Genomic DNA, 236,870 nt, shown 5'->3' with positions numbered 1-236,870 from the left:
GAACAGCACTCTGCATTCCATGAAGGTGAATATCAGCCCTTTGGGATGCAGCACCATCTAGTGAGGCAATCTAGCTCAGAACTTCATAGGGACTTGAAACGAATGCCACCAGCGTACTTAACAGTGGCACAGGCCACTTTTCCCAAGAAGCCAGTGTTTTATTAGTCATCTGGTATCCATCACAGGGAGTTCTTTGGTTAGCATGGCAAAGCACAGGCAAAAACTTTAAATGTTGCAGTAGCTGTCCTCCAATCCAAGTTCTCATATTTCATCATTTGCTCTGTAGAATTTGTCTCTGAACACAGTGATTTCTAAATTCCTGCATCAAAATCCTTTTGCCTCATCTTTTCATTGCAGACTTCATTTTCTACCTCCTCCACAGGTATCTGAGGAACCCACTCCCTCTTGTGCTTTGTCTAAATCTGCTCCCACCTAAATGCATAGCCATTGTCACTGGATCTTCCCATAATCTCACAATACCTGTTGGACAATGGATCCACACAACTGCCAGCAGGTAACAATACAAAATCAATGCGTAAAATGAGTCAGACACGTTAGTCATAAATTAATCATATTTTCGCTTCTTCCCAATTTTCCAAGGATGAATAGTATCTAGATGATTCCCATGTAATTTCTTTGACCTTGCTAATGCAGTATTTTCTGATTCCAGTAATTGAGCTGCTGATGCTGCGTGTCTCCAGCTGTTGGAAGGACAGTTATTTTGTTGTCGTCTATGAATTACTTGGATGCACTTTTCAAGCGTTTCTTTGCTTTACCCATCTCTTATTGATCCTTTTCCATTCACTGTCAAGAAACTGCCTCCAAAGGCCCTGGTTACCAGGTCACTCTGCTCACTTGCCGTATTTCATTCACTTTCATGTTTTCAGTTCAGCTGTCCCTTATGCTCATCGTGATGGTGAACGTGGCAACTAAGTCAGTTTCCTTCACATCCCTCCCAAACTTCTTTACCACAGTGCCTGTAAAGAACTTCAAAACACATAGTTTGCTATGGGCATCTCCTATAACATAAATACGGGCTGGTAGTTTCCTAGTTTGCCACATTGGTTTTTATTGTTGTTGTTTTTAATAGACAAACAACCATTTAGAGGATAAGCACGCTTTCTTCTTTCACGCTAGCAGTAGGCACAGCGACACAATCAGTAAGCGCAAAGTGCGCTCCCTGGTGAAGCGGGCTGTGGAAAAGCCCTCCCCTGCGGTACCTCCCGCCCTGGCCAGGGCGGCCCCCGGGCCCGCTGCCCGCCGCCGTTGCCCGGAGACAGCGACGCGGCCGTGCCGGGCCGGGCCAAGCCGAGCATGGCGGAGCCCGCCGGGCCGACCCCCGCCGCCGGGCCGCAGGCCCCGCACGCCGCTTTCTTCGGGCCCGTGGCGCGGGGCAACCCGGTGGTGGACAGCTTCGAGGCCGAGCTGCGGCGCGTCCTGAGCTCCCTGCGGCGGCTGCGAGGCGCCACGGAGGCCAAGCCGCAGCACGACCTGCACCGCCACGGGTAGGGCTGCGCCGCCGCCCCTGACTGCCGCGTCGCCGCCCTCTCCGGGAGCCGCTCGCCGTTCCCTCTGCCCTGGCCTCAGCTCCCTTTCTCGGCCGCACCTCTCCTCCTTTCCTCTGTTCCTTCAGCAGCCCCGCGGGCTCCCCGCCCCGCCGCTCCCGGGCCGCGCTTGGCGGCCCGCTGGCAGCGCCGCGGCGCCCCGGCTCGGAGCCCTCCTCACGCCGCTGCCGCGGGCTGCCGGCCCGGGGAGCCCCGCGCCCGCTGCACTGGGAGACAGCCAGGAGTTTCGTCGCCAAACAACTTCCCTAGCAGCGTGCCAAAGCACCGGCAATCAGTTTCCTTTTTATTTATTTAATTTTTTAAAATTTTTTCATTGTAACAAAAACCCCTCAGAAATCTGAACACCGCTTTTTTTGCAGTACTTCCTACAAGTCAATGCTTTAAGGGAAAAGCACGAGGGACTGTGGAAGTTGGCAGCACCGCAGTTGGTTCTGTCAGAGCTGCCTGAGCTTCCCGGTGGGAAAATCCCTTGAGAGCACTGCAGGGACTGGCAGCCCACCAGCGTGTGCGAGGGTGAGCGCTTGTGGGCACGCACATGCCTTCAAAAGTAGGGCTACACGAGGATAACGCCACACAGCTCTTCCTGTGCATATGTCTCTGTCTGCGTTGGTATACTTTTATACACATAAATGCGGGCAGAGCATATGGCAAGTATAATAGTGCATATTTGTTTGCTCGCATACATGCATCTCTGTGGGTATCCGTAAGTTGAGATTCTGTAATGCAGTTAAGACAGAGCAATTGGAATCGGTGTATTCATAGTGTATGCAAATGTCTTCTATGGACTGTGCGTTTCTCAAGCAGCTCTCCCTGATGCATTTAGACAGATTGTGACATAAGATCTCAACTACTTCTTTTAAAGTAAATAGTTGATTTTCTATTATTTTTATCTGAATATCACTCTGTTCTAAATTCACAGGTCTTTAACATAAACCCCACAAGTTTTCCAGGGTATCAAAATTCCTTCAAAAACAGCATAGGAGTTAGGTTACAGGGTGGTTACCTTATCACTTAGGAGCAGCTTCTACCTTGCGTATTCCACTCAGTAGTTTCCTAGAAATAGTCCACGAATTACCCTACTCTGAAGTAGGTGTATACATTCTCAGAAGGTACTCAGATTCTGCAGCCTGGCCTTTGTCTGAGCTGGAGATCTTTCCTATTCTGAGCTATCTGACTTCCCAATTTGTTTATGGGGCATATTCATCATCGGGGCTAGGCCTTGATGTATCATGCAAGTATCACTCTCCAGGTTTTTGCCTCTAGTGTTTTGAATCTCAGTATGCTGGCTTTTTATATTGTTTCAGCAGCTGGTTTCAATGGTTTGCTATTTTGAAGCCTTGTTGTAGTTTCAGACCTTCTTTTCTCAGCTTTAGGTGATAGGTATTATTATACTGAAAGCTGTTCTCTCCAGGCCCACTTAGAAGAAGTAACACTGCTTGGCTGCTTCAGACACTACCAAAATTACCAGTGATTCTTTTATGGGTTTTTTGTACCTACTGATTGGGAGGTGGCTCATATTGACTCTAATCTGTTTGCAATATAATGCTAAGTTACCAGTTTTTGTGAACAATTTCTCCAAGCCATTTTTGCTTTACGTCTCAAACCTAAGTAATTTCTGTCTTATTCAAACTGGTATTTTGTGTTTGCGACCCATGGCTGTGTGCACCTTTGTTGGCATGAGAGCATTTTCACATCTGAGGAAATCTGCAGCGTTCATCATGGAGGTGAGAACTGACTCCATCAAGGCCTTGATCCTAGGAGTTGCTGGTGGGAATGATTGCTACCAAAATTCCAGGGCATTAGGAATATTGAGTAACGTGAAGTAGCTCTGCCTCCTCAGGCATTCTTCATTTGTATGGGACAGAGGTGGAAAACTGAAATTCTGATTATTAGCATATGTTCAGGCAGTTAGCGAAGTTGAGACTATTTATTTGTGATTGTGAAATTTCAGGGTTTTTTCTGCTTCACTGTTTGATAATTCAGAAGTTGAGCATGTGCTGCTTGCAGAACCAGCTGCAGTCTGGCTGGTCCTAAGAAATTCTGAAGGTAATGGCTATTACAGGTGCTTTCCTAAACGCTCTAAAGTCTTCTTGCTGTGTCATTTTTCAAGCTATCTGTTGTGGTATGGATTGAGATCAAAGTGTTCTTGTTCTTCGAGCAATAATAAAACTATCTTCCACGTGGCAAGTATGTTCAGTTTGGAAAAATACAATTATCAGCTTCATTCCTCCAACTCTTTCAGCCTTTGGGGTTTACTGGTCAACAGAAAGGTCATAATTTAGGCACTTACATGTTCTAATGTAGGAAACAAAAATTACTGAGGACTTGCCCTTCAGTATCACAAATCTTTTCAGTTGGAAATAGCAATCAAAAGCAATTTTTCATCAACTAAACAAGAAATTGTTTTGCCCCATTTCTCTTGGCAGCAGGGCCATCAAAGCTTTACCTTGAACTATTGATTTTATCTTATGTTGTTCGGCTTAGCCACCCTTATTGAATAAGATGGCTTTTGATCTATATCAAAGGATTCTTTATACTTGTAGTAAAGATTTTAGCCACGTGGGCCTTATCCTGTGCACGCTATTATGGGTTGACCTTAGGGAAATTTTTTCTGTTATGGATGGAAATAAGGAAATTTCACCTCTGAGCTCCAACAGTCCACTATGTTTTTTTAAAGATTTTACTTGCTTAACTTGTTACTCTGGTGTCCTACAGGCTGTTTAAAGGAAAGGCTGAGGAGCTATTTGGAAAGTGTCTCACTCTCCTCTTTTGTCTGTGTCAAATAAACATTCCTGTGTCATGAACTCACTTGTAGTTAGTCATGGCATTCTAGCAGAATCAGTTTACCTTAATCTTCCCACTGAAGCTGAAAGTCTGGTCAGGTTTGTCAGTACTTTGCTAAACTAGTTTTTTACAGATTTGTTACTTGTTTATTATATCTGAGAATCTCATGTGTTAACATGAACATTCAAAACAAAAAATGAAGATGATCATTGCTGGGGATTTTGAGATGATCAGTCTTAAAGAAATGTACTAGTCTTACCATTCCAGAGCTTCATCCAGGGTAATTCTTGCTCTTTTCCCTCTTCTTCCCCCCTTTCCCCCTAATGTCCATCAAATCTCTCAATCTCTGAAAGTCTTTTCCTAAATTCTTCCTTTAATAGTTCAAGAGAACTTTGCTCAGCTGCCTGACAGATTCTTTTGCTTTGGAGCCCTTTTGCAGATACTAACAGGTGTGGAATATTTTTCTTAGTGTAAGAACTCAGTACACATCCAGGCTGTTAATTGTTAAGGATGAAGCAGGAGGGACTCATTTTCATCCATTCGGAAGGTGCCCTTCATTTTACTGGGCTATGGTTTCCTTAAAAAATTTCTCCTTAAAAATGACTTAGAACATTTTATTCTGATTGTTGCTTTTGGCCTAGTTTGTGCTGTTACTGCAATTTTCCTTTAGGATACACCTCCTGGATGTCCCACTTATTTCCTTGTTGCGTACTTTCAAGAACTGAGAATTGTGCTGAGATGATACTTTTAGAAACAACAACAAAAAAGTATTATGATTGTTGTAAAGATAATTTTGACAGATTTCTCATAAAGCCATCTGTTTCACCTTGTAATGTGAAGGTGTCTCACAGTTTTCTGTGTGGAAAAAGGTTATTTATTGTGCCTTTCTTTCTTAATTGGGAGTGTTTTTATAAGCTGAAATGAAGAGTTATATGAGAGACTATGAGAATGCATTTAAGTGCTTCAATGTCAGAGAACGGTTTAACAGAGTGTCTTGTGTTCTAACCTACCATCCCAGCCTTAAGAGAATTTGAAAAGTTCCAGCCACCTCACACCAGTAAGCATATGGTGTATGCATGACAATTCAGCTAGAAGGATAATTTTCAGATATTAATTTCTTTAACTGTTAATTTCTATTTCTTCAGTTGTTTTTTTTCCTCATAAATTGCTACCTGTAAATAATTTGGCTATAGCAGTATCACAAGGCACTCTGCTGATGTTTCTGTAGAAGTGATTTGTTAAGAGAATAAATGTAACAGGTGCCTGGCACTCTGACCGCTGTCAATACTGGTAATGATTTGCTAACGGGATTCTTCTATGAAAAAGTCGCAGTGCTTATTGGCAGTCTGTCTGATCAGTTATTGTTTTCCTGCTAGAATGTAGCTTTCTTAAAGAAGTGTAGCATGGGGAAGCTGTACACATGAGGGCACGAGGCCATCCAACCACGGTTGGTAGGGGCTGTAGTACTGGCACGATGTTGTCAGTGTCTCTGTAGCAGAGGGAAACTGCTTGGAGCCAGTTACCATTTGTGGGAGGCTGGCTGGTTCAGCAAAGTAGGCAATTTGTTACACAAAGGCATCCTTGAGGATAACTGTGGCTACAGTAATAGACAGAGGCAGCAGAAGAGCATCACAACTATTGCCGTGAAATCCTCTCTGTTTTAGCAAGTGTGTTATTTGGTTTTCTCTGAATCCTACCCTTTACAATTTAAAATTCCTGAACATTTCTTCTTTCATGATTCATGGTGTAGCTCTGTATACCGTAATCTCTATATGCTCTGTAGCTTTATGGTTTATTCCATGGCTAGCAGTTCCCAAGGCTGCAGCTACCTGACTATACATTGTTATTTTTGGATTTTTTTCCTACTCATAACATTTGTAGTTTCCAGTCCAATAATTGCTGTGAACTATAATTCATTGAGTCTAAGATATTGAATTGTTTCTTCAAACAGAACTTCTCAAATGCTAACTGAAAGGTGGGATAGATTTTTCTGCTTGAGACTGTGCTTGAACAGCACAAGGGGATTATTACTAGGACATTTTAATAAGAATTTATGTGGGAGAAAATTAATCCTATTTCAAATGTATGATAAAATCTATGATAAAAACTTTAAGAAATGAAACCTAGAAATGTCCTTGTCTGCCTGTTAAATCTGGTTTTAATGATGACTTGATTTGAAATATGTACAAGTTCAAATAGATTTGGAAGAAAGGAGTTTTCACAATTCAAAATCTTCCTGATTTGTTTACTTGTTATGACAGGTCTACTGCCAGTTTAATCTGAAATCTTTTCTCTTATATATTTTTTGTTTTTTTAGAGCAAATACTTTGTTTGACATTTGGATCAAATATAAACCACGACTACCGGAGTGGTATTACAATGAAAAACTTGTGAAAGTTGGTGATACCCTTGCTCAGATCAAAGTAAGTAATTTGAAATCAGAAAAGGTACAATCATAGCCTTTGTTTCCTTGTTTCTATGCTACTTTAATTTTTTATCATATTTTACCAAAAGCTGTTTAAAAAGTAGCAAAAACTTTTACAAAATAAGTCCAGTGACAGTTGGTTGTTTGTATGTCTTGTTTTTTTATTGTAAAATTGCCCCGATTTTGTAATATATTTTCTATATCTGTATTTTCTATGCACCAAAATGTTTTCAAACATCCCCAAATATTTCTTCAATATTTGTTTAATGTTTCAGCATGGTAGAGTACAATATCTGACTGTTCCTTTAATGCTGTTAAAGTACAAATTGACAATGATAGAGCAGTGCCACTGACTCGACTCAGTGCTCAGTTAACCAAATGTGAATAAAAGGAATTGTCAGGAGAGGAACAGAGAACAAGAACCAGAGTGCAATTACACATTGTACAACTATATGTATCAGTGATGCTTCTGCATCTTGAATTACATGTGCATTTCTGGTCGCCTCAAAAAGAGTAGATCAGAACTAAAAGGGATTTGGGAGCTAGATTGTTGAAGACAGAGTATTTGAGGGACGTTTCACCATACGATAACACTATTTTTATGTTTTTACTTAGTCGTATGTTACTGACTACTGTTGGAGAGGGGGTGCCAGGCTAGTGACTGTTGATCTGACTCAATAAGGCAAATGTATTTTTTATATACTGTTTGTTCTTTGTGTTTCCTGTGAGAAAAATCCAAGGGTGAACCATTTACAAGCTCAGTGATATTTGTGTCAGAAGGTCATGTCATAAGATCTGGGGCTTTCAAGTGTAGTTACTAAACACCATTCAGAAGCAGCTCAGAGATGTATAGTTAGAAAGCCAGTTCTGTAACTTCTACTTAATTTTTTTAACATAATAAGAATAAAAGAAAATAAATAAAGAGAGCATAACTGGAATTGTATGAAGGTGGTTTGAGGGGCCGTCTTTTTGAGACACATATCCAGTGAAATTGTTCTTTCACTCATATGTCCTTTGCTTCTGGAATGCAGCAAGGAGAGGTGCTCTTTGTGCTGTTCATGGAGAGTGTATGTGGCTGCCTGGTGAGCTTTTCCACAGGCCACGGCAAAGGCAGGAGTATCATGCAGATGTTATGAAGTGTTCTATATCCTTCTTTGCATGTGCCCTGAAGAATGCCACAAAAGTGGCCTGCTCCTGACTAAAGAACAGCCAGCTGAAGCTGAGTTTGAGCAGCACTCAGCACTCACTGGGAGGCTGAGGAAGGCGTACAGAAGAGTCAATAACTGTGGAGCCATTACAATTGAAGGTGCAGGGTCATGGTGTAGGTTTAGACATACAGAAATTCTTTAGGAATTCTTGAATAGCAGCAGTTGTTAATAGCATTGCCTGGACAATTCTGTTCATGTTTTCTTCATGTTTGTGTATTCTTAAAGTTTTCATAGCTTCTGGGCTCTAGGAATTGTCTGAAACTTTACATGAAGCTTTTACTGCTTGGGAACTGCTGCTCTCACAGAGTACTCAGCAAGGTTATTTCAAAAGTATCAAATGCTGCTCTCTGTACTCTGCATTGGCTTCCCAAAGCAGCACTTCAATATAGTTTTGTCCTTATATTCAAGGTGTTTAGCAACCTGACCCTAGGTTGCCTGAAAATAATCCATGTTTCTGCACAAAGACTTCTGCTTGCAGCTTCAATCTGCTAGTGTAATGTGTTTTTCTACAGTAAAATTATTGGTGTTGTTGAAGAAGTTGTTTTGCTGGCCAGCTTAATACTTTCAATTTTTTTTCAGAATTCACACTTTTAAGTGATCTCTCTAACTTAATTTTAGAATGAAAATCTAGTTTTCATTCTATTTTTTCCCTGAAATGAAATAAATAGAAACAACAGGGGATGGATGTTGCAGATTTCAAATGCATTACAGGAAGGATGAATGTGGTGTAAAACCAAGGTCTGTGATTGGTGGGGTAAAGCCTATTCCATAAGTATCCCTCTTGACTCCTAGTTGAAAATTAGTGTTGAATATTTTTAAATTTAACCTGCACATTATATAATACTTAGTGACATGTAGTCCTTAAAAAATAATTTTTGTATATGAATAGTCAGTGGGTAGGCACCCTCTTAGTTTTCTGTCCTCCTGCTATAGATTCCTTCCTATAATACATCTGCTATGTGTTTTTTAGGACACACCTAACTTCATTAAGTCATATATCTGGAAATTACTTAGTCCATTAGTCATCATATAATGAGCACTGACTCGTTTTTTCCCAGCCTCCCATTCTGCCTGTATCTGCCTGTTATCTTTGGTCATACACACATATTTTAAAGTCTTGAGGAGAGAATTTACCTTTTTGCTATGTGTCAATAACTATCTTAATGGTATTCTGATCCATGGCTTTGGATTCTGAGTGTTATCACAGCCTGAATGTACACATGAGATTGCACAAGTGACTGACTGCTCATAGCTGTCCATGGAAACTCGAAGTTTCTTCATATGGCTGCTGCTTTCACATAGCAAATAGGACAGTAGAGCCATGTGAGTTAGACTCCTGAGAATATAAAAAATTTCAGGTGTCACTGTGGTGGAAGGAATTTATATTGAATAAAAGAAGGGAGTGCAAGGAAATAAGATTTTTGTGTGATTAAATATTAAAGGATCATTTTTATTAGCAGAAATTAGTTACTTTTTCCTCAAGAATTTATTTTGTGTGTGTACTAGAATTAGTGAAATTGGTAGAGAAACATAAATGTCATCGTTACTGAAGGAATTGGTGATGATGATTCAGTAAATGTCACTTCCAGATCTGAGTCAGAGCTGAACCATAGAGTCAGCATGATTTTAGCATGGTTCAACATGCTGCTGGGGAGCCCTATTTGGAATGAGACACAAAGCTCAACATTCCCTTTGCTAACAGTTCTTAAAGACCCAGTTGCAATTTCTGGTCTATTAAAGCTGATTTCTTGGCCATATGTAAATTCCAGTTTTTACTTGTTTCAGTTTTTTTAATGCATCATACTCTTTCCATCTGTTTCATTAAAAAAAAAAAAGAGCTTTGACAACACGGAAACAAGGGAGAAGTGATTATATCTATATGTTGCTTATGAAGTTCTATATTATGAAGTACTTTTATCTGAAGTGTAGTATCATTGTCATTACTGTTGTAAAACTGCAGAGTACTCTAGTAACTCTTTAAGTTTATTACATTAGCCTGGGACCCTGCTTTATAATTCTTCTCTAATATGTTGTATTTTATGATTAGAGTAAACAAAACTCACTAAAACTTGCAAAGCAGAAGCCATTTTTTTAAGTATTTCAACCTTTCATATGTTGAGTATTCACACTACATTGCTGGATATTTGTATGAAACTGTAGTGCTTTACATCCTGTTGTTCTTTCACATTGATAGTTTTTTGGTAAAGATTATAAAAAAACAAGTTTTAAAGAAATTGAAGTGCAATATACAAACTATAAAAAAAACATTTCTTTTTTTCAGGAATATAAGTTGGCTCTTCTACAGTGCTATGAAAGATACCTTCAGCAGTTTGTTTTTGTAAACCTTGATGATGTCATGAATGATGTGCACTGCTTTAAATCCACCTTTTTTCCAAATGGTGTCAGAGACAAACAGGCAATGCTTACGGTAGGTCATGGGTTTTTAAAATTTTTCTGGTCAAAGACATACATAGACTCAAAATAAGTATCCCATTTTATCCTCCACAAATGTACTTTGTATTAATTACATATTAATATTAACTAATCTTTAATAGCTTGTTGATATAAATTACATTGAGATTTAATGATCATATGTAAGATATGAACATCTGGAGTTGGTGCATATTTTTAAGAGGATATAAGTGCCTAATGCTTTTGTGGCAAAAGCCAACCACCATCAACTTAATGTTAAAACAGCAGTTTCCTCTGAATGTGGTGTTCTGTAACTACTTACAGCAATTTTTGCTTTGAAATAGTTGCTATTATCCACTGTCAGAATCAGGATATGGGGAAAAATTGATAAATGTCCTGCAATTTTGGAAATTTCTGTATTGTATCATCTAAGAACCAGGCAGAATACAAGAGAATTAAAACACTCTCCTGTATTTTGTACCATAAGTGTGCAAAATACTACTTGTAATAAAAGGTCATGACAGTTAGAAAAGCAGTGTTATGTTTTTTATAGCTTATTTACTCATTATGAACAAAAAGAGCAGAATGTGGAATAATTTTCTAAGTGCTTTGAGCTCTAGGAAGCTGAGTGACCTTAAGAATGTGTTGGAATCCTTTTGTGTTAATTGCTTATCAAGGTAGGGACTTGCAGTGTACCTTTTGTTATTCGTGGAAGAAAGCGTTTCAGTTGATATAGGGGGAATGCTAAAAACGTTATATTTTACTTTAAGCAGTTCTTTGCTGAGAAGAAAAGACTACTACTTTTGTACACGGTGGGTATTTTGAATTAACTAATGCAAGTTACTCTGTGATCAAGAAAAATGAACAGAAATGGTAGGCAGCTCCTGTGTATTGAGCTAATCAAATTCATATCCTTGAGTCAGAGTGTAAATAGGTGTTGAGAGAATAAAGCGGACAGTTTACTTAAAAGCTAGAAGCAGATATCATGATAGAAGAGATACTTGGTTTGTGTTAGTTTTTTGTTTTTAAAATGTGGTTCAGCTTCCTAGAAAGAATATGATCAAAGACTGTGTTAATACATTTTTAAAAATGTTTTGTAAATAAATTTGAAGTTCCAGAGATGCTCTCCTGTTTTCTGTATGTTTGCCTACACCAACCTTACTGGCAAATGCTATTATAAGTCCATACTAAAATGCCTGTTCTGTAACTCAGCCTTTAGAGACTGAGATATCCCTGCATTTTCAGATATGGAATCTAGTTTGACAATGATCCCTACAATTGGAAATGGAAAATAATAATGTTTAAAATGATTATGTCTAAAGGCTTTAGATGTAATTTTTTTGCCTTTTTTTTACAGTTAGCTTTTTTTTTTTTAATGTAACACTAAAAAATGACGTTTCAGGGTTAGAAATTTCCAGCTTCACAGAATTAACTGCAACAAACAAATATAATTTCAAATGTTATCAGGTTAGGAGGCTTTTGAGAGATTGATGGGTACTGACTGGTCATGTCCCACTTAGCCTGTTTTTTCCACATTGTTCAGCTGATGCTATAGTCCAAGCACAACTGAGGTCACATTATGTTAGGTATTAGAAGGAAGAGAAGGAACAATCCATCTGCAGAAGAGAAAAGCAGCAGATGAGAGGGAGAAATAAGATATTAGTGATATAGATGGAGAAGTGCAGGAAAGTTAAAACTTGCCTTAGTTTATGCAAGACATCTACAGAGAAGCCAAGTGTCAAAGCCATATTCTCTGAATAGCTGTTTAATGCCTCATTCTCCCTACACCCCTTCCAGCACTCCTAGAGCACTAGCTGCATTTTCATCCTGTGACACTGAGGAAACTGACTCTGAAGCTTTAGCACTTTTATCCATATTCTGATGCTCAGTTCAATGTCATACTGATTTCTTTTTGCTGTTATGCCTAGTCTTTTCTTACTCACCATTTTGTTGTGCTTTGCTGATGTGAACCGACATATGCTTATATTTTAATTAACGTTATATGTATTTCTGTGTGTTTTAGTTCCATGCTTTGCAAGCGAGAAATGTTTGCATTTATCAGATGGTTTGCAACAGAGACAGAAATCTTCAGAACCCAGAGTCCCTGCAGACTTGTCTCAATGTCTTGACCTCATTACGACTCACTATGCAAGTGGCTCTACCTCAGGAGAATTTGTGCTGGCTTATCTACAATGGTACCTCAGGCTTTCCATTTACATTTCTTTGCTAAGCAAAGCTGTGAAGGGAAACTTTTATACTCTTTATACTCTTTAGGGTCAACCTAAGGGTCATGAATAAATCTCTAGTTAGGCTTCAATCACAGTAGTTTGTGGGTTTTTTTGTAATTTTTTGTTTTTCTAATAGAAGGGATTTTAAATTTAAGATTTCCACAGTGTACATTTTCAGATGGACTGTTGTAAAAGCATCAACTTTTTCATCACAACTGTCCTTAGGCATACTGATAAAAATCAAAAGTAAGGACATTTTTGGAGTAAATACTGATTAACAGAAAAAAAGCTCAAGATTTTTCTGTCAAAAAAATGTTTGTTTTGATGAGTTGTTTTTGTCTTGGTTTTTTGGTTGGTGGCTTTTTTTTTGGTTGGTTTTGGTTTGGAGGTTTTTCTGCTTGTTTGTTGTTGGGTTTTGGGTTTTTTTTTGAAAAGAGGACTGCACATCTAAGAGCAGAAAATTATTGTCTGCCATTACGTCTTTGTATTTTTGAAAGTACTTTGAAGGGAAGAGTTGATAATAAAACTGTTCTAAAAAATACCATATGGCACTTAAGAATTTTGATCTATATGTAAGATTTCAGGATGCTGCTTGTAAATGTTTCTATTAGGGAAAAATTGAGAAAAGAATGGAACTTCTGCAAACTAGATACACAGAGAATGACTTATCAAGCTTTTAATTTCAGGAACAACAACAGTATATTTTTGCTTTGAAAGGCAATGTGATTTAGTCAGATTCAGTATGAATTTCACAGACTCACAGAATATTCTGAATTGGTCTGCACAAGGATCATCAAGTCTACCTCTTGAGTGAATGGCCCATACAGGGATTAAACCCACAATCTTGACATTGTTAGCACCATGCTCTGATCAATTGAGCTACTATGATCACTTGTTGCAATATAAATTAAGGAGATAATATGTTCTTTATTTTGAAAAATGTACTTTCTCTGAGCTATGATTGATCAAAGTTCTTGTCCTCTTGTTTTGCTGGCACTGCTGTTGCCCTCAGTCCCTACTTTTGGTGTGTTTTTTGATTGTATGTTTCTATGGGAGAAGAATTAAAATATACTCACCTGCCATTCTTACATCCCAGTGCCTGTGTGTGGGACAGGTCTCTGTACCAATCCTAGCCAGTAATCTACTCTAATTAGAAGGAGGCGGTAACTCAGATTTTCCCAAGTTCCTGAGCATTTTTCTGCAATTTCAGACAATAGATTTTGTGCCTCATTACACATTTGACTGATAAGAAGAAATCTTCCTAATACTTACTCCATTTGAGTTTATTGGGATAATAACACCCTTCTAGCTATGACAGTTGACAATATGATGCCTCCTGCTACAACAGGTGCCCCATCCTGAACATTCATACAGACAGAAGAACAGGATTTTTTTTTTTTTTTGTCTCCCAGAACTGCAGTGTCTTTTATACTTCTAAGACTGATTTTTGAAGATTTTATGACAATGCTTGAGTCAAGTACATTTTTGACAGGTTTTTATTTCCAAGTCATTTTGATGCTCTTGGAAAATCTACTCGTTTTCAATTTTCTTCATGTCACTTACCATAATTAATATCATGTAATAGTGGTGGTGTCTGCCAGGACAGTGCTATGATGGACTAAAACAATCATGTAAGATAAGGTCTGTGAGGAGAGGTAGTATTTTGTTTTAAAGAGCCTGGCATTTGGGGATGAAAGTAAGATTTGTCTCTCTAGCAGTTACTGAGTAAAAATTTGATTGGGTAAGTTTTTAAGATTTCATTCTCATGAAATCTCATGGTTATACTACTTCAGTGTGTAGGTGGTTTTGAAGCTAATATTGCAGAAGAATTTAATGGTTTCATCTTCTCCAAATTAGAAGTTGTTAAAGAAAAGTCATTAGTTTTTCATTTTTTTAATGAAAAGTAAATTAATTGTTCTTCTCTGGAAGTAACAACCCAGATAATAAGAAAAAGATTGAGTTGCTTAGCATAATAAATTTCACGTAGGATTATAGAACTTACCTGTTGGTTTATTTTAATTTATTTTTGCAGGTACTATCCATATTTACACCATATGCAGACATTTGATGGTGATGGGTCAGTCTGCTAAGGTATGGCAAAATATATAGAAAGAGTTCTAAAATTTGCAGAAGTTTAGAAGATGCATCTGTGTTTTGCATAACACCATACCCTGACTTTCCAGTTTCACTGGCATTGCCAATAGTAGTTATTTGTCACAAGGAAATAAAATGTCTATGTTTCAAAGTGATTTCTAAGCCCTCAAGCCTTCCTGAGTCTGCTCCTTCCTCAGCTGTGGAAGGAGCCCAGTGTAATGTTTTGCTGGACATTGAGATGCCATGTTATGCTGTTTCAGAGGATTCCAGGTGCTTTGTTTTGGAGAGCTATACATGTTCAAGAATTGGTCTTTTGTTTCTTGAAATGTGGAAATGTGCTGACACCTGGTGGCTAGGGTTTTAGTTGTGAATACTTGCTAAAATAACGTCGCCTTTCTCTCACACCTTTTTTTATTTTCTGGTTGTAGTTTTTGTTTGTCCTAGCTTTACTCTTTTCTCCTAAAACGTGAACAGAATTTGAATCAACCTTAATACAATGTATTTTCTTATGTGTTTTTTTATTAATCTTTCAATGAGCAGAAAATATTTTTTATCTTTGAATATTAAAAACAGAAGTGATTTAGTACCTCTTTTCACATACTCAGGTTTCCACTATACAGGAAATAGAGGAATTGATCGTGGGTATTTTGGATTCTTGAAATTCAGACTACAAGAAAATTTGTATATTGGCTTAATTTAGGACAAAGGTTGTGCATATTTTATGTACCTCGGGGAACAGCTGACCCAAAGAAAATACTAAGATGAAGATACAGATATTATTCATTCAATTGAGAAGGACTAATTATTAAAATTAGACTTCTGCAATGACAATGTTGCCCTGCAAGTTAGGAGCCAAGAGTTCTGTGGGTATAAATTAATCCAAGCACAGATTTTCACTGCGAAAGACAGTGCATCCCAGATAAGCTTGCTGATCCTATTGAAAACTGATCACTAGAGGTGCCATAGGATATGGATATGGGAGGGGTAACTCTCAAGATAAGAGCAGATGAGAGACAAGGGCAGGATCTTTGCCTATTGGCAAGACTGTAGTGAGCTGGAGTGGTTAAGGTAGCTTGGAGACTAAAATAGTGCTTGACCACAGTTTAAGATGGAAAAAACCCCAATAATATGCAAGTGGAATGCTTTTCAGTCAATAAAACATGCTAAAAATTAATACAATTTCTGTGATTTCTTCCCCCCATTTCAATTTGTCCTGCCAAGTGAGGATAAGTCTTTATATCTGTTGTTTAGTAGTAGGAAGCATATTTTTGTAGGTTAAAATGCATTCATTTTGAAATTAGATTTCTTCTATACAGGTCCTGGAATACATACTGTGGGCCAGTATATGTATGGAATCATCCATTCCACTCTTATCTGTGCATTATTTGACGTGGAGAGCCACCCTATATACGGCAGTTTCTCAGTGTTATTTTGATTGTCAAGCAGGCATTCATGGAGAGGTATCCTGATTTACCTTATATAGCATTTCAGATGCAGTCAAATGGGAAATGTTTATTTAAGTATTCCTACTTACAATCAGATCATATGTATTTAGAGCTCTGTCCATATTCCAAAATTTTACTGCAAATTGGAGGTATGTTTCTACATGTAAATGCAGAATCAATTCAAATGCAATGGCACTTTGTAATATATTCACAGTTACAGACTTCTAGCATTAAACACTGGCCAGGTCCCATGCATATATACAAAAGATATTTTGGAAAGGTTTTGTTTTCTTTTTCAATTGTGTAGGACCTAACTTTCATTGCAGCTCTTTGCAGCTGTATAAATTCAGGAATGGTTTTATTCTAAAATTAGGTTATCAACATACAGGATATGAACACAGTGTATATATATATATATTTAATTCTTTGGACAGATATTTGCTCGCCGTGGTTTGATTAAAATTGATGAACTGAAGCAGTTAGAAGATATCAATTCTTCTTTGGAACAGACAGAGACAGAAAAGATTTTTAGAGAGGCCACTCTAAAGGTATTATCCTGCAAATCATTATAAAAAGGTAGAATAGTTATGATCTCTATGAACAGAACATATAACATAGATATTGTCTTACATTTTTCTTTGTGCCAGATGTCAGTAATGATTTTCAAGAGAGCAGTATATGAATCCAGAAGGAAGTCGAACAGGTTTCAACATGGGTCAAAAGTTAACCCAAGAAAAGCAGTAAATGTAAGTCTGACATTTCATATAATCCTTCTCTTCCTTTACTATTGTCATGTGATGAAACTGTGATATAATTCTTCTAAGTACACATGTTACTATACAGAAGCAGAAAGTTTTATATTTTCAATTCCATAATTAACAGAATTTATTAATAAAACTCAGAACAAGCTCAAAAGTAAGGAAGATGTGCTAATTACCACTTTAGAAAATGATCAGGAGAAATCTTCATGGCTTTAAACTACATGGCCTTAATGCTTTCCCTCATAATTTCTATTGTATTATTTTTGAAGTAAAATACTATGCAGCAATGTGTCTGGTTGCTATGAAATGATTCGTCTTCCTAAGTGCTATACCTGCTTAGCATGAGGCTTTGTTATGCCTTCGAAACATGACTTTAATAACAGCAATATATTTTACAGTACGTTATTTTCTGTTTTGAACATGTGCTTACTTTATGATGGAGAAATGTTTTGAAAAAAGACTTGCTTTATTGAAAGTCAGTTTAGACGTCATAAGAATTAAATTACCTTTTCTTACTTAGCTGTCGTGGCCTCGCACCGCTACTGAGCGGCTGTTGGTGGAAATGTTTGATGGTGCTGCTGCTCAGTTCCTTGCCATCCTGGAGACACTGTCAGATCGCAGGAGGAAGCTATTGCCCCCTCATCCTCCTGCTCCTGATGAAATTGAAATGCATGATGTCACTTCTGAGCTTTTTTCTGCAGGCCTAGAAATCCTCTCAGGTAACAGCTTTTAAAGAAGTAGGAACAGTGTTGGTGAGGAGCCTGGACTTCCATTTTATTTTGTTTTTTTTCCTATGGAAAAAAAAAAAAAGAATGTGCCTGAAGGGCACACTAATTAAATAAATTGTATTTAATTTATAAAAATGGCACCTGCAAAAGTTGGTAGTCTTTTTTATCTTCATATAATAGAAGATAGAAATCTGACTTGATCTCCATGGTCTATTATAATCAGTAAAAATCTGCAGCGGTTTATGCATCTATTTTCTAAGTAAACTGGAGTTCACTTTCTTTGCAGCAGCATTTACAGTCTTTACTGTGCCATATATTTATGGATGAAACAGTGTTGTTAACACACCAGTGTTTTCACTACTGCTGAGCAGTTCTTTGCACAACCTCAAGGCTGTTTCTCCAACCCTTCTCTTCCCAAAGGCCTCCAGGCTGGGAGTGGGCAGGAGGCTGGGAGAGGACATAGCTGGCACAGCTGAACTGAACTCACCAAATAATCCACACCAAAACCAGTTCAGCAGCAACACGTGGCCAAGGGAGAGGATGGGGATTCCCAAGCAATTGCTACACATCCTGAAGCCTTGCTTACCAGAGGGTGACTGGGTGTCTGTCTACCTATGGGAAATAGTGAATAAATTCCTTTTTCTAGTTTGTTTGTAGTCTCAGCTTTGTTTTCTTATTTAATTGGGATTATCCGAACCATGAGCTTTCCATCGTATTTTTTCTCCCTGTCCTGTTGTAAAGCATGAGTGAGAGAGCAGCTGGATGGGGGTCGGGAAGCCAGGCAAGGTCAAAATACTATGGTGTTTGATGTATTCTGTTTTTTTAAAAAGATCCATTCAAAGTTAGATGTAAAAATTTGGGAAAAACACTATGCTGGTAGTTCCTTCCACGCTTTTTTTTTTTTTTTTTTTTCCTTGAGTCTGGGCTGAATATAGTCCTGGGTATAGAGGTATTTTGTCAGTGAGAGGATATATAGAGACTAAGTACACTTCAGAATGATATTTTTCTTGGTATGACTACTGGCTAATTAGAATATAAATTGATTATATATAGATTGATGATATAATTGATTATATAATAGAGAATAAATTGATTTTATAAGTTGTCTGTGTTGAAGGTGGAGAAAGCAATGGCACCAATCATTTTGGTATAATTAATCCATCATCTACACTTCTGCAGTTGATGCTAACAGGTAAGCTAGCTTTGAATTTCAAAGGATTTTTTTACCCAGTGATGAAAAAGCTCAGTGGGCAGAATTGATTTTCATGTTAGTAACAGTTCTATACATAAAAAAGGTCTGCAAAACAGTGTCCTCTTTGAATGGGTCTGTAAAGGGCCAGGAGCTGTACTTTGGAAGGGACCCAAGCTTGTGGGTCCCTTCTAACTCATGACAGTGACTGTGGCGTATTGTTAGGATTGTAGAACACTGTGAATATATTAGCTGAAACACTTGCTGAGAGTTCCAAGGACCAAGATGTCTATTTTCTGCCTTACTGTGGTCTGGATAAACTTGAAAAATGACCAAATAGGCTCTCTGTGTGCATATGAGCATTTTCTGGCACAGTAATGAGAAATTTAAAAGAAACTGTATGTGTTTCTGTGCAATTTTGAAACCAAATTTCAGATAGCAAAGTGTCTTTACAGGATGATAAGCTCTTCCTGCAACACCAAGGACTAGATCCTTGGTATTCTCTACACAGGCAAGTTAATATCAGTAATTGTAGGGTCTCTTTTGAATGTAACAGGACACTATGACATAGTTAAGTGGGCATGGTAGTATTTCTTAAAAGTTTGGATTCGATGATCTTGGAGGTCTTTTTAAACCTTTATGATTCTATGTTTGTGGATCCATCATTAAAGCGGTCTGTAAGCATAGACATTACTGTGAAAAGATAAAGATATTGTTTCTTGTAACGTTATTAAAACATCCTTCAAGATTATGCTGACTGTTCAAAAACGTGTGGAGATTTGTCTTTGTATTTATCAAAACTCAAATTATGAAAATAAACTTTCAATAAACTTCTGAATACATATATAAAACAAAGAAAATATTTTTGTCATCACTGCAGGAGAAAAAGGGGTGTCTGGAGATGCTGCTGTGAAATTTGTAAAATTAGCTTTCAGCTATGAAGAGTGGGATATATTTTATTCTGCTGTTGAATTTGTTGATAATTTTCTTCAGGTAAATTGGATGTGATTGAGATGTTCTTTATTGTTTTTTCCTATGAGGGTAAGGAGTATTCAAAATACATATTTTAAAGACCAGTTTTTATGGTTTTTTCCTCTCAATTAGACTCAAGATGACCCAACATGGAAGAAAGCTGAAACAGAGCTCAAACTTCTTACGCTGATGCAACCTTTAGTATTCCCGGGAAAATTTGAACGTAGTTCTTCTATTAGTAATGATAATAGCAAAAAAGCCAGCGCACTTCAAGGCTCTGAAAAGACACAGACAATTAGAAGTGAGTTTTGTTCAGTTATAGTTGCGTTTCAGTTTCAAATACTTTTGCAGCAAGAGGTTTTGTTGATTATTTAAAAACTATGTAATATAGTTCATGCAGTAGTCTATGACAAAAAGTAGTAATTGAGAAATTGCCACCTATTTTTTTCCAGTTTTCATTTGTCAAAATATGACTTCATATGATTTCCCTTAAGTGGGAAATGCATGGTGTATGTTAAACATGCATCAAGTTATAAGCAAAGACGCAAAATGATTGAATGTTTTCAGATGTTTTCAGGGAAAAAGTGAAACAGATCTTTGAGGATTTTTTTTTGACTGTTCTTATACTCCATTTATGCAAAATTTCTTTACAAAGAAGCAAGAGAAACTTGTTAGAGCAACTGCAGTTTAATTCTATGACACTCAATAACCTGAATATATCTTGAAAACTTTCTGTTTCCTAAAAATACAAATGCTCACTTTTCGCAAAAGTGAATAAACTTGGAATTACCTGTCCCACTCTGAATTTACTGTTCCATGTTGTCTACTGGCTTATATTAGTAATTCTGTTGACTCAGATATTTTCAAACTTAGGTTTTAAATTAGATATAATATATTGCCTTTTCTTTCCCCCCCTTTTTTGATAAATGTTGAATGTAGAGGAATCGTTAAAGCCTCAACACCCTTTTTATGATCTTATGGTTTTGGCAACAACAGTGTCTTCCTGTGTCTCCACATCTGAGCAGGTAATAACAGAATTTTAGACATTTCTTCCCAATGTATCACTTAATCTGTGATGAATGCATATAACTGAAGATCAAAGAAATCTGTTGCATGAGTAGCAAACTGCAAGAATATAAAAAGTGAAAAAATGTATTTATGACTTATTAGTTTGTGACTTTAAAATGGTTGATTTTTTTATGCTCCATAATCAGCTACTTTAAAAATGTTTATTAGATATTGAATCTATTTAGAAGACCATAGGGCTGATTGCATATTTCATCTAATCCAGCAGAGATCAAATTTCTTTACATATGTTAGATTTAGGTGGGCAAATATGCTCAGCTGTGGAAAACACTTCTGCAATATTTATCGAAATGGAGGCAGTTGCCCTAAGTAATAATGCCTTTTCAACAGCACTATGTCTGCAATTTAAGATCATTTCCCACTGCAAAAAACTGAAACAAGCCGCAGCAACAAGAAAATCAATGAGAGTGGGACTCTGTGCTGAAGTCTCTGCTGTGGAATAATCCCATTATATGTCTGATGATTTATTCCCGGAGTAACCACTTTTACTTGTTCAAACTGAGATTTCCCTTAATGTGCTACTGAGAGGGGAAGATAGTTTGTGATCCAAAAGACTAGTGAAAAATTTTCCTTCAGAAAAACCTGCTCTTATAACACTAACTGCAAAATTTATTTTTGATATAATTTGAATTATGCCACAATTTGCATGTAACTGGAGCATACGCATTTTTAGCTTTGGTGTAGTATATTTAGTCAAAGCATCTTGACTGTGAGGAACCCCACAGGTACCTTTAGATAGCATGATTTGTCAGTTTTTAATGTGACCTCTCTCACAATAAAATGGAGACAGTTACCTAGATACTGGTTTCCTGCAAATCTTCTTGTTCTTCTGTCCAGAGAAAAAAGACAGATTTGCTCCTGATTTACAGAGCATTCACTGATGGTGAATTTACATGATATATAGCTGAGGCAATCTAGCAGCTTGCTGTCACCAAACCAGTGGCAAAAATAATTTTGATTTACGTATTTTCCATTTCCTCCCCCCACCCCCGGCCCAGTTTCATTATCAATAGCCCATAAACCTTATGCTCAAACATATAAGAGAGTATAGATAGTGTGGATATATCAGGTTTCACTGCACCTGAGATAGTCATTCTAGTCTGCTATAACTGGTGATAAAGATGAGTACTGATCCTTGCTCACTGTTCAGAATGTGTTTAACACATAAATGGACTCTATTGCCTTTTGAAATGTGTTAATTAGGAAGTTAACTGACGAGAATTTTGAATTTGCTAATTATTCTCTCTGCAAGATGCAGATAGGGTTTAGCATTTCTTCCACTTGTTAGATATTTCACTCCCAATTTTTTTCTAGTAGTTTGTTTTCGCTGCTTCACCATCCCAGATGCACCAACCAACAGCCCAAGGAAGTACTCTGTCAAGCAAAATGAAACTACAAATTTAGATTTTCTTCTGCAAGTGTTTAAATACTTTAATAAAAATAAAATTTCTCCAGAATCTATTTATTTCAGCATTATAGTTAATTTTCTCTCTCATGCAATTTTCACCTCACTGATTTCCTTGTCTGTGTTATTTTAAAGAGCTTGTCAATTAAAAAAAAAGGAAATAAACATCCCATATTTCTAAACCCACTTGTATTGTTGAGAGAAGGAAAGCATGAGTGGTCTTCCAGAAATTATTTTTAAAAAGTATTTCTAAAGCTTTCAAAATGTTGTCATCCCTTATAAGAAAGTGACATATTTTATTTACTTGTGTTGGAAAATGTTGAGACTGTTTATGTACTGGGCTATTTGTGTACTTATATGCCTACCCATTTCCACAGTTATATTGTTTTTTCTTTCCAGAATGTCCATCCTGACAAAGAGATACTTGTTGATGTAGTAATGTGTTTGTGGCAGAAGTGCAAAATGGAACTTCAGCAAATCCAAATGAGCGGAAGTGGCTGCTTAGAATATATCCACAAACACCAAGCTTACCAAGTACTCCCTCAGTATAATGTATTTCTCTTAATGTGAATGTAGTCTGTTAAAGGCAGTAAAATACTGGTATCCAGTCTAAGTACCTTTTCTTATGGTAAAATGCAGATAAAGCTTCAGAAATACAAATTATATATTCACTTTGAACACACTGCGTTCACAATTGCCAGTAGCAAAATATTCTCTTAGTCTTTTTGCAGTAAAGTAACCCACTATCTGCCAGTGGGCCATGGTGCTAAGAGGCTAAATTAGTGAAAACGTTTGGGCAAGATATAAGAAGAATTTGAGATGTGGCAGAAAATATCAATTATTTCAAGAAAGATTCCTAGGTCAGTTGAACAAAGTGGCAAAAACCTTACAACTTAAGACAAGGGAAATGGGAGTCAATAGCAGAGTAGTATTCAGCCCACTGGATAGAGTCACAGCCTTACCTTGAATTTTCCTGTGGCTGAGAGGCTCTTGGTGAAATGGGCTTTGGGCTGCCAGTTGGTGCTAACCATCCAGTTTCTGGAGGAGTTAATTTTGTGACCCTATATAGTAAAGTTGTTCAGAGGTTCCCCAGAAGGCAGGGTATGATTATTTTCGTCTGTATGTACAACAGTAGAATTTGGGTCTCTTTTATTCTGAGTTTAAGTGAGAAGATATGGAGATAAATGAGAACCATGTAATCAAATCTACTGGAAGGCTTACTGCACTAGAGCAAGGTATAAAAGTTATAGCTGTAGAATATTCATAAAACTTTCCAAAAGGTATGGCAGGAATAATAATGTTCTAAAATTTAAACAAATCTGCTGATTGAAGAAACAGGGGCTATGGAGCACTGTAAATTTAGAATCTTAGTCTGGTGACATTTAAAAAAAGAAGCAGCCAGATCCAGGAAAGGAGTTGTGTTCATGCTGGTGAATATTTCTAAACTATTTAGAGTGCAAAACCCTGTCTACCTCTGTAATACATAAATGTCTTCCAAAAATTTTGATTTATCTCTGTCTTGATTGTTTTTCCCCCCTGTTCCCTCATTTTTAGTGGGTTCATATACTCTGGATAATGAATGAAATAATTGAGAAGAGCAACATAGCAGACACTAATGTAATGTTTGCAGAGATAATGTTATGTCTAGCTGCAATACTGGAAAATGTAGCTGATTCTACAAGACAGTCTAAGGAAAAAGAAGGTAAAGCTTTCACGAAAAATTTTCTTTCAAGAGTGACTTTTAAGATTGGAACTCTTCTGAGCTGAAAACTGACTAACATACATATTCAACAATATTCTAAAGAGATTGTTGAGAGTAGGACGGTGTTTTTCGCACAAAATGTCACCCATTATTGGAGCTAATGAAACCTGTTTCTTCCAAGGATTCATGATTTCTCTTTTTTCATTTCCAGTTCTACTGAAGTAACCCCATTTTCAATTACATCTCTTATTGCTCACTCTCATTGCAGGTCTACTACATGTCTTTTAGCCCCTTCAAGTGTAGCCTCACATCACTGCTGTGTTCTCTGAGTATGGGCTAGGCAAAAGGCAGTACGTGCTGTGGCTCATTTGGAGCCTTCAAATGCTGGTTGATTAGCTGCAGGCCAAACAAAAGGGGGAAATACTGAGGTCACACTGAAGCTTTTGCATTTATTGGGTCATCAGTTTGGTTTTCTTCTTTACATATTCTTGATTTTTTATAGTAATTCAATTGTTTTTGAAGTTGAACTTGGCTGACATTATTGGGATATGCTATCACAATCACACTAAACAAATTTCCTTCCAAAATCTGACTAATGCTATAAAATATGAATATTTAGACATACTTTAAAAGCTCTCTGTTGTATATTTTGGAATATGAATCATAATCCTCATAAATGTCTTACAGTAACTAGAGAGTAAATGTTAAGGGTCTTATTAGACCATATCTAGAAACAGGAAGAAATTGTATTAGTTTTGCACTTTTGGAAGTAAAATCTTGGGAAATTACTGTTTGTTATTAAGGTATAGTAGGTATTGTTTTTGGTAGTGTTATGAAAGTCATAATGTTCTCAGGGAGACTAAATGAGTCCTCATTGTAGCACCCCATCTTTTTCATTCAGTTTAAATATGTCTTTTTGGAGGAAAAAAAAAGCTGAATAGATAGGAGCCATTAGTCAAAACAGGTTGACAGTCAAGCACATGCTGTTGCTGAAAAGAACCTATTTACTGAATGAATACTGAGTGAATACAAATTTTCATTTTTAAGAGGCAGAGACAATGAACATGAAAAAACAAGCATGCAAAAGTAGCACAAGGAGTGACTAGAAGGTTGTTTATCTGAAAGGGCAAAAAAATTTATTTCAGCAAAGAAATGAAATTAGAGAACTAGAGAACTAAAAAATTGTTTTCTCATGTTTTGAACAGGGAAACAAGTTTGGATGTATTCTTCATAAATGAAAGTAATTTAAACAATCAAAGCAAACTTTAAAAGGGTCATAATACTGCTTCAAGAAGTATTAAAAGGGAATAATATCTATCATAATAATATGACCTATTCTTAAAAATCCTTCTATAAGTGAAACTACCTGTGAATTAGATAACAATAGGTTTGAATTTATTTCAAAATGGAGAATTAATATGAATGCTACAAAAATATTAGGAAATTCAAAATGAGTCCAAATTTCATTAGCTTGGAAATGACGTGGCTATGAAATATATGGTACCTTTAAAATACAACTTTATTGGCTAATAATATCCTGTATTAGTACAACTGTACATACATCGCTGAGTGTCTAGGCCCTGGAAAGCTCTTCAAGAAACAATATCATTACCTCTCATAGTCAAACTCTGAAGAAGAGAATTATTGCCAGACTCTGAAATTAGTAGTAGGGTTGATCAAATGGTGCTAAAATTTTCTGGATTTATTTGATTTTCACTTCTGCTTTTCTTCCTATAAAAAAGGAGGAAGTGCTTCTCTTTCTCAAGACGAAATCTTTGACATGCCTGAAATACTGATGGTAACGTCCAATTCATCTTCATTGATACAGTGATTTTGAATAGAATAAGAATACTTCTGCTTGAAGCTTTTCATATGATTTTGTATTTGTATTTGTATTATGTGTGTCTGTAGTACCAGCCTTAAATGGTGTAATGGCACAATTTATTAAGATGGTAGAAATTTTAGTCCTTGCTTAATTTAGGAAAATATTTTGGGTTGTGTTTTTGCTTCCTTCTTTTGTAAGGATCATGTGGAGTAGATGAAACATCCTAAGTGTCCTTGCTTTGTTCAGCACTTTGCAGAATTGTCCAATCAAATGACTTACTAAAGCACATTAAGGATGAATGATATGTCTTATCCTGAGGATTCAGGAGTGTTGTCAGTCATATATCTTAATGCTTACACATATGGACAAGGTTTAGTTCAGTGACAGACTACTTAAAGGTGATGTGTCCTGAGAAAACTGTTTTCTTAGTAGTGTTTAATGGAATATTGAAAAACTGCAAATACTATATTTTCAATTTAATTCTTTAAGTTTGGTTTCATACTGCTATAAGCTACCTCTGAGTAATTTTTTTTTTTTTGCTGAAGGATAATCAGTTCTACTTGAAATTTAAACATTGATATTAGTGTATTAAATTATTATATTATATATATGTTATATATTAGTATATTAGTATATTAGTATATTAGTATATTAGTATATTAGTATATTAGTATATTAGTATATTAGTATATTAGTATATTAGTATGGGGAGCAATACCTATGTAAAGATTATCTGGCAGTTTTAAACTTCAACAGCTAAGAAGAAAAGCATATTACTTTTGACAGTCTATATTATAGATTTTTATGTTATCTAAGGAAATGTGTTTATATGAGTTTTCATTTCAGAAAACACCTACAGAGCAATTACAAACTGCTTATGAAATTCTTGAAAAAGCAATTAATGACATGAACACATCTCGGTTAATGACCCTTTTACCAGATGGAAAATCGATATTTGACAACTGCTGTACAAAGGTATAGTTTACAAAAAGCTACTCTGCAACAAAATCTATGCATAATATATTGTATTTTGATGATACAAACCACATATTTTCTTCATACTTAGAAATCTTAGCACTATCAAATGTACCTCGTCTTCCTGGCCCATGTAAGAAGCGAATAGAAAAAATATATCTCTACTTATTAGTGTCGTGGTTTAACCCAGCTGGCATCTGAGTCCCACACAGCTGCTCTCCCAATCCCTCACAGTGTCCTGAGGGAAAGGTAAAAGCCAGAAAGCTCTTGGGTTAAGATAAGGACAGTTTAATGGGGAAAGCAACAGCTGTGCACACGGCAAAGCAAAACAATGAATTAATTCACCACTTCCCATGGGCAGGCAGGTGTTTGGCCAGTTCCAGGAGTCCCCATCACATGTAGCATGGGTGACTTGGGAAGATAAATGCTATTACCTGAACATCCACTTCTCCCTCCTTCCCTGAGGTTTGTGTACTGACTCAGATGTGGTATGGGCTGGCACATCCCTTTGGTCAGTGGGATCACCTGCCCTGGTTGTGCCTCCTCAGCCTCCTCTCTGGTGGGGTAGTGTGAGAAGCAGTGCTGTGACAGCCTTGATGCTGTGTGAGCACTGCTCATCAGTAATGAAGACATCCCTGACATTATCAACACTATTTCCAGCACAAATCCAAACCACAGCTCCATACCAGCTACTATGAAAAAAACTAAGTCAAACCCAGGACAAGTTGAAAGAGCACTTTTCTCTTTCAATAATAAACTTTGAACTCCCCTAGGCTGTCTTTAACGTTTTCTTTTTAAATAATTATAACATATAGATTTCTTGTGTAAAATAAGAGCAGAAAACCTGTTCATATTTATTGCTTGTAACTGTTTATTATTAAAATCAATTTTTGTTCTTGATGCAAGTTCAGATTTTCTAAGTATTTTCATTCTATGTCAATATGATATTTGGTTTGTGGATTGGAACACAGCAAAATTTTTTTTGCAGTTTTGTCTTTATTATTGATCCAGTTTTCTATTGATTCTCAGATTTTGTCCAGTTCTCTTTGTCCATTATCTGTGCTCTCTCTGGTCACTCTCCCTTCCTATTCTTTCTTGATTGACTGCATATTACACAAATATGACAAATTTCAATGTTTGTCAGTTTACTGAAATAATATCAATAGCAAGAAAAATGCAGTAAGCTAAGTAGTGAAAGCTTGTGTTTGCTTAATTGCCACTTCCTATTTATTAGGTGGAATCAAATGATCAGAATTCTGTTTCGGGAACAGGAACAGATAATGGTTTTGTAACAGATTTACACTTGGAGCTCATTCAAGCCCAACATCGAGTAGCTGTGAAACTTCTTAAAATTACACAAGGTAGGTTTCAATAAAATTAAATAATCTTAAATAAATATTATAAATATTAAATAAATATTATACATAAATAATATTAAATAAATAACTTGATTATTGTCTTTTTGCTAATATATTCTGTACTACTAAGAAATAAAGGAGTATCTGCTTTCTGGAGAGGAGCTGATGTTGGGCAGTTTGTATGCCACATATAGACTGAAATAATGTACTGAATTTGCAGAATTTAGATTTACATGATGCTAGTCTTCAACCTCTACCAATGGAAGTTAAACTTTGCTGCAGCTAATAGATTTCATTGCTAGACAGTTGGTTGTTGTATTTTAGTTATAATATTAACTTTTACAATGCCACTAAAGAAAAATTGGGGGATGTTCTGCAAATTTATTCTTTTTTTCGGTAATGGTAATGTTCTCTCTAGAGAATGTCTTGAATATTTTATTTAGTGCTCTTGGTAATTTGAACTTCTACTCCTGTGAAGTTGTCTCTGTATCTTTCCAGTCAGCAGATACTCCACTCCTGCCAAATGGCTTCTGAAAAAACTCAGCATGTTCTCTCGTTCTTAGTGTTGTTTTGGTCTTTTTAAATTAAAACCTAGTATTAGTTTGACACTGCAGAGCTACACTGTGCCCTTCTCCCTATTATCAAACAACCCTCTCTTTTCCTGTGGTGTTAATATACCTACTAAAGATGTTAGGCAGGAGGATGGAATATTTTTAGTGGCATGATCTGTACAAGAATTTCTACTTGAACCAAAAAAAAGAAGGTGAGATGGAGCAGAACTTTGCTGTAAAACTACATATTAACCTCTCACTCTTTTTTTTTTTTTTTTTTTTTTTTTTTTTTTTTTTTTTTTTTTTTGCAATAGCACTATCAAAATAACTCAGTATTACCTTCCTACACAGGTGTTAAAGTTGTTAACAGAAGTCTTAAGTCTAATAAGTCTCATGAGAAGGATATGGAAGATTTCCAACATTTATCAGGTAAGACTTATTACTTAAGATTTTAGAAGTATAATAAATTATTGCCACTGTTTTATAAATGTCTCAAAATATCTGTTTTATAGAGGAACTTATAATGAAAAAAATTAAAACGAATAAGCTATCCAGAGCAATCTTTTTGATGCAGAAGGCTGCACAGAAGTTTCCTGAAGAGTTAACTCCTACTTCCCAAAGGCAGCTACTGGAGGTAATAAGAAAAACCTTATGATAGAAATTCTTTACCATTAGCACAGTTTTTCATGTTGTGTGTAATTAAGTCACATAATACTGCTTCTTATAAAAACAGGAAAAATGGAAGGAACTTGAGGATGATTGTGTGTTTTTAACTTCAATTGTCAGTTTTTTTCCTGAGAAGTTTCAAAGAATAAAGCGATCTTAAAAAAAGGAAAGAGCACATCCCCCAGTTTTGTGCATGCATGCAACTTTCAGGAAACGTGAGAGAAGATAAGATCTTTCCTTCTACACTTTATCTCCTCGACTCTGCAGTTAAGAACCTATACTTGCCAAAATGTCATTCAGGTTTCATTACTGTAACCGTCAACATTGTTCTACTTCCAAGTCCTCCAAGTCTTCCTAGAATACTTTAGCTGGTCATGATGACATGGACCTTATTTCATTTTTTTCTTAAAAAACAGTTCAGATATTGGATTTTGGAATCTATTGGAGCTAAAAGCAGAGTCTTCTTGGGTTCATTTCAGTCTCTTGAAATCAGTGAGAGTATTTCCATTGACTTTTGTGTCACCATCTGTCCATGAAAATTGACTGCTCTTCAACAGGGCTTGAAATTTCTTTATAGCCTATACAACAGATAACAGAATCTACAATTTTCACTATATAATATATAAAAGAGTATTTTAAATAAGATGTTTAAGTGCCACAAATTTGTAAGCATGATAAGCAATACATATATTTATTACATCAGAAGAATGCAAAAACTGGGTCAGAAAATACATACATTAAAAATATCTCTCGTATATTTGTAAAATATATTTTTTTATGAATATCATATCAGATGTTGTGATATGGTATAAAAGTTCTAACTGTAGTCACCAGTGAAGACTTACAAGCAATTCCCAAGAAATATCTGGTTATCCTAAACATTTACCAAGCTCTTACACTGGCCTCCACTACATTTTGCTTCTCTGCACTTTTCAGCAAGAAAGATGTGGATAAAAAAATATATCTTCAGGTAGTTGCCAGAAAATTCAGAATTCATTTTGCCCGGGCAAACTTATCATGATCTCTTTTGATATTTGTTTTATGATGAAATATTTAATTATATGCTCAATTAATTTTCCTCCTTGAGGTGGATGGTGCTCACTTAATAAACAGCAAATCCATACTTCTATTTTCATGATTTTGCTTTTTTTAGGGTATAGTTTTATATAGAATTACTTGCATCTCCTGATCTTTTCTCCTGTAATCAGAACAATAAGCTACAAATTTGTTTTTATTATGTAGCAAAATAGGAAGCAGTTTATTTTATTTTGAGAAGCATACAAATAACCATTTCTCATGCAGTAAATAACTGAGTAGATATGGAAGCTTCTGAGTCATATGTGTTTACTCGATTACATCAAAGTGCTTAACAAGCTGCTGTGCATTTCTATTATTTCTTTCACAGTTTTTTAATTCTTTCTTCTTGTCCTATATGTCTAGTTGGACATCTGAGTTTTTACTGAATGGGATGCACTGGTAGTCTTCACTGGCCAGTTGTAAAATTAAATTCATGTGATTAAGTTCATACCATGGTGCAAGTCTGTGAAAGAGGCAGAGATGAAATGTGTTTTGTCACAGGTCAAGCATCTGGGGTTTTTATGGCCGCATTTGGTTTCCTCAACTGCAAGATTAGTCTTGCTCATCTTGCAACACTGCTGTATTTATTATCTTACAAATTCTACAATTACTGAAGTACTGGTCATACATTCACACCATTCTCAGTCACAACACCATCTTTATTCAACCTGAGAGCATTTCCACCCTTGCACTAATCAGAAATATATCCTTAGACAAGAATGACTCCAGGATACTTTTAATTAAAAATTGTATCATAGGACTGCTTACCATGGAGAGGTATAGTTTTTAAGGAAGCAATGAAGCTTCAAACTACTGATTGCAAAAGTTGAGTGGTTGAGTGATGGAAAGTGTCATTCTGTATCTTGTTCTTTATCTTATATACTTCCTGTAATGTGTCCCACTAGGGTGGATGCAACCCTAATCTAAAGAGTGAGGGAATGGGGTGGAGTGGTATGACTGTGAAAATTATTAGCTATGCAAAAGTCACAATTAAATCTTAGCTCCCTCTTTCACCCATTCCACCATAAACCTGTAATCTTTTCATAAATTTTGGACATAACATTCCAGGCTTACTCAGTCTGTAATCTGACCCACTGGTGTAGTCTTCTAAATGTACGAGGACATAAACAAGGAACTGTTAAAGTGCAGGATTATAGGATTGTCACTGAATTACCAATAACTTGGAAGGTTTTTCATTTTATCTTTCAGACTTAGGTCAGCCTAAATCCTTCGTCCAGTGTAGGGTACTGAAAGTCTTCAAATAAAATTTCTAGTTGTAGGAATATGTCATTTCTTGTCTCTACACAAAATGTAATCCTTGTTCATCTCTGTGAGTTGGCCTTTTTGGCTTTGATATGCATGAGTGGTTGCCACAAGTAAAGATACAGAACTACTAAGTTCTTAATATTAGATTTCCACATTAAATTTCTCTTGAACTGGCAGTGAAATCAAGGTGAAGAAACTTACCAATTTGCTATTCAGTCAAGTAAGAAAAAAGTGTAGCCTTGATCTCCAACCAAATGGCCACATAATCACTGTATGCAGGGTGTCCCCACATCTTCGACAGCTGACTGTCAGTCAGCTTTCAGCTGTCTACAGATAACCAAGGGAAAAATGGCTTAGCCCTAATTTTTCTGGACCCACATTCTGCTCCTTTTTCTTTATTTGTAGACTTTGTTTTTTTTCCCTCTATTTCTGAAGTACAAAAAAAATCAGTCTAACTGCTTCTACAGCTCCAGAAATTCCACAGATGATGCTTCCAGCTCTCTCCTAAATAGGAGTTGATATCTTTTTTGTTTCTTGTTGGAGTTAACCATTGGCTGGCACAAATTGCTTTACAACATTACATGTGAACACTCTCTGTTTTCCTATAGGCTCTTCCAAAATTGGATATACTTCTTTCATAGGTAACCCTGCAGTCTCTAATTCTGAACTTAACCTGTGTATATAAGCTTACACAAAGTACCATTCATCTTCACTTAGGATGTAGGATAATATTAAAAGCTACTGCAAGTTTTCTACGTAGCAGTGAAATTTTCTATGACAATTTGAAAATAATGTATAATTCAAATTGTTATATTTTAATAGTTTTCTCTTTTGTTTTTATTTCAATCACAGGAAGCACTAACTTTAATTGAGCAAGTCGAAGCTGAACAAAGCGCATTGTATCGCAGTCTCCAAGAAGCTATGAGCAGCAAGAAAAAAAGCAGGACTCCTCCTCCTCCTCTGTTACTTTCTAGATCACATTGCTCCATGACATTTAAACCATCCCCGTTTGATTCAGATATTCAGGTAATGTTTTTCATGATGACTGCATAAGAAATAACTAAACCATAAACAAGAGAAAAAGTTGTTTCAGCAGTGCTATACCAAAACATTTTTCTTTGTTCCTGTGAGGATTGTGTTATTCTGACTTAATTAAGTATCCCTTTTTTCTTCCTCTGTGAGTCGGTTTTCTTCTGTGACTCACTGTTTTGATCTTCACATTTGCATGAGACTTTCTTAATCTCATGCATCATGTCCCTAGGTGCTTCTGTTGTCTAATACTTATTCCACTTATCAAAAGCTACTTTTTTTTTGCATAGGGATTGACATACTCCTAGTTACTGTCTGAAGAGAGGCAAGACTGTTGCATCATGTGATGCAAAAAGTAGCACACCAAAGTCTCTGTTAATGAAGTGTTGAAGTGACATAGTTCACATGGAAATAATCCACTTTCTGTTGAACATCTGGAGTTACCGGACTATGTGGATTATAGGGGGTTATTCGGAGAGGTCTCTTGTTCAACCTTCTGCTCAAAGTAGGGTTGGCTGTAAGACTAAACCAGTTTGCTTAGAACTTTATGTGATCACTTCTGAAAACTTCCAATAATGGAGGCAGCTTCTCTGGAAGGTGTGTTCCAACAGGGCAACATGCTCATAGAAAACTCTTTTTCTCATGTACAGCTGGAGACTCCCTACCTTCAGTTGAGGTCTGTTGTTTTTACTTCTACCATGCACTGCTGCGAAAAGTAAACGGCATCTACTCCTCTCCCTTCCTCTGCTAATCAAGTATTTTATCACAGAGGCCAGTCATGATGGTCAGCCCTGATCTGCCCTTGGTAAATCCCTTCTGACTGTTCTAAATCACCTTATTCTCCTTGCCTTGTCCAGAAAGGATTCAAACAGGCTGAAGGATGACAAATAAACTAGCTGCAGTTTTCTTGAGAGAGAAATTTTCATAGTGATTTTCCAAGCTTCTTCAAAATAGTTGTGTATATACACCCAGTAGAAACTCAAGTCTTACTAGTAGTGGTAAGAATGTTTCTGTGAACAGTTGTTTCAGAACCTGCAGTTTTATTAGTAAATTTCAAATAGATAATCAGGGAAAAATTTATCACTTTTGTCCTTACTGAATCTAAAATGAATTTTGTTAAAAAATTGTTAAAACTTGGTAGTTAATTTGTTTTAGTATATGTTCAAACTTCATTTTGTTTGATACAGGAGAGTGAATGCAGCATCTTGGGCCACTAGATGGCAAAGTGTGATTATTGTTCTTATAATTTGAAGAAGTCTAGAAAAATTTCCTTTCTAAAGTTAACACATAGCTGTTGAGCAGATAGGAAAGATTTGTGTTTTTGTTAACGTAGAAGTTATTAACTGGATAATTAGGATTTATTTAGTTTCTTAGGATAAATGTGTGCCTAGGATTAAATTAGACATATATAGTTCATCTACTAGGAGTCAAAATACCTGTGAAATTTTCAGATCTTAAGGCTCATTTGCTGAAAATAATCTCAATTTCAATAAGACCTTGTGAAAAACAGTCAACAGGGAAACACCAACAAATGTCGTCATTTAGACTTCTGTAAAGCCTTTGATACAGTCCCACATGACACGCTGATCTCCAGTGGAGACATGGACTTGATGGATGAAAAGCCATTCAGCAGAGAAGGACTTGGCTGGGTGGATGCAGCCGGAGAGTTGTGGCCCGTGGCTCTATGTGCAGGTGGTGAATGGTGATGAGCGGGGTCCCTCATGGATCTCTCCTGGGACTGATGCTCTTCAGTACCTTCATCAATGACAGTGAGATCGAGTGCAGCCTCAGCAGGTTTGATGACAGGAAGCTGAGCTCTGCAGTTGACACAACAGAAGGGATGTCATACCTGCATTTCTTTTGCCTGATTTTAAGGATCTGTCCTCAAGTAGTTTGCTAAAATGGAACCGAATGTCAGCTTTAGAAGAATACGATTGCAGGGATCAAATAATGGATCTAGGTGACTTTAAATCTATGGCCTCTAGAGTTTGTGCTTTGGGGTAGCTTTGAGGAATAGGGTAACTCAGGGTAGGGTTAGGATAATGGAGAGTCACCTGGTTTTATTGCCACTAGTAGTATATCTAGTTTTCCAGCTAAATTAATTGATGTTTTTAGTGCAATTAGATAATACTTTTTTGTAACTAACCTGAGTTTTTTTGCAGAGACGATTTTCACAAAATTTGTACATTCTACATTAGGCAAAAATTGGAAATAATACTGTGCATCAAGTAATTTTCTTCTCATTTTTTTCAAAGGTTTCATGGTACTGTATTTTGGGCTGTGTAGCAGGAGGAAGTAACATGAAAGTAAGGTTAAATAGCAATAAACTTCAAAATTCAGGAGAACAGGTAAGACAGAGGTAAAACTTGTTTAGGTAATTATCTCTTCCTCTAAAATACCTCAGCTCTCTAAATCTTTCTGTCTGGCACATTTTTAAAAAAAATCATGTAACTGGCTAAACCTTTGACAAACTCTTCTATCTTTACACCAATCAACTTCCAGGAATCTTTTTTGAATAAGAAATTAAATTACTCAAAAGCTTCAAGTTAAACAAATCTATACCTTGTTACAACTACTTTTTTTTGAGTGATAACTAAGAAATGCAAAAGTAAAAGAAAGTATATGAAGTATTTCTGGAGTGTGCTCCAGACATTACTCTTTCCAGGAATTCAAAAAAAAGAAATTATAAACAGATGAAAATTCATTCTTCTTCTTAATTGTGTAACTTCTATCAACTATTTCTTCTAAACAAGACATTGCTTTACTTAATTCTGGCAGCATGATAATACAACAACCTTCACATTCAGACACAGTTTATTTCTAGGTTCGTGCTCTTTTCCTTTCATTTTGTGAACATATGGTATGGTGACTCATCCCACACGTCTTTAATTACTTATGACTGATCATGTTGACTGCCTTGGTACTCCTACGTTATTTGTTCATTACAATTTGAACTTATTTTTTTTTATTTGTTGGTTTGGTTTTGCATTTTTAGGTGGGTTTTTCCTTTGGATCTGGTGTTTCTGCACAGACTGAGAAAATTCTGGTTTTCTTTCACTCATGCCTGCTGTTGCATTGTCCTCCTGTGTGACAACAATGAACCATCCAACTACTGTGCATTTTGTTGTTTAGGAAAGGAGCAAGAAAGCTTCAGTGTGTCTTCTTCAGCAGATTTTTCTGTAGTCTAACACCTCATTGATCACCTCAGTGATCATTTTTATATCAGGAAATCTTTATGAAAAGCTCTTTTCAGGGAAGGTCTCTTGTGCTTTGTGACAGAAGAATGATCTCAACCTCTTTTGCCTGTTGTTTCAGGCTTTCTTGGTTTTGTAAGCAAGCTCTCTACTAACTGATAGACTTGTGTTTGGTGATGGAGAGGGAATCTTCCCCTTTGCACCTGTCCCCTGGCTCCTCTCCCTAAAGGAAAGTGTATGAAAAGAGAAGGTATGTGTAGATGCTGGCAGTAGAGGCTTTTAAGTTATTCCTGATACTCAGATCATCAAATCCACAATACCAAGCTTCCTGTGATGTTTAGCAAATTAGTTCAATATTCCACCCTCTGTCAGGTGAATTAAGTGTTTGATAGGTGACTTTCACCCCACTGCCAGCTGTTTTTTCTAAGAATTTGCTGCAGTCCATCCAAGCCACTGACCATCTTGGCTCTGGCAGGCACTGGAGACACACAGACCTCAGGTTAAACATACACCTCTGCAATGGGACTTCTGTTTGCTTTAGGATGTGCTTTTGCAAAATGCTGATCTGCAGACAAAGTCTCTATCTGCTGACTCCAAGAAAAAAGTTCAGAGTTCTTGAGCATCAAATAATCTATTGACTAATCATAAAGGGATGTTGCAGGCTGCTGTACACATATTTCTGGTCTCCTGGTTCAGGATTCAGCCCCAGCATTTGAAGGGATTTCAGTTGTTCAGAGGTCTCCTTATGAAGGACAGACTGTTTGAATAAGAGCATTATGTTGGTGCTCCCTTATAATGATCTCAATTCTCATGTTATCTTTCCATCACTGGCCCTTGTTTCTTGTTTCAAGACCCTTGAAGTCTTCAAATCTTCCTTGTGTCATCTTGGTTACAGAGAGGACAATGTAAAATCTTCTTAGGAGTGAGCCATGATGTTAAAGTGCAGGTATACATTTACCTGAAGGAAACAGGAAGATCTTGAAAGTATGTTGTTTGGTTCACAGACTCCAAAGTGCTGTTAATGGTACTGAAAGGACCAGGGATATCCCTGCCTATATCTGATACAAGAAAGTGGCATGTATAAAGGAGAGCAGTATGGTCTTTGGAAGCACAGCTCAGGGACAGAATGTTTCAGCTCAATGACTGCAAGCATGGACAATCACTGTGTGAATGTTCAAATGGACACAAGTACCTTAGAAAAACATCAGGTCCTGGTACTTAACTGTTCTCTTAGGTTATGTGCTCAGTGTACGCATCAGCAGAGAAAATGGATGCTTTTTTTACCTATCATTTCATTGTTTTCTCATAGTTTTCAAGAATTGAATTCAAGAATCTAGTACATGACATGCTATTAATCTGGATTGTACTTTGATTGTATCCAAGACCATTGAATAGTTTGTTTAATAATAAAAGTTTAGAATATGAGATTTGTTTTTGGTATGTACAATGAGTGTAACTAGGAAAATATTTTTATTCATAGATACCGGCTGATGGGAAAACTCTCTTAGAAGTACAAGGCTTAGATGCCAATGAGAAATACATATTTGCTGTTGCAGCCTATTCTTCAGATGGAAAACTTATTGGGGATGCCATTGGGCAAATGACTAAGCCAATCCTGGCCTATCCACCCCTTTCTGCTACTACTGTTCGAGCATATCTAACTCAGGTAGGGTTAGAATATTATAATGGACATCTACTTTCATTTGGTTGTAACTACTTGTTTTCAGTGGTTGTTCTAAAAATGCATCTGCTAACAGATTGAGACCTTCTTGCCAAAAACTTGATAGCACAAATCACAATTTTAACATAAAAGTAGGATATCTCAATAAATTGGTTCTTAATTCAAAATTATCAGAAATGTCAGGTTAAATGGAGAGGAGTCAGTTTTCTTACCCATCTGTTTTACAGAGATTTAACTTATCTTCTTTCTTCTTTTTTTTTTATAATTTGTTTTTTCATTTTTGTGGTTGAGACTAAGTACTAGAAATCACCTTGTTAGTCATTATGGAATAAAAAATGTTATTGAACTTAGCAGGTATCAGAAACAACCATTCTTACACTGAAATCAGTTTTGTAGTATCTTGTGAAAGACCACAGTGGTTGTCAGATCATTATAATTTTCTGTGTTCTTACTAAAGGGTACTTACTAAAGGATATTTAAAACAGATTGTGACACAGAGAAAAGTGAAATTGTCTAGCCGTATAGATAGATCATGGGGAACAGTTAGAAGCTTTCCTAAAATATTCCTGTGTAAGATGAATCCACATGAATGTATGCTTACTTATTTGGTTTTTTTTACATCCCTTTATTCAGAGCATGAGGGCATTCTGCAGTATTAGGAAAACAAAAATGAACCTAGATGAATTTATATGCCTTCAAAAACTGTAACACAATGGCTGTAAAGTTTTCCACACAGGGCTGTTAGAGCATTGATCAGCAGTCAAGGAACTCCTTTGCTTTCTCTGATGCTAAATCTGAACCACACTAATATTAGTAGAATCTGATTGTTACTACCTGTATTTTATCTAACTATGCCAGAATATTCTTAGAGAAATTGTAAATTTACATGTTGTGGGGAGTTTTGAAACCTTATTTATCCTGCAATTTTATCTGGTTTGGTTATTTCATGAACATGTCAACTCACTCTCTGTTTGTTTTGTAGGTAGCCTATCAGACGGGCAACTTTAGATTAGCCAGAGCAGCATTTTCACCAATGTGGGATTACTTTGTTTCAGATTCTTCTCCATTTTCTCCCAATGCAGCAGTTATTTCTGCAAGTAATAATTTGACTATATCTGAAAAAAGGTAATTGTTGAAACAAAATTAAAATAATAATTAATTATCTGGAATTATTTTCTTATTATGGATGTATACATTTTATTTAGAAGAGTTCCAAGTTGGTTTGTTCAGGCTTCTGATATGAAAAACGTTCTACAAAAAAGGCTTCTAATTAGCAGAGGATTTTTGTTATTTATGGAACTGCTGGCATTTGCAAACCTAATTCTTTATAATGACTGTTTTCTTAAGATAATTGTGAAACATTTCTAAAGTGGGTAATAGTTTTGTGTGATGCATTTTCGTATGCAAAATATATCATATGCACTGGGTTCTTGACTTTCCAATTAAGGGAGTGAAAGAACTCAGAAATTATGAACATTTTGTCAAGAAAGTCAACCAAAATAGGTAAATGCTTGCTAATTTTGTTTTGGGGTGGCTATATAATGTGCCAATAATCCTTGCATATGCTAAAGGGCTTTAGAGATATGTAAAATTAATTCTTTCATGAAAAAAAATTCCAATGTTCAACCACAATTATATAAGCTTTTCATAGCCCAGCTAGAAATTTTGTGGTTACATTTACTGAAATTCAGTAGATCCATGTTCAGAAAAAATCAAAACTGAATTTATTCCAAGATAAAATAAATTTTTATGAAAGAATGGACATGAAATATTATAAGAAAAATAGTTTTATATGTGAGTCAGCTCTTTATGAGTTGATAATGAATTAACATCCAATATAACAGGGCACAAAAAATCAACTTCACTGTCTGCCCTTCAAGTGCCACACGTGTCTGATACCAGGCATATAAACGCACCAAGGGTTTTGATGTTACATGCCTTAGCCGTAGCAGCACTTGGAATTTACACTCAGCCTCTGGACTGCAGTGATGCTGGCAGATAATCGCTTTACATACTATTTCATGACTATATGGGTTTTCTAATCTGTCCCTGGCCTTGGCAACAAAGCGGGCATAGTCATTGTGCTTTTTTCTGCATTTGTTTTGTCATTACTATATTTTTCCTAAGCCTTTTTTTAAACACATCCAGCCCTAGAGATAACGTTGTAATGAGTCTATTTTCAGATAAATCGGATAAAGACAGAAAATTTTAAGCAACTGTGCAAAGCAGTTTCAGGGAGTTTGCTTTTCTGATGGTTAAGGCCAAGCTTTTTTTTTTTTTTTTTTTTTTTTAATTAACATGGAAGATTCTCCCAGCTGCGGTATTAGGCAGTTTCAGTTTTACAGAGCAGTAGGTGAGAAATTGGACTCGCTAAAGGGACAGCAGAGGGAGCCTGAAGCAAAGGAAACCTGTGTTTCCAGCCAGAAGCCCTGGTAGTGGTATCTTGCTAAAGTCAAGTGTGTGAATGTGTCCATCTGATCTTCCTTCTCGAGTTTCAGTCTCTTTCAGGAAATACAATCGAGGAGAAGAAGGAATTTATTTATTGTACTTCAAAAGATAGGAATTTTCTTGTAACAAAAATATTAAAAAAATACAGCAAGTACAAATGCCCCTCTGTCCCCAGAGAAGGGAAAAAAAAAAACCAACAAAAAATATCTTGACAGAAAAGTAGGCAAAACAAAAGAGATTCTTTTGAGACTTGTAATACAAGACATAAATGTTGAAAAGGAGCCTGTTAGTAATACTTAGTAATGAACTTCACAATTGCGTGTATCATCAGAATACAGAAGAACAATGTGTAAAAGAGACAGTGAAAGTAAATAAGCTGTAGCATCTGAAGTTTTCAAAGACAGTTCAAAATTAGTTTCACTAGATTAGTTAGGTGATGCAAATAAGGAAAAGTTGTCTTAGATTAGAATAAGTGGATAGAAATTTCAAAAGAAGTAGTATTTTTATTAGGTTTTTAATTTTGAATTTTTTTTTTCAGTTTTATAGGTAACTCTTATTTCCAGAAGAAGTTAAAGTAATCCTTTTTGTGCATAATTTTAAAACTAAAGAGTTGATTTTATTCTAATGCAGTGTCAGGCATGCAAGATCTGAATCATAACTAACATGTTTTACCATTCTTTTACTTTCATATTTTGTAGATTACGTTTTGAAGCTGTATCTCAGGTTTCTCCTATTACCTTGCACCTCTTTTTGAGGAATATATTTGCTGTTTCTGACATTAATGTCGTGGAAGGAGCACTCTTCTGTGATTCCATCTGTTCCAATGAGATATTTTATAAGGAGCAAGTATGTGTGGTTTAAAATAATGTACTGGATTTGATTTTACTTTTTCATCAGCTTTATTTCATCATTGCAAGATAGATGTGGCAATCAGCTAATCCTATTTGCAGGATACTCCATTTTCTGTGGGTTACATGGCTTTTCTTTCTGAAGTATTTCAGAAGCTGTTGGTTATTTACATCCTGCTGGAATGATGGTTTCTCAATCAGTTATTGCCTAATCCAAAGCCCACTGATTCCTACTGAGGAAAGATTTTTGAGTTCAGTGGTGGTAAACTATAATATAAGAAAGAAGTATAATAATTGTTATTTTTGTCCTATTAAGATCTACCTTGATTTTTTAATTTTAAACATTTGTGCTATTTAATACATGTGTTTTAATTAATGTTTCTAACAGCGTTTAATGGTTTTAATATACTGATATTTTATTTCAGAGTTCTTTAATAGCATAATAGCATGTTAATGACAAAAAACATCCTTTCTTTTTTATTTGGATAGTCAAGCTTTGCCTCCTGTTTTATTGCATTCCTATTCTATTCCTTTCTTTGCACATTTTGTAAAAAATGTGAGCAGCTGATTATTCAATGACTTTACAAGATCAAGTCTCACTTGCAAGGACTGTAACAGATAATTTGAAGGGAAAGGAAGGAATTAGCCTTCTCTTACCTACTCTGAGAGGCTAGCATATGAAATTTCTACTCCACACAGTTTGAGGTTATTAATCAGCCTCAATTTGTAAAATATATGGGCAAAATCAGAGGGCACAATTAGACCAAGCACAATTATTTCCTCTAGTATCAGGAATAGTGTGTTTTTAAATGTACTTCTGACAGGCGTCAATGTAAATTCATTGTTAAACTTTAATCTTACTTGCTGCTTATCCTGATTTTTAAACTGCAGTAACATCTGTCTTCCTCCACTTTTAAGTGATTTAAACAACAGAATGCATATTTAAATCAAAACGTGTTTTTCTTTTACAGGTTGCTAGATTAGCTGAATGTGAAAGAATGACTGTGGCAATTGAACTTAGCAACTGGTTGAATGACGCAAGTTACACCCTGCAGTCTGTTGTACAATGTTATGGCCTCCTTGCCCCCCTTATTTATCACAAGATTTTTTTAGTGCCAGTGGTTCAGGTGAGCACTTTAAGACAAAGCAGCTGTCAGGTCCTGCAGTTATAGTGGTTCAAAATAAACTTGTAATATGCAGTACAGTTGGAGAGCTAAATATCTAGGCTTTGCCTTCTTAATGGTTGATGAAAGAAAAGCCTTTTCGAGTTTTATATGTCCCCAATGAATATAAATTCAGTGTAAGCTGCACACATTCTACTCTCAGATATGGTGAAGTAACTGCAGAGTATTGATGGTTTCTTCAGGGTGATTGTTGATGTTTAAACTGTAGCAGAATCTACAATGTAATTTCTACTTGAATGTTACTTGCAGATGGCAATTTTGAGAAATGGAAAGCAGCATGTGCCTGTGATTTTTTTGTTTGTTTATTTGTTTACTTGTTTGGGGTTTTTTTGTGGTGTTTTTTTTTTTTTTTGTGGTTTTGTTTTTTTTAATTCCAGAATGTTTGCTTCATAAACAGTTTAGTTTTCTTCTTAAATAAAAGAAAGCTATTCAGTGTTTTGATAATGCAGTCTTTAGTTTTCAGGCATGTGCTCCTTTCCAGAAGCAAGCACCTTCTCTTCAAAAACTGAGTACCTGAATCGTCCCCTGCCATTTATGAAGCAGCAGATGTGGTTTTTAGATTTAGCAAGCGTACAGTAGACACATGCAAATCTTTTTCCTGTAGTTAAGTAGCCTTTTTATGTAGCAGCAATAGGAGTATATTTGCTCTGTGAGAAGGGATGAGGTGACTGCACTGCAGGTGAGGCACAGACCAGCAGCATCTGAGTGTGGCAGACACAGCAGGATGTTGGTAAGAGGATCCACTGACAGTCCAGAGAACGTGGGGTTATTGAGCTGGCCCAGGGTCCATCCAGAAGAAAAAGTCAGGAGATACAGGAATTGAAGCCAGAGGCTGGAGACAAGGCTACAACACAGGTCCAAGGTCCATCCAGGAGAAAGAACTGAAGCCCACCACAGCTCAAGCAGGGACTGAAGGGGGTGCCTGAGCTTGATTGGTGCTCTTGGGCTTCTGGGCAGAGGGTGTGAGGGGAGGTCTCAAGTGAGGATGCTCAGGGAAGGACTACTGGGGTATTTAGGGCCCTGAGAAGTTTTCAGGAGTGCTTAGGAAAAAAAAATCATCTATTTGAATACAAGGAAAGCTGCTTGCTTAAGATGTTGTTGGCTGTGGTGTCTGGCTAAAGGTACAGCTAGCCACTAGAAATGGCTCCTGTTTCAGATTTCTTAATTAAAGTGAAAAAATCATAGCCACATATTAGCCACATATTCTTTTCATTTCTGATGAAATGGACAAAACTGGGGAAAGAAGTATTTTATATCTACAGCATACTAGAAATATTTTTTTTTCATTTGGAATTTTTGCCATCTCAATATATTTTTAAACAGTCCTCCAGTAGAATTATGTAATCTCACTGAATTAAACATTCTTGGATTCCATGTTAGTTAAATCAGCAAAAATATCCATCATGTATCTATATATTAATATCTGGAATTTTATGTGAACATGTCATTTATTCCAAAGGGCTGTGGTTGAACTCTTGACACTGTTCAATGAAATGAGAATTTTATTATTGGAATTTGTGCAGGTGATGGTTTTTTATCCTATTCATTAGATATCAAAGCATTTTCAAAGTTCACTATGAAATACAGTGGGCTGTACAGAGGTATAAGCTTGTAAGCTCCAGACTCCAATTTTTTTTTAACCCATATATTTACAGATCCTCATTAAATGCTTGGCTGTTCTCCAAGAAATTCCATGTGCTACTTTGCAAAGGAGACAGGAAGGATCTTATGTGAGTTTTCAGCATATGATAGCTTGTACTTCATATCATATAGCAAAGGTATGCTGTGTATTTTTGTGCTTGTAGATTAATTTGAGATATAGCTCTTGTCATTTGAGAAAAAAAAGAGATTTAGTAAGCTGGCCTTCAGAATAATATCTTAGAGAATCAGCAATCTTAAATAGTAAAGGCATACAAATATTTATTAGTGTCTTTGAATCAGTGCATTTTTATAACAATGACATTTTGACTTTTTACTATTTATTCAGAAAATAGTCTGTAACTATTAGTCTATGTCATTGTCTACATTTTATAGATTTTTACTTTTAAGGTTGTACTGTTTTCAGTAAGATGTACATGTAATATTTAAATTTAAAAGTTTATTTATTGCAAATAAGCCATATATGTCAATTTAATCAGATTAACATATCTATTTTAGTTGCCAATTAGATACAAGAGACTTTATACTGTTTAGTCTTGCATGCTGGCAGAAATAAAAACACCTTGACTCTCAACCATAGTATATATCTGTAGATGACATTTATGATTCAGATACTCAATCTATTTAGTGAGATAAGGAGAAACACGGTACTGGATTTTTTCCCTCATGTATAGAGACATGCTGCAGTTAATTACTTGCTGTCATAAATATGTGATACTGAAGAAGTCAGCTTTCATCTAGCTTTGGGTACACCTCATTTAAGAGCTCACACCGAAGCTGAGCTGTGGCAAATGATTTGAGGGATCCCTGTGCTGGTGAATCCTCAGCTTGGTCTTTATAGGAGCTGAATCTCCATGCTCACCTCACAAGACCAGATCAGTATCAAATAACCCTAAAAATGCTCTGCAAGGCAAGCATAGCTGTGAGGCCATGAGACAAGGGCAGTGTCATGGTTGGCAGAGCAGCACCTGGTATTGAGGTTCAGGCAGGCATCCAGATTATCAGGTAAATTTGTGGTAAGGAGGCAGGTCAGATTTGAAGCTGCCAAGTCAGTCCACAGGTCAGGATAAGGCCTGGTGAGGTGGCTAGGGTCAGACAGAGCCCAGCAGGCTGGTCCATCATGATGGGAACAGTCTGAGGTAAAGCTCAGAAGTTGGTCTGCACTCCAAATGCCCAGTCTAGTGGATCCATTGCCACACCCAGGCATGATTTAGACCAAGCTGGAGACCAACTTTCCTGCCATATAGGAGCCAGCAGGGACTGTAGGCTGACTAGAGCTGAGAGGGAGCTCCTGGCCCCACAGGCATAGGCCCCAGTTGAATGCTGTCAGGCCAATAAAGCCTATTAGAAGCCTTGAAACCTTGATTAAGTGTTTGTTGTTGGATTCCTCACTAAATGACTACCATTTATATTGCTGATTTTTTTTCCTTAGCAATAGCATTTCAACAGGATAGCACACAGAATATCAAAGAGAATGAGTGAGTTGCAAATGCTTCTCATTAAGGCATGGTATATGTTTTTCTTTTGACTTACAGTCAGGTCATGTACTGTGTTTATCCTAAGGTAATCTGTACACTTTGGATCATAAAGGCAAAGATCCTAGTGTGAAGTTAGCTTGCACATAGTAGAAGACTTGGGCCTTTGGAGCTCTATCTAAAGAAGATAAAGCCATCTAAAAACATTCACTACACTGTTAATTTATAAATTCATAATTAAAAAATAAATTTCAACAGTCCTTTCACTAATACAGTTGGGATTTTAAAATGTGCACTTGATACCGGAGAGGTAGATGAGGATCATTTAGTACCCCTTCATGTTCTTTGATAGCAGTACTGCCTGAGAACAGGGAGAGTGTCAATCATAGCAATAGATACTTCTGGGTAAATCTTTTTATTCTCTGAGGGATAGGCTAAGCAGAAGTAGAATGCATAGATAACATATCTGCAATTCCAATTATTTTACATTACATTTTACAGTCTACAGTCCTGGGTTTTTTATTAAAAGAAACTTGCATACTGAGTAATTGATTTCTATTTATAATATTCATGCATTTCGACAATTATAAGTAGACAGTAATGAAATATTACATATTATGTAAACAAAAAGTGCATAACAGATGATTCTTTTATAGGTACTACATTCATGGAAAGAGTATGAACTTGCAGAAATTATCATTAACTATGGGAAAAAATTGTTGATTTCACCAGCAGTTTCACCCAGCCTGTCAGGCGATGTGAAAACTGAAGAAACACACACTGGCAAAGGAGGAAAGGTAGTTTTTCTGGTTTTTACTTCTTCTGTTCTCTAAATTGTGTGTTCTGTTAATTTGAAGACTAGATTTATTGTTTGGTATTGGTTTGTTTTTGTTTTTGGTGTTTTTTGTTTGTTTGTTTGTTTGTTCCAGAATCATAGAGTGGTTTGGGTTGGAAGGGGCCTTAAAGATCATCTGGCTCTACCCCCCACAGCCTTGGGCAGGGACACCTTTCACTAGACCAGATTGCTCAGTGCCCCATCCAGCCCAGTCTTGAACACCTCCAGAGATGGATAGTCCCCATGCTTGACAAAATATGCTATGCTAAAAAAATCATGAACATAATTTTTATTTCATCAGGAAAGAAAAATAATATAATATTGATAAAATTATAAGATATAGATTTAGAAGACTTGGGATCAAAGCTAAATTCCACTATTGACAAGCTAGTTTTAGTTGAGTTAAAGCTAAGCTTTCGTAACAAAGTATTCAATATTTCAGAACTTTTCTTCAAGGGCATGCCATTTAGCTGCAGTGGCAAAAGCAGCAGAAAATTTGAGTGCTCTTGAATCAAGTCTTCTCAAACTGACAGAGCCAGGTGGGTGTACTGTTGAAACACTTCTTACCTTTGTCTATGGAGTTTGCTATGGTTTGTTTGTAAAAATATATTTACAGAAGACGTACTTTTATTTCTTATATCTTCCATACGAATTGGCCAAAGCAATAATAACCTTGGTAATGATCACCTGGTACTGATGTGTGTATCCATATTTTTTGTAATTTCCACTGGAACGCTTATTTCTTCTTTCAAAGGAATATTCATTTGTGAACAAATCTGCAAATATTTATGTTCTCCCAATATGTTTAAATCGTATTCCTTGTTATTTAGGCTTGCTTTATCTTCTTAAATTATAAAATGCAATGGCAAAGACCACTGTCCATTTATAGCTTGTCTCAATACCCTGCCAATTCTAGTAGTAATGACCACTGCAGGAAATTTTAGTGGAGAAAACTCTCCGTGAAGAAAGTTAACAGAAATTGTTCTTTCTGGGAGGGAATTGCATGCATGCTAGTATTTAACTACCTTTTAATTCAGGAATGAATATACGAATTCTAAAATATCTTAGAGACTGGATTAAGCACAAGAACCTTTTGGCCAATAATCCTGCCAAAGTTAGATGAATTAACTAGTAAGAATTATAAAGAAAATTTGGTTCAGAGACACTACTGATTTTTTCCCATTATATTTACATGGCATCTTGTACTCCTTGGAGGCTGGCTAGAATTGTAGAATAGTGTAGGTTGGAACTGGAAGGTTCTGGAAGGTATTTATTCCAGCTCCTTCTCAAAATAGGTAGAGTTAGATCAGGTTGCTCTGGGGCTTGTCCAGTCGAGTTTTGAATCTTTCTGAAGAAAGAGATTTTGCAACTTTATGGGCAATCTGTTCCAATAATTAACCACTCTTATTATGGTTAGAGAGGTTTTCTTTATATGTGTTTGGAGTTTTCTGATTTGTGGCTTGTTTCAATTGCCTGTTGTGCTATCTGTGCTAGTGAGGACAGTCTGTCTCCACATCCTGTATTCCTCCTATTAGGTAGATATAGATTCCTCTTAGCCTTTTCTTCCCAAGACTGAATAAACCCAGTTCCCATAGCCTCTTCTTGCTTTGTCACGCACTATAGCTCCTTATCATCTTGGCTGTCCTTCACTTGACTTTGCTATGTTGGTGTCTGTCACCATGAGATCTTCCTAGTTTGCTGAGCATTCATATTAAAATAGAAGGTTTGCACCTTCTCATGCTCTTTTCATGTAAACACCAGTTGTGTTCTATAAACATTGATATTGTTTTCACCTTCCTTTCTGGAACAGACAAGGTTGTGTAACAGTCCCTTTGACCAATGTGGTTGAGAGGTGGGAATACCACCCTCCAATCTATGGTCACCTTTCAGAACATATATAATAGGAAGTAATAAACAAAGGGCAGAGATTCTTCTCTGCTGATGCTGCTCTCCCAAATTCTGACTCCGTGTGTCACTTGAGTGAGGTTAACAGTGACAGATGTCTTGTCCTACAGTGCCCAAATTCAGGCACAGTGACCTAGATGGGGTCTCACAAGTGCTGAATAGAGGGGAATAGTCATGTCCCTTGACCTACTGGCCATGCTGTTTCTAGTATAGCACAGGATGCAACTGGCCTTTGCTGCAAGACCACATCCCTCATGTTCTAGTTATCATCCATCATCTCTGTATATGCATTTGTTCAGAAGAGAAAGCATTCTTGCGAAAAACAGGATAAGAGGTGATGCAAAAATTTCATTAATCTATGCAATAATCCTTCATTTTTACTCACATTGATGCCTACATTCCTGCAGAACAAGTCACATAAGGAGGGAATTCTGTAAGTGAATTGAAAATCATGTTGATTACTTAATAGAAAGTTAAACTAATGGATTGATCAGTTAGAAAAAAATCACATTTTCAGTAGCTGGCAAATAATTGATCACTAAAGTCTGCTCTGTTGTTGAAATAGCCTATTTGTCAATAGTTTCAGGATACAAATTGAGAAGAAGTGTTTTGGTGTGGCCATGCAAAGCTTACAGCTGTCCTTACAAATTTGTATGAATGGTTTAGGGCAATGTGCACACCTGTAGGGTATACTGTTAAAAATGTTTTGGAAAAAGCCTTGTCACAGGAAATGCTTATAATTGGATCAACAGCATTCCATTGATGATAATCTGCAAGAAAAAATGGAAAAGAGCTGAATCTGCTTCTTTCAAAAGAGGCAAAACCCAAAATATTTCACACACAGTGCAATTTAAATTCTGAGATTTCAAATCTTTTCCCATTAAAAAAAATTGTGACATATTTTTCTTTGTGAAAATGCTTATTTGGAACAACTTATTTTTGAACTTGTCCAAGGGGAGAGAATACTAAGAAAGGGCATCCTAAAAAGAAAATTTTAATAAGTCTGATTTTTCTGCTGGATCTCCTACTTAATTGGACATTTACATTCAACAGACCTAACTGCTCTCACTGGAGTTTGTAGCTATTGATCTACGATTATAACTGGTTCTAAAGTGCATTTTTAATCTTGCTTTTTCCAGGGATTTGCTGCATTGACGTTTTTCAACCACAAAACTTGTCTAAGTACAGAATTTGTAGATTTATTAAGGAAAAATTTGTTTCTTTATTAAGGAAAAATAACAAGTAGTATATGTAGCATTGTTTTGGTGCTCATCAGCTGGTTGTGTGGTTGTGTTTAACTGCCAGAAGCTTGAATCCAAGTTATTGTCCTATATGTTCTGTATACAATTTATATCTGTGTATTCTATATAAAATATTTTATTTATAGAATACAAATGAATTTCTATACATATATTTATGTAAATATTTAGTTTAAGCAAAAATAATCCTTTACCTACTTACGTTATCCATATACAGAGCATGAATGCAAGCATTAGTCAATAGCAGTATCATGTGATCAGTTCTTGCTGTGTAGCCTTAAATGCTTTTTTTGACATGTCCTTTCTGTACATTTTTCTCCGCATACGAGTTTCATGGCTCCTGCTAGCCCTCTGATGAGCTCCAGACATCCTCCGTATTAGTCTCGTAGCTGTAAGTTCATCAGTCACATCTGTGAGCTCTTTAAGTTGTGCAGCCACTTACATTAGAAGTAAAGAACATGCAATTGAATTTCTCTCTGGATGACAGTGGGAGATTTAAAAGCAAACTCTGTGCTAGAGAAGGATTTTTTAAACTGTCAGTTGTAGGTGAAGTTTTTATTGCATATTCTCACTGCTTTTCATAATAGTTTTCATTTGGTTATTGATGCAGGTCCTGGAAAACAGCTTACAGGAAAGGAATATCCTTTGTTCCTCTACCCTGTAATTTCATGTTGGCCATCAGAGCGTGCTTATCGAGAAGGTAGGGATAGTTGGTGTTTATATTAATTGTAAAGGCTCCTTTCTTCAGAAAGTTGCTAGTAAAGCAATCTCATTCTTGCTTGGAATAATCTCTTGGGAATGTTATCTTCATTTGGTTCTCAAATATAAAAGATCAAGTGAATTTTTAGCTTATAAAAATTTCTTAATATAAACACAAGAGTGTTTATAAAATGAGAAGTGAATGCAACCAAATATTTGGGGTGTTGATGCTAAGTATATAAAATATTAATATTTTAAATTGAATAATGTTTGTTTTCTAATAACCTTAGAAACAAGTAAATTAAAAAAAAATGTGCCAAGTTTTCAAAGATTCTGTTTGTATGGAATGTTCTTTTAAAATTGAGATACTCTATTTCCACATTATTTTACTGGAAGAGGAATTCACAGAAATCTCTATCTCTATAATGTTTGTAATTCTAGGAGTGTTTTAAATAGAGTGAGCTTGTGATTCTGGATGTCCAGTCGCAAGAAGCATTTAGCAGCTGCCATGGTATATCCCTGGTTTTGATGTCACTATGAATATACAACATGACATAAATAAGGGCTTTGAGACATACATAACTGTAATTATAGCTGAATTCGGAATCCTGTTATAGCATAAACACCTGTGTTATTGTTACTTTATTGCAGTGCTTAAATTCAGAGACCAAACACGCTTCCTTGAGTTCTTTGTTCAACTTTTGCACAAAGTCCTGAATGAAGAGAACTTTCAATGTGTTCTGGAGTGGGCAGACAGTGTGGAAGTTTACTTGAAAAGGTAGAGCTCTGTTATAGTAGTAGTGAAAAACTACTGCTTAGGGTCATGAGAGTCACAGTCACAAAAGAAATGGTAAGTTTTACATGTCAGAAGACCCATCAGGAGTAATTTCCATGACTCCTAGTCTGCAGAGGTTCCATGGACACAGAGGATGACACAGCTACTGTATTGTAACCTTACTATACATGGAGGTGTAATATGTGATGATTTCCCAAATTATTATGGGGTGGTGGCATAGCTTGGGAAGGTATGATGGGTTAAATCAAAAGCCAACTGATCAGGGCCTAGTATAGTGTCAAAAAAATTCTATGGGGAAAAGATAAGTGGAGCCAATTTCAAATTACCTGAAAAGATCCTGTTTTAAAAAAGCACATCAGTATTTTTAAACTATGAAAGGAAAATAATCAGTGAAAATGAGATATATATTTTAGGGAACAGGAATTGTGGTTACAAGAGACCAAAACAATAGGATGTGAAGAAATTCTTTGCATAATTCTGTAGTATAATTTGGATAATGAAGAACACTGTTTTGTTTTAAGGGGCATTAGGAAGGTGATATAGTTGCTACTCACAAATTCAGATTTCTATAATAAACCTAGAAAAGTAACACTTCCTATTTCCTGAAGAGGATGAAGGAAAGACAATCTTTGTAATTTAAAACTGCAAATGAAATAGGAATTGCATGAAGTGCTCTATATGTTTCCAAAGATAACCTTTTCTGTGAAAGGAGTTTAACATATTGATTATGATGATGATGATTTTAGAAATATTTTTTATCAGGAGGAATGAGAACTTCCTCGGTGCTGATGGAATTTCAACACAAGCAAGATCTCTCACTCTGGATGAAAGCACATGTGCTGGAGGAGTTCAGAAAGTGAGTTTTATTTTTAAGGAGTAGCAATACCACAGGAACAAAATAAATTTTAAAAAATTGTCTCATAAAAACCTAATCTAGAGACATCCACAGCTGCTAAAATTTCAGATACAAATTCTAGTCTTCAGCTTACCTTTGCACTCCTAAAACCAGGAAGGGAAGTTGGCGTGGGATTCATCTGAAAGACCAACAATTGTGAGAATTTGAGATGAGTCAGAATGAGGCGTCCCAAAATCAGAAGAAACTTGCCTTTCCTTACTCCCTTTAAAATAACATGATGGTAATAGGAAATGTCTTGGGTACCATCACATTCAGAAAAGAAGACCAGCTCAGGCCTTGTTGTACAATACATACCTACACTTTTTTGTGAGTAATTGTTCATGGTTAACTCCTTGTGCAGATATTCTAATTGCACAATAAAGGCTTTTTGTTCAGAATTAATTTAAAATAAATTTTTAATTTTACTGGAAGATACAAATAATCTTAATGGATTTGTATTATTTTGGAGGAAGAGTTTTCTCCCTCATAATCCTCTAGTAATGTTGTAATATTGTTAGCATCTGAGATAAATCAGGAAAAGGGGTTTTCTGTCTCAGTTTTTGCATTGCAAAGTTTTACAGTTTATAATATTAGGAAAAGAACTATCATTATTTCTGTGATTAAAACACTGATGTATGAGAGAAAATGTTTAGGGACTTGGCTGGCTTCTTTGTGTCAGGCCTTTGACATGTACTTTCCAGAAAAAATTGTGAAGTTTTCTGGAATTTTTAAGTATTTCTTTTGCAGCCTTATTTTGACAATCATTTCCAGGATTTATTTTTTGTAATGTTCTGTTCCTATATAAGCCAAACTGCTCTGTACCTCAAGTTGATAATGTAGGTATAAACAATTATTTGAAGTATATTTAAGATTTTGATTCAAGATTTTTTTTAAAGGAAAAGGATACCTCACCTTCAAAGAAGCCAAAGGCATCACCTTCGAAGAAACCAACAAAAAAAGCCATGCCTAGGAAAGGACCGCTTAGAGAGTTTTTAATGAAAAACCCAGATGCAATGAATTCTCCAGAAACACAAAAGTAAATGAACATAGTTGTCAGGCTCATATAGAGAAAAATATTTTGACTGAAATATAGTTTACAATTAAGTGTGTCTTTTAATTTTTGTTTTATATCAAAGAGACTAGTTTCTGCACAATCCTCTAATTTTTCTGATTTAGTTTAGTATACAATTGGTTTCCACTCAAGCAAACAAAATCTGTTGCATTTCTTTTTAAGAAAATAGCTGTTAAATATTTCCAGTCTTTATATTAATAATCAAAGATTGTGTTTGAGTTGTGTTAGCTTGGGCATGTTGATTCATGAAGGTGGGAAAGCTCTGTGAATCTGTGTATTACAATGCTTTTCAAACTGTGTTGGGGAGTTACCTGTTAAAAAGCTAATAAAATATTTATTATTTCCTGTTGTTCATGTAGTTTCAGAATGATTCTTGTGGTCCTTGTGCTAGTCTTTTTGGACTATCTGTGCTGTATCTTCCAGAGGACTGTTTTTTGATTAAAGGAAAAAAAAAAGATATTAATTCACCCCACCTTTTGGCAGATATTTGTTTATGTTTGGTAATTTGCCAATAACATTACTTTCTGACCTAAAAGAATGTGTAGTATTCATAACTTGGTCCTTTGGTCACTTATGCTTTCAGCAATTAACAAATAGGAAACTATAAATATTTGCATGTAAACAATCATGTAACTGATTCTGGAAGTGTTTTAAATAACCTAAAAAATTTTCCAAAAGAGGGGATGTTAAATCTTGAGTTTTTTTCAGCTACTCTTTTGTGTCTCATATAATAGTAATGCTGTATAATAAAATCAAAATTCTATGTAGTACACTATTCTGCCCACATTTTAAAGATGGAAAACAGGCAGAAAAATAATTTAGATTAATAAAGGATCAGTTTACAGTTAATTAAAGAAAGAAAGAAAAAAATGAGACTTGGTTTGAATATAGCACTCTGTGTTTGTGAAGTAATACAGATTTTTTCATCTGTCAGGGAAACTTCAAAAAGCTTTGACTAGAAATTAAAGACAGGCATTCAAATTTGAAATGTTCTCTTCATATTGGAGGTACTTAACTACCAAAGCAAAGCAGTAAAAAAAAATTACCCAGATTTATAGTATAATAGAAGATTCTCCTGAACTGACTTTGAAGCACATTGTATTTGCTATAATAGTCTGTTTGTATAATTCAGATACAAATAACTTCAAGCTGAGCTAAACTTTTTAAAGTGTGAAGACAAATATCTTATAGAAGTTGGTAAAATATAAAATAGGATTTATTGTGTGTTAAGCGCACTTAAAAAGAGAAAGCACTGTTGCTTTTCTTGACCAAAGCAAAAGTCCTTTAGTTAGAAATATGTCATATGCTTGTGTGCTTATGCATATAAATCTGGAAATATGCATCGGTGTACTTCTGTGTATCTTTACCAGGACTTTCTTCTCTAGAGCTTCAAGAAAACAGAATTTAATTTTTTGCTACTTCATATGTTTTGGTTTAGGAAAGGCAAGGATAAGTTGAAGAAATTAGCTTATCAAACCTTAGTGATGCTGCTGAGTAAATATGTAACCCGAAGTCGTTTTTGTCAAATGTGTCTTGAAGAGATGCCCTGGAAGTCTCAGATGAATATCTATCTAGCAGTTGCACACTACCACTTATTTAAAAAGAACCTGGAGGAGCAATATAATATTGGAATTAGTGGTTCACAGCATCTGGACAGGTACATCTTACAGCACTATCAGTGATTGCTGTTAATGTAGATTATTGTGTTATTGCTGTTAATGCAGACGGATCTGAATTACAATACATTCATATGAATAGTTCGGCTTTCAAATAGAAATTACTTCTTACTATGTAAAAAGTTTTGCTTTCTATCCTGTGGACATCAGGCACAATTTTGATAGCTAACTTCATCAATTGGATGAAAGCTTTGAAATATACTATACTATTTTTTGGTTCCTTATAACATTTGGCTATCATTCATTATTTCTTATTCCTAAAGCTGCTGGAAAATAATCACTTCTGAGAAACTGAATTTTGTGTATGTATATCAAAATTATTTTTGATATTGTGTGTGAGGGTTTTTTTGTGTTTCCTTCTCTTTCTCCCATTCTGCAGTTACAGTATTTTGGATCCTGAGATATTCTCATTAAACAATTCTGGCACTGTACTGATGAGAGAAGCTGTGGAGGATAAGATAGAAAAACCAACTCCTCCTCTCCTCGAAAAGTCAGAAATGACTGAAACCCAAACCTGTAAGAATTTTTACTGGTGCACAACTGAAAATCAGTTTCAGCTTAACATTTTGTTTCTCCTGATTTCTGTCTGTCTTGACCCCATCAGTAGTTGTCCACATCACCTTTGGAAAAATAGTCAGTCATGCCAAGTTAATAGAAGTATAACAGAAGTCGTACTAAGTGATGTGGCATATCTAATAATTCTGAGCATTGCTTAATCTATTAATAAATATGTTATGTTTTATCAATTAGTTATTCTTTATCCTGTATTTTATTAACAAGTTTGTAACTTTAAAAGAAATTAATGATACTAGCTTTAGGTTTGCACATACCACACTACCTACACATATTAAATTGATAATATGCTGAATTATTCTGAATGCATTGATAATTTCTTTTAGTTTCTGAAGTTTGTAATTGGTTGGTAGTTCCTTTACACTTCCTAGCAGGTCAAAATTTACCCGGGTCATTCTGTAAGTAGTTTTTAAAGTTATACACTGAAGTTTATTACTCTGTTTCAAATTTTAAGTAGAATTTAATTTTCCTTAAAATTAAAGGAAATTAATTTCTTTAATTAACTTAATTATCTTTAATTAAGTTAATTTAAGTTAATTAACTTTCTTCCCAGTGTTTCCCTGTGTCAGAAGCTACCTCGGGACCAATTTATTTTCTACCACTTTTATTTAATTTCTCTGTCTTTCATATCTGACATTATTATTCTAGCTATTTTTAGTCCTATGACGTTTCAACAGGAATCAAAAGGCTCCTGTTTGTGTATAATTGTGAAATGCAGGACTTTGATTTTCTCAGATATTAGTGGTAGTGTACAAGTAAACACAAAGTCTGCATAGGCACCAAAAGTTCAACAAGTAATCACAGGGCTGGTCTTTTCAGTAGCTCTTCAGGGACACATTCTTGCCACAGCAGTAAAGATCAAAATCCTTCTCTTTCCATGTAGGACTTCCTTGGTAAAATCAACTGTCCTCTTTGCCTTCTCCAAGGAGGTGTGACAAAAACTAGCGTTTGAATTCACTGGTTCTCTTTGCAGCAGCCTACTTTTACATAAGCACTTTTGCCTTGATGCTTACCAGTCACTGAGAACCACTGAAATTGGCTGAAACCTAATAAAAGTCCTGCTTACTATCTCTTAGCCTTTGCAACAGTTCTGATTAAAAGAATTGCACAAAATGTGTAATTTGCCATAGAGTTCAAATACTACATAGCTTGGAATTAGCTTCTGCCTGAAACCTGTTGTTCAGAAATTTCCATATCCCACTACCATGAACCTTTGCCTTTCTCCTTGGGGGATATCTGATAGTGAATAAAATAATGAAGGAATTGTACACATACTGCAGAATTGGTAAGAAATCCTCCTTTCTTCCTAACATCTCCTTTAAGAGTTTTCTGCTTAAGAAAGATTCTTGCAAGCTTGCAAAGAGATTTCTTGCTGTAGTGATTTCTTTCTAGAACTTAACTTAGGATTGTGTTTTATCTTTGAGGCTGGAAACTATTTGGTACCCATTATTATTTTGCTCAAACTTGTTTTCATTCCTGCTTCTCCCAATTCCTAAGTAAAAGCATGTCATAACCTTATAATCATGATAAACTTAACATTGGCCGTAACCTTAACATTTCCTAACATTTAAGTATTTAGTGCCACAGGAAAATCCTAGCTGACATTTTTTTTCTTTTTTTTTGGAAATTCAATTCAGTTTTAATGAGTGAACATTTGGTTTTCAGTTACAAATAAAACTCCTAAGAACAGAAATAAACAGAGTCGAACATCTCAAAGTCGAATAACAAAGACCCATGAAGAACAGGACCAGTTGCCATCAAATACCCTTTTACTGAAGCATTTTACAAGCATCTTCTTGCATTTGAAAAGAGCAGTGGTAAGATATGTGGTTGTTGTCTTACTAAACTACGTATTACTAAGCATTGTGTTATGGTACTTACTACTTTTTATGTGAAAAGACCTCACACTTCAGAAAACTCAAAAAAATGTCACTGGTTTACAGTAATATTTTCTCATCTTCTGAAAAATATCCAAGTACAAGGTACAAAATGTCAGACATATGACCTATCATAATATATATTTCTATCAAAAATACAATAATTTATGTTACTGTTCTATTTTTCATTCTGCCTTCTTTTGTTTGTTAAATTTTTCTGAAAATACTTGCAGACTCACCTTTCTCTTTATAGGTGTTAGTGAATGTCACACTAGAAACAGGAGAACTGGTGATTGAAGGGATATGCAGACTAACTTCTCTTCCCATAAAACTTAATAAACCCAAGTGAAAACACACATATAGTGGTGTGAATTAATTTTTTTTTCTTATTCTCACACCAAAACCTACAATTGAATTCAGTTATAAATTAGCACTTCTGTGAAATGTAAAAAATTAAGGTTCTATAATGCTTAGACAGTAATTCTGAAAGATTGCTTATGCCCAAGTTTTACAATAAAAAAATGAAGCTTTTAATTTCTGCATTTCCAAGGTAGAATTATATTTTGAATGGTATACACAGGTTCTTGCTCACCGTGGTGGCTACTGGACTTTGCTTCAAAATGCTTGTCGAGAACTTTGGAACTACACTCAAGAATTCCAGTTGATTGCTAACCAGTCACATTCACATATGGATGCATTTCCCATCACCTGGGATTTTCTTTGGAACACCATCTGGTTGCCACATTATTTTGCATCAGACATGATCATTGATATGATAATTGACCTACAAGCAAGCAGTTCTCTTAAGGTAAAAATTATTTTAATTAAGACAAGTCTATATTAGCACATTTTCACTAGAGAGAGAGTTTTCTCTTTCTTGCATTATATTTTGGTATCTCCAAGTTATTCTCTGTAATAATATTCTCTGGTTTTTAGGTGATTACAGTACTTTCTAATCTCTGTTGTTGATTTGTCCTAAAACACATTTGAAAACAATAGGTATAATAATGTTTCTTCTCTGTAGATTGTGGATCCTGAAGGAGACTTTTGCATTCCCAGTTGTTTAGGAGGTATTGTGGATGAGAATGGTGGTTCTAATCTTCATCCCCAGCCTCCCCTGGATGATGTGAATGTGGTTGACCTGAGATGGATATGTAAGCTGATTCTTAAAACAATAGAATTGTTATATCAAATGAAGAAGTGGGAAGCACTGGTACACATAGCTGTACAATTTAACATACTTACACAGTAAGTTATACCAACTCTAATAAAAACTAAAAAGTTAACATTATATAGTTTAATATACCATTATATTCCTTAATTACTACACTTTGGGTTTTTTTGCAGTGAGAGGTTCACAGAACAAGTGAGTCCACTGCTGGTGTATGCTCAGAGGCAGCTGCTGGAAAGGATACAGCAGTTCAGTGGGCCAGACAGCCATGAATCTCGTTTCACAAAATACCTGTCTGATGATGCACAGAAGGTGAAACACAGACTTCTTTTTGGGGCACTGACTCTTAATGTGAACTAAATGTGGAAAAGCACTTTCACTGATTAGATGAATATGCTTTCTTATAGTGTTCCCAAATAGTAAATTATAACAAATTAATGAACATAATTGATTGAAGTGCATGAAAACACTTGTATGGCATGATTCCAAGAGCAGCAATTAGAATTTTCCTTTTTTTTTTTTTTTTTTTTAACATAAGATTTATTTCTAAGAAGTTTTGAAGTCAGTCTCACTGTGGATTTTTTAGGATGTTTCTATTACTAACGTAAAAAGAGGACTTGAAGGGGAGGAGGGGGAAGTGGGATTTGGAGTACCAAACAGGTTTGTTGTGAACATGAACATAAACACGAACATGGACATGAATATGAACACGGGATTCAGGAGCCACTGCCTTGGCTAGAGACAGCACACCAGTGACCAGGGCTGGCAGGACTCTGAGGGCACTCGTGGCTCTCCAGGGCAGCTGAGGTGCTCTGTATTCTCTGTTTGCTGCTGACTCTCTCTGGCCCAGCCATTCAGAGCATGGTCCTTTGTCTATAAAAGGGCACCATAGCAAACCACTTCATAATGGTGATAACTGAGCTGTGGAAAAGTAATAACAATTTTGAAAGACAGCTTACAGATTAAAGACTACTTAGGTAATAACAATAAGGATTTCAGGTAAGAAATTTAGAGTTTATGGCTGCATTTTATAAATCAATGCCATTCAGAGAGTCTAGAACTAGTTCTGTTGGTCCTTCTGCTTCTGAAGTGGTGTAACTACTTTAGCAAAATAAAAAATTTGTTGTGGATTAGTGCCTTATAGAAGTCTGGATGTTTGCTTCTCTGCCAGAATTAGGCTGCTGTTGTTACTTCCTTAGAGCTATTTTGTATCTCTCTATGTAGCATTTCAGGCAACGTCCTTTAGGCATGCTTACCATAAGTGCAAGCATGCCCTCCTCTGGAGGAAAAAAGGTGCAATATTTGCAGAACATCAAGGAGTTGTTAATGATTATGGCAAATACCAAATAAGAGACAAGTTTAGTGCAGTAACTTCGAAACACTTATATTCAATATTTAGGCTTGAATGTTTCACCTCTTACTGACAAGAGTACTAGTTATGGGCCATTGGTGTCATTCTTAATTTGTCCTCTTTTTATTTTGTCATATAACTGAGTATATAGATATTTAGCTGGAAGAATGAAACATTGATTTTTCTTAATATTAATCAGTTATCATGAAACAAATCCTGCTTTTTTAGATGAGTTGCAGAAACTACATAGGGTGCAAGTTACAGCTGCCCATTGCTCGTTCTGCCAGTGAAGGGGCTTTTCCTGGATGCTTTTTCAATCCTGAGATGAGTAATGATTCTACAGGTCAGAGCACAATTCAGTATTGTGTGTTCTCTTTTCTCCCAAAGTCTTTTTTTTGTTTCATACTGAATTCTTTTTAAAATTCTGTTTCCTGTGCTTATCATAGTCCTTCCACTTCTCCTACAATGTGTCTTTTATTCTAAACTGAGCTTTGTCTTCAAATTATTGTTCATGATATTTTGGATGGATTGTAATGTTGTCAATGTCTTTCAGAATATATTCAGACTATGTCTGAAAGCAGAGAAAAGCAGTGCCAGATGACCTACAGCCTGTGAGGCAGGGTGGTGATCTTGGTCCAGTTTTCTGCTGTTATTTTTGGATATCCAGCAATATACCCAGAAGTTAGTGTAAATCAGCACTGTTAATGACAGAATTGATATTCTTGGTGGTTAAAAATTCACATTAATTTGTAAAGCAACAGGAAAAAAAGGGGAAAGTTTTAATATGCTTTAGTTTTGAAGTTGTGAAAATGTTCAAATATGTTTTACAGGATGATTTACTAAAAATATTTATTTATGTATTACCAATTTTTTCTCCATAATTATTAATTCCTTTTAGATCACAATCAAGCAAAAGCCCTAGTTTGTGTGCCTCTTGATGTGAATGACACACTGAAATGTTTTAGAGAAACTCTAGAAAAATCTAAATATCAAAGCAGAGCACTGAGACACAGCAGAAAACTACTTTCATTATTTCTTGCACACACACAAGGTGAGTGATTCATTGAAATGTTTCTCCCTTAATAAAGTGTATATGCAGTTAAAATAGCAAAAAGAGTGAAACGAACAGATTTTTCTAAATTCAAGTTTTAGTTACTGACACCTAGAAAAAATATAGAATATGAAGTTAAATTTGAAGTTCTGTTAGCACAAGCTCTAAGCCTTATTTCCTATGGTTTGTCTGATAGTTGGATGATAAATTTTTTTCATGCAGGTGTGTCACCTGTCTGTCTGCAGCCATACCTCTGTCAGAGGATTGATTGGCAGATCTTCCCAAGTTTATTTTCACTAACAGAACTCATATCCGTTGGTTACACTGACCAATGAATTATGTCCCATGAGTTTAATTAGGAGACACACAGAATTATAGCACAGGAAACCAGATGGATATAGGGTACACAGGAATTGTTTATTTGTTTGACTAATGTGGCATGGAAATATTTGGGGTACTAGAAATAGTATAATACTTTTCCAAACTGATCATATAAATCACTTTTCTAATCTAGAAAAGGCTGGAAGAGCAATCAGCAGTCGTATCTCTTCAAGCAGAAAGCTGAAATTTAATGTGGCAGATGAAGTGATATTTCTACCAGCACCATGTGACCTTTCTCAAGAAAAATATAATTTCTCCAGTATGGTTGAGAGTAGACCAATCCCAAAGTCACAGCTTTCAGTAATTATCTCTTCCTATGAGCAAACAATAGGTATTTTTTTCATAAATTTCTGTTTGAAGCTCAGAAGTAACAACATTCTGCCTATCTGTGTTTATATATGTTTATTCCAATGTTATTTTCTGCTGTCAGACAGCTGTAACTGTCTGAAGGCTGGTTTCCAGGAATATACAACCTTCTTCCTCTTGATTAAGGAAACCTGCATTAGATCCTAAACAAGCCACTAGCTGGTTCATAATTTCTACAGTTATCTCATTTTATGAAAAAGCATTACTTCAGTGGTGTTGTTCTGATTATTCCCCAATTCAGAATTTGATGTAATGTTCAACAGTTTTATTTTAATTCCATGACAATTTTTTTTCCTAGCAAACAGACTTTTCAGATTCTGTGCATTTGAACATGTGACCTAGTTACTTGGATTCCATCTTACATTCTGGTATTGCTTTACTCATGCAGTCACAGCTCCTCACTACTACCTGTTTTTGCTGTATGGCTTAACAATTCAAGTGTAGTAGGTCAACAGTTGCTCTAAGTGGTTTTATTTGCAGCATAGGTTCCAAAAATGAGTCTGTGAGAATGCTACTGTGTTGTATGCAGGCAGAGTTGTTTAGCAGGGCCAATGACTTGTTTTCCAGTTTTTCTTGTGAACAGGAAGAAATTTGAGAGGTCTGAAAAAACAAAAATACAGAGGATTAGGGAGACAGGTCCATATATCTTACATTTGCTTTCAAAGTTAGTTGAAATAAATGGTACATTTGAAGGTAAAATATACAAGACCAATAAATGTAAAAAAATATGCATGCATTGAATTGCATGTGAATTCATGTCTACTCATGGCAAATTTGTTCAAGGTTCAGTAACCAGTTAATTGATATGATTTTTTTTAAATTGAATAAAAATAAATTGCAGGAATCCTTGAAATGACTAACCAGAGAGACCTCAAGGTACAGGCTCTACATGAACTTGGAAATCTTCACTTTTACACTGGAAATAAAAGGTACACAATTACTGAATTAAAACAGAGCAGTTTGATTTTTTTAATTGTCAGTCCTATACCCCTCAACTGTCTTGTAAGCTCTTGTGCTGTCCACTAGTCCATATAACTTCTTTCATCTAACGTACTATTAGCTATATTTTGAAAGGGCTTTTTCCTAGACATTGTTTATTTTTCTTAGCTACCTAATTGCCATTAAGCAAATTAGAGATGCAATTTTGTGTTTTTAAGAAATAATGTTTATGGCTTGATGATTTAATTTGAGTCCCAATAAGTCTCTTGACCAGGAATGATATCTTTTTTTGTGTGTGTGTGTTGTAAAAACTGTATTTCAGTTTTTGACCCAATTAGAATTAGTTAAATCTCAGGTGATAAAGCAAAAATGAAGCAGGTTTTATCTTCCACTTTGAAAAATGTCAGCAATATGATGGTATTTTTTTATGTTACAGAGCTGCTTTTAAATATTGGTGTCAAGCCCTTGATGAAACACTCAACATTGCTGATGCTCTTAACACCTGGCAAGAGTTAAGTTTTCCAAAAGATGCTACAGACTGCTTTGCAGTTGGAAGATCAACTGATATGAGTCAGAAATTTCTTTCTCAGGCTGGAGCTTGGGGATGTTTACATGCAGCAGTCCTAGTGGCTAAGATAGCTCAGTACGTATCTTACCCATATAGCTATTTCTCTGCTCATCCAAGATATGAGGCAACTCCAAATTAACTAAAAACCAATAATGAGTTGTTATGAAAAGGACTCATCAAAAGCAGAGGAATTTGTTTCTTTGAGGGAGAAATTTGTTTCTTTGGAGAATATTGGGTTTTTTCCCTTTTCTTGAGTGCTCATCTTTGATCATAAATGCAGCTTTATGTCATATGGAGAGATCATTAAAAGAAAACAAAATGATAAAAAGTCATAAGTGCAAGGATTTTACAATTATATTGATTTTCAATCCAAATATCACATTTCCCAAGTTATTGCATGTATTAAATATTAATGTATCTTGAGGTCAGATTTACTACCTAAAGTACTATTTTTCTATTTTTTGAGGTGAATTAGAACTAAATGAAATTTGAATTACTGTATAAAAATCTACCATCAATTAATATTTCCATCCAGTACTCTTTGACTGCTGGATGGAAACACTGTGAATGTTATTCTGAGCTGTTCCTTAATGTATTGTACAAAATATAAGTCTAGAAGTACCCAAGGCAGCACACTAACCATGTGCTAATCATGAAGGGGCAGAGCTTCATCCAAGTAAATTGCTTTACCTGTGAAGCAGGTCATATTTAAATAGCACTGTAAAATATCTGTAAACCAAGGTAGCTTTGAGGTGCTAGCATGGGTATTTCAGGATGAAGGGGCATTGCCACACTTAGAATTAGCACCCAAAAAGAAAAGGAGTGAGTTTAACTTGACTATAAATGACAGCTCTTCTAATTCTGAGCTGTGGTTCAGTCTCAGGTCCAGTTAGGTGAGACTAAACCCCTAGCTGCTTTTACAGGTATCTGTGATACCTTTTGCTGCACTGGATACTGTCGGGGTCCAGGACATCCCTCTGGCCGCCCTGGAAGGTTTGGAGGCCGGACAGGGGGGTCTGGGATCTGTACAAGGGGGTCAGCCAGCTTCACACAGAGCCCAGGAGGACACTGCTTCTGATTCCTGGCCATAGGAGTGAATGCCCACATTATACAAAAAATCACAAGCCAAGAGAGTTTGGAATAAGTAGTAGTTAGTTTATCACAGAGTGTGAATGTATAATCTAGGATTTTTGGTATATGGGCTTGAAGAGGCAAGATGGAGGAATTGGGGAGTGGTCCTGTCCTACTTGTTCTTGTTCTTGTCCACCATTTTCTGCTGAGTTGTATCACCAGGATTGGTTTAGAGTAGAAATAACATGTTAACATAGGTAGTAAGTACTGGTAAGATTTTGTAAATAAAAAGTGGACGGTGGTTGGACCAGGGAGACCGTACATAAAGTCTGGGACCCTCTGATCTGCCCAGTCTGCCGCGTGTCCTGCTCTGCTGGGGACGCCTTGCACAGCTGAGAAAGAACTAAGAGATAATGAAAGAATAAACAACCTTGGAAACACGGACTGGCAGGCTCTGTTTGTCTTCTCTGCCTCTGGACTTTTCGGGCAAGAAAAGCTCAAAAACCCTACATACCTCAGGGTGCAGCAACCCCGAGGTGAGTCTCAGGGAACAGCACCCTGAGAGATATTATCCCTTTGCTGCTAATACATCCATTCCAAATCCTGGCAGGATTTGGAGGGAACTGTCCTCCTGGCTTCTCCCTCAGGTGGTTCTTTTGTGTTTAGACCTGACTTGGACTTTTAAACATCTTTCTCTTGAGTTGCTCTTTCTACAGCAACTTAGTCACAGGCTGTAAAATGCAGATTAAAGGCTTCTAATCTGAAGTAAAGATTTCTAGGATTGTTGATCATAGAACTGCCCTGCTGCCAGGATGGTTTAAGGCTTGGATGAGGTACTCTGTGGGAATCATTAAATTTAGCTAGACACGTGCCATGGTAAAGTCCATGTGCTAGTTATCTTAGGCTTCCTTTTTGGAAAGAAATACGTTTAAAGTGTGAGTTGCTTAATCTGCTTTATCTGTTTTAGTTTTGTATGAGATGCACTTAGATGGCTTATGTCTCTCCTTTGAATTTGAAGATAATCTAGACAACTCCCTTTGTTTAGGTATGTCTTTGGACGGTCAAATGCTTCTTTGCATGGTGTGGCTGAGCACCTATTTAAAAACAGGCAGTTGTTTTCTAGTAGGAAAAACATCTAGATTGTGTTAGTATTATTATCACATTAGACTAAAAAACCAAGGATTTCAGAAGATTATATTGATGGCTTCATTTGTATTTCTTATTATTTGTTGTGCTTTAGGTATGTAACAACATCACAGATCAAATTAAGAACAAAATACTGCTATTTTTCTGCGATACTTTTTAAGGTAAGAATGCAATTTCAGTTCAAATTCATGAAGTTAACGAATTGCTTATAGAATGACCCTCTGTTAAAATAATTCTCTTTTTATTTTGGTGGTAAAGGAAAAATGGAGATCAGAGATAGCTGACAATTTATGCATATTAGATACTATGTTTTTATTCTTTGTTTTTTAACATTATTTTTGTATTATGGCCTAAAAATTACCACTTCAGTAGGACGCTAGAGTGTCTCAGAGAAAAAATACTGAAAAGGGAAGATGACTAAAACATTTGATAGTCAAATATATTTTTCTTCTCTTGAAGTATTCTGCTCAGGAAGAGTTGTATGGCATCTACAACAGCAGAGTGCTCTCTTTTAGATCTGTAGAGTTTCACAGTTTGTCTTAAATTTTCAACCAAGAGCAAAGACTCTTTAGGAAAAAAGGAAATTTTTGAATCTTTTTTAGAACTGAAAAATGTTAGTTTGTGATACTAAAATCTCAGCTCTATAATAAGTTTGCTCTAAAACCAGTGGATATTAAAAATGATCCAGTTTCACTCACAAAGAAATTAAGATCACTAAGTTTGCAGAATTTCAGAAAAAAGACCTATAGAGGAAAAAAAAATCAGTTTACTTTTAAATGCAAGTTAAGATGCCAGTAGCAAAAGCAGTGCAGGAAAAAGAAATGCAAATATTCTGCCAGTAATATTCTACTGGGATCAATGATTAATCATCCCAGTGCAGCTTCGGGAAGTTATGTGACTTCTTCCAAAACCAAGCAATGACACTGATATCTTGTGTCATGGCTGTGGCTGTGAGACATTCCTAGGCCACATTGGAAAACTTGTTGAGTTCACCAAAGGGAGAACAAGTTGAAGAAACAAAGGTAAAGGAGAATTTTGACTTGCTTCTAGCACTGTAATTGCTGACCAATTACAAAGCTGAACAACGGCAATTCCTCCTTTTGACACAAATGGTAGCAAGCATTTGTTCCAGTTGTGTAACAGTAGGAATAATTGTGACTTGACTGAAGTGGATCTGATATTAATTGGGATAGGAGCAGCTTGCAGGGTGATTGTCTTGAAAAATATAATCAATTACTGTCACTGTACTGCAAGAAGTTCAAGCTATAATATGTTCCTTGAATTGTAAAGCTTTTATAACCTTGTTTAAATTCCACCTCTGGTGTAGGCTTTAGGCTTGTTAATATCTCAGATCTGAGTGTAAATGCAAATTTCTCTAGCATATCATTGCTAATTACACCAAGATAAATACAATTGGGAAGAAATATCCAACAATATCAGATACAATGTTAGCATTCTTCCCTTTTTAAGAGAGAACATTTAAATTATTTCCTTGAATTTCATATTAGTGTTTAGTTAAATGACTTAAGGTGTGCTAGCTGACCTTAGTTAAAGGTGGAACTAGAGTGAAACAAGATTTTTACTGGCCTTAAAGTCAGCAACTCTCCCAGAAACAAGGGAGACATACTGTCCTTAGACTATTTACAAAGCTGCTTATTTCTCCATCAACTTCACACATAAAACATTTTCTCTAAAAATGTTTTTCAATATTGTGTCTGGATACAGCTGAATAATTAAGGCATTGATGGAGTTGTGTTTATGAAGTAATTTATTAGTTGGAGTTTATAGTGTCTTACTAATACCTGTACACCTTCTCACAAATAATTCATTGTTATTACTTTCAGACCCTGTTTAGGGCTTCTCTTCCACATCCAACATCTGACTATGACTTTGCACAATATGAAACCAATATTCTTATTCCTGGTATTGACCTGTTCTCTGATCGCTACAGAGCTGATGTCTCTACTGTAGTTGCAAGTCTGAATTTCATTATGTTTGAACTACATTGTGCAAAAATAAATTTAATGGTAAGTATTATTTTTATGCTCTGGAAATGATTTGTAAGACACCAAGTCTTACTTTTTTGTGTGAGTGTACCTTCAAGGTACCTCAGAACCTCTAGCAAAATACCCCTATGGCTATGTTCTGTGGCACTTAAAACAAGGGATCAATTGCTGCATACAAGTTTGAGAAAACACAGGAAAATCTTTTATTCTGGAAGATGACAACACTTCGGTCATTTAGCTTAGGCATTTTAGAGGAACTTTTCTATTATATACTACTTAAAATACACTGTACAAAAAATACTTTAAATGCAGTATGTCCAGAATACTTTCAATACTTTGACTTCCAGTGGATAAAAGTCCCTTCTGCCTTTCTCCTTTTCATCTTCTCTTATTCTTCTATGTGAAGAGTTTTCATAACTTCCCTCCTTGATGGTCATATTTCTATTTCTTCTATTTAATGTCTGACCATTTCCACTTTAATCCAGCTTCCTTCAAAGGTGCAGTGCTGTGCATTAGAATAAATATATTGAATTGATTACTAACACTGAAAAAGGTGCAATACTCTCTCTTTTCTAGTTTGGTCCTGTATACACTAACAGAATTTCCTATCAGGTGATTATCTTATACCTCTGTAAATCAAGCATGACAGAAAAGATGACTGTCCATCTGAAAAAGTAGATCAATTTTTCCTGCATTGATGAGTTGAATCCACTTATGGCAGGGTCCTGCAAGTGGCAGAGCCAGTGCCAGGGAGGGCAAAAGCTTGCAGGGCTGGCAGCAGGGAGTAACAAAAGTTAGGAGGTGGAGATGGAAGAGGAGTTAGACAGGAGGAGGCAGAATGATGTTACATTTTTTTTGTCAGCAAGCCATTTGTTAGATTGATTTCTTTTGGAACTTCATGCTAACTTCCACTGTTGCTTCTTCCAATCCTGCATTACTGGAGTTCACTGTGTTATTTAGCTTTGTGTAACTGTCCTTGCTGTAGGGGATCCAGCAAAATCAAGGGGCAGGCAATTACCTAGAGGCAGAGGCACTTGACTGCTTGCTTCACAAGGCCATGCACATATTTGATTCTTTCTGCACTTTCACCAGTGGAATATAGATCCAGGTCATGGATCATGGTCAAAGCAATTGCAGTTTTAGCTGAAAGAGAGCTTCATTTCCCCTGAATACTTATTGTGTGGGAACGTTTTGGATGGTGGGTGCTAAGTTGATTTGATGCTTGAATCAAAATACATCTAGATTCAAGTTTTATTAAAAATAAAACTTCAAAGACTAATTTTGTTGAACAACTTCAAATATCAGTAGGAAACTGTATGGGTACAATTAAAACACTTGCCTCAAGCATTTGTAATCCAAATTCAGAAGTATTATGCTATATTAGGAAAACTTAAAGTGAATTTGACAAAAATCTGACAATGCTGTTAGCATTTTCTAAGCTTGGGGACATTTTAAAGTGAAGAAAAATGTAAAAGCTGAACAGTAATTAAATTTTGGAAGTTCTTTCATTTTCAATAAATGCATAAATCTGTTAGGAAAGAATCTGCTTTTTCTGAAATGTTGTGTAATGACAGATCATAGAATCATAGAATCTTTAGTGTTGGAAGGGACATTCAAAGATGATGTAGTCCCACCCTCCCATGCCAAAGGCAAGGGTGTCTCCCACTAGACCAGGTTGCTCAACACCCCGTCCAACCTGGCCTTGAACACTTACATGGTTAGGGCATCCAGAAGTTCACTGGATAACCTGCTCCAGTGTCTTGCCACCCCAACAGTAAAGAACTTCCTCCTAATATCTAACTGAAATTTTCCCTCTTTCACTTTGTAGCCATTACTCTTTGTCCTGTCACTAAAGTTCCTGATGAAGAGTCTCTCTCAGGCTTCCTTGTAGGCCTCCTTCAGATACTGGAAGGATATACAGTGTCTCTGTACTTTAATAGAGCTCAGTTTTAATTTTTTTTGATAGTTGTCCCTACAAAAAAATTGAATTTAAAATTAGTGTAAATAAATTTGTCAATAAGACTCATCACCATCCACATTATTTTACAACTGGTATAATTTCACTTAGACCATTGCAGGACTTCATTGTATTTACTTTAAAAAGCGTGCATAATTCTATCCTTCTGTTAGTTATATTGAAAAAAATGGCATCAAAACGCAGACAATTTTAGAAATCCCTTGTGTCAACCTATTTCTGGTAGGTTTACTCAGTAATGATGTAGTAAAAGAGAATAATTTGGACAAACTTCGCTTTCTACGCTGTGAATCATATGTAAGATAGTATCAGTGGTTAGCTTTAGTGAGCTGAAGAACTTTTTAACATATTAGTCTTTCAGAAAGTGTAAAAGAAGTAGTGATGGTGTGTGATGGTCAAAGCAGTAATCTCATCTATATACTATTGAATGTAATTGCAATGCATATTTCCATAATTGTATGATGTTTATACCTGCATGACCTACTGTTTTGCTACAGATTTTACCTCTGTTCACACTGTACCAATATATTGTATCTGAGATTTGTAAGGACCCAGTTAAATGTATTGAAGGAAGAATCCTCAAGGTAATCAAATAAACTTTTTCAAAACCCATTGTATTTCAAGTAAGCTTTTCAATTATTTGTTAAATGTAGTCAATTTAATATTCATATATTTCTGCTATGAAAAGCAATGCTTTAAGGCAATTTTAGTAGCAGAGTTATTTACACAGTTTTACTATTAGTTTTCTACATAGGCTGTTAAGTGCTTCCATGAATTTTTTCTACTCTCTATTTAATGAAGAGGAGGTTTTCCTTCTTTGGTCCAGACTTCTTACTTGGTATTTTTTATATTGTTCCACTTTTCTTTTAAATGTTTTCTGAAGTACAAAACATGAATGACTATTTTTTCCCCAAATGTCCACTTCTGGATTTGTTCTCACTATTATGGTAGAACAAGGTTCCGTGAAATCTAGGAACAGATTTTTGTTTTTTTACTAATGTTCACCTTTTGTTTTTGTTGTTGTTGTTTAAATAATTTGTGAGCTTTGTTATTTTTTAAGGCTTTTTAACTATCAAGAGTTATTAAGAGTATTAAGAGTCAAAGTGATATTGGCTTTAGATATTTTCAGGAAATGCTGATATGGGTTAGGTGGAGTAGCTGAGTACTATGAGACTAAGATGAGTAAAATCTATGAAACCGATTTTGATAAGGGTCTGGTCTTGGACAGGCAGTCAAAACTCTCAGCAGATGTAGCAAATTCTTCCCCTTTGTCAGGAGCAAGTTTTTAAAGGATTTGTTTACAAAAGAGAAAACTTATCTTTGAAATTATTCACTGTAATATGTAAAAGATTTCTTTCCATTGAAGATCATTCTCCATCAATGTACTATTCTGGTAGCCAAATCTATTTGAAAATTACCTTTAAATACATTTAATTTTGAGCAAAGAGAATAATGAATAATATTCAAATCAAAGGCTTTGTTATTTTTTCATAGATTAAAGTACTTACAGATATAGGATTTTTTACGGAGGCCTTTCATGAGCTATCTTTGCTTATTTCGGGAGAGAGAATTCCATGGAAAATACCAGCAGGATACAGATATACTGAACAAATGCAGGTAAACATCAGAAAAGTATGACATCAAACTGCAACAATCCATTTTCTTCATGAAACTGCACATACTCCATATCTGCAAGTTGTTACACATTCCTAAGAAATTCCGAGATTTCTTTCAATAGATCAATCAAATGGTAGGCTTTGAATGACATTAAAGTCTCTCACTAAACAGCAGGAAGAAAAATCAATTTTGAAATGTGTTTTGTACACTGAGTACTGCAGATAGTACTGTAGAAAAAACAATGTGGGATTTCAAATGCAGGCATGAAAAGTATGGATAAAGCTGACATGGGGTCTTGGACCCTGGGGAGGGCGGGGGCAGCCTCAGAAGGTGCTGGGCTGTAAGAGCTACTGCTGCCCACAGAGCCTGGACACTCACATCACCCCAGGTCCCTTTAATTTTCCCTCTATCTGGTCATTAATGTGCTGCAAGGGTTGGAAGCTGTTAACCATTGACCTGGATTTTTGTCTTACCTGTGAGCACACCTGTGCAGGCAGATCTGGTTATCGGGTAAGCCTCCTCCATATCCACCCTTTCCTTGTTTCCCAAGCACGTACCAAAATAACCTAATGATTTAATCCTAGATGAATGTAATCAAGGTCTCCCTTATCTGAGTGGTGCTTTTGGGCAGGTGACATGACAAAACATTTCTGGACAGAGCACCAGCTGAAATTCAGCATGAACAGTAGGAAAAATTTTATCACCAAAAGCGTTGTCAAGCATTGGACAAACTTCACGCTTGCTTCCTTTACCCTGTGTTGCAGACAGTGAAGCAGTGCAAAAGAATTTAATGAGCTGATTTGAAGAGAAATTTCCCACCTCCCACCTCTGTTAACTCATTGCTTTTATACTCCTATTGTAACACATTACTTTCTTTGGTTTTGTGCATTTTACAGGCCTTACAGAAATTTGATTCCTCAAAATCTCTCATGACTGCTACAAATTTGCAGGTAAAAAGAATCAGAAAGAGGTAAATGTTTTGTGCTATACATAAATATATGTATAGATGGGAGAAATAATATGTACAAATCTGTGGCTTTTCTGCGCAAAACACACTAATGGAATTATTCAGGCTTTGTTGTGATATGGAAGGTCAGGTGTCTATCCTGCTAAAATATTGAGAGTGTTGGGCTTTTAATGTTATAATTTCTATCAATCAGAGTTGTCTTCATAGATTTGTCCTAATTCAGATCAGGACCGAAGTCCATTTCTAGGGGAAAAAATTATAATGGTAAATCTATAAACCAGTGTCTATACAGTATTTTCTAATTTTATTTAAAATCACCTATTAATCAATAATTTCTTTTGTGTTCTTTCAGTTTTAGTAATTTCCTTTTATTAACCTTCTCACAGATCCATTGAGCTGGTAGGGGTAAATGTTAGCAGAATGTGAAAAAGTTGTACCATTAAAACAAATTGGTAAATTAAAACCCCTACCTTTTTCCTCCACTTTTCTCTCTTGTTTACAAGAGAGCAAACTTTCTTCTGCAACAGTTGGTATTACAGGATGGAAATGAGGAGTGTATTTTGACAACTTTTGATCTCACTAGTTTCCGATTTATTTTGGAGTTGTGCGTTATCTTGAGCTTTTGATTTTAGCACTTCACAGTGTATTTAGTGCTGTTACTGGTCTCATGATCTTGCAAATCTATGTGGGCTTTCAGCTTCTAAATCTGCTAATCTAAAGTGATACTATTAAACTAATGATGAAACGAGGATGCTATAATGAATAACAAAAAGAGTCTATGAAATAGACTAGAGTGATGTGATATATAAGAATTTTTTTCCTTTCTTAACAACAGACTTTTCTCTGAGTTGAGATTTTTGAACTACAGATTCACCTACAATGCAGAAAACTAGAACCTGCAGTGATAATAGCTATAACTTCTTAGGTGCACCTTCTGCTGTAAAACCAATCTGTTGAGGCTGTAGCAAGTGCTACTAAGGGGTGAAGTATGGAAAAACAAAAATAATAACTCGTTCATAATAAATGAGAATATTACTAATATTGTTCGTGTTATTGTTGAATTGTATCATTATGAATAGAAGCAGAATATGTCTAGAACAAGAAAAATGTAAAATGTGTCATTTCAAATAATTCCAATTGTTAAACTTCTTGTAGGTACTGGAAGATACTTTTAATTGTAGTCTGTCTTTAACAGTGGTGCCACTGTGCAGCCAACAAATCAAGAATAAATTAACCTTAGCCAAAATGCATCTCATCATTTGTCTTACTGCCACAATAAATAATATACCTGAAAAAGTTGAAAAAAATGTATATTCTGTTGACAACAACAACTTGCCAGAGCCAAACAAAACTAAAGTATCAAATGTAAAAGGTAATTATAAGAATGGTGGAAAATTTCATTTATATTGTTTCAAGCATTTTTTTTTTCACTTTTAACTGCATATAAATTAATATGTCATGTTATGAACAATACTCATTTTAAATGTTGGTGAAAAAAATTAGTCATTATTGAAATAAGCATTAAGACTTGTTAAGGTTCTTTTATTATTCTTCTATTATTCTTCTACTATTCTTCTATTATTATTAATTATTATTATTATTATTACTATTATTACTATTACTATTATTATTATGTTCCATTATTATTTTGATGTCGAAAGTCCCCGTTGTAACTAGAGAGAAAAGGGCCGTGTTATTCCAGCTACTGAGAATGCTTTGGTTCTGCACCTGTTATCTGAAACTTTATCCGCAATGTATTTGACAGTTGATGCTGATCAGAATTCAAGACAGCAGGAACAGAGGGACAGAATGGTGCATCTTGTTGACTGTAAAGACAAATTAAATATGGCCATGTTGAAGGTAATTTTGATTTTTAAGATAAAAGGATTAAAAAATGCGGATTGATCCAAAAACATTTCTAATGCCTTCAATGTAACAGAAATTATGATGAGAGGATGGTATGAAAAGGGAGACTCAAAATTTCTTAGTAGTCTTACTAACTGTGCATGAAGTGTTGACTATTTGGTGCAATCATTTTTGATTTTTGGTGCATCATTTTTCAAATGATGGGAAGTATCTCCACAATCAGATGTCGATGTGGCTATTTCAGCATAACGGGTAAAGACTGAATATGATTTCAAGATAAAATCATCTCCTTTCAGAGGGTGCCCTCTGTAGAACATATGAGGGACTCTTTGATGGGGCAATATTCTATTCAAATAAAAAAACCATTCTCTACCGTTCTCATATTGTTCAAATTCAATATTTCAAATTGTTCATGTTGCTCTGTCTAGTACTTTATTTTGAAGAAAAAATACCACAGCTTATTAGCTTCTTTTTGTGAAGGGGGTTTATTTTGTTGGATTTTGTTTTATTTAATTGTAAATTTTATGCTTGGCAGTTTCACATCACAAAAAGACCAAAACTAAGGGCTGACATATTCTTCATTCAGAGGGGTCTTTCACTTTGGAAGTATCTACTTTTTGGCCATTGTTACAAGCAAAGTAATGCAAAAAGTACATCTGGAGAAGGGAGTATGATTTTGTATAGCAATTGGTATAGGTCATACACTAGAAACGTGAAAGTTTTAGTATAACTTGAAAATAGCAACTTATAAATAACTAAAATAGAAGTGTTCATTTGAATTGAATAGGGCTCATTTAAGCAGCATAATATATTTCTGCCTCTTGATTTTTCTTTAACTATTCTATTCTGTTGGAGAGGTTTTTATGTTTTGGATTTTTTGGTGGTTTTTTTTTAAATAGAGCTCTTAATTTTGCTCAAAGTAATGTATTGGAAGATACAAACCTTTAAATTAATTTTTAATTCTGCTGAAATCTCCACAAGTGAGATTTAATTTAAAGTTAAATTATAGTTGAACTTTCAGGATACATGCTGCACACAAGGATGTCAAAATATAGCTGATAAAGAACGTAATACTTCTTTTGACATCTTTAATGTTGTTTTTATCATTATATTTATTATTTTAAATTACTAAGTATAGTGAGAAGTATAGTATGAAATTATCAGGTATAGCTATTAGCTAAAGAATGGGAAATTAGTGAGTAACATTGCTAAGCCTTAAAATATGTAGTTAAGCATGCATGGCAATAGTACAGGCACAGTTAAGATGTTGCTGATTTGAACACAATGATTCTAAAAACCTGAGAAAAGCAGAATTACCCACCTCCCCACCACCTCACCCCCATTTATAGAAAAGGCATGTTGCACCTAAGTTTATATTAAGATGCAGTGATAGCAAGCTATACAGAAAAATATATTTCTAAAGAAAATGTTCATTCCTTTACTTTTTGAAATCATACAACTCTGTGTTCTTTCTAGGGGATTTTATTGACAGAAGCTGAAGAAAGTCTTAGCTATCTTGTACAGGACATACAGGAGAAATATGATGGGGACAGATCTTGTTATTCTGTGGAAGACTTAGAGGCTCTTATTCAGGCCAAACTTGAACTTGCTTCTATTTCTCAGCAAAGGCATCAAGGACCTCTCAGGTAAGTAACACTATGAACAACCTTATCTTGCACAGCCTGGACCACCTTATTATCACCACCAGTGATTAAAAAAATAATTGCTTTATTGCTGCATCAGTATTGTAAATCTTAATAGTTATCTGTAACAACTCCATTAGTATATTTACAAATGTATGATAAACAGGCATTTGATTTTTTTATTATTGCTTAATTTTTGCTTTTTAAAAGATGATCAGTTATAGGGCCAGAGATTCAGTTGGCCCAGAGAATCAGTTACAATTTCTCTGTGAGATGTTTTGTGATAAACTGTTGTATAAAAACAAAAAGTTGCAATCTTCATGGTTTTGGTTAAAGTCTGGATATTTTAGATCATGTGTGTTCTTATAATTTTTAAGTGTACAACAGAGCACTTATGTTATCTCTGAACTACTAAATTCTACTTTGTTCTAGAATGCCCCATGTTTCTGTCCTAAAGGAACTTTTCTTCTTGCTACTTATTGTTTTCAAATCAAAATGTCAAAATTTTATTTTTTAAATTACAGTGATTAAAAAGCATGAAGTAAACATTAACATATTATGATAGATTTTAGCAGCATTAATGATATTGTTAGTGATAGTGTCTAAAATACTTCTGTATTAGCTCTATGTATCTGTCTGCCTGATATTTTCTTCAAATTAACATTCCCAAATTCTGTGATATTTTTTTTGGGATTCTGATTTCTTTTGGAGAATTTAATGAAGTTACAATTTTAATATTCTTGGAATATAATGGACATACAGAAATTTGAAGCATTATTTTGATCTTGTACATAGGAAGATTCATCTGTTTAGCATACCTGTAATTTTACATTAATTTGTGTAAGAAGGATGTTTAACAATAAATCATTTTATCAGTCTGAAGCTCTTTTTTATCTAATATTTTATTAGAGGGAAAAACCTTTGAGTGTAGAGATTGCCAAATGCAGATGGAGCATACTCAGGTGTAGCACCATCACCTGCCAGACTAGATTGAGATTTCGTACAATGTAATCAGTATTTGTAATGTTTGTTAGGTCTAGTCTAACTAAACACAGTGGAATGACTACAATAAATCTTATATCACAGTAAGCATAAAAAAAGGAAAAAATTGACCCTTTATTGTTGAAATAGTGATGAAGATTGCTGATGCAGTGGTAGGTGGCTCATCAGGCCAATAAATAAATCAGTCTTGGTGGGACTTTTTACCCAATTAAAAAAAAAAAAGTTTATTCTATGACAAAACAAGCCACCTTCCTTCTCTCAGCTCTCTTAGCTGAATAAAAACTCTCCAAATCAATAACTCTTAAATAGCACAATTGCTTTTGCATTGTTATGATACAGCAATAAAAATAATTAACAAGGGCAGGAATTTCACAGTGTTGTATAGACTACTGAACTGAAAACAGTAACAGTCTGCACTGTGGTCTTTCCCCCAGGTTTTGTGTATGTTATTTTAAAAGAAAGCAGTTTCCCAAAAATTTAGATATTAGGACTGTAATAATTTAGCAATAATGTCATTAGTGAAGAAGCAAAGTAAGAACTTGCAGGTTATTTGTAGACATTTCTAATCATGAAGTATAAATCCATTTCGGTGCTTTTTGAATTAGATTCATTTACTATAAATTGGCAAGGAGAAATCCATCTGTCACTGACAGTCACCTCATAACACTTTTGAGCATTCTGAGTTTTATAAAGGCACTATACTAGTAACCAAGGAGCAGTATGCACGCTCATGAAATATTGTGTGTGTGATCTTAGTTTGATACTAGACTTGGTAAAACCTGCATTAGTAGAGTCCTGTCTCAGACATTCTCACCCTGCTGAGCTGGTTCCAGTATATGCAAGGCAGTTCAATGCAGCACTCTTCATTATGCCATGCAGTTTATATCCTAGAGACTAGTTTCTGTGTTGGTTTATAACTTGTCTCAGATTGAGGAAACTTTTTTAGAATATTGAGGATTTCAATGGATATTAAGCATTTTATATATCACTTTTTCTGACTCTCAAATTTTTGATGGGTGTTTGTTTAGTGGGTCTTATATATTGATAGTGGTCAGTAGCAGGGAAAAAAAAAAAACGAAGTAAAAGTTTGGGGGTTTTTAACCTATTTTGCAGTTTTATTGCACTGCCACGGAAACTGCTGATATGTCTGCCTCAGATACAAATGAAACATTTCTTCAGGCAGCTGAATGTTTCCTGCCTGCCACCCTAGAAATCAAACTTTGCATGATATTACAGAAATTCATCTTTTTTTTTTTTCCTTTGGCAAAATGACCTAGTGGTGAAATTGTTACAGTCAGCTGTACTTTCCTATTTTGATCATCTTGTCACTTTCTGATTCAGCTGATAAAAGGATGTGTATTTTATCATGGGAAATATATAGACACATCACTCTTGTTGACAGCAGAACAGGGTTCACAAAAATTTCATCAAGGGAAGCTTCTGCATTACAAGCTGCTGTCTTGCAAAAAAATGTATGCTTCAGACTAAGTTTATATATAGGACTAATCCCATTAATCTCAAGGAGGGTACTTACATGGTGTCTATCCTATGAATGTGAGCTTTTTAATTACCCAAATGTGTGCTTGTCTGCTTATGTGAATAAATTGTTACTTAAAACAAGGCATATATGAATCTTTGGGCTTGTGGTCATATTTTACTTAAGAAATCTATGTGTAGCCATGTAGGTAAAAATAGCCTCATTTTCAGTATTGCTAAATGTTGACAAGAGCAGTTAACTTGAGGCAGTGATGCTGAGGAATTTAGGTTAATATTTGTTCATAACCTGTATATTCTCTCAGGTGCTGTACCTTCTCAAGGTATTTGAGATGTGAACCATAGCATCTCCATAAATGTTTTAAGAAAAGTCAGATTTTGCTGTAATTTTAACTTTGATACCTGGTTTCAGGGAAGAACTCTTAAAAAAGAAAATCAGTTGGGGTACATCATTGCATTATCCTTATTTTCTGTTTGCATTTATAAGGAAATTCTGTTTCACCTTCTCTGTTGTTAGAGAGAAACTTATTATCAAACTCAACATTGATTTATTCTGTTTTCATTTTGTTGACTAAAACTGAGGTAAAAGGGATGATGAAGGAGATTCATGAGATTGAATTCTGAAAGGTAAAAGCCGAGATATTAACGGCTCCGGTTCTCATTGTTACTTTGGGGTCTATTTGTGCTGAATTGGTGTAATCCATCCAGGTCTGCGTCACAAAAACAGCAAGGAGGATAGAATCAGAAATGACAGGAAGACTTTAACTAGTCTCTTATCTAAACAGGAGGTTATCCATTCTGTGGTTATACACATGTTGACAGAATAATGTGTGTAATTTAGAAGTAGTTCAGCTCTTCAGAATTCTTTGTGCAAGATCTTTGCCTGTGTAACCATTAGTCTGGAACATCTCAAAAGCAGTAAATTCACACAGACCCTGAATCTCTCTTGCATTAAAATCTCTTTGAATAGTTCTGGCAGTGTAAAAAGGATTTTCAGTTGTTAGTAATTATTTTCTTTTTTTTTTTTTAATATGCGTCATAACAGCCAGTCTCTATGTAAAGAGAGTCTATGTAAAAAACCAGCATAGATAAGAACTTTGGTTATACATTTTTAACAATTAACCTGCTGAAAAAGATCTTCTAAGTGGTGAGCTAGGCATACTCTCTGGTGGATAAGAATTATTAGAAAAAATGTTTCTGTGGGCAGAGTACATGTAGAATTGTAAAAAAAATTCCCAAAAAAACAACCCCCAAAATCAAACTCAAAAATGTTTTAGAGAAGATATAGGAAAGTAAAGATTTACAGACATAGAGGAAAATGTGCAGTTGAGAAAAACTAACACAAAGAGGCATTGATTTTGGCAATTCTCAGAATATTTTGAGTAGTGTGTTCTCTGGACAGCAATTCCTGTTATGAAAAAGGTCTTCTGTCTATGATAGTTTTGCACGATGTCTTCAAATCGTGAAATCATTGTATTCACAGTTTGCTGCTGCAGATACACATTTTTGTACATGTAATGAAAATGGAACATTATTTGACTGTATCTGAGTGCTTATGAAGACATAAAAAAAAAGAAAAATCCAGTAGTTCTTACCTTAAGAAACCTGACAATATTTTGAGATCTAGGCCCACCATTTTTTGACACAGAGGATTGAATGTTGCATCAGTCCTAATGGTGTCTGTATCTTTCAAAGGTGCTGTTCAGAGAGAACTCCAGACAAGAATTTAGGATATGGGATGGGGAGTACGGTAGATGCAATATTATGTGCTTTCCTACTGGTGAGGTTTTGCCTCATCATCTTTATGGTGTTTACTTAGATCCTGTGAGCATTTGACCATGTGTATTTAACCGAAGGATTAATGCATAGCCCAGAAAAGTTTTAAGGAGAAAGGTATTAACCTTAGTTGTGGATGATATAGAACTTTCTCAATATATCTTGTAATTTTCAGTATTTTTACATCTTCTAATTTCTAAGAACTTATCCCTGAAGACAGAAATGCCATGGTTGGTCTTGATCTAGTGATTTGACTAGATCTAAATGTTGGACTTCACAATCTTACAGGTCTTTGCCAGTCAAAGTGATTCTATGATTCTGTGTGTAACTGGAAATTATAATGGAGTTCTGCTTTGATTGCTCCAATAGAATATGATATATTTTAGTTTATATGCTATTGATAGAATAATAGAACATCAGGGTTGGAAGAGACCCTGAGCTCATGAAGTCCCTCCATCAACCCAGCATCACCACTGTGACCACTAAACGACTAAATTGTATCACCCAGTTCCAGATACCTCTTAAACCCCTCCAGCCAAGGTGACCTCCCTGGGCAACCTATTCCAATGCCTGACCACCCTAACAATGAAATGTTATCAGATTATGTCTGTTATTGGCAAAGCTTTTTCTCTTACTGCTGTTTTGTCACTTTCATAATGCAGTACCTACAAATTCAGAAAACAGTCTGAGTGCAACCTTCAGTAAAACTGAAGCAAAAATTGGTAATTGGTGATTTACATCTCTGACATAGTAAAAAATGAAGTATCTATTTTAATATAATCATAAAGTAGCAAATATAATTAGTATTTTTAAATAATATTGCTCTATACCACAGTGTTGCTTTGGCTTTCTCTGCAATTCGACTGCTCCAAGATGCAAAAGTTTTTAGAATGGACGTGGCTCATTTTCAGGAAGAAAAGGATGAAAGGGAGTATTTGGTATGTGAGGATATTTGTTTTAACCTTACCTCTCTTTGGATATGAATCTTTCTTGTATTAAGTGTTGAGGGATTTTCATAATATTAGAACATAGCAGTCATTTGTATTATGTGGTTAACATTAACCTGGAGAAAAAATTATCTTTGACATGCTTCGGGTACCTGTGTGCTCAAGGTGTGCTCAGTGTGTCTGTAATCTTCATTATAATTTGTATGAGATTAGGAATTACTGTTTTTATTTCTATTGCTCTCAAATGGCTGCACTGAAAATCTTCTGTTGTTTAAAAGCCCCCAAACAAAAAGGAAGTGAAAAAAGTCAGTTGCAAATCTTTTACCATTCAGTTAAGGTCCTTTAGATTTTCTGATTGAAAACTGAAGTCTCTTTCAAAGAGGCAGATGGAGCATTTCACATCATTGCTGTGTGCCGTAAGGAGCAAGATTTCAGCTGATTTGTGTTGTCCAACACGTAGAGATTCTGACCTGTGCTTTGGAAAGCCTGTTGGTCACACACTACACAATCACTCTTTAATGCACAGTGAGTCAAATTGACTCATATGGACAGAGCAATTGAGCAGTGATATTTTGAACATCTGTGGAGACTGGACTTTCTTGAATGCAATGTAATTTTTTTCTGTCTGTGTTGTATATCAGGGGCTTCTGTCTCTCTGCACTTGCTCCTCTCTTTTCTTAGGATGGTCCTGTAGCCAGTAACTGAGCTATAGATATTTTTTTTCTTCATTTGCATCAATGCAAGTCAGTCATGGTGCTTTTTTGTGCAAGTAAAATGCAGGTGGTGCATTGTCCAGTGACTGCTTGCTGAAACAAATAAAAGAACATGGACTGTAGAATTTTTGTAATAGAAAGACTTTTTAGAATGTATGAAGATAGCACAGGGAGTTGAACTGAGCATTGTCACAAACACTTGTAATACATTACACTAAAATTTGTTTCTAAACACCAGAAACACAAAAAACTAGAAATCAAAAACTATTTGTTTTCTAGTCATTATTGAGGTACTAGAAACTGATACTGATCCTGCTCTACAATTGGGCTTTTATGTGCCTTAGAATTTTGTGTAATGTTCCTATCTGAGTGGAATAAAATCCAAACTGTTTGAATTATTCTTCATAAAAAACTGTTTGAATTATTCTTCATAACAAATATAGTATATAGATATATTTACGGAGTCTCACATAAAAAGTGGTTTAATATTCAATGCTTAAAATTATTTATATATATAAAAAAATTAAATAATGAATGGCCTCCTGTAATTAAAAATATGTATCTACTCTTCAAATAAACTTCTGTTTAGAATGTTACTATTATTTGTAATATATTTGTATTAATTTAATTTATTTTAGTCTGATGCTACCCTGTTGCCTTGTTTGTAGTAAAGTATGTTACCTAGAAAGTAACATTTTTCTTGCTTTTGGGACTTATTAGGACTCCACCACTGAAGGTGCTGAGCTCCCTCCCCGTGTAACAGCACAAGAGCACCTGAATGTACATTTGTGGCTGAGGTGTCGAGCAGCGTTAGTGACTGCACTCATGACACAGATACATGGTGTTGGTGATGTGAAAGGTACTACACTTTCTTGCTTTAGATTTTGGGATTATATTGGGCAACTGAGCCTATACAGATACAAGTTTTATTCATAGTTAAAAAATACTAGCATTAATTCTGGGGCTTGTATTATCACTGAACAATTATTTGTACTAAATTCATCCAATTCAATAAGGGAAGTATATTTATGAGCACATTCTCTCCTAGAACATGAAAACATTATATTAATTTTCATTTAATGGTCATTATCTTTTGATAATTGTGTCTAAAAGTTTCAAAAGTGCTAGTGTAATTAAGAAAGTATGATTGTTCTAAAAAGCACTGTTGCTGAGTACTTCTGGTTTTAAAAGTCTCAAAATTATTTTCACTTTCTATATCTCCAATAAATGAAATATCCCTACATAGCTCCTAAAAATGTTCCAGATTATTTTTTTAACTATTTAAAAGAGATATTGCAAAATACATTTTTTGAAGTTTGGTTATGAATAAAAGTGTTTTTCATTCTTTGGTTCTATGAACAACTCTGATGCTTATTTAAATATCAAAATCAGTCTAAGCCTGTTGCCAAACTCTTACTTAGTCAGTTCTGAATAATTTCTCTGAAGGCTATTAATATTTTGCAATTTTAACTAAAATCAGATTTTTGAATAAGTAGAACAGGTCTGAAATACCTTAATATTTATGTTGGTGTCATGCATAAAAAGCATGCATTTGGATGAACTTACACCTAGTGCAGTCTACAAACTAAGCGATTCTTTCAAAAGTAAATTTGACACAAAATAGTTCGATGGAATGGTACATGTGCAATGTGGAATTTATAATGTCATATTTTCTGTAACATTTTAGTGTGGAAATGTTTAAGAATTTTAAAACACACAATAAACTATTTTCTATTGTATTTTTACTATTCATGTATTCTCATCTTTTAGGAAATGATGTGGCTGAGCGCAGAAGTGTGATAAAAGAAGTTATATTAGAGGCAGAAGCCTTTGGTGATATTGAGACTCAGGCTGAAATGATGGTGCAAGCTGCTATTCTTGACCTGCAAGAAAAACGTCCTGTGGCAGACATTAAACTTCTTTTGCAGGTTTGAACACAAAGGAAATATTGTTTGCTTTCTTTGATGCACTTTTTGTATAGTCAGAACAGCTGATGGCAGCATTAAATAAGCTTGAAATAGTGCCTCTAAAATAGATTATTTTTCACATTGCATGATTTGTCCTCATAAATAGACAGGAAGATAGTAACTACTTTGGTTTATGTTGTCTATGTCCAAACAGAATATCATCGGTTTATTCCAAGACAATATATTTATTTCCCTGCGAGCTTCTTTGTCTCTTGTGAAAAGTATGCTTCTGCTGGCAGAAATACTGCTACTGCAAGTAGCAGAGGATTCAGAACATTGCTCTTCTGCAGTGCAACCATTAAACTTGCTTGTTTTGGCACATGAGCTTACAATTAAAGCAGTGAGTACATGTTGGTGCATTTGCAAATTTATTTATTTATTCTGGAATCTATTTTATCAGTTATTGAGAAGGGGCTATTCCTAGTAACTGATCACTTCAATTTTAACTACATTAGAATAGTGTAAAGAAGTAGTTAATCTTACCAAACTCTTTATCCATATTCATCATACATGCTCACGTGTGTTGTCTTGTATTTTCACAGAATTTAAAAATATTGAATAGTTGAAAAATAAACATCCAGATGTGAAAAAAGAAATTGGTAGTTTGACTTTTAAAGGGATGCAGAACACTCACTTTTACCATTTGCAATGAGGGATGGTTCCCAACACCTCAGGGTGAATGTAGATCTCATTAAATTCCTAATTCTTAAGCATCCAAGAACTTAGCTTTTTGTCTTAGAATAATTTGAATCAGAACAATCTATTTAAAGTAGCATGATATTTTAGATTGATGAGTTGTTACAATTGATATGAAGAAATAATTTCCATGTAAAAATTTAAATATGTAATTAAAAAAATAAACCTAAAGAAATGAACTTCATGAGAGTACGAAATCATTTGCCTATTTGGGATCCAAAAATAGTAGGCATTTTTGTCTGAATTTGGTACAGGTTATAGAAAAAAGTTTTTAGATCAAACTCTTTCCTCATATTTTTTAAAACAGAAGTTTAATCCATTGAAATATTTATTTCCCTGAGTACTAAAGAATCATATGAGTCACTTCAGACTCAAACTTGCAATTGTGAGACTTGCTAGCCTTCAAGTGACTTGACACTTTACAGTGTCTCCCCATTGTCTTATCTCCATGAATGAAAGGTTTGATGGCCCCTACATGTTAATTTCTTTTTCTTTTCCGGCCTTTGCTGGATGTCAGATTTCTTTGTAAAAATGACAGTTTCTTTCCAGAGCTTTGGTTACTTGTGAGATCTATTTCTTAAAGACTGATTTTAGGGAGTTTTCTTTTAAAAAACAAAGTCTAATGTTATTAAATTCAATCAAGAGTTCATACAAATTGTTTACATCACAAGATTCTTCTGCAAGACAAGTACACACTAAAGTAAAGAAATTCAGGAATATTGAATCCTTTTCTAGTGCTCTTTTCAAGACACTTCAGTTTTGCAATACCTAACTTACTTTTTCAAACTGCTATTTAATTTGCTGTCTGCAACTTGATTTTATTGAGCTTACTCTTTCCATAGATTTTTTATTGTGGTGAACCCATTGAATGGCAAATAGAAGACAGTACATTGACTTGCCTGGTCTTGCCCACTAAGAATGTCTACCTGCCACATATTAACTTGCTAGCCCAAGTCAAAATGAAAATTGGTAAGAAGAACACAACTCATTATTATTTTAAAGTTGCAGTTAATTTTCATTCATATTTTATGAATGGGTTGATTGGTGTAGCTTGGGCTTCTTTTGAGTGGCCTAGGTAAACCTCAATGGCATTGTACATTAGTGAAACAATGTTATAGTTTTGTATTTATATGCATCAATCACTTGAATTTTTGGGAATTGGACTGTAACAGGAAATACGTAGCAGCATTTCTTCTAAGGAATTAGCTTAATTTTGCATAAATTGGTTGTCTACTAAATAATTTACAAAGAACTGTTTTGGTTTTTTTTCTTTAGGACATACATTAGCTTCTATGGCTGCAGGAGATCATTTGCAATGGCTACATGCTCTCAGGCATTTAGAATCAGCATTGAATCTTTGCAGAGCCTCTGCAACAAAAAAATTAGATATGGAAGCTGAACTTCTTTTTCAGATAGGTAAATAAACCCCTTTTTGTACATCCCAAGTGCCATCCTAGGCAATGTTATGCATGGTGTCTCTTAAAAGGGAGACATTTTACTGTAAAACTAGAATAGATTTGGACATATCTCATTGTCTAGATGCAGATCTCTCTCCTGTGTTTAGTACCACACCATGGGAGTTCAAGATGCATTAGTCTACAAATAATTTCAAAACTGGATTAGAACTACTTTCATCTGTATGTTATCAGGGATCTGAGGGCGTGGCCAACAAGATTAAGAACATTATGTTTTGGACCAGGAGGTGTTTGTTTGTGAGGATCCCAGCCAGAAAGACATTGAAGACTCTGTAATGTATCTCCTAGAATGCCATATTTTGGAGTTAACACTTCAAAAAAGAAAAATTTGATAGTGTAGATAATCTCCTATTACTGCAGAGGCTGAGAACTCTAAATTGTGCAGTATTGAACATACTTCTGATCAGGATATAGCACAATATGCAAATCCTGTTTGTGAAAATGTTGCCTCATTTTGGTCTTTTAGCTAATCTTGAGAGAAAACAATGCTATTCATCATTTCTACTGTCAAACAAAAAGCATAGTCACATAAGAATCTCTTGGTTCACTTTTACAGAAAAGTACCAAGAAGATGCTGCCAACAGGCTTTTCTGTTACAGCAAGCGGGCTGCATTTATCCTGTGGGATGTCCCCAGCACAACACACTGTGTGTGCAGCACAGCACAGAACTGGCCTTTGCCTGCTTATTAACTGCTCATGTATAGTGCTCTGCTAGTTGGGATCAGGAAATGTTAGGCATCATTTTGATTCACAAGTTCGGTTATTTTAGCTACTCCGTGATGAAAGTTGTTACATTTACAGTTGTTACACATAACACGTGCGTTACAACACACAGCATTGTGCGTTGCATTTTAAACAAACTGGAAAAGATCTTGCTTATAGCAGAATAGATAATGTACTGTGTTGTTTAACTTTTCTGGAGGGAAAAAGAGATTGAGTGGGTCTTACAGAAGAAAAAATATTAACATCTTGAAAATCTACTTCCTATATTTCTTTCTAAGGTCAGGTAGAACGCCAGATAACTGAAACAGGCAATAACAACTCATCTCAAGCTATTGAAACCCTGTTGGAAGCTATTAAGATCAGCCAGAAACATGATCAAAATTATGAGTAAGAATCTAGCTATATAACTTTGAAAATAATTTAAATCATACATGAATGTAATTTTTTAACAGTTTTTGAGATTTGGTCTGGGACTTCTATTATGGGGTATCTTTTATGTTTTAGAAAGTTTTATTTTAATAGAGTAGAGCTAGTGGATATTTATTTTCTTATTTAAAACAAACAATGAGAACATTTAAAAGCATTTTTAATGCTACACAAAAGTTACTGCTTTTTGTTCTATTTCCAAATTTGTACCATATCTGTCAACAGTGGGAACAGACCTATCAATTAAACCGGAGGTTTATTCATATTTCAAAAGATGAGCTATGGTCTGCCCCCTTCCAGATAACAGAAAACCAGCTTGAAAAGGTTACCAGCCAGAAATATTCAGAAGAGCAGAGGCAGAAGGAGTGTAGGAAATGTGTTTGTAGCAGATATCAGGACACTGACTTTGGCATTAGTTATCAGCCTAGAAGATGCCTGAAGAGCTGAGCCAAGACAGCCAATAAATTCTGTCAAGCAGCTCTGATACATTGGACTTCAGTTTTTTTGTTTCTTGACCAGTCTAAATGAATAATGTGCCATGTCTAGTTAGAGACAGTGTAAAGGCAGCAATTTACCTTGCTTGTTTGGGTATTCTGTTACTTAAGTTAATGAACCAGAACTCTGAATGTAGAAGTAGTAGCATAATAATAAACCTCAACAAGCAGCCTGCATGATGGAAGATGGTGCAGAAACAGATTGTGGTGAAGTTTTGCAAGTTTAATTTGCTACCCTCTTATTTAATTTGCTACCATCTTTCTAAAAGAATGTACAGCGACATCAATGGACCACGGCTTTCTTGTTTTAGAGAACTTAACATTGTGCTCACATTTATACAAGCCTTGTGATATCTGTGGGATTGTTCAATTAAAGTTGATTCTTGATGTCTCACATCCTTTTTTATTAGCAAGACTAGAAATTTAACTAAGTTATTGCCAGCCAAGTGGAGAATTTGCCATCTTCTCAGTTAGTTTGCTCAGTCTTTAACTGTACAGTACTCTGACTTTTGTATTTTGCTTTACACAAATTGTACTACAGCTAGAATTTATTTTACTATATAAACAACCGACTCTGTGCGATATTAATCTGTCCAGAATAGTAACTCTGTGAGCAGAAGTTAGTTGCTGTGCTTGGGGAAGTTAATTCATAAATGAGATCTGAAGAAATCTGCAGGGCTAGGAGGAGTCTGCATAAAAAGACTGTTATAAACCTATAGGGAATAGAAACGTTGGAGAAATTCTCCAGGTATAGTTATTTTCAGCAGGTCGAGGGGTGTAATTCTGCCCCTCTGCTCTGATATAGTGAAATTGCTCCTGGAGTACTGCACCAAGCTCTGGAGTTCTCAGCATAGGAAAGACCTGTTGGAGCGGGTCCAGAGGAGTGCCACAAAAATTATGAGAGCCTGGAACATCTCTCCTGTGAGAAAAGGCTGTGAGAATTGGAATTTTCAGCCTTGAAAAGAGAAGGTTCCGGGGAGACATTTTGGCAGTTTTTCAATACTTAAAGGGGGCTTACAGGATGGAGATAGAGTTTTTAATAGTGCTTGTAGTGATAGGACAATGGATAATGGTTTTAAACCGAAAGAGGGTAGATTCAGACTAGATATAAGGAAGAAATTTTTTACAATGGTGATTCAATGGAATAGGTTGCCCAGAGAGGTGGTAAATGCCCTGTACCTCAAAACATTCAAGGTAAGGTTGAACAGGGCTCTGAGAAACCTGATCTGGTTGAAGATGTCCCTGCTTCTTGCAGGGGAATGGTATTAGATGACTTTTAAAGGCCACTTCCAACCCAAAGCATTCTATGATTCTACATTTTTTTTGCTTAGTTTACAATACTACTGTAAAAATCACTGAAAAGAGAAGGAAACATAGGAGGAGAGTGGGAATAGGTGAGCACTGTCTGAAGATGTGAAACATTGTGTTACAGAACTCAGAACTAAGAAAGTTCCTTATCTGAGCCCAATTAGGAAATAAAAAAATTGTCTCCCACAGCACACTCCTGGAAAAGCTGGCAGCCCACAGCTTGGACAGGAGCACTCCTTGCTGGGTTAGGAACTGGCTGCATGGCTGGGCCCAGAGTGGTGGTGAATGGTGCTGCATCCAGCTGGGGCCAGTCACCAGTGGTGTTCCTCAGGGGTCTGTTCTCAGACCCCCTCAGGGGGCAGTTCTATTTAATATTTTTATTGATGACATGGATGAGGGTATCGAGTATTTCATTAGCAAATTTGCAGACGACGCTGAGCTGGGAGTGTGTGTCAATCTGTTGGAAGGTAGGAGGGCTCTGCAGAGAGACCTGGAATGGTTGGATGGATGGGCAGAGTCAAATAGGATGAAGTTTAGTAAGTCCAAGTGCCGAGTCCTGCATTTTAGCCACAATAATCATAACCCCCTGCAATGTTACAGGCTGGGGACGGTGTGACTGGACAGTGCCTAGGCAGAAAGGGACCTGGGGGTGCTGGTCGACAGCCGGTTGGATATGAGCCAGAAATGTGCCTTGGTGGCCAAGAAGGCCAAGGGCATCCTGGCCTGGATCACGAATAGTGTGGCCAGCAGGAGCAGGGAGGTCATTCTTCCCCTGTACTGGGCACTGGTGAGGCCACACCTTGAGTGTTGTGTCCAGTTCTGGCCCCTCAGTTCAGGAAGGACATTGAGATGCTTGAGCGCGTCCAGAGGAGGCAACGGGGCTGGAGAGGGGCTTGGAACACAAACCCTGTGAGAACGGCTGAGGGAGCTGGAGGTGTTCAGCCTGGAGGAAAGGAGACTCAGAGGTGACCTTATCACTCTCTACAACTTCCTGAAAGGTGATTGTAGCCAGGTGAGGGTTGGTCTCTTTCTCCAGTCAGCACCTGCCAGAACGAGAGGACACAGTCTTAAGCTATGCCAAGGGAAATACAGGCTGGATATTAGGAAAAGGTTTCTTAGAGAAAGAATAACAAAGTACTGGAATGGTCTGCCCAGGGTGGTGGTGGAGTCACTATCCCTGGATGTGTTTAAAAAAAGATTGGATGTAGCACTTGGTGCAATGGTTTAGTCGAGGTGTTAGGGCTGGGTTGGACTTGGTGATCTTGGACGTCTTCCAAACTAGTGATTCTGTGAAAAGTGTTTTGGCCACTGTGGGTATTTTTGCTGATTCTTGGAAGAGTTTGACTGAGGACAATCAATTTGATTGATATCCAAATTCAGCTACCTATGTTTCAAGGAAACCAGAACAATGGGTAAATGCCTTAACTCGAGCAAGGAAGACAAACAGTACAGAAAGATCACTAGATCACTTCTCTTGTAGAATTAGTTTTCTTACTAAACATTTGCAATTTATTTATTGAATATTTGTTTCAAATAATGCAAATTATATTTGATTTACTGTTAAATCATGGTGTTATTTGTTAAGCACACCATAGGGATATTTTAGACTCGCATGACTTTAAAACAGGATCCCATAGATTTCTGAAAAAAGTTACACTTTAAGTAGATGATGGGGGCTGGATGAATGATTTATTTGGTGAGGTATCTAGCTAGCCTTATGCAGGAATCAGATTGTATCACTGTAATGTTTACTTTGATAGTAAAGCTGATTATTCTGTGATTTGTTTCTTACAGGTTAGTGAGACGGTCGTACCTTGAAATAGCACTATCATATTTGTATTTTGCCAAATATAATGAGGAAATGTCAGAGACAGATAAGTTGGTGTCTTCCAAATCGAGTGTATGTTTTCTATCTTTTGGGCAGTGGCCCCTTCAAAACAGGAAATCTGTATTGTGCACCTTGTCATATTAATACTTGCAGTGATGACTTATACATAATACTGATACTGACAGTCCTAGAAAAATCACGCAAAGAAATCATATAGTAGAATTTGATCTTGTTTGATGTTATCTGTCATGTTTATTGCATTAAATGATAATATTTAAAGTATTTTTCTGTATAAAATAGGAAGACACAGAACCAACAGTGTGTTCATTTCCAATTATATACAATTAATTTGTACCTTGCAAACTATACTTAACATTCAAACCTGGTTTTTTTTAAATGCTAACTTTATCAGACTTAAATTTTTCTATACAAGTATGTATGATACTCTGAGAAATATAAGTGTCTTTAACCACATTAAAGTTTCTACAAGACATAGATGGAAAGCAAAATGTGTAACATTAGAGAAAAGGGTTAATTAAGATTAAAAAAAAGGGAATATGATAGCAACACTGTATACCATAGTGACCATAGTATAAGCTGCTCTGAGGAAACTTTTTCCAGGAGCAGCCAATTAGTATGCTCTGGAATTTTTTTCATTTTTAGTAATTAATCCATGGATTTATGGTCAATGCCAATTTTTACAACTTACAAATAAAACAATTATTTTATAAGTTGGAGGACTTTCTTCTATGTTTAGAATATATTTTACCGTACTATATTTAGAATCCTGATTATGAACTGGTATATAATTTTCAGACCTCTTCTTCAGAAATGTCTTCTGTGGAGGCTATGAAATCAGAAGTCAACAAAGTACAAGCCTGGATTGCAATAAGAGCAGCTACACAGGTTGGTGCAATATTCTGAAGAGGTAATTTTTTTTTTTTTTGCTTCATCTTATTCTACTTGCACAAGCAAATAAGGCAATACAAACAAGAGTGTTAAGGTTTCCTGAAATTTCTGGCATGGGTCTTGTTTAATAAAATTAAAATGGACATTGAATAATCCCTTTAGTCTCTCTTGGACAGATCTGACTCTGTTTGCTTTAACTTTGATTCAGTGCAAATAAAATGGCACATGACCTGATATGTGTGCACGTGTATTTGACATGTGTACTGACATCAGTGGCATCCAGATGAGGATATCTGGTTTGAAATCACTATGTAGTAATTAAGCTGTCATCAGTAATGATTTTTTTAGATATAATGTGTACCTTATGTCAGAAAAAAAAAATATTTTCCCTTTAAAAACATAGTATGTTAAATATTTAATTTTTTTCTCCTCATCTTGCTACTCTAAGATTTTAAAATCTATATAAATTCTGTAGTGAATGGGTCTCGAATAAAATAAATGTTATTTTTAGGTCAGTGAAGCTGTACTTGCTTCTCAGCTGTTAATTGGGATGAAGAGTGTTAAAGAACAGAACATGAAGGATGAAGTTCAACAAAAAATCCCAGAATTTGCTTCTATGGATCTTTTTTCTTCGTACAGAGATTTCATATCTGGTATTCCTTTATACCTACTAATATCAGAAAAATAAATAAATAATAAGCTATATATGCAATCTAGTAGTACATTTAATATGTAACTTTAATTTATGAAAAATTATATATCAGTTTTGGAAAGTAAAAGCAAAAGCCTCATCATGCATAGCAATACAAAATATTAAGTAGACACCTCATGGGTCTTTAAATATGAACCTGTGCATATGTTCAATATGTTAAGAAAAATTCATTGTTTGTATACTGTGGCTCAGAAAGACAGAGTGCACATGCTGCCATAATTTTGGAAAAGCAGATGGCCCTTTGTTACAGGACTTCCCCAGACATGCAAAGCAGATATTGGCCTCCCTATCAGTCATCACTACTTTTTTTTTTTTTTTTTGACTTATAACTGATGTTCTCCCCTAGGTATATTAGCTTTTCCTTGGAGAATTTCAGTTTTACTCTTGATTTTGCATAGAGATGTTGGTGTTGAATAGCTTCTCTCCCCTCATCCTGCAAAAAACCCAACCCAACCAATGAAATAAAAACAAAACCATAAAAAACAAAACGCATCAAAACTAGCAAGCCCGAACTCTTGCAAAGTTTTCTGTCTGGATACCATATTCTAAAAGTCAAAGTCAGTATAAGAAAATTTTCACTGTCTTTCCAATCCAATGGATTATTATTTAGATATGCTTCCACTAGTTTGGTAGAACTTTGCCTGGTTTATTTCTAAATTCTGCATTTATTTTTCAGCTAAAGGAGTTGATGAAATGCAAGTTTTTGATCTAAAAAAAAAATCCCCAACAGTTTCTCAGAAACTAGGAATTCTGAGATAATGACTGCTAGATTTTATATAAATACTAAGGCAAAATAATAATTCTTATTTTTAAACTAGGGACCATTAATTTAGTGATAAAATTTTGGTTCAGTGACTTAATTTCAATTATCCCAAGTGACTGACAAAGACTGAATTGCTCTGCTTGATAGGTGCTGGCAAAACTGAGCCATATCTGCATACTGTACAGTATTTAAACATATGTGTTTTGATTGGTTTATGAAAACAAATGTTGTATGCTAAGACTTTCCATCTGATTGTTTTGTACTAGCTCCATTTGCTTATAATTACAGATCATTTTTTCATTTAGCGTGCAGCAGGTGTTTCTCCTGATAGTTTTGTTAGCCAATACAAAGAAGATTAGAAAATGTGAAGCGCAATAGTAGGCCAAAATAGAAAAATGTAAATTGAAATGTAAATTCTCAGTATAGTGCGCTAAATATTTTCTGTGAAACTCTTAGTGAAACACATATTTAGGTTTTCATCTACAAGACAATATGGCCATTTAAACTTTTGGCATTGATAGTGAAATATCAGGATTAATAGAGATATTCAGATTTTGTAGAATTACTCATAATTGTTTTCTGAAAGTTTACTGCTAGGAATCACTATAACATAATGTTTGTTCAATTTCGAGAGAGAAACAGAGCTCAAGAATTGTGCTTTTGAAAGAGCCATGTACTTATACCGTAAAAACCAGTATTGAATGTAAGCACTGATGTAGTGATATCTGTACTGATAATTTTTTCCTCTTTCTGCACAAGTACAACTTTTAGGCAGCACAAAAGAAAATATTATCTTTTGTTTTATTTCACAGTTAAGAGTATATTTCATTGAAAATATGCTTAATATCGAAATGGGAAGAAGGATTAAAACTAACAATGAATCCTTCAGAGTAGCTAACTCTTCTGAGTTTGGGACAACATAACTGGGAAGTTCAGCTGCCGCAGTTATGACCGATGACTCCTTGTGTTGTTGCCATTTACTGAATATCTTCTATTGGACAACATGTAGAAATAATGGGTTTCTGTTCAGAGAGAGAAAATGCGCTTTGCGCTCTACTCCTTTTGAATTTCTTGCAAGGATTAGTAAGGTTCCTGCCCATGATCTGAGAAACAATTTTCAACTAATTTTAAGGCTATTTACTGCTTTAACTCATATTAAAGCAGAATAGAAATAATTTTTCTTGCATGAGAAATATAAGCAGGTTCACAAGTTACGCTTCTAGTTGCAGATTAGTCAATTCCAACACAACACAGAAATAGCTTTTGAATTCCAACCACTTCATGTGTGTTCTTGAACTCTTATTGAAGTTGCAGAGGGATACAATGTTGTTTCTGAAACTCCTGAAGTATCTTCTACTGAAAACAAACAAATCACAGAAGACTCTCAGAGTGAAAGTGAAGGAACAGAAAGTCTTGTCACTATGGGCAGCCAGAAGAAAGATACAGTAACATGGGTTCACCTCATTCGCTACCACAATCATTTAAAAAGAATTTACAACACAAACCTATCTGGTATGTATTTTAATTTCCTTCTAGAAAACTGCTACAGATGAGATGGCTCTTGAGAGCCAACAGTGTCAGATTTAAAGGCTATCAACTGAAATAGCCTAATTTTGAGTTCCTTTAAATTGTATAAATGCAAAAAGTCTTAATGGAAATCCAGATTTATGTCAGTTTACAAATGCTGCAAGTGAAGATATTACTACCTTTCTTTGTAGTTATTCACAAGCCTCAATAATACCAGGAAGGCCTCCCTCAAAACTTAACTGTTATTACTACATCTGAAGTTCTACAGAAATCAAGCTTAAGTCATATCATAAATGAATCTTTTCAGTTTGAGGTTCTGTTCTGAAGACCTGAGAATAGAGTAAATTGGAAAGCTGAGCATTATTGAATGTATTTTGACTAAACCCCAGATATGATTTGCATGTTTGGGTTATTTCACTCTAAGCAGAACATGGTAATAGATAGGACCTTTCAAAAAGAGTAAGGATCCATTCATTGCAAGGCCCTGATCCCATGCACCTACATGTGATGGCCAGCTTTTGGATATACAAGTGATGAGCCAGTAGGTGATAACAATACTGCATTGTACATATAGGTGTTGTTTAGAGAGAAACCTAGCAACTCTGAAAGGAACAGTTCCAGAGAGGGCTGGGTCTTCTCCTTGCAGCACCAAATGAAAGTATTCTGGCTCACTACAGAACTGTAAGGACAGGAAGGTATCTACAAGTAGGTGTCCAAATGTGCATGTAAATCTCAGCTGTAGTTAGCTGTTGGGGAGCCTAGGGGGAAGCTCACCTTATCAGCCCCTAGCTGTCTAAACTGGGATCTTACGAGCTCTTAAAGCTTATTTTACTGTATTAAATAAATATGTGTTTATTCTAGTGTGTGCTTCGGCATCTAGTGAACATACTGGTGCTTACACTCTGAACTGAAGTACCTACACATCAAAACTAAACATCTCATTTGATGCTACTTTATAATGTCTGAAGAGGGTGTGTTTCATTATCTGATCACTGGTGAAAAATTACAAATAGCATAACTGTTGGATATGCATTATTTGATATTGAATCTATTTACATATTTTATTATGTTTTCAGAATTTATGAGTATAGAGTAGCTGTAGTAACTTGACGATTTAATGGCAAAAAATGATGCATTTTTAAAAATCTTTTTTAAAAACTGCCCCTGACCCAGGACCTGGATCACTTTCTCCAAGAGATGGACACCTTGGTTTGATTTCTGACACAGGAATTGTCCTGCGCATAGCAGAAATGCATTCTTTCCTTGAAAAGAATTTGTTTGAATATTCAATGTGTTGTCTTGAGAATTTTCCAGAAGAACTACGTGATGTAGAAACGCCACCCAGTAGTGCAACTACTGATTCTTCAGAGGTACTTAAGTTCTTTCTAAATTTCCAAAAATATTATACTGGTATTTCATTCAGATTCTCAGTAATTCCAATGGTGATATTTCTGGGAGCACTACAGAATAATGAAATTGTTTATGCAGAGGATCAGTTGTGCATGCAGTGAATTACATAGTTAACAAATGCAAATATCCTTATGTTATTCATTCCTGCAAAAATAATCTCCATCCCATAGCCAGTGTATTTAGACCCTACAAGATTAAGCAGAATGATATTTAAAACGGTGTTTTTACTGGTTAATAATTAAACTCAGTAAGGGCTGAGGTTTTAAATCTTGTAAATCTCCATCTTTCATACCAAAACTGTCCTGAGGTTGGTTTTTGGATGTTGTATGTACAAGTCTCTATATTGTTAATTTAGTCCATAATAAAAACATGATTTTCAAAAAATATGTACATTATATTTTCTCAAAAATTTTTGAAGGTCTTGTATGCCAATTTTTTTCACTGATTATCAGCTGGTTAGAAAAATAAAACTTTTTAGATCTGTGGCTTGTGAGCAGCCTATTTAAGTTTTCAAACGTAGGCAGCTCAGAATACATTACTCAGATAAATCTTGAATTAGAATTCTGGACTCTACACTGACCTTGGTACATGTTTTGAACATTGAATGAAAGTTGTCTTTGAAGACTCACTGTAAAAATAATTGTCTTCAAAGTCTCTCAATCCTACTTCTCACATTAATAATTATCCCAATACTAAAAATTAGAATGACAAATTGCAGGAGAAAGGATTACAGGCAACCTCACCCTGTTAATTACCAAAACCAGCCCTGCCCCTAATGAGCTATATCCAACAAGGATGCGTGTGATAAAAGGATGAGTTGGGTGGTCCGGGGAGGAACTGAAGGACAGATCAAATGAGTTATGATCCAGAGGAAGGGTGGACCAAATGGGGACTAACCAAATGACAGAGAGAATTGCTGCTGTGAGGGGGTCTGCTGTAAGGACAGTCTGAATCTGCAGTTGGAGCTTGCTGTTGGAGCCTGCAGCCAGAGTCTGCAAGGGAAGCCTGCAGTGGGAGCTTGCTGTAGTCACAGTCTGCTGGAGTTGTAGTCAGGATGGCTGAGTTATGAGAAAGAATAAACTGGGACCTTTTCATGTTTTATGAACAAGAGTGTGTGTCTCGTCTCATTTCTATCTCTAATGCAAGGTCTGCTGTGACAACAGATGACTCTCTGTGGCTTACTGTTAAGTTATTATATTTAGTATTAAATGGAGACAGGGAAGCTTTGAGGAGGGAGAACTTGGAATGTTATAAAAATACTGCTGTGAAAGTAGCTTGTCTAGAGTTGGTGAACTTTCTGCAGTATTGGACAGCATATAATTACTCATTTCCCAACAAAGAGCTGACTGTGCCACTGAATAAATTGTAAATATATGGTATGTGACATTTATAACAGCCATCATATATCAAAAATTATTTTATTCTGTCTGCTCTTTTTTTGACATAATTAGTATTACAGTGTCCTAGAATAATAAGCTTCAGAGCTCACTGTCATGTTCATGACGGATGCAAGCTGCATAATCATGTGTTAACTTCACTGTTGTAGACAGCTAACAAGCATAGCTCTTACTATTTTTTTTTTTAATTTGAAGATTCATTGATTTTTATCACATTTTTAGAAGCTTTAACTATCCAGAAGGCTATAGATGTTATTTTAAAAGTGTAATTGTAATTTATTACTGTGAGTTTTAACAGTACAGATAGACATACTTTTTGAAAGAATGATTTTTATGTACAAAGTTGTTTCATAGATGTTTACATCTATCTCTGTATTCTGACTCTTGAAGGTTTTTTCAGGTCTGCTGACCAAAGAATCCAAACTACATTAGTTCTATAATTAAAATTCTGGGCCCTTTTACATTTTTCATGCTTGTTTTTTTGTTCTGCTCCATGATAGTAAGTAGGACTGGAAATGCTTAGCTAAGTTTGTTTTCAGGCTTTTGAGAAAGTTGAATAGACAAATATTTATGTATGTTATTCAGCAACCCACCAGTTTGACAAAAGCCTTTGTAATGTCCTTCTTTAAAAAGATTCAATATGGAAAGAAACCCAAAGGAGGCAGTTCAGTGAAAAAAAACCCATAACACACATGTAAGAAAGAAATATATAGCATAAAATGGAATTTTAAGAGTTCTAGTTCACGGCACAGTATAAATTAGGTTCTTCCCATGTCCATATATGTTTTCTTCTAGTTTTGTTCACAGTCCATGCTAGCAGGAATAGTGGGTGGTTCATTACTGAATCAGAAGAGGGCTCTAGTAGATGGGGTCTCCATGCACAGCCATGGCTTACCATGGGTTGTGGCCACTGAAGGCACATACACGTGCTCAAATTTGACTTTCCCATGTCTGGATTCATGATTACCTTCACTTCTACTAAAGTTTCATGTGGGATGGTAACTGGCTTAATGGTGTGTGATTAGGTTATTGGGAAAAATCTATCTTCTGCTCACTTGGATTTACCGTCCTGGAGTTGTCATATGCTGGATTTTTCATAGAGAAAATAGGTTAAATTCTCTATTTTTTCAGCAATGAATATTCAAAGTTTGAAGAGAACTAGCTTCCCAGGGAGCTGTTTTCAGTGTCCACATTTTGGAATCAATGATGGAGACATTAGGACCTTTTCAAATAGCTCCCACATTCCCTGAAAACGTGACTTTGGCCAGTGTTCTTTGCAGATCTGTGTAATACTTTAAAAAATAGAGATGATGTGTTACTGTTCAGCCTTTAAATCAAATATTTCACAATTTTAAGAAAAGGTTTTGTTCATGAATGAATGTTGGCTGACAGTATTCCTGCATTAATTTCCTGGTGAATGACAGCCAGCAATAGCTATTTGATGAATGCCCTGCTAATGTTCCATATGTATTTTAATAAAATACATTGTTATATAATACATTGTTATTATAATACATTTTACAAAAATACAATATGCTCACAAATGGATTGAATTTTCAGCAGGTGTCACCCTTTGTTAGGTGCACAGCTGAGAAAACAGATAGGTAAATATAAACAAAGCATTATTCTAACATTCAGAAACTTATTTTAATTATCAGTATGTATACTTGACAAATTACTTTTTCATCGCTAAGTTTTGTATCCCCAGTGTGCCAAATAACAGATTTGAGCCAAACCCATAATGCCGTAATGATTTTAAGTCAAAGGCAACAATCATTGTGACTGTGGGTGTCTCTAAGTCAGCCTACAGATCCTTTGTATTACCTTTTGAAATGTGTCATCATATGAGTTTTGAAAAGTCTTAACTTGGTAAAAAGGACACTTTTAAAATCTACCCATTTACCTAAATAAACATGTATCTATGCTGGAACGAAAGTCATACCAATTCCAGTAGACACTAGATTAGAACAGATTTTTCCTGTTTCACTACAGAAAATACAATTTAAACTTTTATTTTGTGTTTCAGGTGTCTCTTGATATTAGTGAAATTGCATCAGAAGTGTCACATGTGAGAATAGCTTCTCCAGTTTCTGTCATTGTAGAAGAAGATGAGCGGACAGAGAGTAGGGCAGCAACTGCTTTGTTTAAGGAAATTAACATTCAGTGGTATATTCCTTCTGTGCCAAAGCCATCAAGCCATATAGAAACAAAGGTATAACTAGAGCATGGCAGTTCCTTAGGTAGTGGAGCAAATGAAATCTCATTTCCAATGAATATTTGTGTTATGAGTTATCAGCTTTTAAATCAAATTCTGCTGATAGCAAGAGTTTATTTACTCTGCTGCAAACCTGCTCTTTAGAAAAACAGGATAACGTGACAGTTTTTTGTTGGCAGGCCAAAAAAACCCCACCTTTTTTTGCCCTTATAGAGCTTCCAGGCTGTACTGTATTCATGCCTGTTGTAAATCCCTGATATCTTTAAGATGTCCACTCTAAGTCTGCGTAGACCTGACATTTGAATAATAGTTTGGTGGGAGACTCTTGGAAAAGCAAAGATACACATATACAGGGAAAAAGGGATTTTGTAAGCTTCATTTTCCTGAAAGATCAGACTGAACCTGAAAGATGAAAGACATGGGAGGGTTGCAGTAATGTGAAAGACTGACGTGAAATTTGTTCTATCTTTACACAAGGGAACAATGTGTAGGTAAAATTTCTGCCACAGCAATATAAATCCAAGATCTCAAACTTTTTTGGCAGAGCAGATCCGTTTCTAAATTTCTATTGGACCCATTTATCTTTATTAGGAAACTGATAGAAGCCCTGTGAAGTTAATGTAAATAGTGTACCTTTTTATATGGTTTTGCAGGTTACTTTACCATGGCCATATAGATCAGTAGAGGACCAGGGACAACTGTTAAAACCAAATAATGCATGAATTCCATATTCTTGACATTTTCCATATAGTCAAAATATTCAGCTACCATTAGGAAGCATATTTTCAACTGCACTACTAAATTCTTGCAGTGAAAGATGACAACATTCTATTTGATTTTCTTATAATGGTATGGCTTTATTAGATTGGTGTTGTTGGAGTTGCGCACACTCCACGGATTTAAGCCTAGCATGATGACAGCCATGCATATGATTGATGGGCATCAAGACAACACCGGAATTTTCATAGTGGCACCATGGGGTATACCTATTTTTTAAACCCATAGTAATTATATCCAGTTTAATTAATTAAATTAATTTAAAAACTACAGAAACTGAGTGGAGTACAAATTCATATGAAGTCACACTCCACTCTTTTTTGAAGTTCAGTTATCTAAGGCTTCATCAGCACACTGTATTTGATATTTATAGTACTCTTGTATCACTGAACTCAGCTCAGGTCTACTGCCATAGTTTTGCCATTCCATCTCTTTTATAGGTTTTGTTGCTTTATGCTTATAATATAAACCCTGTCAAGATGAGTGACATCACGGTTTTTAGTCCAACATCTGCGTTTTCAGGCCACTTGTGGATTCCATTGGCTAGGTAAATAATCACTGACTCTGTCCTGTTATTTCATGCTGTATTAAAGATCAATCCGCCATTTAGAGCGAGAGAAAATAAAGTGCAAAATATCAAAGAGCTGTAAATCTTTAAAAGCATTCATTTTTGCTTTTCAAAGATTTTTGACTGTAAAAACTGTAAGATGTTGTACACAGTGTTAAACCCACCCAAACAGTTGCTTTTTCAATGCATTCATTAGCATTTTAGTTTTGATTCTTAAAGAACCAAGTAACATATGCTAATTATATTACATGGGCATAGCAGTGTAGCAGATCTAAGAAGCACTCCCAACAGTTATTCCCATTCTCTCAGTGGATCACCTACTTTCTCCCTCCCATATTACAACTCTGAGAATGCAAGAATTTTTCTCAGTTGTAGCACCAGACTCTGCCATTAGTTTTACATCCTATGGCATTTTTTATTATTTCTTCCTTGTCATTCATCTACTCTTAAAATTCTTGGAACTGCTTAATGGGTGGAAGGGAAGAAATAATGGGGCAGCCTCTGCCACCCTTGTTCTGGTTGGATGAAAAAGCCTTTTCTTAGAGAGGCATACCTAAAATAATATTTCCTGTTTTTAATGTAAAAAGCTAATGCACTATATCTCCACTTTATTAAATGGAAAACCTATTTTTGTAAAATTATGAGATCAGTCCTGAAGTGAAAGAAAATGTAGAACTTAATCAATATGTAACAAAAGCTAGGTCAGCTTGATTATAACCTGGAAACAACAGATGTTTTATAACAGTAGTAATGAAAACTTTGTCTTCTTTTAGAATTATTTCTTTAAGGGAGAAATTGTCTGATCTCAAGAAGCAAGTTGAAATATTGATGCAAGGTTCTAAGAGCTTTTCAACTTCAGTACCTACAAGTTTTCTTGAGCAAAGTGAAACTTTGAAAATAAGTCCTTCAAATAAACCCAAAATGAGTGATGCGAAAGTGCATCTTGATGAAAAAACAGAAGTAAGTGGGAACAGTTCAGCTCTTACATGTGTTTGAATAAGATGTCTGTTTTGGGGAAATAAATGACAGGCAGCTTGGAAGGCAGACATAAAGGCAGACATTAAACTTCCTTCACCTCTTTACAGAAAAGTTGAAATACTTTCACTCTCTATTTAATATTTAACTTCTCCCTATGTATTGCTTGTCACTTTATAAAAAAAAACAAAACCAGGCATTTTCAACCTTCTACTTGAAAATAAAGGCTACCTCTTTAGTTATGTAGACTGGGAAACTGATACCTAATTTATAGTAATCTCATCTGAAAACCCTTGGCAGTGTGTTAAATTAGCATGGCTATCAACCCAAAAGTGCTTTTTAAACATCATTTACACATCTTCAATGTAAAATGGGCAGTGGTGGCTTCTGAAATAAGAACTTTCTAATAACGTTATTGAGAAATGACTAAAACTGGCACTGAATTTACTTTCATTTTCTCTATGCCATCTTCTTTTGTTTTTATTAGTAAGGCTGAATGTGGTCCATAAGCAAATAACTCTCCCCACATACACACACACAAAAGGTAATTTCAGAATTTTCCATGTGCTCTGTTTGAGATAATGTCATTGGTACAGAATGTTGCCACAGCATAAGTGGTGCTTGATAAATGCCAAGGCAAAATAGACGTTTATTTTCAAAGTGGGAGACATTTATCATGTGACAGGATTCTCTTTGTATCTATTATGTGAAATGATTAATGATGTAGAGGCTGTCATTTTGTCTGATGGATGCTGTGAAACAGTGACAGTTGTGCACTGTGCCATTATTATGCGGCTGTATTTTGACCAGGTTGGAGAACAAATGATATTTTGGCCAATCCCTGTTTTCAGAAGGGTAGATAGAGCTGTCCTTTAGTGGATGTTTCTGATTACCTGAAGGTGTTTGCTCAAACTTTCATTAATATATGTCAGTAATTGGTAAAATAATGAATTTAGAATACTAATAAGATTAACATGCCATGCATTATATATGTATAAATATCATCTTGTCAGGGTGTTTGTTTATCATATCTTCAGTAAACACACAGCAAAAGTATGCTCAGTCACTGGGTTTAAAACCTGAATCAGGAGCAATTTTGCCTCAGTAGAAACCACAAGATTTGGGCATTGTGTTTGTACAGGAAACACAACTGTTTGTGTTGCAGAAAATTCTTATTCATCAGCTAAGGTTTATTTTGCTGTGAATTCAATTAGATTAACCTAAAACTCGAATATGCTGAAAATTTTGTAAGGCTGAGCCATCTGTTAGCTTATTGGAGAAGACTGATAGTACAGCATATATTTGTACTACACAGATAGTACAATTTTTTTCTTGTTTTATACCATTAGGAATTTGCTAAAAGATGTTTATTTGAAGTCAAAGCACTGCTCTCTGTTGTTCCAGCCGAGTCCTCTCCATTAACTAAGGTATGTTGTTCTCATTAAGAGTAAAAATCTGTTTTCTAAAATAAAAGAATTGTTCAATTAAACTGAAACATGGATTACACCACTATGCATCTTCCTATTGTTTTCTCATTGTTGGACTTTCTGTTTTGTTTTTTATCATATTTATAAATAAAATACAAATGTGCATGATTACAAACTGTGACTATCTTCACTGTTCATAAGAATCAACTTTTCATACATGCAAAAATGTATTAAAAGGGGATTTTTGCTCACAATGGTTGATACAGATTATCCACCACTCTCTGGTCATTGCTTACAAAGACTCCAGTGAATTTCCATGATGCAATCACCAAATGTGATTTCTTTCCATTTCTGCAGTTATTCAGGCTTGATTATTCAATTTCCTTTAGCTTTCTCTGCCTTGCCCATGACATGTTTTCAGAGATAGCATGCCAATTTTTTGTGCATGCTGTTAGACAAAACATCTTATTCATCCTGTTACCGAGTGCAGTCACCAGAGGAGACTCTGGGAACTGGCCCATGGTGGGGAGCAGTGCTGTTCAGTGTCCTCAGCCACCCTGGGGACATCAGGAAAGGACCACAGCTTCCAGGGCTCAAGGGACTCCACAGGAGATTCTGGAATCCACTGTAACATATCACTCCCTCAACTAATCCTCAAATATCTTGCCAGTAATTGTTCACAATGGAATGATAATGGAAAGGAATCCACTGTACTCTTCTGGTCAGGGAGCTCTTTGTACCAGAACAGAATCTGAGTTTTACCTGAGAAGAGTTGGGCTAGTGCCTGTTATAGCAGAGAGAATCTGGACGCTGTCCTGTGTGTCCTGCAGTCCGGTACCTGAGAGTCCACGCTTCCCGTTGAGACACATGGCACCATTCTTGCCACCCCTTGTTATCCATCCTGAAGATCTCTCTCAGATGACTCCCAGGCCTTCATATCACTCAGTCTGGCTTTATCAGTGCATCAGAGTACGCCCTTATCCCTTCTGCAAAGCTGTACTTTTCAGAGTCCCACTGAAGTATCTTCCGTGGTAGCAAGATTTCCCTAGATTCCTAGGGAATCAAACTTTCAATGAATCATGGAAACTGTCTGGAACTGTTTAAATTCTTGTGAATTCCTTTCACTTTGCCTGCTTTTATTTGTGGATCTATGATGGAAGTGAGGGAGCAGATTTAGTGGTGTTCTATTAAGAATATGATGTTTACTGCACTGTTTTATTCTTTCTAAATTCCACAAGAAACTAAAATGTTTCAACAGGTGGAATATCACAAAGCTTTTCATCATGAAGTTTCAAATACAAACTTCAAACTAAGATGCTTTGAGAGATGATAGTTTTGGTTGAGCAGCTGAAGCCTAATCCTTCAAGTGCTGAGTATCTTCGTTCTTCTCTGAAGCCAACAGAACTTACAGGGTGCTTAGCATTTCATTATGTATAGCATTTCAAAGTAGCATTTCCAGACTTTCATTAAGTTGTATGTGTGCATTGCCCTGTCTCAGCCAGAGACAGAAAGCTCAGGGAGGGACTATGTACACCATAGAATAGTACATTCCTTTGTTTTCAAGAATGCAGAAGACGGCAGCAAATACATGTCTTATATGTGGTTTTTCACCATTTTCCCCCACCAAACACTCTTCTGTTGCTCATCTTCTGGTGAATTAATTGGACAAAGCCAATTCTAATTTGTGGTTCTTGTTTTCTCATTGTCTGAGCTGTCACACGTCTATCATGTTTCTACCTTCTCGTCTTTGATTCTGTTTTTTCTGTCTGTGTGTCTTACAGTGCTTTTGATTCAACCCTGAATTATATTTACAAATGGAAAAAGTGCATTTTCATTGAATTATTCATTTAAAATTACTTGACTCCTCATGTTTCAAGAATAAAAAAGGATTAGCCTACTTGTTTTTAATGCTGTTTAATGAGTAGCTATGTCCTTGAGGGAGACAAAGTGTAGTGTTTGGAAGCTCCAATCCTGAATATTAGAAGTAAATTTATAAATAAAAGAATTGCATTAAAAATTAACCTCCCTAGGTAGCTTGTTCCAGGCATCTCTTCCTTCAATTTTTTTGTTGGGACCTAAATCACTTAAATAGTTCTCCGTGTTCAATGGACACTCAAAATCAGTTTATCATTGCCCTCTATTTCACCTTTTACTGTCAGCTCAATTTGTCCAATTTCTCATCTTAGGAAAAGCCTTCCAAATTACTAACCATTCTTGCTGCTCTTCATTTTACCTACAGGTGATCATGATAAACTTTGTGAGCAAGACTGTTCATTAAGGTTTCCTCTCTTGAATCCTATTTTACTGGTTTCTTGCAAGAGATGTCATTAACCACAAATTCATACCAAGGCAATAAATGTTTCTAACTTACTCATTGGTTGTAGTTCAGAAATCTGGCTTTATATGGAAATATTGGTATATATGTGTATATATATGGTATATAGGTATATAAATATGTATACTGGTATACATGTACTTTTTGGTACCTCTAAGCTTAATAAATTTATTAATTTGTTTGTTTGTTTGTTTGTTTCCAGATCCCATTTGAGGTTACTTGGCAATCAATAACAAATTTGGAAGAGATGTTTGATCTTGCCAATGGATGTATAATAACTGGAGGAAGTCTTTTAGATTGGATCATTTCTCTGCTTCAATAAATGCTATTTTGCAATAACTTGATCAGTTATTAGCTGAAAGCTACAGACTTAGACTTAAGTTCTAGTGTTAATGTAACAAGTTCATTAATCACATCAGGTTTTGGCTCCTGTTATGTTTTATAATTTGCACTTTTAGCTTATTTCTAATTATTAAAGCATTAATAGTTTTTAAAATCAAAATAATTTTTAAGGAATTTACTAATTTTAAGGAATTTAATTTTATAGGTAGTTTCTTTATAAGAGGATTTTCTAGCTTTTCAGTAATTTCTTATTGTTTAGAAGAGCTGAATAGGTTTGTAGCCTTTTAGCTCCTGCTAATAGATTCCTTTTTCCCCTGAAGTTGTATTCTCATCAGCAGTTTTTATATTGCTTTTACAGTTATCAAAAAGTTGGTATTATTTCTGAAGTTGAGAATTTTTGGGGAGGCTAAAATCATCACTGAGTTTGTTCTTTAATTCATCTGGTTGGAAACTAGCATTTCACACTATTAAGGGTGCAAGTGATAATTCAAATGTCTTCATAATTTCAAAGCATTTTTTAAAAAACAAACCAAACTCCCACAAACAAATAAACAACTCCCCCCAACAAGGCAGTACAAAGAATGAAATGGTACAATACAGAATATTTTTATATCGTTCTAAAAAGCTAAGGGAACCTTTCTGAATGTTGCTGTAAACATTAATTTAAAGTGCTTAAGAAACACAAATGAGTCCTAGCAACAGCCACCTGAGGCAATATGCTTGAGCATATTCTCTCTCTCAATGCGGGAGCATCTCAAATGCTCCAGCGATTGAGATGGAGACTTGCACATGAACAAGTGAGTTCGCAGACCAGAGAGGGGCCATGGCACTTTGGTTTTGCTCACATCCCAAAGCCAGGCACTCCTTCGCTACTTATGTTGATTTGTTTGCAGCAAACAGCAAAAAACCCCAGGACATTTTGGCGGGAGTCCTGTGAGACTTGTCCTATAACTAGTTATGGTTTTGTATTCCAGGAAAATTCAGCATTAATGGTTACCATTCCTGGCCTCGTTACCTGTGAAAAATGACAGTCCCTTTCACTTCAGTCAGACATTCCCTGTACTGTAGCCCAGTACTAAAACAATAAACTTTTTAAAGCTATTTGGAAATTGCAGATTTACCTTGGCTTGTGCTTTTCAGAAAAATGTTGTCTGGTTGAGTTTCTTTTAGGAAGGAAGAGGGAAAGAGGTAAGATTCTGAATAATGAATATCTTAAATGTTATCAGTACAGGAAGAAAGGGAATAAAGTTTTCTCCTATTTTTCTTCATTCCTATAAAAGAAAGAAGGTTGGATGTATTTGCATTATGTGTAGCTGTTTTAAAAGTTATGCTGTTTTTATTTTGTGTACACTTTTCTGGAATGCTGTAGGTAGCAGGAAAATTAGAAGGGCAATGATACAAAGAAAGGAAAAAAGTGAGTAATTGGCAGGGCAGTTATTTTTGCAAGACAATATAAAAACTGAGTTTGTGTGATTATTTATTTTTACTGCTTCACAGCCAGTTTGGAAGATACACTCCTTGCATTATTCTTTCACTAAAAGAATTTCTTGTTCTGCAGTTGTTCAAAAAGCGGGAAGATAAAAATTGACATCACTCATTTTTCCTTTACAAGAACAAGTAGGAAATTGATTGAAGCTTTAAAAAAAAAAACAAACAAAAACCCACAACAAAAAACCAAGAACCAAACAAGGTATTCTGTCTTTTGTTGTGCTTTGTAAAAACTAAAAACTTCTTTTTTTTTCTGTTTGGGGTCACCTTGAAGATTATCATAGGACTTTTATGTAGCTTAATTAATATTTGTAAAATATGCTATGGCATCAGGTGAAAATGGAAGTGAAGTTCTATTACAGACAAGGGGGTTTCAGTCCTGCCTGTCTGGACCTTGTTATATTTCCTATACTTGAAAGAGAAATATTAAATAAAAGCCTTTACCTTTTCATTTAAAACACATTACTATACTTATTTTCCTATAATATATACTTTGTAAGATTTTTTTTAAAAGAAAAATATCCTTTAACACAGCACAGCGAAATAATAACATTAAAACATTGACCTCACTGTATCCATAGCAGCAGATTGTATTCTCATAAACACAGGATAAAGTCTTCCATGCAGGTTTCAGAAGAAACATTGGAGAAAACATTTTTCTTTTAGCATATAATTAAACTGTTTAGTTAAAATCTGCTTGTATGTAGGGAAGCTCATATCTGAATGTCTCCAGTAATCGCAGAGAAAAGACGTATAGAAGTAATTGCAAAGTAAATTGTTTCTTGGTTATGTATTGCAGTAGTTCGGTGGGTTTTTTCCTTGTCAGTAAATGGAGACTAAAGCCTTCAATATGTGAAATCAGAAGATATTTGTGTCAGCATCATGCTGAATTAGATTTGCATAGAATACTTGTCTGTGTCACTGTCTCCAAAATTAAAAAGGAAGAGGAGGAAGGAGGATTTCACTATGTAAGAGAAGACCTTTCTGCTGTGGGAAGTTCTTCTCTATGATCTGCCCCCTACAAAAGTGCCAAAGAGCTACTTGCCATATTGACAGCTTTGAAACTCTAGCATGTTTACCAATTCTTTTAAATTTTAACTGAAATATTTCTGCATTCTACATCTATGGAAGGAATGGATAGTGCTTCCCTGTCTGATAAATTGTGGGATAGGGCAAAGAGAGAGAGACAGAGAGAGGGAGTAAGAGCGCACTGTGGGGAGAAATTGAAAGATTCTGAAAAGAATGACATTTTATCTTCAGTGCATTCCCTTGAGTGATGGACAAGACAGACCTAAGCACAACTAAAGAGCAGTAAAAAGAGATGTTTGGGGTTTTAAAATTATTTTGGTATTTTCCGTTATGTGAACCGAATGAAGCAAAAATGCTGAGAACAAAACCAGCTTCTGGTCCTTTAATTAAAAACTGTATCATCAAGAACATGCTAGAGCTCCAATTGAATTTGAACAGGGAGCTTAACAGTGAAAAGTCTGAATGGATTTTAGAATATATCAGTTTTCAAATACTGTTTCAAAATAGTTTCAAGTTATATTGGTGCCTTGAAAGATGTTCTATATTCAAGGCATTCACAGGATTTCTCATGCCTCCAAATGTATAGTAGCTTGAAATTATTTCTGGCTAAATTAATTTTATGATGTGGAAATCAGTAATTTCACACAGATTTATCCAATTGTATGTGACTGGTTTTTAAATTCCACTGCAGCTCCAATTCAGAATATTTTTTTGTTGTCCAAAGTATTTATTCATTTTTTGGATAACATAAATCTGACAAAATAATCCTAGTAATTACCCTCACTATGCCTCAGTTTCTTTATCTGAAGATAACAGTAATCCCCTCAACAGCGAGGGATTTTAAGTTTTCTGCATCAACATTTAAAAAATATTTTCAGAATGAAAGAGGAAGGCTATTTACGTTATTATTCAATTGAGACACACTGTAGAAGGAACAGTCATTTATTTCCAGTCCATTTTCAGTGAAATCCAAGAAGGAAGATTCTTTAAAAGAATAATGATGGAGTTAGAATTAATTGTTGGCTAATATGCTGAACTAATTAAGCCAGCAGAGAGATCCATTTATGCTTGCCAAAGGTTTTCTCTGAGTTAAAGATACTGAGAACATCATTAAATGAAGGAAGTGAAAATATGAAGCATAGGTTAATCTTTAAAACAGAGTGGGTGAAAGGGTCCAGAGGCAAGTGCTGAAGTCAAATATTTACCACTGCAATTTAATTTTCCACTTGAAACCCTAGAGATAATTAGAATTATTCTCATTTGTCTACCATCTCAGCATGATTTAGGATTCTGCTTAATGTGCAAAGAAAAAAAAAAAGACTGTGCTGAAGCAAATGGTACCAAAACTCTCAGTGCTAAACCAGAATCTGCTACCTAAGGAATAATCACGAGCTGACTGAGCCAGCCCTATAGTCCTGTGCAGAGGGTGAAAGTCTGTGAAAACACAGAGCACCTAAAGGGCTGGTTTAGTTCCTGGACAGACATTCAGAGTTGAAAAGTACATTTCAGCAGCCGCCAAAAAATTTTAGTGCCCTAGGCAGAGCTCCTTGCTTCTTGGCAGTGACGCTTGCTTCATTCCCCTTGAATTCTGGCTTCATACAGGTACTACACAGCAGAGCTAGTGGTGAAAGTCAAGATTCTGTCTGTCTTATGAAATTGCTGTATATATTTTGTCATCATACAATGTGCAGTGTATTAATCAGCTCTGTTACATTCCTATGATTCCACTACCAAATGCGATAATACCAACTTTAAAGTGGTCTCCAAACCACTCTAAAAAAAAAATTATAACCATAAAGAAATTCAGGCCTTTTTTTTCTCCCTAGTGTCCTGACTGTCTTGCTCTCCTGGAACTCTGTGGCTCATCCTTCAGAACCTAATGTCTCTGCCCCTACAATGGAAACCTTGTTTATGGGCAAAGAGGACACCTATGCATGTTTAAAGCAAAAAATGTATTAGCATAATTGAAATCTTAGCCTAATCCAAGAATTGTTATTAATCCAGGTGTCTTGGTTTGGAAAGACAGGTGTCTGCTAGGGAGGGCAGGAGCCTCCCTTGGAATGGAGACTGCAAACCCCCTCCATTAAGGGGCTCTCAGGCAAAGCCATGAGGATAGGAATAACAGTTCTTTCCGAGTATATATAGCAAGGCAAACAAACAACAATAACTATGGTATTAACAACAAAACATAACTGAGAGCCTCGTGACGGCCTTCTCAGCCAAGACGGGAAGGGGTGGAGGAGAGGCTTTGCTTCACAGAACCCTGGGGCACTCTGACCCCTGTGGCCCTGCAGGACTCCAAGGAGCACCAAGCTGGAACGGCAGGAATGAACAGAAATCCCGGGCTGGTGGAGGAGATGTACCAGAAGCTCCACAGTGGTAGCTGGAACTGCGGGACGTCCCGGCAGGGCAGGGAGTGCGGGGCTACAGCGTAGCAAAGGCCCAGAGCAGCGCCCGAGAAGCAGCGGGGCCGGGACAGCATCGGCCCAGCTCCCGGCAGGGCAGGAAAAGGCGAGCTCAGGATACCTGGACACACGAGCAGATGGTGGTAGGTCCCTAGAACTGGGCTCCGGTGGTTACAGTGAATTCTCCCCGGAGTGAGCAACAGCCTGACCCTGCTCCTTCCGATGCCAAGAGCGAGAACCCAGCTGCCCCAGCCCCGTCAACCTCACGGTATCTCCCACTCGAGAGAAACTCCCAGAGACAAAAGTGTAGCCAGGTGCCACACTCCTCTCCCGACCGTAGCAACTTCCGGTTTTTTTAACTACTCATAAGTACCCAGTAGTTAGTTTCCTAGCAACTTATGGGAAAAAAATCTGTAAGTAAAGAAAGAAAGAAACCCAACCCCCAAGACCAGGTCTAATTATTATAGGAAAAGAAAGAATACTTCTATATGCAATAAGTTTTAAAAAGAACAGTAGTAATACAGTTAAAATTATTATATAAACTATTTTTGCCTCTCTTTACCTGTGTATTGCTCACACTTCCACTACTTTTACAGCCTTGCACAATTGCTGGGAATACCCTGCCTTGCACAGGTGGCCTTTCAGCAACACCACCACTTCAGTGTTAAGGGTTGGGCTTGCAGCTGCAGTCCTTTCCCTGAATAGGACACACCAACGTGTCCCAATGGTGCCTTACAAATACCAATAAAAAGCACAGCACAGGCACTGGCATTAAAAAAATGCCAGCAAAGGTCCTACCAGCAGGAAAAACTGGTTAAATTGAGGGGCTGTTACAGAATAAAGCAAAACGTGGTGATCATGTTTACTTAAAATCCCCCACATTTTTATTTGTTCAAGGCTTCAGGGCATGTCAGGCCGGTGCTCGCCTATCCGTCTGTAAAAACAGCGACGCTCCACAGTGAAGAGATAAAGAAAAAAAGCCAGAGGATGTGGTCGTGGTAAAGAAAAGGCTTTAGATTCTTTCTGTAATGAAGCTAGGATGGAATAACAAGCGCTAGCCTCAGGAGTGAAACATGACAGGTTTAGCAGCAAATTAGGACTGCAAAATAAAGTGGAGTGAGAGTAGAAGACTTGCAGGAATGCTGAGGATCCCTTAACACTCAGCTGAGAAGGCAGATGATTGAAGATATAGATTATGACTAATGATTGGTTAATGAGGATTAATAGATGCAATAGAGACATGATTCTCATTGCTGTAGGGAAATAATGGCATTTTGTGTAACAGTGGCATGATTTTTTTCCTCTTGATTCTGAGTTCACTTATACCGACTAGATATTAAATGAACTTGGAAAATCAGGACTCCATCAAAAAGGTAAGTAAATCAGGCATTTCAGCTTGACTGGTTTTGAGGGCACATAGGGTGAACACTCACTCTGAGGCAGATGTCTACAAAAAGTTTTGCTACAGCTCCCACATCTCATACACCTTTCATTTAGTACATAATTTTGTGTTTAGGGGTAGAAAGCAGGAGTGCAAACGCGTATTACCGTAAAGTGCTACCTTTTATTTTACCAGATGAAAATAACAAAAAAATTCCCTCCTTCTGTAAAATCCAGCATGACCAGCATAACAGTTCTATTGCAAGTCAGGAAACAAGCCAGCAATACTCTATTACTTGGTGTTAGTAGAAGCAATGTATTAACGGCAATATTTTCTTTCGCTCTGTCGCGATGATATCCCCGTGTCCCAGATGTACCGACATCCCAGATGCCGGCTGTACTGGATGCCTTTTGCTCAGCACTGGAATCTGCGTTTCCAATTCAAAACGCAGCAGATGGGGTGCCCCTCAAACCCACTTCCCGCGGATTTATTGCGTGGCCAGCGCCACCTCCCTCCGGCAGCTGCCAGGGAGCGGCTCCGTGCCCGTGCGGGCTCAGGGCCCGTCCCGCAGCGCAGACTGAGCGGGCGCGCCCCGGCCCTGCCCGGCGCGGGAGCCGCCGCGAGGCCTCTCCGGGCCGCCGTAGCGCGGGGAGCGGCGCGCGGGGGCTGCCGGGACGGGGCGTGTGAACTTGGGCGCGGCGCGGAAAGTGCGGCCGCGAGCGCGCGCGGGGCCGGGGTCGCGCGGCCGGGCCCAGTCGGGGCGGGCGGAGCCGGGGCCGGGCCGGTCCCTCAGGCGGCGCCGGGCCGCACCGGCGGGGCGAGCGGCGGGGCTCGGCCCGGTGCCCGCCCGGCCAGGTGCGCAGCGCCGCGGGGAGAGCGCGGGAGAGGGGCCGGGGCCGCGCCGTACCGTGCCGAGCCTAATGCCGTGGGGCGGGGTGCGCCGAGCGGCTCCTCCCGCAGCCTCCAGGGCTGAACCGCGGGGCGGGAGACAAGCGGCTCCGCGGGCTGATGCCGAGTGAAGGCGTACGTGGACCCGGAATTTCTTGTGTAGTTTTGTGAGTGTTAACGCTTCCGGCAGTAAGAATGAATGGCCTGAAGCTGGAAGTGGAAATGTCCCGCAGACTTTGGCTAAGGGGTGGTTTTGTTTTCAGCTGAAGGGAATGCTCACGTTTACAGTCCTCGTTTTTTGATAGTTCAAAATCACCAGGAGTAAAAACCTGAGTGTCAGCATTTCAAACTAGGCACCAGTAAACCTGGCTTTAAGTCTTAAAAGGTGTCGGACAAAATAAGTAGCAGTCCATTGTTCTTGGCCTTTTTGTTTTGTAGCGTTTTGTAAGGTGTAGTGAAAGGTGACTCGTTGTCGCTCGTATTCTGCTGTCAAAGGCTTAGTTTAAAGGATTCTCGGATGTCTCCTGTGGAGTGGTGAGATGAACTCTGAAACGAGTCCTTTAGGTCCTCATTGCCAGCCTGCCCCTGCTATAGTTTTATTCTGGTTTGTATAGCCCCATCTGCTGGGGAGAAATAGGTCCTTCACGCACTCAGGGCTTCCTGGTAGGCAGCTGTGAACTGTGGAGATAAAAGCTTCATTTTAGTCTCTTGATGCCATAGAGGGGGTGGCTTTGTGAAAGAGAAACCACGCATTTCCTGCAAGAGTTCAAGTAAGCAAAAGCTTGGAGGGTCTGCTGTTTTCACTCGTGTATGCAGCTGAACAGTACTAACTGTTTAACTCTCAAATTCATGTTGTGATTACCAAGAAAATGTCAACCGTGCCATTTAAAATTGTCGTTTTGAATTTTTAGGTTGCCTGGTTTGGTTTTTTTATTTTATGTATTTTCACTTATTTATTTCTGCCAAAACAGGTGCAGCCATGCAAGAAAGCATACGTTTTGCATCATCAGGAGATGACATTAAGATATGGGATTCCTCATCTTTCACTGTGGTGGAGCAGTTCAACCCACATACGCCCTCACATCCAGTCAGTTCACTGTGCTGGGCCAGCAATAGTATCCTTTACAGCTTCAGCCATATTTCTGTGGGTCTTCTGCAAAATTCCAGTGGTTTTTTCTTTCCTTTTTTACGGAAGTGTTTGTGAAACACAGGCCTGATGTCTTTTGAAGCCTTGTATAAAATTATTGGTATGTGTCTTGACCAAAGTTTTGTGGTTCCCCTTGCTGAAGGGGTTGGCAGAATCAGTTGATGATGGTAAATAATTCGGAAGAAGTTTCTCATCTCGGGAGCCAGCACTTTTTCTTATGACTGTAACGTGCCTGAATTGTCTGCCAACTGCAAAACTTACTCATTTGTTTCTTCAGTAGCCGATTATGATACTCACTTTCAAGACAGTGTTTAATTAACTGACAAGCTTGAGCAAAGCAGTTGTTGATGTAGTAAAATTCTGAATATAGTATAGTGAGGAAAATTGCCATCAAAGATTTTTTTTTCCCCTAGTTAATGTAGGAGCAAAAAAGTTACAACAATTGGAACACAAATGAATGTTTTAGCTATGGAGCTTGAAGAGAATTTGAAACACACATATAATGTATATGCATACACTCTTGTATGTGTTTAGTAAACTTTATCTACAAACAGTCTGTCTTATATGCTTTCTTCTACCAAGTCTCCTCTTCATCTCCCCAAACTGAAACAATGAAGTACCTTGCTTTATAGACTTGTCAGCTTGTTAGGGATAAAACATTAGTTCTGGTTCTGCATAGTTCTGTAAAATTATACAAAAGTGCCTTAAAATAATGAAAGCAGTAGCAAGCACTGCTTTGCCTGCTGGTTCTCTTGTGTTAAATCCAGCCAATTAACGTGTGTTATTCTTAAAGGAGCAAATCTGTATTTGTATCACAATGGGCATTGGCCTGAGGACTGAGTGATTACTCAATTTGTTTAGTGGTGGTGCAGATGCCATCTCCCTGCTCTGTAGTTCTGTAAATGTTCTTATTACTTTGGCGTACTTGGTTTCATAAAAGGTTCTTTTTGGGGTTTTGTTTTTCTTTTCTCAGTACAGAGTGGGAGAAATTGGCAACTGCTCTTTGTACTCTAGAAACTGTGGTGAAGTAGTCTAACATTTGTCGTGACCAGGACCATTCTTTAAATCCATAGTCTGCTAACAGCAACAGACATTCCTTTGAACTAGTGATAAATGGGGCTCTTACTTGGGGGTGTGGGGAAACACAACTGTAGACTGGATAAAGCTGCCTTAGTGGTAAAGAGCTCTTAAATAATACCTGGCAGATATTTCTCATCTTTTCTATCAAAGAAATTGCTGTCTGTCTTGTATTGGCAAGTAAGGGCTGTAGCTAATTCAAGAACTTCTTAGTGAAAGCTGGGAAAATAGCCTTGTGTTTCTGTTTCTAGGTCCCTTCAAGGTACAGTGCTTTAGACTGTTTAGTCAATCTGTCTTGTGTTCAGTAAGGGAAGCGTACCCGTTGCTCCTATTAATCACCAGTATCCTACAATTATGCTTCTTAACCCGTGACAAAGATAGATACCTGGCCACTGCTTCTGCTACTGGTGATAAAATAGTTGTTTCAAGCTGTAAAAGCAAACCTGTTCCACTCTTTGAAATAGCTGAAGGAGTAAGTATGAGTAATGCTTTTCCCTCGTTTTTTCCCCTTTTTCACTTTGTATCCTGTGTGTCTTACATCTGTTCTGCATATTTGGATCAATTTAATTTTAGTATTGTTAGAATTATGACACATAGGTAAAAACATTTCCTTGTGTATTGTTAAACACAAATAAAGAGGGGGGGCAACGATGCTTTTAAAACAATTCTGTCAGTAAGAAGATAGAGATGCAGTTACACCAGTGTGATAACTTGAGGCAGTCAGTGGTTCAGATGTGATCTAATGTGTAGAATATGGAATAGCTCAAGTTTGAACTTCATTTTTCAACTTGAGCTGTCAGTATTGTGCATGCCTATGAATTGTATCCTGGAAAACATAAGAGTCTATGTAGAGGTGGTTCTTGGAGCATACATGTGCCAGCTTCTGGAATTGCAAGAAATGAGAGTTGGTGTTGTGTTCAAGGCTTTTTTTTCCCCCTGTTAAATGGAAGTGGGGCACTTGAAAAAGCTGGACTTAGTTTTAGAAGAGTCTCTTCACATGGTCACTTAAATAGCTTGTTAGTGTTCTAAACCAGTCTAATTATTCTCCTTGGATAGCTGTTATAATGCTAATTTAGACTGGAAATTTTCTGAAAAGTTGTTCAAACCTTGCTTTTAGGATGCTAAAGCAAACACTTTCAAAGGTGGAGTGTTTGTCCTGAAGGTTTTGCCAAATTTGATCTATAACTAATGCAATCCTTTGCAATTTTATCATATCAATTATTAGATGGACTTGTTTTTTCTTCACTCAAATCTTGAGAACTTAAAAGTGAATTTTCAACGTCATGGAACTGAATAATAATTTGTCCTCAGTGTAGGCCTATCATTAAGATTGACTTTTTTTTTTTTTTTCAAAACCTGGTACTTCATTGATTATTTTAAAAAGAATCACTTAACTGAATTATGAGGTTTGCTGCTATAATATTCCCTGTAATGTTTAGGGACTGTGAAGTATGTAACTTAGACAACTCCTTGGGTTTTTTTTAAAGAGTTTTATTCCTTAACTTAGGATTAAAAAAACCCACCTGAGTACCTGAATAAAATACTATGATTGCACTTTACGGAGCTATGATTTAAAGGGAAAGTGCATATTGGAGGAAAAGGTGCCAAAAAATTTGAAATGGGAAGGGGGAAATGCGAGTATTTGAAGATACTTTAAAATCTAAGTATATTAATATATCTTAACTGTATGTCCAAAGTAGACTTGATTTTAAATGCCTTTTGATAGGAAATGGCTGTAGAGTATGAATACGTCTGTCTATTCCCACAAGTCGTAGGACTATTTGTGCTGATGAAAATGAAAACACACATTAATATGCTTTGAAATAGATTTGAATAAACCCCTTAATTATCTTTAAGCATACTTTTTCTTCTTTCTCCATTAGATGAAACAGACATGTGTGAGCTTGAATTCTAGTTCCTCGTACCTCGTCAGTGGAGGCCTTGATAACACAGTTAATATCTGGGATTTGAAGTCCAGAAAGATTTACTGCAGCCTAAAGGTAAGTTTGGCTGAAGACTGTAGCTCTCCACTTCCAGGTTTTGCTGCCAACTCTAAAAAATATACTTTCTCTAAGTAGTGTGTGTAGGATCAAGGTCACAGATAGGAGCTAGCAAACATCTGTGTCTTGTTCAAGTTTGTGTTCTTTATGTGCTGTAAATAGCAAATTTAACAAATGTGTAACTTGGTGTTTTCAGAGTAGAGTTCTATAATAATATGTGTTTAAATTTTCAGAATAGACTTCTTATTTTGCAAATTTTTATTGGTATTGTCTGATGGGGGTTTTTTTCCAGGAGTTGCACTCCAGGTAATTGCTGTTTCTGGTATGTTGAATGAGAAAACACTTCTGTATTTGTGGAATACTGTAGCAGAACTAATGTTGTGCAAAACTGGAAGACGTTATCTTCTAATGGATCCAGTATGAATTCTCTAAAATGTTTTTATGATGCATGAAAAGTAGGATGGCTTAGTATTTTTCCCACATGCCTTCAGTAGATGGTTTGCCCTTATTTAGCACCACTGTTTTTAAGAGGCTATGAAACTTCAGCTTTTATTTATCCTGGCTTTTTTGGACTTCCAGAGTTACAGTTGGAAGCAAAACTTCTAGCTAGCCAGTACAATACTCTAAGTATCTGTTCCTAACTTTTGGGTTAGAAGTACTCAATTGTCTTCCTCTATATAGGAATATAGGAGAAAATAATATATTCATTATACACAATATCATCACTGCACATGACTGTACTGAGAAGCTGGTTGGTAAATACACGTGTTAATGCTAAAAGTGACAGAAGGGGAAGTTGTCAGTAGTACATCTGATTAACAGAAAGTATATTCAAATATCACTGGTTTCTGGGAGATTTTACTTTTAAAATAATGTTCATAATACACTTGCGGTAAATATCTCTGTGGTTGTCTTATTAAAATATTTTATATAATTATGTGATCATCTTTACTAATTTATTAAAACCACCTAATGCAAACAATTAGAGAGTGGTTATGATTGATCTTTGGTATGTTTTGCTGCAGTTTTCTGTGATACTCCATAACAACTCTTAAATCTTTTAAAATGTTACATGTGGTCAGAAAAAAATCAAGCTGGAGTTTTTTTGCAGAAGCATAAATGAGGAAGAATGTCTTTAACACTCTCCTTTTAACCTCCCTTTCCCACAGGAGCATAAAGATGAAGTCACGTGTGTTGCATATAATTGGAATGATGGCTATGTTGTTTCTGGGTCTTTGAGTGGAGAAATCATCCTACACAGCGTTACCACCAATTTATCAAGTAGTCCCTTTGGTTATGGCAGCAGACAGGTAGGCTGTCGGTGTTAAGTTCCTGTCAGGTACTAAGCTTAATTTGAAGTCTTTAGAAATTGAAAGTACATATCAAGAGCTTTCAAGTTTTGGTATTCTGTTTCATTTTAATTTTTAAGAATGCCCTTAAGGAAAGGAGAAAGCAGACCACTGTATGCGTTATAGCCTTAAATACTAGGTTGTGTCAAAATACAAATTTCTCAAGTGCCTTCTTTTCTATACAGGTTACAGCAAATTTTACTTGGTAGACACTGGTTCCTCAAAAAGAAACTTTTAGATGTCTTAGAAGTGATTAAAGCACAGTTGGCTTTACAAACCAGAATTTCAATTCACCACTGAATGTATATTGTTGCAGAGGGCAAAGACCATGCAGCCTGGATTCTAACTTATTCAAAGCTGTCTGTACAGTAGGGGTGAATACAAGGCTGTATTTGGAAATAAGTTTATTTAGTCTGGAGATTAAAATTGCACAGCTGCTCAAAGAGAAAAGTAATGAGGTTTTATCTTACCTACTTAGGTGTTTAGTTTGGGAGAACTAGTTTGAAGGAAGATTGTGCACAAGGCAAACACAAAGTTTGTGTACTACTTAGGAACCTTGGTACGGTTTGCCACTGCAGTTCCTTTCTGCAGACTCAAAAGATATTAAAAGAATTAGTGTGTATCACAGGGGGAATTCCCTTGATATAAGAGCATTTGTAGTAGTAAATGAGCTGTGTTGTCCCACTGGAAATTCCAATGTGTGCTCTTAGTGAGAATCATCTTGTCTCACAGATAGCCATGTGTTCGAGTTCCAGGCATGCTTTTATTTACTGAAACATTTTTACAGAGGTAGGAACTGCCTAGGGGATACAGAACTGTTGCTTTGATCCTAAACCTGACCTTTAATGTTGCAAGGAATACTGAAGTGGTGACTTATTCCTTTTCTGTTACTGCAACAGCTTTTTCAGTCTTAGATTGCAGATAGTGTCAAATTAAATTCTTCTCCTGGCTCGCACGAACAGTATAATGTAGTGAAAAATCTCTTACAATCTCATAGCATCTTGGGAAATATGGTGTACTTTCTGATGAAAAACCTCTGTTAAATTCAAACTGTCTCTGCTCCTAGGTGCTGCAGTGTCTTTGATCCATTGCCAATCCTATACTTATATTGGAGCAAAATTGTGCTTCATACTTGGTTTGAGCTTAAAAATCCATCTATATAGTCAGGTCATTTTTCTGATTTGATTGTTATGATCTTATGAAGAATGTGGATGTGAGGCAGGAGCTGCTGGGAGGTCTGATGCCTTGAGAGGCTACCTGGAAGAGAGGCTAGACAGTGTTAAAGGAATGAAGTAGGCATTTATTAAAAAAGCCTTCAAAGGATACACCTTGGCCAGTACAAGAGTCTGGCTGCAGCTCTACCTAAGATGGATACCCAGTCACGAGTTTTCACATTTTTATAAGTTTTGGCCCATTTACATATTGGGGTCAATTGTCCAATTACAGCTTCAAGTTATGAAGTCCCATCCTCCCAGCTGGCTTGCTTTTATTTATAATTTTTGGGCCTGAAGCTGTAATGGTGTCCTTGGTTCTCAGGCTGGAAAGGATTGTTTTGTCTGACTACTCTGTGAAGAGAACTTGCTAACACTTTATGTGAAGTTCAGAGTTATATACCAATGCAATACAGAATCTAGAAAATATGAAAGGTGAAACTTAAGGCATCGGGTCCATGGCTGGATTATGCAGCTGAGGTGAATATCCAGAGTGGGGACTATGCTGATAGTTAATTGGAAAATGACAAAATTCTTGTGAGGATGATTTGCATGAACCTGTTTGATATATTCAGTTCTTTCCACCAGAAAGTGATTAGGTGTAAGAGATAGGCTGTGAATAACTATTTTGTTAGATGAAATCAAGAAGTCTGCTGCAAAGCTGAGTGACCTTTAGGATGGATAAAGCTTTTTGATGTGTTAAAGTAATTGCAAACAAAGAGCTCCTGTTCACATTCTAAAGGGTCTATAACATTTTCTTAGGGAGGGCAGTAATTTGATTATAACTTTAATTCAAAATGGAATTGAGCTATCTATTGGATGTCCCGTATTCCCAGCTTGTCTTTGATTCTAAAAATATTCTTTACTTTTATGTGCAGAAATGGCTTTATTACTGTTTTGGGTTTTAACTGGAGAATTGGAGAAATGATTCTGCAGTGAACAAATACCCAAAGACTTGTGCAATTCTGTTAAATTTAAAAAGCCTTTACTTGATTTATAGCTTAGGGTCTGGCTTTCCTTAAGAGTAAACTTGAACAGATAAACAGTGTATTATACTGTTTGATCCTGGCGCTAGTTTTCTGACTTAGGAAGGGTCACCACTCCATAGTAACGTTTTTTAGAATTGAGGAATGTGAAGTCTAACTAACCTTATAAATTTTAGCTTGTCTCTGTTTGATTCAGCATGATGGAATGTTGTTTCTGTGCCAGTTAATTTCTCATGTTGTGTAGATTCTACAAGTAGTAGAATAGCCCAAGGTTGCAGTGCTTTCTCTGACTTTAAACAAAATTCTTTTCATCAGAGCATTGGTCTATATTCTGTTAATTGATTTTCATTTAGAACACCTTTGTGTTTTATTAGAATTGAGTTCTTGCAGAGTTTTTTGCAGATCCCATAGTTTGTCTTTGCTATTGGCAATCATTTAGACTACCAGATTCTTATCTGCTTGCTGTTGTGAGGATAAATTAAGATTTGTTTCAAAATACAATGTTTGTTCAAGTCTTCACTGCCTGGTGCAATTCTCCTAGCAACAGGATTTAGTTGAACTGTTTGAACAGCTGGCTGGTTTGTAAAGGAGTGTTATGGATTCTGGCCACTCCATATAGTGAAAAGCTTGTCAGCTTTTAAAGCTAAAAGTGGGGAGCAGTGGTAATACAGGGAATGTAGGCATGCGAAAGAAAATGGAGCACTTGCCCAGACTTGTGAGATTAAAAGGATAAAGGAGAAAAGAAAATGGCTTACTTGGTAGGATAGCGAGGGAGGTTTGAGAAGACGTAGAAGAGAGTAATCTTGGTGGGCAGAAGGGCAGGAGTGAGAAAATGAAACATGAGCAGATGCCAGGACAGAAAGGAGGAAGCATTTGGAGGTGAAAATTTGAGAGAACTGTGAGGGTCAGGAATATCTCGCATGTAGATCCTGTTAAAACTGTTACTCCTGAATCTCTCAGTATTTTTTTCAATGTAAACAAACAGAAAAATGATGATGAAATTCTGACCAGTAGAGAACCATATTAATGATAAAGAATTATGCTTGTTCCTGTTTGAATATGCAGTTGAAGGTGCCACCCCTTTAAAGCAGGTTGAAGCAATTTGTCTTCCAGCAAGATACATAATACAAGTGCTGGAAATGATGCTGGAAGAGTAAGAAGCAAGACATATCTCCATTAAGATGAAGTTAAAGACAGAAATAGGATAAAGACCGGTACTATGCGTTGTGGTGTGGTCTATGCCAAAATAAAACAATAGCTTTTTGAGACCATTTTCAGGCAAATAATATGAGTACTTATTGGACTGGACTTGAGTAAAGTACTTGATTCAGTGCTTTGGAGAAAATACTAGGTAGGATGGTAAGAAACTTACTATATTGATAATCAAACAAATATTTTCTTTCATTATCTGTCTTGTTTAATATATTTAGTGGTGCTTATGATAGTAGAGGTAAGGTCAACAAAACTGGGGGAGTGTCTGGAGCACGGGCCTTGTGAGGAGCAGCCGAGGGAGTTGGGATAGTTCAGCTTGGAGAAAAGGAATTACAGGGGGACCTTACTGCTCTCTACAACCACCTGAAAAATAGGTACTAGCAAGCTGGGGGGGTTGGTCTCTTCTCACAGGTAACAAGCAATGGGAGAAGAGAAAATGGCCTCAAGTTGCACCAGTTTAGATTGGATATTAGGACAAAATTCTTCTCTGAAAGGGTAATGAGACATTGAAACAGGCTGCCCAGGGCAGTGATGGAATCATCACCTCTGAAAGCATTCAAAAGACACGTGGGTGTGACATTTAGGAACATGGTTTAGTAGTGAACATGGCAGTGCTGGGGTAAGGCTTGGACCTGATGATCTTTGAGATCTTTTCCAGCCTTAACAATTCTGTGATTCTAGGCAGAGCTATGCTGAAACCCAGTGAGAAGGCATTTGCCTGTAAGAGAGGATTGTGTCAGTATCAAAAAATAGTTGAAATGATAGACACAGGAATAACTGTGACAGAGTGGAAATCAAGATACTGGATTTAGGGGACAACTGACCCTCTTTTAGACTAGGATTTCAAAATTCCCAAGGGAAAGGAGGAGTTGGATTTCCTAATATAAAATGACAGTGACCAAAGCAGACTCAAAAAAGAAAATGCAATCTAGGATATTTCAGGGTAGGTATTTACAGTATAAAATGGATGAAATGTTACTACTGTTGCAAAGACAGTAGCAAAATATTTTGAGTATCATGAAAGATTTTAGTTGTCCATATTCAAGAAAGGTTCATACTGGGAGAGTTGCAAAAAGACTGATGGTACTGAAAAAACAGTCCTGGGGGACTCTATTGTTTTTTTGCCTGAAGGAAGCTGAGTTTGCTGTTCTTTAAAACAGCACTGGGGAGTTAGGAAACTGTTTAAGTGTGAGGGCATTATGGTCACAGGAGCAAATAGGTACAGATGGCTCATAAGTAAAATTAATCAGGAAATGGACTACTGTAGTATTATAGCAGTGAGCTTCTGAAACATCCTCTGAAGCAGTGTGGTGGAAACAAAATATCTTTTCTAAAAGGCAAGCTAAGTTCCTGGATTACCTGGTTCTGCAATAGGAAGGCTGCGTGTGATAAACCACTCTTGTTATCCTCTTCTGTGGTCTTAGTCCAGAGGCTGAAGTCTGTTCTGCAGGACCTACATACTTGCTTAACTCTGGTGTCTGTGTGTCTTATCGAATTGGCTGATACCCAAGTACCTCAAGTCAGTGAAGGAGAATTAAATTTAACAGTCTCGGCAGAAGACTAGTTGGTGAAATAATGCACCTTTTCACTCCTTTAGTTTTAGATATAATGTGGGGGTGTTTTTGTATGAAGCCATGATATTTGCTGGAAATTTGAGAAACCTCTCTGGAAGTTTCATTTTTCTTCTCCATAATTTTGCTCATCAGCTCATGTGGTACCCCATAATAGTAAAAAAAAAGTCTCCCCCTCAATAGCAAAAATGGCATTGTAGTGCAAAATTACTTTTTCTGGTTCTACTATTTATGTTTCAGAGTTGAAGCCTTTGTAGATAACTTTACCTTTGTGTTCCTAACTGGTTTGTGTCTTAAAAATAATTTATTATCATGTTTAATATTGGTATTAAAATTCATTTTTATGTCTGTTTTACAGCCTATTCGACACTTGAAATATTCATCCTTTAAGAAATCCTTGCTGGGCACCGTTTCTGACAGTGGAAATGTAACTCTCTGGGATGTAAATAGCCAGACCCCATATCATAATTTTGAAAATACTCATAAAGCACCAGCCTCAGAAATCTGCTTTTCTCCAGTCAATAAGCTGCTGCTTGTAACTGTAGGTTTGGATAAAAGAATTATTCTCTATGACACTTTAAGTAAAAAGTGAGTATATGAAAGACCTTTTGATTTTAAAAGATTCCTTATTTGGGTTTTGTAAACTGAAAAAACATGCCGAATTTTGACATAAATTATTTCATTCAGCCTCCATGCAGAATGGTTGAAGTATTGCTACTGGAGAACCTGTTCCATAGTCCATTTTGCTTTCTAAGTTAACAAACAAACAATTGAAAAACGCCAAGGCATGTGAGAACTAACTGAAGTCCAGTTTGTGGGTGGTGTTCTGCAGTGCTTGTGTATCGGCCTCTCTTGTTGATAGAGAGCAGTTAACTTCTGTGAGGGGCAGTGCAGCCTGTGGGGACCTTCAGCCACCTGAGCTTAGCTTGCCTGCTTTGCTAGTTAAAAGATGTAACTGTGGTGCACAGAGCTGCTGAGATAGTGGAGAACGTTGGATGGAAAAGCAGGAAGGATGGGACATGGGTAATGGGAATTTGTAGTAAGAGGATAGGATGGCAGGTGATTTTGTGGTTTTTAGCGTGAGTGGTGCTTTTACTCTAGCTGAATAAAAACAGGAGTCTTTGCATTTTGGAAGGATGTCCTAGAAGGATGCAAACTAAGACTAGAAGTTTTTCTCAGAGCGGTGGGAAGGGTTGAGTTGATAGGCTTGGGAAGCTAGAAGATGAGAGGATGTATGTAGTATGATTGCTGCTGTAAATGATGATACCAGTAAATAATGTTGGTGTTTGCTATTAAGAAGGCAATGTGATCCTGTTTCTATGAAGTCTTTTGGGGCATATGCAGGTGTTTTTTTTTTTTGTTAAGCATGAATGCTTAGTGTAGGCTAATCTACTGTTTGTTAAAATAGTTCACTGAATTTACGTGGCACTAGAGAAGTTGAACTACTGACCTATAGCTGAATTACAAAAGTTTATATATATGTATATATTCTGTGTTGAAAAGTCCAGCTTGTGAATTCTAAAAGATTCATCCTGTCCTTTCCTGTATTTGAAGGTTACTGACAACAATTGTAGCTGATTTTCCTCTGACCACAGTAGACTTCATGCCTGATGGTACTACTTTGGCTATAGGATGTTCCCGGGGAAAGATCTGCCAGTATGACCTAAGACAGCTGACATCACCGGTGAAAACAGTTACTGCTCACAAAGGCTGTGTGAAATGCATACGCCTTCAGTTCAGCAGCACTTTTTCCAAGGTATTTTTATTGCTCAGTATGCAGATTAATGAAAGCAAAGCATAAGCTGGAGTTCTAAAAGAAGTTAATATTCGCTGTCTAAGCGTTACAAATGCCAACAAAATTGGATCATACCAACACAGGAATTATAAACGGCTTAGTCTTAACTGCTGTTTTAGGCATTGTTAATGTGGAATTCCCCCCACTCCTGGCCTCAGTGTAGAAATAAGTGGAACTTAGACTTGTAGGTTTTCTGGTGTGGATATGCTGCCTTTGCAGATCAGTTTGTGGCACCTCCAGTTATTTGTAGGCAGTAGCAGAAAGGTCTGTAATGGCCCTTCTGCTTACAGAGAAGACACAGGGCTGCTCATTTGAAGATATTTTGTATGTCCTATATATGGACTTTTGCTAGCACATATAAACAGTGGAGAAGTTAATTAAAGAATAGAGAAGACTTAAGATGTTCTTCCAAGATTTAATTAGGCTCTACTATATCGAGAAACCCTGTGCTTCCAGTTAGTGGATATTGAGAGAACCTTTGAAATTGATACTTTACCACTCTGAGACTTTCCTTCTCCTCTAGCATGCTTGCTGCTAGTGGTTAACTATTCCTGTAAAATTTGGAGTCCGTAATAATGTAATCTCTTTTTTCTGCTCTATCTAAACCTGGAATCAGAATTAACTCAGGCAGGGTCACTCCAGTGTTAAATTGTTGCTATCCTTGTGGAGGTCCTCACAGTGTCTGTATGATAATATGGATGTTTCCCATGCTCTTTGAAGTTACATGAAGATACCTTTTTTATATTTATAAAGGCATATCTCCTTGGCAACCTTTGCAACTTGAACTGAATTTTTTTACTGTTTTTAAAAATGAAAGTATATTGTCTTGTATTTTTACTTCTGGCTGAAGGTATAATAACTTCTCTTAATTGGTTCAATTTTTTCTTCAGTCTAACCTCACAGGTTCTTCAAATAAACCTGTGTCCAAAAGAGTAGAAGTCAAAGCTGGTAGTAATCGTGGAGGAATTCAGAATACTGGCATCAAAAACATTGCCTCTCAAGCATCAGCAGTAGTTTCCTCTCATCTTACATTGACAAATGAGAATACCGGAGGAGAGATTTTTCAGGAAAAAACAGGTAATATGGCGTTCCTACTCTTGAAATAGTTAGCAGAATATGGAAGATGGAAGCAATGTTTCGTGTTTTTACCATTACAGTATGAAAATTTCACTGAGGGAAGAGCATTTCTTAGGAAGTACTGTGTGTATGTGCATGGGCGTACATATACTTCTTTTCCCTCTCCACTGTGAGAGAGAATTTAGACGATCATGCTATGAGACTGTGGAAGGTAAATTTGGTCCTACTATAAGCTTAAGACACGTAAAGTCTTAAAATTGTGGTGGTTCTGTGGGACTACCTCTTGCCATTCTGTTTTTTTGCAGATTATGTAGATAATGTAGTTTCTGATGCAATGTCTGCATGGAATTTAGAGCTAAGGATTTGTAATTCTGTTAACAAATAGGAGTAACAAACCTCATCCAAAAAAACAAACAAACAAAACAAAAAACAAAAACAAAAAACAAAACAAAACAAAAAAAAACAAGGAAAACATAGGAAAAAAAAGGTAGCCTAGTCCAAAACCCTAGTGACAACTGAAGCATAATTTTGTGAGAGGCGTGATTCCAGAATCACATGGTAGGAAAGGTGTTAAATGTAGTTGCAAATACGATTAGTTGTATAACGGTACTTGCTATCTATGCCTCTGAAATTAACAAGTTCTTTGTAAGAATTCTGAGTGTTCCAAAACTGCCACCGCATGAAATTTACTCTTAAAGTTTTCTTGAACTCAAGAGTTCCGAAAATATCAAATGAGTAACACTGCTAGTTTGATTCTTGAAAAAACTCCTCAATCCATTTTAATGTAACAGCACTTTCCCCCTCCCTTCTAAAATAAGGAGAAATACATTTAGTAACAGTAATCAGGCAATAAACCACTGCAGTCCATAGGGATGTGTATTAATGACCTCCCTTGGGTATGCAGTGAAGTATGAGGTGAAGTAGAATGCTTCCTGTGTATGCAAGAAATGCTGCTAATAACATTACTGAATGGTGTGGAAAATCTGATTCTGGTTAAAACATACAATTTATTATCTTTTTTGAAGCTGTAATGGCTGTTACCACTTAAAGAGGACCATGCTAAATAAATACATGTTTTAAGAGAGTAAAGACTTACCAAGCAAAACAGTTTTCCTTAATCTGAGTGTTCACTTTAAAAGTAAAGACCTCTGAATAGTCCAGAAGATACAGTCTTTAGGGTTAAAAATTGGAACGGATGAGATGCCAAAGATTTCGTTTGCTGTCTGGAATTTCTTCTAGAACCTGTTCATGGGATTTAACTTCGGTGAAATAAGGGACATTCAGTAAACTAATCTGATAGTATATTTAAACAAAAATGAGGCTTTCTGTCACAGATGTTTTTAAGATAGAAAAGTATAAATGAAGTCAGAATGTGATATGATGAGAAACTTGGATGTACTTGGAGCTAGCTTCCCATAAACTCCCATTCAGCAACTGTTCTCTGCTTTAGGTATCTTACTACATTTAGATTACTGGCAATGGGTAAAAGTGCACAAGATATTTTAGCCCAATTTTATATTACACTTTTTCCACATAGATCCTCTAAATTCTGATACACAGGTGGATGCTGCACTTCTGATTTGACTCAGTATACCAGTAATTTACTTAACTAGCAGGTGCAATCCTGTGTTGGTGTCACGATACATTTGAAGGAGTGAAAAATGTAATATATTAATACATTTAAATATGAAATAGTAAACATGACTCAAGTTCCACTTAATTTAAATACTTGGACATGATTAATTGCAATCACCCACATGGTCATATTTGGATCACTTCAATAAATAAATAATCCCACATAGAGAAGTACTTACAGGTTTTATGAATATTTTGTGAAATTATCAAAGTTATTTTGGTGGTTGTCTGAGCAGTTCAATTCACTTTCTAAAAACTGTAGTTTGAATAATTACTGGGGATTTTTTTGAACTTAAGATACGCTTCCATTCTTCAGACAGCTGTCCTTGGTACCATGCATATAAAAGCTGATTTTTTTTTCCCCACTGGATTGGGTCAGGGATGGGGCTTGAGAGTAGAGTGAGGATAGGAACAAGCTTGGCTGGGGATTTTTTTGCCTGCAATTGTAACTCCAATTTGATTTTCTAATATTAGAATATATAAATTGATTTTTTAACATTAGAAATAAACAGAGAATACTAACACTAGGTAAGCTTTAAAAAAGGTGTTTCATATAATGTCCCTTGGAATGCTTAATGGCAAGCACAGTACAGCAAATTTTTCTTCTAGCAGAACATTTACATTTTTATCGTTTGAGTGTAGTTACCGTATTAGCAGAAGGTGCAGTCACTAGTTTTCACTTCACCTGATCCACCATAAAATTGCTGCATCCATCATACAGATTTCTCTGAACATGGGTGGGTTCTCCAATTTTACTACCCTCCTCTTGAGCTTTTAGTTGTAGTCACCTTTGTTGACAGCTCAAATGAGGAACTTAAAATTGACCCTCTAACTGGCATCTGCAGACAGTTCTGAGGTGCTTACTGGACTTCCCAAGTATTTGTGTGAGATTATTTAGCCATAATGTATGTTATTTTTGGAAAATGTCAATTACTAACTGAATTATATTGTCCTTTGAAGGTTTTCCCCATAGTTCCAGCTTGGATGTCATTCCATCTAAAGAAACAGATCACGGGAAAAATGCTGAATTAAATAATTTTGATGGTTTGGGTCGAAGTAGTTTAGGAGATGTGTTTTCTCCAGTCAGAGATGGTAAGTTATTAATACTGGAATTTGTAAAGCACCATTTGTCTGCATGTATTGTGAGAAAATGTCATTTGTGTCTTATTGACTGCTGTACCTACTTGATATTTTAATTTGTCTTTGATTATGCGCTCGATGCAGTGGTACAAACAAACACTTCATTTGTCTGTGTTCTGCTATTTTGTAGATATTATTGCAAATAAAGTGGCTGAAGATCCTCAAGAAAATGGTAAGCATATGCCAGTGATAGGTCTTTGGAGGTCTGTGCTAGTTCTCACAAGCTCATTTTGTCATTGAAAACAAACAAACAAACGACCAAGCAGACACTGAAACAACTTTTCTGGAAATTATCTGACTTTGAGAGACACGACATGGTAACAGGAAGTCAAGAGTATGGTCCTAAAGTGATTGGGTTTTTTCGTTTATAATTTATATCACAATTTATAGTGATAGACAGAGGCTTTACATGTTTTATTACTTTTATGAGGATGGGGGCAACATAAGTTGGATGGAAGGATGTAGTTTTTGTGGAGTACATTTTTTGGTGATTTCTTTTGTCAATCAATTTTGTATGAGTGGGCAGGCATTTTAACTGTGGGATAGATTTGGTGTGTGTGCTTATTGATCTGTGTGTTTTATCTTTCCCTTTTCATTTTAGACCTGGATTTCCAGTCTTACCCATTTGGTTTGGATTTTCTCCCACAGCCAACCATTGCCTTTCCAGTAAAAAGAAACCCAGTGGGCAGTAGTGTACAAGGGACACAGTCTAGCCCATTACACACACTTGTGGGATCTTCAATTAAAGAAGAAGAGGAACATCCAGAGACTGACTCTAAGAAGATAAGTCTTGGAAAACAAGAATCAATCGACGTCTTAAAGCAGGTATTCTTGTTATGAGTGGTCTTTTTAGAATCTTGACAGAATATTACTGCTTGAAGAAAGATATCCTGAATAATGCCCCATCTGATGTCATTTTACAACTCTGTTCACATAATGTCGAGACAAATCTGTAAAACCTCATGTGATTTAGGTGAATTTGCCTTCAGCATGGAAGATAAATGTATGTTTGTCTTGAATAAGATCAGGTTCCCATGAAACAAAACAGGTAGCCTGAGGAGTATTTTGATTTTTCTAGAAAATCAAGAAGGATCTGTAGATTGTTGCACCAGTGTGACTGATTGTTGTTTGTTAGGTCAATTCCACCCTCTTTGTTCTCTGTTCCCCATCTCCCTCTTTTTCTTGAGGTCTCTTTGATATGCCTCTGCACAGAGCTTAGCTACTTTTGTATTGTGCTTGAGAAGTCTGAGTTTACTAGGAGTGATAAAACATAGTCACAACATTTTTTTATGTGAAAATTAGAGGCCCCCGCCTTTTTCACTTGCTTCTCTGTGCCCACTTGAGGCAATTTGGAATGTTTTAGCAATCAGTTTTTCAGTTATCTTGCTAGGAAATGAAAAGCATGTATTTCTGAGCAGATTCCTAAATGCAAAAATGTTTGCAAGTGCATTTCGGAAAACTTAGTCTTCAAGTGAAATTAGACAATTTTAACAAGTAGATTTCATCTTTAAAATAAAAAAAAAATATTTTTTGTCATCAGGTTTCAAAATCAAGCTTATCGAATATAGAACCTATAACTTTAAGTTCTCCAACATCATCTACTTCTGATGTAAATGAGAAACTACTGAAGAATATTCAGGCCCATCCTGCATATGATCTACCAGTAAATGGTACTACCTCAACGAGTAAGTTGATCATTTTGGCCCAGGTCTAGGTGTGATTGATTGTAAACTGATGTGAAATCTGATAAAATGGACTTAGCATTAAAAAAGAACATCTGATCTCGATTCTTTAAATCAAACCATCCATCCTGGAATGTCTCTAGTTGCCTTTGAAAAGACTCATTCTAAATATGTTTTGGGGTTTTTTTACCAAGCAATATTTGAGGTAAAATTAATAAAATAATTATTTTTTAAAAAGTATCAGTGTAATGCGGTATATGAGGGGTTTTTATTTGTCTTGAGAGTTCTCAGTATTTTATTTTCAATTGTAAAGGTTCAAAGATAACAACACCTGTCACTGCTGGAGTTGCAAGTTCGTTGTCAGAAAAAATAGTAGAAACCATTGGGAGTAGCAGACCAAATGCACCTCTGACAGCAATTCAAATCAACTTCATTCAGAATATGATACAAGAAACAATGGATGACTTCAGGTACTGGTCCTGCAGAGTGTTGTTGTTTTCAGTGCCATGTTTTCTTAATGAGGTGTTTCAGCATCTGCTGAAACAAATTTCTCTTTGGATTAGAAAATTACACTATTTATAGCTCTATTTTTGAAAAACTAGTTATGAAACTTAGTTTTTAATAGCTCCGATGACTAATTAGACTGATCCCTCCGAGGGCTGTTGGTGTATGACTTTTCTGATGTTTCCAGAATGAGTGAATATTTCTCTGATGGTAAATTTAGTCTGCATAGCGAGGTCTCTACTCTTATCCTGAAATCTTGCACTGATTTCTTTCCTTCCTCGCTCGTCTCCCTATCCCAGCAGGAGAAATTTCAAGTTGACAGTGAGGAGAGTCTGACATAGCCAGCTGACTTGTGTTGGCTTTGATTGTTGTTACTTGGCATGTGTAAGGTAAAACAGTGCGTGTGTATTTCTGCTGGTGGAGCTGTGCATTGAAATAACCTCTCTGCTGTAAGTGATGGTCGGTGTCAGCGTACTTTGTAGATATCTAACCAACATTCCAATTGTCTTGGAAGAAGTCGAATTAGTACGGTTCTGTTTAGAGTGGAGTTTGAAGAAGGTGAAGAAGTTAAGAGAGTCTTATCTATGGGATCACTTCCCAACCCATGTTTAAGATGAAGTAGGTTGAATGGAGATGAAAAATTGCTGGCCAGGGGAAGTGCTGCTATCTTGATGACAAAAAGCAAAGCAAAATTAGCTTAATAGGTCTGTGCACTATCGCTGTTCTGTATCTACCAACAGAAAAAATACATCAAATGTTATTTAATGTCTTTACATAAATATAGTATGGTAAAACTCCCCTGGGATTTTTTGGTAGTGAACACACATCTGATGAAAACCTGTAAGTGATGCAACTTAAAATGCGGTCTATGTATTGCAGATGTGTTTTCTTTAAAGCCTATGTTCAGGCACCCCAGAGTTAGAAGTTATGCTTGCCAGTTTATTACTGCCAGTACGTGATATCTGGAGCCTTAAATATTGTGTTTCTCCTCTGACCTATACTTTTTGTAGTGGCTGGAAGGCTCTACTGGCTCTTTTCCCAGATGTAAGTTGCAGATACATTTAAGACTCATAAAAGATTGTTAATACTAGGATCAGTAGGAGAGAAGGGAACTATTGTAATCTTCCCATTGATATTACTGCCTTTCAGCTGCTGTAATCTGAGGAAAGGGTTTTTATCTTCCTTGCCTGAAATTCATTGCTCTTCAAGTAATGGGGGGAAAAACCATAGACCTTCAGGAAAGGACCAGGAATAATACGTAATTCATTTATTCCAAAAAGATGTTTGCTTCTTGATCTCCCTGTCTTTGGGAGATAAACTGCATCTTTGGATTTATAGGATTCTAGCTGGGATCTAGACACTTGATACTCTCAAAGAAGATTGCCTCGAGTAGGAGTTTGTAGCACAGTAATCTGTGGAAAGAGGAAGTGAAGATTCCTTTGGGTTTGCTGTATGTTTGACAAAAGGAAAATGAAGTAACATCTGCATGTGTCTACTTAAGAAACACCTTACTTTGTCAGGCCAGTGGTACCTATAGCACAGTACTCAGTCCCAGACAACTCCAGTGTTCAGGAGGAGCTTGTGAGCTCGTCTGCTTTTCTGTGAGCTGTCCTCCTTGTTCTTCCACAGCTCCTGGAACTGTTGCATTAGTGTCATGATCAGAGGCTGTTTTCAAGCTTGATTTTTGTAGTGTGGAACAGTCTTCCATGAATTAAATTCACATCCACTTCGCAGACAACACTGCCACTGCTTTTTATGTAGATTAACCTGGATTATTCCATAGGTTTGAAAATAATGTATCACTTACCACAGCTGATGTTTTGGGCCCTTTTACAAAAGAGTGTTGAAAGTCATGTACTGAAAGGTGTCTTTTCAAGTACAGAAAATGTCTTCCTCTGCAGTGCTTGTGATCAAGGGACTGAAAATTAGCTTTGGTGATAGAATGGTAAAAATGAGAGGAGACTATAGCTTGCAACTGAAAAAGTATCGTGATACCACCATGTATACATTTGTGTTTCTAAACTGAAAAGTCCTATGTCTTCTTATATGCTGGAAGAAATGGTACTTATGAAAATCAATGTAATAACAAGTGTTCCAAAGTAAGCTGTAGAGGATTATGTTTCATGGTCTAAGGGTTTCTAGACTTTGTATGAGAGTGAAGGTGAGGACTTGTGGAGTTTTGGGTGCTGAGGGTATGAGAGAGACTGCTTCCTAAATAAGTCTAAGCATCATCCTTTTGCAATTCTTCCCCCAGAGAAGCATGCCATCGAGATATTGTGAATTTGCAAGTGGAGATGATCAAGCAATTCCATATGCAGTTGGTATGTATAAGGACCATGATTGGAAATGTATTCAGTTTTCAATTTTGGTAATGCCAAAATGCCATCTGCTCTCAAAAGTGAAAATCTATTTTGTTTATTAAGACCAAGAAAGGCAGGATTTCTTGTGAAGGAGGGGAAAAGTATGAATGGGAATCTGGTAAACTGGTTTTTCTTTGATTAATAAAGGGAACCTAGGAGTTGACTAGGTATGAATTCCATATTTCAGGATTTATAAACAAGTTCAGCTGTTCTTTGGAAAGGGCCAAGGGCTGGGGTGAGGAGAAGATGGAATTCAAATAGAAAGCTTCACTTGTAGATACAGTATGCATAATGAGCTGTTCTGTATTCTTTAGCTTTATCTTTTTATGAATCTTTGTTCTTTTGATCTGCATTAAAAAGACCTTGTCTGGGTTCTGGGAATTTTAATGGAATCAGCGTTAGTAGATTCTCATCCTGAAGAACTGTAAAATATTCTTTGATAAAATATTCACTAATGTATTAATGATCAAAATACTGTATGTCAGCATAAAAGGGAAAATGTTGCTTTTCTTATCAAAAGTTTTTAAAAACAGAATTATCTACGTTATTTCATTTTTAAAAGAAATATTAAAGCAAATAGGATAAAACTGAAATTGTTAACTTTATTATTACTGATTGGGACTTCTTTCTTTTCTGTAGAATGAAATGCATGCTTTACTTGAAAGATACTCTGTAAATGAAAGCTTAGTAGCTGAAATTGAGAGACTACGAGAGGAAAACAAAAGACTGAGGACTCACTTCTGAAAGGTTTTTACATTGCTAATTTTATTAGTGTGAACTCGCTGCAGGTGGTGTGTTGTCTCTGACAGATCATTTCTCATCACTGAAGTGTTGTTTGAAGACCTGTTGCTATTTTGAACATGAATCTATTCTTCTAAATAACTGTTGTAAGATACTATGTGTAATTATAAAATTTGTAGCAGATAGGCACTGCATAAAGAACATTTGCATCCTCATGCTGACCACCTTGCAAAGCAGCCTTCTAACAGAAAAACTCAAAGGACAAGTGCGGTATTGGAGTTTCAGTAATAGGTGAAGTGCCTTTTTATAAACAAAATCAAACCAGGACAGATGCTTTTACTGTAAGAACTTTTTTATATATACCTACTTTTCTATCTCTATTCTACTGCTGTGAGAAACACAGCTCAGCAATCACTACAATCACTACAGCTTGCTTTTCAGATACTTTCCTTGAAGAAAAAGGGGAGCGAAAGCTCCTCTTTTGCACAACATGGAGTCTTGTTTACAAAGAGCTGAAAATTGCAGTAGTCAGTTAAGTTTATTCAGCTGGCAACTCTTCTGTCCTGAGTAAAACTAGAGCTTGAAAATATTCCAAACTATTCCCAATATTTCAGTGCCACAATCTTTCTTACTGAGTGCATAAGTTTGTTGTTGCAAATGCTACATCAACTGCACAATGAGATTTTTTTTGTTACTACTTTGGCTGTGAATCTAGATTTCTTTTTATTTACTTATATTTGAATGTTGTCATAGCTTGTTTGATTGAATGCAACTTTAGTCTTCAAAATGTAAATATATTAATAATATAGCCATTAATAATACAGCAATGTGTAATTGAAGTCTTTCAGTCTGACTCAAGCACCTTTTGTGTCCCACCTCCCCTTCCATTGGTAGTGAGCAACACTTAATATTGAGCAGTTGTGTTGCAGTTTTGAGTCATGCTGGTTTAGCATTATTGTGGCCTTTTTCAGATAGCTGCATACCAAATCTATTATCTTGTATTATTAACAACCATTAAAGAGAGATCATTACTTCAGTAGCATAATACTGGTACGTATGTAACATTTCTGAAACGAATCTCAGTAGGAAGTCCTGACTATTGGAGTGCCTGGGATATTTGGCTTGGCCTTTATTTTGCCAAGAAGATGAAATTAAAACTTCAATTTTAAACTACTTTGGAAATTAAATGAAAATTTGAAATTGAGTTAAAAATTTCTCTGAAAGACAACTTCTACAGGTGCTTCTTGGTATTTAAGTTTTTCTGGAGGCTTCTTAATTTTCCCTCTAATATTTGCATGTTTCTTTTCACAAATTCAAAACTCAAGTCTGAAGAACAGGCAGGTTGATTATTTACAACCTCTAGTGTTTAAACCCATGATGACACTGCTACTAAATGCGTAGATAAATAAATGAAAGCCATAATATATAGTGTAACTTATTTTTATATGTGGCAAGACTAAAGAAAAACTTCAAACATGTGTATAACTTTTCTTTACCTAACTTTTTTTAAAAAAATAGACTTCCTTTTTTTGATTTCATTTAATGAAAAACAGTCTTGTAGCAAAATGAGGGTGTTCAAGTAGCCTTTAATATTAGGGAAATTACTTCAAATGTCTGTAGTTCTGCTGCTTTTGTAAGCTTTTAAAAATATTTCTGTATCACATGTAACTTCATATTGAAAGGAAGCAAAGAAAGTTGGGGTTCTTTTACTAACTTAACACACAGTGTAGAGCTTGACACATAGACTGCACAGTTCATGAAGACAGTATTAGTTGGAGGTAGCAAAAATATCTTAGCATCCTTCTATGTATGCTTTCCAGTGTTAATGAAGTAAACTTGCATATTTCCATCTCTTGATTCATTCAAGTGCTCTTGCTGGTGTACCTGGATGACAGCAGGGAATTAGACCATTGTCTTGGGTATTTTTCTTACAGGTAATTTGTTTTATTGACTCTGAACTGTATAATATTTTTAATTCCTAAATGGAGGTGACTATAGCAAGAGATTTAAAGATAAAAAGATTTTTAGAGCTTTTGTCCATATCTCAGGATTACTGTAGTGCAAGTGTCTGCACATGGTGTGTGGAGACCTACTCTGCCTATCACTATAAGGGTATGTCTTGCCTTTTACATTGTCTGATTTGTATCTTAAAATAAAGCTCGTTTTCACCTTTTTCAGAAGAAAGCTGTGGTGACCTTATTAAAGAGAATAATCTGTGTTGTAATTGTTGTGCCTCATCAGGTACCATCTACCTGAAATTTTGGGGTAATCTCTCTTCTGCCTCTGTGGCTTTGTGTAGACCATCAAATCATTTCCACAGAAATGTTCACAATACTTCATGCTCTTGGAGTAAAGGACAGATCAGCAGTTCCCCCTTCCAACTTGAATACTGTGACAGTCATGCCAGAGAGATCATGTTCACAGCTAAAAATCAAGTTCAAGTGGATATTTTGGGCGGGGGAATAATCTTGTCTCCTAAGCTCCAGGGGAGTTTGACATCCTGCGTCTTCATGTTCAACTTACGGATTTGAAATTTTTTTAATTCCCTTCTCTCATGCAAATACAGACTTTCTGTGATAAGAAGTTTATTTGCAGTTTCAAGGTATGTAGGGTTTGAAAACTGATTTTGAATAATGGATTTATTCTCATAAAAATGCAAAATGTCAGCATGTTCTTACTTCCTGGCAGCAGTCCACCAGTGCCTGATACACACACCATACTCTTCATAAGTAGAAGGATGAATTTGGAAGTTGCACATTGCCCCTCCTGCACAAGGAACATGGCATACTAGAAGAGAGTACGTGCTTTACAGACTGCATTGCCAAACTCTACAGTTCCTTGGCAGCAGCTATCCTAGATACTAAAAGTGAAGATGCAAAATGAATGGTTGTAGATTGTTTGTATATAGAGGTAACAGATCTGATACTGCTGGGTGCTTAAGGCTGACAGGTGCTGTGTCTGTGCTTCCTCACAGTGTGCTTGTGTCTGTATGTCATTACTGGTGTTTGTCAAAAGCTGCACTTCTGGTCAGTACAGACGTTTTCACACCATCTCAGGCCCTGCATCTGGGCAATGCTGATGAACAAATTCTCAGCAGTGGAAACAATCTTGTACTCTTCCTTGGGCATCCTGTGCCAGGCACTGGCAAAGATAAGTTACAAGGCCAGAGGGACAAGAGTAAAAAAATCTGAGGTGTTTTCAGGATTAACTGTGAAATTAAGTGTGATTCTGGATCTCTCTAGTCAAGGAAGTACAGACAGTACCTGTGAACTTCACATTTTCGTATTTGTTTGGCACAGCAGTAGGACAGGGAAACTTAACAGTAGAATCTACTCAAATGTTTAAAAAGCCATGTTTAAAAAGCCATGGAAGCACATCTCTTTTTAGCTGATTTTGGCAGTCAAAAAACAGTGCTACATTTGTGGGATTGGGAGCCACACTCCTTCAGATGTTCAGATGTGGACAATGTCATATCTAGTCTGCTGTCTACATAGCAGTTGCTAATAACACTTTTTGTTATGTAGCCATGTTTACTGAAGTTAGGGGCATATATGAGATGTTTCCATTTTTTTTGTGTGTGGAAAGCTATAGTAGCATATCTAATATTTTCAAAATAAACAGAGAAACTTTTGAGGCAGTGCATATATAATAAACTGTGGATTATTAAGAGCATCTTTGAGATGGTAGGTGGGGTGATGACCCAAAAAAAACTATTCTTAGTCCAGAAGGCACTTGATTTTGAGAGCAAGTTCAGAATCCACTAAATCAGCAGAAACTTGCAGGTTGTTCTCTCTTTAACTTGATTTAAAACAGCAGCTGATGAAAAATCAAGGAAAGAGAAACGTAGAGTGCTGATACTTATTCTTTAGCCTCTTTAGTACTTAAAACATCCAGACCTGAACGCAAGTAGGAAGCAGCATTCCCTCTTCCGGAGAGACTGTATCCTGACTGAAGATGTTTGGTGGAGCAACAACTGCCCTATTTATTTTGGGCTGTGCCTATGCTGAACCAGTTCAGGCCTCCAAATGCTGCTGCAGCATAAACAGTAATGCCCGTGTTGCTTTGGGGCTGTCATGATAGAATTTTCTAAGTGTCTGGCTTGAGGCTCTAAAATTGGCTGAGCGTTGGAAGCCATCTACTCTCCAGTATGTAGCAGAGCAGGAGTTCCCCTAAACAGCTGCCCAGCTTTGTATTAGCAGTTGTCCCATATAGCCACTGACCTAGCTGCAGACATGATTTTGGAGGGAGTTTAAAATGGTCATTATTCTTCTAAGGATCACCTGAGATGTGTTCTGGTAGTAGAGGCTTGTGTTCTTAATAGCAGAATATTTTTCTCTCTTAGTTCTATCATGTGAGTTGCAGGACAAATGCTCATGCCTTGGGCTCTGTCTTTTGAATTCCCCATTTCTAGCTAAAAATACCAAGGCTCATATAATGGAAAGTTATTATGATTCCTTTCCAATTTCTTATACCACAAAGTTCTGTCTCTTTATGGAAATCAGAGAGACAATGCATTTTCAGCCTATTATATTGCAAGAATGCTAATTCTGATTTATTCTTTTCATCCCTACTTGTCCTCTGAGTAATGGAGAAGAAACAATACAGAGAGAAAAGGACGCATGAGAAAAGAACACTATTTCCTATACAGGTTATTTACATACAAGTGCCTTTACTGATTATAAAAATACACATTAACTAACACAGGCCAGAAGTGTTCCAGAAATAATTTTTAAAAATTAGTACTGTAAATAAATACTAGTGCTTGGTTGCATTACTATAACACTATTTACCAGAATGCCTGAATACCCAGAGGTGTCCAGCTGGGGATATTTTTTATAATTATCAGGTTGCAAAAGGTGAGCTGTGTTTTCTGAATAGCAATTCTTCATGTTTTCATAAGGTCTTAGACTGGCCAATCAAAAATTAGGGCGAACAAACCCGATTCATCATTTTTGAAAGTTTTGGGCTAAGTAGATGGAATTGTTCCCCTAATTTTGTAGCATCTAAACTGAAGCAGTTCTGGGTTTCTGCTGTTTTCCAGTTCTCATCACTGGACTGTTTTTTTGAGTCAAGGAGCTGATGCAATTTATCCAAGTCCACCTGAATAAACAGAAGGGTGCAAGATCTATCTAAAGCTTAAACAGTCAAAGTACTTTGGTCTGCCACTTATTGCCATGCACTCAAGTTTTAAATTTCCAACATTAAACAAGTCTCTGCAGATTTATCCTCTAGTTATTTTGTTACTGAAATAGATCCTCTTGACAAGAGAAGTCAGCAAATCAAGGCAAGCCTTAATTAAATGCACCCTATGTCCTCATACCATGATACCCAAAATTATTTCCATTACATATTTGCCTAAAAGAAATTGGTGCTAGATGTCACACTCTGGCTTGTCCCCACTGTGTGGAGAAAAAAATGTCACTGCACTGTGTCCAAAATACTTGTCCCTGGAATCCTATCTCTTATCAGCTCCTCCAGCGTCAAGAAAGCTGCTCCCTCCCTGCCACTCAGCAACAGCAGAAGCAATTACAAGTTTGCTTCCCCTGGGAGGCATTTGGCCCTGCTCCTAGAACCCTTCTCCAGGCTCAGCACTGTCTCACTCTGCCAGTGCCCATATCCTACTGCAGGGTGTCCTTCCACAGGGATGTGCTCCACCAGATCAGGTCACACCATTAACTGAGACTCACTTCACATGCCAGGGGTAAGGCTCACGAATATACATAAATGACACTGCTTGTTTCCATGGTAACTTTGATGCTTCAGAATGGAAAAGACAAAAAAGCCAAGAACAAGAGGAGACATGCAGGGAGGTAACAGCACTTCAGTCACATGTATTTGAGTGCTATTCTGCAATGCCAGAAATCCCAGCTATGCCAGACGATCATGCTCTGATGATACTCCAGTGATACTATGATTTCTATATTTAGAAATCCATAGTTCATTTGGCTATTTATTTTTTGTATTCTTAGGGGTTTTTTTGAAGGTTACTTTCTACTCCAGGTATCAGGCAAGCAGCAGTGGCATCGGTGTGACTGCTATGTATCCTCTAAGTGCAATACAGAGATCAGTGGTATGAATGCTTTGAAAACTATGCCATGCTTTTTAGAAATACTGGGATTTATGTATAAAACCTTCATGGAAATACAACTGGGATCAAACAAGATAAGCATTACTCCTTTTCAAAAGTGTTTATCTTTGTAAAGTTGAAAAACACTTTGATCTCATTTCATTAATTGCCAGTATTTAATTGTTGCTGACCTCTTACAAGTTTAATACCTAGTCATGTAGTGTATGCATTCATTTCACTGTTGAAAGCTGATTTTGTTTCTGTTTCATTTAAGTGGCAATAGTGTAGCAAGCTTCCTGGGAAGACTAATCTTGTACTGAGTGAAAGTATTAGTAGTTTGTCAGTATTTCAATCTCAACAATGACCAAGGCGTTTATTACTTGCAGAAATGACGAGTCTCGTCACCACCACCACCCAATCATCATCATCATCTTTATCAAGAGGTCTCCTCTGGGTGAGGTAAATGTTAAGGAAACTCTCTTGTCCGACCATCCAGGAGGCGCCCTGGCAGTCACACATGCACCATCTGAGCTGGAACCGAAGCCCTTTCATAGCTACACACCGCACATTCAACACAGACCAGGTTTCCTTACCTCCTTACCGGCTCGTCCCCAGCTTTCCTACAGCAGTCTCAGACGTCCCCATCCTTAAAATAATTTAATCTCGGTGCAGTGACTAAATAACTACATAACAGCTCGAGCTGGTGCCTCCGAGGAGGGACCACGAACGAAGGAAACCCTGGACTTTTATACACTGAGAATCTTAGAGCGTCAGGTGAGGGGATGGTCCCCCGGCCGACGCCACAGGTCCCCCGGCCCTTTGTTACGGAAAGGGTTGGCGCTTCACGGCCCGCTGCCTGAGGCTCTCGCAGCTTGCAAACCAGCTACCTGCACTGCACGTATTCCTCAATAGCAAATAAACCAAAATATTTCGTATTTAGTCCTTAGATTTCACTGATGATTTACTCTGCTCGTGACTTTGGCCTGTTTCCATCTGTTCAGTAGCAGAGTCATTAGGAAGAGTATGACGATTTGTCTTTTCTGAGAGAATTGATTGCTATGCTGTCAATCAGTTGAGCTGTATCCTTTCCGGACAGAGTGGGACTGCCGGGGAGAGTCCACATTTCAGATTACCTTCTTGGGTTGTATCTTGTCCTCCTTTCCCAGGAATAGCACTGGTCTTGAGAAACCCGACTACTTGTTGATCGTCGCATGCTTAGGAAGGAGGGAGAAACAGACATTAGGATGGCTGAGCAATTAACCTGATTCACCTGCTATTCTCCTTTGAAGATGGGCACCTTGAAGTTATCTACAATTGAAGAGAAAACCCCAACTACTAGAGCAACTGCTGCTCTCAGCTGGCATGCTTAAAAAAGTTCCCGCTAATGCCCCCATTACACAGCAGATCAACTGTTAGAAGCTGCTCTTCCTAGTAAATTGGTAGGTGGTAGCTTAGCCTAGGGACCACAAGGCTTGGCTAATAGAAGTCAGTCCAGCTGCGTCAGAAAGCATGGAGACATTTCTTGCACTGTTGCTCTGTGTTAAGAGCATCGAAGAATGAAAACAGCTCTCAGAGGATTTACAGCCCTTGCCACACACAGAGTCACAGCACTGAGGATTCAATAACAGGAGCCTTTCAGGTCCTTGAAATGCTTCTTTCAATGAACATCCACTCCATCACACCAAGGCTCAGCGTAAACAAACTTTTCTATCCATATACTTGTCTCGGCCACATATTGGGTTTTCCTGATAATGCCACGGCAAGCTCTGAAGGGGGATGCAGTACAGCTACTCCTTGTACTATTTTAGCATCGGGGATCAAATTAACATCCATGAGGGCGGGATAGCTTAATAAGACTTCAGAGGGCTTGTCTGAGGGCTCTTTTTAAAAACAAGAAAATAAATTGTTTTCTGTGGGGTTGTGCAATGAACACTGACATGGAAGAGGTGGAGGGAAGGATGGAGCTAGGGGGCAATGAGGGGGCCTCACTCAGCTTTGGGGGGCGTGAGACACTCAGGCCGCGGCCGTGGAGGTGGCAGCAGACCTGGCTCTCGCGTGCTGCCGCCCACCTTTCCCGAGGCTGCCCGAGCACAGCCTGTTCCCTGCGCGGCGGGGCAGGTGGGAGGGAGGTCGGGCTCACTGACGAGCGCTGACCGGGCGGTGCAGCCCGTGATGGGGGCTCGGGGGGCGGCCCCGGGAGCGGCGCACGGGGCCTTTCCGCCGCTCTGCGCCCGCCGCCTGCGCTGTCCGGGGCGGAGGCTGGGGCCGCTCAGCGGGCCGGGGGCTGCAGGTGCTCTTCCTGCCGGGCACCGTTCCGTGGCGATCCCGCCCGTGCCTGGGGAACCAGGCGGCCGCGGGTCCCCGGCGCCGCGCTGTACACCACGGCGGTACCTCGTACCGGGGCCGCCCCGCCGGAGGCTCGGCGCGGCCGCAGATGCGGCGGGAGGCCGGCAGTACCTCCGGGCCCCCGCAGAGGGCAGGGCCACCCCGCGGCTGCGGCCGGGCCCGGCTCGACTCAGTGCCGGCCTCACTGCGGGCAGCGAGCGGGCCGGGGCTGTGCCCAGGGCTGTGCTCGAGCTGTGCCCGGCGGGGGCCGGGGCTGTGCCCGGCGGGCGGTAAGTGACCCATTGGCGGGAGCCGTGACCAGCGCGGCCCGAAGGCCCGTCCTGTGCCCGTGCCCATCCTCCTGAGGTGGGCTCGTCACGGCAGGGGTCTGGTGTAGCAGGATAGGTCCGTTTTGTAGAAGCCTGATAAATAATCTTTCATTCCAACAGTTTTCAGTGAAGAGATGAAAAGTGATTTAAATTTCGTTTTAGAACTACATGAAAGCAATATAACTTCAATGTTTTTAATTGATAATTATTCTTGGTAATTAAGATATGAAATATTCAGTACATTACATTCTAGGGGCAGAAAGAAGTGAAAGAATAGGATGTTATCAGATGACCTCTTTTGCAGTGGCTCATTTCCTTCCACTGTGAAAATAGTAAACTTCCTTAAGCTAAAAGCAAGTGAAAAAGTAGTTTGAACTATTTCAGTTAGTATGTATAACCTCTCTCTTAGAGGACCAGACCTTCTCTAACCCAGTGGTGTTGTAACTATGCAGCTCTAATAGGAGAGTGAGACTTCACATGACCCCATAGTCAGAGGTCTGAATAACTTTGACATTGTGGGGTGCCCTGCTTCACCTCTCTCCTGCAGGAAAATGTTACTAGTGGAGATCAAGACAGCCAAACAGAAAGATTAATCAGTATTTCTGTTTCAGTTCGGGTAGAGCAGGGACTAGAGGTAAAATTCTCGTCTGTCATGATAAGTAGCCTATGAGCATATCGTCGTTGTCATAAGCTTTTAGTCATTGTTGAATTCATTCTCATTTGCCAGGAAAGTTATCTTAAGTCTTGAACTAGTCACCTTAACACAAGGTCTGACAGCTGTTGGAGAACAGCAATCCTTGCTTAATGCCGCATCTGTGCAAGATAACCCTGAAAGAGTGCTAGACGTGACTCCAGGGTGGCTGGGCTGTATCAGAATGTGTGCAGGTGCAACCTGTGAGGGAATTAAGGCTCTTTGTAGTTCAGTCCTTTCTTTTAAAAAAGTGAGAATATGCAGTCTCCTCTTCCCTTCCCTTTGACGTGTGTTTTGGAAGAATTTGGAGACAGCAGCTCTCAACTGCAAAAGGAGGCTTACTTACAGAACCAAAGGTCTCTTGATGGCCACCTTTGAGTGGACCATATATATATGTATGTATATATATAGTTTTCATGTTAGCTCTGGTTCTGTGAATGACCCCTCTTATGGGACAATCTTATTTATTGCCTTTCAAAACTTGGCTAGAAACCATGGCGTAAGGTAACTCAGTGTTGTCAGATTTTAGTGGGTTTTTTTGTTCATGTGCCTCACAGCAGAGAATGAGGGTCTGCCAGGTCCTTACAGGAGCCAGGTGGCAACGTTAGTGCTTACCTTTTATACTTAGATACAGTTAAGTACTTAATGTTCTTGGAGTTTTAGCATGGATTCATGCGCTTGTTTTCAGTAGTTGGAAGTTCAGGTCAGGCTATTCTTTGTAAGTTAAACGAGTTAGTAATGTGATAGGAAAAGGAATACCAAGATTAGGGCCAGATGACCTTCAGGCTAATTCAACAGGGTGTGGAATTGTGATTGGAATTGTTATTTGTGGCCACAATATAAGGTATCGATTGGATTCTGAATTATTTTGATGATCTTTTTTGTGTCTTTAAACAATAATAAAATTTCTTATCAGCCTTTGGTCAGTAGGAGTGAAAATAAGAAGTGAAGGCAACTATGAGGTTTTAAAGCCTCTGACTCACTAGCTGCTACCCTTTTAGGCTTCAGTGCACAGCAGAGCATGTTCCTCAGAGACAAATCACTTTTTTCTTCTTTTGTGGCCGTTTCAATTTGACGAGAGTTCTTCTGAGACTGTGTTTCTGTGTGAAAGGGCTCTAGTTCAGGAAGGGAGAGGAAATAATTTGTTAATTTCTAAAGGCAGTGGACTCTGTGGTCATTCACACATTTCTTGAGTGTAAGTTACATGGCTTTGTGGATATCATGAAGGGTACTGGTTTCTCCTGGGGCAGATTGTTTTGATAGCGTGCAGCTGTGGTCCTTGGGTAAAAAAAATTCTCAGTAAGTGGCATAGATATTACAGATGACTTTGTTTCTCTGTTTTTCAGTGAGAGAGATACTTCCAACAAGTTGTGTTCAGTGCAGAGCTGAGAGATGGAGCAGAGAGCAACATCCCTGGGCAACATGCTAAAGAGGGACCCCTCTCCATCCACTGAAGACATGTTTCTCTCCATTGAGGGTATGGCTGGAAGTCCAGGTCAATAATTTAAGAGCTAAAAGTTGGGTAGTGCATGTACATCCTGCCCTTCATCTGTTTGCAGGCATGTCCGGGTTCATTTCAGGTTTGCTGCCTGTGCTGAACATTGCTGTTGGGTAGTATGCTTAAAGGAGTGAGGGTATGGGTAGAGCAAGAGGCCTGTGAAGTCATGAAAGAGTAATTTTCATGTGACTGAAAGAGCTTTTCTTCCCTTTTTCCTACTCCTCCCCACAGTCTGTGGGCTGTCTTTATCTTGCATTTGTTTACTATTGCTAATGGCCATTGGCATTTACATCAGAAAGAAGGGAACACCCGCATTTCATATGACACCAAGCAGAAGCAGTTCAGGGTTTGGATTTTAGTAATGTTGGTTAAAGAAGTGGCAGTGCATAGTTCTTTATAAGTGATTGTGAACATTTATTTTTAAAATATCTTTCTTCACTTTAGCTACTTTGAGATGGCGTTTACTTATTCTTCATCTATAACTGTACTGATGTTGAGCTTCTGGGTTTTTTTTCTAGAAAATGTAGTAGAAGGCTATTCTGATTATTTGGAGAAAGCAGTATATTCCTGACTAATAGGCTGGAATAAAGCAGTAAACAACAGTGTCAAAAATTTGCATAAAAGCAAAGTTTGTCAGTGTGAGACGTGTTGTGACTGTTTATTGAATGGCCAGGCCAGAGGAGAGGTTTTCCTTGGGTCTGTTGGGTAAAGACTTGCTTTAAAAAAATTAAAAAAAAAAAAAATTCTATTTTAAAGCAGCATAATGAGGAAATTTTCACATTCAATGTAGATTACTTTCTCTTGTTAATCCTAACAGTGGTCTATAGGAACATGGTGTTTTATGACAACTAATTTGGAGTTAAGTGGTTTTGTTTTTCCTTAAAACAATGTCTTCTCAATTGATGATATTTTCACTGTGTGCATTTTCTGTTAAAACAGAGTAGAATGGCAGTTTCTTTGTTTTCTGTGGTGTTTTTTGTTTGTTTGTTTTTTGTTTGTTTGTTTTTGGGTTTTTTTGGGGTGGGGGGAGGTGTTTTTGGTGCATTTCAGATGTGTGCCCTCTTACTTCTTTCTGTTTATTGTGAGTTCTGGTTGCCATGCAATGGGGGATCAAGCTTAAAATGGTTTCAAGAGACCATTTCTTCATGTGAAGGCTCTACAGGGCTGCCAAAAAAACCCCAACAATTAATGCAAGTATTGTTCTAGTACTTGTTTGGAGTTGAGTCACACTGATGCTTGTAGCATGAATTTGTAGCACAGGGAAAACAAACACTGTGTGCTTGGCACCAGACGGTTGGAAGAACCATAAGGGAGATGTAAGTGGGTGAAACCCAGGAGGATGTAGTAAATAAAACAAGACTGGATGGCAATCAGTGTTTGGTATGAGAGAATTAATCTGAGGAGGTGTTGAAGCACAGGAAAACAAAAACGAAGTCAAAAGTATTCTTGAGACCATATGTGAAGGTTGATGGTTATTTGGTTTAAAATGTATTAGGAAAGCAAGCAAAGATGAACCTGTGGTTTCAGCTGAAAATAAAGCACCTAGCATGTGGCTGAGGGAGAGCAGAATAATGAATCTCTCATTTTATTGAGCTGCATGGGTTGGATAAACAACTTGTAAATAAGTTTGAAACAAATATTATCCCATTTTAAAAGTGAAACTTATGATGTTCATTGTGTTCCTTGATTGCTTGGCTGAAGATGAATGGCTGGATTTTCCCCTCTGAGATCATAAAGCTGCATTATGTGTTATCCTGAAATTAGGGGAAAGACATAACCAACAGGTACAAAGCGTAGGAGTTTCATAGTCTGGGAATAACTGTGATAATGGAAAGATTCGGGAAAATGCTTTAACTTCTAGACAGTGTTTTACTGTTTGCTTACAGAGAATAAGTATAGTCTCACTGCTACAACAGTAGAAACCATGAAAACCTCCAAGGCTGAGACAGAAAACCTGTGATTAATTTTATTATCGTAATAGTCATGTGGTGATTCACAGAAAGTGCCAGGGATTTTTCCATTTCAAATGGATTGGTATTTTGCTTGCATACTTTCTAAATAATAAAGCTGAAATGATTTGTAACAGAGCTCAGCTGAAGTAGATGGATCTATACCAGCAGAGGATTTGTTCCAGTTTCCTCTTCTGTATTCATTAGAACAATTGGGAAGCTGTTGTTTTCATGATGTAATGCACTGGTTGTTTTAAGAGCTAATTCCCAAACAACGTGCTAATTGGCCTGAAATAGTGCAGAGCATGTGGTGCCCTCTTGGGATTTAAAGTTACAGATGATCCTACTTGTTAGTGGCTTCAGAAATTAAACCTCTCATGAGTGTTTTAACTGTGATTTTGCAAGGACTGAGTGAATAAGTGCATGATATTTTGAAACACAGTGTTCAGAGCAATTGTTCTATATTACATGATTGCTGGGCAAATTAGACTTGCAGTGGAAATTTCCTTGCAGGTTACTGTGCTGAAGTTTTTGGCTCACCAGCATAGGATTGCAAAGATGTGATGGAAGGTATGACATACACCCTGATCTAATTTTGCAGTAAACTAGAAACCATTTAGCAACTTCTAATGGCAAGGCAATACAGATACTTAGAGGGGTGCAGCATAAAAACAGAGGCTTGAAACTTATGAATTGAATTACATTTCACATAATTTTTCTGTATGTTCTACTGCCAAGATGCTATGCTTTTATATTGACACTGCTTTATGCCATTGTTGAGTGGTGGAAGAGGAGTTGGAAAGAGTGACTTTTTACAGCTTTGTAAAGTATGGTGAGCACTTCCGCAGTTTGGAATTTAGATTGACAATTTTAACTGGATGTGCCTGAGCAGCTCATCAGGGACACGAAATTGATTAAGATCTTGGTACCTCCCCACTGCCCTCCTTCCCTCCCTCCTTCCCTCCCTCATTTAGGCTTCTGAATCAACTTGATTGGCTGAACAACTCTGTTCTTAATTTTTCAGATTTGCTCAGGATGTCTCCAGAGAAGGGAAGATGATATTGCGCTGGATTTCATTTGATCCATGTCGGTGATTTCATGACTGTGAGAACAGGGAATGTGTTTTGTTTTCAAATTAAAGGTTATGTTTTTGTGTAGTGAGGTCCCAAACTCAAGGAGCAATTTCTGCAGTGATTTCTACAGTGAGCAAAAACCTACTGTGTGGTTGTGGGCCAAGATCAATAGTTGCATTCCTGCTGCTGAGACTCTCCTGCCTTGGGACTCATCTCTGGGCTGAATCTACCATGAGAAACATTGAAGGTATAAAACTGGTGGGTAAGTAGATGTTTTACTGATGAATAATGATTCAATTACATAACTTAACTATAGTATCTGCTAATGGGAGTGAAGTGCAGAGTGAAAGAGGCATCCTAGGCCGGCTTATGTGAAATGTGAATTAATTCAGACAACGTAGAGAACACTGGAGATTTCTGCAGTATTTTTGTGAGTGTTATATGTGCCTCATTTTAATTTCTTGATGTTATTCTGCAAAGCTGTATGAAATGAAATAAAAGAAAACTTACAATGAAACAAACAGGAAATGAAATAATAAGTGGAGTAAGATGTCTCTGGAGAGAATGGCAAGGGATTTGCAGTAATATTTGAGGAGTTATTAGAAGTGAGAGTCCCACCTCTGTGCTCCAGCAGCCTTGTTTTTCTGACACCCATATAATACTACATAAACTACATCATGGAGAGAAGTGAAGGTGGGAAAGGCTGGATGCAGAGGCATTTGGAGTGGGAAACAGAAGGAATGTTATGTTATATTTCTTCCCTTCTCTCTGCACCCCTCACCACACGAAGTTTGGATTGGATGGGACAAAACCACAACTGAAGAAACAATAATTTGTGAATATTTGAGTCAATGAAGTGTGGTTTCCTACAATGTTTTCTCCACCTGTTCACCGAAGTTGATGCCCATCAATCACCACTCCCTGGTTGCTCTTATAGTTCAGTACCTCTCATTTTCCTTTGGCTGCTCACCATTACTTGCAGCCTCCTCCTGCATATCTGAGATCATGGAGCAGTACTCCAGCTCTGCCTCCTTGAAATCTTTGGGCCCTGTGCTGTAGGTAGTTGAACTCATGCTAGGCTCAGAATATACTAGAGAACTGTCAGACTGCATGGTCTGTTTTTGAGCCACCTGACATTAGTCTGGGAGGGATGCTAGTTTTGGCTAATGGTATACTGTGGGCAAGATCTTCTTGCTGTGCAATCACCAGCAGCAATAAAGACTTGTGGTTCTATCTTCTGGACAATGCAGGTGGTACTGTCACTGTTAAGCTGTTTCCTCTAGTGCTGCTTTGCCTCTAGCCTTGCCAAAAATGGAAGCTCTTGCATAGGCTACTTATCATTACATTTACTGTTACACTGCCTAATCCTGGTCAAATGGGAGAAATTTGTCCCTTCATAAGTGGAATTTTAGCATTATATACATTGGCTGGCCTTGGTCCTTCTCTAGTATGTAGGCTTTGCAGTTTTGCAGTTTGGTCAAAGCAGTGTGTTCAGCATGGTACTGTCATTTCAAGTAAACAGAAGAACTGGTCTGCTGGTTACCAGGTTGGCATATACTATTAGGTTTTTGAATGCAATGTTTACATCTTAGTCAGTGTACCTTTTTTTTTTCCCACTTAATACAGTGGAGTTAGCATTTTTGCTGACTGCAGCTCCCACTGGAGCTGATTGAGCTGGTATTTCTGTTCTCTAAGCCTTCTCTGTGTGGTCTCCATGAAGTAGAAAGTAGTTCTTGGTGCTGATTAGGTTTTTTTTCTGGCCTATAATTTCATCCGGATTTCATCTGTTCCAAATAACCCTTCTTGGGTTTGTTGAATGTTTCCCAAAATTAAAAAGAAAGCACTCTCTGTGAAGTTTTCTTAATTTGAAATGGTCTGTGATGTTTCTGCTAGAGTAAACACCTTTTGCTCTAGCAAAAATGTAGTTACTTTTTGAAGTGAGTTTGATATGGGACTTGGGGCATCAAAATCATTTGGCTTATTGAACTGTAAGATGGGAATACTCTTTTTCTGTCAGGCCTGTAAGCTCCCTTCTGGTAAGCTGTAGTAAACTCTTAAATATTAGTATTGAAATTTTTCACACCATCTGCCTTTTTATTTGATGTATCATCAAAATGTTTACAGTTATTTTTAAAAATTAATGCGTGGAAAAAAAAGTATTGTTTTGTCACTTGCAAAGGTCCCTTCTGTCATGGCATTGCAGGGTAGATTTGGCAGAAGTTGGCATTTTTAGAGGAAAATGCTCTGCTGCTTTTATTTAATTCTTGCCAAGTTTCAAAGTCTCTGAAAAATACGTGTCAGTAATAAAATTCTGAAAGCTTACCTGTCATCTCTGTGCAATTAAGCAGCGGATGTCCTATCCTCGCTGAGCAAGCAAGAATGTTGCAGCCTGGGGTTATTGTGTGTTTGAACAGACCTCCCTAAGCAGTTCCTTGTTGCTGCAGGCTCAGGTTAAACCACATCCTGAAATGGAAAAGGAGCTTCTCTTTCCAGAGTACCTGGTGACCAGCAGGTTATTTAAATACAGATGAAATACATGCTAGGCTGTGTCAGGAGGTGGAAAGAGGGAAGGAAGGAAGAAGCAGGAGGAATTTGGACATGGGCCCTGGTGATTCAGGGTAGGAAAGGGAGGAAAGTTGTCTTGGAAGGTGGCAGTTCTACCAGAAGATGCTATGGCTCCTCAGAGATGTCTCTGAATCCCTTTTTTAGGTCCTCAAGCCTTATCCTTCCTTAGTTTCTATGAATAGCTACATGAGCATGAGGAAAGGATCCCTGTGAGAGCCTGAAGTCTGTCTTTGGAGCAGGGGCTGGGTACCAGGTTTTGTGTGTTCATTTCTGCTGGTCTGTATAATGCAAAAACTGCCACCACATTTGCACTTTGAGTTCTGTCATGCAGAGATTAGTGTCTGTTGGCACTGGGATTGAGACAGTATTTACACTTTTTGTCTTGTAAAATGTTCATGTGTACCTTATTTGAGCTTTGATTTTATATATATTTACTCCATTCTTGTATTGTTTTGGGAAAACATGTTATTAGTAGATGTAAACCTGAGACATGATTTAAATAAGATGAGAGTTGTTCAAAATAGGAATTGTCTTGAGGTTTTTTATCTTGTGTTTTCAAATATTCTTTGATTAATATTTTATGTGATTGAATTTGTAGTATGAATTTTACCAGCTCCATACAGGAGGCAGCAAATACAAATTGTGCGATCTAACAGCTTTAAATTCTGTCTGCACTGCTGTATTAGACAGACTGTCCTCATGGATCCTGCCCACCTGCTGAGCCTCACTGCTTTATCCATGGCTGCATCATTTCTAACCCTGTCTGGTAAAGCCTTGAGGCTTTACTGGAGCTCCTGTCAGGAGCCATATGTATACCTAATAAGTCACAGTCACAGTCCTGGAGGGCTTGCCATCTGAGTGGAGAAAGACACAAAAGGTAAGTGACACACTCAAGCAGAGGAAAAAGAAGAGGCAAGGGATGGCTTGTTCAGATGTGCCTTGGTTTGGTGTTGAAGTTGGTGGGCAGTGCTACCCCATAACCAAGTTTGGTCTCTGCTGACATGGTCAGGTGCAACATAAAGGCCTCTGCAGGTGAAGCTTCTCCTCAGAAACAGCTTGGATTCATCCTAACATCAGTCAAATAATTCCCCATGGTTGTTTTTATGGAAAAGCTGCTCTAGAACCCTTTAGCAGTCAAATCTTTGTCATTTTGAGTTTAAAGTAATTTGTTTCCATATTAACAAATGGCCACGCATTCCTTGTTCTCTGGTTTGAAGGATGGTTTTGTGTTTTTCATTTTGGCTTGGACAAATCACTGTTTTTACATGAAAAGGCTTGGCTTTTACCTCATGAGCATGCTTACAGTAGAGTTGTTGCTGCAAGTGTGCCGCTGTAGACATACCTGATGTGCCTTTGAGCTTCCTTGTTGGCAGACTGTTGGCAACACAGTTGCCACAGTGTAAAGGCCAGTACCAGGTGACCACATTCAATTTGAGTATTCTAGTTTTTGGGATTTTTTAATAGAATCTGGATTTCTGGAGATTGAAGACCTGTCTGCTGCAGAAAACTTGTTGTCTTCTTTAGAATTTTTAGATTCTTCTTTAGAATACTTTAGATTCACCTCAAGCCTCTGGCCAGTGTCACGGCCCTTCTCCAAAACAGTTCTGAAAGCAACATCAGTCCTCTTGGCTCTGCTTTCCTGATTTCAGGATGGAACCACAGTGATTGTTTGGAATCATCCTGCATTCACAGTTCTTCCAGCCACTGCATCTTGCACTGCTGAATGTTATTTTGTGTTCATTGACACGCTTTTCTTCACTTCTGATATTCAACTCTGTCCTGAAAGACCACTTGTAAGGAACTTCCTTAGTAAGAAGCTTTCTGCCTGGTAATTTCCCCTTGCTTTTGTTTATCTCACTTATACCTCTTATACTTTTGGTGACTTTTCCCACTTTTTCCCGGTTTTGCCTATGTAGTACTTTGCCAAATGATTTATTAAAATCCAAACAAATTACACTCACATTTTTGTGGGAATAAAATAGAAAAGAGACATTTTGGACTAGGATGCCATGATCAGTTTTCTGTAATATATTTGATCTGGTTTTGTTTTCTACTCTTTTGTCAAGATCTGTGTGCTATCTATAGATGACTGATGTGTCTGTGCTACCAAAATGACTTTTTTCCCTCTTTCCTTCCAAGTATAGGCACTGTATCTGGCTTTATTCAGTTATTTGGTACTCTCTCATTTGATGGATTTATTTAATATCTGTGCTATCAAACTTAAAATTTCATGTACCAGTTCTTTCAGTGTTCTGTGATTTAAGATTGTTCTGCCCCCCAGACTTGACAGCAATAAGCTCTTTGGATTTTGCTTCTATCTAAGTAATTTCTATCCCTGAGAACTCATTATTAGCTGTCGTGTCTGCTCCACTGTTCAGCATCAGTTTGGGTTTTTTTGAAAATGAGTGGCGATAGCAATTTCTTTTGGGAGCTATGTGTACATTTAACATGAAGTCTGTCCTACTCCAGTGAAGAACTTAATGATTCTTTCATGTGCTTACTCATTTCTTTGCTGTTCTGGGTTTTTGTATTATTGACATTTTTTTTATTTGTCGCTTTTTGTATTTAAAATGTGTCTGAAGGGCTGTCTCGTTCTCTGTATTCTCTTAGAAGTCTGGTTCATCTTCAGCAACACTGCTGTTGCCTGTTATCAGTCTCGTGAACTCTGAGGGTACAAGTGCTTGTGAGTTTTAGGACAGCAGAACACATTCAGCAGTTACCCTTTTCACTGTGTAAGATCTCTTTTACTGTTTCTCCTTGAAGTTATCCTGTGCTGGACCCTTCTTTTACCAGACTTTCTTCCCTTAGGGTAAAAGCTGGTATAATAGCTCTGTCACTGCTACCTTCAAGAAATTCAGCATCACTGCACGCGTCTTGCAGGGTCTTTGCTTTTTTTTAGTCACTTTGTGGAAGTAAAGAAAATGATTGTAAGAGAGCAGGATAATGTAGGTTGTTTTTCAAATAATAAAGAGAAGACAATAAAAGCATATATGTCTGTAAAAAGTACTATGGACTGTAGGTAGAGCATATAATTAATCTGAAGCTAGATGCTTTTTAGTATTGGGCCTGTTGTCCCCTACTGAGGAAGAGGCTCAATATTTCTGAAGTATTCCAGAATAATTCCATTGCCAGTGGCACAGATCATAAAATAAACCCCAGAGTTTTACAGTGGTTTTTTTGGGAAGAATTTAAATTGATCTATCTTTCTGGTTTCTTTTAGAAGTCTAGCAATTAGGAGCTTGCAGACTTTCAGTGTCAGCTTTTTCTTTCTGAAGATAGTTCATGCAACAAAGAGTGACCCAGTCTTGGAGTGGGTACAGAAGCAGCATGGGTTTTGAAAAATTTTAGCCAGCTCTAATTGCTCCATGCCAAGGATGTAACTATACAGTGAGTTTTGAATTAATCTAAACTGCACCAATTTAATTGTGTGGACAATTCATGGACTGTTTGTTATCTTCTGAAAAAAACTGAAACTGCAAAGCAGCAGGGAGGTATTTTTAGTTTTCTTCTAGGGCTTCTGTGGAAACAGAGAAATTAAATAAGGGCACCTTGCTCAGAAGGTCACAGATAAAACTGTATGTGGTGTGCTGCCATTGCTAGCTTTACTCCAAGATCCATGTCTGCTGCCACATATAAGATGCACTTGCTGTGAACCATCCACCTGACAAACTGTAGCAGTCTGGAAGCTGAAGCAGCTTGTGACCTGAGGAGATAGTGCTGACAGGGGGAAGAAGATGTCCACATCATTTGTCCTGGTGCAGGGATACAGCTGAGTTCCAGCTGTCAGTGTGTGATCAGACAACAAAAGACTGTAAGCAGAGCTGGCCCTATGAAGAACATGCTCAGTTCTGGCAGGGTTTGGTAGCACTAGTGCTGTGCAATTCAGATTGAGCTAAGCTCTTCTGGAGTCCTCTCAGTAGTACTGCTGCTTCTGGGCATTGCCTGACCCTGTGGGTCCTGATAGGGCCAGGCTGGCTTCACAAAGAGCTGCTTGGCTTTGGAGGGCGTTTATTAGGTTGCAGCACTAGACTTGAAATGAATCTAGATTTCTGTGCTATGCTAATGCCAAGTTAGCCAGTCCTAGAACTGGAGTGCTAAAGTGCAGATCCACTGGTGTCTTTGTAGGCATCAGAACCAACCTGTTAGGATGAAATGAGGACAGGAGAGACCCTGTGAACCTGAGCTGACTCCACGTGCCTTGTGGAAAGCCACAGCTTTTTTCAATAAAGGTTTGGTAGCCTAGTACTGTAATCTCAGTTTTAAAAAAATGAGTACCCAACGTAACCAGCTGAGGAAAGCAGCAGTCCCAGAGCCAACTGCAGGCACTATAACACAAAGGTAGGCTGGATTAGCTGGAACTACATCTGCAGCAGGTGGCTATTTCACCTTACCAAGGCTGGTGTATGTGTTTGTGATGGCATTTTTTTAAAATGACATTCAGTGTGTTCTGACAGGTAGAGGGATGCCTGTAGCCAGAGCTTTAAGCTACCTGTTTTTAGCTATCTGTTTACTTAGTATTTGGGAAAGGAATAAATATTTTATGTGTTTCTGTACCATGATGATATTATACAAAATTCTAGGTAGGCTTCAAGCATTCTGCCGGTTGCTTTCTGGGAGCCAGCAGGACTAAGTAAGATTTTGCCTGTTTTTTTCACTGTAAATGCAATCCTAGATGTCTTTCTATATTGAGAATGATCACACAAAGTGAATTTAACTAGCTCCCTGCTACTGTAGGTCCTCCATGCCCATTTGACAGTGTCCTTGATCCCTGACTCTTTTTGCTCCTCACCAGATTTGTCTTCCATGTTCTGCTCTACAGCTGGAGATTTTTGTAGGATTGTGGGAAGTTTCAAGTCTGTGCTGATTCTGAACATGAAGCATAGATGATTGTGGATGCAGAAAAAATGTAATTACTTGTTTTCCATTTGAGTATCAAAAGACAGTTTCAGCATGTGTCCACACTGGAGTCATACCATACTCCTTCAGGCATAAGTTGACATCCTTACTAAGTTTTTAAATTTGGTTTTTTTATGTCCATACTGCCTCAGTTTCAAGTGGACTACATTTTTAGCCACTCTTCTCAGCTAAAACTATAAAATCAGTTAGGTGCCCTTCTGGATGATTAGGTCAGACATGTCAGAGAAACATGATGAGAAATTGTTGCTGTGAGTGCTCATAGCACTCATCATCTTTGTGTGTACATTGACAGAAATGGATGTCCAGGAAAAACAATACCTGTAAGAGCTCTTGGTTGAAAATATTACCTTTACAGGTGTCTGTAACTGTCTCTGCTGTGAAGAAAGAGATTTGAAGTAACTGTAATTCTGCCATTTTCAGACACTGGAACTGTGGAAGACAATCAGATTTTATAGTCGGCTTATTTTTTTCCCCTGTTAGTGGGAGGAAATGGTGGAGTAGTTTTGTAAGCACTGCTAATGCTCAGTTTCTGGAGTGGCACTGGATTTGATAAAAAACCTTATCAGAAGTCCTGCAGTTTAACTCTGCAAGATTCAATAGAGCAATGAGGTTGATTATGTAGAAGGTATTCAAAATGCTGGAGAGGATAAATAGCAATGTTTGCTGTCTTTCATTAAAGAGGAATCAACAGCAGGATGCAGAACTTAGTGTTTTGCAATTCAGAAGTTTCAGGCAATGGTAATAAATTAGAAGATCAAATTACAGCAGTGCTTTGATTTAAAAAACAAAATAAAAAAACCCTACCCAAAACATATGGAAAAGTGGTACTGTTGGATATTATAATTTCTTTTGCCTGAAAAATATCACTTTGATATATAAACAGTATCATTTATGAGAGAGAAGTTGCTAAACTGTATTTATATTAGTGTGAAAATTTAATTTCTCCTCCAGTTTGTTTACTAGAGGCCATCACAGTTAGTACAAGCAGCTATGTGTGTATGATAATGACTAATAGGGTGGCTGTTGATGGTATTGAATGTTTTAAAGCTGTTAGTTTAAATGCTTTAGGTTTATTATTAAAAATGAAGAATTAGATTCTTAAATAGATAACATACATAACCTCAAGAAAATGAAATATAACATATTGGAGTCTTATGGAAACTTAAACTAAAAGTGTTTGCCAATAAGTTTTTTAAAATCAGATTAGCTCTTAGTTGAAGTGTCTGCTCTATGTTTGGATTGCCAGAGACCATGGGGAATATCTCTTTCTGTTGTATTTAAATTGAACAGAGTCATGTTTATGTTACATCTTTGAAAGCCCCTCTTTGAAGGCATGTAAGAGAGCCCCTTTAGCAAGGGAAATGCTGTAGGCAAATAGAGTGAATATTGATACAAATGTATGCTGTTTAATGAAGAAATCTTAGAGACCAAAGTCTGACAACACAACAGCAGAGGTCAAATGAGAAACACTTGGGCAAGTGCACCAACCTAAAACCTACATAACTGATCATGATATGGGCACAATAAATTAAAGGTTAAGAATCACAAAATCTCATAAAGCAATGTCTCTGAAGTGGCTGGAGCAGAGTGGGTAATTATTCACAGGCCTGTGATCTCTCCAGCACAAACAGTTCTGTGCTGCTACGGAGGTCAGCACTGCTCAGCCTTTTGCAGTGCTACTGCTGTAAACGTAGCTGAGAAATTGTGGTTATATTGTGAAGATAAGTGGGTTTCGAGTTCAGTAAACTTTCTCCCTCATCCCGAAGAGCTAAAATGAAATGGCTTTCTGTATGGTCCTGTTTCAAGAGAGGTAATTGTCTTCTGCTGTTCCTTAACATCCCCAGAGCTTTATGTTATATCACAAGGGTTGTTTTCCTCTCTTGCTCCACTCTGTAATTCCTTATGGATGACATCACAGTGTTTGATTTTTGGCTGAGATTTGAGACTTGGATATACTGTTCAATCTCTATTTCTTTCCAAGAACTTCTAGGTGTTTGGCATTGCACTGGGTGTCCCTGCAGAGTTTTGAGGGTGGTGAGCTGCAGTGGTGGTCTCTGTGACAAGGGCCTGGAGGCTGCTCCAAGCTGGATGTAGACAGCTCCAGTGGATTCACCACAGGACACAATAGAGCCCATCAGCCACAAGTGTGGCACCTCTGTAAAAACCTATTTTAAAAATGGGCAAAAAAATGCTGGACAGCAAAAAGAGGAGGGGAAAAAGTGTGACAAGCAATAGAGGGAAACAGAGGTCAGAGAAGGAGGAGTGGGATAAAAAGATGCTTCCTGGTACCTTAGCAGATACTGTAGCCTGAGGAGGAGCCCACACTGCAGACAAACTTCTTCATTAAGAACAGTGGCCTTTGGGAAGAGGCTAGCCTGGAGCATGGGAGAAGAGCAAAGAGGGAAGGGATGGTAGAGAGGAACCCCTGTGTACTGACTGTAGTGCTCCTGTTTCCCCTGTGCTGCTCAGGGGCTGGAACGTGGAGGAATGTGAGGAGTGAAATCGAGTCTGGAAGGGAAAGGAGGGAGGATGTTGCTTTAATGTTTGTCTGTGTTTCTCTTGACAATAAATTGCAGGAGTTTTCATCTGTCAAATTTGTCTTACCTGTGAAGGTAATTGGTAAGCAATATCTCTGCCATTATCTCCACCCACAAGCTTTGTCATCCTGTTTTCTAGCCCTTTCCTGATGAAGAGGAGAGAGCAAGCAGCTAGGTAGGCATTGGGCTCTTTGCTGAGGTTTCTCCTGCACTTTGTGCTTGTGGTGGGTCAAGAGGTACATACTGGTCTACCTTCTAATGACAAGAGACTTCAGTTGTGTATTATACCACTGTTTTGCTCTTAGGCACAAGTATTCTGTGAAAAGCAATAGGAGTAGAGAACTATTGATTCTTTAAAAATTACACTGTGAAATAGACTTGTAGAATTTTTAATTTCAATACATTTTATTTTATCTTGAATTTTGATTATCTATATTGTCTCTTATCTTCCCTCCTTACTGGATAGTGAGTCCAGTAGCCAGGCTGGGAAGGGCTGTGGGGTGAAAAAAATTATTTCTGCAGTAAAGTCTCTCTGACTTCAGTGAGCTTATGGAGGCATTAACCCTATGAAAGTCTCTTAGAGTTGTTGGATCTTTGATTTTAACAAGTATTTATCTTGAATTCAGTATCAAGCCAGGAGAGACATCAGGGGAGTTTGCAACATGAAACAGATGGCTGTTTCTTTGGAGGAAGCTAGTCTGAGAATTGAAATCCAGTCTAATTAAGCAGTTGACAGGTTGAGTCTCTCATCTTTTCTGAGCAGTCTGCAGCAAAATTAAAAATGCGAATCCTGGAAATAGTTAATTAAAAGCATCATTGTGGCCATGCAAGTTTCTTTATTGAACTGAATGGGATTTCTCCAGCAGTCACCTGTGCTGAAGTGTTTCCTGGGTTTGCATTTTTCATCTGTGAAGATCTAGACTAAGGTTCTTCAGGCTCAGGGAGTCTAGTTTTTGTTCACTTTGTGATATTGAAAGCCCTAAAGCCACAGTACTGAGAAATACCAAAACACTTTCTTCATCCCCACAGACTTCAGCAGTTTAAGTCTGTTTTTAAGTACTGAGCTGTTGAGGAAGCCTTAATTCCCTCCTGCCCTTAGATCCTGGGTGTGCAGGTTTTTCAAAGCCATCTTTATTTTTAGCAGGACTTTCAGAGGCACCAGGACAGGTAAGTTACCTAGCCACTAGGTATTTCAAAGGAGGATAATTTCAATTACTAGAGGTGCTTATAATACCCACCAGGTTCCTCTATATCTTCTGAGCTCAGTGAAAAGTTTGAAATTAGATAAAGCCTAAGTAATTTTAAGTGTTTTGTGGTGATCTAATTCTGAAACATACCTGAAAATGTTTGTTGAGGCAGAGTAAGAGTTACTACACTTTTGGGCAAGGGTAGGCAGTTTGCTCATAACTGGAAGTAGTTACAGTACAGAAGGAGGATGAAAAACACATGAACTTGTTTTTTCTGTTCTTCTTTGCCTTTGAAGAGCCCAGGTATATCCATTAAAATACATCAGGTTTTATCTTCCACATTTTGAAATCTACGAATTTAAAGTGATGGCACTTGAACCTTTTGCTCCTACTTTCAGTCCTGGAAATACCGGTTGGAAGGACCATGTTCTTGTACATCTTTCTTCTTCATGTTGCAGAAAACAGAATGACAGTGGCACTTAACATTTTCCATCTACATGAGGAAACTTCAGCATTTCTCTGTCTCCTACTATGGATGATTGTCATGGGTAAAGTGGAGGTTGAGGTTTGCTGAATTATAAAACGCAGCTGTTTGATCGTCTATGTAGTGGATCAAAAAGAGCCATTTCTCATTATTTTGTGCTTTTCTCGACACATTTTTGGTGCAGCTGAAATGTGCTATTACTATTAGAAGTATGGAGAAAGCCATAGGTTTTCTGTGCTCTGGCAATTTGTGTAAAATAAAAATGAAGCATTAAAACTAGGATGTGGTGATATATATTCAAATCTCAGTAAAGGTTTTGTTTTGAATAGGTGCATTTCAAATTGTCTCTAAGAACATAAAGACATCTTAAAATGTGGTTTCTATTTACATGTGCTCATTTCTTTTATTAAAGGTTGTTGGTTAACACTGTAATTCATAGTTTGTTGATGTAACACTTTAAAATGTTCTGCAGTGCTTTCCACAGTTAAACAAAACAGAATTTAAGACATTGCTAAAGGACTGGTATCAGTCTCTAGAGCAATGAGGCGAGAATTGCTGCAAAGACATGCCTTGTCGAAGTACTCAGCCTTCTTGGGGAAGTGGTTATATATCTGATAGAGTTCTGATACATTTCTTCATCTCACTTTTGTTTTTATAAATGTCTGTATCTTGGTGCTTAGTTCTTCTAAATGAGAGATGTAGGAAATTGAACAGATGTTTGTATAACTACTTATTGAGCTCATGGAAGAAATGCGTAAAGTGGTATTTTCATTGTTCTAATGAAACTATAATTACATTTGCTTGTAAGGTTTGAATTGGGTTCTTAACAGGAGCATGTTAAACAGGCAAAAAAAAATTAAATGGCATAAAACATCATGTGACATTCCAATAATGAAAAATGTATCACTTAACAGTGTTTGCATTATTCAGAGTTATACACATACAAGTGTCTGCTCTAATCCCTTGCCAGTATGTTGTCTTGGTAACCAGCTACCTGCACACCTGCTCGGCTTCTGCAAGTGAGGGAAAATGGATGGTTATTGGCCACAAATATATTGAAATGGAATATAAAAATCCAGCAGAATGTTAATATTTAATAAGACTGTGCCTTCAAACTTCAGTGTTCAAGCTAGTCTCTGGCAGCAAGCTTTACACCTGAACAAAAAGAGATTTGACATCATTTGTGTTCTTTCTGTAAAGCAGGGAGAAGTCAAATTCAAATTTGTACCCAAAGATCCAATAACACAATGAAGAGTATCAGCAGTATGTATATGAAAAATGGTGTTATTCTAGTGGGAGTCCAACTGCTTTGGAGTACTTAATAACTGTTGATGAGTTAATCACTTTTCAAAACACTTCCTGTTTGCCACTGAACTGAACTATCAGTTCCATACAGGTATGTGGACCTGAAAACCTGAAATGGGTGGCAGGGGACTGGGGGGAGGAGGGCAGGCAGATAAAATGCTGTTAGGATTGGATCTGAAAATACCTTCTGCTTTGGCTGAACTTCATTGGCAGAGTTTTACCTTAACTTGAAATAATTTCTCCCGCTTGCTTTATAATTACGACCTTCTACTGAACATGAAGAACTTAACACTGGGATTTTAAGAGCTGGTAAAGAAGGCCTAAAGGCTCAAACAGGCATTTTTATTTTTCAACTCCAACTTCATTAGTAACTGCTAGAAAAATGGGATTTTTGACTAACTGTACCTGAAAAATCTAAAGAAAGCAAAAAGGTGAGTAAAATATGTAAAAAAGTTAAGAATAGGTACCAAACCAGTGTGGTGGGTTTTTTTTTGTTGTTGGTTTTTTTTGTTTGTTTGTTTGTTTTTGTTTGTTTTTGGTTGTTGTTGTTGTTTTTGGTGTTTGTTTGTTTGTTTGTTTTTTTGGCATAGAAATGTCTTGTGCACAATTGGAGCCAGAAATAAACCAGAACAAGTATGGGACTGGTGTATGTATGAGGCTATGTGCACACTGATGGTGTCCCACTAAGAAATGTCTTCCCAATGCAGAGTGACATTGTGAGCTTGTACTTGCCTACTGCTGTACTTGTAATCCTTTGCTGACAGCTATCTCTCTATACAGACATAGGTATAGTCAGAGATGACAAAGAAAAAGTTATAATCCTGAAAAGGACAACTACTTGATGTTAACCAGATGCATATTTAGCAGATTGTCTCCTGGGTGGGATAATGCATGTCACTCCAGCACTTATTGTCTAAGCATCCATTTGTATGGTGTTATACATAGTCCTGAATCACAAAATGGGACCATATTGCTTTAGAGGCATTTCTCCTTGTAGTGTAAAAATTGGATGGGTTTTTTGCCATTGTTATTTTTTTTTCAGTTGTATTCTAAAATGTTAAGGATTAGGAAATTAGAAGTTATATGGAGTTAGAAGTCCAGCTTTTTTTAAAAAGGCAGCCTGAACGTGTATTCATGTTAAGGTGCAAGTGCCCTGGTGCTCTTTTAAAAATTCAGAGGTTTGGTTGGTTGGTTGGTTGGTTTTTTAATAATGCAGGGTCTTACATATATTTGTGGTACAGAGTTGAACTGTGTGATCTGGTAAGGTGGAGTTCAGCCTTTTGCAAAAAAAACCACAAAGGGCAGAAAGTCCTTATTCTAAATAACATGTAAAGTATCTTGCATTCAAAAGCTGGTTTTAATCCTTTTGTTTCTGCTTATGTTTCAGTAGCCTTGACAGCCTGCTAGGTTATGCCCACACAGAGGAAGGCTGTTTTGTTGCCCTAATGTATAGATCCCATTGCATAAGACACATGGCAAAAACAAATGAATCACCACAGGAAGAGTTTCAAACTTTAGCTATATTTACTCCTGTGCTTACTCAGAAATTGATCTAAGATGAACTGGGCCTCTATTTAGAATCATGTGTATGGATATGTGTGTAATTTACATACATACAATATAAAAATGGAGTCCTCTAGATTTCTCATTAGCTACTCTTATTGTTAACTATTAGTGAAAGTCTCTAAATTTGATGCTATTGTACTGGCAGTTCTGAAGGCTGGAGGTCATAATAGTTTTATATGAATTATGATTTGCTTTTGTTTTGTAATTCACTGATACTGTAGGAATATATTTTGCCTTGCTTTTGGCATTGGCATGATAAGCTTGGACAACTGAAAGGACAATTGTGATTGTGTTTTACTTTATAGGTTGTGTAACAAGCCCAGAGATTTTGCTAATTCAGATTTACACCTCAGGATGAAAATGGTTTTATTTTCACAGCAACGTGAACTTAATAAATTGACAACATTTTGAAGTATAAATTCAGGTTCTGTAGCTCAGAAGTATGCGAAAGGATTGCACTCTCTGTTAGACTGGTTATTCCCTCTCAGCTGTGTGGGAAGGGTGTGTGCAACACTGAATCTAGTTAAAATTACATGCTCACTTATGCTGCTCCCCTCTGTTCATCCCTGGTGAGACACAGCAGGAGGGTTGTGTCTAGTGCTGTCTCACTCCAAGAGTGAAGTGTGTCCAGCAGTGTCATGGGGAGGATCAAAGGTCTTGGAGCATCTGACATATAAGGAGAGGCCGAGGGCTGGGAGCATTCAGACTGGAGAAGGAAAGCTTGGGGGGATCTTATCCATGTGTGTAATGGCCTGATGGGGGGGTGAGTAAAGATAATGAAGCCAGGCTCTTCTCAGTGTGCCCAGTGACAGGATGGGAGGCAATGGGCACTCACTGAAATAAGGGAAAATCTGTTTGAATGCAGTAAAAATATATCCTTTTTAGGGTGGCTGAGCACTGGACCAGAGTGCCCAGAGGGCTTGTGACATCTCCATAATTGGAGATATTCAAAACCTGATTGGATGCAGCACAGAGCAACCTACTGTAGTTGGCCCTCCTTTGAGTAGGGGGCCAGATGACTTCCAGAGTTCCCTTCCAACATGAATACTTTTGTTAAATTAATCAGAAAGAAATTGCTTATTGTTTATCTGTTCTGTTTACTCTTTCATCCTGACTGATGGTGGACACTGTTAATGTAACTCTGGTGTCCAGGAGTTAGTTATGTTTAAAGACAAGCATATGCATCAAACAAATGCTTTTTTCCAACATGTTGTGTATGGTGCACTTAAACTCTAGGGTTCTTTCATTCCTAAAAGCTGAGTATATGCTTGTTTCATTGAGAGCTTCAGAAATTAGTGTGTCCAGCACACTGAAGTGCTCCACAGGCACATGTCTACGTGCAGAAAGCACAGCACTGTTGCATGGGGTGACTTCAGGCACAGGTGTTTGTCTGCCCTTGGGAAATTCTAGTTTTATCACCAGAGGACATGATGAATTCCCATCCAACAGCACTCTGCCTATTGCTGAGCGAAGTAGGCAAGGCAGGGCTTCAGAGACTGCCAGCCCCACGATGAGCACAAAGGGGTTTTCTCCTACGTTCTGTTGAACTATTTCTGCCTGTATCTGTAATTAAAATATGAAAGCTTTTAGAAATGTTTGTTGCTTGTAAACTGCAGCTGCCAAGAGTCAGAGCAGAAGGTAAATGGTTAAATAAAAGGGGTAATATTTAAGGTCTGTATTTCAGAACCAGCTAATGTTTCATCTTGAGCCTGTAATCAGCAGCAACCGTGAGGGAGAGAGAATATGAACATTATTATTTTAGTATAAAAACCTAGTTCTGAATAAACCCTTTCTTGCAGATGTGTTTCTGGGCACCAACAGAAAATCTCATTGTGAAGACACAATACCATTTTAGTATGCAGGATTGCCATTGAGAGTGCACTGTGGAAAGGAGTGATTTGCTTCAGTAAAGGTAAAGTGCCTTTCAAGCTAAAAAAACCAAAAAACCCCAATCAACAAAACAAAAGCCAAAACAGAAGCTGTAGGTCTAAAATGCTGCTCAGGAAGAAGGCAATTTTTTTTTTCTAAGATGAATGTTAGATGTGCATCTTCAAGAGGAATGTATTTTTTCACAGTGGTGCTCTTTGAAGTTCCTATGTACATGTAGAAATGACTGGCAGCTCCAGGTGGGCATCTTTGGCAAAATTAATTTGCTTCCCATGATTCATTGCATTGTTGGGTATTCCTGTGCAGATTTGCTCAGATTTTAAAGCACATTGTGATTATTTGAGCATTTTGATAGATCTCTTTCTGGACTTGTGAACATATAAAGCTCTAAAAGTATCTTAAGATGCACTTTGTTCCAGAAGAGAACTTCTGAAGTGATGCATCATGGGGGAAAGGGTATGGGTATTATTTCGGCCTCTTACTAGATCTTTAGTCTTCAGCTGTTTTTGAGACATGAGGAGGTACTAGTGATTATTCACAGGTTCTGTATGTGCTGTATAGGGAGAGCTTTACCTTTAAAGCAGTTGTAAACCATGCTGTAACACAGAGCCTTTCTGAAACAGTTAAGTCTAAACTTCATTACTTAAATACGTTTTAATCCATGTGATAATGCTTGTATTAATCAAAATTCCAAAGATGAAATTTGGTGGCTGTGCATGGAAAATTGAGATATGGGAAGGAGTGCAACAGTCTGTATATGCTGTAATTTTGGTCAGTGGTTGCAGAGAGTGATGCTGGTGTGAAGGTCAAGTTCAACAGAACTGCCTCCATACCAATTTCTATTGGAGTAACTGATGTAAAGGAAGTAAGAATTAGCCTTCAACTGTTGTGTGATGTGGGCAGCATATTTCAGCACATATTTATGTTTCTTTCTGTTACAAACATATATGATAACCACCAAATTAGAGCAGTTTTTAATGATGACTGTGTATCAGCTGATTGCTTCACTGGACTGGATATTGGAGTGGCCCATCCCATTAGCTGTGCACCTGTCCTCTGTTCCCTTCTGACTGAATGCTCCTCTGGTGTTGGGATCTGCCACCCCACATCTGATAGCCAAGGGTGAGGCTGATTTGGATGTTATTAATCTCCTAATCTTATGGATGAATTAGATGTGCTGACCTTATATCTTCTCTATTTCCAGTCACTTAAATTTGACATTACTGCCTGAAGAATGTTTATTTTCTTTAAGGAAAAATGCTTTTGAAAAAGATTTTTTGTTAAAAATGAGGTCATGAGTGAAAATAGCACTACTGCTATTTTACTGCTGATTGTACTGATAAGCCTTCTATCTTTTCTTTGGTCATCACGGTGTTAAATTTGCTGGGATTAAAAATGAAATGATCAGTACAATCTGTAAAAAAAAAAAGACAGTTATGAGTTTATGTGAGTCCATGAGCAAAGTCTGAGTGAAATGATGAAGATGGAAACATTTTTGCTGCTGATTCTAGAAGGTCTTTGGTTTGATTTTGAGACCAAGCTAGACTTTGATTTTAATGCTGTGTCTTGTAACCACATGGCACAGGTTAAGCCTTTATGAGTGGGTCTACTTATTTTACTGTAGTTATGTTCTTCTCTGCACTGCTTTGCACTGGAAAATGGTTGATATAAATCACTGGTCATGCAGTGGAAGCAAAAATGGCACTTCCAAATGAAATTTAAATGTTTCAAAAAGGCCATAATTTGTGGAAGCTCAGCACCTTTACATCACACGGATATACTCAGTTATAAAAGTTAGTTATATTGATTCTCAATTAGTATTTTTATGGGATATGCGGTATGTATTAGCAATACTTGAGAAAGCATGAAACAATCTCCCCCCCTTTCAGATTAGCATATAGTTAAAATCTAATTAAGGCAGTTCCCATTATACGGGGTTATAATTTACAATTTAAAACAATTGCCTGGTAAAACAACTAAATATGCATTAAAAGAAACAAAAAAACCTTAGCAATTCATGACCTTTTAAAACTGGTGTAATCAATCCAGAGTTGTTCTCCACTTTAATGAATCCTGACACCTCAAGTTTAAATGCCAAATGGTGTTCCTTTCCTCTCCTGTGGGTCTGAGGACATTTGTTGTAGAAGTTAAGCAGATTGACAGCTGGTTGTGTTTGATGGCTAGAGCTCTTGACTATCCTGTTTTTACTTTCCTTCATAAGAAGCTGCTAACAGAAATTCACTTGGCTGCAGGGTAGAGTTAATTTGTCACAGGTATTGGGCTGGTGTAACAGCAGTGGAAGGCAGCAGAATAGGGAGAGATTTTTATATGTGGGCTCTTTTTGACTTGATGATGTCAAACATTTTCCAATAAAGAGGTTTTGCCTTAATGCAGTGAAATTTTAAGCAATTGTGCTGTGTTTGAAAAAGCATGTTCACAGCTAAATATTTGAAAAAAGAGGAAATTTGAGATTTTTCCCTTATATGTCTGTATTTGCATAGTCAAATATTTCAATGCTATTGAAAATACTTTTGCTTGTGAAACAGTTTCTCATAATATATACTATTAATAAAGTAATATTCTGAGAGGAAATAGAAAACTTGGGGTTTTGGTTGTATCCCAGACAGAAAATCACATTTTCTTTTTCAGGATGTAGATTATCCAGGTTTCATCCTCAAGGTGCTCTTTCCTCAATTTGAGTAGTCTAATACTATGGTCAGAATGTCCTTGTGAATATTTGTAGTTGGCACGGCACCTTTGGGGATCTCAGAATAAGGATGCAGCAAAAGGACAAATGAACAGTAAATATTACTTCAGAATGGCATAAGACAAAGTAAAGTTGGATACTGGCTTGCACTTATATAGAATTCCAATTCACTATACACCTCAATTAGAAAAGCAAATCTTTCTTTTCAAGAAGTATCTCAAAGAGCAAGATGTTTAGAAAGTAATTCTAGCACCAGGATAACCTTTACAAGTTTTGGTAGCACATGAACTATTCCCCTAAGTTTGCTTTTATTTTTTGCTTCTTATAATCCATGCTCTTGATGATTCTGTAAGATGGAACCAGCAGCTGACATGCCTTCCCACAGCTTGATATAAATCTCCTCTGGTACAAAATGAGTTGAGCTGCAGTGAACTTAAATGCTAATGCTGAAGACAGCAGGCAACCTGCTGTTTGATATCACAAAGTTTTAACTGTGGCTTACTCCCACATCTTCCTTGTTCCAGTATGAGCTAAACTGGCACCTTACCATGGCTGATGGCAAAAAGCTGTTCTTATTTGCAAACAAAGTAATTGTATGATCAAAAGACTCACTAATAACAAGCATTGCACAGTGCAGGCTTCAGTCATGTAATGAATAATCCCAGTCCTCCTTTAAGATAAAAAATTATCAAATAGTTTTGACTTTATGGGTATGACATTCCATCTTTAGAAGAAATAGTATTTTTCCTAGCCTCATAATCTGTATACTGATAAAATGTATTAGATCTATAATACTGCATATTTTATTACATAATTATTTTGTGCAATGCATACTATTCTTTTCATTTATTACTTGTACTTTTAAAATAATGGCCTTTCAATGATAAGGTATCACAGCTTTATTCCTTTCTTCACTATATGAACTTCCATGTAACAAACTGAATGTACTTAGTAACAAGGAGTCCTTCATTTAAGCCTTTCAGAGGTTTACATCTAATCGGGAGAAGAAAATTTTGATGTCTACCTTTCTGCTACAAATCTGATCCTGCTGAATAGTTCTGCTTCTCAAACTTTGCAGGAAGTAGATGATCGGCTATGTGTGGAAGGATACATGAGAAATGTTTCTTAGTTGGGGCAGGAGTAGTTCATCCATAGTGGGCTGCCTTGTGTCCCTTCCCCCTGTGGAATGGGGGCATGTAATCCAGACCTGTCCCCACAGTATCTGAAAGAAAATGCTGAAATCAGGCACTGCATCTGGTGAACATCAGACCTTATAATGGGGAAGATGAAGGGCTAAAGGAACATGAAGCTCTGCCTCGTAGCCAGTGGGGTGTTTTGCCGTTCTTCGTTTGAAGCTGTCATTTCTTGGTTTACTGCACAAAGCAGATACAGTCAGACACTAAAAAAATATTGCCTGCTTGCTTGTCATCAGTCTGTATTACTCTGTCTTCTTCATCATTTGAGATACTAATTCTTCTGCAAGACTGAAGTAATTAGGTCTTAAGTCTTCCATCACCTCTTCCCCACAGCAGATTTTTCATCCACTCTTTCTAAATCCCATTGTTTAGAGCCTATAAATTTATGGGACATTATGTGTTGGGCAGAGCCCATCATGTGATGATCATATGCTTGAAAGTAACATGCTCAAATCTGACTCTGAGCAGGGTGAAGAAGGTCCATCTCTCACCAGAAGGAGGTTCTTTAAATGCATTGGGAATTCTGTGGTGTGCTTCTTAGTCCATTTAGAAGAGTTACTTATAACCCTGTGCTAAACTAGTTGCAAGGATGATTTATTTATATTTCTGTTATTCATCTGATAATTTTGTATTGAAATTAAATCCTTGGTTTACATCGGGAGATTGAGAAATGGAAATTTTTGAAAGTATAATGAGAATATCTTAGTCTGTTCTTTTCTTCCTACTTTTTTTTTGGATTTTACATTAGTGAGCTGTATTGACTGCTAATTTTTTTCTATGATTTTGATTATTGTTCAGGTTGTAGTTCTCTGAAGGTGGTCCTACATCCTGTATAGCTGTAATTTTAGCTAAGGTTTTCTGACATGTTGGTATTTGTTTTCTAGCAGAAGTCTTACCTTGGGAAAAGAAGCTTCTCCACTTGGTTCTGATTTTAATCACAGAATCACAGAGTAAACTGAGTTGGAAGGGTCTCCTACTACTTTAGAATCATCTGCTACAATTCCTGGCCCAGCACAGGACCCTCTCCAAGAGCTATGTTGTGTGGCCAAGAGTAGCTGCTATTCTGAAATATTACAGAAAGGGTAAGAGAGTTTCTCTGTCAAAATCTCAGTAAAGCATCTTGTTCTGTGATAGATAATTTCTTGCAAATAAGAAGGAAAAGTGTCTCCTTTTATGTTGTGTATATTAGTGTATTGCTATAATTTTTTAAAACCGATATGAATTTTATGGTTGAAATTTTAAATGTTTAATTGTGCTATACATATAGACAGTGTCATGGAGTATTGGCATGATACTTTAAACAAATTATGGTAGTTAATCTGGTTTAATAAATTGATATGAGCAAATTGGTTTGTTTGGACTTTGTGGACCTGCGTTCAGCATGTGGGATAAGGCGGTGTAGCTTCACGTTTTGTTGTTGCAAGCACTGGAAACAGTTTCAAGAAACTGCAGTGAGGATGTGATGAGCAACAAAAAATTTCAAGAAAAATATCTGTGCATTTTCTAATTGCAGATGTAAGGGTTTTGCTAATCGGTCTGCACAGATTACTAGATTGGGTGGTTGGAATGGAACTATTGTCTATTTTCATTTGCTCTTTGATGTTATCTGCAAAATGGGAGCTACAGCTAATTTTTTAATTGTTAATAAATAATATTTGTGTTCTTTCTCTGGCAATATTCCGTATCAGTTGTTAATGTGCCAATTTAGCTATTTTAAAATAGTTTTCCTTATGTTGGAAATGATGGATATGTGATGCATTTGAATATTCAAACAGTGGTATTTTCCTTCTATTTATAACCTTTCTTTGGTCATTGGATCCTTGTTCTGAATATATTTATTTATTTTTGAGATGTTTGTAAAGAACACCTACAGAGATTGTTAACATTTGTCAGCTCTTGGAATGACAGCTCCAGTCACTATAGAAGACAAGTAATTTTCCTCTTCAAGAAAAGGCTAATTTCCACCTACAGTAACATGTTTTGAGAAACATAATGCACTAAGAAAATGTACCAATTACTTGGCTGAAAATTGCTTCCCTTCTGCAAGATAGACAATCATAACATTTTTGGACTTTTTTTTTTACTAGTTTAATAACATAACTCCCTCTTCTACAAAGTTGGAAACAGGAAGTTTTAGAGCAGACTAGTATTCTATCAGGTATTGGAGCAGCATTGCACTGTGGCGTGGCATTTCTGAATGGTGTCCAGGCTCTGTAGCTGGAAAGCAAATAGGATCTGATTTATTAAGAGAATGATTAAGTATATATATATGCTCCCATGTGTGTTACTTACACAGCTGAAGGGTGATTCTTACACTGTTGTTCAGGATGGGAAGTTCTTTTTTAGATGTGGTTTCTTAACTGGCTTTCTGAAGCACGTTACTGATTTTTACCTGCAAGTAATGTGGAGGTTGTAGGTGGAAATTTTCCAATTTGCATGTGCATGAATGAGTGTATGTTTTGATATAATTATTGGCATATACTAAGCCAAAAGAGTGAGGAAAATGGCAATTATATTAATGAAGTTGCTTAATTGTATATAATGAAATTTTTAATTTATTGCAACCTATTGAAGCTATCACTGACCTAATAAAGATTATACCCTTTTACTTTTATTGTTTCCTGCTTAAATCAGCAGGCGTATATTAAAGCAAACTGCTTAATTGTTGAGAAATTAGATTATTTGGGATGTAGAAGAAAAACAAAAAGATAGTAATATATAAATTGACTCTATTTAATAAGCAGTTAGACAAAACTATCTTTTTTAAGATGTTTTGTGCCACAGGCTTATGACATTAGCAAATGAGTCATATCACGTCACTTTACTTGAAAAGATTTCTAATATTTCAGCTGGAAGCCATCTGCAGTTATGTCTTCTGAAAACAAAGAACTCCGTTGCTTTCATTCCCAGCCTCATGAGACTCCAATGGGGCCGAAAGATATGCAGTAAATGGCCTTTAAGGGCAAGAAGGAATAAAGGAGAGAAAAGGCTTAATTACAGCTCATTCTGAAGATATGTTCTTAAACTGTGACAGTGGATTTCTGAAAGGTAAACAGGATAGTTGGCGTTGCGCCCAGCCCCTTTCTGTTCGGTGCTCTGTCCCACCACTGTGCTTCCCTGGTGCTCAGACCCACCTGTGAAAAAATTTCTCCTATGCCCTGCTGCCATCACTTTTTTAGCCTTTTCTCTCCACCTCCTTGAGACCTTGCTCCGTTAGCAGCACAGGTGTTAGCTGCTGCTGCCCTCTGCGGCGGAATTGGCCAAAGGAATTGCAGAGGTGGAAACAGATCAGAAAAGTTTGGGATGAAGTTCAAGTCCTGTGCAGAGTTGCCAGAACAACAGGTTTCTGGTAGGATATAACACAGGCAATTAGGAAAAAGTCATGCTAGCGTAAAGGCTGGAACATCTGTTCAATGGTTTAGAAAGTTTAATGTTCGACTTCACTAATGGCACTAAAACTTGATATCATTAATGCGAATGATAGTGACTCACTCCAATGTCTGATGAGTTTTGAGAGGGATGATTCCAGCTGGAGCTGTGCAACTGTTGCATTTGAAGTCATAGCACTTTGATGGAGAATTCCAGCAGGACAAAACCTATTTTGAGGTGTGTTGTTATGCATGTTTTTGGCATCTGACTAATCCAGTTCTATTTTTTGTTACTGGCTCTGGTTATTGCCTGTATTGGTATGTGTACTAATGCTTAACTCTATCGTAAGAACTGAAACATCTCAAATGTTAAAGTTTTATTTAAATCCTCTTGTACTTGGCTTGTACATGGGGAAATACATAGCCTAAGTAAAGACTTTTATGTAAGGAGGATTGTCGTATTAAATGTACGCATGGAAATCCAATTAACTGCTCAACAATTTGAATATTTTTTTTCCAGAAACACTCTGCTTTTTTGATTTGTGGGGTTTTTTCCTACTCTGAGCGATTTTCATCATCCCTCTCTTACTTTTAAGCTAGTTGTATCTTTGTAAAGTAATAAAAGCTTATTTCTTTTGTAACTTGGTTTGTATACTCATGGCTGTCACATTAATCTGATGTTAGTATTAGATTTTAATAACAGGCTCAATGTAGTAAGAAAAAAGAGCCTTGCTGATATTATAGTGTATTTCATATAATTTAATTTTTTCTTTCTAATGTTTATACTTTTGGTACATTGTGAGTTACATTGGACTTTGCCAAACATCTTTTATAAAAAAACCAAACAAACCCCCAAATACAGGAGTTACATTGAAGCAATATTAAGACAGTGACAAAAGGAAAAACCTGAAAGGGTAGAAATCTGCAAAATGCTTATCTTTTACCTGGTTTTGAGATTCAGAGAAAGGAAGAGAATATTAACAGTGCACTAATGTTTCTTATTAGCAATTGCATTTTCGATTAACAGTTTCAATGATGTTTTGTGTATTTCGTGGAGTTAACATAACATAGCATTGGATAATTGATTGTGGGGGCGTGGGTGTTAGAATCCCCTTGGAAGATTTCTATGGTGCATGTTTGTATAATTAATTACTGCAGGTGAGCTAGAGGCAATCCAATGGCTTTCCACATCTTGATAAACAAATTAATCAGTTCAGGTTGCTTTCCACCTATGGGACTAAGTCTTGGCCAGTCTTGTGGTTGACATGACAGGTACATCTTGTTGGGTGAGCAATCATGGAAAAGAATATGGCTGAGATAGTGCTACATCAAACAAACAAGAAATTCTCATATGCGCTGCTCTTGCAGGCAAGAAAATATTGCCTATTAGTAATTCCTTAAAGTTATTGCCATTGTCTCATTTGTTATCCATCATATAATCTCTCGTGGCTTTTTTAAAGTTACAATATTATAGTTTTAATGAGAAAAATGGGGAACTCTTTATCCCTTCCCAAAGAACTGTTAACAGCAATGTCTTTATATGTAAACTTGATTTAATATCTATTATTTAATATATTGGGTAAGGGAAAAACGGTAAGAAATTTGGTTTTCTGTAGAATCTGTGGCAGTGTGTTAATTTAATCGGTTATACTTTATATATTTTTGTACTCGTCTGGTTCTCTGTACCCTTCCCCCTGATGGTTCCTTTGTTTAACTCACATGACTCCTGTCTGCACCTGCACCTGTTATGTGGCACACGGTTAGCTGTCTGTTATTTTTCCCCGCCTTTGTGAAACCCTTCCCACCCTCTCCTGATTAGTCCAAGTTATGTCCTCCTACCCCCGGGTCCCCCAGCAGCTGACCCTGGTTGGCTGGCAGCGGGTGACCACTCCCTTTGCCCCCCCCCCGACTCGCCCCTGACAAAAACCCACTGCACCCTCCTCCCCCCAAACAATCCCGGGCTGGGGAGGTGTTTGTAATAAACCCTCTGTTCGTCTGGAATTTGTTTCCTCCTTTCGTTCCACTGCCTGTCGAATCTCCATCGCTCACACGGGCCCCTGATAAGACAAGAACCCACAGGAGTCAGCCCTGCCTGCGCTGCGTGCAGGCTGACCCTTGCCGACGTCTGTCGCGGTACCTGGGCTAGCTGGTGACAGAGCCCATCGGCTCTCAGTGAGCATTTCGACAGAATCCCCTCTGCTCACCAGTTCACAAATCTTCTAAACCCCGCCAGTACTGGATGTTCAAATTTAATATGGCTCCTGAAGATTTTTGTTTTAACTCTGCTGCTTATACTTGCATTCCAAAATTCCACTGAAGCCAATTTTTTCAGTACAGCACCTCTGGAAATTGAGATAAACATCTAAAGATGTTAGATAAACTTAGGCCATGTGCAGAGTAATGGGCTTGTGATACCCTGAGACTGGATACTGCAATTAGTGCAGAGGCTTTTTTCCTACTCACCAGGCTGGACCTTGATCTAGTACAGGTTTACAAAAGAATGAGCTTGGACATGCACTGAAGATACCCAACAGCCTACGGGAGGGAACAATGACCTTTGCTATGAATTTCCAATTATTTAGTTCATTACTAAGAACATGAGATCTGAATATCTGTGTGTACACATCCATATGTGTACACTGTCTGGTTAGTGTGGGGTTTATGGATGCTTGTAAAGTGTATATGTGCTTGTTCTTTTAAAAAGGGGTTTTTGTGACATCTCTTGCTGCTTACAGGCTTTTGTCACTGTTCGTATAGACATTGGTTTCTGGCCTTGGGAAATTTGCTGTAATTATTTAGGGAATCTAGTGCGTGAAGTAGTGTAGAGAAAAAAACCCACTAAGTTGTAACTAACTACAGTCTCAATAAGCTCTACATGTTTCTAAAAGTCAATAGAAGAGAAAAATTCTAGGGCCGTGTTGCCTTTTTTTTCCCTTTTCTTTTTTAACAGAATTAACATTATTTGAGCAGGATTTCTTGGGATCTGTCTTTTTGGAAGTGTCAAGATTTAAAAAAAAACAAAAGAACAAGACCAAATTTTTTTTTCCTTTTTTTTTTTCTGACAACAAGAACAGAAGACTCATCACATAGTTTTTCTAACATACTTATATAAGAATTAAAATCTAAATATAATTGAATATATTCTTGAGAGAAATTTACTTTTGAATAATGTTTTCAATTATGGAGGTCTCAACTCTCTTTGCAAAGTGACTACTGCTGATCTGTTCCAATTTCAGTGAAAAATATTTCTAGCTGCTTATGTTTGAGAGAGTGCACCACATGTAGTTTCTGCCTGGGAGCCTGAAAAGAAAAGTGGAGTTCTTGTATGTCAGCGGGGAAGGACAGGGTGAAAGTGTCACAGATAGGATTTGTGTATCTCCTTTTTTGGAGATGAAAAACTGCTTTGGTTTATCAGAGGCAGGTCCTGCTCAGGTGGGGAGACATTGCTGTTACAGCCAAGATTTACATTTGCATTTTCCAGCTGGTCTTTTTGTTTCTGGGGTTCTTACAATTAAAATTTAATTTGGTAGGTAAGCCAGAATGATGCTGGTTAGGATGTTTGGAGTTAGTGGTTGTTGGGATAGGAATGTGGCTTTTATATTTTCTGGGAACTTGATATTACAGTCAATGTAGTGTTCTAAAAAACAGCATAATGATGTTGAAATATGTATCTTTGGTTAACATCAGGACATATTAATATCCCTCATGATTGCTGGACTAATGTGGGAGGGAAGAGAAAAAAGCAGCGGTCTGCTGCCCATCCTAAATTTCTAAAAGCCATGTAAGATATGTAAGAAATAAAGACTAAGAACTGTCAAAGTTACATGCTATAAAAAAAAATCTGCTGAAGTGATTCAGAGGCTTGAATATTTATATTGCCTTATTAACAGGAGTGACATTGATTTGTCTAGGTTGTACATGCTCTGAGGTCCAGACTGCTGCGTAATTTGAGTGTGGAAATCTATGGGTAATCATTATAGGTAGAAAAGGGAATTAACTGTGATCTTCTCACGTAGCTGGCATGATTACTGTCAATGAGTAGGTGTAGAAAGAGGAAGAAAGAGATTACTGTTGTATTGGCTGACCCTGATGAATGTCATCACATTTAAGGAAATGGGTAAAATATTTCTGTTCAAGAAAACACTGACAGAATTTTCAGTGAAGATGGTGAGTTTTCAGAAAGATGAAAAAAGTAAGAGAATGGAAGAGAAATGCAGACAATTTGCCTAATTTAAGTTCAAGTAAAGTGCTGGAGCTTACAATCTTTGACAAAATTGAATAAAACCGACCCATACAAGGCATCTTGACTGAGGGTAACTCTTTTCAAACCAGTCTAATTTAATTTTATAAAAGTGGTGGGCCTTTTAGAGTCAGAGAGGCTGTACATGAGATGCAACTTGCCCTTAACACCTGGACTTCTTTTTTTTTTTTTTTGCATGCTGCACCCTTAAGCAAAAAAAGAAATACATGGTAGATGAAACAATTGCAAACTGAATCAACCAGTAGTTAGGAATCTGTGCAGACTAATTGTGTGAAGCATCTGCTATTAAACAGGGAACTGAATGTGTTTCTGGAGGGCTTAGTTTGGGTCTGCTCAGCATACTTCTTTATTTTGCAGGTGGCTATGAGGAGGAAACAGCAAGAAGTTTGGAGGACAGGATTAGGATAAACATGCTGGAGAAACAGTCTACAAAAATGTTGGAGAAATTTACTAAGGACTTTTGCAGTCTGCTACCCTTTGGAATAATTATCTGCATAATCACAAGATGAAGGAACTCTTGCTTAGAAAATACTGAAGAAAAGCTTATGGCAACTGTATTGGATACTACATTAAATATGAAACCACACTGTTCTGCTGTTTAAAAATAATTTATAAATAGCATTACATTATGTCATGTATAATAGAATATTGGCAGAACTTACATATCATGTTTGGGGCACTGAATTTAAAGAAAAATGGGATAAACAGCAGAATCAAAAAGGTAAGAAAAGTAGAGGAGGAAAGAGCACTTACAAGGCCTACTGAGAGCAGGAGAAGAGGCAAGTTAATTTGCATTGAGAGATATTCAGGCTAGATGTTAGAAAATTACTTTTTTGAAAGTGAGGGAGGGAGGTAACCTCATTTAATGCCTGGGGAATGTTGCAGAGATCTCTGCTGCTGGAAGCCTCTTAGCGAAGCTATGTGGATTTCTCTAGCAGAAGTGATTGGTTTTACCAGATATTACATGACCTGTTGAGACCTTCTTAATGTATTGTCTTGCTTTCTGGAAAGTTTTATTTGAAGAAAAAAAACCCCAAGCAACCCAGAGCAAAAAAATCCGTCTACGATTCAACCAAAATTTTTATAGAGCAGTATTCCTCAGTAATATGTAGTGTGGCCTTTTAATATGAGATTGCTTCTGGGATTTCTTACTCATCTGTTTACCAATTACTATCATTATTCTGATCATTTTTCCTAGTGGAAAGCAGAACAAAAACCTACCCTACATCATGAGTTTTCTTACGGGAATTGTCAAAAGTATCATTCATTTGGGAAATCTAAATGCTGAGTGCTTTCCTCGGACTTCTCTGGAGTGTGTCATACAGTGTTTTACTCTAGTCTTTCAGAAAACAATGCAACATTAAAGAAGTGCTTCAGGTGTCAGCTTTTCCATTATCTCTATTGTTAACTGCATATTCTGTTTATAGAGACTTGCTGTAACATAGCACAGTCCAAATAGTTATTATTCAGAAAGCAGCATTCTAGCTCATTTACATGACAGGAAACATTTAAAAAAATCTTTTATGTTGGTTTACTGTCAAAGCAACAAAGCATATCACTAGTAATTTTATTGCTGTTATCTAGCTAAATATTACAGACTTTATTTATTTGTTTATTTATTTATTTAAACTAGCTGCATAATGTTGGGATGTGTACCACTATGCCTCAAAAATATTTTTGAGTATTTTTTGTATTCACATTCTTCCTTTGTCTGCCATTTTCAAATGAATGTGTATTAGGTGATTAGTTTCAGTGACAGATTCAAAAATTTCAGATGGCACACAGAGTGACAAACATTTTCTGAAAAATGCATCCTTTCCCCTAATATGTTGTCTGTCTAGCTTAGGAAATGAGGCATATACCATTACTCCATCTCTATCTGTGCTCTAATAGCTAATGAATCTTTTTGCCAGTTTAAAGCAAGATCTTAAAAATTTTCAGGTTTTAGAGGTTGCATGAAAACTGGTGTTGGCATGGAGTAGAAACTCATGTTTATGCCCCCATTGTGAAGAAGGAAGGGAGACTTCTGCTCTTATGACCTTTATTTTCAGTATGTGTTGTTAGAACCAGCTCAATGCATCTCTGGGAGAAAAGGAAACAAGAGTCCTGTGTTGAGGAGTCTAGGATTAAACTTGAGTATATGGTGCTACATGCAGGAGTGTTTTAGGCAAGAATAGAGCAGATGCATATCAACTGTCTTAGTCTGAAACAAGAAATCCATACAGACCTGATGTGGCTCTGGGCATGTTGGGCAGATATGGGCTGTTACAGTGACAGATGTCGGGAATATGAAGGAAAACTGGGGTTTGTGAGGGACATGGGTCAGGCTAATTAGTTTAGCTGCTCAAAGAACAGTTGGTTTAAGGTCCTTGTTCTTCTGTTCCTGAAACTGTTCCTGCTGTTGACTGAAATCCAGTCACAGATGACCAGACATGGACTGCAAATGAATCTGAAAAGAATATTCATAATATTCTGACTACTCTTTGGTTGAAATGAAGATATTTCTATATTACAGTACAGAAAAATCTGTGCCCTGCATTCCATTTCCCTTCTGAAATTGTTCCAGGCCACGAAAGCACTTCTGTGGTTACATTTAACTTTTTTTTTTGTATAATCCTTTCCTTTAAGAAATATTAGTCATCAGTTGCTCTTCCATAGCAAGCATTAGAGAGCACCTGGGGGGCAGAAGGGCAGGGGAAAGGTTAAGACAAACGTTCACAATCACTTCACTCATAGAAAATTTCAGCCTTACAAATCCACAGACAAAATTAAAACAAGAAATGAGGCATAACACATTACTATCTGTATCCAACACATGGTATTATTAGGCAGATTGCTTATCTGATCTCACTGGCCAGCTGTCATGGGATGAGTGGAAGCTTCAGACTGGCCCTGCTTTAGCCTCAGAACTTGACCACACTTTAAAATGAAGGAATCACTCTGCAACTTCTAATGATAGCAAACCAGATCCATTTATAAAAGTGATTATTAAACAGACAAGAGATAACAGATGAAAGATCTTAATCAGAATTACTTACTACACAGTGTAAAGTTAAAGCACTCCAGGTAGATTACAATACAACATAAAACAGTACACAATATCAAGGTTCCTACATTAAAGTTAGTAAAAGAAATAGTATTGATTAGGAGTTGAATGTACTTTACCACCAGAGTGATGATAATGTACATAGAGTTAGTTCTTCACCTAACCTCTTGGGAGTAACAGAGAAGCAGGCATCCCTGCTCAAGGGAGAAACTGCACACGTTTCTAGGAAAATGTTTGGAAGATTCCTGCTTTGTGAAAGTTTGGTGTAGCTTTTATAGTTTGCAAAGTCTGATGTTACCCCATTCAATCTAACTGTGCTCGACCTGTGAGCCAGTTGCTCACCTACCACATGACATGGTTATCCAGCTGTGAACTGGACATCTTGACCAGAAGGATACTGTGAGAGACAGTATCAAATCTTTGCTGAAGTCCACAGGAATTACATTTGCTGGCTTTCCTAGATCAGCTAGGTGGGTTAACCTTCTCATAAAAGGAAATCAGGTTCGATAGGTGAGACTTTCCCTTCATGAAACCGTTCTGGCTGTGACCGATGTCTGGAGATGTTAATTGCTACAGCCAGGATTATGGATTCTTACATGGTCTGCAACCCAGCTGAATCTTAAGTGTTTGTTATAGCTGGGTGTAGAGGTGTTTTGGGCCAGGATTAAGCAAAAGCATATCAAATGGCTTAACAGAAAAAATCTAATAGTTTTGAAGTTCATATTTTTGTTTCTTCTAATTAAACGAGTTGACTTTTTTTTTTTGCCTTTAAGAACAAAAGACAAGGAGTAAGACAGAATGCAACTGTTACAAATTCCTGAAAGATGTAGCTCATCTAGAAAGTGTTATACCTTCTGAATAATACAAGAAAATGATTAAGTCTTTTGTTTGAGAAAGGTCTGAAATTCTAGAGGGCTGGAGATGTGATCTTCATTCCTCAGGAATATCTCCATTCTATCTTCCACTTACAGTGAATTACTTGCCATGTGCTGTGACTCACTTTCAGGTGTTCTCAAGGTGGATTATGTTACTGTTGCTCTTCATAGTGCAAACTGTCATAAATGCATGTCTCCTGCAAAATGCATAATTCATACTTATGATCTCATGATTTACATAAAATGAAGTCAAGGACCCAAGTCATTTATCTTGAAGATATCTGCTCTCTAAATAAATACTGGACTGTGAATAAGATTATTAGCTACCCAGGTGATGGGTATCCATGAATCCTTGAAAACCTTGACTCTTTGATGACAGAAACTTACATTATTTCCTTTTCACAATGCTGATCTATATGTTGGCAACAATAAAAGATATCGCTTTCACTGGCATAATAACAAATAATATAGTTCATCAGTAGTTTGCATATTGAAGGTAATTCACAGTAAGACTTTGGGTTGTTCAGAAATCTCATAGCACTCTTTCTGTTCAACTTCCCAAATCACGGCTTTGAAATTTTCACAACAAAATTGAAATCAGTGAGCCTCATCTTATATTCTACCACAGATCATGCTGAGGTTAATTAAATTGTATAACCACAAAAGCCAAACACTGGATAAACATTATTGTTTCTATGCTGGGAGGATATGACCTCTGTTTCTCTTCTTATCAAAATATCCATGAAATCTATTTCCTGTGGCCATCATTCAGAACTGCAGAGACCAGGACACCTCAAAGAATATGAGAAAGCAGTAATCGAGTCATATCGGAATTCTGATTCATTGAACTCTACCAGCCTGAAAAGACAGTATGATATAATGAGGATTTTTATTGTTTCTCTGTGTTACAGTGTGAACCACTAAGCCTCAGTCGGATAGTTTCTCTTGTGCTTCTTTTATATTTTCTTCACTTCTAGAAGAAATTGTTTCTACAAAGAGCTTGTACTGAGTCTCTGCTGTGAATTTGTTCCTGGAGAAGCCTTTCTTTCTCTGTTGAGTATTGAAGAGCCACAGGATACTAGCTGCTTATGTAGCACCTTAACTTCAGTGGTATGAATACCACCCCCTCTGGAAACGGGAAAAACTTTAAAAAACTTTACAAAAGTTACAAAAACTTTGTTTTTCGAGATGAATTTGTTAGAATTTTTTTGCATTTGGTGTATGTGTGCACCTGGGCTATTTTTGTTAATATGCTTATATTTTGAAGTAGTATCTGTGCAGTATCAGTACAGTCCTATTATATTGTCAAAGTGATATTAGGAGTAGAAGTATTGTTAATTATTTCCTGTGATATTGTACTGTTGAGTACTTGTTAACACATGTAGCTAAATGAGGTTTATTGCAGATGGGTTATTGCAGGCAGGAATTAACACAAAAAGTGTTTGTAAAAGAGAGGTTCTGGGCACGTTGGCAAAGTTACTGCTTAGATTTAGTTGCTCCAACATACCTTTAATAACAGCTGGGGTATTTTGAAATCCCAGTCAAAACCTGTTGAAAAAAACCATGAATGATCCTTTAAGGATTATTTTTAGTGCTTTACCTATCTGATAACCCAGTATTAAACTGGAATAACCTTTCAGAAACTTGTTTATCTCTGATTAAATAACAGGAAAGCTGTTATATGGAAAGGAAACCTGAAGTCAGCAGCTAAATTAATCATTGGAAAGCTCATTCTTGGCTTTATCGATATCCTGTACTCAGGGAATTTATTATGTGAGCAGTAGCAATTTCCTATGTGGGCCCTGAGGAACCATGATTGTTGAGGAAGCCTCAGCTTTGTTTCCAGCTGTATGAAAAATCAGGCATTCTGGACAGACAACAAGAAGCCCAAAATGAAATTATATAGATCCCATGTCGCGGTGTGTGACTCTCTTCAGTCCCAGGGCACACAGCGGCCAGGGGTGCGACACCTTCCCCCTGGGGAGCTCTCACCTCCCCACCCAGGGACTCCGATGGTCTCGGCAGTGTCTATTTCGGAAGCAGAGATGGAGTGGAGGCGAGACGGGTCTTGGGGTGAACTGAAGAGGTTTATTAAGGAGATGAGCAACTAAAAAGCGAAACCCCAAGAAGCCCCGAGCAGGGCTCGGGCAGTGGGTTTTATACAACAAGCTTAGGGGAAGGGTAAAGGGAGCAGTAAATTTAAAGCAACCAATTAGGGTCTGTATCTAGGGTGTTGCATCCGTGGGTAAAACTAACAGAAACCAATCCAGGATGTGTGGGATGGGTTTACGTAAGGCAGGAAAGATAATAGACAGATAACTGAAAGTCACATAACATAACAGGTGCACGCATAAATTAAAGCAACTGAAGGAGACAAAGGAATACTAATGAGGGGGGTAGGGGTACATAGAGCTGAATTAAGGGCACATAAAGAAGGAAAATGGGGTACACAAAACTGAGTTATTACAACAAATATGAAATCATAATAAACTAAAAATAATGCACCGCCACAATCCCATAGGGAATTAGTCCCATGATAGTCATGTAAAGTTTTAGGATAAATCTGCTCTGTCAGTGGTGAAATACAGCTAAACCCAAAAGAATAGATCATGCAGCAAATTCATACTATAGTCATGAGCACAACCCTATCTTACAGCATCCAGCCTGGAGCACAACTTGAATAGATCATGCTGTCTCGCTTTGACTAAACTCATAGCAAGCCTGAAGGCTATTTGTGTGAAGATCTAAGTGCACTTCAGCATTGTCTGTTTTTACTACATTTCAAGCTATTGGCCTGACCTTTAATCCTCAGTTGGTCTGTCATTCAGCATTTGAAATACCTGAATACTTGGTTCAGATTCATCTGGGGTGATAACTTTGATCCTAGATCAAAGATACAAGCACAAAACTGTTTTCATCAAAATGTTGTGGTGTATTTCAGAGATATGTTAGTAGAGTTTTCCAACTTGCCTGATTTTGTCAGATTGTAGAAGAAAAGTCTTGAAAGTTAATGCTTCTTCCCCAGACTGCTGTTTACCAGTGCTGAAAATTGTTCAAATGCAACTTTCTTTGAATATATCCTAGGGGATGGAGCAGGGAAAAGGCTATCTTACTTAATGTCTAATTAAAGTCTTGTAGTTTTTTAAAGCTCTGCCTTTTGCTGCAGTGGAAAACTCCCAAAGTCTCTGAATTCTGAAGTTTGTGGTAAAAGCTGAACAATTTTCTGGGACCCTGACTTGAGGGTGTAAGTTTCCATGAAGTTTGGTCCTTTTCAAATTTTTTCCCCTCTGCTTCCCAAGTGAATTAAACAGTACTGATTGCTAGGTGCTTGTATGTGGAGTGGTGGTGGGGTTTTTTTTGTGTGTGTTTTTTTTTTTTTTTTTTTTTTTTTTTTTTTTTTTTTTTTTGTGTGTGTGTGCTGTGTTTTTATTTATTTGTTTATTTATTTATTTATTTTTTATTTGTTTGTGTGTGCTGTTTATTGGGTTTTGGTCTTTTTTGGTTTGGTTTTTTTCTTTTCCTCAGGATCCTGCTTCTTGTGAAAATGAATAGTATTTTCCTTGGCGTACAATACTTGAACTTAAGAGAGAAACTTTATTGCTAATATTCTTCATTAGAAAAAAGACTCATGAATTCCCAGAAATAAAGTATCCTGTCTGAAATGCTATGTATCACGGGTTCATGTCAACCTCTATCGAATATGTGAGAGTCTATAAGTTGTCAAATCAATGGCTCATGGCAGTGTGGTACTGAACTGGTGTTTTCAGCACAGAGAAGAAGCTACCTTAGGAGCTAGAAGGCTGTTACTCCTGCAAAAATGAGTTGGTTTTAGCCACAGAAATGGTAAAAGATGACCGTGGCTTTGCTTTAGCTCTATAGCTTCCAATGCACTCTGTTGGAGTAAAATTTAATGGAAAGGATGCCTACAGTGAAAAGAAAGACGTGGTCTTCACTGGAAGCCAGAAGGTAAGACTTGAGAATGACTGTTCCATACTTGCCTTATTTCTTATGTTCCCTCTCCTAGTATGACCTCTTTTCTGCTGGTTTAGATCGCCTCTTTATCTGACCCAGAAAAGAATGTTGATTGGATTGAGAGGTTCATCATTTATTCTGGGCCTGCTGTCTTGACAGAGCCTGATCTGGAATGTTGGATCTCAAAGGTGTAGGACCCTGATGAATTATAGAGACTTCATTGCTGCTGCTTTTCCTGGTCGGGTTCTAATATGCTTTGAGGCTGAGCTTCCAGCCCTTTTCGTCTTGGGCCCTTGGAGTACGGCCTCTGAGCTGAGTACTGATCTCTTTAACACTCAATTCTCTACTACCACTGAGACCCTGTTGGTCTGACTTTTGGAAATCACTGTTTTCAAGCTACAATGTGATTGCAGTTGAGGAGCTTGTTGGTAGCACTGAAGTCCCTTTGCATGTGTTGAGTGGGTAAATTGATGGAGTGCTTTTGATGGAGCAGTGTATGCATCCAGAGAAAGGCTGGGCGAGTCCATTACGTGTATTTTACCTAGTTCAGAAGCAGTCATTAAACATGGGGCTGGTCATGTGTGGGAGCCCAAGAGGCCCTCCAGGAGAATAGCACTCTCTCTTGGAAAGAAAATATGTTGTGAGCCAACACGCTGCCCCTTTGAGGAGTCTCCCTTGTTCATGTTCAACTTTGTTAGGGCGACCTCCCCAGAGCAAAACCCATGCTTCCTTGCCCCTATGTTAATTGCTTCTTCCCTATTGGTCCAAGTTACATTTCCCTGTCATCCTGCACCCTGATTGGTGCACTTTTGGATCCTTCCCCTGATTGGCCAAGTTCTCAATCCTTGTTCTGATTGGCCCGAGTGGCTGGCCCTGCCCCCTTTAGTCCCTATATAAGCAGGGCACTTAGAGCCCTCGGGGTTCTTCGGAGGTCGTTGGTTCCGGAATAAAGAAGGCCCTGGAGAATCCATCTGACTCTCGCCTCTTCTTTCTGCGCCGCCTGAGGAAGAAGAAGATCTGCCCGGCTGAGCAGTTCCACCGGCTCCCCCTCAGAGGGCACTGCTGGCCTCTGAGCTCGGTTGCCTCGAGTTGCTTCACAACTGAGCTGAATCACTGGGGAGTGCCTGTGCCTCTGAGGCAAGGAGCGTCCTTTGAAGGACGACTCGCCGCGGAAGGACACGGCACCCCGAAGACCTGCAGCAGCTGACCAGAGGGGGTCAGTGGCCTTCAGAGGACACCGCCAGGCCGCGTCAGTCATATCACCGTCTTTCTTTCCCATTGTGTCATAGTAGCACTTTGCTCAGATGAAATTAGTTCTGTTGTTCTGCTTGCTAAGGATGAAGCTCTGAGTCAGGGAGAAATGTTCTCTCAGCTTCAGTTAGGGTCACCTTTATTGCTGTGTAGTGGCTGTGCTCAGGTTGCAGGAGCTGTGCATCCAGAAGCTGTCTTGGGGTGTACTTGCTAGCTGTGTCTCTTAGAATTCACAATTGCTCCATCTCAGGTGTGCAGAGGTGACCTCAAGGTCCCCTCAGCGGTTTCTCCCATTGGAGGTTGGATAGCACAGAAATTATTTGAAGAAATTGAATTCAAAAGAGAAGCAAGACAGATACCTCCCCTTTGATATTGTTTCATCAAAGAAGTAGTAAAAATCAGTGGACTTTACCTCAGGAAATTGGTTCAAATCACTCATCTTCAAGAATAATATGTAATGCTCAGGCTGTAGGATAGATCCACTATCTGCATGGACTTCCTCATAGGGGTTTTCTTCTGAATTTTGGGCCCCTTACAATGCTGAGGTAGTTATTGCTGGGTTCAGTTTGATTGCTTTTTTTACCTGTTTTTCAGCTTGTGCTTTTTTTTTTTTTTTTTTTTTTTTTTTTTTTTTTTTTTTGGTAAAACATCTACAATTCAGGGGATATTTATTTGAATGTTCTTGTGTTTGTCAGTTACTGTGAAAAACAGAATGTCAGAATGTAGAACAGTGAGCACGAGGACAGAATTTTTTATTAGCAGTGTATATCCCGTGCACCTCTCTGGATAATCCCTCTCCTTACTGACTTTGTGGGGAAGAAAAATGAGATAAGTGTGCTTTCAGTGGTATCAGTAGAAATATTTTGGAATTTAGATTAACAACAGTTGAAACTTATTCTGGTTTAGGCCTATATTTATTCTGCTTTGTCTTCTGTAACTAGAGGACTCTTTAAAGTTTCCCTCTGCTCTTCTCTCTCTCCAACACATTTCTCTTTTCCTCTGGGTATTTTCTGGGTAATATGTTTCTGGAAGTTTTACTTTTGAAATGAGACTACAGGTTTGGTGACACCCATTGAACATGTAATTAAAAGAAATCCTACACTGGCTTATAGGCTTTGTCTTTCACCTTATGAAAAGAGTCTAAAAAGATCACCAGTTATCAAAACCAACTGTGAAGTAGTCCTCTAAAATTGAGAGATAACTTAAAAATATGTTTGTATGATGAAGACTTTGAAATTAGTACATCCTACTAGTCACATGATAATTTTAACAGGAGTTGGGATTCAAGGCCAGATTAGGTGGAGCTCAGACCAACCTGATCTGGTTGAAGATGTCTCTGGTCATAGAAGGGGAGGCTGGACTAGATGACTTTTAGAGGTCTCTTCCAACCCAAACCATTCAAAAATTTGTCAGTGGATTTTCATGTGCCTCTGCATCTCAACTGTTTGTATTTACAGCACGAGACATTTGATATCACTTTGAAGTTATGGTAACAAGATGCATCCTTTTCCATTGGGTAACTTTTGGAGTAGACCATGGCATAGATAAGGTATAACCAGGAGCTGACAAATTTTAGTAGTTGGTATCTTTTCTCCTGCTATTTGAATATCACTCCCTCAAAATATTGGCTGATTATTCTTTCTCTGTAAACAAGTGCATAGATAGAACTTTAATGCTCTACCTTTTGTATGTAACAACATAAATAAAAATGTGCATTCAGACAAAATGTACTTGAATTTTAATTAAATTCAAAGGTTTCTGGTTTTCCCTAATGGTACTTCTTGTTAATGAGATAGATGAGTCTGCTTGGAGTCACAAATCTGTTTAGGAGCAGTGGGAAGTGTCAGACATAAAAGTAGCTCATTCTCAGTACTCAGCAGGTTACTGTACTTGTTTTTAACAACAACTTTTCCAGAAAATTCTGCTTCACAGAGGTATGAAGAAGTAGAAAAGGAGCATTGCTGGAACATATGATAAAAGAGTCATGTACATCCTTCTCTGATTTTGTAATCAAACCACCTATATTTGTCTTCCTGTAACTTCAGTAGTTCATCACAAGAGCGGTCATGCATCTTGTACACCTTTGGAGTTCTGTGGTTTTTGCTGATCTGTTCTTCAAAAATATGAACATAAATTAATGTCCTTCCAATGTGAGGATCATTTTCAGCGAGGAAAGCTTCACATATGATCTTAGGTTTGAATAGCTGTCTAAAAAGCTTTGATTAAGCTGCATGAGTAGGTTTTAAAACCGTCCTTTCAGGTAATTTCCAGGTTCAAGTAGCATTGCACCAGCATGGGTTAGATTCACATTGTCCAAGGTATTCTTTCTGACTGTAGGATGGAAAGTAAGCAGCCTGCCTGGAAGGTGGTATGGTTATTGCTCTCTTACACATGCATGTGTTTTTGTTTACCTATGGAGAAGAGTTTGAGCCTCAGTTATGATATCACCACTTTCAATGAAACTTCATTTTGAAAGAGTATTCATTTCAGGAAATGAAGACTGAAACCCAAAGAGAAGTGGAGGAATGAAGGCCAGAGAAGTACTTAAATGGCAGAATTATATGCAGACCTTTCATTCTTTCCCTGGTGGCCCATCTACCTGTACAGAAACACACAGCACATAGGAAACCACAAGGCATGCCAAGTCTGGGTAGCATCTGGGTACCTCTCTAGGGGCAAATGTGGATGGGGTGGCTCAAAGGAACAGTGCATGGTAGGGACGAATGCAGACTCTTTTGGAAGTACCAGCTGCTAAGATGAAAGAAAGGCTTGTGCTCCAATGGTGGCTTGAATTTGCAGATCCAGATTTGCTTTGGAAGGAGTAATAAGCTGGTCAAGATCAAAGGAGAGTCCAACATGAATGCCTCTCAGCGAACATCTGCTACAGACTGAGAGAAGAAAGGAATCGTTGTAAACCTTCTTTAGAGGACGGCAGGAAGTCCAATGTTGAAAACATTGTTTCTTGAGAGCAACTTTGAACTGTCAACATCTGCTGGAGAGCGTAACATGGTATGGCAAATGTCATCAAGGAGATTTTTAGCATGTGTTGAGGATCTATTTTAATAAAAGTGCTGCCTCATCAGTCACAGGTGATCTGCTGCTCATGAGTAAAGAGGACTTAGTGGAGCATGGGAAGGTGAGCAGTAGCTCCAGCTGCACACCTGTGAGGTGGTGGTGAGGAAGGTAAATAGCGAGATTAGAACTTTGGAGTTCAGAGTTCAGTAATACCTTGGTGGCTAAACTGATGAGATACTTATTAGGCAGACTAAGGTAGCTGGAAAAACAAGCTTGACAGTTGGACCTAAAGATTTAGGGTCAGTGTGGTCAGAAGTCCACTTGATCACCAGTTTCTGGCAGTTTCATAGGGCTAAGCACTGGAGCCAGGACTGCTTAACTCCTTCATAACAACCTGTGAGATTCTATTGCATGCAGTTTCAGTAAGTTTGCTCAGTGTTGCTCTTTTGGAGGGAAGTGGTTGATTTGCTGGAGCACGGAGCTGCTCTTCAGAGTGCTCTCAACAGGCTGAAGAAATGGGCTTGGAGGAACCTTGCCTTCAGCAAAGGCAAATGCAAATTGCTGCAGTTAGGATGAAACAGCTGCATGCAACACTACACAGTGAGGGCTGTCTGGCTAGAAAGCAGCTTTGCAGAACACCAAGCTACAAAGGAAGCCAAAGACCTGAGGGCTAGATTGATTAAGTATAGAGACTAGAAGACTGAAGGGGAGGTTTGAGGTACAGCTCTGATTTTTGTTTCAGTTGTCTAAAAGGAGCTTATAGAGAATTTAGGTTCAAGACTAGATGGTCCAGCACCTTGTCCAGGTGAATCTTAGATATGCCCAATAGTGGGGAATCCACCACTTCCTTGGGAAGATTATTCCAAGTGCTGGTTGTTGTCATTGTGGAAAACTTTATTCCTCTGTCCAACCAGAATCTCCCCAAAAGTAACTTGTTCTCATTATTCCTTCTTTTCCACATGACTGCTTGTAAAAAGGGGGTCTCCCTCTTCTTTGTAGCCACCCTTTAAATACTGGAACATGGTGATAACGCCTCCCGTGAGACTTCTTTTCTCAAAGTGAACAAACCCTGTAATTTCAGCCTTTCTCTTCATGGCAGACTTCCCAGTCATCTGCTCACCTTTGTGGCCCTTCTGTGGGCCCTCTTCAGCCTGCCGTGTCTATTTTTAATAGTGGGGACCAAAACTGAACTGTATTCCAGAAGCAACCTGACAAGCACTGAAGAGCTCTACAAAGACACTTTCTTCTTGTACTTCTTAATGCTATGTCAACACCTATAAATTTAATACATCCAAAGAAAGCCAAAACCAAGTTGTGACAGGAAAGGCATGGATAAAATTTAGGACTGACAGTCTTGCAGACACACAATTCCTTTTTAAAAATGAATTCTTTTAAAGAAATTGAGAACATCACATTTGTTAGTCAGCATTGTGTTGTCACTCTCCATATTTCTTATGAAACATATTTTTATAACCATGAAATAAATGAGTAAATGAATAAATAAAAAAGAACTTGGCTTTAGATTAGTAATCAAAGCAATTCAGCAGCTGATCCATACCAGATGTCAGCAGATTTTTATTTCAAACCATGAACGAGATGTCTTGAATTTTTTTTTTTACTTTTCAGATGCTCTGGGTGAATATTTCTACTTTTACTGCTGCTTCTTCTTTTGCCAGGAATCTGATTCAATATTATAAAAATAGTGAAAAGAATATCAAGAATTTCCATTTCTCTTGTGCCATGTACTGGAGGTGGGCACAGCCGGGGCTAATGTTGAATCTGAGTTAAAGGACAGTGCTGTCAACCATTATTCTGCATTCCTGCATTGCTTAAAGGCTTAATATTTTCTGATGTTGGATAACAGGCATCTGAAAGTTAAGATGATATTCTCTTCTAGCAGAAATTCTGTTTCAGGAGAAGGATTCTCAGGAAGTGTCTGCATTTTGAAGATATTTAAGATGCTGTAGGTAGGTCTGTATGTCCAAAGATGATTATCTTCTTCCTTCATCTGCTACTTGAGCAGGTTTGAAAAGAGAAAAAGGTAGAGACTTTACTTACACTGTTGCCTGTGCTGAGATATACTGAACACTGTGCTTCTAGGTAAATTTTGCTTTTGTAAGTCCTCCTAGTATTTGGAACAATAACACAGCTGCGGTTATTTTTCATGGGGATGTAGTGATTTCTGCTCTATCTCAAAGCACTTCAGGCATATGAAGTGCTCTGAGGGCAAAACCTACAGGTCTTGTGCCAAAGCATGCAACTCAATAAGCGTGTTTTGTGTGTTTTAGCTCCAGTGATCACAGATGCCCATTTCTAAAGAGGGGAACCTGCTGCCTGTGCGGTGCTGACTGCACTGTTAATACTACTGAGGACTTGAAGGTCTTTGTGCCTGCCTGTGATTGCAGATAACTGGTTCAGTGGAGGATGAGAATGGAGGATAATAATGCAAATCCAATGGCATTTACATGGTGTTGAATTTGTCTCCTTTTTAGGTGAACTGAAGAGGTGAATTTAGGGAGATTTTTTTCCCCCTATCATCGTTTAGTGTGCTTGGGCATTGCTCTCTCTCATTAGCTGTTTCTTTGACAGTCCTAAAGACATTGTGATATCTTTTTGAAAGGCTCTGCCAGAGGTTTTTCCAGCCTGCTCTGTACTTCCCTCAAAGTGTTGCGGGGGTCTTGGCTGCCAGGTTTCTGGTAGAAGGGTTTTTTCAGGCAGATGAAGCCACTCTTTAGGGATAACAGACCAAAAGAGGGAGTAGTTACGGAACAAATTTTTAAAGATAGTTGTTAAATGTTAATAGTTCCTTCTGATTGCTTGTAGAGAGTTGTACCACAGGTTATTTCATACAGAAGTCCTCAGTGTTGCAAAAAATTGGAAAGCTGGTTTCTTAAATGAAAATTACCAGGATCTTTCAGTCATTACTAAATGCTAAAACTTGTAATAAATTATTAAAACTTGAAGTAGGTCTTTATGGAAAATATTTGAAATGCCATGGAAGGGAGATTAATAGCACTTTGACAAAATTTAAATATACAGTTGATGCAGATGAAGATGGTAGAGCGGTGTCTCTCAAATTTAGTCTCAAAGAATTGAAATTTTTTACTTTCTTTGCATTTTACTGTTTAGATTTAAGAAGGGGTTAATTCTAAACATGGTTTCACTCAGATGTCCTATCTGCTTTTGAACTTACAAAAAATATCACTTTCCAAATTGTTTGCTGAAGACCAGATGTGACCTTGATGCATTCACAAAGATCCACACTCACACTCTGGTTTTAGAGCACCAAGGCATTGCTTTCTAGGGAGCACATCTTCACCCTGCCTTAGCTGATAGAACTGGTCATGAAGTCACTAATGATGGATAATATTTTTAAGTTGTTGTCTTCTGTACCTAACTTGGCTTAATAATAAACAATGTCACTTTTCAAATGTGTTTTAGAGGACAAGAGTGAAAGAATTTTCATTTGATTTGGGATTTTTTCACCTTTTCTCCCCAGATCTGTGTGAGTTGGGAGTTGTATCTGTACTGGGGAATTACTTAACTGCCCACTTGTAAATACTTGTGGATGTGCTTCCTACCTTGACATCCTTTTGGCCCACATCTGGAATATCAAGTGATAGACAAGAAAAATTTTGTTTTTGAACTGGAGGCATCAGACTTGTACAAGCTCTAATTGGGGATTAGTATTTCTTGGTTCCAATACATGCTAATTTTTATTCATGCAACACTGAAAATACACATAAAATACTGCAATCAAACAGAAATATCCCCTCTAAGATGACCTCCCCAAGTCTGTTAGATTGTTGTTTTAAGTCAGTTTGTCTTAACTCATTATTAATTCTAGCTAAGGTGCTAAATGTATTTCATCCTAAGGTTTGTTGTTTTGAGAGCAGAGAGCAACTATGCTGAGAACTTTTCTGCTTATTGGGAACACTTTTCCTACTGAACTTGATTTGCATTTCTGTTTATCTCTTCTAGCTTTTGACATATGTTCTTAAGAAAGTATAAATCATCATTACTGCTTCCAAAAAGACTCAGTGAATGCTTTTGTCATTCTGCATGCTTCTGAGCAGCCACCTGCATTAATATTGAGGGTGCACTGGCTTGTGCATGAATTCAAGTTGATTAGTCAAGTAGAGTGTGCAGTTCTTGGTTTTATTGAGAAAATGGACTTTTTTATGAAGGGCAAGAAATTTATTTGGAAGAAACAGCCAAGATATAGATAATATTTTATATGTTTGTACATTTAAACACTGTAGTTTATAGGCTACATGAAGCTCTCCCAACTCAAATTTACAATATCTTGTTGCGTTAGACATGAAGCCTTGCAATCCAAATATCCTCTTCTGAAAAACTTTGTAGAGAATTATACTGAGTAGTAAAATTTAGTTTTTGTGATACTGTGCAAAGCTAATCTTGAAAAGATAAATTAGCTAAATATTAAGTTTTCAGTAGTTTTTTAACAAGAGCTTTTTCAGTTGAATGGCTTGTTAAATTTTGCAGCACTTCTAAAATAAAAACATCCACTGCATTTTCTCAATTGAATATGGAAACTGCGTAAAATTTAATGTTATGCTCAAAAGAAAAATCTAGAAGCAACAGCTCACCCCAAGCAGTGGTTCGACAGAAACCAAACATTTTGAAAACAATTTAGTGTTACGGGAAGAGAAATTATGCTAAACACAGTTCCCTTTGCCGTTTTGACTGGCATCTGATCTGTGGGGAGCAATTTGCCTGTCCTGCCAAGGAGAAAAAAAAGTATGGTAATGCACTGACAGCTGTTAACAGCAGCTACCAGAGGGATATGGAGAGAACACACATCTTCTCTACAAGCAGAATTATGTAAAGGCTCCATTCCCCTTAGTTAAAGATCTTATCCTTTTCTGTCTCATAGTGCTGAGAATCAGAAGGCAGAGATAGGGATATTCTGCTATTGTTTTGTTGGTATCTCCTGTTTCTGGGTCTATGTGGTTATTGCAAGCACAGCTGAAGAGCAAGCTATCTGACATTTAAGTAGAGCAGATATTCACCACTGGTTTTCCTTCTGTCATTGCTAAGTGGAAATATTGCTTGACTTCATTGTTTGAGGGAACGGATTTAAATATGAGTTCATATCATTCATGTCTTTGCAAGTTTTTGAACTTGAAATTGAATTGATATCTTTCGGTAACTTTTATCTCTCTGACTTGTATTTGGACACTGTGTGTCGACAGTGATGAGGAGGTGATTAGGCCATTGCCTTGCAGACACCATCTCTGTGCATTTAGCAGAGCTCAGATTTGATTCTGCTGCTGCTGGCATTGTGTCATTTTTTTCTTTTGCTTTCCTCTCTTCCTCATCGTTCCTCTGTGGCCTGCCATGGCTCAGGTGCTACTCGTTGCTGTTAGTGTCCAGGATTTATGAGCCATCTTTCATAGCAGGTCTCACATTCCTGGCAAGAACTAGATGGATTAAGTGTCCTGGATCATCACTCAATGCTGATCTGGTCATGAAGAGCATGTGGTTGCATTGTAGGGCCTGATTATTTCTCAGCAAATCCATTCACTAGTAAAGAAATACTGAGGAAACATTAAAAAAGTTAAAATATTAGCAGTAGTGATTTTTCAGTTAAACTTCAGAGGAAGTATAACAGTATACTCCCACCCATATTAAAAAAGTATCCTCAAGATAAATTCAGTGTGGGAGTAGAGGATGAATTTTTATTGACTCCAGTTTGAATTGTTGCCTATTTATGCCAGTCTAATCCTGGGAATCACCTGAGCAATGACAAAGACAGCTCAACACAAAACAGCAGTGTGCAGTTCCTTAAAATGATGTTTTTATCATGTGTTGTAGCCTGTTAAACTCTTGAGTCATTCCACATTGTAACAAAAAGTAAAATATTCTTCTGGCTACTTAGTTGTGTGTTTGCATATGTTTTTAATTTTTTTGTGACACAATAGAGTAGACAATTTTCTGAGTGTTTTGTGTAATGGCAGTGCAGAATGTTATGACTATCTACTTGGCAGAATGTCTTGCTGAGATATAAATAGATTTCTAATGGCTGTCAGGCTCTGTGCCCAAGAAATTTTCTTGTAGATATCTCATTATAGAAATAACATCATCAATAAAATAGCTGAAATATTTTGAAAATGCGGGAATATTTTTACATCAGTAACTGCAAGGAAAATACCTACCATATGCATAATTTGAGGCTGATTTGAAAACTGTAATTTATCATAATTATCTCCATATTATAATGGCAAAGCATGGTTAATTGCTTTTGACTGGACTGGTATTATGATGATAAGGAAAGTTAACAGCAGATGGCCCTACTGTCAAAACTGTAGTCTCTTAAGCCAAAATGAAGTAGCAGACTGAACATAACATGTTTCTGGCTTCTTTTTGTGATTTTTCTCAGTAAGTATGAACTAGCATTTGGTGAGGTTGTGAATGTTTACAGACCAATAGAAATTGTCCTATCTGGTGACAAAAATAGCAGTGAAGACTTGACAACATAGGATTCCTTATTGCAATATGACTTATATTTCCTAAAGCATATAAAGTTCTTTAAAATATTAAACTGGTCTGAAAAGCAAATTCTTTCCAAAATATTAGACTGGATTATAGCACTATTTTCTGCCCTTTTACCATCATATGCACATCATCTACTTTCATACAGCAATGAAAAAAAGAAGTGCTTAGTCTTCTATACCTGTCTGTCTGTGAAGAAATAAATGAACAGTTGAAGAAACAGATAATTTTGCAGTGCTTCAAATAAGTTCATCTTTGCTGCATCAATTGCAATATGCCTGAAGGATTTCTCTTGTATTAATCACAATGTGCATGCACAGATGCGCTGCTGTAAAAATCCCAGCATCTCTGCTCACAAAATGCCTGAGAGAATTGAAGAATTTGAGATTACATTTGTACAAAGTTAAATTACAAAATGGGAGAGAGAAAGGCTGGTTTGGTTTTGGTTTTTTTTAAATGTCTAGCCAGAGAGAATCACAATAAGCAGGTGGTACATTATACTGCTGGATGGTCAATGAAAGTAAATTAGCTGCTTCAGCTGATAGAAAGGAAATGCTGGCCTGATCAGCTTAAATAAAGGTGACATGTTATTTGTGAAATAATGTGAATACCGAAATGTGGTTTAACCCCAAAGTTTGTGTGTTTATTTGTATGTGTATTTTGTTTGTGCTTCATATTATAGATTTTGTAATGGTTAATCTTCTAGACTAAAATAATGGGTGAATTTATTTGAAAGCAGAACTCATTACAGCGAGAGATTTATTATTTGCTTTGTGTCAGAATTGATGTTGCTCAGACGTGGTGATTGATGGGACAATGTAATTTGTTCATCACAGTAACAATATGTAAAAGGAAAACAGTGGGACAAAGATATTTTGCACCTTAAACATTTTCCCCTTTTACAGTCCAAGCCTAACAAGAAGATTTTTAGAAGATATTCTATTTTTTAAAGGGCTAACCAAAGTAAATCAGTAGATTTTAAGATCGAAATTAAATAGTAAGACATAAACTCTCTAGAAGAAACCCTTTGTATAGGTATTTTTAACACTAAGATGATGCATATTTAAACTTTTTTCAATGAATCATCATTTAGTGGTGATGTTCCTGGAAACTGACAGCCAGTTGCCAGTTACAATCTGTTTTATGCCTATTTCAGGAGACTGTTCTTTTTTAATCTTTAAGTTTGCTCCTTAGGCTGTATCATCTTGACCCTTGTTTCAGTTAATGCAGATACACAACTTGATAACATTTTGTGGTGTAATGTAGGTATACAGAAACACACTGCCCAGACTTTCTCTGCTCCTTCAAAACTTGAAGGGATCTACTTTGAATAACTTACTACGCATAGCACTAAACTGTGTGCAATATCAATATAATTTTTATTTAGCCTACTGTGTCAGAGTAGACACAAAGAGAGGTACTCTTGAATATGCAAAATCAGCTGTAAAACAACCTGTAAGAATTTTCCCATTCTTTATTTTCCCTTGGAATCATCCTTGTCTTTGTAGGTGGTTCTCAAGATAGGTTTTCTTTGTACATATAGTAATGAGATATTTTGCTTTTACCCCATGCTGGTCTTCTGAGCATCCTCTAAAAGAGTTTTTGTGATCCAAAGTAAAGTTCCAAGTTCAAATTAATTAAAATATCTCATTATTGAATCTGATTCATGTACTGTAGAGGTTTTATTGGGAGGCTTTAATGAATCAAGTTTGAATTAAAATAAAAAATCTTGATAATTCACTTATCTTTTGCTAATTCTCTACATTCTGTTACAAAATATTACTGCAGTACACAGGGGTCTTGAAAGTAGGTTGAGGAGCACAGTCTCACAAGAGTTTTTAAGAGTTTACCTGCTAAGCTATATTTTTAAATGGATTCCTTATACAATTCTAGGAACGTTCTGTTTGCTGTTGGAGAGTCATATTCCTTGTTCTGTCTGTGCAGTTTTGCTAAACTCTTTAGCACTCACCAAAACCTAAACAAAGAAGCAAAAGGCATTCACAAAAATTCATCAATTCTGATGATTTAAGTTTTGCCTGCTTCTCCTCTGCTGTCATTTTTGCATACTACTTTTCTAAAAACTCTGTTAAACTAATTATTCACTTTTATTTATTGTTCATCAAAGTGTTTTTCTATCATTATAAAGCCTATATTCCCTATCTTTTTATGAGTCAGCAGAGGGGTGAATTTTGGAGCATGTGGTAACTATCAAGATTCTGAAAGCCTTTCTGTAAAGAAAACACATTTTTCTTAGTAGCAGGTTGACAACTGAAATCTTGAGAAGTGAAAGCAGAGCAGGATATCAGGAAAGGAGGAAAAGGCTAGACATAAAGATACAATAATGTTCCAAATGTAACAATGAAACAATCACTAGAATCATTAGAGAAAATTTAAAATAGTAAGGAAGTCACTTTGAAATTATGGCTTGACATTTTTAGTCCAATAAAATGTTCTAGCATTTGGTCTTGCAAAGAAGTGTTAGGTCTAGAGCAAAGGAGTGCAAGTCTCCATCAGTGTGCATTTATAGAGAAGTCTTTCTTCTTTGTGTAACTAACTGGAATCAAATATCCTTGTATAGGGCATCTAAAAGTATATATAGCCACATTCTATTTCAGCCCTAAATAGTATTTTTTTTTTTGCTCTATAGAACTATTTTCTTGCTTCAAATATTAAATTATTATTAAATCATAGTTTAGTTGTGTGAGAACTAAGTGGCTTGTTTTTACTGCTGCCAGAATATTAAGTTGGTTAATTTTAAGTTGAATATGTGTTTTCCCAATTCTTTACACTTGAAGACCAAAAATGACATTTATTGAAAATAAGTCTTAAGTTGTTAAAGGCTTGAAGGGTGTCACTGTGGTGTTGCACGTCATGAAACCAGCAGATTCTGGCACTACAGATGCAACACAATGCCTCTAACATTTTTCTTTTTCCTGCTAGAACAGGCGAGCTCCAAAGGCCTGTGTTGACAGGTAATGAGATCTAATAAGCAAGGGAAAAAGGGGTGGGCAGGAATGAAAGAGTAAGGGAATATCCATATTCATTATTTAATCAAATAAGTTTCTCTTGGTGGATTTTGGGAATACTCATTCCTTGCTTCAAAAGCTTCTCTGTGATAGCTGTAAACAAATTACCTCTACGAATAACTTCTTAATCAGGGAAGAGTAGAGCTGTTCTCCACTTGATCTCTCCCTTTGGGTGGTCCCAGTCAGAGAGCAGCAGCCTTCCTTCTGATGGCTTGGCTTCAGAGAAACTATATGATATTATGCTGACAGCTGTAGACCTCTTTTTGTTAGGGATAACAAACATCCTGTGCTAAGGACAGCATCAAGCCCAGCCTGCAGTATGCCCAATTAGAGAAGCTAAAATCTCATTTGTTTCACCATGGGAGTCTCTGAAACACACCGTTTTGGCCTCATTACAGGATTTTTAACTTTACAAAAACAATTTCATTATGGAAATTAAAGAAGCTCATTTAGTCTTAGCATTTATGCTTAACTTAATAAATTCCACAAGTGTATCATTTGCCTTAGTGTGCAGGCTTTTTGTTCTTTATCTAAGAAAAAATTTGTTTTAGAAACTATTTGCAGAGACTGTTTCATAAAAGAATGTGCCATTTTAATATGCTGGTTATTTATTATTAAAATAAACAAATTTCTGGACTCCATTGTAGTGATTTTCCTGTGTTGAACATCTGAGCATTGACCAGCATTGATTCTGCTGTACTCTACCACATAAGTCAGTGAAAAGATGTCAGATGATAATCTCTTTTAGTCCCTAGCAGTGTGGGCTAAGGATAGGATACCTAAAGGTACAGCTGAAATAGCTCTTTATCACACCAACATGTGTGATAAAGAGCTATTTACAAACAAATAACAAATTACCACAAATTACCACAAATTACCACAAATTACCACAAATTACAACAAATTACAACAAATTACAAATTACCAACATGTGAAAGGCTTTAGTTTCTCTGAAATTTTTCTTTTAGATGAAATAAATCAATAAAAGGGACTGCTATAAAATGTGCAGTTACTATATAGTTCTGAAAACAAACTAAATTGGTTGTAAGCATCTGTTTTTATGGGGTTTTTTTTCCTCCTTGGAATATGTCCCAGTGGCTTGTTCTTTGTTAGAATGATCCAATTTACTTAATAACGTATAAATATGTTGAGCTCAAGTCAACAAAGGTGTTTTCAACAAACACAGCAGTATAAATAAATCAAACTTTTTTCTTAAAACTGTTGTGGGCTGCAGTAGGAGAAAGGTAATCAGTATCAGGAGTGCACTTGGGGCTTTTCTGGCCTCAGGTGCCAAATCCTTTTTTCTTGCTGCTGGAGTTGGCGCTGTCACCTCTGCTCCATTTTTACTTGCCTTTGTAGACAGGAGCTGGAAGGAAACAGGACTGAATGAGGCAGAGGCAACCTTGTTCCACCAGTCTTCATCTTTCCTCTGTGTTTTTGGAGCTACCCCATCAGCTTCCTGAAATTCCCTGTGTTAAGATTTATTTAGACTGGTGAGAGGTGTCTGCTTAAATCCAGCTTAAATAACTGAGTCATTTTTCAGAGAAGAAGCTGTCCAGCTTGTTTCAAATCTGGATTGTGTTTAGTGGGCATAATAATTTGTTTCTCCTATAGCTTGCTTTTTCAGTCAAGTGATGGCATTTTCCATAGTTAGAATGTGAGCTTTGTTTGCTTTTTTATTTAACTAGGGTGAGGTGATGAAAACAACTGTGAGAACATTCTGTTTGCCTTAAAATAATTGGACTTCAGTTCTTCAAAGATGGTTGTTTTCTTTTTTTTCTCTGCTGAAACCCCAAATCCTTATATTACTGAGAGTTGATGATTTTATAATTTTCATCCCTCTTGGCTCTCCAGCAATGTGATAATAAGCAGAAGTTGGATTCATTTAAATAAGTGAGCATAATAAAACTATTAAAATGGAGAATTGGTGCAAATGGCTAATCTGCAGTTGGCCTGCACCAGGTATTCTCTTAAATTACAGACGCACAGTCTCAGTCTCTCTTTGGTTCTCCTTTTGAGGCATTCAAAACTTGACTGAACATGGCCCTAATTGACCTGACGAAGCACAAATGTTGGCCTGGCTTTGTGTGAGGATTGGTCAAGATGACATCTACAGGTCTGTGCTGTGGTTCTTAGTCTGGGAGGGAAGGACTAGCGATGCTGAACGTCCAATTCCAGTGGAGAATTTCCTTGGAAACACATTTTTAATTTCAAAACTTGCTTTAAAAAGCTCGGTGAAGCAGGGCAATCAATATGCAGTTACTGGAAACTAATTCTGTGAACTTCTCATGGTTGTAAGCTGGCACTGCCATCAAAATCACGGTAATGTGTTATTCCTTTTTCTCTTCTCTCCCCTCTCCCTCTCTCCCTCCTACTTCCCCATTTCTTTCTCCTGCTCTTCTGCTTTTCTCTCCGGACATCCCATACCCCTACCTGGTTAATGCACCAACCATTGTGTAACTTCATTTTGGACAGAAAAGGGGACTGAACTAGCTGAAAAAAAATCTATTTTAATGGACTGAGTTTTAGGGGGTTTGTTTGTTTGTCTGTTTTAATTAAAAAACTGTTGGCAGAACTGTAAATGTGTGTGAGAGCATGGATGTCTTGGGAACAAACTGGTCTGGGAAATTTGTAATATTTTGATTTTTTTACTGCATGTGCAATAAAACAAGTTATACAAGGTGAATGGTAGTCTTGGAGATCTTTATTCATACAAATCTAAAGAAGGGAATGAGATTCCTGTTGAGTCTGAATAATGGCAATCTTCAGCTATTTGGTGTCCTCTGAGTCTTAACTTTTTTCACTATTTCAAATGTTATTTTGTGTGCTAGAAAATATCAGGATTCCTATTTTGCATAAGCTACATAAAAAATACCTACCTTTCTTTCAAAGTCAATTAAAGTGCAAAGCTGAAATAATACGAGGTGGTTAAATTATAGATCAAATGTTGTGCAGATGTATCCTTGAATAGTTCTCAGTCTGTTTTATTACAGAAATGCTGTGTTTACTTCCTTTATAAATCAAGCAAATCTTGTTTTTATTGCAGAGAGTGGGAGGTGAGGTAATAGTGGAGTGGGAGGATAATTTAGAATAGAGATACCTGGAACATGCAGATACAGTGCTCCAGAGTATTACGATATGTTATGTTCCTTTTGAGAAGTTGTTTGTAATGATTGTTAATAGCATCCCACAAGAGGAAACAGAATGTAAGTATGCTGAAATCCAATCAAAGTTGTGATATAAAGTTCAGGATCATTTATATCAGATGAGAATCTTAATAGGAGGGCAGTCAACAATTTTGTCCGGAGCTCAGTCCATACTTCTTCAATTTATTGAAGTTGTGAGTGGTCTGACCTGTCTGTTTTCTGAAAGGACTCTGTATTTAGTACTTATCAGAAACTGAAAGGGCGATAATATGGAAAAAAATGTGGAAAAGAAGATAGTAATTCTAACTGGTAATGAGGCCATGTCTTATGGCCAGAATTTTTTTCCAGCTGACATATAACAAAATGAAGAAAAATGGAAAGTAAACATTCGACTTCCCATCTAATTTTTTCTTCTAGTTAGAATGTCCCATTGTGGTTTGACTGAGTTGGCATCCTTTAACTCAACTCTGTTTATTCAATAAACAAGAGGTTCTACTAGTATCACTGCTTCTTCTGCATAAGTTATTTCATCCCCAGGAAAGAAATCTGCCTACTTGGTACAGATTCCTTAGTATGCATATATGCATTTGATCTGATACTGTAAGTAGCTTCTCTTCAGAGTCATATTTTTCTAGAGCAGAACAAACTCAGGGGAGCTTTGAAAATTTGGAAAGACATATTTTGGCAAGAGAGAGCTAATGATAATAAGAGAGACGTACTCTAAAAAATATTTATTTGTGGAAAGCTTTTCATAGCAATCTGGTAGGAAATCTACCTATTAAAAAAAAAAAAAAGCTGGCTTTTAACAAATAGCTTCTGGACTCATCCCTGTTGTTTTAAAAACTGTTTCTTTGCTTTATTCTGGTTTTATTAAGGAAACAAGGTTAGCAGTGCTGCAGCAAAGTTTGTGGTGTCTTTGGGTTGAAATGTTGACGTCAAAATTGGTGTGAGGTTTATCATGAGTGTGTATATATATACATACACACTTACCCGTGTGTGTATGTGTGCGTGTATACATGTGAAAATTGATGGCAACGTCAATGACTGAAGGAGTAATAAAAACTTGATTTTTTTTGAGGAATTCTGGCATGATTTCATCAGGTATCTTTGAAGACTAGAGAGACAGAACTAAATGTTGACTTTCCAGCTAAGCCCCCAGTTTAGAAGACTGCTGAAGATATGGTGTCAGATATAATAAGCATTGTAATGGCGTTTAGATATAGCAAATTTAGTGGCTTCTTAAAACAAAAGCCTTTCCTTGGAGCAGGTGTGTCCACAATCATGTGGCTTTGGAAATGAGTGTGAAAGTTTACCTTTTGTATCTTACTTGGTGAAAGTTATTTCAACCCTTCTCCTTCATCTGATCACTTGCTCTATCGCAGGTCTCCACACTTTTCCCTCTCCACCTGTGCAAGTTCAGCATCACCTTGATGTCTGTACCTAGTTGTAGGAAACTGTTTCTGTTGTGGTTATGCATTTAACAGTTGGGCTGCTTATGCCAGCTTAATCAACATTTTTTTCCTTATCATTCCTTGGTTAATATGTAACCAGATGGATATTAATCTGCCTGGAAGCAGTTAGCATATTGAAAACCACTACATATCTAACAGGCTTCCCACAGTTATCCCACGTGTATACAAAAGACAAAGTAACTTAGGAGAAATCTGTTCCTTATAAGTACTTTCCAAGCAGTGAAGCTCTAGATTGCACTGTAATGTATGTCATCAAATTTAAACAATTTTACTGTCAAGGTCTTTGATAAGAACACTCAATATACATATTTCATGGGATATGCAAGTGTCATTGGATATGGTGGAAGGGCACCCACCAAGAAATGTACACATCTTTTTGTACAAGACATTGTAAATGGAACTAAACAAGGTCAATAGAAACTCTAACCCAAATGGATACTTAGTTTCAGCCTACAGATTCTTATTCAAATCATTAACTGTGTCTCACGGTGTCTTGCAAAGAAAGAAATGGAGGCCACTGCTTAATGAGCCTTTCTTTAAAATAGATCTGACAGCCAAGCTTCTTACAATTGGCCAATTTAGGAGTTAGAAAATGGTTTAATTTAATTCATCCACTGGGGCTTTGTAAATGAGTATATATGTATATATCTACTACATGCAATAGTAAAATTGTCAGATGTGTTATATACTTCATTTACCATAAACTCCCAGCTGCCCTGCCTGTATTTTCCCCATTAATCTGTCATGGACTTTAACACTTCAGACACACATTTCTGAAGAGCTGTCATGGGTTAGCACTGGCCAGATGTTAGTGCACCCATGAATATATGTTTTTTCTCTAACAACTCCTGTGGGATGTGATCAGGAACAGAGCAGAGCAGGCTTAAATCTTGAAAACAAAAAAAAAACCCACTAAAACTTTATTAATTACATAAGAACAGGGACAGAAATACTCTTAAACACACACAGAGACAGAAATAAAAACTTCTTAGAACATTTCTTCTCCCAGTTTCTACCTCCCCACCCATCACTCTTCACAGACTAACCCCTGGGTTTTAGATCAAACAATCACCACTCAAAAACAAACTAATCTTCAATTCAGCAAGGGAGAGAGGAGTCTCTCTCGCACCACAAACTGTTCTTCAGAAAACAGGGGTCTACCCCTTATGTGTTTCTATGTCACCCATAGCACCGCCCGGAGAAGTCTGCTAAGGTGACACTCTCTTTTTCTTATGTCCAGCGCTCTCACCGCTGTCTCATAGGCCACAACTACATACAGGGCTTTTTAAGGATGCTGCATGCCGAGCTCTCCCCCTTTTTACCCAGGGGCCGGGGTTCTAAGAGCAGGTCTGCCCTGAGGGCAGAGGGCACCACCTCACCCTCCCCCTCTTTTCTCTGCTCGCTCCAAATCTTCAAGTGCCAGTCACTGTAGCAAAAGCAAGGGGCAGCTGTATCCACCCAAAAATGCAGTTTATGTTCAAAAGAGACTCAAGTTCAGTCCATGGCTGACATTATGCAAGAAAAGTCCAGCTCCAAGGCTACTCCTCTCATTCTTCCATCGAGTTCCTTCCAATCATGCTTTATCATCTCGGTCCCAGGCTGCTTCCCTCTCTCCGAAAACTACCAGTCATGAGAATCAATGTCTAAGAAAAGTTTCTTTCTGCCAAGCAAGGGTTAACAGTTTCTTCTCGGCAGGGCTGCAGGCGGAGGCCCTCCCAGGCTCGGCAACTCCCACATGGCTGGGCAACTTCTCCCGGAGTTTGGGGGGGGAGGGGGTGAGCACACACAGAAGGCACTTCCACAGTTTTCCACCCTCCATCCTGGACGGGGCAGCTCAGTTCTAGTCCTGTCCATTCTCTTCTCCCCCCTGGGCCCCAGCTTACTTTAGTTTCACCGCGTGGTTGTCTTGAGCCTGGCCACGTGGCTTCTCCCTCCCCCACTCAGCCCAGAGCTGAGCAGGGCAGAGATGTTTCCACTGCTGAAACCGGAACCCAAAAGAGACCGACCCCCCCCCGACTCCTGCTTTTAACTCTTTGTGTCCTCAGAGGCGTGTCCAAACCTCCCAGTGACCAACCCAGGTGCCAGCAGAAAGCTGATTACTGATTGGACTGCCCACATCCCCCTGGAAGAATTCACCTCCCCCCTAACCACGACAAGAGCCCAAATAATTATCTTATTTCATCTATCAAAATTAACCTGTCATAAGAATAATTTTTTTTTTTAACAACCAGGGATGAATTTTCCTCAGACTGTGTATTTTATTTTGATGCTGTATATGCAGAGCCAGACAAACATGGGTACTGTTACTGTTACAAACAGGCTGTTACTCCCACCTGTTGTGAAATCCAGGATGATGTTTTGTTCTGAGCTTATGATGGATTTCTAGTTTGTATTTTTTGGTCCACCTGGTTTTAAAAACAAAGGATTTGAGCTATGTGTATGTAGAAATAAACAGAAGTAGGTGCATGCTATAAATCAGCGCTCAATTTTTTATATAAAACTGAAGATTAATAGATTTGCCCTATCAATTAAGTAGGCAGCATGAAGACATCATTATAAGAAATGGTTTTTTTTCTCCCAGATAAATATCAATGCAAATTTGTAATCTCTTGTGTTTTCCTGACTTTCTTGGCCTTTTTAAAAAGGAAAATCCTTGCAAAATATACTGTATTTATTTTTTTTACCATAAAGCCGCAGGTGATATTAACATGATCAAAGGAAAAATTTGGAAAACTGTTACTTTTCTCATTACTTAACTCACTATAGAGATTTTCAGTGTAGCAAATCACACTTTGTTTTGGGAAAGCTGTGAGGAGGACATGTGTTCCAGCACCTCCATCCAAGCTTCTCCCAAGGTGCTCATGAAGGTAACACTGTTGGTGTAAATGTTGGGGTCTTGGGGAAGAAAGAAGGAGCTGGACCAGACCGGGCTGTGAATCCTATTGCTGCCAACACGAACACAGAACTCTGCCAGGCTCTGGGGTGTTGCTGGTGCTGAGGTTGTGTAGCATGGAAGGGTAACTGAGGTTCCAAGGCCCTGCGGGGCTGCATCCACCTGTTTATCCATGAGCTGGAGTATGAGCAGGCAGTAAGACAGCCCTGGCAGCACAGGTGTCAGCTTTTGCTGGGAGCTTCCGAGGGTGGTGAGTTTGCAGCGATCTCTGCAGATTTGGACTCACAAACAAGTTTACATTTGATGTGCTGTTACCTTTCTCTTCTTCCCTGTTCTCAACAAAAAGGAAGATGTCTCAGAGAGAGGAGCAAATCCTTTCACCCTGAAGTGATATGAGAATGTCTGTACAGCTTTCAGGTTTATGTTATATCTCATCTTCAGGAGAGATGTATAGCAGTTGCTTAGACGGAAAAAAAAGTCAGCAGAACAAACAGTCAAAAATGGTTTTGAATTTTTTGTCCTCCCTTCCACAAATTTGATAGCTTCAGAATGGTATTGCCAGCAGAAGAGAAGGAAGGTGGCAGTTGAGGTGTTTATTTACTTATTTCATATTTAACTTCCTTAAATGCTACCCTGATGATTGAGTCATCAGTTCTTTGAGGCAGAGTTTTTCACAATTTATTTTGCATTTTTGGTTTGATTAATATATTAGTTACAATAAAGGCGAGAGCAAGAAACTCTAAATGTATTTGTGTATGCTTTGTTAATTTTCTCGTTGAATAGTTAGGTATTTTTGTCCTAGTTTTTTTAAGCTGCTTATTTAAATTTAAATAAAATACTATGACTGATTGTTCATTTGTGTAATGTTAGCTCATGTTTATTTGCTGATATTGCTCATTCTTACGTGTGATGCTTAAACATATGATTTTAAATTGTAGAGAATTATTGAACAATGACTGTTAGAATGGAAGTTTCCCATGTTATCATTATTTTATATTCCAGCTTAAATTGACAGTAATATAAACCAGAAATATTTTGACATTTGAGTGGTTTTTCCTTTTTCTGCCTGATTGAAATGGTCATTTGCTTTGAGTGACAAATCTGTATAAGTCCCTGGTATACCAACTCTAGAAGCACTGATTGATTTTCGATTGAGTTCTTTCAGGCTTCTCTGAGTGAAGTTTTATTCACTTTGGTGATGACTGGAAGAGTAGAAGAATAGTTGCACCATCAACTTCACTGTCTCTTTATGCCTGTAGAAGCTAAAACAGTCAGTGGTTACCTAGAATGAATGGTTACCTTTCATCTTGAAAGCATCACCATCCCCTTTGTCATTCTAAAACGTTAACTCACATAATGGTTAGTTCCTCAGTCTGCAAAAAAGGAATGATTTACCACTGTGAGGAGATGATTCAGGTGTACATAAGCCCACAGAGGGTGAACAAGGGGGCCAAGCTTCTGGCATGACAGATGGGCTGGAAGACTGGATGAACTTTCTACTGAATACAGGAGGAAACGTCGAATGGGGATTTTGGACCCTTCTCAATAGAGTGAGGGAAAAGCAATGGCATGTACAACTGGGAGGATTAAGGTTGCTCAGAGAGAGGACGTGTCCTGCTGAAGGCAAAAAAGCAGAGAAATCCAGGGCATTTAGAATGACAGCATCTAGTTTTATTTTAAACAGGGAGTGGGATTTTACAAAGGCCGGTGGAAGATAGGTGACTTCAAACTGGAATACTTCTGAAAAACAATTTATTGGCTTTTGACACATTTAGGTAGTTGAAATAAATTAGTTTGGGCCATTTCTTAAAAATGTGGATCTGCAAGTCTTTTGCTTGTTGGTGTAAAAATAGATGATGATGCTGAGATCCAGCAGTGGCAGTGCTAATGAGTAGAGACTGCTGCTATACACATTGTTTGTTCTTTTTTTCCTGAAAGACTTGTCAAAAAGACTATCTGGAAGATTTTTATCTAACTAAAAGCTTATTTGAATTGTTTCAACTCTTCCCTTAGGATCTGGCAATATTGCTCAACTCCAAAATATTTTGTAGCCCTAATTGAAGCTGGCCTTTTTTTTCTTCTGTTTCAGCTTTTACAGGCATCTTGTGGCTCTGCCTGATATTTGAGACCCACAGAGTTTGTGAACACAGTGTTTGTCTGTGAGGAAACGACTTCTTGTTGCATGTTAGAGTTTTGTAGTTATATTTTATGATGAAGTATGAGTTTTCATTAATGTATTTTCTCCATCTGAAAACTGTCTGAAGCTAAAAATTTGCTTTTTATTGATTTCCTACACTTTTGAAAACTTCAGGTGGCCCTCACAGATTTCCTTTTTTTCTTTCCCCCCCTCTTTTAACCTGTACAAGATGCAGTAAATCCGTGGGGAGTGTAATGTGTGAAGTCAGAGTTTACAAAAAAAGAATATAGAAATATTTGATACTTTTGGTGTTAATATTGTGTCAGTGTAATTTTAAAGAGTTTGCAAACTTTAAAGAAATATGTGCAGGCTCTTCCTAAGCATTATTTTGTAACCTAAAATTTGTGTACAGAATGTCTTTGTAGTATAAAGTTAAAAAGAGTAATTCAAGCTTGGAGAACAGAATCCAAAAAACTCTGTAGATGCTTCTGGTGTTAGTTTTGGAGATAGTTTTAATGATCTGTAGCTTGCAAATAGTTGGGAAGTTTTTTCATTTACTTCACTGAAAAGAACAGCTTGCAGCAGGATACATTTTACAGTTGCATCAAGTGCACAATTACTAAGCATGCATGGGAAGCCTGACAGTTTTACTTCTTGCAAAGCTGACCTCTGGAGGAATTTATTAAAGGAATTTTGTTTTTTTAACAGCTGAACTGAAAAAAAAAATCTTGCATGAAACAGAGCCAACAGATTGTATGGCTAACCACACTGCTTCCAAATTTCAGGAATTTCAAGAAATCAATGTAACTTTAAGTTTCTATGCAGTGTTATTTGAGAGTGTGGAATACAGCTCCCTTTGTTCTAAATGCAATATGAATTGTCACCATAGTCTCTCCCTTGGTTTATGGGTGCAGTCCTCTGTCTTACCTGGGTGTAGCTATGACTTATGTATTAACCTGAACAGTTTCCTGGCTCCTCAGTCTTTACAGGCTGGTAAACAAGTGTCATAGCACAGAGAAAGATATAGCTGTCAGGAGTGTAGAGCCATGCTTATTTCACTGATGCACATTCCTGTGACAGGATGAAGGAATACCATTAGGTTAGGAATAGAGTTTCCGTCTAAAAACCAAAGCAGCCCCTTCCTTTATTCCCCAACCAGACAAACAACCCCCTGCAAACCAAACAAAAATCTCACTAAAATCAAAAGTGTTGAAAAAATGCTTAGTTCAGTGTTGTGTTTGGAGTACCTGTATAGGTGAAACCCAGTAATTTTCAGTAATAATGTACTCTCAAGATAATTTTTTTTAACTGGAAAATGTAAATATGAAAGTTGCTGCATAGACACAAAGAATAAGAGTCAAAAGGAAGCTGACATGATTTTTTGAGTAGAATCAAAGGAGATTTTCAATAAAATATGAAAGTTAGCTTTACTTCAACTAGGTTTTTAATTATTGAAATATCCTTTCCTGTCATTGAAAGGAGTGAAGTTCTGTCATTGAGCACTGCCTATTTCTGTCATACAGATGGCATCTTTTACCTTATGTAGGAAGCCTACATGCTTTCTGGTTATATTCTATAGTGTATGTAATATAGATTGTATTTATAGATTGTCCTGGTTTAGGGCAAATTTGAGAGGAAACCTCTGAGTGAGGTCCCTCTAGAAAACAAATTCAGGCGTCCCCCTCCCCTGCACCAGTTCAGGAAAGATTTCCTTGGAGAAAAGTGGAAAAAAATTATTCAACAAGCAAAGTATTCACAAACATGAAGAATAAGTATGATATTAAACAATGGAACCTCTCGCTGTTCTGAAGAGGTGGCAAATTCAGAAAGTCCTTTCAAGGGGTGTAGCTCAGCTTGCTCTGTCATCAGTCCCTCTGGTGCCAGAAAATGCTGAGGCCCAGGCCCTGGTGGGCCACAGGTGTGAGGTCCCAGTGTTTTTCTGGGATTTTGGCCCAGAGCAGGATGATCAGTTCCAAGAAAAAGAAAAGCCACAGTCTGGGGAGCTACTCTGCCTCAGCTAGCTAGAAAAATCCCCATCCCCTAACTAAAAAGCAAAGGAGAGCTCTCTCCTACTGTCCGTGCTGCAGACCACACAGTTCAGGAGAGGGAGTGTGAGGAAACAAGTGTAGTTTCTGCAAACAAATCGTGCTTCTTGTCCCCCGCTTGGCTCTCGGAACTAGTCCTAAAGTGCAGAACTTAATATACAGCATAAACAGAACAGACAATTGGGGATACAAGCATCATAAAGTCACCCTAGGACATAGATACATATATATTATATTTTCCTGGAGAATGAGGAATGGTATCTAAATACAAGTATGTGGAGGAAGGCATTTGTCTGCATGTTGCCCATTCTTTGTGTGAGTCTAATGCAGGCAGAGAAGTTATGGTTCAAAAATAGTGACTGTAATTTCCAGATCCTCTGGTTCCCCCCAGCCCCACATGTGTGTTGGGTAGGGGTACAAAAGACTAAGACAGGCTCTTCTCAGTGATGCCCAGAGACAGGACAAGAGGCAAAGAGCACAAACTTAAATACAAGATATTCAATTTAAACATAAGAAATTTTACTACTGTGAGAGTGGTCAAAGACTGGACTGGTTTGCTCAGAGACCTTATGGCATTGGCCCAGAGACTAATGAAGACACTTAAAACCCAATCACACATGGCCATAGTCAACGTGCTGTAGCTGGCCCTGCTTTGATCAAGAGGTGGACCTGCCAGCACCCCTTCCAACCCCACCTATCCTATGTGCCATTTCATTTTATTGCAAACAAAATTTTGGTTGCATTTCCTCTCTGATTCCCATGTTTCTACACTGTCTTTTCAGACAGACTTGAGAGAAATGTCTATGCATACTGAAAAGCTGCACCACTGAGGGCTTTAGAAATGCTTCTTTCATATAGAGTAGTTAAAGTTTGCCATTCACTGAGAAATATAATGTAGCTGCAAAATACATATAGGGATTTAAATATAATTTTTGGAAGCTCAGGAGTCATAGCTAGCCACTCATCTGTCCATTTTATATGTTATGCTACAAGTATGGGTAAGCTTTCATGTTAACATCTTGTACAGATCATATTTTTTCTCTATAAAGGGTTTGCTGGACTGTTCTCAATCTGTTAGCTGGCAACAGAATTTTAAAAAGGCTGCTCTATTTGCTCAGCTAAAGGATACATTCACATTGACAGGGTCTACATTCCTTTCTAGAGAGCCTATACTTTAGCCGTCCTTAAGGAAAGTCCAACTCCACTGTTTATTCCATTATCATAAAAGGGTGGGACCTCATTAAATTTTGGCATGGGGAAAGAGAAGCTCATTATTATTAGGATAATAAACTGTGCCAAAAGGATGCAATTGATACTAAATATGGTGCAAAAGGAAAATGCTGCTTAAAGAGCAGGATCCATTAGTGTTTATTGTAAAGGGTGTGTTCTCTGGGCATTGCTGTATCATCTGGAAATATTTAAAATAGAGTCTATTATGATCGTAGTGAAACCTCAGGAAGTTGAGAGGACTTTGAAATTATAATAGCTGCTGGGTAAAATACCCCATTGAATCAGAACTGAAGCAGCAATGTATTATATGTTTAAGGGAGTGTCGTGGTTGCGGGGGGAGGTGAATTTTTCCAGGGGGATGTGGGCAGTCCAATCAGTGATCAGCTTTTCTGCTGGCACCTGGATTGGTCACTGGGAGGTTTAGACACGCCTCTGAGGACACAAAGAGTTAAAAGCAGGACCCCAAGGGGGTTCAGCCTCTTTTCAGATCCCGGTTTCAGCAGAGAGACGTGTCAGGCCTCCTTCCCCTGCCCAGCCACGAGGCTGGGTGGGGGAGGTGAAACACGTGGTCGGCTCAGGTAAGCCGGAGCCCCTGGGGGGGAGAAGAGAGTGGACAGGACTGGAACTGAGCTGCCCCGTCCAGGATGGAGGGGTGGAAAACTGTAGAAGTGCCTTCTGTGTGTGCTCACCCCCCTCCACCCCCAAACTCCAGGAGAAGGTGCCCAGCTACGTGGGGGTTGCGGAGCCTGGGAGTGCCTGAGCCTGCAGCCCTGCCCAGAGCTAGAAACTGTTAACCCTTGCTTGGCAGAAAGAAACTTTTCTTAGACATTGATTCTCATGACTGGTGGTTTCAGAGGAGAGAGGGAAGCGGCCTGGGACCGAGATGATAAAGCATGATTGGAAGGAACCCGATGGAAGAATGAGAGGAGTAGCCTTCTGAGCTGGACTTCTCTTGCATAATGTCAGCCATGGACTGAACTTAAGTCTCTTTTGAACATAAACTGCATTTTGGGTGGATGCAGCTGCCCTTGCTTTTGCTACAGTGACTGGCACTTGAAGAGTGGAGCGAGCAGAGAAAAGAGGGGGAGGGTGAGGTGGTGCCCTCTGCCCTCAGGGCAGACCTGCTCCTGGAACCCCGACCCCTGGGTAAAAAGGGGGAGAGCTCGGCATGCAAGTATCCTTAAAAAGCCCTGTATGTAGTTGTGGCCTATGAGACAGCGGTGAGAGCGCTGGACATAGGAAAAAGAGAGTGTCACCCTGGCAGACCTCTCCGGGCGGTGCCACGGGTGACATGGGAACACATAAGGGGTGGACCCGTGTGTTCTGAGGAACAGTCTGTGGTGCGAGAGAGACTCCTCTCTCCCTTGCTGAATTGAAGATTAGTTTGTTTTTGAGTGGTGATTGTTTGATCTAAAACCCAAAGGTTTGGTCTGTGAAGAGTGATGTGTGGGGAGGTAGAAACTGGGAGAAGAAATGTTCTAAGAAGTTTTTATTTCTGTCTCTGTGTGTGTTTAAGAGTATTTCTGTCCCTGTTCTTATGTAATGTAATAAAGTTTTGGTGTTTTTTTTTGTTTTCAAGATTTAAGCCTGCTCTGCTCTGTTCCTGATCACATCCCACAGTAGCTGTTAAGGAAAAAACATATATTCATGGGTGCATTAACATCTGGCCAGTGCCAACCCATGACAGGGAGATAAATGTAATTTTCTGAATATACATAATGAATATGTATACCTTCTGCTTTGTATTGCACTTTGAAGGGAGGTGGGGATAAGGTATGTGATGTTCTTATCCTCAGCCTGATTAACACATCTTTTGCATTTTCACAGGGGGAAATTGAATGGCTCACTTTTGTATCTTCTAATTCCCATCCTGACACCCTGTTCTGTGGCATACACATATTATAAATATTTTCCTTTGGCCTCCTATACTTCCTTACTCCATATGTTAGATAAAATTTTGTGTTCAGTCCTTCAGTCCTCAGTTTTAAAATTTGAAATGCTGAATGAGTTTCTGACAGTAACAAAAGCTCATAAATCCTCTTCTGTTGGTATTTTACGTTCAAATGGAAGAACTTGCTGCAGAATTAAATAAAGAAGATTAGATACACTTCAGGTCAGATTCTGGATTTAGCTTGTTTAGTTAGGGACAGGGATAGACATGTGAAAAAAAGACAGATGCTGGGGTAGAGCATCCACGCACCTTGTGTAGCAGAGACCTTAAACTTCATGTCAGTGAATCCTGAAGCAGATGCCTCCTTCTTTCAGGTCTTTGGTGGGGTGAAAGCCATTGGTTAGTTTGTGGTGGCTTTACTGTTCCAGTGATTCATCCCATGCAATGGCACAGGGTATGTAGGAGCGCTTTGGAGGACGGTTCTGTAAAAAGGACCTGGGCATTGTGTTAGACAAGCTGAACACAAGTGCATCTGTGTCATGAAAACCAGCCAAATTTTGGATTGTAATAGGAAGAATGTAGAGAGCAGGTTGAAGTTATATTTTTTCCATATTTTGTTGTCACTTGTGAGTCTGTAGTTGCATAAGTATGTGCAACTTTGGGTTCCCAACACAGGAAAAATGTTCAGAGGGAGTCCAGCATGGTGTCACCAAGGTGAGAGCTAGAGAAATGACGCATGAGGATCTGTTCAGTGTGCCCAAGAGAAGGTTTTGGGGTGATCTTAGTGATCTCTGTTGCGATTGTGCAGTAATGAGTGAGAAGCAATGGGCACAAGCAAAATCTGATAAGTTATTAGAAGGAAATAATTTTTCACATGTGATAATGATTAAACACTAGGAAAAGTGTCCAGCAAGGACATATCCATCATTGGAAATGCTCAAAGCTTAACTGAATATTGCTCATCCCTAATGACATGATCTAGCTTTGAAGTTAGATTCAACAACGAATTTGAAGGAGGATTTGGGGCCAAATGACCTTCCAGTCTAACTTATTCTGTGATTCCATCAACCACCTAGACCACCAATAGCAGGGGCAATTCTTACGGAATTAACCAGGAAATATTTCCCTGTCACAGAGAATATCACACATCCTTAATACATTTCAATCTCTTTCTTGTCAGTAGCTTCTGGGATATTAAGATATGGACTGCATGTTCTCATAACAATAAATAAGAAGCAAAATATTTTTGGTTGTTATTCAGTGTTTTTTTGCTTTCTTGAAGGCATAGACTTTTCAGACAATATTTATCATAGGCAGGTAAATTTTTAAATTGCATAATTAAAAAAAATATATAGAATATTGTATGCCTAATGCCTGTCAGTTTGTAGTGATGTAGAAGTGAATTCAGCTTCCTTCTTGCAACAGGAAGCCCATCAAGTACAGCTCATGCTCATGCTCTTGTTTTTGGCATTTCCTTACTTCTTCCAAAATATGAAGGTTATCTGGCTATGTGCAGGAAAAATTATTTGGTTGATTCCTTGATTGATTCATATTTAGATTAGATCAAGGATGTTCCTGTTGTTTTTAAGGACTTTATCCTGCTTTTCTGGAATGATTCTGTCACATCTTCTTTCAGATCAATTGCAGATGGGAATGAGGAATCAATTGCTGTTATAATTTATACAGGAATAAATGTTAATCAATTCCCAATGCTAACAAAAGAGACAAACCCTCACAGTAATCCAGCATATGAAAGCAGGTTTGAGCTTTATAGACTAAATTAATTTAGGATGACTTAAAAAATAAATGCGTATTTCTCTTTCCTCTGCCTCTGCCCTTCTTTTAGGATGAAATATGTGTATATATTCCCAGCTACCTTGATGAATTTTCCTTTATTTTACCTTTTTTTAAATTTTCTCCCCTCAGAGAAAGCTGACAGCAGTGGCTGAACATGTCTGTGGGTTCATACAAAGTTTGCAGAATTGGTTTAATGGAGGGAAGCAGCCTGTGTTTATTGGGAAAGATCTAATGTGTGACCTCGGTAATGGAGATAAATGCACATGGTACTCTTCACAGTTCTTGGAAAAATGAAGAATCTGAAATACGGCATTAGACACTTGCTGTCTTGGTGCATATCCCCATTTTTCTTTTTCTGCCTTGTCCTTACCTTTATACAGAATTGCTGCAAGTTTGAAATATTTCTTATAAAATGAGAACTTTTATTTTTAAGAGTTTGAAGTCTGCATTCACGGGCAGTTTTTGTAAAAATTGAGTGGTGGGCTTACAAGCCTTTTTCTCTTCTGCCTCAGCCTCAACAGGGGCACATGTACCAGCAGCAGGTGTTTGAATGAGGCAGGCATATTGAGGGAGCTGAAGGAGAGGTGTGAGGGTGACATGGTGTGGGTGGGCAGACCTTAGTCAGAGGTTGGTGGAGCTGCACTGTAACAGAGACACGAATAGTAACTGGAGTCTGATATTGTGTGTAGAAGTGGGAATGTTCCTGGGAAAGAGAGAGAGGGAGCATTTTCCCTTCTAAGTGCACCAGAGACAGAGGATGTGGCTGAGATGTCAATGGAATTTTAATAGCTGAAAATGCTTAACTTATCAGGCTGTTGCAATATAGACAGTGTCTTCTGTTTACCTGTCCTGTTAGCTCTTCAGTGCTTGGTTTCTGCTCCTCATTTCTCTTGCATTTTTTTTTCACCATCTAATTCTAGCCTCTTCTAACTTTTGCATTGTCTGCTCTCCCCCTGCCCTGCATCCTCTCTTGGGTCCTCTGTGGCATGTGTTCTGTAACACCAGGAGACAGATATGGCTTGAAAAGCTGTTGGGTAGACAAAACTTTTATTTTGTAAATTATTGCTTTAATTTGCACACCTTTGTTTCTTTCACATGTTCCTTTTCTGCCACAGCAAAAGTCTGCAAGATCTTAAATTCTGTGTTTCTGTTTTATATCTGCCCAAGAGAAATGTGTCTGGCTGTCAAGTGCTCTCCTAAAGCCAGTGGTGAATCAGAAGTAGCACATCAAAGAGTCTGGAGGAGCCTGTTCTCCATGCCTGCCACGCAGGGTTCATTACCAACCAGAGTGTACCTTCTGGGTCCATGTGTTACCATCAGCCAGACCCTCAAAAAGTCAGGTGAGTATCCTGCAGGAGGGCTGGTCCCAAAATAATGGCTGCTCAGGAGATATTCCGATAATTTTGAGAGTCATTGAGAAGCTGCATGGAGAGTGAGGCACACCTGCAGGAGATGCGTTGCTGTGGAGACTCCTGCTGAAGGCTGACAGCTGGGGAGATTGTAGGTCTGGCAGGGGCAGCAGAACAGGAAGACATCATCTTGCCCAAGCATGCAGTTTGAGAGAAAAAATGATGCAACATGTATAGGAATTGGTTATAACTTTAACACAGTCAGCATGAATAGATATTTTAAAAGTGCATGAATTAAAATGAAGGTGCTGAAGACATTGACTGTGGGCTCAAGAGGTCTGTGAAATTTCTGTAGAACCTTGTAAAATGACTGTTGCAAGTAAACAATAAAATCTAGCAGTACAGCTTAAAAAACTGCATCCTAATCTAAACTATTTAAATGTGTGCATAGGCAGATGTAGCTGGAAATTCTGCTTATTCTCTGAACATAAACTCTTTGTTTCAGTACTCCACCATCTGTCTTCCACTTTGATGTTCTTGTCTGTTTCAGTTAAAATTGTCAGGGAGCAGCACAATTTGGTGGATCCCGAGGGACGGAGAGCTGAGAGTGACCCCCACTCCTGTGTCACAGTCCCAAGGGACTGATGAAAATAAGAAATCCTGCTTAGTACTGGTGATTTCTAAAGCTAATTATTGGCAGTGTTTTAGGCAGTTGGTGTATCCTGGTGTGATCCAGTGGCAATTCTGAAGGCAGGCTGGTTCTGCCGTTCCTTCTCGACAGCTGCGTGCAGCCGTTCCTCCTCGGGACTTTGTCAGCCACTGACCTCAACAGGCACTTTAAAAAAATGTTTTGAGTACGTACAATTTCCATGTTTGCTCCCAAACATTTGTCATATTAGTTTTCCCCCTCCTGGAATTCTGATTATTTACATGAACAGAAGTGACTTTGGTATTAATGATGCCATTATATACTACACTGAGTCCATTAATAAATTAATAATGCTGTGTCTTGTTTGTTTATAAATGAGGCTTACTGAGGGCTGTTTCAAATGAAAAATACCACTGATTGCTTGTAATTTAATCTAGTGAGTTTTATGCGAGTGAGGCAAAGGCAATTAGCCCTAGCGGAGATATTTCTAGTTTCCAACTAGATTTCAAGTTTAACACAAATAATAGCAACCTGAAAAAGGAGGGAAAAATATAGCCAACATTCTTTTGTTTTAAAAGTTCCTTTTATTAGTTATTTCTGTTTTGAAATGTGGTTCTCTTTATGCTTTCTTCTTGTGAGTCTGAAAATAATATTTTATTTTTTGTATGTAGTCCTAAATTTGAAATTTATTTAGATTGTCTTGACCTGGTCTAGCACCAAATCCGGAATTTTCCTTTAATGCCAGATAAAATGTCATTAGGCAGCACAATTTGTCAACAAAAGCCTGTAAACTGCAAAGTTGTTCAAGCCTTTATTTTCTTCTTTCTTTGTCAGCTTTTTGCATTGTTGATTGATTTGCTGTAGTGCTGCTGTCAGTAGTTTACCAATAGCCTGGTAGAATCTCATGACTGGCATTTTGCCTTTTTAAAAAGCATCTCATTGCTGCTGTAAAGAATCTGAACCTCTAAATCAGCTATCAAAGCTGTTAACCTTCTTTTATTATTATTAATGTGCTCTTGGGAAAGGAATATTGAACAATAACTAGGAGCAAGTAAAGTACTGGAATAAGCCTGAAAAGGTCAGTCCCAAGGCGAGAGGCCTTTTGTATGTTATCTCTATTTATTTCTATATTCTAATATAATAACATGCATGAATTTATATTTTAAATGGAGTTTTAAATGCTGCTCTTTAAAATACCAGTAATTATTTCAAAGCACACCTCAGCCGCATGGGTGTTATTCAGTTTAATTTCTAACTACTTTAGTTTAATGTTTTTACATGCTTTTTGTAAAAAGTGATGACAAATATTGGGAATACTTTTCCACATAATAATAGAAAAATACTGAATATTGAGGAAAATGTGACACTTTAATTCAATAAATTCTCTTTTTAAATTGTAGATTCAATGCAATTTTATTTTATGCCTGTGGGACCTTAGGTGAAGAAAGTGATGTCAGAATTTGAGGGAAACTTATTCTAAGTTTGTGCATCATAACAAGCAACTGCAATATGCACGGAAATACTTCTGGAGGAAAACACCTTTAAGCACTGCATGATGCTGTGGGATATCAAATGTTTTGGAAATAATTTTTAATCTCTTGCAGGTAGAATTGCTATGACCAAGGACCAGGAAACCTAATAGAAATCTGTAGGAGTATTAAGTGATCATGTAAGAATTCTCTCTTTCTAGTCCTAAGTAATAATAAAATAATGAACTAGCTTTTATATAAAATACTTTAGTAATTTATTGCTCTATTTTTCTGATGGGCAGTTTTTAATATGTTGTTCTACTGACTACTTGTATTCTGGAAGTTCAGAGAACATAAAATGCTTTAAAATTTTTCACTACTCTATCCTAAAGGTAAATTTCCTTCTAGCATGAATCTGCATATGGTGTTACGTGTGCCTGAGATACCCATGCTAATATATTTGTAAGATACTTTAGAGGGTGTGCACTCCTCATGCCTTCAACCCTGAAGGTCGCTGCTGATCTCTGTGTATATGTGAAATAATGAAGTATAGGAGATGCATGTGGTCGAAGCTTTTAACGGCTAATTATCCCATAAAGTAATCTATAACTAAGTGGATTTTGTGAAATTATGGGAGGGGAGAAAGGTTGCAGACAGGAGGTTCTATGAGTTGAGAAGGTGGCAGTGAAAAGTAATTTTCAACTGAATAGTTTTTGTGAAAATTCTTAGATTTTTGTCAATGTTTAAAAAATGAAAGATCATCCCAGAGGACATATTTAACTAGGCAATTAACAGTTACTTTTTAAATCAAGAAATATTTTAAAACCCCCAACAATACTAATTATAGAAATTAGGCTCCCTTTTCCATCCCTGTATGTCTAAGTCGCAGGCATGTATTTACATTATCCAGGTGACAGCTGGTAGCATGTCTTGCTGGAAAATGGCAGCAAATATTGTTTATTAGCAATGCTTAGAACTGAATAAATGCTTTCTAGTGTATTATGACAACTGGAAAATATTATACATTTACCAAGCTGAAGATGAAGCTGGTAGTCTTCATTACCCATTTAATAGTAAAATTTAATGCAGGCATATTAAGTATCATTTAGGGATACTTCATGTTCTACATCTAATTTATAAATCACAGACACAAATGAGATTTCAGAAGAGTCATTCCTTTTTATTAAATTCTGTATTCTTTAGTATAACTTTGCCAAACAAACTGAGAAGTCTTATCTGCCAAAACTATTAATTCAGCATAGATTTTTTTTCTAGCACGTGGCTGCATCACCTTGGGAAATCTGGGATGAATAGGAACAGTAAGTCTAGACGACATGATTTTTCTTTACCTGAGTAATGAAGGAAGGTGCAGGAAAAAAAATCTCTTGAACAGTTAACATTTTGGGAAGTCTCTTCACAGTGACCTCTCAATTCTTCTCTCTTCAGAGAGTAGTTTGTAGTAATATTATTTCTTGCAGAACAGCCCATTTCTCTTGGCTACATTGCTCTTTTTGGTGGTCTTTTTTGCTTTTGTTTTTGTGGTTTTGTGTTTGTTTGGTTTTGGTTTTGTTTTTTTTTCCCATGGGTGAGATGGAGAGAAGATACTGTGGTGGAGAGGATTAAGAGAAGGACTAATTTCCATAAGCTAAAATTCACAGATGGCAGAGGAAAGTTGTGCATAGCCCCATTTGCAGTGCTGTAGAATACATATGCACAGTGTTAGTGTATCTCATGGCTGTATTGTACCGTGGGTGTACATGAGAGATTTGTTTGCCACTTATTCCATTTTCCTGTTTGAGCCATGTCCTCATTGCTTTTCTATCTTGATACTCTTACTTGGGATAAATGCTCTAAACTTTTCTTTAAAGGATATAAACCATTACGAGGCTGTATCCATATAAGAAGAGGAAAATACTTAGGATTAGTTTGGAATAAAGCTTTAGCCAGTCTCTTGGGATTATTTGTAATCCTCTATGTGAGATTTGTGTTTAAGGATAAAAGTTACGTGTATTTGAAGTTTTTTATTGTTCAGCCCTGCTTGCTGTGTACTTCTGTGATAACTTTTTCAGGCAGGTGTCTTTGCAGAACCTTCCCACTCAAGTTTTCAGCTTTAATGCAGTTACTAGCCATAACTATTTTAAAAGCTAAAAGGCCATATTTAGTCTTCAGTGATGTGAGTGTGATCCAACCTAAAAATAAGTGAAATTCATAATGAGCATTTTAAGGATTGTTTAGGGCTATCTGTCATTGAAATTCTCTATTGTCATGAATTTGGGGAGTTACATTTCTTCGAGGTGCTGTTCGGAAGGTTCTGTGAGATCATGTTGGGACAGTGGTGCAATGGATTTTACTTGCATGTTAGTTACCAAATTCAAATGGCTAATAAGAGGTGTAATAATTTGGCCTTTTACATTTTACCACTATTCTACCCAGAAACTTTGCAAGTCTTCCAATCCATTCAGGTAGAAAATGGAAATCTCTATGTTTCAGTCATATAAAAGATACACTTTACAGGTCGGGGGGCATCTGGCAGTTCGTAATGCCTAGAAAGGCTGAGATCAGCAAGAAGTTTTGATTTCCACACAGATGCACACTGCCAGCCAGTTCTAGACTATGCTGGACCTGGTGGGTTTTATTTCTCCTTGTCTCTGGGATATTTGTATTTCAGAGCCATCTATGAATTTGGATCATGAGTGGGAAATGCAATGATACTTGCTTCATTCCATAAGATTAAGTTGGTAGCTTTAAGCAACCAATACATAGATGCTTGGTGATTAAAAACACCTCCAAAGACCCCAAACCCCACCCAACAAAACCAAAACCAAAAACCAGCCAAGCTCTTTTGACTCCAAAATGGGCACAATCCCATTTGCTCTCTGGCTGGTGTACTTGCTATTTCTTTTCCTACAAGGCTGTCTACAAGTGAGAAGAGAGAAACTGCTTGTCTGGCAGCAGCTTCCATTTCCACACTTTCTAAGTTCTGGCATAAGCCCCGCTAGTATTCAGACTGAGAGCAGGATTTCAGCTGTCTGCTGGTGATGATGTTTATTTGTTTGTTTGTTCTTAATTAAGATACAAGTTGAGGTGACCCAAGCACAAGAACTTCAAGTCTTGTAGTAGCTTCTTTGTCATCTTAGGCAGTTTGTATTTAGCTTCTAAATGGGACTATGTGAAGTTCTGCTTGTCCTATTTTTCCCAGTGCAGTTCTATTTGAATTGGGTAGAAAGAAGGCGCCCCCACAAAGTGAAAAACGAGCCTGTTTATTTTGTAAAAATAAAGGTGTTGAATCTCTTTTATGTGCAATGCATATGCCTTCTGCATACCAACTGTAGGATATTTCAGGCTTCCAAAAATGAATTATGAAGATATCTTCGAAGTAGGCAGATATTTAAAAGGGTTTTTTTAAATGCTTCTGTTTTCTGTATGTTGGTATCTTAATATTTTTCCGCATTCATCATGCATTCCTTTTTGCTTCACCAGTAGAGGGTTTTACAGTGCATCCAGTCAAATGTCAGGAGATGATGCACCACTGAAATTGAGTCAGGGAAATCTTTTATTAAAGGTCTGTTGAAAAATACCTGGAACAGCTGCAGGGGAAGAAGCATTGTCTCATTCTTACTGTTTGTCTTGACTCACAAAAATCTCATTTGGGGCTCTGATGAGTTCAGAGAAATTCTGCCAAAACCTAGAAATGGCACATAAAGCCACAAAAATAATGGTTCCTTCTTTACTGAAATATGCTCCTGATGTGAGAAGAACATGAAGACAGCTACATGTGTGCTGCCTAGGCATGGCACGGGGTCAGCCCAGAGCCCAGGTCATTGGACAAATTCATGGTTGCAGGTATGGGCCAAGGGAGAATCACTTTCCATGTGCCGTATTGCAGACAATTGAAATGTCAGATCCGCTTCTGAACAGAGGCTTCCCCTTCCCTCTCCAGCTTGGAATGGGCATTTACAATTAGCTCTGAAAGTTGCCTTTCTTGTTGCTCAGAGGCTTGACCATGTATTTAAATACTGGATTTTAAACATCTATATTTAAAATACAACATATAAAATCAAATTAAGATGAAACTTTTAAGTGATGTTTGGGACAGGACCATACTAATACTTCCCTAGATATTAACTCTGGGAGGTGTAAAGAGTGCATGCCTACAGTAGGTTATGAGAAAAGTTGTTGTGTCTTAGAAATCTGAAAACCGCCAAATTTTTCAGGGTCTTAGAAAATGGAACAAAAGCTGTTTTTAATAAAAGCAAGAGTTCATATTTTTTCCTAATTGGCTTTTCTGTTTAATTTACATGCATTAAAATAAAGGCTGGTCTGAAGTTCAATAGTACCATCATTTTCCTCATGGTTGCTGTATTCTGAGCAAATCTCAGGGCAGTGTAGGTAAAAAGAAATACTTTATTTTTGGAGCTTGTAGGAATATCTCCTTTTCTCTCCACCAGTTCCATCTGAGTGAACATGATATATTTTCCCAAGGAACTAAATTCACTGAGAACTATCATTTATTCTGGAAGAACTTCAGAACTTTCTCTTTTTTTATTTCTCTAGTGAAAAAATACTTGCTGCTTTTCTAAAATTATTATTATTATTATTCCAGAGAGACTAAGGATCAAGTTGAGCCTTTTGTTAAAATAGGAGGTTGTCCTGATTTTTTAATCAGATATTTTTTTCCTCCTCCCCTGCTATTTACTGTGACATTGGCTATCCACACCTACCCATGCCAAGAAATGCCAGTTTTATACTTTTGCTATGATTTGTTTATGGTCTTTGGAGTATTTTAGACTCCCTCAGACTCCAAATAAAGTATTTATTTAAATACATCATATGCTATTGTCTTGAATTCCTTGTAGAATTACTGGATAAATCTGGCATTCTTCTGTCCTCTGTGTACTTATATTTTATTATATTGCAAGTCATTTAATCCTTATTACATATTACCATCCACTGAGAATTCGTACTGTTTTTGCAGGTATGGTTGTACTATCTCAAATTGTTGTAACATAAATAATAGAAATACTGTCTTGTTTGTCTTCTCAGTTCCTGTACTTCTGACATTTAGTGCCGATGTACCACCGATTTTTCTTCATTTTTCCTACTGATTAAATGAATTTGTCTTTATGCTGGTGTTGCTGTGGGGCGGGAGGGTGTGGCTGCTCCAGCAGTGAAGGGTGGCTGGGAGCCCCACATTGTAACAAGGCAGGTGACCATGACAACCAGGAGCCAGGGCGATGAGCGATGAGTCAGGGCTGGGGTCAGCCTGGAAACAGTGCTCAGGGTCAGGGTCTGAGCAAGGATTTCCCAGCAAGTCCAAGGTGAGATGGGAATGTCTCAAGCTGAGCCAGAAGGGCTGGGCCAGGGTGAAGGCCAGGGTGGTGGGAGAGCAGGCACAGATACAACAACAGTGCAGCAGTGGGTGGAGCCAGTGGTACAGCCCCAGCCAAAAAGCAGCTGGGCAAGGACCTCTCTTCTTGTTTTCTTCATGATGATGCTTCTCAGAAGCACTGATGAGTTTCAACTCAGCTGCTAAGCTGGAATTGGCTTTAAGCCCTCAAGAAAGATGTGTTCAGAGGCCTCACAGTGGCACAGGTTTAATTTCTTCTTGTTAGTGTGACTTCTTCATCAGAGGATCGTGAAAGGGCTGAGGTTGGAAGGGATCTATGGAGGTCATCAGGTCCAATATCCCTGCACAGGCAGAGCCACCTAGAGCAAGCTGCCCAGGACTTTATCCAGATGGTTTCTGGGTGTCTCCAAGGATGGAGATATAGTGAAATCAAAAGCTGTATTAGAACCTGAATCGTTGATACCCAGGAGCTAATTATCTTGCTTCCAGCAACCAGGTGCTTTTATGTAGTGCATCCATGTAGCTTTCTGTATTCAGTATATGGCAATATTCCCCATCCCCTAACCACAGCTGGAAATGTCAGGCAAGAAATGCAGTACACAACAATGTATTTTCTCTTTCTCAGCCCATTTTCTTTTTATAGTTTTTTCTCTCTCTTAGATTTGGGGTTCAAGCATGTTATGTCTAAGTCTTTTTCACCTCCTGCCCTGTGTTAGAGACCATTAATGTGAGGTTTTCTGTACAATGATGAGCTATCTGTGCATCTCCTTTCTTCTTAGCTAAGCTTAGAAATCCACGTGATCAAGAAAATATCAAATGTCAACTTTATAGTATGACACTAATCTTGAGCGTTGAATTAACAGCTTCTTAATTTTTAGGACACTATGTTACCACACCGTCAGAGGCATGTTTATGGTTTTTCAGTTGTATTCTTTAGAAACTGAAAAGACATATTTGACTCATTTTCTGTTAAAACAGATTCTGTTTGAGCTGTCATGATTTTTTTCTGACTGTGTGCGGTCTGTTCCTCATGTAATTTTATTTCTGCTTGCTGTCCCTCTTACATTCTACACATCAGCCTTTTAACCCGTATACTTTCTTTGAGTGGTTGACAACCTGTTAGATTTACCTTCATAATTGGATAGAATGGGTCTTTATGTCACTGTCTAACTTGATGTTTAGCCTACTTTTGTCTTTGAATTATCTTTTTCTTGAAGACTTAACAAAATGACTATCCAGTAACAGACAAAAATTAAATGAAAAGCCACTGAGCCTGGTTCTCAGCACTGAAACTGGAGCATGTTTCTTTTTTTTTGTCTCCTTTTCCAGCCTTCATCCAGTATGCGTAAGGAATTTGTTGGCTTAAAAATAAAAACAGGAACTAGAAAGACAATAGATATGCATATGTTTTTTGAGAAGAAGGTTTTAAATATATTTGGGGTTTTTTGATCTTTATCATTTTAATTAGAATATCTACGAGTAAATAATTGCAATGAATGACCAAAAAAGAAGTCACCAAAAAAGTCTTAAGAAAAAAAAAGAGAAACTAAATGCATGGTGGATGCTAGAAGATCATACTGGTTCAGAATTTCCCTTGTTACAAGCAGTTTTCCTGAACTTTGTGGGAGAGGATCCTTCACAAAATAGTCAGACACTGTGAGATTGTAGAAGGGATGGTCTGTTGTGCTGGGAATTTTGCTGCCATGGAATTTAAGTGCCATTTCTTGTCCTGTACTGTGGTATTTTATAGTTGTAATCCTAGGCATAACCTATGTGCCAATTTTACTTTACAAAGAAAAGTTTATGTCTTCCACAGCTGTGAAAAAGATATTTTAGTCTTTATTATTTCAACAGTCTCAGATTTCCATAAATATAATGGTCATATCTCTTATGAGTGACTAGGTGCATGAGCCACCATGACTAACCTAGGGTGGCTGAGAATTCTTTGTTGTTGTTTTTGTTTTTGTTTTACCAGCATTTTATGTCTAGAGGAAGCCTGGAATACTACTGGAATTTAATGGTTGAAAGGATTAGGGCACCTTATGGTGTTTTGTTTTTACTAACATCCATTGAACTCCTGCATAAATTTGGAAAAAAGCTGACTTTTTAAAAGCTCAATCCCTCTCCTTCAAGTAATGTATGACTTGCAGTATGAAAACCTTAAAATTGAGATTTGAGATTGAAATTTCAAATGCTTAATTTTTTTTAAGAGGAAAAAACTCCCTAAAACTAAGAGGTTTTCCTAAATAAATAAAGAAAATGCTTTAGGCAAAAATCCAATTTAAGAAAGCCAGCCAAAAATTGACAGTTCTCATTTAGAAATATTTTCTAAATGAAGAATTGATGTTCATTTGAACAAAGCCATGATTTCTTTGGAGACAAAGTTGTTTTGACAAACCATTTTAATGTTATGACAGCAAACTTTTAAAAATGAAACGCTTCTCAGATGGCATCCTTACAGATATTTGGCAATGATTTATGAAGCTATTGTGATGTTGTTAGTTAACCAAAAATTAATACTTGTCTAGCAGTGAAAGAAAGAATTTGCATTGATTATCATTAATGCTGGTATAATTTTAAAATGGAAGAATGTTTGAATGGTCTTATTCCACACTGTTAAATCTAATCTCAGTACCTTGATTGTTTGTTTGTTTAATTATACTTAGATTAAATTCAAAACAGCCAGCTGATCTTAGCAGCTGGTAAATATTTACTGCTCATTTGCCAATTTCCTCAGAGCATAAATTTCTGCCTTTTCTGTGTTCTAATACTAAATGGATAAAACTCATTCCTCAAAAATTGCAGTGTCAGAAGTAGCAGAGGTGGCAGGGAGCCTAGACATTCTAGATATTGCTCTTGCACATGAGAAATGTATGTGGAAATTCTGGGAAAATTACAGGGCTGGATATTCTGTATGTTGAACATAAAACCTGTCTCCCTAGAAAATGCACTGAGACTTGAGTGAACAATTATTTGGTAATTATTAGTGTTTTTACTGGGATGTACCTGTGTCCATGCTTGTTACAGCTCTGTTTAGCACAGCTAAACATCCAAGAGGCTTGGTATTCAGGAAGCAATAGGAATATTGGAAGAGATATGAAGTTGGATTTGTGTGCCGAACCAGTAGGAATCATACAGCAGTGAAAGCCACCTGACATTTGCTTTAGCAAATGCAGAGGAAAGACATTTACTTTCTGAATGATCCATCAGCCATTTGGTATATGGCTGTATCTGTTCTAGGAAAACATGATGGAGTGTTGTTAACCAGTAAAAGGTGTTATCTCCTCAGAAAGTGGCAAGGACTGTGTTTTGGGCTATTGCACAGCACAACTCCAGGCCCATGTCTGAAGGAGTATCTCCGTGACGGTAGAGTCGGCGACAAAGTATCTCAATGAGCAAGGGTAGCACGTGGTTTATTGTGAGGGCCTTGCTTGTAGCTGCTGGGCACAGCTAAAGCAGGCCAGGAGAGCAGGAACAGAGAACCGAACGCAGAGCCCCGAATCCCGTACATTAAATATCTTTCTAAGTTGAATAGTATGAGTTGGACCAACCAATCTAATACAAGATAACAACACATACAGCCAATAGAAATGTCCCACCACCCAAGGCAAGCAGAAGGGGATTGTTTAATCAAATGATCTGGCCCTCAGCTTAGCAGGAGTATATTGTTCACAAGCTGATGGCCCTGCACCCCACACCCTAAATCTCAAAGCTTGCTTTCATTTCTATCTCGCTTGTTGAGCTCATACTCCCAGAATCTAAACCACCATATTTGCAAGGTCTTTCTACTTCATCCTTCCCAACACATGTCCCATGAAGAAAAAGAATATTTGAGAGGTATAAGGGCCTAGAATGAACAATTTAGAAGATAATGTAATTGGTCATTAAAGTCCAGCAAACCATAAAACTCTAAGCATATTCACGGGGATGTATATGCATATTTTCTTTGGTTTTGGTACAGAATAAAATTAACGTATGAAATTTAGGGAGCAGAAACATTCTTTCAAAAGTAAAATAGTCTGCTTGGCTCCTGAGCAGAAGGAATGTTTCAGGAACTTTAAATTTATATTGCATTATTTGTGGTTTTGTTTTTGTTTTCCCAATTAGTTTTTGAGTGGGGAGCAGGTTTGGAACTTGATTAGATTTTTTTCACAGGAAAAAAATCCACTTATTTATAGTCCAGTTACCAATTCTATGAAGTGAATAAACTGAAAAGTCTAGATAAACTTCTAGAAGTTTTAACAGTGTACCTCTTCTTACTGGCAGTAATATTTGATGCTGCTTTTAACACTGCTAGTTATCAATACATAAAAAGATCTAGCTTTTTTTAACGAAGGGAATTTACACTTTACAGTGTGTCTTGGAATTCAAGAGTCTGTATTTAAGTGGGATAGGTATTTTGGGGTCTTATTATTATCATCTGGATCTGTGCATTAAAAAGAGAAAAGTAAACAGTTCCCAGACATTACAGTGTGATAAATGAACAGAGTGGACAACTGATCTCTTTCCTGTGGTATTTTCCTCATTAAGGGAAGCACAGGATATTTTGAATTATTCATGAACAACTATACGTTGTTCACAGAGTCCAATCCCCTGTCTTGCAAACTTTTTCGGTTTAAAACATGCATCTTCTTTCATAACAAGATTATTTAATTTTGCTACAGCTTGCTTAATTCTGAATGAATCTGGCTATTTGCAAACTCAGAGGAACGGTCATAGGGAAATGAAGGGTTATTGCCTTGGTTTAATGTTTCATAAAAGAGTGAATTGTATTGTGTCTCTGAGAGCATGAAATTTCAGATCCCATCTCTAAAAACATGTCTACAAAGAAACTTTCGCTGAAGCGTTCATTCAGAGGGTTTTTTTCCCTTTTCCCTGTTGCTGTTTCTTTCACAATGATATGTTAATGCTGGTCCTGCTCTCCTGACTGACACTTCATTGCCTCAAGGCATTTAGGTATGGGTTGTAACACTAGTAAATTGCCACACGTATGGAAATTGCCCATTTGCCACCAACACTCTAACAGAGAGGCAGCAGGAGGTCCTCACTTCCCTTCGTATGTGCTCTTAAGCTAATGCTTTTATTAGGAGGGAAATGTGAAGAGGAATATCAGGTTTTATTCTCAGGCTATTTTGCTGTGAGCTTTGCTGTCAACTTTTGCAGTGCTTTTTGGCACAGTCTCAGCATTCAGTGATAACCACTTAATAAGTGTCTGTTTAAAAACTAGCTTTGGACTCAGGACACTCAATTTCATGGCCTATTTGAATACATGTTGCTTGTAAACATAATGTTTTCAAAAACACATGTGCAAAAGTTTATCATGAAACCAGATGTGTTGATTTACCTGAAGTAAATAATCTTTTACAAATGTTTTACATGTATTTAATACTTGAGTATGAAGTTCATGCTGTGCACTGAATTTCTAACACAGTAACTAGGCAATAACTGTGAGTTCATTTTTCTAACTGGGTTTTATTCTTTTGTATGTTTTTCTGAGAAAAAAAGTTCTTTGAAATGATCATATACCAATATTGTAATTTGAAAAGTATATACAAAAACCACCCCAAAGCTCCAGCAACATAGATGAGTAATTTGAGTTGTCCTAGGTTTTTACATAACTTGTGGGATTATACTGCTTCAGACAAGGAGTATTGAATCAGAGGTCCTCCTAAAGCACTTCATCACATAAAAACTGTAATTAAGCAGTGGCTAATGTTTCATGATATAATTTATTTTCTCTTTGAAACTTATTTGTTTATGATACAGAAAATATCTGTGATTGTGTTGTGCTATTGTTTTCTAGGTAGCAAAAGAATATGCTGCTGAGGGAGGAAGTTAAGTTATTATATACTGGCCTTAGTCTCATATTCTGATGTAGTTTTCAGATTGAGTTTGGATTTTAAACAGATAAAACAACAGTTATGTACTTACTAGACCATTGGGAGACAAATAGCAGAATTTTTCCATACCTCTTTAATGGACGAAAAAGGGTCTTCCACTTTCAGAATACTATTAGGATGACTAGTCAGGAAATCACGAGATCCAGAGGAAAAAAAAAACCCCACAATTAGAAATGCTGAAGACATTCTTACAGCAGATTAAAAGCTCAATAAAATAGGAAGTTGATAAAGATACAGCCGGAAAAAAAAAAAAAAGGCACAATAAAGCAGTATATAAAGGAAATGACAGCACAAAATTAAAAAATGGGAGTTGATAAAATCTCTTGTTAATCCAGGGCAGTGTGAAACCGTAGACTAATAAATTTGTTTCCTACATTTTAAAATCTTCTACATAAACAGCGATTAAAACTAATTTGGAATCAAGTAACAATAACTTGTAGTATCATCCCTTTTAAGTCCTTTACACATGCATATATCATCTAAAAGGTTTTCTCAGGATGCTTGAGAGAGTACTTCTGGAAGAATTAACTGAATTGTTAGAAATATGATGAATTATAGTTAACATGTAACCTGGAGATCTTTGTATCTTACAAATGAAAGAAAATTGTATCTAGGACAGCAGATTTTGTTTAATGTTGTGTAGGATGAGAGCACAAAGACTGTGAAAAATCCCTGTTTAATGCTTAAAACATTACAGATGATCTGTAATCTGAAAGAACTAACATGCAACAAGAAGTAAAGTGTGTAAAGAGAGAAATATCTTTTATAGTCTTGGAACTGCTGGAAGAGCAATAAACAGGGATTCAGTATGCATAATACCTTTCACAGACTTCTAGCACTCTGAAGAATGGTAGATGTTCACTACTAATACAGAAAACACAACAGCAGTTGTGGTTGGATGTTGGCATACATCTTTATGTGTCAAGGCAGGGTCCAACTGAATGTTTGGGCAGAGACACTGCCTAATTATGATCTACTACAACAAAAATAACAGAGCAGGTAAATACTAGGTTTCCTCTGTGTCTTGGGTTGAAAAATGTCACCAAAAATGTGTATTCTATTTTCATCTTTTGAAGCCGGTCAGGAGATATTGTTCTGTATCTCTTGTAACTCTAGGGGTAGAAAGAGGGTGGATGCCTTCTGTTAATAGGACACCTGATAACAACAGATAAGGCAGTGCCTTTCTATCTCTTCCTCCACCCATCCTCCTCCGAGGGACATCACCTGTGAATGGGCCATTTAAGGCCTCTCACATGACTGATAACATTCCTCATTCCATGGTGAGATGCTCCACCCAGCAGGAGGAGCCAAAGCCTTTCCACCAGGATAAAACCAGCAATCCCAAATACCAAGGTAGCCTGTTTCCACTGGACTCCCAGAGGACAACTGGACCCTTTGTTGAGGATCATCTCTACTTCAATGGAGCCCCACCTGTCACTCCAGGATGACTTACTTCGGGCTGCTTCCAACATTCTGACTAACAGGGTGTCAGGTTTACATTCTGACTCTGTCAGTGGTTCTTTGTACTATTGCATTAATCTTATTTTATTTTTACCCTTTTTGTTGTTTGTTCTCTCTCTATTAAATTGTATTTCTGACTTGGAGTCTCACTGGTTTTGCTTTCAAACACTGACACTCTGTCAGATGGTGTGGCCAACTTCGTGTGACTCCCGTTGAGGTTTGCATCCCTTCATTTCTCATCATATTTGAGTGTTACTATTTTGTGTCTTTGGAGAACAGCAGGCATTCTTGTGGAACTAGTGGCTTCAGAGAGGTGCAAAGGCCACTTAGCAGCCAATATAATTGTATCCACATAACCAATAACTCTGGCATGTTTGTGGAATAAACCAAAGATCTCCTCACAAGATTACCAACAGTGAACAGACTTCCCCTGGAAGTGTGTTATGTTTCTCTATTAACATGGGTCATGGCAAGTTCCTCACACAGTTCCAAAAATGCGAATCTTTCTTATGTGATGCTGTTGCTCTTTGTGAACAATGATGTGATTCCAGCACACTAGCCATGCACAAGAACCATCTTCTTGTACTAGGCTTGCAAGTTTTGGTAAAAACACGATCCTTGAACAGCTGAATCATGCAGTAGCTGTTTTGCTTTGCCTTTTCAGTCTTTGTAATGCCACTACTGCCAGTGAACTCTAATCTGCCTGCATTGAATGCTGTAAAACATCTCCATTGCCCTCCATTGTCACCTTTCCATCAGCTGCAATAGCAAAAACAGGAGCCATTTGTGCACCAGAGTCATAACATTGGTTCAGCATAAACAAATAGAAGGAATTTATGTAGGAAAAAATGTCCATTCTAAATGTGTCTGTGAGTTAAAAATATCTCCATTCAAACAGGGCAAGCAAGATCTCTCTGAAAGCATCCTAAGACAAATCATTGGCTTGAAAGAGTGAGGAGCATATTGAGAGACATCCCTAAGAATCCTAGCAACAAGCCTGTTACCTAAGATATCTGCCTGATGCAATTACACAGGTGTGCATTGAGTGCTTCTCTGCAATACATCTATTCAGAGGGGAGCTTGCTAATTCTGGATGCTTATTCTCAGTTAAGTACATACCCTCCTTGGGTATAACATCTGTGCGTAATTTCTTATCAGTAAATAAGGGATGTTAACATATCTTTCAGGGTTTGCAGCAAATTTCTCCTCTAGTGCTTTCTTCTCAGTTGCCCAGAATTTTGACGACAGACTTGCCTGAAATTTTAGTTCTTGATAAAGATTATTCTTATTTGTTTAATAGAGTCAACATTGTTGTTCAGATAAAATCTTCATGTCCCTTTGTACTTCAACATTGCTGAACATTAATAAAGCAAAACTTAAATCAAAATTTAAAGTTGTAAACCATAATATTGCAAGTATCAGAGGTGCAGAAAAAATGGAAATTATTTGAGTGTGTTCTGTCATGTGAATGATGACAAAAGCAACCTTTTCTCTTCCCCCTTCTCTCTATCACCAAAACAAACTAATATTAGACTCCCTAAACTCCTTATAACTAGGAAGTCAAACAGAAACTCATTTTGTGACTCAACTATATGTTATTTAGGCCACAAAAGCAAGATCACTGCTTTATTTTAATGACAAACCAAAGTAAACCCTAGTTTTAGAAATCCAAGTGTACAAAGCCCTGTGTGAATGAAACACTAAGCCTAAACTATAACCACCTAAAAATAAACCACATCCTATAGCATAGAAGTGATTTTCAATCAGCTTTTCGATATATTCCATTTTCAAACAGAGCAAAGGGAGATTTATCTCTAGTAGGCCTCACTGGAGAAAAAAAAAAGAATGAGGAGAACCAAAAAAACTCTGTAAATGTCCAAGAACTTTATTGGAAGAATAATGAGAAAGCGCTCCCCCCCCCCCCCCCCCGCCACTAAATCTCTCATTTTGCTGGACTTTTGAGGTAAATAAGAGCATTATATAGAAATATAGAAATGCTAGGAAACAGTTTGAATATTCTAGAAATCCAAAAATGCAAAATGAAGATAGAGTGTGATTTGTAGCTGAAATTTTAAGTAAATTTATTATGTTTATTCTAGTAGTTATTAAGAAGCAGCAACAGAATAGGTTCATACTGAGAGGATGAATGTTTTGAATTAATTTATGAACCTTAGGAGACTAGTGGATATCATTATATAATTGATTGCAATTTTTTATTTCCTAGTAGTCTTTAACAACAAAGGTTTTTTTCAAACTATTCTTTATAATTTTATGATAATAGCAGAAAATAACTATTTAATTTTTGGATTTCCACTTCAATCTATTTTCACTTTTCTAATAAAAAGAGAGAGAAGAGTGACCTACAAAGAAACAATTGGGACTTTTTGCTTATTAACAATGGCACACCCCCTATTTTTTTAACAGTTGTAATGGAAATAAGGATTTGTTTAGTAAGTTCTCTTTTCTGTCATTGACCAGAAAGATGAAATGAACCTTTCCTTTATATTTCTGAAATGAATGTGTATTCAAACCTTAAATGGTATTTAAAGAAGTATGTTCTTTTATAGTGTTTTTTCCTACATGTTTTTCAGTCGAAAATTCAAGAAGGAAAAGTATTTTTTCTTTAAAGGAAACTAGGTTTTGTTTTTCATCTGGTAATGTTAGTATAAATGAATGCTCAACCTTTTATTCAGGTTTTGTTCCAAGTTTAGTTGTGGGGACAGTTTTGTCTATGTAATGTGTCTCTGGATTTTACTGTTCGGTGCATGGGCAGGGCAATGATGAGGGTCAGGCTTGATTCCAGGTTAAGGAGTGAGTGCTGAGTGACTGTGCGTTTTGGTAGATTTCATTATCTTCCCTCTAAGCTCCAGGTTAGCTCTTGTACTTCTTGTCAAATGCTGCACAACACTGACAGTTTTGTCAACAACTTTCATGTTCTGGAGGCTTTTGCTCTTTGTTATTGATACTTCTCAAGACAGACTGAGCTATTTTGGAATAGTATCAAAATGTTTGTACTTTTCTTCAGATGTTCATTTGCCAAAAATACACTGTCTGTAAAAAGCCTCTTTAGCATCCTGGATTCTTCCATTTTCATTACTTGCCTAGGCTGATGCAGATTAGAAGTGCGTGAGGTTTTGGAATTAGATGGGCTACTATGTGAGAGGACACAAATTTTTGTCACATCCTGTTTGTCACTTGTAGCCCGCTGCAGACAGCACACCTGACATTATCCGAGTTCTCAGGGAGGAGTTACAGTACAAAGCTGCAAAGGAAGCTCTAAAAGGAGCAAATGGCACCAGCTTGTTGCACTAGTGTGTCAAGCAGCCGGTGCCTCAATGGCTCTGTTTGTGATAATGTTACTGCAGCCTGAGGATAAACTTGCTTTTGGAGCTTGGAAGAGATCTTGTTGTCAACAGCTCCTGGCCAGGGGAGACAGCAGCCAAGGGGATGCCTGTTGGCCACTTTAAATGGAATTATCTCATTCTGCTCCTGTGGAGGCTGGATACAAAGTTTTTGAAGACTGTTAAAGAACAGAGGTACTAATTCAGCTCCTTTAAGGGTCCACGGTTTCCAGAGTTGCCAGCTGTCAAACTCCAGGTGAGTGCTAGTGACCTTGGGCTACAGCATGAAGCAGGTGATGGTCAGGTTTACTGAGGAAGGCTATTAGTACTGAAAATGAGGCCAGAGATGAGATGTAGGCAGCCCAATTTAACTTAATTTGTGAAAAACTCATCAGGAATACACATAGCTCTTAGTCTAGTGCTTTTTATCACACAGAAATGGATGATGAGTAAGGCCAGAGAAATGCATTTTGACAAAGATCTTACAGAAAGCTACTCAGTTTCTAATTGTTTTCCTGCTTATAACTCTAATATTGACTTATCTTCAGCTGGCAAGGAAAATGTGCAGGATTTTCAAATGTGTGCAGGATTTTCAAATGTGTTTTCAAGACTCAGCTAAACTAATCCGACTTAATTACCTGTCAATGAGGCAGTGTGTTAGTCCTGTTCCAATCCTGTTGTCTGGTCTCATATTCTAAGCTAGCATTTAGTTTGTCTGATACGGTCTGCAGTTTGAGGGAGTTAAACTTGTGAAACTTGTGAGGGATGGCAGTGGTGATGTTAGTTTGGTTTTGTTTGGGGTTTTTAAAAGCCGCTTAGTTTGCTGTGCCATGACCAGATGAACTGTGCCGGTGCTGAGTGCACAGCTCGCCGTGGCTGTCTGGGGCCATCACACTCACGTGGCTCCATGGTGAAGCTGCATGCATGGGTACATCGGTGTCAGGGAAGGGACATGTAAGGTGTGACATCAACACCACCGGTTTCTCAGGATAAAAAACAAAATTCAGCTGTAATGGTTGTTGCACAAGAGGCGATCATTGTCTTTTTTCTTTCATACAAAGGATTTTATGTATGTGATACTGTGAGTTAAAGTAGAAAACTAGAAATGAAGAAAGTAAATGCTAAATCAATGACAGAAGATTTTTCACATATTGCAGTGTTTTCTTGTTAAGTTACCTTTTTTCTCTCTTTTGTTGTTGACTTGCTGTTTTTTAACAGTTTTCCTTTTCATCTATCCAACGTTATCATCTTGCTAACATAATGTTCCATTTTTGCAGTTTATAATTATCAATCTGTTCCTTCATTGCCAGTCTTTCCTCCTTGGGATTCTAATTGACTTTTAATGGTCTATTTCTGCATTGTTTTTTACTCTGTCTACTTCTATTGTGTCTAGCTTTCACTTTTCAGCTGCTTACTTTCACATGCATCTGGTCATATCTTAATCTGAACTGTAGTCTCTGCCACCCCTCTTTCACTGATGTGAACACCCTTCTCTTTCACAAGAAGAATTTGTGACTGGTAGGTTCATTCTTTTAATTCCTTTCAGATCTCTGGCTAAAGTGCATTGGTTTGGGGTTTTGTTCAGGAGTGCAATGCATTTCTTGACTGACAAAACACCAATGGAGTCTTATAGCAAAATGTGCCCCTATCTGTCAGGTAGCAGTTGGCAGCATGGTAGAGGTGTGTACCCCAGGCATTAATGCTGCCTGAGGATTATCCACATTCAGGGTTTCCCTGGAAATCTTTAAGGCAAAGCCACCAAAAAGTCTCTAGTACTTGTTTGGGTCACTTCATCAAATTAAAGCTACAAGTTGTTTTTTTTATCAGTGACATTTCCACCAGTGAGAGCTTTCTGGATTAAGTGTGGGCAAAGCTGTTGCTTAGCTGTTTTCAATGTTTCCTGTGGATTTTTCGGCAGTCTCCATAAGTCAAGATAAGGACTGAGCTGGTGGTTTTGGAGGGGCCCCTGGGAATGGCAGCACTTGTAGACTTCCACTCCTCTGAGGCTGGGACTCTGACCAGCTTGTGCCAGAGGATCTGGTAAGGTGTGTGGGCAATGACAAGGCTGTGTGGTATCTCAGTGGGGGACACTTAGGCTTCCACTTAGGATCCTAAAGCATGAAATCACCAGACAGTCTGTTACAGCTCTTGCAAATTACAGTGGCAGCAAGAAGATTTTTTTTTCCCAAGCAATTTTAGACTAGCTTTCCTAAAGGGTTGTAATGAGGGTGATGGAATACAAACGAAGCTGTTTCTGGCAGGGTTTAATCTAGGAGAAATTTCCCTGTAAATGCTCAACATGCTGCTCTCCCCCCCACCCCCCCCCCCCCCCGAAAAGAAAAAAACCCAACAAAAAACAAACAAACCCAATGTTATGAGAAAAGTAGATAGGTAGATGTGAATAAACCAGTTAAAGATACACCATCAGGACAATTCATTTTAATTTATGTGGTTTATCAGTGTGTATATGCATCTGTATATGAGATAAAATACTCATACACGGAACAAAACTGGGATGTGTTAGATGAAACAGTTTGTATAGATACAGCTTTTAATAGTAAATTTTCCTCCTAAATTTCTCTCTTGAGAAGGTGCTTTAAAATTGGTTTCTCCCTTGAATGGGGACAGACTTGCTAAAAAATCTTGTGAGAAGGTAGTTTTGTGTGTTTTAGTAGTATAATATGTACTGAGTAAAACTGGAGAAAAGTCAGAGTAACTTGTTATTTTAGCATAAGTCTTTGGGTAATGTGCAGGATCTTATGCTATGCTGCAAGTCTGTAATCTAGTGAAATAGAAAGCTAATAATAATTCAGAGACTTTCTTTTTGTTTGTTTTGGATTGCACAGGGTTCACTTGGAGCTTCCATTAGCTGCTCACTGTTTTGTGAACGCCATGATCAAAATAGCAATGACATTTGCAGGATAAGTGCTTCACTTGGAATATTCAAAGAAGCAGTGTTTTCACATGTCAGCAGTGTACTTAAGCACCCCACCTGAATGACTGAATAGCTGAGCAAAATGCAATCGCAGGAGCATTGTCACAGTGATCATGCTGTAACACTATCAAACTGTTGTATCCCTGTTACCTTTCAGACATCGTCATTACTCAGCAGGAACAAGTTCTGGGCGCTGTGTGAGACCTGTGATAATCTGATCAATTGCGTTTTAATGCTTGTCAGATCACTTTGTTAACTCAGAAACTCTAATTCAAGTTTTCTTTCATTATTACATTATATCTTACACCTTTATTGACTAATAATTTGTTGAAAAGGAGAAAATTATCAGTATGAGGCTGATAGTGC

At 37.3% G+C, this 236,870-nt stretch overlaps 2 protein-coding genes and 1 long non-coding RNA gene across 14 annotated transcripts; all 3 read left to right on the top strand.

Moving 5' to 3' along the window:
* The first annotated feature begins 1,226 nt into the window (after nucleotides 1–1,226).
* CFAP54 (cilia and flagella associated protein 54) lies at nucleotides 1,227–109,478 on the top strand. Of its 8 annotated transcripts, XM_063396275.1 has the most exons (69): nucleotides 1,227–1,505; nucleotides 6,667–6,772; nucleotides 10,264–10,410; nucleotides 12,418–12,589; nucleotides 14,655–14,713; nucleotides 16,033–16,176; nucleotides 16,596–16,709; nucleotides 16,809–16,907; nucleotides 17,443–17,641; nucleotides 18,768–18,842; nucleotides 19,720–19,832; nucleotides 19,944–20,112; nucleotides 20,751–20,836; nucleotides 22,702–22,836; nucleotides 23,857–24,004; nucleotides 25,747–25,802; nucleotides 26,676–26,804; nucleotides 28,039–28,165; nucleotides 29,065–29,142; nucleotides 29,226–29,347; nucleotides 32,575–32,748; nucleotides 35,007–35,099; nucleotides 37,426–37,611; nucleotides 38,609–38,751; nucleotides 40,773–40,920; nucleotides 41,894–42,049; nucleotides 43,762–43,884; nucleotides 45,897–46,037; nucleotides 46,518–46,614; nucleotides 49,850–49,939; nucleotides 50,590–50,716; nucleotides 51,497–51,590; nucleotides 52,526–52,665; nucleotides 54,140–54,358; nucleotides 54,757–54,893; nucleotides 56,616–56,767; nucleotides 57,408–57,635; nucleotides 57,852–58,075; nucleotides 58,175–58,310; nucleotides 59,578–59,692; nucleotides 60,248–60,400; nucleotides 60,915–61,112; nucleotides 61,989–62,076; nucleotides 62,523–62,729; nucleotides 64,966–65,032; nucleotides 66,716–66,898; nucleotides 69,350–69,436; nucleotides 70,347–70,469; nucleotides 71,366–71,419; nucleotides 72,592–72,808; nucleotides 73,202–73,296; nucleotides 74,779–74,948; nucleotides 80,053–80,155; nucleotides 81,598–81,736; nucleotides 82,648–82,805; nucleotides 82,999–83,184; nucleotides 84,383–84,509; nucleotides 84,816–84,956; nucleotides 86,017–86,125; nucleotides 89,761–89,866; nucleotides 90,611–90,700; nucleotides 91,215–91,356; nucleotides 93,487–93,690; nucleotides 94,879–95,075; nucleotides 98,539–98,724; nucleotides 99,945–100,051; nucleotides 100,846–101,032; nucleotides 102,397–102,474; nucleotides 105,012–109,478. In XM_063396275.1, exons 1-69 carry the CDS (start codon nucleotides 1,315–1,317, stop codon nucleotides 105,129–105,131), a joined length of 9,414 nt encoding a protein of 3,137 aa, XP_063252345.1. In that variant the 5' UTR covers nucleotides 1,227–1,314; the 3' UTR covers nucleotides 105,132–109,478. The 8 variants fall into 8 exon arrangements, 7 of the variants coding, with proteins under 7 accessions (XP_063252345.1, XP_063252339.1, XP_063252340.1 ...); XM_063396269.1 differs by lacking the exons at nucleotides 1,227–1,505; nucleotides 6,667–6,772; nucleotides 10,264–10,410; nucleotides 12,418–12,589; nucleotides 98,539–98,724 and having other exon boundaries at nucleotides 14,660–14,713; XM_063396270.1 differs by lacking the exons at nucleotides 1,227–1,505; nucleotides 6,667–6,772; nucleotides 10,264–10,410; ... (2 more) ...; nucleotides 89,761–89,866; nucleotides 91,215–91,356 and having other exon boundaries at nucleotides 14,660–14,713.
* Nucleotides 109,479–110,087: 609 nt separating this feature from the next.
* NEDD1 (NEDD1 gamma-tubulin ring complex targeting factor) lies at nucleotides 110,088–141,637 on the top strand. 5 transcript variants are annotated; one of them, XM_063396279.1, is made up of 16 exons: nucleotides 112,163–112,309; nucleotides 113,314–113,457; nucleotides 114,944–115,038; nucleotides 116,450–116,566; nucleotides 117,736–117,876; nucleotides 123,254–123,483; nucleotides 124,450–124,651; nucleotides 125,581–125,767; nucleotides 128,363–128,494; nucleotides 128,673–128,714; nucleotides 129,144–129,367; nucleotides 130,083–130,227; nucleotides 130,538–130,694; nucleotides 132,983–133,049; nucleotides 133,728–133,835; nucleotides 140,283–141,637. In XM_063396279.1, exons 2-15 carry the CDS (start codon nucleotides 113,322–113,324, stop codon nucleotides 133,830–133,832), a joined length of 1,980 nt encoding a protein of 659 aa, XP_063252349.1. In that variant the 5' UTR covers nucleotides 112,163–112,309; nucleotides 113,314–113,321; the 3' UTR covers nucleotides 133,833–133,835; nucleotides 140,283–141,637. The 5 variants fall into 5 exon arrangements, with proteins under 5 accessions (XP_063252350.1, XP_063252351.1, XP_063252349.1 ...); XM_063396280.1 differs by lacking the exons at nucleotides 112,163–112,309; nucleotides 140,283–141,637 and adding an exon at nucleotides 110,088–110,216 and having other exon boundaries at nucleotides 133,728–136,013; XM_063396281.1 differs by lacking the exon at nucleotides 140,283–141,637 and having other exon boundaries at nucleotides 112,160–112,309; nucleotides 133,728–136,013.
* A 21,277-nt stretch (nucleotides 141,638–162,914) lies between these two features.
* On the top strand, nucleotides 162,915–177,113 carry LOC134549343 (uncharacterized). Its single transcript, XR_010080066.1, has 3 exons — nucleotides 162,915–164,234; nucleotides 169,000–169,194; nucleotides 176,099–177,113. It is a non-coding gene; the product is annotated as an uncharacterized LOC134549343 (long non-coding RNA).
* Nucleotides 177,114–236,870: the final 59,757 nt, after the last annotated feature.

Source organism: Prinia subflava, chromosome 4 (genome assembly GCF_021018805.1).
Source record: "Prinia subflava isolate CZ2003 ecotype Zambia chromosome 4, Cam_Psub_1.2, whole genome shotgun sequence".
In the NCBI taxonomy this organism is placed as follows: domain Eukaryota; kingdom Metazoa; phylum Chordata; class Aves; order Passeriformes; family Cisticolidae; genus Prinia; species Prinia subflava.
The sequence above is the reverse complement of the archived record's forward strand: the minus strand, read 5'-3'. Positions and strand labels throughout refer to the sequence as shown.

Bases quoted from the DNA above. Each gene is read 5' to 3' on its own strand.
- NEDD1 (XM_063396279.1), top strand. From the start codon at position 113,322: ATGCAAGAAAGCATACGTTTTGCATCATCAGGAGATGACATTAAGATA. The intron at 113,458-114,943 runs GTATCCTTTACA...CCCGTGACAAAG, and splicing joins ACTGTGCTGGGCCAGCAATA to ATAGATACCTGGCCACTGCT. The intron at 125,768-128,362 runs GTAATATGGCGT...TGTCCTTTGAAG, and splicing joins GATTTTTCAGGAAAAAACAG to GTTTTCCCCATAGTTCCAGC.
- CFAP54 (XM_063396275.1), top strand. From the start codon at position 1,315: ATGGCGGAGCCCGCCGGGCCGACCCCCGCCGCCGGGCCGCAGGCCCCG. The intron at 18,843-19,719 runs GTAAGCTAGCTT...TCATCACTGCAG, and splicing joins TCTGCAGTTGATGCTAACAG to GAGAAAAAGGGGTGTCTGGA. The intron at 66,899-69,349 runs GTAAGTATTATT...GTTTTGCTACAG, and splicing joins GTGCAAAAATAAATTTAATG to ATTTTACCTCTGTTCACACT.